Below are 288358 nucleotides of genomic sequence, written 5' to 3'. Positions count from 1 at the left end.
GGGAAAAAGTTTTTTATTCTAACTTTCTTCTTTAAGGGCTACAATTAGATGAAATTAATATATGGGGAAATGTTATTTGTAACTCAAAAATTATATTCACTATTATAGTAATTAGAGGAATCATTCATAGGAAGAGATTGGGGTAAGTGCCATAAGATGACATGCAAAAAAAAAAAAAAAGAAAAAGGGTGGGAGGGAATCTAAGATGGTAACAACAGATACATGAAGAAATAAAATAAATAGGATAATCTTTATCACACAAAGATACAAATGGGAAGGGAAGGGGAAGAATATTCTTATAAGAAGGAGAGGAAGAGAGTGCTAATAGGTAATACTTAAACCTTACTCTCAGTGAAATCAATTCTGAGGGGGAAGAGCATCTAGATCCATTGGGGGCATTGAATTCTATCTTACCCAACAGGGAAAGTATGAATGGAAAACTAAGGGGGTAAAGGGGTAGAGAGTACAAAAAAGGAGGGAAATAGAGAGGGGAGGGAACTTAGCATACCCTGAAAAAATAAGAAGGGAACAAAAAGGAAGGGGCAGAAAGGGAAGCTTATTAAGGGTGGGGATTAGGGGTACTGATTAAAAGCAAACTATTGCTTTAAAAGGATATAGCAAAATAAGAAAGGTCAGAATTAGGAGAGGATATCAAAATGATGGGGAATACACAAGTGGCAATCATAACTTTGAACTTGAATGGGATGAAGTCACCGATAAAACAAAAACAAATAGGAGAGTGGATTAGAAATAAAAATCCTACCATATGTCTGTAAGAAACACACTTGAGGTGGGGAGACATTCACAAGGTTAGAATGAAAGGTTGGAGCAAAACCTATTGGGCCTCAACCGATAGAAAGAAGGGTCTGATGGATTCACAAGTAAATTCTATCAAACATTCAAAGAACAACTAATCCCAATATTATACTATTTGATGTAATAAGCAAAGAGGAAGTTCTACCAAATTCCTTCTTTGACACAAATATGGTACTGATTCCAAAGCCAAGCAGGTCAAAAACAGAGAAAGAAAACTATAGACTAATCTTCTTAATGAACATAGATGCAAAAATCTTAAATAGAATACTAGCAAAAAGACTCCAGCAAGTCATCATAAGGGTTATTCATTATGATCAGGTAAGATTTATAACAGAAATGCAAGGATGGTTCAATATTAGGAAAACCATTCACATAAATGAGCATGTCAATAAGCAAACTGACAAAAATCACATGATTATCTCAATAGATGCTGAAAAAGTCTTTGACAAATTACCCATTTTACGGAAAACACTAGAAAGCATAGGAATAGAAGGGTCGTGCCTAAAAATAATAAACAGTATATATCTAAAACCATTAGCTAACATCATCTGCAATGGGGATAAACTAGATGCATTCCCATTAAGATCAGGAGTGACACAAGGATGCCCATTATCACCTCTATTATTTAACATTGTACTAGAAACACTAGCAGTAGCAATTAGAGAAGAAAAAGAAATTGAAAGGTATTAAAATTGGCAATGAGGAGAGCAAGCTGTCATTCTTTGCAAATGATATGATGGTCTACTTAAAGAATCCAAAAGAATCAATCAAAAAGCTAGTCGAAATAATCAACAACTTTAGCAAAGTTGCAGGATACAAAATAAACCCACATAAGTCATCAGCATTTCTACATATTTCCAACACAGCTCAGCAGCAAGAATTAGAAAGAGAAATCCCATTCAAAATCAGCTTAGACAAAATAAAATACTTAGGAATCTATCTCCCAAGACAAACACAGGAACTATATGAACACAACTACAAAACACTCTCCAAACAATTAAAATTAGATCTAAACAATTGGAAAAATATTAACTGCTCATGGGTAGGACGAGCTAATATAATAAAAACGACCATCCTACCCAAACTTATTTACTTATTTAGTGCCATACCCATCGAACTTCCAAAAAAACTTTTTTACTGAATTAGGAAAAAATATAAAGTTCATTTGGAAGAACAAAAGATCAAAGATATCTAAGGAAATAATGAAAAAAAATGCAAAGGAAGGTGGCCTAGCAGTACCAGATCTTAAACTATACTATAAAGCAGCAGCCATCAAAATATATGGTACTCACTAAGAGACAGAAAGGAGGATCAGTGGAATAGACTTGGGGTAAGTGACTTCAGAAAGACAGTCTATGACAAGCCCAAAGATCTCAGCTTCTGGGACAAAAACCCACTATTTGATAAAAATTGCTGGGAAAATTGGAAGACAGTGTGGGAGAGATTAGGTATGGATCAACATCTCACACCTTTCACCAAGATAAACTCAGAATAGGTGAATGACCTGAACATAAAGAAGGAAACTATAAGTAAATTAGGTGAACACAGAATCGTATACAAGTCAGATCTTTGGGAAAGGAAAGATTTTAAAACCAAGCAAGAGTTAGGAAAAATCACAAAATGTAAAATAAACAATTTTGATTACATCAACATCTCTGATTTTTGTTAATAAACTCAAATTTATAAAGAGCTAAATCAAAAAATCAAGCCATTCTCCAATTGATAAATGGGCAAGGGAAATGGATAGGCAGTTCTCAGATAAAGAAATCAAAACTATTAACAAGCACATGAAGAAGTGTTCTACATCTCTTATAATCAGAGAGATGCAAATCAAAACAACTCTGAGGTACCACCACACACCTAGCAGATTGGCTAACATGACAGCAAAGGAAAATAATGAATGCTGGAGGGGATGTGGAAAAGTAGGGACATTAATGCATTGAGTTGAGTTGTGTATTAGTCCAACTATTCTGGAGGGCAATTTGGGAACTATGCCCAAAGTGTTCTAAAAGAATGCCTGCCCTTTGACTGAGCCATAGCACTGCTGGGTTTGTACCCCAAAGAGATAATAAGGAAAAGGACTTGTACAAGAATATTCATAACTGCACTCTTTGTGGTGGCAAAAAATTGGAAAATGAGGGAATGCCCTTCAATTGGGGAATGGCTGAACAAATTGTGGTATATGTTGGTGATGGAATACTATTGTGCTCAAAGAAATAATAAAATGGAGGAATTCCATGGGGACTGGAACAACCTCCAGGAATTGATGCAGAGCGAAAGGAGCAGAATCAGGAAAACATTGTACACAGAGACTGACACTGTGGTACAATCTAATGTAATGGACTTTTTCAGTGATCTATGAGAAAGAACACTATCCACATTCAGAGAATGATCTGTGGGAGTAGAAACACTGATGAAATATAACTGCTTGACTACATGGGTTGAGGGGGATATGATTGGGGATGTAGACTCTAAATGAACATCCACGTGCAAACATCAATAACATGGAAATAGGTTCTGATCAAGGATACATGTAATACGCAGTGGAATTGCATGTGGGCTATGGGGAGAGTGAGGTTAGGGGAGGGAGGGATAGAATATGATTCTTGTAACCAAGGAATAATGTTCTAATTTGACTAAATAAAAAAAAGTGAACACTTCTCTCCTACAATTTTTTACTTGCTTGTACCTATCCACCTCAGTCTTACCCTCTCTGGTATTCCTATTCACCTCAGCAATCCACTTTTATCAGATCTCTGGAATCTCTATTGTTAATAAACTTCTCTTTGTTTTAGACCTTAGCCTTCCACACTCCTACAATTAGCTTTCTACAGAAGACACCACTCATGTGAACATCATTTCTAGTAGTGTACCTCTCTCCTCAGTAACCTTTCTTCCTGTAAAGTTCACTTCATGCATCTATTATCACCCTCTGCAAGTAGATTCTAGTTATGGATATCAATTGAGCCCTGGGTTATATTCCTTCCTTTCTGAAATAGTTATGCACCTTCCTCTATATCTCAACTCCATAATCATATTTAATGATTTAAATCTTCACTCTACCTTAGCCACACTTGGGAAATGGATATATACCTCATCTCCCTATCACCTGTAATTGCTCTGTTTCCACAATACAGGACTGAAATTCTTCTATCTGTACACAACTTCTTTATGTCTCGTCCCTCCAAAATCTCTTCTATATCTTGCCCCAAAAGTTGTCATTTCATCCTTCCTTCTACATCTGGTTCATTATTCCTACTATATTATTTTCATTCCTTCCTAACTCTAGTCATATAGGTAACCAATCTAACCCTAAACAGTCCTCTACTCTTGGATTTTTTTGTCACTTTGTTCTATTGCCAATAATACCTTGCCAAACCTTAACAATGGTTTTACATTGTCAATTATCAGCCTTCTTCAATACTACATGTATGCTGCTGAATACATCTAGAAGAAATTTCATAGCCATACTATTTTAATTTATCACAGAACAGATTATAATCTTGCATAGGGCTTCCCTATTCAGCAGTTCTTAAATTCTTAACTTTTTTTGCTCACATTGCCTATTCCATACCATCTTTTCTCACTTTAATATTATTAATGCCTTTGCTTCCCTCCTCTCCCTTGTTCAAGCCCTTTGAACCAGAAAATCTACTCTTGGGCATATAATCTCAAGAAAGACAAAGGCACAATGAATGGTACTCTATAAAATAAAATTGTCACTGCATCATTATTTTTGTAGCAGGAAAAGTGGGAAAAGTTGGTATCCAACAATTGGAGAATGGCTGATCAAATGGGAAGTTTTTGAATATAAAGTTTATTTTTGCCCCATCACCAATACGAGGAATTCAGAGTTATATGGGAAGGTGTGTATGAACAGATGGAGAGTGAAGTAAATAGAAACAGAGTTGCACAATGGTTACAATAATATAAAGTGTATTAAAATAAAACTAAGTGCAATGTAATTCCAAGAACTGATATTGGTACCAGAAGAGAGCTAAAAAAATGCACCTTTCGACATTCCTTTGGAGAGGTGGTGGGAGAATATGTACTCATAATATTTCATATACTGCCATACATGGTCAATGTATGAATTTGCTTGTTTTTTCTTTTTTACAAGGGAAACATTACTGGATGCATATATATATTGGTGAGTATCCAGAAATATAAGAAGAAAATAGATGAATAAAAAACAAAATAAAAATACCATATATTTGAAATATCCTCTTCTTCCATATTTCACACCTCAAAATTTCTTAACTTTATTCATTAGTTTCTCCTCTTTTGCTGAAGTGTTTAAGCCTTAAAGACTTAAAGTTTAAGGAAAAGTTAACACTCCACTCCACCAAGGCCAATCCTACTTCTGGAATAACCAGATATAATGAAACAATTATCATGCACACTATTTGTCCTCATTACTTTGCCCAGGCAGTTCTCAGTCAATCTGGTGGCAAGTCTATAAGCAACAAAGTCAAGCTATCCCTGTAATGGTTCTGGTTCTTTGACTCAGCTGCTGACATGCCACCTTCACAAACTTTAAGAGCAAGCCCAGATCAAACACAATGCCAAAGATTTGTCAGCTGGGATATAAATATAGCTCCCCAATGCATACCTAAAATCTCAATATCAAATAATATTCTTATTGATGAAAAATTGTCAAATTTATGAGTGCAATTTTTATTTAGCCTTTCAGTGATATGGCTAACAGTTTAAGTACATGCCCGTGCTTTGATTTTATCTATACACATATGAATGTGCTGAATGTGAATTAGCTGAAATGAAAATTCTGATGGAAAAATGGAAGGCTTCTGAAATTTAAATACATTTTAATTTCTTAGAGGCAATGATTGTAGCATAAGCCTGGAACATATAATGGTAGTATTAAAAAAATATCAATAAGTTGAAGTGATTAGAAGACTAACTGAGATTCAGTCCATGAATTGACTAAGTATTTTCCCCTGGGCATGGACTTGGTGAGGAAGGTGGGAAAGAAAATGAACATTTATATAGTACCTATTATGTGTCAGGTACTATGCTAAGCACTTTTTACAATTATTGTCTCATTTGATCCTCACAATCCTTCAAAGTAGATGTTAATATCCCCATTTGACAGTTGAGGAAACTGAGTCAAATGGACATAATTTGTCCACGATTACACATCTAGGAAGCATCAGAGGGTGGACTTGAACTCAGATATTTCTGATTCTAGGTCTGCTACTCTATCTTCCCTGTCATCCAAGTACTCATTATTTTCTTTTTTTTTTAAAAACACATTATTTTATTTGGACATTTTCACACATTATTCATTGGAAACAAAGATAATTTTCTTTTACTCCCCCCCCCCCATAGCTGACACACAATTCCACTGGGTATCACATGTGTCCTTGATTCAAACCTATTTTCATGTTGTTGGTATTTGCATTAGGGTGTTCAATTTGGGTCTCTCCTCGGTCATGTCCCCTCAACCCCTGTAATCAAGCTGTTGCGTTTCCTCGGTGTTTTTACTCCCACAATTTGTCCTCTGCTTGTGGCTAGTATTTTTTCTTCTAGATCCCTGCAGAATGTTCAGGGATGTTGTATTGACACTAATGGAGAAGTCCATTACATTGTATTATACCACAGTGTATTAGTCTCTGTGTACAATGTTTTCCTGGTTCTGCTCCTTTCGCTCTGCATCACTTCCTGGAGGTTGTTCCAGTCTCCATGGAATTCCTCCACTTTATTTTTCCTTTTAGCACAGTAGTATTCCATCACCAACATATACCGTAATTTGTTCAGCCGTTTCCCAATTGAAGGGCATCCCCTCATTTTCCAATTTTTGGCCACCACAAAGAGCGCAGCTATGAATATTCTTGTACAAGTCTTTTTTCTTATTATCTCTTTGGGATACAATTCCAGCAGTGTTATGGCTGGATCAAAGGGCAGACAGTCTTTTACCGCCCCTTGGACATAGTTCCAAATTGCCCTCCAGAATGGTTGGATCAATTCACAACTCCACCAGCAAATGAATTAATGTCCTGACTTTGCCACATCCCCTCCAGGATTCATTACTTTCCTTTGCTGTCATGTTAGCCAATGTGCTAGGTGTGAGGTGATACCTCAGAGTTGTTTTGATTTGCATCTCTCTGATTATAAGAGATTTAGAGCACTTTTTCATGTGCTTTTTTTTGTACAATTGATTTAGCTCTTATAAATTTGAGTAATTAGACCTTTGAAGTTTTTGTTATGAAGATTGCTTTCCAATTTGTTGCTTCCCTTCTCATTTTGATTACATTGGTTTTGTTTGTACAAAATTTTTTTTAATTTGATGTAATCAAAATTATTTATTTTACATTTTGTGACTCTTTCTATGTCTTGCTTGGTTTTAAAGTCTTTCCCTTCCCACAGGTCTGACATGTATACTATTCTGTGTTCATCTAATTTACTTATAGTTTCCTTCTTTATATTCAAGTCATTCACCCATTCTGATTTTATCTTGGTGTAGGGTGTGAGGTGTTGATCCATACCTAATCTCTCTCACACTGTCTTCCAATTTTCCCAGCAATTTTTATCAAATAGTGGGTTTTTGTCCCAGAAGATGGGGTCTTTGGGTTTGTCATATACTGTCTTGCTGAGGTCACTTACCCCAAATCTATTCCACTGATCCTCCTTTCTGTCTCTTAGCCAGTACCAAATTGTTTTGATGACCACTGCTTTATAAAAGAGTTTGAGATCTGGTACTGCTAGGCCACCTATCTTTGCATTTTTTCCCATGATTTCCTGGGATATCCTTGATCTTTTGTTCTTCCAAATGAACTTTGTTATGGTTTTTTCTAATTCAGTAAAAAAGATTTTTGGTAGTTCAATGGGTATGGCACTAAATAGATTAATAAGTTTGGGTAGGATGGCTATTTTTATTATATTGGCTCGTCCTACCCATGAGCAGTTAATGTTTTTCCAATTGCTCAGGTCTAGTTTTAGTTGTGTGGAGAGTGTTTTGTAGTTGTGTTCATATAGTTCCTGTGTTTGTCTTGGGAGGTAGATTCCTAAGTATTTTATTTTGTCTAAGCTGATTTTGAATGGGATTTCTCTTTCTAATTCTTGCTGCTGAGCTTTGTTGGAAATATATAGAAATGCTGATGACTTATGTGGGTTTATTTTGTATCCTACAACTTTGCTAAAGTTGTTGATTATTTTGACTAGCTTTTTGGTTGATTCTCCAGGATTCTTTAAGTAGACCATCATATCATTTGCAAAGAGTAATAACTTCGTCTCCATCTTGCCTATTTTAATGCCTTTGATTTCTTTTTCTTCTCTAATTGCTACTGCTAGTGTTTCTAGTACAATGTTAAATAATAGAGGTGATAATGGGCATCCTTGTGTCACTCCTGATCTTAATGGGAATGCATCTAGTTTATCCCCATTGCAGATGATGTTAGCTGATGGTTTTAGATATATACTGTTTATTATTTTTAGGCACGACCCTTCTATTCCTATGCTTTCTAGTGTTTTTAATAGGAATGGGTATTGTATTTTATCAAAGGCTTTTTCTGTATCTATTGAGATAATCATGTGGTTCTTGTTGGTTTGCTTGTTGATGTGTTCAATTATGTGGATAGTTTTCCTAATATTGAACCAGCCCTGCATCCCTGGTATAAATCCTACTTGATCATGGTAAATGACTCTTCTGATCAATTGCTGGAGTCTTTTTGCTAGTATCCTATTTAAGATTTTTGCATCTATATTAATTAGTGAGATTGGTCTATAGTTTTCTTTATCCATTTTTGACCTGCCTGGCTTTGGAATTAGTACCATGTTTGTGTCATAAAAGGAATTTGGTAGAACTTCCTCTTTACTTATTATGTCACATATTTTGTATTGTATTGGGATTAGTTGTTCTTTGAATGTTTGATAGCATTCACATGTAAATCCATCAGGCCCTGGGGATTTTTTCTTAGGTAGTTCTTTGATGGCCTGTTGGATTTATTCATCTGATATGGGATTATTTAAGAATTCTATTTCTTCTTCTGTTAGTCTAGGTAATTTATATTTTTGCAAATATTCATCCATATTGCCTAGATTTGTATATTTATTGCCATATAACTGGGCAAAGTAGTTTTTAATGATTGCCTTAATTTCCTCTTCATTGGAGGTGAGGTCCCCCTTTTTCATCCTTGATGCTGTTAATTTGCTCTTCTTCTTTCCTTTTAAAAATTAGATTGACCAGTACTTTGTCTATTTTATTTGTTTTCTCAAAGTACCAGCTTCTAGTCTTATTTATTCATTCAATAGTTCTATCACATTTGATTTTATTAATTTCTCCCTTAATTTTTACGATCTCTAGTTTGGTTTTCTTCTCGGGGGTTTTAATTTGTTTGCTTTCAAGTTTTTTGATTTGCATTTCCAATTCGTTGATCTCTGCCCTCCCTAATTTGCTAATATATACACTCAGGCATATGAATTTTCCTCTGAGTACTGCTTTGGCTGCAACCCATAAGGTTTGAAAGGATGTCTCACCCTTGTCATTTTCCTCAATGAAATTATTAATTATTTCTTTGATTTGTTCTCTAACTAACCGATTTTGGAGTATCATATTATTTAATTTCCAATTAATTTTTGATTTGGCTCTCCATGTACCCTTACTGATCATTATTTTTATTGCCCTATGATCTGAAAAGGTTGTATTTATTATTTCTGCTTTTCTGCATTTGAGTGCCATGTTTCTGTGATCTAGTGTATGGTCAATCTTTGTGAATGTGCCATGTGGTGCTGAGAAGAAGGTGTATTCCCTTCTGTCCCTATTTATTTTTCTCCATATTTTTATTAACTCTAATTTTTCTCTTTTACCTCTTTCTTATTTATTTTTTGGTTTGATTTATCTAAATTTGATAGTGGTTGGTTCAAGTCTCCCACTAATATGGTTTTACTGTCTATTTCCTAATTCAATTCTCCTAGTTTCCCCATTAGAAATTTGGGTGCTATACCATTTGGTGCATACATGTTGATTAGTGATATTTCCTCATTGTCTATAGTCCCTTTTAACAGAATATATTTACCTTCCCTATCCCTTTTGAGCAGGTCTATTTTTGCTTTGGCTTTGTCAAAAATCATGATTGCAACTCTTGCCTTCTTTCTATCAGTTGAGGCCCAAAAGGTCTTACTTCATCCTTTAATTCTAACCTTGTGAGTATCAACCTGCCTCATGTGTGTTTCTTGGAGACAACATTTTGGTTTTGGATTCTAATCCATTCTGCTATTCATCTACTTTTTATGGGTGAGTTCATCCCATTCACGTTCAAAGTTATGATTGTCACTTGTGGATTCCCTGGCATTTTGATATCCTCCCCTAATTCTGACCTTTCTTCTTTAGCTATAACCTTTTAAACCAGTGGTTTACTTTAAATCTGTCCCTCTAGTCCCCTCCCTTGATATGCTTCCCTTTCTAGCCGCTCCCTTTTTGTGTTCTCCCCTCTCCCCCCTTGGTTTTCCCCTCTCCCTTACCCTGTTGGATAAGATAGAATTCAAGATCCCAATGAATCTAGATGCTCTTCCCTCTTAGAGCTGATTTCACTGAGAGTAAGTTTTAAGTAAAACCTCTCTTCCTCTCCTTCTTATAGGAGAATTCTTCCCCTCCCCTTCCCATTTGTATCTTTATGTGAGAAAGATTATTCTATTTAGTTTTTTTTCTATTTCTTGGAGTATATCTTAGTACCATCAATGATTTCACCCCCTCCCTTTTTCTTTCTCCCCCCCTTCTCCATATCATCTTGATGCCCCAAACTTTCCCTATGCGGGATTCTTCTTACTACTCTAATGATGCATACAATATTTGAGAGTTACACATTACATTTCCCCCCACATATTAATATATATATATATATAAATTGATATAAATGTAGTCCTTATAGAAGAGAGTTTGAATAAAAGAAAAAGATAACATTTTCCTCCTTTTCCCTTTCCTTCATATTTACATTTTCATGCTTCTCTTGTTCTTTGTGTTTGGATGTCAAACTTTCCACAGAGCTCTGGTCTTTTCTTTACAAATACTTGGAAGTCTTGTATTTTGTTGAATGTCCATACTTTCCCCTGGAAGTATATAGTCAGTTTTGCTGGACAGCTGATTCTTGGTTGAAGACCCAGCTCTCTTGTCTTTCTGAATATCATGTTTCAGGCCTCACGGTAGTTCAGAGTGGAAATTGGTAGATCCTGTGTGACCCGGATTGGCATTCCTTTATATCTAAATTGTCTTTTTCTGGCTTCTTGTAAGATTTTTTCTTTTGCTTGGAAGCTTTGGAATTTGGCAATTACATTCCTGGGAATTGTCTTTTGGGTATTTAGTGTAGAGGGTGTTCTGTGAACTCTTTCAATGCCTATTTTGTGCCCTTGTTCTAGAATCTCCGGGCAGTTTTCTTTGATGATATCTTGTATTATGATATCAAGATTACTGTTTATTTTTGTCTTTTCTAGTAGACCAATGATTCTCAGATTGTCTCTCCTTCCTCTGTTTTCCAGGTCTGTCACCTTGTCAGTGAGATATTTTATGTTATCTTCTAATTCCTTAGTCTTTTGACTTTGCTTCATTAATTCTTGTTCTTTTGCAAGATCATTGTCTTTCAATTGCCTGATTCTGACCTTTAAAGACTTGTTTTCCTTTTCAGTTTGGTGTGACCTGTTTTTTGAGGCTTCAAGCTGTTTCTGCATTTGCATATTTTGGTCCCTCAGATTGCTGAGTTCTTTTTGCATTATTTCCCATTTTTCCTGCCAAAAAGCTTCCATCTTTTTGACAATTTCCAATTTAAATTCTTCAAGAGCTTGTGGAGAATTTCCATTTCTTTTGGAAGGTTTTGGAGCATTTGTTTGTGTTTCCTCTTCTATTTCCTCTGTATTTTGTATTTTTGCTCCATAAAATGTGTCCAAAGTCACCCCCTTCTTCTTGCTTTACTTGGTGTTGGGAGGCTGACCCTGAGCACTGTTTGCCATCTCTATGGTTTTTTTTCTCCTCTTTCCAGTCAGAAATCTGAGGAGGGCTGGCTCTCAGTGTATGGGTATAATGATTGAGGCTTTAGCCCCAGGCAAATTCTCCGTTCTCTGAGGCTGCGTTGTCTTCCAGGGGAAGCCCAGAGTCTGCCCTCCCTTGCCTGCCAGCATTTCAGGTGTTACTGCTCTCAGATGTGGGTCTTTGGTGGTTTTAGTTAACTTCCAAGACCTGTGGGTTCCCCTTGATCACTTCAGGGGATCCCTTTGTGCACTCATTGATTATAGCGTGCTAGTTCTGGGTGCCCATGATCTGAGTTCCCCTTGCCCACCTGCTGGGGTTTCAGGTTTTACTACTCACAGGAGTAGGTCCTTGGTGGTCTTACTCAGGTCCCCCATACCTGGGGTTGTCCCTGGTTCAGTCCTGGGGTTCCCCTCCCTCACTTGTTCATTCTGGCCAGTGCTGACTTAAACTCTGACTCCATCGGTGTGGTGGGGGAGGGTTGGGGAGGGTGGGTCAGCTTTTCATTCCCTTATATTGTGGAAATGCCAGAGTCCCACCTACCTTCAGTGCTGCGCCTTAGTGTGGGATCTGTGCGTTCTTATGAGGATGGTTGTTTTTGTTTTTAGGGGGGTCTTTTGAGGTCGTCTGTGTCATTGGGTCTGAGGAGAGGAAGCCAGTCATGTCTACTCTGCAGCCATGCTCACCTGGAAGTATACTCATTATTTTCAAATGAACAGTCTTGAATATTTTTTCTACCCACGACTGAAAAGCATACAATAATAAAACATTCAAATAATGTATGCCTAGTTTTCATACTGGCAACTTTGATATAGAAAAAATGTTATTTAATTGCTAATTAAATGTTGTACATATTAGCATTATACCATAGGTCATAGGGTGAGGTGATAGATATTCATTGGAGCATTAGACTCAGAAAATCCTAAGCAAGACTCCCTTGCCTCTTAGAGGGAAACTTAAACTTTCATTTCAATTTGCAATTCTCCTTGCAAGAAAAACAAAGTTCAACTCCTCTGAAAGGCCACCAAATACTTTCTCATTTTTCTATGAGTAGATATTGATGTACCAAGATTAGCATTTTTGGATTATGCAATATTATAGATGTAGGACCTAAAATCAGAGAACATTGAATATCACAATTGGAAGTGACCTTAGAATCCCCAAACCAAAGAATGTTGGAGTGGGAAGGCATCATCTTGTTATCACAGAATTTTAGAAATGAAAGGGCTCAGGTAATAAAACATCAGGACTGACAGGGTAAGGAATTGCAAGGATTCTTTCTTTTAACATAAAGTTCATATTCCACATCACACAGGTTAGTGCCAAAGGCAAGTTTAGAACTAGACTAGTGACTGCCAGGGCATTACTCTTTTCACATTGGGTCTAAGGAAGCTCATTTCATTCCTTTTTCCCAATTTACCTGGAGACAGCTATTTAGATGGGATTTCTTCCCTTTCTGATGCCAAAGAAAACTTCCCTGTAAGCATCTCATAGCCTTCATTTTGCTTGTAGCAAGTGGTCCTTTGGGGGAAAAGCTCAAATAAAATACTAATCTAAAGTGTATTCCAGCTACTAGAGAGAGGACAAAATCAAGCAGGATGACTAGAGAACAAGCTGATTCCAGTCTTTTCCTCTCAATAAAGACTGTCAAATATATCACCCTCTGAACTAAGTTTAACCTCATATAATTAAAAATACTATTCAGGTGTTCTCATTTTAGAGACTAGGAGTCTGCAAAGTAGGAACAGGCCCATTCTGGGAAGGTTCCACACCTTAGAAAAAAATTAATTCCTTAATCCCCCAAATCCAATACCTTCAATAATTTTGATATAATAACAGTAGCTTCTATTTTTAGGTTATGTGACAATTCATAAAGTGCTTTCCTCACAATAACCTTACCATGTAGATAATGCAACTTGTAAAGACTCAGAGAAACTAAGTTGCTTGCTCAAGGTCATAAAGTCAGTGAAGTGGAAATGCTAAAAACGAAAACCTAAATCTACTGGCTAGGACTCATTCTACTAAACCATGCTGTTTTCTCATTGTAGTGGGAAAAACATTAATTACAAAACTAGAAACAAGAGTTTCAGTCTTTGCCCTGTTATTTATTGACTTTATTACTTTGGTCAAATCACTTAACCCTCTTTGAGTCTTAGAATCACAGAATGTCAAAGGTGAAAGGAATCTCAGAAATGATGAAGTTTAATTCTTTCATTTTCCAGAGGAACTGAGTCCTGGGGTAAGGTTCAAGTGCCCTGTCCAAGTTCAGAGAGCCAGTTTCAGAGCTGGATCTCCTAAGAATCCTGGCTCCTTAGCTAGTCTTCCTTCCCAGGTACCTCATGTGTAAAATGGGGGAATCATGATAACCCTTTGCAGGGGCTAAAATGGATAATACTACATAAATATGAGTTATAATTATTGTTAGTAAGTTATTATTATTGTTCTCATTATCAATCATTACCACCATTCCTACTGGTACTTTCTAATTCAAATATCTATGAAATGTGAATTTGATTTATGTTCTAACCAAAAAAATGCATACTTTCTACCAGCATATCCCATGGGACCAAGCAATTTTAAATGGAATATGGAAAGGGAGATGGAGAAAGTTATTTGGAAGAGAGGTGGCTCTTTAAGGGAGAAAATATATATACACTATTCCATAATCAGAATTGGAAGAGTTCCTTTGTCTAGATTTGTTTTTCCTTTTCTATTATTTTCCTTGTCAGAAAAGATAAACAATTCACTTCTGTGAAATGTTTGTTTACTCTGTTATGGGGGTGAGTCACCGTATGTGTACTTCAGTCATGCTTTATAATCTACTTTAGAATGTTGATGACCTTAAGGAGATAACAACGATGACCCTAAAATGCAATATCAGTGCACTGTCATAGGGTGGAATAACACCAACTTTTTAGTCCAAGGAACCTGGGTCAGGTGTTGACTCTTCCACTAAATTGTGTAACCTTGGGTACACATAATTCTTTTACATAAAACAGAGGGGATTGGAATAGATCTCTGATCTTGCTATACATTTCTTTGACTGTAGATATTGAGAACTTGATTCCACAAACATCAACTGAGTACTCACTATATGCAGAACAGAAGGCAATGCTGGAGATGACCAGGCTTATCTGGTACCTCAGGTTCAATATTAGACTAAAATAGAACCCTTGTAGAAGATTTAAGAGTGAACAAATGGAGATTTACTTAGCCATGGAAGGGGAAGGATATTCAACTAAGAATATTTGGCAAGTACACCACATTGATTTAGCTGAGTCGAGTTCCCCTTCTTCTAAGTTATCAGCTTATGACTGGTCAAGCATCAGGGAACAACAGCTGGAGTTCCTTGGGAAGGAGCTCCCCCCATACCCAGGCATCATCTAAGAAGCCCTGTCAATAATCTGAGTCTTAATTCCCTGGGACTATTAAATTCCAGGACAATTTCAATATCTTTCAAGGAAAAACCAGTCTAACCTGTACAGGGTATAGTATGAAGATATTGCTCCACTATAGAGGAGGACATAAAGATAAGAAATAGCTGCTACCTTCAAAAATTTTTTAATCAGATGGGAGAGATAATGTGTACTCCAAAATTGAAACCTAAACTAAAATGTAGCAAATGTTACAGATTATTAAAAGTGGAAGAGATATTTGAGGTTATATAATTCTATAGTCATCATAAGATGAAGTACCTGAAACCCAGAGAATCTAAATGATTTGCTTTAGGAAGCACAGTAAATTGGTGGCACAGCTGAGACTTGAACCAGGACTTCCTAACTCCAAGAATAGGTACCTTGTCATTATGCCATACTGCTGCCCTAAAACTAAACTTAACTCAAATGTCACTTTTCCAATGAAGGATTCCCCGATGGAAAACCTTTTGCTAATCTTCTACCTAGGCTTCATAGGACACCTTAGAGAAAATCAGAAGTCTTTCTGAAAAGAATGTTGCTCCAATTTTACATTTCTCTGGCATGGATGTGACTGTACTTAAGACAAAGATTATGAAGGAACAACCAAGAAATTGCTAGAATGAATGGAAAACAATTCTAGACCTTTCAAAAATGAACTTAAAATTTTATATCTTAGAGGCAGCATTGCCTCTAACTAGGAACAAATGCTAGACTTTAATAGGATGTCTCACTTATGCCATGCTGGGCCTCTCAGAGTCTTAGTTTTCTCATTTGTAATATGTGTATAATAATTCTTGCACTATCTGTCTTGTGTAAGATTCTGAGAACAAAATATTTTGTAAATCTCACAGTGATATGTGCGTGCTATTGCTATCAGTTTTCATGTCTTATTCCCCTACTATACTATGAATTTCATGAGTGTAGGGAATATGTCTTATCTGAATTTTTTATCTCCCCCAGTGTATAGTACAATGCTCTGCTTATAGATGATGCTTAATAAATGTTTAATTGAAATATGTGCTTAAGAGATTAAAGTGTTTTGAGTAACATTTCAGTTTCCTTATCTGAAAAATGGAGATTTATACTTGTTCCTGCCACCATCGTGGGGTTATGGTGAAGATCAATGGGAATAAAATCTGTAAAATCAAATTTTAAACTCCAAAATACATATATGTATGTAAATCATATTGGTATCACAAGCATTATTCTTAAAGAAGAATAACAATGATTTATTGAAACACTTTCATTTGAATTGGAAGAAAGCATTAGGTATTGAGTCAGATAACCTGGATTTCAATCCTTCCACTCTTACAAGCTGCCTATATGTGATGTTAGGCAAATCACTTCTCCCCTCTGATTATTAGGTTCTTTATTCATCTGAAAAATGAGATAGTTGGATTATATGATTGATAAGACTTTTTCCAAATCAAAATGCTATGGTTCCATGGTATACAAGAAGACAACACCAAGGGATGGGGATCAAGGGGAGCAAAAGTAAAAATCAGGAAGGTGGAAAGAATGCATGTAGAAAAATGAATAGTTTGACTTTTTTTGAGTATGGGATGAATGTGAGGGAGTAATGCAAGGTTGCCAAGGCAGGGTGGCACCAGATTGTAAAGGGTTTTAAATGATAGTATCAGGAGTTTAAACTTTATTAAGTCAACAATGAAGCTCAAAATGGAAGGACTAGAAGGATCCATCTATAATAACAAAAGCATCAGCAATGATAACTGTAACTAGCAAGAACATTTTTATTGAACATCTATCTTTTTTGAACACCTCTTATGTTCAAATATAGAATCAGATTTGATTAGAATTCTTAGAAACCTTAAACTCCTAGGATTAGAGAATGCCAAACAAAAAAGATTCATATAATATAAAATGGTAGTTCTGGAAAGGGCCACAGAGATTATCTGGTCCTATTGTAGAGTGGTTTTCAACCCTACCACAAAATACTACCTGGAGTTACCAATGATCTAATCAGCATATTCAATAGTCTTTTTCAGTACTCATCCTCCATGATCTTTCCTTTGAATTTAACACTAGTGATCATCTAGAGAAGAAAAATTAAAGTTCAAAGACAGAAAATAACTTGCTTAAAGTCATTTAGCTAATCAGTAGCACAGCAAGTATTTTCTGATCAAAATCCAGTAGTCTTTGCATTGCTGCTCTGCCATCACACACAAACTGTGACTATTGATGTTCATGGCTTGAGTTTATTGCAGCTGGCAACAAATAAATGGCTTGCAGCATTTGGATGCAGGTGAAGGGCAGCAAGTAAGCAAAATAATGCTTGACTAAAGTCCTTCATGCAGTGACAGTCAAAGGAGTCAGGAATTACTGCAGAGTGTACAGCAGGAGGAGAACAATTGTGCCAGGAAAATCACTGGGATTGTGTTCTTAGAAGCCACTGTCCTGATGGAGGCAGTTAGCCTAAAACTATATTTAATAGCATCACGGAATCCTCTGATTCTGGTGATCCAGTTAATTACATCATTCATCCTTGCTGAGTAGGATTATTTCAGTCCATGAACTCTGTGTTTCCATAACTGAGATACTTATACAATAAGATATCTTAGGATCCAAGGAATTGTACTACTATGATGTTTTGGTTAAACGTGTGTGTGTGTGTGTGTGTGTGTGTGTGTGTGTGTGTGTGTGTGTGTGTGTGAGAGAGAGAGAGAGAGAGAGAGAGAGGTAGAGAGAGAGAGATTGTTTTCTCCCTAGTCGTGCTTCTGAAAGTCAAAAGTTTGTCTTTGATTTTGTTTTGGAGGAAGGAAATTCCTAAGGTTATATATAAAGCATTATATTAATGAATATTTGGTGAAATAAATGACATTAGCAGAGTAACAGGATTCAAGACTGAATTACCAAATCATATTCATTTTAGTATGCCACCACCTAGAATCAAAGGAAATGGATAGAAAGGGAAATGCTTTTTTATAATTATGAGAAAACATATTAAATATATAGGCAATAACTTTTCGAGACAAATTAGAGACAACTAATGCTTTTTTTTTTTTTACAGAAATCAAAAAAGAATTGAACAAATGGCAGGGTATCTCTGGTTCAGTATTAGTACATTCAGTCAAGAATGTTGCTTACCAGGTATCTGGCATTGTGCTGCTGGGAATACAAATACAATTAAAAAGATATCCCCTGCCCTCAAGGAGATTATATTCAAAAGGGGAAGACAACCCATAAAAGAAATGAAAAAGGTGGGAAGAAGGCACCTAGCTTTGAGCCATGAAGTCTGGAGGAATATAATCCAAAAGAAAATGAAGAGCTCATAGCCTGGGCACGCTTCTTAAATGGAGGTTCTGGAATTAGACTTCTTATCAAAGGGAAGATAGCTAAGGAGTGTTCTGAAATGTGAGTTTCAGAGTTGAAATGATCTAGAGGGAAGAAGTAGCTGAGGCCTGGCAGAGAACTCTGGTGAAGTGAAACCTATCATAAAATGAAGGTCAAGCAGATATAGTAAAAATAAAAATAATTTGCAAACTAATTTACAGATTTAATGCAGTGCCAATAGGTTACTTCATAAAATTAAGTAATATCATAAGATTTACATGAAAAATAAACAGGCAAAATCAAGATCTATGAAAAATGATGAAGAAATATTAGATATCAATAAAGCAATAATTTTAAGGCTTGACTACCACTAAAATATTGAAATATTTTTATTTTGAGAGAAATATTAGAATATTTATAGAATGGGATAGAGTAGGGAACCCAGAAATAGAATTCAATTATTATAAAGGATTAGGTTGGATTAATCCTCATTCAACCCCCACCCTCATAGGCAAACAGAATCATGAGCCAATTAAAATTACTAAGAAAACCAACTGGCAGTATAGCAAAACAATTTTAAAAAAGTTTTTATCTGTGACTCACATCAAACTAAAATATTTTAAAATCACAAATTAGAAAGAAATAGAATAATTTATTTGTCTAAACTGAAGAGGAAGCACAGCTTTATCAATGAATCAAATAAATTATATAATTGATGGATTTGACCTCATGAAGATAAAATATTTGGACCATAATAAAAAAAAATCCTTGAAATTAAAAGAAAGTAACAGATTAAGAAGGGAATTTAACAGATAAATATGTGACATCCAGAACATATAAGGATCTGATGCATCTCTATATTTTCCCTAATGAATCAAAAGTCAAAAGACAAGAAGGCATTTTATAAAGAGAAAGTGCAAACTGCTAATAATCACATTAAAACATGCTCAAATTCTGTTAGTCCTAGAAATTCATGTTGTAAGATTAAAATTAATATCCAATAACTCCAAGTATTATATTTTATAAGATTTATTAATAATCACTTGAAGTAAAAGAAAAGAAAAAAAGTAAAAACCTAAGGAAAGAAAGGTTTTTCCCAGCCCTGTTTGTGGGAAAACAAAGAGAAGGGAGGGTCCCAGAACACTTTATCTCCAAAATGCAAGGACATAATGGTGAGAAGGAAAGTGGGATGCTAGGAATTAGAGTCATGGGGAGTAGAACCTAATTACACAATGTCAAACAGTCTTAAGATACTACCTTATGCTCACTGGAATAATAAAAATATATTAAAAATTACAAAATCCAATTTTTGCAGGGTTATGGGGGAATAGCTAGCTACTCTAATACATTATTGGTGAGATTGCAGAAAGCATTTGAAGAGCAATAAGATGTGAAATGAATCACAAAACATATCATAGCTCATGACTCAGGGACTCCATTTCTGGAACTGTCCCCAAAACATAATAAAATGAGGAAAATTGCCTACATTTATTAAAAATGGTCATAGGTGTTCTAGTTGTAATTTTTTTTATTCTTGGTGGAGATCAAGTGTATAAGATATGACAGGATGAGCATATGCTATATGCTCAATAACTGAGGAATGGTTGAAACTATTTTTTGATATAAATGTGTGATTTCAGCACTGAGGAAAGGTCCCAATGTGAGAAAAGCCTTCCTTACACGGAGATGGACAATTCTGCAATTTACAGCAGTAGAGAGCTGCCTGAGGCATTGATGGGGAAACTGACCTTTCTGTGTGTTCTCTTAGCCAGTAAGTGTTGGAGTAACACTTGACTCAGGATCTTTCAGATATCGAGGCTAGCCCTCTACCTCCTTTGCTCCATCACCTCTTGATAATTGTGATATTATAAATTAGAGTATATGAACATAATGGAATATAGTGACTGTAAAATTAGAAATGTAAGAGAGCTACCAGACCTGCTATGTACTTGGTCTGGGCAGTCCCTCAGTGAGGAAACTCCCTCTGTCACTGCACATCAATACCTTCTCTGCCACTTACAATCATAACGAGTGTCCTAAGAGGTTCAAGGATTTTCTTCAATCAGCATGTCAGAGGAAGGACTCAAAACCAGGTCTTCTTGGCTTCAAGTCAATCTCTCCACACACCACGCCTGCTGCCCATCCACAAAACGGCGAAATAGAAGGAAAGCCTTCACAACCTGGTTCCAATTTACCTTTCCAGCCTTGTGCATATAACCACTAGGTGGCACCAGCAAGCAAGAAAGGCTGAGCTGTCAACCATTCCCTGAGCCAGAGGACCTGTCTGAAGGTGCTCCGGGAATTCATTCTCTTTGCAAGCATGGAGTTTTCTTAGCAGCTTGTCACATATAAATTGCATTTCTCTATTTTGCAGAGTAGGGAGGTGTATTACGTGGCCTCCTGGACAAAGCATTTATGTGCATTAATCTTCCCTGTCCAGTTGTTTATTCTAACCTAGAGCTGAGTAGTGGTCATATTTGTCTCTAACAAGTAGCAGCTAACTTGTTACTGATCAAAATATGGGATCAATGGCTTGTTATCGGCCCACACTTGGAATTTGGCTCCATACTTGCAGAACTTTTCAGCAACATCCCACTTCGAGGTCTAGAACTCCAGATTAAATATGCCTACCTGTTGTCACTTTCACAAAGTCTTCTGCTGCCAAATCCTATTGGTCTCTGATGATCTTTATTTTCTTGGTAAACAAATAAAAGAAATAACAACAGCAATAATAACAAAAATAATAAAACCCTGCTCCCCAGCTGTCCAGGCTGGAGTCTGTATGTAGGACAAATATCTATCTTGGATCTATAAGATTTGCATTGGTGTAACTGTGAGGCAATCAGACTGCTTATTCATATTCATCTATCCATTGTTTTCTGATTGCTCTTGTAGGCTTTAGAGGAATTTGCATTTTCATTCCCCTCTGATTCACTTTTCAATCATGTATTGCATAACTGGAGCCATTCAAGGGCTAAAAACAAAAAAACAACATTAATAAATCTACAATAATTGCCAAATCCTAGAATAATCCTTAAATCTAGAAAGTTATATGGATGTAGAAAATTTAAATTTAACTTTTATCTCTTGTGGGTTGGTGCTCATATCTTGTTTAAACCCATTTTCTTAATTGTCAGTTTCCAAACAACTTCTTCTAGTTGATTGAACACTTCTAAATTCTCCTTATAGTCCTTCAGTTTCATTGTAAAGATGCTGAAAAACGGCCCCAATCCTTTTCTCCTTCAGTCTCAGCTTCTCTCCCAGTAGGGACCAGAACCTCTAAGTCAGGTTCCACTGGTGGATTCCTGATTAGGGTGTCTCTGTTTCCACCTCCTCTGGTGAGATCTCTTCACTTTTAGGTACCAGCTCCATTAGCTACAATGACCCTGAAAGCTGAGATTTCTGTCTCTATCTACTGAATGTGCCAATCCACTTTTAGTCTGAGTGTACTGGCAATCCAGTTAATGCAGCACTATCAACAGCAACCAAGGAATGCTGGTGGTGGCACTTTCTTTCCCCTCCTCCATAGCTTTTTCCAGCAAGCACCAAGCAAATCCATCTGTCTGAGCAGGAGTCTGCTGCTGGTCCCACAGAAAGGACTCCTCATAAAAAACTAGGACTCTAGCAACAGGGAGTGTTAGCATCCTGCTATCCGATGAGGCCACCCTCTTCTGTATTTGCAGGATTCCTCATGTAAGCTTGGAGACAGTCTCACTCATTCCAATCCTCCTAGACTATTCCAAGCATGGCAAGTGAAGTGTGAACCCCAAAAGCCTTTTAGGTTATCTTTGATGTTAGGATAGAATGAGGAACTTGCAAATCACTAAACATTTAACAAAGAAGGAGGTTTACTTTGTCCCAAGATAGCAAAAATATATGACAAGGTGGCATACTTTTTCTGGACAGGCTCTCCCCCTACCACCTTAACTCCATCTGGAAACTAGGTCTGGTTAGTCAGTCATTAGGGTAAAGGAACTCTTATATGGTTTCGGGCATACATCAAGTTTTAGGGGTTCTAACGACATGCATCTGGGACCTTTTCATGCCCCAGACCAGGAATCTGAGCAAATCAGGTTACATGGGGCAAGGAAGTTATGTAAATGAAATTAAGAGAACTTTAGGAAAGTGCTAATCGTGTCATATCTTATATACATGATCTACAGCACACAACTTTAATAGGCTAAAAGGGTTGTTCAAAGCAAATAAGGTGCACACATTTTGTATAATACCCAGGAATTCATGTGAATCTAGAGTTGAGTAGAACAGAAATCATACGCAAATACTTTGTTTTTGCCCAGGGAAATTTTGAAATTTTGAAGTTCATTTGTAGGAAATTTTAGATTTAAAATTTTATACGTTTATGACTTAAATTTATTGCCTTTATGGCTGAATTTAAAATATTTTCTCTTCTACATTTCTCACTCATCCATTACAGCTTTCTAGATAATTTTGCATATTGAATCTGGGACAAAGTGAAGCTAAATATAAGGAGACTAATCAGTACTCTTTGACAACTTTAAAAAATAGATATTTTGGATGTGATTGCAGATCATTATAATATAATGTTGAATTTAAATTACATACAGTAGTGGAGGAGTAGAGGCAGCAACTCAGCCAAACTCTCCCAACATTTCCGTAAAACCAACTTTAAAATAAAACTTCAAATCAAATTATGGAACAGCATAGCCAGCAAAAGGTCAGGGTCAGACATTTTTCTAGCATTTCAACTTAAGAAGTTTGAAGGAGAGGCTTATGCCACTAGGATTGGATCTAGTCTAGAGCTCATGTGGTGGCAATTCAGAGAACAAGAGTAGCAGCTTTGAGAATTCTCAGTCCAGAAATAACAAGGGCACCGGAGAATGATTCAGAAAGAGATTACAGAGGACCCAGTGTTGGCACTAGATGCAAGATCAGGCACCATTTTGCAATGCTATTGCCAATTTGTAATTTCTGGGTTGTAGTTCCAGGGCAGAGAGGAGTGCTTACAACAAATATCAAGAAAGAAGGGGGCATTAACTCTTGCCTTCAGGGGACCAGAGGCTCTTCAAAGGAAAAAAAAAACAAAACACAGACTGGGAGAGCAGTAACCATGCTTCTTTTGGAAGCACTGAAAACTTATAGACACACAGAACTATCTATAAAAAACAGTAATGGGAAAAAGCATGAAGTTTGGGAGAATATTGCTCCTGTCCCAGTTGAGCAGAGCACAACTTTAACATAAAGTTTAAATTCAAGAAATAGTCTGGAAAAAATAAACAAGCAACAACAACAACAAAAAGAACCTAACCACAAAAACCTTTTATGGGGACAGGGTAGATCAAAATATAAACAAAGAAGAGACAATAATGTAAAAACAAATATAAGCAAAGCTTCCAAGGAGGAAAAATGCATGTTAGAAGCAAATTTAACAAGAATTGCTGGAAGAGTTAAAGATAGATAAGTGTAGTAGAGGAAAACTTGGGGAAAGGAATGAGAGTGGTGCATGAATATTATGAAAAGAGAACTAATAGTTTAGTAAAAAAGGGACAAGAAATGCTGATGAAAATAGTACTTCTCTTTCAAACCTCTTAAGTTGACTTATATTGGAAAAATGTCTGATCCTGACCTTTTGCTGGCTATGGTGCTCCATAATTTGATTTGAAGTTTTATTTTAAAGTTGGTTTTAGGGCAATGTTGGAAGACCCTGGTTGAGTTGCTGCCTCTACTCCAGACCTACTGTATATAATTTAAATTCAATATTATATACTAGTGATCTGGAATCTAATACAAAATGTCTAATCTTTAAAGCTGTCAAAGAATACTGATTAGTCTCTCCATATTTAGCTTCTGTTAGATTTAAATTAGTTTTGAGCATTAAATAGTTGTAGATAAGAGAGTGGGAGCCATAAACTGTGATAATTAAAATGTTTGGGAGCAAGGGAAATATATATATATCAATTATGACCGCTGAAATATGTTTTCTACTGTGTCTTGGGATTATATAAATATAAGATGGTTGCCAGGGAATATATTCCCAATTTATGAATATGCCCAAGCCAACTGGGTTTTATAGAGAAATTTAATTTATAATACACTGATTAATCAATAGAAAAAGAGAGAAAGTAAGAAAGGAATAAGAATGAATAAATCAGTCAGTGGGTTTTATCACTCACCCAAGATCTCTCTAGGTAAGGCTTCTCATGCCAACCTCAGGCTTCACCTTCAAGAGAGCCTCCTTTCAAGAAATGTTTCCAGAGAATTCTCCTCCTGACTCCTCCTGAGTTCTCCTTCCACAGCCTCCTTCAAGACCTCTCCAGGAGCTCTCCCTCCAGGACCTCTCTCCTCCCACCTCCTCCAGAGCAACCTCCTCAGAGCAAAACCTCCTTCAGAGCAACCTCTCTCCTCCTTCCAAGCAACCTCCTTCAGAGCCAACTTCCTCAGAGCCAAACCTCCTCTCCTGGTCCTCCAACAGAGCAACCTCCTCAGACCCCCGCTCTCTTTAAGGAAACCATCTAAGTTCCCTCCCCTCAGTTCTCACATCTACCAATCACTGTCGATCTCTCCTCTGTGCCAATGGTGGCTCTAGGGTAACCCAGGACCACCCAGAGGTCTGCCCCCCTTTGCACATGTTTGTTGAAGGTCATATTATCAAATAATTAAATCTTGATCTTTGCTGCAGCCCTTCCTAAATCCTGTTACTCTGAGTAGGGTGGAGATTATAAGTTCCAAGACCTGGTTCTGTCATTCCAAGTATCTCTATTGTATCAATTCTAAAATCAATCATGACTCAAAGAACTTCCTGTTCTATGCTTAAGCATAGGTCAAAGCCCTTTCCATTGTTTAGCAAAAGGTTTCTGTCCTAAAGTAGTCTTAAGTAGGGAGGAGAAGGATCCTCCCATGCCAAGGAGTTTCATATTCCAATAGAGTTCTTACTATCAGTAGGAAATTTTTTCAAGTATGAAAATTCCCAATGGGGAAATTTCCAATATTCATAAGTCTAAGAAATTTTAAGGTTTACACTTCACTGTCCCAAATTTGACCCAAAAGTAAAGGAGGCACAAAAATTCTCTGAAAAGAACTCCTTAAAAAGAAGAATTGGCCAAATGGGAAAAAAGAGATAAAATGTCATTGATGAAAATAATTTTCAAAAATTAGAATTGGGCAAATGGAAAGTAATGACCCAACAAGACATTAAGAAATAGTAAAACAAATTTAAAAAATTGAAAAAATAGATGAAAATTTGAAATATATCACCAAAGAAACAACTGACCTGGGAAATAGATTAAGGAAAATAATTTAAGAATTATTGGACTAGGATTTCTGGGTTAACATGGCTGCAATCTAGATGCGAATGGCTTCCTCTCCCCAGGATGGAATGAAATAGACTACCTCAAAAGAGCATAAAAATCACCTTTGGAAGAAAGGAGGGACTCTCCAGTACCCCAAAGAAATGAAGGTATGTGGGGTTTGAACATTTCCACACTATAAGAAGGAGGAAAAGCTTGCAAAAAAACATGAACTGAGCCTCCCTCCCCCCACCCCCCCACCTTCCCCATCAAACCTGAGTAAGGTATCAGAGCGCTCACTGGAATAGCGAGTGAGTGAGGAACATCTCTGTCTGGGGGGTACACCAGGACCCTTGGGATCTAAAGACTGCTAGGAAATGACCTCTCAGGGCAGTTCCACGGGAGAATCCTGCACTGAACACAGGGGCGGTTGCGCTGAGCACAGGGGCCTGCGCTCTAAGAAACCTCAGAGGCTGGGAAGAACTAGTCTGAGGCAACCTAAATATAAAGAAAACCTGCCCATATCACCCAGACCCCAGACTGGAATAGGGGAATAAAAGGAAAGGGGAATAAAACCACCAAAGGGATGGCTCACACGGCCCAAAATAAAGCCTCCAGGAAGAAAGGGAAAAAGGTGACTATTGAAAACTTTTATGGCAGGAGTACCCAAGGAAACCAAAGAAAAAAAGGATGAAACCCAAACAAAATCAAAACATGCCTCCCCAAATGGAAATTATCCACAAACTTTGGAAGAACTCAAATTGGAGCTTACCCAAAAGATGGAAACCTTTTGTAAAGAAAAATGGGAGAAAGAGATCAGCAGTTTGATAGGCAAGACTTCACAACTGGAGAAAGAGCTGGAAGTATCTAATAAAAGGGCAGACAAAGCTGAAAAGCAAAACCAGTTCCTAACGACCAGAATTAAGCAACTGAAAGACAGTGAGCTTGCAAAACAGCAAGAATTAATAAAGCAAAGCCAAAAAATTAACGAATTAGAAGAAAACATAAAATATTTCACTGAAAAAGTCACAGACCAGGAAAGCAGAGGAAGAAGAGACAACATGAGAATTATTGGTCTGCCCAAAAAACCAGAGATAAACAAAAACCTCAGTGCTATACTACAGGAGATTATAGAAGAAAATTATCCACATGTTCGGGAGCAAGGGGGCAAAATAGAAATAGAAAGGGTTCATAGAACACCCTCTATACTAAATCCCCAAAAGACAACCCCTAGGAATGTAATCGCCAAATTCAAGAGCTTCCAAGAAAAGGAGAAAATCCTACAAGAAGCCAAGAAGAGGAGCTTCAGATATAGGGGGGCTCCCATAAGGATCACACATGACTTAGTGGATAACACACTAAGAGACTGCAAAGCATGGAACATGATATTTAGAAAGGCAAGAGAGCTGGGTCTCCAACCAAGAATCAACTACCCAGCAAAACTGACTATATACTTCCAGGGGAAAGAATGGGCATTCAACAAAACAGAAGATTTCCAAGCATTTGCTAAGAAAAGACCAGAACTTAGTGGAAAAGTTGATATCCAGGCACAGAAAGCAAGAGAAAGATGAAAAGGTAAATATGAAAGAAAGGGAAAAGGAGATAAATCTTATCTTTTTCTTTAAGTCAAACTCTCTTCTATAAGGACTACATTTGCATCAAATTATATATATTAATATGTGGGGCAAATGTATTGTGTAACTCTCAAAAATTGTATGCACCATAAGAGTAGTTAGAAGAATCATGCATAGGGAAAGATTGGGACATCATGAAGATTTGGTGAAAGGGGGGGCAAAGAACGAAAAAGGGAGAAGGGGAAGCATCAACAATACTAAGATTTACTTCAAGAAATGTGGGGGAACAAATAGAATAATTTTTCCCATACAAAGATACACATGGAAAGGGGAGGGGAAGAACTCTCATATGAGAAGGAGAGGAAGAGAGCATGAAGTGGTATTACTTAAACCTTACTCTCAGTGAAATCAACTCTGAAAGGGAAGAACATCTAGATCCAGTGGGATGCTGAATCTATCTTAAACAACAGGGTAAGAAAGAAAGGGAAATTAAGGAGGGCCAGAGGGGAGGGAGTATAAAAAGGGAGGGAAGGAGAGGGGGGAGGGGAAGGGAACAAAAAGGGAGGGGGTAGAAAGGGAAGCATACCAAGGGAGGGGACTAGGGAGACTGACCTAAAGTAAATCACTGGTTTAAAAGGATATAGCTAAAGAAGAAAGGTCAGAATTAGGGGAAGATACCAAAATGCCAGGGAATCCACAAGTGACAATCATAACTTTGAACATGAATGGGATGAACTCACCCATAAAACATAGACAAATAGCAGATTGGACTAGAACCCAAAACCCTACCATATGTTGTCTTCAAGAAACACATATGAGGCAGGTTGATACTCACAAGGTTAGAATTAAAGGATGGAGTAAGACCTCTTGGGCCTCAACTGATAGAAAGAAGGCAGGAGTTGCAATCATGATATCTGACAAAGCCAAAGCAAAAATAGACCTGATCAAAAGGGATAGGGAAGGTAAATATATTCTGTTAAAAGGGACTATAGACAATGAGGAAATATCACTAATCAACATGTATGCACCAAATGGTATAGCATCCAAATTTCTAATGGAGAAACTAGGAGAATTGAATTAGGAAATAGACAGTAAAACCATATTAGTGGGAGACTTGAACCAACCACTATCAAATTTAGATAAGTCAAACCAAAAAATAAATAAGCAAGAGGTAAAAGAGGTGAATGAAATCTTAGAAAAATTAGAGTTAATAAACATATGGAGAAAAATAAATAGGGACAAAAAGAAGTACACCTTCTTCTCAGCAGCACATGGCACATTCACAAAAAAAGATCATTCACTAGGTCACAGAAACATGACACTCAAATGCAGAAAAGCAGAAATAATAAATGCAACCTTTTCAGATCATAAAGCAATAAAAATATTGATCAGTGAGGGTACATGGAGAGCCAAATCAAAAATTAATTGGAAATTAAATAATATGATACTCCAAAATTGGTTAGTTAGAGAAGAAATCATAGAAACAATTAGTAATTTCGTTGAGTAAAATGACAATGGTGAGACATCCTTTCAAACCTTATGCGATTCAGCCAAAGCAGTACTCAGAGGAAAATTCATATCCCTGAGTGCATATATTAACAAATTAGGGAGGGCAGAGATCAATGAATTGGAAATGCAAATCAAAAAACTTGAGAACGAACGAATTAAAAACCTCCAGAAGAAAACCAAACTAGAGATCCTGAAAATTAAGGGAGAAATTAATAAAATCAAAAGTGATAGTACTATTGAACTAATAAACAAGACTAGAAGCTGGTACTTTGAAAAAACAGACAAAATAGACAAAGTACTTGTCAATCTAATTAAAAAAAGGAAAGAGGAAAGACAAATTAACAGCATCAAGGATGAAAAAGGGGGACCTCACCTCCAATGAAGAGGAAATTAAGGCAATCATTAAAAACTACTTTGCCCAACTATATGGCAACAAGTATACCAACCTATGTGATATGGATGAATATTTACACACATATAAATTGCCTAGACTAATAGAAGAAGAAATAGATTTCTTAAATAATCCCATATCAGAAAAAGAAACCCAACAGGCCATCAAAGAATTTCCTAAGAAAAAATCCCTAGGGCCTGATGCATTCACCAGTGAATTCTATGAAACATTCAGAGAACAGCTAACCCCAATACTATACAAACTATTTGACATAATAAGCAAAGAGGGAGTTCTACCAAACTCCTTTTATGACACAAACATGGTTGTGATCCCAAAGCCAGGCAGGCCAAAAACAGAGAAAGAAAATTATAGACCAATCTTACTAATGAAAATAGATGCAAAAATCTTAAATAGGATACTAGCAAAAAGACTCCAGCAAGTGATCAGAAGAGTCATTCACCATGATCAAGTAGGATTTATACCAGGGATGCAGGGCTGGTTCAATATTAGGAAAACCATCCACATAATTGACCACATCAATAAGCAAACCAACAAAAATCACATGATTATTTCAATAAACACAGAAAAAGCCTTTGATAAAATACAACACCTATTCCTATTAAAAACACTAGAAAGCATAGGAAGAGAAGGGTTGTTCCTAAAAATAATAAACAGTATATATATAAAACCATCAACTAATATTATCTGTAATGGGAATAAACTAGATGCATTCCCAATAAGATCAGGAGTGAAACAAGGAGGCCCATTATCACCTCTATTATTTGACATTGTACTAGAAACACTAGCAGTAGCAATTAGAGAAGAAAAAGAAATTGAAGGTATTAAAATAGGCAAGGAGGAGACCAAGTTATCACTCTTTGAGGATGACATGATGGTCTACTTAAAGAATCCTAGAGATTCAACCAAAAAGCTAATCTTTAGCAAAGTTGCAGGATACAAAATAAACCCACATAAGTCATCAGCATTTCCATATATTTCCAACACAGCTCAGCAGCAAGAACTAGAAAGAGAAATCCCATTCAAAATCACCTTAGACAAAATAAAATACTTAGAAATCTATCTCCCGAGACAAATACAGGAAGTATATGAACACAACTACAAAACACTCTCCACACAACTAAAACTAGACTTGAACAATTGCAAAAACATTAACTGCTCATGGGTAGGATGAGCCAATAGAAGAAAAATGACCATCCTACCCAAACTCATTTATCTAATTAGTGCCATACCCATTGAACTTCCAAAAAATTTTTTTTCTGATTTAGAAAAAACCATAACAAAGTTCATTTGGAAGAACAAAGGGTCAAAGATATCCAGGAAAACAATGAAAAAAATACAAAGGAAGGGGGCCTTGCAGTCCCAGATCTCAGACTATATGATAAACAGCGGTCATCAAAACAATTTGGTACTGCCTAAGAGACAGAAAGGATGATCAGTGGAATAGACTGGGGGAAAGCGACCTCAGCAGGACAGTATACGACCAACCCTGAGAACCCAGCTTTTGGGGCAAAAATACACTATTTCTTAAAAACTGCTGGGAAAATTGGAGGACAGTTTGGGAAAGATTAGGTTTAGATCAACACCTCACACCCTACACCAAGATAAATTCAAAATGAGTGAATGACTTGAACATAAAGAAGGAAACTATAAGAAAATTAGGCGAACACAGAATAGTATACATGTCAGGCCTATGTGAAGGGAAAGACTTTAAAACGAAGAAAGACTTAGAAAGAGTCACAAAATGCAAAATAAATAATTTGGAATACATCAAATTAAAAAAAATGTTTGTACAAACAAAACCAATGTAACTAAAATCAGAAGGAAAGCAATAAATTCGGAAGCAATCTTCATAAAAACCTCTGACAAAGGTTTAATCACTCAAATTTACAAAGAGCTAAATCAATTATACAAAAAATCAAGCCATTCTCCAATTGATAAATGGGCAAGGGACATGAACAGGCAGTTCTCAGCCAAAGAAATCAAAACTATTAATAAGCACATGAAAAAAGTGCCCTACATCTCTTATAATCAGAGAGATGCAAATCAAAACAACTCTGAGGTATCAGCTCACACCTAGCAGATTGGGTAATATGACAGCTATGGAAAGTAATGAATGCTGGAGGGGATGCGGCAAAGTAGGGACACTAATTTATTGCTGGTGGAGTTTCTGGATGGCAATTTGGAACTATGCCCAAAGGGCGATAAAAGACTGTCTGCCCTTTGATCCAGCCATAGCACTTCTGGGTTTGTACCCCAAAGAGATAATAAGGAAAAAGACTTGTACAAGAATATTCATAGCTGTGCTCTTTGTGGTGGTCAAAAATTGGAAAATGAGGGGATGACCTTCAATTGGGGAATGGCTGAACAAATTATGGTATATGTTGGTGATGGAATACTATTGTGCTAAAAGGAATAATAAAGTGGAGGAATTCCATGGAGACTGGAACAACCTCCAGGAAGTGATGCAGAGCGAAAGGAGCAGAATCAGGAAATCATTATACACAGAGACTGATACACTGTGGTACAATCGAAGGTAATGGACTTCTCCATTAGGATCAATGCAATGTCCCTGAACAATCTGCAGGGATCTAAAAAACAGTATCCACAAGAAGAGGATAAAATGTGGGAGTAAAAACACTGATGAAAAGCAACTGCTTGACTACAGGGGTTGAGGGAATATGACTGAGGAGAGACTCTAAATTAGCACTCTAATGCAAATACCAGCTACAGGGAAATGGGTTTGAATAAAGAACACATGTGATACCCAGTGGAATCATGCGTTGGCTATGGGAGAGGTGGTGGTGGGGGGAGGTAAAGAAAATGATCTTTGTTTCCAATGAATAATGCTTGGAAATGACCAAATAAAATAATGTTTAAAAAATTAAAAAAATGAATGCTAAAAATAGTTTTTACAGGCAATCGGGGAAAAATAAAATATTATTAAAAAAAAGAATTATTGGACTAACTGAAAGTTATGATTTTAAAAATATCTTACACATAATATTTTAAGAAATTATAGGGGAAATGGTGGAGAAGGGTCTGAAGCTTTCTCACCTTTCTAAACTCCCTCACACACAATAAAAAATAACCACATAAAATCAACACTAAAAGCAGCAAAACCAGACTTTTGGAGTGAAGATAAATAGCTAAGGACAACTAGTGAGAAAAGTTTCTGACTCCCTTAGATCCTGGAGGCAGGAATAGGACAAATGGAGGGAATCCACAAAGTGAGACCCAAAGGGCAGAATTAGCAACCTCACCTTGTTTTCTCTGCTGAGGTTGCTGGCATCTCCAAGGATACCACTGGCACCACAAGCAGAGAGCCATGGGAGAAGTTGTATTTGGTGTGGCTGTGGCTGCAGACACTGGCTGGCCCAGGGCTAAGGACAGAAGGAGTAGATATGCACTTTGAAGTTTGTGGGTTCAAGACCCTATGGGCAGGAACTCAAGCCTCATTGTTAACAAAAGAGGGTCTTTGGAGGCCCCCAAAACAAGGTTATGGTGGTAGGAGAGAAGTAGTGAGGAAGGAGATTCCACCAGCGAGTATGTTTGCTGAAGGACTGGGGTTCTATCAGATATGAAAATTCTGAGGAGAATGGAGTTCTTGGTTTTTGCTACAAAGGGAGGCAGACTGGCTGCTTGCATTTGCAGTAACAAAACTATCTTCTGGCCCTGGTTGGAGAATCTGATGTCAATCATGGTCTGGGGCTTGAGCAGAGAACCAGGAGCATATCTGACTCTGGATTATAAGAACTGCAATAATTAAAGAGGACCTTGGAAAAAAACAAACATACATAAGAAAGTCCTGAAACTTGAGATAACCTACTTCATTGCAGTATGAACCTCCATAAAAAGTCAATAATTAAGTCTATTGACCTAGTTGCTAAAAATAAAAATAAGTAAAAATAAGCAAGCAAAAGAGAAAGAGCTAAACTCTTGGTAGCTATAATGGGGACAGAGAAGATCTGGGCGCAAACTCAGAGGATAGTGAAGGAAAAATACCTACTTCAAAAACAGCAAAGAAATGCAACAAACAGCCACAAGCTCAAATAGAGCTGTTGGAAGAGATTTAAAAAGGATCTTAAAATGAAATGATGGGGATCAAGGAAAAATTAAGGAAAAAAGCAATGCAAGAAAGTTAAGAAAATTATGAAAGATCACCAAAATGGAAAAAAGAAATCCAGAAACTTTCAGAAGAGAATACTATATTAAGTCCTAGAATTAGGCAGGGAGAAGCTAACCATTTTTTAAGACAACAAGAAATATTAAAGCAAAATCCAAAGCATGACATAATAGAAGAGAATATGAAACATCTTATCACAAAACAACTGACTTGGAAAATAGAAAATGGAGGAACAATATAAGAATAGTTGGGCTCCTGGAAAGTTAGGGTAAAGAAAAAGATTGTAGACAACATAATCTAAGAAATCATCAAGGAAAACTGCTCAGAAGTTCTAGAAACAGAGTAAAGTAAAAATTGGAAGTATCCATCAAACACCATCTCAAAGAGACTTAACGATGAAAATGCAAAGGAACATGTCATTGCTAAATTCTGTAGCCCCCTGTTTAAGAAAAAAAAAAACAAGCAACAAGTTAAACACTTTGGAGCTGCAGTCAGAAAAATAAAAGACTTTGTGGCTGCAACATTAAAAGGATTCAAGACATGGAATGTAGATTTTTGCAGAGGAAAAGAATTGGGCTTACAACCAAGAATTATACATTCAGCAAAAATGAGCATAATAAAAAATGGTTATATAACAATCTAAAGGAGTTTCAACCATTTCTGGAGAGAACTCTTAAAACTCAGGAGAAATTTTGATCTATGAGAAACATACAGAAGTGGTTTTTTTAAAACCTAATTATTACAAGCAATCCAAAAGGTCAAATTGTTTTATTCTGGTATAGGAAAATGTCATCTATGGCCCCTTTTAATGGCGTCATTGCTTGAGTATTTTGAAGAGGTAGGTATGGATGGAAGACTTGAGGTCCAGGGAATGGAATGGAATTAGCCAAAAACGATAGTGGAACAAACCAGGAGAAGGCAGAGTGAAATGGCTATCTCATATGGAGGAGGAATGAGTGGGAGAACTGCCACTGAGAAGGTGATGCAGGAATGGAGGGTTTGGAGTACTAGACCCAAACTCTCATCAGATATTAGAAGTGTAATGTCTTAATGTACAGAGACACAGAAGGGAAGGGAGAAGGGAGAAGGGAGGGACTGGAAGTCCCCTTAAAGGACTGAAAAAATAAGAGAAGGAAAAGAATGTTAAAAGAAAAGAGGACTGGAAGGATAAGAAAAGGGAGGGAAGGAAGGGATACCTAGTGGGGCATACATATCGAGAGGTGGGGAGGTAAAGTGAGGGGAAAAAGGAGTCACGAAGCAAGAGGGCATAGTTGGGGGATGAGGAAGGCATTATGAGAAGGGTGAACAGAATACGAATGAAAAAGGAAAAGGAAAAGGATAAGAGAGTGATCTTTGGAAAGATGGGCCAATTTGGAACTAGGAGACTAAGAGGAGAAGATAAAAGAGCATTTATGGGAAGAGATGTGAATAGGAGAGCAATATACTGACAAAAGGAAATTGGACATCTGAGGAGGGATACAATGGAAAGAAGGAGAGGGAGACAAACAGCAAAGAGGAACAGAATAGATGGAAATGTCCAATTAGTAACTATGACATTAAGTATAATAGGATGAATCCACACATGGGAAGAAAATGGATAGCAAAAAGGATAAAAATTAATATGTTGTCTCCAAGGAACACACAGAAAAATAGAGATAAATATAAAGTAAAAGTGAAGGACTAGAGCAGAATATACTATACCTCAGCTTATCTAGAAAAGGCAGAAGGAACAGTTAGGATCTCAGATAGATTTGGGACTAAAATTGACATAATTAAAAGAGATGAACAAGGTTACTATATTATTGGGAAATGTTTACTACGGACAATGAAACATCAATATTGGATCTATATGCACTGTGAGCATTTTCCAGATTAACAGAAGAGGGAAAATATTTAGATAACCTTATCTTAGAAAAAGATATTGATCAAGTCATAAATGAACCTGTTGAGAAAAAATCGTCAAGACTAGATTATTTAAAAAAGAAGTGTTACTCTTGAGTCATTTAGTCATATTGGACCCTTCATGAAACACTGGTCCCTCTTGTCCTCCACTATCTCTTCAAGTTTCTTCAGGCTAATTTTTATTGCTTCCATGACACTATCGATTCATCTTAGATTCTGACAGCCCCTTCTCCTTTTGCCTTCAATCTTTCCCAGAATCAGAATCGTTTCTAATGACTCCCATCTCTGTATTTGGTCAAAGTATTCATTTTCAGTATTTAACCTTCCAATTGATAATCAGGGTTAATTCTTTAAGCACTGATTGATTTAATCCCCCTGTTGTCCAAGGATCTCTAAAAGGTCCTCTTTAGCATCACAATTAGAAAGCATCAATTCTGTGGCATATAGTTTTCCTTATAGTCTAATTTTCACAGTCATACATTACTATTGGCAAAATTATAACTTTGTATAAATCCTTATATCTGATTTTTAGTATACCCTCCAGATTTGCCAGAACTTTCCTTCTAAGGGCCAAACATCTTGGATGCAACCACCATCTTCAGTAGTCTTTGAGACCAAAAATGTAAAATTTGACAGTGATTCCATTTCTCCTCCTTCTGTTGGTCAGGATATAATGGGACTAGATGCCTTGATCTTAGTTTTTAAATGTTGTTTTAAGCCAGCTTTTAAATTCTCTTCTTTCACCTTCCTCAAAAAGTTTCTTAATTCTTCTTCACTTTCTGCCACCAGAGTGGTATCATCTGTATCTGAGAGTTGATTTTTTCCTGTCAATGTTAATTCTGGATTTTGATTCATCCATTATAAATTAAAGAAGGTAACAATATATAGCCTTGCACTTCTTTACCAGACTTGAAGAAATTAGTTTCATTTTCTGTTCTAACTTGCTTCTTGACTCATGTATAGGTTCCTCATGAGAAAAGTAAGATGATCTAATATTCCCACCTCTTTGAGGACTCGCCACAATTTCTTGTAATCTACACAATCAAAGACTAATGTAGTCAATGAAGCAGAAGTAGGTGTTTTCCTGGAACTCCCTAGCTTTCTCCCTAGTCCAGCAAATATTGGCAATTTTATCTCTAATTTCCCTGCTTTTTGGAAAACCAGCTTGCACTTTTGGTAATTCTTGGTTCATATAATGCTAAAGACTAGCTTGCAGAATCTTAAGCATAACTTTGCTAGCATATGAAATGAAAAGGAGTTAGATTGCTTGATCCTCCTTTGGCATTATCATTCTTTAGGAATAGAATGTAAAGAGTCCTTTTCCAATCAAGAGGCCACTGCTGAATTTTCCATCACCTCCAATAGCCTTATTGTTAGCAATGCTTCCTAAGGTCCATCTGACTTCACTTTCCTGGATGTAGGACTATAGGTCAGTAAACACACTATTGTGATTATCAATGAATTTTACCAATCATATATTTATTTATGTATTGTTATTTATTTTATTTATTGATTAAAATTAATTAATTTAGAATATTTTTCCATGGTTGAATGATTCATGCTCTTTCCTTCCCCTCTTCTCTCCCCTCTCCTGGAGCCAATGAGCAATTCCACTGAGTTTTACGTATATCATTGTTCAAAACTTATTTCCACATTATCAATATTTACAATAGAGTGATCATTTAAACTCAAAACCTCCAATCATATAACCATAGAACAATGTAATCAATCACATATTTTTCTTCTGTATTTCTCTACCCACAGTTTTTTCTCTGGATGTGGATAGCATTCTTTCTCATAAGTCCTTCTGAATTGTCCTAGATCATTGCATTGCTACTAGTAGAGAAGTCTATTACATTTTATTGTGCCACAATGTTTCACCTTCTGTGTACAATATTCTCCTGGTTCTGTTCCTTTTACTCTACATCAGTTCCTGGAGATCTTTCCAGTTCATGTGGAATTCCTCCAGTACATCATTCCTTTCAGCACAATAATATTCCATCACCATTAGAGAGCACAATTTGTTCAGCTATTCCCCAATTGATGGACATCCCTCTCATTTTCCAATTTTTTGCTACTACAAAGAGCATGGCTATAAATATTTTTGTACACATATTTTTCCTTATTATCTCTTTGGGGTACAAACCCAGCAGAGGTATGGCTGGATCAAAGGGCAGACAGTCTTTTAGCCCCCTTTGGGCATAATTGCAAATTACCTTCCAGGATGATTGGATCAATTCACAACTCCACCAGCAATGCATTAGTGTACTAATTTTGCCACATCCCATCCAACATTTATCACTTTCCTTTTGCTGCCATATTGGTCAATCTGCTAGGTGTGAGATGATACCTCAGAGTTGTTTTGATTTGCGTTTTTCTAATTATAAGATATTTAGAACACTTTTCATGTGCTTATTGATAGTTTTGATTTCTTTATCTGAAAACTGCCTATTCATGTCCCTTGACCATTTATCAATTGGCTTAATTTTTTTGTACAATTGACTTAGCACCTTATAAATTTGAGAAATTAGACCTTTGTCAGAGGTTTTTGTTATAAAGATTTTCCTCAACTTGTTGCTTCCCTTCTAATTTTGGTAATGCAGTGTTTGTATAAAACCTTTTTAATTTAATTTAATCAAAATTATTCATTTTGCATTTTGTAATTCTCTGTCTCTTTCTTGGTCTTAAATTCTTCTCTTTCCCATAGATTTGACAGGTATATTAGTCTATGTTCATCTAGTTTTCTTCTTTATATTTTATTCATTTATCCATTCTGAATTTATCTTATCTACCAATCATTTAAAGGAGAATTAATTCCAAGATTAAATTTGAAATTTGAAAAAAGAGGTAGAGCATAAGTCCTACCAAATTTCTTCTATGTTCCAGATATGGTTTTGATAACAAAATCTGGGAGAAAAAATAGAGAAAGAAAACTATAGTTCTATTTCTCTAAGGAATATTGATGCAAATTTTAAAATAAATACTAACAAGTAGATTATAACAATATATAACAGCAAGATTGGATTTATGCCAGGAATGCAGAACTGCTTCAGTATTAGGAAAATTATAAACATAATTGACACTGTTAACAATAAAAACAACAATATTCACATGATTATATCAATAGATTCAGGACAAAAAGCTTTTGTCAAAATACATTCATCCTAAAAACAGCTATAGGAATATGTAGAACTTCTCTTGAAATGTTGAATAGTATTTATGCAAAAGCAAGAATTATCTGTCATAGGATGAAATTTAAGGCTTCCTTGTAAGATCAGAGGTAAAGCAAGAATGTATAATATCATTACTATTATTCTGTAATGCACTACAAATTCTAGATATAACAACAAGGAAGTTGAAGGAATAAAATAGACAATAAGTAAACAAAACTGTTATTTTTTGCAGATTATATGATGGTATGCTTAGATAACCTAGAGAATCCAGTAAAAACTAGTTGAAACTATTTCATTAGCAAAGTTGTAGAATATAAAATATATGCACATGAATTATAAATATTCATAAATATCACGAACATAGAGGAAAAGATGAAAAGAGAAATTCTATTTAAAATAATTGTAGACAATATAAAATACTTCAGAGGCTACCTGGTAAGACAAACTATTGAACACAATAACTGAACACTTTCACACAAATAAGGATAGATCTAAAGAATTAGAGAAATACTTATTTCTAATATAACAAAAATGATTATTTTACTTATAATTATTTACTTATATGGTAACATACAAATTAAACTACCAAATAATTGATCTAGAGAAAAAAGTAATAACAAAATTCATTTGGAAGAACAAAAGGTCAAGAATATCAAGGAGGGAAATGTAAAGGAAGGCAGCATAGGATTATTAATTTTTCAACTGTATTAAAAACATGCTAATCATCAAAATAATCAGGTACTGGCTAAGAAATAGAGTCATGGATGAGTGGAATAGATTAGGTATATAATACACAGTAATAAACAACCATCATAATTTAGTGTTTGATGAATCCAAAGATTCACACAACAAAAATTTCTGGGACAATTAGAAAGTAGTTTGGCAGAAACTGGGCATAGAACAACTCATGCCATATAACAAGATAAGATCAAAATAGTTACATGACTTAGACATAGTGATATCATAAACAAATTCAAAGAGCATAACATTTTTTCCCTATCAAATCTATGGCTAAGGTAAGAGTTTTGACCAAATAAGAGAAGATTATATGAAGTATAATGGATAATTATGATTACCTGAAATTAAAGTGTTTGCATAACCCAAACCAATGCAGTAAAAATTATATGGAAATGGATTTTCATAGTAAGTCCCTTTGAGAAATGTCTTATTTATCAACTATATAGGAACTGGGTGAACTTGATAAAAAATAAGAACCACTCCCTAATTAATAAATGGTCAAAGGGTATGAAGAGGAAGTTTTCAGAGAAACTATTTATATCATATTAAAAGCTCTAAATTGCTATTGACTAGAGAAACACAAAATAACTCTTAGGCACCACCTTTTGTATCAGATTGGCTCATATGACATAAAAGGAAAATGACAAATACAGTAGGAAATGTGGGAAAATTATAAAACTAATGGACTATTATTGGAGTTATAAACTGGTCCAAATATTTCTGGAGAACAACTGGAACAATGTCTAAACTTCAGTAAAACTGTACATACACTTTGACCCAGTAATACCACTACTAGTGTGTAATATTAATTGAATTTCAATGAATTATCTACTTATAAAATCACAGTAGATTAAGAAGTGTATAAGACTATGTAGGCTGACAGGGCATTAGCTCCAGTTAGCCTGTCTATCAGCTAACTTCCCTATTTTTGCATTAACTCCTGTAGAACTAAGCTAACAAACAGGCCGTTTTCCATTTTTAGTGAAAGCTCATGACATGTTTTTTTTGTAGTTTATAGATCATAATGACCCTAGGCTAGCTATGGCTGGGAAATCTCATTGCCCTGAATACTTCTGATATACTTCAGCTTTCTGTGAAGACAATGGAAAGTCCCCAAATACTCCAACAAATCAGTAAGAGTAAAACACCCATGAGAGTCAATGTTATAAAATCAAATTGGGATCAATGTTTCTCATTTATTGTTTATATATCCTATTCTGTTCTTCCTAATTGTGTCTAAATAGTGCTTTGTAAATTCAGTTCAGGGGTTCTGACTACTGAGTCATTGGTCTCATTTATTGGTAATTGCTAGTCTTGATGATAAATTTATCAGGCTTGGAATTTTTTGCTTCATGTTCTCTTGTGCCCATGTTTTCAATTGTGGTGCTAAGTCTGAATCCAAAAGAGTACAAAGAAAAGTGATAAAGGACCTATATGTACAAAAATATTTATAGCAGCTCTCTTTTTTTTTGTCAAAGAAGTGGAAATTGAAGGTATCCCCATCACTTAAGGAAGACTGAATAAGTTGTGGTATATGATTATGATGGAATACTATTTTGTGAAATGGTAAGGGGGATACTTTCAGAAAAACCTAATATGAAATAATGTAAAATGAAATGAGCTAAACAAGAAGATAATTGTACACCATAATATCTATATGGTATCAATGTTCAATTGTGAGGGACTTAGCTACTTTAATCAAACAATTATCCAATATAATTCCAAAGTAGTCATAATGAAAAATGAGAGAGAACTGATAAAACTCTTAGTGCAAATTGAAATACAGTCTTTTCCCTTTATTTTTCTTTCTTTTTTTGATATAGTTAATGCAGAAAAATATTTTGAATAATTTCACAGGTATAACTGATATATTTCTAGTCTTCTCAATGGGTATGGGAGGAGCTTGAGGGAAGGAGAGATATAGAACTCAAAATTTAAGAAAAAGAATGTAAAGTAAACAAATAACAATACTATAATAGAACACCATACAAGTATTTATTGTATGTGACTGCAGAGATATAACTAAAGCAAGATGTCCAAAGTTTTGGTCCAGGTTGCACACATGGGGTGGGGAGGTTCTTTTTAGAGTGATGGGACTGTAATTTCTCAGTGTGATAGTCCAGAGGCCATTGTCCTCATGCCTTAAAATCTTCCACAACATAATCTGACTTTCTTGTCTGCCCCCCAGGTTGCCATTCCCCATGGTTATGTCTCTATTGCATTATACCTGCGGTTAGACTGTCCTCTGTGACAATATCTTGCCTCCCATGAAAAGAAATGTTTTGCCACAGGTGAAAAAATTTCTAGTTATATCATGTAATGGAGGGAGAGAAATGGAGTCTCCCACCACTGAATTCAGGACCAGAGTGTGGTAGTGATGGAATGGAGCCAAGAGGTGGAGTGAGGGGATAGATTGTTTTCCTTCTCTCTTTCCCTAGTAAACCCACTCTGGTTGCCTTCAGAATCACTGGTTACTGTTCCCTAAGAAACTTAGTTGAGGTCAGGTCAGACAGCTTCTCCCTCTCTGAGGAGAGAAATGTAACTTTCCTCCCCCCAAACTCCAAGTCTCCCTTCTTGGATACTATGAAGCAGGCACTTGATCTAGTAAACAGTTATTTATTCTAAAGGAACACATGAAATGTAGGGCAAGTGATTTGTGGGAAATATAAAGTCCCTAAATAACAAGTGAACCCCTTTTCCTCAAGTCCTGTAGGGTCAGGCTTTGCCTGCCTGACCCTCTGGGGTCAATCGTGAAAGTTGTTCTGATTCCTAGCCGTCCTAACTATGAAAACAAGTTCAAGGCTGTCTAGAGGGATTGAGAGGAAATCTTCCTGTGGTGAATAGCTTTCTGGCAAAGTTCTATTCACTCTGATTTGTCTTCCACTGGATACTGGGTCAGTCTTCACAGGAGGATGCTGCAGGCTCAGAGAGGTTCGCTCAGATCAACCTCCCTGCTGGGCTTCCCAAAGAGAAGTGAGTTCAGCTGTTTGGATCTTCTCAGTTCCTCTGTTCCTTCTCAGGAATTCTCTCTCCTTCCTGCCCTTCCCCTGCTCAAGATGGTCTTCCAGCATTATGAATTTGCTCTCTTCTCTTGTTATTTAGTTATATCACTATATGAAAGACAGGGCTACATTTAAACATTTCATTTTAGATTCTCATCTATAAATTTAGGATGGAAAGAATACTTGCATTACCTACTTCACATAGTTTTAAAAAAGAATTGTAAACTATAGGACACTGTGAGCAATATTTATGAGTATATTCATTAGCATGGGTATCTATCTCCTCACCTATCTGTTATGACTTGGTGGGATTGGTTTTTTCTTCTAATAATATGCCACTTTCTGGCATCCTTAGAATGATATAGAAAAGCACTTCAGCACAAATTCTTAGAGCATGTTCCAAATATTGCTATATATTAATTTCAGGATAAAGGGGAAATTGCCATTTCTGGAGCAATAGAAATGGGATTAAATAGAATTCAAGTACCATGGTCCAAAGTAAGTGAAACTTGCTTTTCTCATTTGGAGAATAGGTTAAAAAAGAAACATTCCAAATCAACAGTGTGCAATATTAAAATAACAATTGCCAAAAATAGAGCCATAATTATAATAGCTTTTCTATTTTATAATGCTATTATTGACCTCAAGATCTTCTTTAGCAATGAGAATCCCACTATTTATTTCATCTGAGCAGTTATTTACCTGAGGGCATAGGATAAAGGATTATCTGACAGAAGATGGCAACTGATTTTCCCATCTCTTCTGCATATGAAGTGATATTTCAATACTGCAAAATTCAAGTGAAATAAGATAGATTTCTGACAATGGAACATTGGAATGAGTCAGTTCAGAAACTTATGGAAACTCCTTCCCAGGGCAGTTTCTCAATCTTGCTCACTCTGAAGAGTTAAGAGGATATTTCCAATTTAGTGACCAGAGAAAAAACCAAGACTAGATGTCTTTCATTATTATTCTACAATATTCAAGAAAGTCTGTAGGGAACAGTGGCCAGAAAGTTAGATGGGGTCCTTGAGCCAAATAATACTGAGCACTCAGACTCTGGAACACCTGAATTTGAGTACTTCTTTTGACATATAATGTATGTTTGATCCCTCAACAAGTCACTTGCCTTTTCAGAGCTTTGCACAACTCTGAGACTGTAAATTGGTAGAGCAGTTATGAAACTTATTGGGCAGAGGTGGTTTCCTCATCAGGAGCTACCTATATCAAGGTCCAGTTCAAAAAGGAAAAATCCAGCAAACATTTATTAACTATGTAAATCACTGTCCTAAGTTCTTGGAGAAGATAACCAAGAAAAAAAGATGTGGTCAACATCCTCCAGGAATCTACAGTCTTTTGTAAGATTCACATTGAGTTGCTCTTAAAAAGTCATACAATCAGCTTCAGGTGCACTTTATAAAGTTCCTTCACCTGTTTTGACTGCATTCATTCACCCTGGTTTAAGAGGAAAATAAGATCTCAAAGAAAATGAAGTCTCATCTCTGTATACTTCCAGGTATGGAATCAGGACTCTGGTGCTATTGTATTTTTCGATGCTTTGGAAGAGCTTGGCATTTTCACAAATGCTTAGAAGTAGACTAGATCTTGGTAACCTAAAGAAGCAATTGGAAAAGTGCTCTTATAAGAAGAATTGCTGTCTCTAGGCAACGTTTCTAGAATGTTTAAATTACAGATCATTCACCACATCCCATTAATTTTCCTAAATTTAAACCTCTCTCTTCTAGTATTCTTCTACCTATCCCATTCATTTTTTTCAATATGGCACCACTCTCAATTTATTCTTTGCCTTCTCAATCACTTTATGAGATTAAAAATTGGTTCAACTCCATCTGGTTGGAGGACATGGTTATGTGACCTGCTTATATGACCATGGCCCAATTTCCCCTCTGTGTACATACATAATGAACATGTCTTGGCTAATCCAGAAAAATGCAGGCTATTGAATTAATTATTCTATGATTCTGGTGCTGACAACTTCCTACTGAGGCTTTATAAATTGGAAAAAAATGGCAAAAAGTATCATTTCTCCAATGCATTCCTTTGAAAGGGATTCTAACAGATGTCTTATTTTTCTTGGTTTTTAAAAAATATAAACTGCTTGATATGAAAATACTTGGGAATCTTTGTAATTGCTGTGGGTTTTAAATAGGTTGCCAAGCTTCACAGTGGATAGTGTGCTGAATTAGGAGTTTGAAAAACATTTGTTCAAATCCTGCTTTAGGAAGATAGAAGGAAGATAGCAAGTTAAGAACTAGCTAATTCTCCTCTACTCCCCAAAATCTTTTCTGTGACAACCCAGAAAATAGACCGAATTGAATTTTGAGTGGAAAGGGAAAAAAAATCACAGTGTGTAATTTTTCCTTCCCAGGGCAACTTAAGAAGATAGAGAGTCTATAGACACTGGGGTGGTGACTGGCTAGAAGCACAGGGTAGTAGAGGAAGCAGCATTAGGCAGTAGCAGAGTCAATAGTGGTGGGAGCAGTCCACCATCCAGCAACAGTAAAGGGACTGAACACCAAGTCAGAAAGAGATCCAAGGGGACCTTAGCATTAGTACTGAGAATATGACTCTAACAGCTCTGTCACCTATTACCCAGTTTTAGTTCACAGTTCAAGGCAGAAAGGAATAGTCATAGTTGTGAGGGAAATGAGAATAAGGAGAACTGAATGTACCAGGAGGGCAGTGAACAGTTTTTACTGGATCACATAATATTTTGGAAGCCCTCAAAACTTTTAGGGTCTCACATTGAGCTGTGGAAGCAGCAGAAGGGCATAAAAGGCAGAAGCTCAGGCTGTTCATCTCCCCACCCCCATCAGAGATAAGCAGAGACTGACTCTAACATGAAATCCAAAATAAAAAATAGGCTGGAAAAATTAGCTAACATAAAATAAAAGAACCTGACCACAAATTTTGCCTCAGATATTTATTAGTTGTATGGCCCTGGCCAAATTCCATTGTCTCTCTCTGCTCCAAGCTTCCGCATCTGAAAAATGGGGATGACCTATATAATAGGGTTGTTGTGAGGATCAAATAGATAACATACTTTGTACTTTGTAAACTTTAAGATGTGCTGCAAATACTAGCTATAATAATAATAATTCATGTAATTTCCCCAATCTCTAGGGGAAGAGTCCTGGTTCAGATAGTCTTTCAGTTTCTAGGAAGAGTCTTAGTTAAATAGAGAATCTAGTGTTGGCATCTGTTTTGTTTGGAGCTAATGATAAAATATTTAAAAAAATAGATCTCTGTCCAACCCTAGTTCAAAGTTATAGAACTTTTCTAGGGCTTTTCTTTAGACAAGACTCATTAGCTTTTGCTGTTTCTATCCAAAAATCAGTGAGGTTTTCCTCTTAGACATGACTAGTTACAAGTGAGGTTTAAAAAATACTGGTTTTGGTAGCCCCTTTAGCCTCTTTCTTTGTCCTGCAATATCTCCTACTAGTTCACTTTGGTTTTAAGGAGGAAAGGATGGGAGATAGTTTGTGGAGAATCAATGACTGTGTCTCTTGGAGAGTCTCATTCTGGGAGGCTCTATTTGTCTACCCTTTCATTGCCCATTCTCTTAAATTATATGACTGGACTTTGCTTGTATTTGGATGCCCTTGGCTTCTTTTCTTGTAGACACATAAATGGTGGTGACCTTGTCTGAGCCTGGAATCTCAGCAATATCTATTTTGGTTGCCTAGGTGCTATCCTATGTAATAGTAATCGCTCAACTTTGTCATTGGTATGAACTAAATTCCAGAAATAAAAAGGCAGTTTTCTTGCCCTTTTTTCTTTTAAAACATAAAGCTTACCTGTATTTACTCATTTTAGCCTCACAATACCTATGAGGTAGTTGCTATTATTATCCCTTTTTTAGAGATGAGGAAATCAAGGAGTTAAGTGACTTGCTAACAGTTATATGGTTGGCAAAGATTTGAACACAGGTTTTGTCATCATCTTTATGTATGTTGTCTTCCAGACCTAGCTGTCTTCTCCAGCAAGGCTACTTCTTCCACATTACAGGGGTATCTTTAAATAAGCCACAGAAATAGAAAGTGAACTGGCAACATTTCACCTGTTGGTTAATGGGAATAGTGTTGTTGCTGTCTTTCTTAAACAGAAAAGTTAAATCTCACTGGCAAAGGGAAAAAAAAAAGAGATTAACCTAAAATAATTAATGCTGGGACCCTGCCAGAGCAAAGTTGGAAGGAATCCCAGAGGGAAAATGGTTTTTTTTTTTAAGTTATGCTTTATTTCTAAGGACTAAATTCTGGCAAGGGTTTACTTCCCTTTCAGGCATATCAATATTTATAGATATAAATTAATCCTTATATGTAGAGAGAGATACATACACACATATAAAGGTCATATATAAATTAATTCATAGAGAAATATATATGTATAGATACACACACACACACACACACATATATATATATATATTTATATATATGTCCAGGTATCCCTATATATACTGGTATCCCTTCTACATCAAAGGAGTGAGAGGTAGGGCATCTCTGTAATCTGGAAAATCTGTATAAATTTTTTTTGGCCATCCCTTCATACCAGGAAAGTTTGAATTTTTTCTTTTTCCTTTATGATGTACTTACAGTACCTTATTATAAAATTTGGGTTAGATATTTGGTATTAAGCTGTATGTGGGCCAGTGTAAGCATTTCTGGCTTTTGTGTGTCATCTTCTAGTTTTTATGTTCTTTTCATAAACTGTAACTTTTTACTTATTTTAAATGAAAAAAGGAATTGTGTATATTATGGTATTAAAAGATAAAATATGTTGATATTATGCAAATTATGAGTTTCTAAGTTTTTTTCTGTGTCATTTGATGGCTTTTGTAGTCTATGACTTCTGGAAAACTCCTCCCAAATTCCACCATACCAATATAGTAAAAGTCCCAATTCCTCCTAAATTAATTTACTTATTCAGTGCCATGCCAATCAAATTACCCAAAATTATTTCATAAGCTAGAAAAATAACAAAACTCATCTAGAAGAGCAAAAGACTTAAAATATCAAAGTAATTAATGGGAAAAATTAATGAATAAAAGGAAGGATGGCTTAGCTATATTGGATCTCAAACTATATAATAAAGTGACAAACATCAAAACAATCTGGTACTGGCTAAGAAATAAGAGTGTAAGATCAATAGTATATCTTAGGTACTCAACATGTAATGAACAGTAAATGACCATAGTAACCTACCAAGCTTTTGGAAGAAGAACTCACTTTTTGGCCAAAATACCTGGGAAAACTGGAAAACAGCTTGGCAGAAATTAGGTATAATACTTCATACCATATCCCAAAGTAAAGTCAACATAACATAGAAATAAAGGGTGATACCATAAATAAATTAGGAGAGTACAAAATAGTTTTATGCGTCAGACCTATGGATAAGGGAAAATTTTAGGTTAAAACAAGACATATCATAAGATATAATGTAGATAAAATTGACTACGTTAAATTAAAAGGCTTTTGCACAGGCAAAATGAATGCAATCAAGATTAAAAGGCAAATAACAAAACTGTAAAAAAATCTTTATAGCAAGTCTCTCTGATAAAGGCTTAATTTTTCAAATGTATAGAGAACTGAGTCAAATTTATAAGAATACAAAACATTTCTCAATTGACAAATGGTCAAAAAATATGAACAGGCAATTTTCAAATGAAATTTAAGCTATTTTTAGTCAAATAAAAATGCTCCAAATCACTATTAATTACAGAGATGCATATTAAAACAAATATGAGATACCATCTCACATCCATCAGACTGGTTAATATTACAAAAATGGAAAATAACAATTTGTGAAGGATATATAGAAAAATTGGAATGCCACTGATCTAACCATTCTGGAGACCAAACTAGAACCTAGCCCATATGGTAATAAAACTGTGTATATATACCCTTTGATCCAGTAGTACCTCCATTAGGTCTGTATTACAAAGAGATTAAAGATAGGTGAAAAGAACATATACATATATAAATATTTATAGCAGCACTTTTTGTGGTGGCAAAGAACTAGAAACTGAAATGATGTCCATAAATTTGGGAATAAATAAGTTGTGCTTTATGCTTATAATGGAATATTATTGTGCCATAAGAAATGACAGACAAGAGGATCACCAAAACTTCTGGAAAGACTTATATGAAGTGATGCAAAGTGAAATGAGTAGAACAAGGAGAACATTATACATAGTAACAACAAAAATGTATTACGATCAATTGTGAAAGTCTTAACTATTATCAACAAGGCAAGGATCCAGGACAACTTCAAGGGATTCATGAAAAAAAGTGATATTCACCACCCTAGATAGAAATGATGGTGTCTGAATGCAGATGGAAACAAACCATTCTTTATTCCCTTAATGAATTTTTTTCTAGTGTAAGAAATATATCTTGTTTCACAATATAACAAACATGGAAATATGTATTATATGATAATATCTATACAACCTTTATCATTTTACCTGCCTTCTTAGGGAGGGGATGTGGGTGGAAGGGAGAGAGGATCATAAAATGTTAGAAAATGAATATTAAAAATTGTATTGACATGTAATCTGGAAAAAAAATAAAAAACTTCCAATATTCTAATATATAAACAGGATACACACACACACACACACACACACACACACACACACACACACACACACATATATATATATATATAATTTATGTTTCTGTCTGTGTGTGAAATTTGTCCTTAGGTAAAAACGGCTAAAATTGAGGTTAATTTAAAAACAAAATAGGAATATTCCTAGTTTGATTAGATACTTTCTTTTCCCTTGATCTGGTCAGTCAGGTGACAGGGGAAAAGTCCTGCTATTAGAATATGAACTGAGTTTATGCTGAATTTAATGGTAAGGGGTCTCTGAGCTTACTACAGATCATTAAATTGAAATTTGAAAAAGATAACATTTGCAACCACCATTTTTCCTGTTTTCCTTAAAATTCTCTCTCTGTGTCTCTCTGTCTCTGTCTCTGTCTCTGTCTCTGTTCTCTCTCTCTCTCTCTCTCTCTCTCTCTCTCTCTCTCTCTCTCTCTCTCTCTCTCTCTCTCTCTCTCTCTCTCTCTCTCTCTCTCTCTCTCTCTCTCTCTCTTTCTCTCTCTCTCTCTCTCTTCCCCCCCCCCTCCCCTTAGGCCTTATACTGACTTTATCTCCCATGATACAGTGAGGAATAGTAGGTGTATTGCTACTGAAAAAAGTATTGAGGGAAGATCAATGACTTATTTTAAGAGAAAGCAGTTCAAAAGAGTCAGTTTGAATAATTATTTGGTTGAATTATTTGACAGGAATAACTTTTAAGAGATATATTTGTCTTTAAGCATTTAAAAGCAATTAAGTAAAGAATACTTTTTGAAAAAACTAATCATTTCAACATTCTAAATAGAAGAGAGCAAGAAATAGCAGGAAAAGGGAGGTACCTTACAGTACATTTGAAACACCTGATTCTTGATTTGGAAACAGAAAAGCTTAAGTTTAAGAAATAAACACTAATATGCTAAGAGAAATGCAAGTTAGTTATTCTAATCATGAGTTAGCCTAATCATTTGCAGATTATTGGCTTAAGCTAACTTTTCTGTGAAGTAAAAATAAAGGACATTCCCAGAACAGAGCCTACCTGATAGAGTTGTTTGGGATGGGAGACTATGAAAGAGAATTCCTCTCCCCTGAATTGGGAAGATCTCTAATAATATTCTTGATTAACTTCATAGAGACTCCTGTGGTATAGATTTAGAAAAATCAACTGGAATCATATGGTAACTTTATACATTGTATTTGATAATTAGTTGGGATAGTTTTTTTCATGGCATGGTTAATCTCAGTTGTGGATTATACTGATGAACAATAGTGTCACACCATTACACCTATGAAATACTCTGTGTGAGGGTTTTAAATAAAATCAATGTGTAATTTCTAAATTGGAAGAGATGTGAATGGGGTTTCTTTAATTATAATGCCATTGTATTTGACCAGGGTTATCAGATGACCTGGCAATGAATTCTGCTTTATGTATTATATTTTATTTGTTTTATGCTGACTTTATTTACAAAAGGTTCATTAATGGCAAATGTGGAAGGTTAATTATAAAGCCATGCAATTAATAGGTGGGAATGACACTTAGAATTTGAGGTATTAAGGGGCTGGATCTTATGTGATCCAGATATTCACACAGTAAAAACATTTTTCTAGAAGACAGGATGTTCCCTCTAGCTAGTAAATGTCCAAATACTTAAAATATGTACTCTGGAATATCAATAGTTAATTTGGTTTTGACAGACAGCACAAGAGACCTTAGGAAGAAAAAAAATTAAGGTATAACAGACTGATTATGATTCTAAAATAGTGCCCTCAATCTCTGATTCTTCAATAGTAAGAAAAAACAAATATGACTTCATAGCTTGGTACTGCAGTAGGAAGAGAACTGGGTCTCAGGAAGGTCTGAGTTTGGATCAAGTCTCAAACACTTAGTAGCTGTGTGAGGAAGACATTTGATCTCTGACTCATTTTCCTCACCTGTAAAATGGTATAATAATAGCATCGACCCTCTAGAGATGTTTTAAGGATCACATGAGAGAATATTTGTAAAGCACTTAGTACAGTGCCTGGATCATAGTACTAAATAAGGGCTTCTTCCATTCCCCACTTCATTTCCCTTTTACAGATGATGAAAAAACTGGAAGACAACTCAGGACTGAAGCCTTTTCATGAATTTTAGCCCAAATATAAATTGAAATCAGAAATGAACAGTTGTTTGGAAGTCCTCTTAACATGGTAATGGGGAATTGAGTTTGAACTTTACAACTTCAGATTAATTAATTTAATAGAAAAAGGTTAAATTGATTTTATAAGATTTATGCATTTGGATGATATAAATAACTCCATATGGCTTTGAAGAGAACATTGATAACTAGTGATTCAAATATCTCTTGAAAGGATGTCTCCCATTCAGACTACATGGGACTACTTTATAAAAGATGGTCCTTATCATAAAGGAGATTGGAACAGATAATTTGAACCTGAAGTAAAACTTTGAAAAGACTTATTTAGGTCTTGTAAAGGATGTGAAACTCTGTGTAATAATTTGTATATAAAAATTCAGCTAGATGATGGATTTGCCTCCAGGGCATAGATTATTTCTGTGCCCACTTTTTTTTTTTAAAACCTTACCTTCTGTTTTAATAAAAAATCCAAGACCGAAGAGAGGTAAGGGCTGGGTAATTCTGGTAAGTGACAGGGTCACACAGCCAGAAAGTGTCTGAGGCCAGATTTTAACTCAGGTTCTCCCTTTTCCAGGTCTGTGTCTCTATCCACTATGCAATTTAGCTGACCCTTCTGGGCATTTCCTACTTTTTCTTGGACTAGCAGACTAGACTTAGAATTTAAAGAAATGGGAAACTTTGAAACCTATAGCTCTGTTTGATGATTATTGGGCAAATGGCCATTACCTGGTTATGGTTTAGCCTACAAAGATGAAGATAGAGATTGTGTTGGAGAGTCAACATAAGTATTGTGAGGTGTCTCACCAAGGAGACCTAGACCCATAACCAGAAGTGCTGGAAAAAGGAAAGGCTAAAGACATCTAGCTAAGATGGTAGTATATGAGAACCTAGAGGAAGTCAATTTTCCTACCAACACACCACTTTAAAAATGTTCTAGTAAGAAAAATGATAAAAGAAACAAAAAAGTGCTTATAAGCTTCTCCATCTGGTACTGAACAACTCCCAGTGAATTGTAGAGGTTCTGTGACAGATGAGACTCTACTGCAGAAGATACAGGATATACATTCAACAGCAAGAGAACAGGTCACAGTGGAGGGCACAGGAAGCCCATTTAATCCACAATAGGATCTATGGCAAGACTAGTATTCAGGCAGTAGACCCAAGAACTAAAGTAATAGACAGGTCCACACAAGCCTCAAGACAATCCATGTCCAATCCAGCAACTAGGATGCCTATGACTAGCCAAGTCCTCAAATAGCCCACTCCCAAACCACATCCAAGAGACTGACAGCAAAGTCTGACCTAAGGACAAACCAAAAATGTAGGCTAGAGATATAAATAAATGAAAATGACTAACACAATGAAGAAATAAGAGGTCTGAAAAGTAACCCTAAAAAGAAAGTAGCACACAAAAAATTCAAGTGAGTATTAGACAAGAATGACCTGATTACAGGTACTAGACGAATAACCAAGAGAAATGAAACAAGAGAGCAGAAAGACAATATTAAATGAAATGAGAAATACGTGAAAAAATAAGGAGATTGAGACTAGAAAAAATCTTACCATAGAACTAGATTCCTTGAAATGGCTCAAACTGCAAGTAATTACTCTAAGAGATAGTGAAAAATCATAAAACACAACAGCTGTAACACTGAAGAGAAAACCAGCTTTGAAAGATTTAAGAACTTTGATCAATGAAATGACTTACTTCAATTCCAGAGGGCTACTGATAAAATTAGTAGATGGATATTATCCACCTCTTGACAGAGAGGCAATGGACTCATGGTGCAGAGTAAGATATATATTTCAGACACGGAGAATGTGAGAATTTGGGTTTTTTTTTTTGCACATTTGTTTAAAATGTTTGGTTTTATTTATTCTTCATCAGTTAAGGAGAGATGAAGAGGGAGTGAGAATAGAGCTAAAAATAGGTCCCCCCCCCAAAAAAAGCTAAAAGAGTGTCATTGATACATTTCTTATTTTATTTTTATTTTTTTAGTCAAATTAGAACATTATTCCTTGGTTATAAGAATCATATTCTTTCCCTCCCTCCACTCCCCCTGCTCTTCCTGTAGCCGACATGCAATTCCACTGGGTATTACATATGTCCTTGATCAGAATTTATTTCCATGTTGTTGGTGTTTGCATTAGGATGTTCATTTAGAGTCTATATCCCCAATCATATCCCCCTCGACCCATGTGATCAAGCAGTTGTTTTTCTTCAGTGTTTCTACTCCCACAGTTTTCCCTCTGAATGTGGATAGTGTTCTTTCTCGTAGATCCCTCCAGGTTGTTCAGGATCACTGCATTGCCAGCAATAGAGAAGTCCATTACATTCGATTGTGCCACACTGTATCAGTCTCTGTGTACAATGTTCTTCTGGTTCTGCTTCTTTCACTCTGAACATTGATACATTTCTAAATACCAAGAAGTCCAGAAACACAGACAAGCTGAATAGCTTTGAAAGTGAGAGGCAGAATTTTATACACTTGAAAGAAAGAGCAAGCACTAGGAAATAGATGTATAATCCTTTTGCATATAGAAATATAGTTTTTCTTGTTTATTAAGTTCAGAAATTTAAAAAAATTAAAGAAGAAAGATAGGGCATAAATGGTACTTGCTTGCCAAGATAAAACTCCTTTCTCATCTTCTATTTAGACATATTAGAACACAAAGCATAGGCTTTAAGGAAGAACTAGGGAGGCTGCTGTCTTTTCAAAAGTAAGACAACCTGCTCTTTCTGAAAGGACATAACAGTACTCTACCCAACAATTGCACATAATCCAGAAACTCAAGGTAAGAGGCTTTGACAAGCCTTATCAAAGTGGAGACAAAGTTAACTGCCAAATGGCATAAGGGTCCTGACTCCGGGAACAGTTGGGAGGGTCAATTAGGTAAAAGATCAAGACACATGTTCTACTCCATTGTGCTTCTAGACTATAGAACTCAAGATGGTCATTATGTATTTCTTTTCTTTCTTTGTCCTCCTTGGGAGTCTGAAGCTTTTCTCCCGAGTGCACTTCTCTTTATAAATAGTGATATTTTCTAGTGTGAGTTTACTTGTTGGGAATGCAACCACATACCATTGAGAGGGAAACTTCCCTGTCTGTCAGAGTAGTATTTCTGGTTAAGGGGTAGGAATTCCAGAAAACTGGCATAATTTTAGTTCCTTTTGTTACAACTTTCCAAAGGAAAGAAAGAATGTTTATCCTGGGAAACCTATCCCATCTTTTCAAACTAAACGTCCTTCCAGTACCATTGTCTGATCAATAATGTCAGACTATCAGAATGAAAGGAATGAAAATTGTGGGTAACCATAATGGCAGTTGCAAGAAGTCTGCAAAATATTTCCATTGATAATGTGCACTCAAGATCTAATCTGAGGAATATCATTCAAGAAAGTGTGACTAGAAAAAAGAGGTATAGGCTTGTCATATAGTGAGAGTAAGGCATTTACAGATGGGCATCCTGAGTGCTCCATGAGAACAATATATGAAAAGTCTCCAGATTCTGTGTGAAAAGACTACAGAGGAAAAGAAAATTCCATACAATTGTCAGGCAAAGATTGCTGTAAATTAACAATTTAAAAAACATTTTAATAACTCTGGAAGTTGGTAATACAAGTATTATCATATATGGGCAGTTAAGTATCACAGTGGACAGAGTTTTGCATTTGGAGCCAAGAAAACTAGAGTTTGAACCTTCCAGATACTTATTAGCTGTGTGATTCTGGGCATGTCACAAAATTTCTCTTAACCTCAGTCTCCTCTTCTGTAAAATGGGCATAATAATGTACCCAACTAATAGGGTTATGCAGATCAAATTAGATAATAGGTAAAGCGCTTTGCAAAATACTATAAGTACTAGAATGCAATAATACCTTGAAGAATTTATCAAATTTTTGAGTAACAGAAATGTTTCCCTTCTTTAAAAGAACCATGTAAATTCTAGTTATAATTGTTGCTGTTGTTATTATTATTCTCTTTTCACAGATTTAAAAAAAATCAAGGGTCCCAGAAATTAACTGATTTGCCAGTATCATACAATGTGTAAGTTGCAAAAACTGGGATTGCATCAAGTCTCTTAAATACAGAGCTTAGTGCAATGTCTGGTACATAGAAGGCACTTAATAAATGTTTACTGAATGGATGAATGAATTCCATTTCAATGGTGACCAAGAAGGCCATTGGAAAGTCATATGACTTCTTTGCAATCTCTTTTAATTATTCCTTGTCTGTAAATTGTGAACACTGAGTTAGACCTAGGTATTGAGGGATAGAACCAATTTTTAAACCTAGATATCTAGACCCAAGACTCTTTTAACTACACCGGAGTGACACTTTCATTTGGTTTCTCCCAATTTCCAGACTCTGGAACTGGAACTAGAAAGGTAGCCTGGACTAGTGTTCTAGTTCTGATAAACTGTTTTGAAGAAAAATAGCCAGCAGGTAAAAAAAGCACCTGTGTTCTCTCTCTCCTTCATCACTACCTAATATGCTATTAGGTTTTGATGATGGCTTTCACCTTTTCTGTCCTGTCTACTTCAGAAATGCATTGGTACTGTTTTTTGCTTTGTGGTGAGTCAAGAGCATCCATTTCTCTCCCAAAGAACCGTGGGTTCCCTCTCTATTTGGTTGCTTCCTAAAAGACTCCCCTCATACTTCCTTTAAATTCTCACTGCTAATGTCATCCTCAAGGCTTTAGTACCTTTCATCTTGTAGACGTTTTAATGAAAGACTTAATGGTCTCTGCTAGTTCCCTAGGGAGTGAGCATTTACTAAAGAAGAAAGCACATATTAAAACATGCTGGAAAGAGGAGCCTGGACCACTCATCACTTTTTTTAGCATTACCTACACTCAGAAAATGTAGTTGTATTTCCAGAATGACAAATGGCACATAAAGAGGCAGAACTACGGAGGCTGCAGTTAGGAATCCAAGATGCAGCAAAACTCTTTGCCTAAAAGTCAAAGGGCCAAAGAACATAGATTAGCTGCTGAAAGGATTTTTCTAATTATAGAGCCATAAGAGACCAGAGTTAAAATCAAACTTAGAACCAAATAGTATTTAGAATATCAACAAGGGTTTCCTATGTCCAGTTGCCCACTGAATAATTCCATCTATGCTTCTTGGCATCTTATATCTACAGCTAAATAAATTATTATCCTCACTAAATCTACCTTTATTCCAGATTTCCCTGTTTCTACTGAAGCTTTCATTCAGGCTTTAAATCTCAGTGCTATCTTCAACTCTTCTCTATCCTTATTCCTTTTCTCATACCCAATCAGTAACCAAGATCTGTTGATTCTTCATAGTATCTCTAAATTTAATATGCAATTATTAAGTTCTTATTATATATAAAGGATCATGCTAGATACTGGTGATACATAGACAAAAATGAATGAATGGATGGATTGAATGGACATTCATTAAGTGTTTTATGCTTACTATGTACTAGTTACTTTATTAATTAAACCCTGGGGAAACATAAAAGGAAGGGCAATCTTTGCCCTCAAGAGACTTATATTCTAATAAGGGAAAACAATACATATAAGTATGGGTATCCAGGGAGTGGTGTTTTGGACTGAGAAATCATAGGGATGGTGGAGAGTATAGCTGTATGGCAATTAATTGGCATGACCTTTCTAGGTATAGAAATGTGAACTTGATTGTTTTTCCCAAAGCAAGAGATATAAAGGGATAGAGACTGATGAAAGGGTTCATATACATCAGTGTCACATGAAAGTAACTAAACAAAAATAAATACATTGAACTGACCATGTTTTCAAGTAGCTTATATATTTCTTTGTAAAAATAACACATACAAAGATAGATTCATTCAAAATATGTACAAAGAAAAGAGAAAGGAATTTTAGAAGGAAACCACTTAACTCCTGGGAGGATCAAGAAAGGCTTTGCAAAGGTAGTGCCATTTGAGCTGAACTGAGAAAGGAGCTAAGGATACTGAGAGTCAGAAATAGAGGCAGCATTCTAGGATTGGGAGGCAGCCAATGAGGCAAATAGGTGGTGCAATGGATAAGGTTCTGGGTCTGGAGTCAGGAAGCCCAGTTTAAATTTGACCTCAGATACTTACTAGCTGCACAACACTTGAGAACTCATTTAACCTCTCATTGTCTCTCAACTATAAAATGGAGATAATAATAGTATCTATCTCCCAGGGTTGTTCTGAATATTTGTAACATGGTAGGGTCCATATAAATGCTTTTTCCTTCCTTCCAAAGTAAATGCCTGGAAAAAAGAGATGGCATTTTCCATATGGGGAATAGCAAGTAGTCCTGTTTTATTAAAATGTAGAATGGACATGGTAGAGTAATATTAAATAGGCCTTACAGAACAGGTAAGGGACAGATTGTTTAGGACATTAGATGCCAAGCAGAGAAGTTTTTATTTTACATTTTTTTCCAAGGTATACTAAAGCTTTAATTTTTTTCCAGATTCATCATATTATGACAGAAGACATAAATTACACATATGAGAAAATACTCATGATGGAAATAAGGTGAAAATAGTAAGCTTCAATTTGCATTCAGGCTGCATCAGTTCCTTTTATGGAGGTGGGTAGAATTTTTCATAATAAGTCCCTTGGAGTTGTCTTGGATTGTTGCATGGCTGATGTTAGTTAAGTCATTCACAGTTGACCATCATACAATATTGACATTACTGTGTACAATGTTCTCCTGGTTCTGCTGATTTCACTTGCATCAGTTCATACATGTCTTTCCAGGTTTTCCCAAAATTGTCCTTTTCATCATTTAATATGGTACAAAAGTTTTCATTTATTTATTTTTAATTAATTAATTTAGTCAATTTAGAACATTATTCCTTGATTACAAGAATCATATTCTTTCCCTTCCTTCCTTCCCCCCCACCCTTCCTGTAGCTGACTCACAATTCCACATGTCCTTGATCAAAATCTATTTCCATGTTGTTGATGTTTGCACTAGGATGTTCAGTCTATATCCCCAATCATATCCCATCAGCCCATGTAATCAAGCAGTTGTTTTGCTTTTGTGTTTCTACTCCTATAGTTTTCCCTCTGAATGTGGATAGTGTTCTTTCTTGTAAATCACTCTGAGTTGTTCAGGATCACTGTATTGCTACTAATGGAGAAGTCCATTACATTCGATTGTACCACAGTGTATTGGTCTCTGTGTACATTGTTCTCCTGGTTCTGCTCCTTTCGCTCTGTATCACTTCCTGGAGGTCGTTCCAGTCTCCATGGAATTCCTCCACTTTATTATTCCTTTTTGCACAATAATATTCCATCACCAACATATACCACAATTTGTTCAGTCATTCCCCAATTGGAGGGCATCCCCTCATTTTCCAAATTTTTTGCCACCACAAAGAGTACAGTTGTGAATATTCTTGTACAAGTGATTTTTCTTATTTTCTTGTTGGGGTACAAACCCAGCAGCGCTATGGATGGATCAAAGGGCAGATGGTCTTTTAGCACCCTTTGGGCATAGTTCCAAATTGCCCTCCAGAATGGTTGGATCAATTCACAACTCCACCAGCAATGCATTAATGTCCCGACTTTGCCACATCCCCTCCAGCATTCATTACTTTCCATTGCTGTCATGTTAGCCAATCTGCTAGGTGTGAGGTGATACCTCAGAATTGTTTTGATTTGCATCTCTCCAATTATAGGAGATTTAGAACACTTTTTCATGTTCTTATTGATAGTTTTGCTTTCTTTGACTGAAAATTGCCTATTCATGTCCCTTGAGCATTTATCAGTTGGAGAGTGGTTTGATTTTTTGTACAATTGACTTAGCTCTTTATAAATTTGAGTAATTAGACCTTTGTCAGAGGTTTTTGTTATGAAGATCATTTCAAAATTTGTTGCTTCCCTTCTAATTTTGGTTGCATTGGTTTTCTTTGTACAAAATCTTTTTAATTTGATGTAATCAAAATTATTTATTTTGCATTTTGTGACTTTTCCTAACTCTTGTTTGGTTTTAAAATCTTTCCTTTCCCAAAGATCTGACTTGTATACGATTCTTTGTTCACATAATTTACTTATAGCTTCCTTCTTTATGTTCAAGTCATTCACCCATTCTGAGTTTATCTTGGTGTAGGGGGTGAGATGTTGATCCAAACCTAATCTCTCCCACACTGTCTTCCAATTTTCCCAGCAGTTTTTATCAAATAATGGATTTTTGTCCCCAAAGCTGGGATCTTTGGGCTTGTCATAGACAGTTTTACTGAGGTCACTTACTCCAAGTTTATTCCACTGATCTTCCTTTCTGTCTCTTAGTCAGCACCAAATTGTTTTGATGACCACTGCTTTATAGTATAATTTGAGTTCTGGGACTGTAAGACTTCCTTCCTTTGCATTTTTTTCATGATTTCCCTGGATATCCTTGATCTTTTGTTCTTCCAAATGAACTTTGTTATGGTATTTTTCTAATTAAGTAAAAAAGTTTTTTGCTAGTTCAATGGGTATGGCACTGAATAAGTAAATCAATTTGGGTAGGATCGTCATTTTTATTATGTTAGTTCATCCTACCCATGAGCAATCAATATTTTTCCAATTGTTTAGATCTAGTTTTAATTGTGTGGAGAGTGTTTTGTAGTTGTGTTCATATAGTTTCTGAATTTGTCTCGGCAGATAGATTTCTAAGTATTTTATATTGTGTAAGGTGATTTTGAATGAAATTTCTCTTTCTAATTCCTGCTGCTGAGATGTGTTGGAGAAATATAGAAAAGCTGATGACTTATGTGGGTTTATTTTGTGTCCTGCAACTTTGCTAAAGTTGTTGATTATTTTGACTAGCTTTTTAGTTGATTCTGTAGGATTCTTTAAGTAGGTCATCATATTGTCCATAAAGAATGATAGCTTGGTCTCTTCATTGCCAATTTTAATACCTCCAATTTCTTTTTCTTCTCTAATTGCTACTGCTAGTGTTTCTAGTACAATGTTGAATAATAGAGGTGATAATGGACATCCTTGTTTCACTCCTGATCTTATTGGGAAGGCTTCTAGTTTATCCCCATTGCAGATGATGTTTACTGATGGTTTTAGATACATACTGTTTATTCTTTTTAGGAAAGGCCCTTCTATTCCTGTGCTTTCTAGTGTTTTTAATAGGAATGAGTGTTGTATTTTTCTGCATCTATTGAGATAATCTGTGATTTTTGTCAGTTTGTTTGTTAATATGGTCAATTATATGGGTGATTTTCCTAATATTGAACAATCTTTGCATTCCTGGTATGAATCCTACCTGGTCACAGTGAATAATTCTCGTGATCATTTGCTGGAGTCTTTTTGCTAGTATGCTGTTTAAGATTTTTGCATCTATATTCATTAAGGAGATTGGTCTATAGTTTTCTTTCTCTGTTTTTGACCTGCCTGTCTTTGGAATCAATACCATATTTGTGTCAAAGAAAGAATTTGGTAGAACTCCCTCATTGCTTTTCTGTCACATAGTTTGTATAATATTGGGATTAGTTGTTCTTTGAATGTTTGATAGAATTCATCTGTGAATCCATCTGGACCTGAGGATTTTTTCTTAGGGAGTTTTTTGATAGATTGTTCAATTAATTTTTCTGATATGGAGTTGTTTAGGTAATCTATTTCTTCCTCTGTTAGTCTAGGCAATTTATATTTTTGTAAACATTCATCCATATCACCTAGATTGCCATATTTTTTGCCATCTTATTAGGCATAATAGTTTTTAGTGATTGCCTTAATTTCCTTTTCATTAGAGGTGAGGTCTCCCTTTTCATCTTGGATACTGTCAATTTAGTTTTCTTATTTCCTTTTTTTTAAAAATTAGATTGACCAGTACTTTGTCTATTTTATTTGTTTTTTCAAAGTACCAGCTTGTAGTCTTTTTATTAGTTCAATAGTTCTTTCACTTTCCATTTTATTAATTTCTCCTTTGATTTTTTAGGATCTCTAATTCAGTCTTCATCTGAAGATTTTTAAGTTGTTCACTTTCTAGTTGTTTTTTTAACTTGCATTCCTAATTCATTGACCTCTGCTGCCACTAATTTGTTAATGTATGAACTCAAGGATATAAATTCCCCCCCTGAGTACTACTTTGGCTGCATTCCATAGATTTTGAAAGGTTGTCTTATCATTGTAATTTTCTTCAATGAAGTTATTGTTTTTATGATATGTTCTTTAACTAACTGATTATGGAGAATTTTATTGTTTAATTTCCAATTAATTTTTGATTTGCCTCTCCCATGTACCCGCATTGATTATTATTTTCTTGGCATTGTGATCTGAGAAGGTTGCATTTATTATTTCTGCTATTTTGCACTTGTTTGCAATGTTTTTATGCCCTAGTACATTGTCAATTTTTGTGAATGTACCATGTGCTGCTGAAAAGAAGGCATATTCCTTTTTGTCCCTATTTATTTTTCTTCACATATCTACTAACTCTAATTTTTCTAAGATTTCATTCACTTCTCTTACCTCTTTCTTATTTATTTTTTGGTTTGATTTATCTAGTTCTGATAGAGGAAGGTTCAGGTCTCCCACTAGTATAGTTTTTCTATCTGTTTTATCCTTGAGTTCCACTAGTTTCTCCTTTAGAAATTTGGATGCTATGCCATTTGGGGCATACATGTTGAGTACTGATATTTCCTCATTGTCTATACTGCCTTTTATCAGGATGTAATTACCTTCCCTATCTCTTTTGACTAGATCTATTTTTACTTTGACTTTGTCAGATATCATGATTGGGACTCCTGCCTTCTTTTTATCAGTTGATGCCCAAAAGATTTGACTCCATCCTCTTACTTTTACCCTATGTGTGTCTAACTTCCTCATGTGTATTTCTTGTAGTCAGCATATGGTAGAGTTTTGGTTTCTAATCCACTCTGCTATTCACTTGAGTTTTATTGGTGAGTTCATTCCATTCATATTCTGAGTTCTGTATTTCCCAGCATTTTGATTTCCACTCTTAGTCCTGCCTTTTCTTCTTTCACTATTTCCTTCTACACCAATGTTTTATTTTTAACCAGTCTCCCTAATTCCCATACTTATTTTACTTTCCTTTCTACCCCCCTTATTATTCCTCTCTTATTTTCTTTACAGCCTTTTTAAACTACCCCCACCTTCTCCCTCCCTTGTATTGCTTCCCTCCCCACCAGTCCATTTGTTACCCTTCTACTTCCCTATAGGGTGCAAATCAATTCTCTGCCCAAATGTATTTGATTGTTCTTCCCTCTTTGAGTCAATTTCAATGCATGTAAGAATTGAGTATTTCCTGTCTCCAACCTCTTTACCCTTCCAGTGTAATGATGTTCTCCCCCCTCCCACCATGAGCTTCTTTGTGACATATACATTTACCCCTTTTTGTTTCTTTTCCCATTTTTTAGTATTAACCTCTTTTTTAAGTTCTATTTTTATACATATATATGTACATACACATGTATATGTATTTATGCATACATATATCTATATACGTATTTATGTCTTGCCATTTCATCCTATAAAGTTTGTCACTGTTCCCTCTAAGTGTAATTCTTTTAGCTGCCCAGGTGATAACAATTTTTAAGAGTTACCAATGACCTCTTTTCTTATAGGGATACATATAATTTTAACTTATTGGGTATCTTTAAAAAAGTTTTTTTTGTTGTTTTCTTTCTCCCCCTTTCTTAATTACTTAAAAAAAAACCCTTACCTTCTGTCTTGGAGCCAATACTCTGTATTGGCTCCAAGGCAGAAGAGTGGTAAGGGCTAGGCAATGAGAGTCGAGTGACTTGCCCAGGGTCACATAGCCGAGAAGTGTCCAAGGCCAGATTTGAACCCAGGACCTCCTGTCTCTAGGCCTGGATCTCAATCCACTGAGCCACCCAGCTGCCCCCTCTTAATTACCTTTTGATGATTCTCTTGTGTTTGGACATCAAATTTTCTGTTCAGGTCTGGTCTTTTCTTTACAAATGCTTGGAATTCTTCTATTTTGTTAAATGACCAAATTTACCCCTGTAATATTATATTTTCCTTTCTTTTCAGAATATCATATTCCATGCCTTTCTGTCCTTCAGTGTACATGCAGCCAGATCCTGTGTAATCCTCACTGTAATTCCTTGGTATATGAATGACTTCTTCTTAGCAGCTTGTAATATTTTTTCCTTGGTCTAATAGTTCTTGAATTTCGCTATAACATTCCTGGGTGTTGTCAGTTGGGGATTAAGTACAGGAGGTGATCTGTGGATTCTTTCAATCTCCACTTTTCCCTTTTCTTCTAGAATATTGGGGCAGTTTTCTTGGATAATTTCCTGTAGGATGATGTCCAGGCTTTTTCTTTTGTCATGGTCTTCCAGTAGACCAATGATCCTTAAGTTGTCTCTCCTGGAATAATTTTCTAAATCTTCTGTTTTGTGAATGAGGTGCTTCATATTTTCTTCATTTTTTCATTCTTTTGATTTTGTTTTATAGTTTCCTGCTGCCTTGTGAAGTCACTTGCTTTTAATTGTTATATTCTGGTTTTTCATGATTGGATTTCATCCCTGGCTTTTTAGTCATCCTTCTCCTTCTGGTCAGATTTTCTTTGGAGGTCATCTTTCATCTTCCTTGCCTCATCTTTAATCTCCTTTGCCTCTTTTTCAAGATGATTAATTTTGGCTTTCATGGCACTATTTTCTTGTGTTAGTTCAAGTGCCTCTGTTTCCAGATGATTTCTCTTGCTTTTTAAGTTCTTTTCCCAGTTGTCTTCAGCCTCTCTTAATTGTGTTTTAAATTGTATTTTGAGTTCTTTCAAGGCCTGTGTCCAATTTGCTGGAGTTTCTGTGTTTTTGCTTGGTGTTCCTTTATCCTTCTCTTTTGCATTTGTTCCTTGTTCATTGCCTGGGTAGAAGCTGTTGATTGTAATTTCATTTTTATTTTTCTGTTGTTTGCTCATATTTGCCCCTTCTTTCCCCCCTATAGTTGCCTGCACTCTTGCTCCTCTCATTGTGTATTAGATCTGTGGTTTTGGGATTTTCTGTCAGCCTTCCCCCTTGAAGTTTAGTCAGCAAATCTCTCAATGCAGTTTGTGGGCAAGGGGTGTTGGAGCTTGAGTTTCCCTGTCTGCTGAAGGATTTTATGAGATTAAGCCCAGTCAAGTTGAACTTGCAGAGCTGGGTGTGCCCTGAGGCCAAAACCTTGGGTTGGGGGGAGCAATATGGAGTGTCTCTGCTGCTGCAGCTAGGCTGCCCGCTCTGCATTTCTTCTCCAACTGCTTCCCCACCACCTGTGTTCAATGCTCTGAGCCTGGCACAGCTTTGCCCACAATGTACTCCCTCCAGACAAGGACCTGTGCCCACCCAGAGGTTCCAGCTACCACTGGAGGCTCAGTGCTCAAAGTGGAAGAGGGGTCCTGGTACCTTCCTTCTTTCTTCCCCTTAAACTGAAGTGTTTTTGAATTCAGGCTTTTGGGGGGGCATATCTTTTAAGTTGAGTCCAGCAAGAGGGTTCCTTGGCTCTGTCCTGTTGTTGGGTTTGATTTTTCAGTCCTTTAGGAGCACTTAGTTTGTAATTGGTAAGGAAGGGATTTCAGAGGTCTGAACTTTTGATGCTTCTATGCCACCATCTTGACTCTGCCTCCAAAAAGTTTTCATTTACAATCATATATCATAACCTGTTCAGCCATTTCCCAGTTGATAGACATTCCTTATACCTGAGCTTTTTGAGCAGGAGAGAGTGATATGTCAGCCCTTTGCCTTCAGACTATCAATTTGGTAGCTTTATAGAAGATGGATAGGAACAGGAAGAGACTTGTGGCAGAAAGGCCAACACAGTCAGAAGTGATGATTGCTAGAATATAGATGGTGTCCATGTGAGTGAGGAAAAGGGGATAGACGGGTGTGAAAAGTTATGAGGGTTGAATTGGTAACTGCATTTTTGGGGAGAGGGAGGATATGGGGTCAAGGATGATTCAGAGCTTACAAATATGGATGACTTGAAGCATGGTGCTGCCTTTGACAGCAGACAGACATTTATAAAGAGATGGACTTAATGAGGAAAATAGGAAGTTCTGTTTTGGACATTTGCGTCTAATATACCTATAGGTCATATAGGGGAAATATCTGGCAGGTAGTTGGTGATACAAGTTTGGATCTCAGGAGAGAAATAAAGGCTAGATGAGGCAGAGAATGAATGAAAATTTGGAGCTGAGAAGGAAAAGGGAGTGAAAAAGGAGGAGAAGAAACAGATGGAAAGACAGGCAAAGAAAAGGAAAGGGGAAAGTGAAAGACAGAGAATATTATGTTGAAATAAAGAGACCAAGCATCACTCAGAGAAATAATTTATTTGGCTGTGCATATGCTTGCAAAACAAACCAGTTTAAAGGCTCTCATTAACTAAGAATTCAGAACTTTGGTCTTTACTCAATTAATATACAGTTTGGAGGGAATGAAAAATGGGACAAGATGGTGAAGTTGGGTGCTTAACGGAGGAGGGAATCAGGAGACAGTGAATTGTAGGTGAATGTTGGACAAAAGGAACTGGGAGACAATCAAGAGGCACTGAGGAAAAAGTGAGAAAGAGGTTGTTCTATAACATTCTTTACCTTGTCTGACTCTTAGAGGATGGAGTAATCTTGTGACTTCTCCAAACTCAGGTTACTTTGTAGAATGTTGGATCAAGGCAAAACTGAGTTTGAAGGGATGGCAAAATCAAATGAAAAGTTCTTTTTTAAGGTTGGGGGAGATCTGTGCAGGTTTGTAAGCATCAGATAAAGAGCCAATAAATAATGAGAGTCAAAATTAGAGATAGGGTGACTGAAAGATTAAGGAGTCAGTCTAGAGAAGACAGAAGAAGGTGGGATCAAAGGTACAAGAAGAGGGGTTGGCCAAGGCAAGTGAGACTACTTCCCCCTCTAAAATTAGAGCAAACAATCAGTTTTCCTGGAATGGTTCACATCCTTTGGTGACCATGATTCAGGTACTTTTGTGTTGTGAAAGCCCTTGCATCAGAGATCATGCTCTTAGAAACAAGCAAGAGAGCACGGAACAAGGACCACAGGGGATGAGGATACTTCTGCCTTTGCGACTGCTGCCAAATTTCAGCTGAATCGCTAGGTTTTTTAATATTCCACTGTACATTTTCAACAGTCTTCAAGGGTTCCCTGTTCCCCACATAATCATTCCCAAACTTTTCAGCCTGATATTCAAAGTCCTTCTAGTTTTTGGTCCCCATCATTCTTTCCAGCCGTGTCTTCTGTTACTCCAAGGAATAATGGGTAAAATATTGGAGAGTGGGGAAACTTAGCAAGTTCCTTGGTAAAGTTTGAGGTGATATCCTCAAATATACTTTGGTATAGTTTGACTAAGGAACAGTAGGAATAGATACCATGGGAGTTTAATAAGAAGTTGAAAGATTGTTGTGTGACAGTGAGGACTCAGTTGAAATTCCAAAAGATTTGTTATGGATTCATTCAACATAATTGTGAGACCACTTCCAGTGGTGCTCAGCAGCTGGCAATGAGGAATGGAGAAGGCATATGAAATGTACCATTGGGAATTGGGGTTTGAAAGGGATGAGTAGAAATAGGACAAGGAAAGGAAGGAAAGAAATAAGCATTTATCAAGCATTTACTACATGCTGAGGAGTGTGCTAAGTGTTTTACAAATATTATCTCATTTGCTCCTCACAACAACCCTGGGAGGTAAATGTTATTTCCATTTTTCAGTTGAGAAACCTGAAGCAAATAGAGGTTAACTGTTTTGTCTAAGGTCATTCAGCTAGCAAGTGTCTAATGCTGGTTTTGAATCCAGGTCTTCCTGACTTCAGGCCCAGCACACCATTCACTCTGTCATCAATTTCTGCTAAAGAAGAAAGGAATTCCAGGATATATGACAATATAAAGTTCAGTTGGCTAACAAAACACAACCAGACTCTTCTCTCATTTATAGGGATATGTATCTATTCCATTTAATTCCTCTATATTTATATAGTTTCTCCTGTTTATGAAAACTTGTGATTATCTGTACCCCAGGGGCATGCTGCAGTATGCCTCCATTGCCTTTGGAACTTCCAAACATAATCAATGTAGGTCTTTCCTCTCTCCTCACACTGATTTCTTTATTACAAGTATCAAAAATCTCTACTTATTGCCATCATTGTCCATACCAGATGAGAATTTAGGGATTATTAAATTTAATTCTATTCAAAGGCAAACAACAGATCATAAGTAATGAAAACAATGGCAAATAATTGGAAGACAAAGATTGTAAGGTGGCAGCTTTCTGACCTGCCTGCAGTGGAAGAATGGGATCAGTTTCTCTCTCATTTCTCTGCCTTCTCCACAAAGAAGAAGGTATCATTTATTAGCTTAATAGGAATACAAGCTTTGAGATATCTCTTTTTAAACAGGCAATAGAGGTGGAAAGTTAAACTCTGACTACTCTGCAACATCAAAAATGCCATCTATCACTTTTTAGCTTTGAAATCTATTTCACAGAGCTAGAGTTTGCAGAGTCACAGAAGAATGAAAAGGAGTGATGGCTGTCCAGAAGCCGCTCCTGCCTTCCCACTTCTTCCTGGAGTATTGGGAACAAGATGGACAGAGAATTCTTCTTCTCTTCCAGCTTCTTTCTCCTAGAAGGAAAAAAAGGCAACTTAAAAAGACCACCAAATGCTAAACACAAGTGTAGCATTTTCTTTGAGTCCCCCATCTCCATAGTACTGATTACAAAAAAGATGCTACATTAGAACACAAACTCCTTGTCCTAGCTTTCATAGTATGGTTACAACCAACCTTTGCATCCACCCTTTTGTTCAATTTTTTTCTTGCCTTTATTCACCTTTCTACAACTACACATTCTAGCCCCTGTGCCTAGGATGAACTCCTGTGCCTTCCCCTACACATACACATACTCATATCACCCAATTGATATCCTTTCTTTTTTTCAAGGTCCAGCTTAGGTGCTTTTTCAAAATGAAACTTTTCATGATCCCTCCAGTAAGAAGTAATCCCTTCTCAGTGAATTTATTCAGCTATTCTTTTTCTACTTGTCTTGTTCACATTTAACCATTTAAAATTTTTATCTTGTATTATTGTTATTTGTGCACAAATAGTATTCTCCTCCTAGGTTGTATGGTTCTTGAAGACAGAGACTATGGTGTTCTGTTACAATTTATCTCCAGCCCTTAGCTTGGTGTTCTGCACCAAGTAAGCATTTTGAAACTACTTGTTATTACTGTTTTATGTTAATTAGGAGGGATCTTCAATATTATCTTATTTAAACTAAAGCCTAGAAAGGTGAATGGTTTTCCTATGATCTGGAACTGGTAACAAGGTTTCTTTCCCAAAATCCCATATGCTTTTCTGATTTCTTGCCTAGAGATGGTATATTTAAGACTTTGAGCTAGGCTTCACTCATTTCATCTACTATTGAAAGTCTGCATTATATAATAACGTATGTATTATATAACATTTAGGTATTACTTAATACTTTCTTTGAGAAATAAATTCCATTTACTATGTATGGACCGACTATGTACTCTATATTGTGCATGGACCTGTGAACAATGTTTTACTGGTTTTATGATCAGTGCAAGTACCTCTAGTCATGCCCTCTTATTCATGTCCCTCTATAAGGTCTTTCTAAAGGAACTACCAATTTATCAAAGATCTTCCTCTAGTTCTTTGAATAATCCATGAATTATATAATACAACAAAGATCCTATTCAGGTACTAACAATTGCCCCAATTTATATGACTGGGCACCCTCTTTTCTGATAATATGAATAATAAATGCTGTAATTAAATAATACTTTTGTGTGTGTGATTCATCATTTGGCAAGATGCCATAGTTTTAGTTTAATTTTTTAAAACCCTTTCTGTCCATCTTAGAATCAATACTATGTACTGGTTCCAAGGCAGAAAAGCTGGAAGGGCTAGGAAATAGGGGTTAAGTGACTTGCCCAGGGTCACACAGCTAGGAAGGACCTGAGGTTGCATTTGAACTTAGAACATCGCATCCCTAGGTCTGATGCTATAGTTTTATAAACTCACTATTAAGGCTTTTAAAAAAATTCTTAAATTTTTTTTTCAATTACATGTAGAAAAAAAATTTAAACAATTATTTTCTGACATTTTAGGATTCAGGTTTTCTCCCTCCTTCCTCCCATTCCACCCTCTCTCCCTCAACCCAAGGTAGTAAATAGTCTGATATACTAGTATTTTCATGTAAGACATAGGTTTAAATAACATTCATCCAGAGTACTACAACTGCTACGTCTTTTTAACTCCTTTTATTTTGCTTACAGTTTGGCTCTCCTGAATTAGTGATACATCATGCTTTTCACCTCTAAAGAATCACCAGGAGAATATTGCTCTCAAAATGAGAAGGTTTTTCCAACAGGGAGTAATTATGGTTCCTTGGAAGTCTGCATAATTTCCTAATGGCCGCTAGCATTTAAATAGTACTTAAAGGTTTGCCAATTGCTTTAAACATAATTTCATTTGATCCTCATGACAATCCTGGGAGGTAGGTACTATTTTTTATTTCTACTTTACAGATGAGAAAACTGAGACTAACAGAGGATATATGACTTGCTTAGTAAGATAGTAAGTGTCTGAGACAGGATTCTCTGATCCTATCCACTGTGCCACCCAGTTGCTTGACTGCCTTTCCAAATTCTATTGTTTATGTACTGTTCCTCCTGTTTAAATCCTTGTCCAGCTCTTGCTTATATACAGTACTGATCATACACATGTGTAGATTGTGAACCTTAAAAATTCCGAGACCCTACTTCATAAGATTGGATTAAGACCATTCCCCACTTGGGCAGTGAACTCTACTCAGATCAGGAATGTGAGAACTCTACTTCACCATACTTAAGCATGCCTTAGGGGAAGATAAAGTTGTAAACTCTTTGCTGAACAATGAAAAGTACTTAAACCCATACTTATAATAAGGCAAAAGGTTCACAGGATACACAAATGCACATATACATGCACACTGTGTATTTTGTGTGTGTATGTCTATATCTGTATATAAATCACATAGTGTATAAATGCATGTATACACAAATTCAGGTAGCCTTCATAAACTTTAGGAAAAAATAATCTCTAGGCATGCTTATTCCAACTCCCACTTCCAATGACAACTTAATTCTCCAGAACTCTGGCTGGCTGCTTTTTCTCCACAAGGTTCTGGTGGTTGTCAAGGGTGAAGTGAGGCTTTTCCATAAAGTTATCAAATCAAGCCCAATACCAATTGCTAGCTAAAGTCCTTCATTATAATCATTTTTAGTCATAATCACTGACACTATAAATTAGCCAATTCATGTCATTTAGCTTTTACAAAGGGATATTTACTGGAATGAAATGGCAAGAATCAAATGCAAAGCTTTTTCTCCAACAGTGGAGGCTTTGTCCATTGGTATCCCCAGAGCAGGTGCTGGGTTCAAGTGGATCTTCTGGGGCAGACTCAGGCCTTTGTTGGCACTATTTCCTTGTTCCATCTCCTCCAAGAGGCCTTTCTATCCTACCTCCCCAAAGTAGACTTCAGATCTGCCTCTTGGTGCTCTCCCTTATGAGATGGAGAAGCTGTTGTGTTTTCCTTCAGTTTAAAAATTTTTTTTGAATCTTTAATTCTTGTTAATAAGTGTTCCTAAGGGGAGTTGAATTTACTTAGACTTATTCATAATTAGATCCAAAAAAAGCAGTTACTGAATGAGGCAGCACATAATGTGATTGAAGGAACCCTAGATCCAGAGTCAACGAATTAAGTTTCAACTCAGGAAAATCTTGCCACTGGGCCCCATTTGCCCTGCAACTAGCTTGTGCACACCCTTTTAGGACCTCAGTTTTTCCCTCTTCATGGTGCACAAGTAGGGCTATGTAATTCTTTTTATTTTATTTTTTCCCATTTTTTTACTTGCAGTTTAAAAAAAAAATATTTAGTCAATTTAGAACATTATTCCTTGGTTACAAGAATCATATTCTTTCCCTCCCCTCACCCCACCCTTCCCATATCCTATGCGCAATTCCATTGGGTTTTATGTGTGTCCTTGATCAGAACTTATTTCCATGTTGTTGGTGTTTGCATTAGGATGTTAATTTAGAGTCTACATCCCCAATCATATCCCCCTTGACCCATGCATTCAAGCAGTTGTTTTTCTTCTGTGTTTCTACTTCCACAGTTTTTCCTTTGAATGTGGATAGTGTTTTTTCTTGTAGATCCCTCCAAGTTGTTCAGGATCACTGTACTGCCACTAATGGAGAAGTCCATTACGTTCGATTGTACCACAGTGTATCAGTCCCTGTGTATAATATTCTCCTGGCTCTGCTCCTCTCACTGCATCAATTCCTGGAGGTTGTTCCAGTCCCCATGGAATTCCTCCAGTTTATTATTCCTTTGAGCACATTAGTATTCTGTCACCAATATACACCGCAATTTGTTCAGCCATTCCCCAATTGAAGGGCATCTCCTCATTTTCCAATTTTTTGCCACCACAAAGAGCACATATCTTTTTCCATTTTTACTATCATGCAAGACATACTTTTTGTGCTCATTGTTATAAGAGCACACGCATACATAACCCCCCCCCCCCAAATAAAACCTAAGATACACTGATGTGAAACATGACTCCAGCACTTCTTCCTCCAGAGGGGGATAGCATTATCCAGCATGCTTTACAGGAACATCCCAAATCATTGCATTGCTGAGAATAACCACATTATCACAATTGATCACTATACAATATTTCTCTTACTGTGAACAATGTTCTCCCTGTTCTACTTATTTTGCTTTTCATCAGTTCCTCTATATCTTTCCAACTTTTTCTGAAATCTTATTGCTTATTATTCCTTATAACACAATGATATTCAATTACCAACATATATCAGAATTTGTTCAATCATTCCCCAATTGATGATGGACATTCCCTCATTTCCAATTTTGTAGGGCCATACAATCTTCATGATCCCTTCTCTCTCCAAGTTTTCCTCCGCTCCACTTCTCCTTTCTATCTCAAAGATATTTCCAATTTTTCCTTCATAGCCTTTGCTTATATTCTCTGTTCTTTTAATCCCAGAGAAGTTGAGAGTTACAAGGATATAGTAGTTGCTTTTTCTCCAAATTAACCAAACCAGATAGGGAGTGTGTCTTCCAGTTTCACCTGACTGCCTCCCTTCCTTTAGCTCTGTATTTAAGTGATATTTAATAATTAACCTAGTGGACTGAATTGATAGAGGAAGGAGAGAATAAGAAAGGGGATGGGGTTTCAGTGGCCATATCATGTGGAGCCCTGAAAGCTAGATATGTGAGGAAAGCATGTATTTCTCAGGGCTCTGTTCTCTGAGAACATCATGGTGCCAGATCTGACATCTGCTCATTGATGTAAGCCCTTGTTTCCTGGGCTCTCTTCTGAGGTACAGTAGAGACATCAAGATGAATTACTTAAAATGCTCCTGTCATCTAAACACATTGTTAAGATCATAGGAAATCTACATTCTTCAACTTCCATCAGTGTGATTTCCTTTTTTCTCAAAGAATTGTCAATTTCATACATTTTGAATGATTCCTTCTTCTACAAGGTGGGCTTTTAGAATACAAGCAATTTGAAATGACATTTTTACCCTTGACTGCTAAATTTTCATATAAGGTCAAAAGGAAAATAATCGAGAATTTCCAGAGTATGTTTCAGCTGTAAAAATTCTTACACTATAAATAGTAATGTTGTGCTTTTAAAATTATGATGGACTCGTTTTTCTCTGATCATAAAATCTGTGGCCTCTATTTATAGCTAAAATGTTGCTAACTCCTACCTAGGAATTTTAAAAATAGACTTAGGTAAATGAAATGAGCTCAGACAGCTCTGCTGGTTTTCTGGGTAAGTAGAAGAAAATTGTGAAGTAGAGGACTGAAATATAGGGTCTTAATATGAAGATGCAGCTGCCCTTGAATCCTCTTTAACCCCTGGTTTCCTCACCATTTTTGCCCTAAATTTGTCCTTTACTCATTTGGCACAGAGTTCCTTGAAATTGTTCCTAAAAAAAACTATATTTCTAAATATGTAAATTCATAAATGTTTTTTCCTCTCATGAGACTCAAAGAATTTAGGTGGCAACATGGATTGAGAATCCCCAAGTTAAAATCCTGCTTTGTATATTTATTAGCTGTGTGGTCCTGGATGAGTTCCTTAACCATTCTTAGATTCCTCGTTTGTAAAATGGAGATAATAATAATACCTACTTCACAAGTTTGTTCCAAGGATCAGGTGATCTATAAAACACTATAAATGCTAGTTGTTTTACTACTATTAAATAATTAATAATGATAATGATAATAAATTAAAATGGACCTAAGAACATAGACTTTAAGGAATGGGAGGGATTTTAGAACAAAGAATGTCAGAGATAGAAATTAGAGGGATTATTAGAATGGGGTGACTAGCATTTTTTGCCCAGGAAACCAGTATCCAAATGGTGAGCTTCTTTGTAGCATCAGACTTCTGGACTACTCTCTTCAGATATGGGGCACCACTCTGTAGAATCCGAGAGTAATCTTCATTCAATGCAAAGCCCGTGCTGGGCTACTATCCCCATTTCTTCCTATTTCCTGGAGTTGCCAGGGCCATCAGCTATTTCACAGAGACATAGGGCTGGTCTCCAGGAGTTAAGCTTCCCCCTCTGCTAGCTTTAATGAAAGACTCTTAGTTGGACAGTCCTCTGAGTTCCTACTCCATGTAAATTTGGACCAGACATCGCAGTTTTAAATTATAGCCCTTTCCTTTTTCTGGAGCAAAAGACAAAATATAAAGAACAGTCCTCTACAAAAATCAAACCTTTAGAAGATCTTAGAGCAAGGGTTCCTGTTTTTTTCCCTATGTCATGGATCCCTTTGGCAGCATGTGGAAGCCAGGATAGAGGTACTCCTTCAGACAAAGGAATATTTCTCTGTGATTTCCTTGTGGCTCCAGGACTGTGAAGGATCTTATAAAGCTCCCTAGAACTATGCTATACCTTCTGATATTTAGGTAAGAGCAACTTTTATTTATTGTAAAAACAAGTAGAACATAGTCATTACTGTGCTGGGATGTAATCACTATAAAATCCACAGAGATTTAGAATAGTAGGATACACATTGACTCAGCCAGAAAACAAAAAACTGTGAGGAACTATTCCTATAATCTTTTATTTTCTGAACTTAAAGCTTATAGAAAGCCATCCATTTTGGTAAAAATGCCAAAGCAGATTCCTTATGCAAGAATATGGTAGGTAACAATGGACACTGACTGCTTCACCCCTTCAGAAGCTCCTAAGAATAGTCCTTCATTCACTATAGTTTTTTCATCACCATCTCAGGAAGTGGATTTCTATATGGGTTTGCCTCTTCTTTTAACCAAGAGGTATTTCTCTGTGGCAGGGTTTTTAATTGGAGGTCCATAAAATACAAATTTAAAAAAAGATAACTGCATTTTAATATAACTGGTTTCCTTTATAATCCTAAGTATTTTGTACATTTAAAGAGTATTAAAATTAATTCATTAGTTTATTATGTTGTATTTCCTAGGTCTCTCTCTCTCTCTCTTCTTTCCTTCTTCTTGCATTATTCCAAAGAGGAATCCATAATATTTACCAGTCTGTCAAAGAGATCCATGACACAAAAAAGGACACTCAGGATCTAGAGGGAAAACTAAATCATAGAGGAAAATCCACCCCCCCTCCCCAAGAGAGTACAAGAGAAAATACTTAAGTTTCCTAAGTTCCATTTCTAGAAAAGAAGGGTTTCTCTATTTTATTAACTGCTTTCTCTTGGGGGAAGAATTTTTTATGATTTAGTTTTTACTCTAGACCAGGGGCTCTTAACCTTATTGTGTGAGAAAATTTCTCTCTTCTTTCAATAAAGAAACTATGAGACCAAGTGAAAAAAAGGCCCTTGCTCAGAACCTTAAATAGGTTGTGATGACTAGGGCTTTGCTCCCAAATGCATTTATCTCATACTTCTTCCTTACATGAGCCATATGGTTCCATTATTTGTGATTTTCTATAAAAATGCAAACAAGGTTATGTGTAATGTGGCTTCCTATCAAGATTCCCACCCTTTCTTCAATTTACCTTCCCCCAATGCCATGCTTGGCCTATATCCTTCTCCCATCTGCTTCCTCCCTGGGGCTAGGGATTATTAGCTAAATTATGGGGCTAGGAATATTCACTCTCTAAGGAAATGGACCCCCTTTTTTCCTGATATGAATTTTTGGATCAAATCAAGCTGTCTTCTGAGATAGTGGGTAGGAAGCCACTATGTGGTGCAATGAAGAGAATACTGGTCTGAAATTAGGAAGACATGAATTCAAATCTGGTCTCAGATATTTTTTAGCTGAAGCGCAATGCCCAGTAAATATTATTAAGCTTAAATAAAATGCTTGTTTCTTTCATTCTTTGTCACCTTTTCCCCATAATTTCTTGAAAGATTTTAACTAAGAAAAAAGGATGAAGTGCTCTTGAACTTTTGAGAGAGAGGAGGAGGAGGAGGAGAAACCCTGCAAAAGGAGGGGAACTTTCAGTAACTGGAGTATGACAGATTGTGTTTACATTGAAATTTTACCTAAAGCTAGCCTTATACAGCAGTCACAAAAGCAATTATTCACTAAGCAAGTATAGATAATCCCAAAAAGCAACACAATTTTGTTTGCTTGCAATGTTAAAATGGACCATTTATCAGGGATCAGCAATCTGTCTCTTTGGATGACAGATCTATCTCCTTCACTTGAATAATGGAATAAAGGGTAGGTTGATGAAGTGGAGAGATTTCACTCAGTGGTTTGTGGAAGGGAAGAAGTGGGTAGGGAAGGAACTTGGGTTTAGAAAACCAGACTGGAATCCAAAATAGTGGGAAATGTATTGATAGTAGAAAAAGTCCTAGACTAGAAGTCAGGAGAGCTGGGCTCTCATTCACTAGCTATGAGACCTTAGCTGATTTAGTTAGACTTTTTGAGCTTCAATTTCTTTAACCATATAATAAGGATAATTGGACTAAATTATTTTTAAAGTCTCCTTTAACTTTAACATTCTTTGTTCTAGGAATATGAGAAGGAATTAATGAATCAATTACCTAACAAATGAACGATAAGGCATTTATTAAGCAATTGAAGTTCATAAAGTTCTGAGGAACCAAATAGAGAAGCAAAGTCAGTCCCTATTCTCAAAGAGCTAATATTCTTGTGGGAGAATAGCACATATAGTACGAATGGTGACCAAGGAGTGGCATTTTGGCCTGAAAAGGTACAAGGGTGATGAGTGGGACTCTAGGGCAATAGACAGAGAAGCCACAACCAAGAAAAATAGCAGGGTTTGATTGATAATGGTTCAAGGTTCCAGACATGAAGAGGGAATAGAAAGAGGACAAGGCAATTTCCTAGTATGGTAGTTGGTTGTATGGTAGAAAAGATAGCACCATGTTGATCATTTTGTTATAATTGAGTTGGTTTTTAGGCATGTCCAACTTTTCCTGACCCCATTTGTGAGTTTCTTGGCAAAGATACTGTAGTGGTTTGACATTTCCTTCTCTAGTTTATTTTGCAGATGAGGAAACTAAGCCCGACAGAATTAAGTGATTTACCCAGGGGCACACAGATAGAATCTGAGGCCAGATTTGGACTCAGAAAGATGAGTCTTTCTGATTCCAAACCCTGTACTCTATCCATTATGACACCTAGCTATCCAGTGTTGAGCATATCATCTCCTTTATAAAAACTTTGGGAATCTCCAGTGATCTATTTTTGACAGATACCTGAAACTATTGCCCAAAGAATCTATTCAATTCAGGGTTCAGACTACTCAAAATAATTCTCTAAATCCTCATTCCCACTCTGAATTCTCCACTGAAAAATCAGCTGATTATGAGGCATCATTGTAATGAAAATAAAAAGAATTTATTAAAATTTGTGCAAATAGAAGTAGTTGAATAGGAAAAAAATTCTTTGTAAGAAACATATTTGATATAGACTTAATATCCAAGATATAGGGCACTAACAAAAATACTTAAGATCAAAAGTCATTTTGTGATAAATGGTCAAAGGATATGAACAAACAGTTCTCAAAAGAAGACTAGAAAATTATAACAACCACATGAAAGAATATTCCGAATTACTAACAAAAATGCAAATCAAAGCAACTCTGAAGTTTTGCTTCATATCTCAGAAACTGGCAAAGATGACGTAAGGTGGTAAATGTCAGTATTAAAGAGTTGTGTAAAAACAGGTGGACTAATGCACTCCAGTAATTGGTGTATCTGTGAATTGGTTCAACTATCCTGAAAAGAGTTTGGAATTATGCCAAGAAAGTTACTAGAATGTCCATATCCTTTGACTCAGAAATTCCTTAGGTTGGCATATACCTCAAGGAAGTAAATGAGAAAAAACAAAGATTCTATATACACCAACATATTTATAGTAAAGTGGTTTTTTGTGATAGCAAAGAATTGGAAGCAAAGTAAATGCCTATCAACTGACCAAATTATGGTACATGAATGTGATGGAATATTACAGTGCCATAAGAAACAATGACTAGGAAGAATATGGAGAAGCATGGGAAATGTTTATGAGCTGATACAAATTAAAGCAAGCAGAACTAAGAAAATTGTATATGACTATGGTGACTTCAAAAATATAATGGAGGAAAGAACAACAAAATAATCAAAATGTGGCTGCTTTGACATTATAAAGATTAAGTTTTACTTCAAAGAAGACATATGAGAAAGTATTTCTTCCTGTCTTTTTTTAAACAGAGGTGAGAATTATAAATATGAAACTGCATAGTTAGATTTGTTTGATATACTGATTAAAAAAAACATCTTACCTTCCATCTTGGAATTAATACTATGCATTGGTTCCAAGGCAGAACAGTAAGGTCTAGGCAATGGATATTAAGTGACTTGCCCAAGTTCACACAGGTAGGAATTGTCTGACGTCAGATTTGAACATAGGACCTCCCATCTCTGGGCCTGGCTCTCTATCCACTAAGCCACTTAGTTGTCCCTGATGTATTGATTAAAAAAATAAATTCTTTATTATGATGGATGGTTTTTTGAGTGGGGGATGAGCAGAGAGGAAACACTGGTAATACAAAAATACAATATGTTAGTTTGTAAAAAGAATTTCCTTAAGATAACAATCATTATGATATATGGAGTAAATATTAACAGCAAATACTATCAACACCCATACATTCAAGCAAACCACTATATCTCTTTCAAATCCCCTGGAATTTTAAAAAGCATGTATTACAAGTATTCAGTCACCAGTTATTCTCTAGTTAACTGTGTAATTTTTTCACTTATTATACTTTGAGCATTATATGTTAACTAGATCATTTTATTTTGACTTGTTGATCTTCTATACCTTTGATATTCTCAGACCTATTGGTCTTCTACAATTCTATTTCTGACCTTATAGATGGCTCAAAAATATCTTCAGTGGCTTATATGGTCCTATTCCTAAACTAGTGAATTACTTGGGTTGACTATCACTATCTCCAGCTAGTGTGTGGATAGTCTTTTTTCCCTAGAGACCTCCATCACAAGAGTATTAGGCAGGAAAACAATAGACTTCAATTGCAGTCTTCTCTTTTGTCAGAACAGAGGTCCTTTCTGACTGAGACCAATCTGGTTAACTTCCCTGAATTTCTGGTGTGTTATACAATTTTCCAAGTAATTTCCTCATTATATATTTAGTTCTAACATTCAATTAGTATCTAGTTTATAGTCCCATTTAGGAGCCTGCTTGCCCAAATCTTCATCATTCTTTTCCTTCCTGAAAACCAAGGAGTCCAGTCCTCTACTCGATAGACAAGAGTTGGCTGTCATGTGTAGTCTTTCCATGATTGTGACTAGTTTCTTATGTCATTTTGTAGATGGTCAGGCTGCCTGACCATTTCCCCTACTACTTGGAAGTAGGACCGTGGCTGCTTGTTAGAATTTCTCATAATAAATTCAAGCATCCCATTATCATTTTCTCCTTCAGAGTTCTTTTGTGCTGCTCATAGCTACATGATATTCCTCCATTAGCTTATCTCTCAGAAAAGAAACAGCTTGATTATCAGTCTTAAAGACATCATTTCCTGAGACTCTCAAATACAAAACAATAGGTAAAAGTGGTTAATACCCTCCAAAAAGCAGAAATAGGGTAAATATTCTAGTATAATTTTTAATAACATAATAAGCATGTAGGAACAGTGCCACAAGTTTATGCCACTCTTCCTCCTTCTTAGGCTTTGGCATTCCCAGTACACTTTGGGAATGATTAAAATGACCAGGTTGCTTGTCTCTCTAAGGAATGACGTTAGAATTCTTGATTCTTGTATTGTAGAAAATTATTAATACTACATTCTGCATTTTAGGCGTGAGTCAGATAGAATTTTATTTTGTGTGTGTATATGAGAGAGAGAGAGAGACAGAGACAGAGAGACAGAGAGAGACAGAGAGAGAGGGACAGAGACAGAAGAGAGAGAGAGAGAGAGAGAGAGAGAGAGAGAGAGAGAGAGAGAGAGAAAGAGAGAGAGAGAATGTCCACGCTGATAAAGTTTCCCCATTCTATCATGCACAATTAAACTCTAGGATCATTTGAAGTAAAGGTTTCCAAAAATTGAACATGTGGAATGTTAGGCTTGTAGTTAGGAGTACCTGACTCTAAAGCTGGCCTCAGACACATTATTGATCTGTGTGACCTTGGTAAATTGTTTAATTCTATCAGCCTCAGTTACCTCAACTGTAAAATTGAGATAATAGCAATAACCTTCCAAAGTTGTTGGAAGGATCAAATGAAATAAATTATGATAATATTTATCAAACATTTAGTGCTGTCCTTGGTACATATTAGGCACTTAATAAATGTTTGTTCTCTCTTCCTCTATCCCTATATAATATATTAAAATATAGTGTTGAATTAATTTCATTTTAATAGTCACTACTGTATTTCTTCCTTGACCATTCTTTTCAAGGACTACAAGGGTCTTTACTTAAATATAGACAATCTCTTCTGAATGTAGAAGGGTGGGTCATAGTGCTACCTCTTCAGGGAATCTGGGAAAAGGAGACTGTCCTGAGATAGGCCAAGTGCTGACTTGTTTCAGGGGAAAAGGAAGGTAAGAATCTAAGAAAGAAGTATTTTTGTTCAACATTAAGTTTCTTACCCTTAGTGAATTTCATTAAGAAATGGACTTTTGTCCTCAACCTATTAGGGAATAAGTCTAGAATAGAGTAAATAAATTCATAGGAGCAGTTTATATTTCTGTTGCTTGAGTAGGAATAAGAATTACTTAGTAATTGCTTTTTTTTTTTTAACATATTAAAGAGTGGTCTCCCATTTCACACATAAATCTTGGGCTTGTAGCATCTCTTTCTAACTCTAGAGTTCTCTCCTACTTTGAGTTTCTAAAATAATCAATAATTCTTTCATATCTATTAAGCAGAATGCATTGGTTGACAGCAACATAAATGCATATATTGTGAATGAGCTATACTGGGTCATCATGCTTACTCTTTATGCATGCTTATAAATGGCAATCTGCTCCATTGCATGTGTTCTAGCTGTGTGTGCTCAAAGTTCAATATTTCTAACATGTAGGAGAAGGGCAGCCCCTCCCTATCCTTACACAAGAAGCCCAGGAAAGGAAAGCTACTTGCCACACATTGATTAGAAGAAAAGGAGGGAATAGAATAGTCTTTACCTTCTTAAGACCTACCGAGTCAAATGATGACAAAAACTGGTAAGAAAACTCAACAGCACACCAGCACCTCATGGCATCTGCCAAGTTAAGCTCCAAATGGATGCATATCTTAGCCATAAAAAGGTCACATCACAAACAAATTAGAAAAAAGGAAGAATTTATCTTGTTTATCTATGGATAGAGGAAGAATTTGTGAACACAATGATACAGGATCAAAGAAGATAAAATTGATAATTTTTATTACACAAAATTAAAATGTTTTTGCACAAACAAATCTAATGCATCTATGATCATGAGGGAAATTGATGGAGAAAAAAAAATCCGTGAATGCTACTTTCTCTAATAAAGTTCTCATTTTCAAGCTATATAAGAAACAAATTCAAATTAATTAAAATTAGAGTCATTTCCCAGTTGATAAATGGTCAAAGGATAGGAACAGACATTCTCAAGGGAAGAAATCCAAGGTCTCTATAGCTACTTGAAAAACTCTCCAAATCACTAATAGTTAGAGAAATGCAAATTAAAGCAACTCAGGTTCCACTGAGTACCCATCAGTTTGGCAAAGCTGACATAATAGGGGAATAGCAAATATTGAGGGTGTACAAGAAGGCATTATTGATATATTGTTAGCAAAGCTGTGAGTTGTTGCAGGCATTTTGGATAACAATTTGGTACTATATCTCCAAGACTTACTAACCTGTGCATATCTTTTGGCCCCACAATATGACTACTAGGCCTCTCTTCTAAATATATCAAAGAAAAGAGAAAAGGCTTTCTATATACAAAAATACTTATAACAGTGTTAAAAAATTAGAAACTAAGAGGCTAGTCATCAATTAGGGAATAGGTGAAGGGATTATAGCATATGAATACAATGGAACATTATTATGCTTTAAGAAATGAGGTCAAGAGAATTTCTGAGAACCTATGAAGGCATATAAACTGAAGCAGAGGCATGAGAACAAAACTAGTAGAATAATTTATACTGTAGCATCACTGTTATAAAAAACAAGCAATTCTGAAGACAAGTGCTCTAATCCATTCAGTGATAAACCATGATTCCAGAGGACCAATGAAGAAGAATGATATTTACCTTACATCAGAGAGATGATGAATTGATATAGAGAATATGAGATATGGCTTTGGACATTGCCAATATGGAAATTTAATTTACTTCATAATGATTATTGGTTATGAGGCTTTTGCATCTTTTTTTTTTCAGTTGAGGGTGAGGTGAGGGAAAAAATAAATGCTTCACAATAGAAAAAATATTTTAAAAAGAAAAAAATTACTATATTTATTTTTCTTCTTTCTTTGATCTCTTTGGGAGTTTATGTTTCACATTCTTATTGCCTGGCCAAGGGACTATTGACAGTTTAGTGTCTTTTTTTTTGGTTATAATTTCAAATTACTTTCCAGAATGTTTATACCAATTCACAGAACTACCAAAAGTGCATTAATATTCCTGTCTTTCCTTATCCCCTCCAATATTTGTTACTTTTTTCTTTTGTCATATTTGCAAATCTGATGGGTGTGAGATAAAAACTAGAGTTTTTTAATTTGCATTTCTCTAGTTATTTAGTAATGTAAAACATTTTATATGGTAGTTATTGGCTTATATTCCATTCTTTGAAACTGTCTGATAATACCTGTTGTCTATTTAGATATTGGGAAATGGTTCTTACTCTTGTAAATTTAAATCAGTTCCTTATAAACTGTGGAGATATCACTTTAGGAAGAAAGAAGGAGAAAAAGTGTTTGATAATTAGAAAATAATTTTCAGTTAAAAAACAGAAAACAAGATTGTAGACAATGAGAACTTTGGGTTAGTACAACTTATTCTTCAACATATAGTAACCTATTAGTATTATTAACACAGTGGTAGTATTAACAAAGATTAAAAAATCTACTGAATCAGTGGTTCTTTAGTGGTTTTGTTGGGTTAGTTGCCAATAAGAGGATTACTTCATCATTTCAAAGTGTTAGTATTGAACCCCATGTATATTCCTGTAAATCTCCAGGCATGTTCTGTGGGATGCAATCCTCTATATACTTGAATATGAATAAGCTTGCACTGGGGCACACAACAGGCCATTAACAAAAATCCTCAAAAGCTTCTTTAGAGTTCTTATCCCAGCATCTCAAAATCATCCCAGCAGGTTCAGATTAGACTATTCTTTCTTATTCTTCTGCTTCCAGTACTTGAAAGGAGTAAATATTTGAGGGAGACTTCTAGCATCTTTGGGAAAAGGCTCTGGGAATGGAAAGAGGATAAGAGAGGACTTGAAATGAATAGGAAGAAAAAAAGAGAAATATGGAGGTGATTAACCAGAGTTTTGACTTAGTAAAAAGACAATATATTGAATTTGGGGGAGGAAAAGTTGGGGAGAAATTAAGAAGTTGAAGAAAAATCCCCAGGTCTGGTTTATTTTTCATTCTTCTATGCAATAGTTACACAAAAAGGGACAAGATGGTGAAAGCTGAAGAGGACATAGAGAGAAAGAAAAGAAGAAAGTAGTTGTCAAATCAAAATTAATAAGAAAAAGCAAGAAAAACAAATGAGTAAAACAAAAAGGTGATTTGTGAGAAAAGGGACAGGAAGCAGGATGGGCTTCTAATTCCTTTGTTGGGATAAAACAAGAGAATTCCGGTGGTAAAAGATTGTAAGTATTTCTGCCAACACTCTTTGTAATCCAATTTGGGATGTTCTTGGCAAAGATACTGGTGTGGTTTGCCATTTCCTTTTCCTGTTCATTTTATAGATGAGGAAACAGACAAATAAGATTAAGCAAGTGACTTGCCCAGGGTCACACTGCTAACAATATCTGAGACCAGATTTGAACTCAGGAAAAAGAATCTTTCTTACTCCAGGTCTGTCTCTCTAATCATGGTGTCATTTAGTTGCTCTTGTAGTTATAATAGAGGAAGAAAAATAGCAGTTGAGACATTAAACAATTCAAAGGAGAAAAAAAATAGAAGAAAATAGAAGTAATAGCTAACACTTAGATAGCACTCACTCTGTGTCAGGAATTATGCTACATTCTTTACAAATATTATCCTATTTGATCCTTTCCAGGACCCTGGGAGGTGTGTTTTATTATTATCTCCTTTTATATATATATATATAGTAGAAAGTCAAGTACAGTTGGGAATGAACCCCGGATTTTTGAAACATAAATTTCAAAAGATTCAGAGGAAAGCTAGATAGAATCCCTCAAACTCAAATGGTCCAAGGCAAGGAAAGTCAGGAGGAAAAAGAATTTTATAAATCTAAAGACCCAAAGGGAAACAAATCCAATGAGTAGGCAAAATAAGAGTTGTAAGAAGGAACCAATGTGGGTTCACTAACCAACCTAGATTTTTAAAAGAAAAATGGAGGAATGAAGCAAGGGCAAACAAATGATGGTCAGTTGTTTCAATCATATTTGACTCTTTGTGACCCTGTTTAGTGTTTTCTTGGCAAAGACACTGATGTGTTTTGCCATTTCCTTCTCTAGCTCGTTTTTACAGATGAAGAACTGAGCCAAACAGGGATAAATTACTTACTTACCCAGAGTCACAGAACTAGGAAGTATCTAATGCTATATTTAAGCTCAAGAAAATGTATCTTCTTGATTTCAAGACCAATACCACATATTGAAGGAGTTTCAGTGGTGAAAATGAACTGAGGCTGGTGAGCTAAAGAAATCAAAAGTTATTTTGTTTTATATCAGTTATTTTGAAGAAACAAGGATAAAAGAAGAAATAGGACTGCCAGGAATGGACAGAACAGTGATAATTGACAAGACAGGAAAGAAAAAGATGCTCAACTCTTATCTTGTTTGTTTTCTCTGGCTAAAATTCCTTTTAGCCTGGAAATGACTGGACCAAAATGGTAAACAAATATTGATACACCAAATAAGTAAACACATTGTAAGAGAACAGTTTGCTGCCTTTGATGAATTTAAGGTAGTTGTCCCAAATGAACTCCATTCTTGGGGAATGAAAAAATTAATGGAGGCAAATCCTGAGTCATTGTCAGTGATGTGTGAAAGACAATAAAAAATTGGAGAAGTACCACAAACCTAAAGAAGAACAGATGTTTACATTTCAAAACAAAAAAGAGGGAAAGTGTTTGCAAACTACAGTGAGCTTGCTTTTGATTCCTGGGGAAATTATATGATGGGTTATTGAAGAGATAGCTAGTATAAAGAAAGTGAGAAAGGCAGTAGGGTAAATTCAGGGAATGCTTACTTAAAAAAATTAGAGTACTAAAATGTTTTATCAAGGAATACTAGAGATACAATTTACCTATTTTTAGCAAAGAATTTGATAGTTATCTTACTCTATTCTTGTGGGGAAAATGGAGAGATATGAACTAGATGACAATCAGTTGGATTTGGACCTCATTGAAATTGCAGAATTCATAGAATAGTCATCAATCATCCAATGATTCCTTGGCAGGAGTCTACAGAAGAGTACCCCAGAGATCTGAGGTTGGCTATGTGTTGTTTAACCTTTTTGTTAATGATTTGGATAAATACAAAGTTTGTATACTTATTCAACTTGTAGATGACATAATGTTGGGAGGAATAATAAACGTGATGAAAGAGTCAGAATCCAAAAGGAACTTGACAGTCTAGAGCTGAATCTAACAAGATGAAATTCAGTATAAATAAATGAAAAATCTTATACTTGTGTTAAAAAATAGTTTTTCAAATAAAAGATGAGGGAAGCATTGTTAGATAGCAGTAATTCCAAAAAAGTTCTGGGAGTTTCAGGGGAATTCAAGAGCAAATAGACATGTGACATGGCAGCCCAAAAAGATAATGCTATTTTGGGGTGCATTAAAAGAGGCATAGATTCCAAGAATAAGAGAATGATAATTCTTCCCTATTTTTCTTTACTTATATCATAATCAGAGAATTGAGTTCCTTTTGTATGCCATAGATTATAAAGTACTTGAGTAAGCTGGATATTATCTAGAACAACCAGAAAGGTAGAGGTGAGAATACTATGTGAGGATTGGATTAGGTGAAGGTACTGAGGATATTTAGCTTGGAGAAGACTCATAGAATATATAATAACTACCTTCAAATATTTTAATATCTTATTTGGAAGTGGAATTATCCTGTTCTAATTAGCTCCAGAAAGCAATACCAGGAAATAATGGTAGAAGTTACAAAAAGGGCAACTTAGGCTTTAGGTCAGGATAAATCTTCTAATAATTAAGGAAATCCAAAAGAGGAATGAACTGCTTTGCAAGGTGGAGGGCTCTCACTATTTGGAAGTCTTCAAGCAAAGTGAATGAAAACTTGTTGCACATGTTATAGAAGGGAATTCCTTTCTGGCTATGAGTCATGCTCAATGGTTACCAGTATCTTTTCCAAAGCTAAAATTTTGCTCATGATTCTGATAGGCTTGGCAATGATGGTATGATTCTCCATAATCTCTTGATAATCTCTACCAAATTATAGAAAAGTCTTTTGCTCTAGACAGTTCTCCGGACACAGTCATTTGGTGAATGTACTTGACAAAAAGTACTCCAGAACTTGAACTTAACAGCTTCAAACAATTATTATTTCAGTTTATCTAACATCTTTATCAGTCTTTTCTTATGCCCTTCCAATATTCCCTGAAATGATGGGATCATTCAATTACACTAACACTTCTAGGCAGTTCCAATAATCAGTCATTTTGGATTCAAAGAGCAAATACCAGAAGTTAGAAAGTTGTTCAGTGTCTTGTTCTTTCTCTTTCAGTGAGTAAGGAAGGCTACCTAAATGAATGAATCTAGGATAAGTGGTTAATACTGGCATGTTCAAAGAAAAAAAAAACTAGAGCTCATCTCATAACCAAATGGAGAAGTATGGCACACATGGATGGGATCCAAGATGGTAGAGGAAAAGTTCTGAAAGGCCATTGCTTCCAAGTTTCCTCCCATCACTATTCAGAACCTTCACATTCCCATGCAGGAAGAAAGGGAGCTCCCACAGCTATGGAATACAAGCAGCAATGGATCTTCAACAGCAGGGAAAATTTAAGGCTAGATTATTCTTGCCTATTTAAAATTAATGCTTCCTTTCATATATAGATGAAAATCTAGTTCAGAGATCAGCAAATTATGCTGTGGGCCACATTGGACCCTCAAGCCTGTTTCTGTATGGACCCTAGAGCTAAGGCTTTTACATTTGAAATAAAGTGTTATTGTCTTTTTGAATAGGCCTACAAAAACAAGTAGTTGGAAATCTCACATTATTTGGAGACCTCTGATCTAGCTGATTTGTTGTTAAAGACTCTGGAGATTTTAATTTGCCAGGGTAAAGTTCTGTAAGTTTATAAACAGATTTTCTGAACTTTCTTCCCAGGTCAACCTTGGCACATATTCAGCAAACCTGGGAGGAGGTTGATATATTGAGAGTGTACAACCTGTCTAGTTCAGATATTCAAAACCATCTTTAGCATGACCTTGATGAAGTTCTCCTATGCTAAAGGAGAAGAGATTAAGTCTTCTTATAGCAGTGACAAAGGTGAAAAAAAAATAACCTAATGAACCAAACTTCCCAAGTTCCTTCAACAAATCCTCACATGCCATAGACTTCATAATACTGGTAACACCTCTGGATAATATCCAATTTGACAAAATTTTTAAAAATATTTTAAGTTCATTCACAATTTGCACTACTCAATCTTTTCCAACATGTCATTGCTTCCTTTCTTTTACCTTGCAGTATATGGGCAAACTAAACATATTCTTTTCCATTTCCTGAAATGTCCACATTGTTCTCTCTGCCTAGAGTGCCCTTTGTTTCATTTCTACTCATCTAATTCCTAGACTCTTCAAAGATTAGTTCAAATGCTTCCTGGACTCTCCATCTGGAAGTGATCCATTACTAATATGAACTAACCTAACACTTTGTGACTGACTATATCAGTACATTATGCCTATTTTTTTAGCAACTGATCAGTAATAAAGAGTCCCTGCAACCACTGGATTTTTTTGTACTTTTGGATAATAGTTAGGAAGATATAATGAAAAGGAATAGATCAGTAAGTAGTTACAAATCTAACACTCATTAGCCTTTGGTCTTTCTTGTCATCACAGAATCCCCCCTTATTTCTCTCCATTTCTTATTCCTCCAAACAATAAACAGCCTAGTCCCAAACACACAGTGCTATAAGAACATAGACATAACAATTCTCATGTCATCAGGCCAAAAGGAAATTCGTCCAGGAGAGTGCATTAAAGCCCACACAAAGGGCCACATTCTATGTATCTCTGTTGGCCAGTCATGCCTCACCATAGTCCTGGTTCATCCTCAGTATAGGATGCAAACTAAGAATCTCATGATTACTTTTCTGAAACACACATCATTTATCTTCTTTGTGTTTTGGTTTATAGAAAATACACTTTATAGCTTACAGTATGTCAGGAGCTTCTCAGAAAAGTTTCTGGCACTCTTTCCTCATCCCAGTTTGGATCCACTTCCTTAGATCACTTTATTTTTCTTTTTCTATTTTGTGCCAGACTGGAAAGAGCCCTCCCTGGATTTGGAGTATTTTTTTCTCATATAGATTTTGCCAAATCATTTAACCACTCTCAGTCTCAGTTTCCTCATCTATAAAATGGGAGGGTTTTACTAAATCATCTCTGAGGTCACTTCTAGGTGTATATCTAGGGAAATAAGAAAGTAAAGACACTAGATAACCTACAAATTAGAAAATCAACCTCCTGAATAATCCAGAGATGATTTAGTATGCATTTTGAATGCATGAAACATATGGATCAATATAAAAAGCCTCCATTTTAAATGGTTGTCATTTTTAGGTCAACTTCAGTTTCTTACATTCTTAAAATTCTTAAGATGAATCAAAATCATTACTGTGACTCACCTTCTAAAAGCCATGTTCTCCACTTGGAAGAAAGAACAGGAAGCATTGAAGCATGGTTTGCTAAATTAAATTTTTAATTAAATGTTAAAATGTCATAATAACAAAGTAACTATCTATTTTACTCTGCCTTTATGATGTATCCTTTTTTATCTCTCTCTTTTTTCTACTAATTCCAAAGTAACTAGGTTGTGGTTATTCAGTTGTGTCTGATTTTTCATGACCCTGTGGACCATGCCAGGCCCTAAGGTTTTGGACACCTTCCAATCTGAAGGGCTTCATCATCTTTTAGAATTTTAATACTATGAATGGAGTTTTCTTGGTAAAAATATTGTAGTCATTTGTCAATTTCCTTTTCCAGTGGGTCACATTTTGTCAGAACTCTCTACTATGACCTGCCCATCTGGTGTAACCTTGCAAGGCATAACTTATAGTTTCATTCACCTACAAAAGTCCTTTTAACATGACAAGAGTGAGGAAATAGTAAATAAGGCTAACTTTAAGTAGGGTCCTTTTGGAATTTCATAGCTTTTAGGGTCTTTTACAGAGAGACAGAAGCAAGTAAAATAAAATAATCTAACTTATTTTAGAAAATGAATATTTCTTTATTATAATATATGGGACTACAATTGCTTTTACAAAGTAATTTGCATTAGAATAAATAGATTTGTTTTCCTACTAGGAAGGAGAGGTGGGTGTGTCTATATGTGTGTGAATGTGAGAAAGAGAGAGACAGAGACAGACATATTGGGAGAGAGACAGAGAGAGACATGTACAGACAGACGAGGAAAGAGAGAGTCAGAGACAGGCAGAGAGGCAGAGAGAAAAATAAACACCTGAATCAGATTTGAATTTAAGTTGGCTCTACCATCCATTAACTGTATAACCATAGTCAAGTTACTTCTCTCTGGACTTAATTTTCTTCATAAATAAACTGAGAGGAGTCTAGGCTAGATGATGCTAAAAGTCACTTTTGCTATAACACCCTTTTTAGCTCTAACATTCTGTGATTCTAAAGTTCTTTTTAAGTCTGACATTTTGTGATTTTATGGAAAGCTATGGGAAGGCAGAGATATTGTTTTGCTCATTATTTGTAATTCTTATCAAATGAATGAATTTCCTATTATTCATTTATAGTACTATACATTTTAACCATTAAGCACACAAGTATTTCATGTTTTGTGTTTGTTTTAAGACTACCTGGCCAAGAATTCAACTAATAAATTATATAGTCTTGCTGCATGACTAAGACACCACTATGTTGGAATTTTAAAAATTAGGCCAGGGGAAATGTCTCTTATTAGAAAGTCAGCACACATAGTTCCCTGTGCCACGGATACTGATTTGTGGGAGAACTGAAGAAATAAGTGTGATAACAGTGATTTATTAACTCCATAAGAGGAAGAAACTGGTTCTCATACTGCTGGGTGATCTTGTCTTCCCACAATAATTTATGTATTTTCCTACTATGGATCTATGTCATAATCAACCTCTAAAAATGAGTATTTCCATATCCCCATTTCCCAGATTTCTAAGGAGAGCCACTATCCATTTTATAACCTTAGATGTTCCAAGAACTCGTTTCTGCCATAGTGTGTTAGGGTGTGTATAGTATGAATGTTTATCACTTTAGTATCCCCCGATACTTCTGTAAGTTGGTGTAATGGTATTAGTACTTAGTTGGGACTCCAAGGATCTAAATTTGGATCCAATTATGCTCTATGATCTGAGACAAATATCTTAATGTGCCCTGGTCTTGGTTTCATCTGTTACCAAAAAAGGAGGGAAACAGAGGACCTCTAGCTGCCAGATTTAGGTTGATGTTATTGTTTCTATTGCTGCTGCTAATGAAGTCTTATCTGTCAAAGCTTGCTTCATGTAGAAAAGAAAGGTCATAAGATGGGAGGACAGAGTGAAGATGAAAGAATACAAATAGCAACTCAACTGAACATTTTTTCCAATATTCCCCTCCAAACAGCTTTAAAATAACTCTTCAAATCAAATTTTGGAGTAGCAGAGTTAACAAAAGATCAGAGTGAGACATTTTTTTCCAGCTTAAAACAACTTTTAAGGTTGGAAAGGTGGGCTTTAGGGGCAGCCATAAAAGTGGCAGAAGCAGGAGCAACTTCTAGAGCCCAGAAATGGTAAGGAGGTCAGATAACTGGTCAAGGAGAGATAATTTAAGAAGTATTGAAGTACCTAAATGCCATGATGAAAGAAAAAGAGCCTAAACATCAAGAAAATATGAAAGAAAACTGCCCTGATATCTTAGATCCAGAGGGTAAAATTGAAAGAATTTACTGGCTGTCTCCTGAAAGATATCACAAAATGAAAACATCAAGGGACATCATAACCAAATTCTAGAGCCCCCAGATCAAGAGAAAATACTTTAAGGAGCCAGAAAAAAATAATTCAAATATTGTAAATCCATAGTCAGAATCACACAAACATAGTGGCTTCCAATATTAAAGAAGCTAAGTTTTTGGAATATGATACTTCAGAGAGTAAAGGAGTTTTAATTACAACCAACAATAACCTACCCAGAAAAACACAGTGTATTCCTTCAGTGGGAAAATTGATATTTAATGAAATAGAGAACTTTCCATTTTTCCTGATGAAAAGACCAAGGCTAAATCAAAAACTTTGACATTGAAACACATGATTCAAGAGAAGTATTAAATGGTTAACACTAAAGCAATCACAAGGGACAATGCAAAGTTAAACCACTTACATTCATATATGGAAAATGACATATGTAATTCCTAAGAACTTTATCATTATTAGGGCAATTAAAAAAAGACATAAATTGAAGAGAATATCATTGAAGGAAATAAATAATTAATAATCATAACTGTGAATATGAATGAAATAAACCCACTCATAAAATGGAAGTGGATAGAAGAAGGGACCAGAAACCAGGATTCAGTGATATATTGTTTATAAGAACTAGATAAAAACAGAAGGATTTATTTTAACACAGTTCTGGAGTTTTAGCTGAAATAAAAAAAGGCAAAGGTAGCAATCATGATCTCAAGCAAAGCAAAAATAAATCTAATTAAAAGATAATCTGGGAAACTACATTTTGGTAAAAGGTTTCATAGGTCTTAAAAAATTTGTAAACCACACTTTTTGCTAAAGCATACCATAGACCCTTTATTGCTTAAATGAAGTAATGTGAAAAAATTTAGGGGTAATTTTTCTGATAAAGGTATCATTTCTTGAATATATAGGGAAATGAGTGAAATTTGAAAAATTAAGAGCCATTCCTCAACTGATAAATGGTTAAAGGATATGAACAGGCAGTTTTCAGAAGAAAAAAAAAACCAAAGCTATTTCTACTCACATAAAAAAACTCTATAAATCACTATTGATTAGAGAAATGCAAATGAAAGCAATTCTGAGATACTACTTCATACCTATCAGAAATGATAAATGCTGGAGGAGATGAGGAAATTAGATACACTTAACTACTATTGTTGAAATTGTGAACTGGTCTCGTAATTCTGGAGAACAATTTGGAACTAGGTCCAAAGGAGTATAAAACTGTGTCAACCTTTTGACCCAGCAACACTGCTACTAAGTATGTACTCCAAAGCAATAAAAGAAAAAGGAAATGATCTGTACATATATAACAATATTTATAGCACTGCTTTTTTGTGATGATAAAAAATGGAAATTGAGGGGATGCTGATCAATTGGGGAATGGCTAAATATGTTGTATATGGGGTTGTATATGGCTAAATATGGGGTATTATTGTGCTATAAGAAATGAAGATAGGTATCAATTTAAAAAACAAAACACATGGCAAGACCTATATAAATTGATCCAAAGTGAAGTGAGAAAGACCAGGAGATTATTGTGCACACAGTAACAGCAATGTTGTAATGATGATCAACTGAAAGATTTGGCTACTCTGATCAGTACAATGATCCAAGACATTTTCAAAAGAGTCTTGATGAAAAAATACTATCTACCTCCAGAGTGATAACTGATAAACTCAGTTCAAATTGAAGTATAATTTTCTTGGCCTATTTTATTTTTTATTTTTGTGATATGACTAATACGGAAACATGTTTATATGATTTCACATGTATCATTACTTGTCTTCCCAGCATGTGAGGGAAGGAGAGAATTTAGAACTCAAAATTTAAAGAGACAGGAAAGTGAAAAATAATATATTTTAAATATAAAAATATAGGATGATATAGATGAATGGAATATTAGAAGTCATTAAATTAAATATCTTCATGTTATACATAAAAAAACTGGAGCCCAAAGAGGGGAAGTTTTTCTTGCCCAAAGTTATATTGAGAATAAGTGACAGGGATAGGATGCAAGGTCTGCTACTAATCCAGTAATTCAAATGAAATGACTTATGTGAGGTGAGAGAAGAAAAAGTCCCTCCTGCTTTCCCCTAACTCCCAAGTTTCTACTTCACAACAGTTCTTCTAATCCTGGACTCTTCAATGATGAATGACTTGTTTTTAAATGTAAGTCAAATGAGTGTGACTGATTCAGCCACTTACATTTCCTATGTGATGTTAGTGTCCTTCATGCCCTGGCCAAAGACCCTTAAAGCTCTCAAATTGAGTAAAGACTTATTCACATCTTGTTTTGGGGTTGTAGGAAATTACTCAAGACCTACTCATCACTTTGTCATTATATTCTAGGTCCTCTTTGACAATATCAATTGAAGTGAGGAAATATGTTCTTTCCCTTAGTTGACATTAACAATTTTCATTTTTGCCATGCTGATTCAAGTGAATATAGTGCATCATTCCCTTAAATCTTTCATAAGTAAGATCTTGGTCACATTCTGCCTTTGGTAGTACTTGTTCATAGGATAATATAAATCAAACAAAACAAAACCTTCACAACTTTGGGATTATAGCTAACAATGAACTTAAAAATTATAGTTTAGAATTTAAAAATAGTTTTATCTGTTTATTTAAATTATATAACATACCTGCTTCCAGATGTTAGATATTTTTAAAATGCTGCTATAAACAAGTTTGCATAGTAGTTCTACCTGTACCATCCTGTCTGGGACCTCTCTCTCAGATTTGAAGATTGAGTCCCCAGAGGGGTTACTGTTATCTCCCTTTTTAAGAGAAAATATGAGTACCAATAGACCTACCACTCGACCTCATGAACTCAATAGTGTTCTTTCCATTAACATCTAGCCAGTGGACTTTATTAGATTTTGAGAAAAGTCATTTACTAAGGTACTAAGGACAATCTGTTTAAAACAAAACCTTCACAACTTTGGGATGAACTTTCCTGGAAGTATCTACAATGTCCTTGGGGAGAATGACTGAAAAATGAAAGTACAATGATAGGGAAGCACATATATAGAAAACACATGACAAAGGTGAACATCAAGTCCTAGCACTCCTGAATGTCCCTTTCTACTTTTGTAGAGTTTTCACCTTGCTCCCTTGAGATGCTAATCTCTGCTTGGGAGGTTGCTGAGATTAGAATTCCACAATTTGTGTCTTTTTTGAGTTCATAGTGAGAACTTCTCTTTGTTCCAATGGTTTGTTCCTTGAAGCAACCTTTCTTTGGATAGCTCTCTGCACTTACCTGCCTTCAATATGTCTCTATATTGTTGATTCAGGTTCTTCCCCTGACATTAGTCACTGTCACACGGTATAGCTGGCAATTTGCATGCTTCACAGGATCTTTAGATCTTTTGAGATTAAAAAAATTCACCTAGATACTCTATTTCATTAGGTTTGTTTGTTGAAGATCATGAATCAGAGAGAAATGTTTGGTCATGGCAGAGTATGTTCTCCTACAACTATTGATATGAACATGTGGTTCTGCCACTAAGATGATATTATCTATCTTGATATAATTATAAAAATTAAATCATTGGTCAATGGAAAAATTTATTTTCAATTAATTCCCTAATTTTAACTATTCTTATGTTTTTGATAAAAATAAATTCATTTTTCTTTACTAGTATAATTATACCACTAAATTTCATTGCAAAATTTTTAATCAATATTCTATTAGTGATGTTGACTTTTAGTTCTCCTTTTTAAATTCATGTTGGAATAGAATATCATTTGTCTTATAAAAGAAATTCAGTAGAGTATCTTCTTTTTGTATTTTTGAAAACAATTAATTGATACATTTAAATGTATTTGAAAATCTTCTTGGACAAGATTTTTTCACCTTATTAATTTATATATATTTATTTCTATTCTTAAATTTTCACTGCTTAGAATATCTAGTTCCTCCTTATGCATGCGCTTGGAATTTTTTTTAACATTATTTTATTTGGTCATTTCCAAACATTATTCATGGGAAAGAAAGATCATTTTCTTTTTCTCCCCTCCCCCCCTCCCACCACCTCTCCCATAGCTGGTGCATAATTCCACTGGGTATCACATGTGTTCTTGACTCAAACCCATTTCTGTGTTGTTGGTATTTGCTCTAGAGTGTTCATTTATAGTCTCTCCTCAGTCATATCCCCTCCACCCCTGTAGTCAAGCAGTTGCTTTTCTTCCATGTTTTTACGCTCACAGTTTATCCTCTGCTTGTGGGTAGTATTTTTTAGATCCCTGCAGATTGTTCAGGAACATTGCATTGATACTAATGGAGAAGTCCATCACCTTCGATTGTACCACAATGTATCAGTCTCTGTGTACAATGTTTTCCTGGTTCTGCTCCTTTCGCTCTGCATCACTTCCTGGAGGTTGTTCCAGTCCCCATGGAATTCCTCTACTTTATTATTCCTTTTAGCACAATAGTATTCCATCACCAACATATACCACAATTTGTTCAGCCATTCCCCAATTGAAGGGCATCCCCTCATTTTCCAGTTTTTGACCACCACAAAGAGTACGGCTATGAATATTCTTGTACAAGTTTTTTTTCTTATGATCTCTTTAAGGTACAAACCCAGCAGTGCTATGGCTGGATCAAAGGGCAGACAGTCTTTTATCGCCCTTTGGGCATAGTTCCAAATTGCCCTCCAGAATGGTTGGATCAATTCACAACTCCATCAGCAATGAATTAGTATCCCAAATTTGCCATATCCCCTCCAGCATTCATTACTTTCTATAGCTGTCATGTTAGCTAATCTGCTAGGTGTGAGGTGATACCTCAGAGTTGCTTTGATTTGCATCTCTCTGATTATAAGAGATGTAGAGCACTTTTTCATGTGCTTAGTAATAGTTTTGATTTCTTTGGCTGAGAACTGCCTGTTCATGTCCCTTGCCCATTTATTAATTGGAGAATGGCTTGATTTTTTGTACAATTGATTTAGCTCTTTGCAAATTTAAGTAATTAAAACTTTGTCAGAGGCTTTTATGAAGACTGCTTCCGAATTTATTGCTTTCCTTCTGATTTTAGTTACATTGGTTTTGTTTGTACAAAAGATTTTTAATTTGATGTAGCCGAAATTATTTATTTTACATTTTGTGCCTCTTTCTAAGTCTTGCTTGGTTTTAAAGCCTCTCCCTTCCCAAAGGTCTGACATGTATACTATTCTGTGTTCGCCTAATTTTCTTATAGTTTCCTTCTTTATGTTCAAGTCATTCACTCATTTTGAATTTATCTTGGTGTAGGGTGTGAGGTATTGATCTAAACCTAATCTTTTCCACACTGTCCTCCAATTTTCTCAGAAGTTTTTATGAAATAGTGTATTTTTATCCCAAAAGCTGGGTTATCTGGGTTTGTCGTACACTGTCCTGCTGAGGTCACTTACCTGGAGTCTATTCCACTGATCCTCCTTTCTGTCGCTTAGCCAGTACCAAATTGTTTTGATGACCTCTGCTTTATAATATAGTCTGAGATCTGAGACTGCAAGGCCCCCCTTCATTGTATTTTTTTTCATTGTTTCCCTGGATATCCCTGATCCTTTGTTCTTCCAAATGAACTTTGTTATGTTTTTTTCTAAATCAGTAAAAAAATTTTTGGAAGTTCAATGGGTATGGCACTAAATAGATCAATGAGTTTGGGTAGGATGGTCATTTTCATTATATTGACTTGTCCTACCCATGAGCAGTTAATGTTCTTCCAATTGTTCAAGTCTAGTTTTAGTTATGTGGAGATTATTTTGTAGTTGTGTTCATATAGTTCCTGTGTTTGTTTCGGGAGATAGAATCCTAAGTATTTTATTTTGTCTAAGGTGATTTTGAATGGGATTTCTCTTTCTAGTTCTTGCTGCTGAGCTGTGTTGGAAATATAGAGAAATGCTGATGACTTATGTGGGTTTATTTTGTATCCTGCAACTTTGCTAAAGTTGTTGATTATTTCAATTAGCTTTTTGGTTGAATCTCTAGGATTCTTTAAGTAGACCATCATATCATCCACAAAGAGTGATAACTTGGTCTCCTCCTTGCCGATTTTTATGCCTTCAATTTCTTTTTCTTCTCTAATTGCTACTGCTAGGGTTTCTAGTACAATGTCAAATAATAGAGGTGATAATGGGCATCTTTGTTTCACTCCTGATCTTATTGGGAATGCATCTAGTTTATCCCCATTGCAGATGATATTAGTTGATGGTTTTAGATATATACTGTTTATTATTTTTAGTAACGACCCTTCTATTCCTATGCTTTCTAGTGTTTTTAATAGGAATGGGTGTTGTATTTTATCAAAGGCTTTTTCTGCATCTATTGAAATAATCATGTGATTTTTGTTGGTTTGCTTGTTGATGTGGTCAATTATGTGGATGGTTTTCCCAATATTGAACCAGCCCTGCATCCCTGGTATAAATCCTACTTGATCATGGTGAATGACTCTTCTGATCACTTGCTGGAGTCTTTTTGCTAGTATCCTATTTAAGATTTTTGCATCTATATTCATTAGTGAGATTGGTCTATAATTTTTCTGTCTCTGTTTTTGGCCTGCCTGGCTTTGGAATCCGTACCATTTTTGTGTCATAAAAGGAATTTGGTAGAACTCCCTCTTTGCTTATTATGGCAAATAGTTTGTATAGTATTGGGGTTAGCTGTTCTTTGAATGTTTGATAGAATTTACTGGTGAATCCATGAGACCCTGGGGATTTTTTCTTAGGAAGTTCTTTGATGGCCTGTTGGATTTCTTTTTCTGATATGGGAATATTTAAGAAATCTATTTCTTCTTCTGTTTGTCTAGGCAATTTATATTTTTGTAAATATTCATCCATATCACCTAGGTTGGTATATTTGTTGCCAAATAGTTGGGCAAAGTAGTTTTTAATGATTACCTTAATTTCCCCTTCATTGGAGGTGAGGTCCCACTTTTCATTCTTGATGCTGCTAATTTGCCTTTCTTCTTTCCTTTTTTAAATTAGATTGACCAGTACTTTGTCTATTTTGTCTGTTTTTTCAAAGTACCAGTTTCTAGTCTTGTTTATTAGTGCAATAGTTCTATCACTTTTGATTTTATTAATTTCTCCCTTAATTTTTACGATCTCTAGTTTGGTTTTCTTCTGGGGGGTTTTAATTTGTTTGTTCTCAAGTTTTTTTGATTTGTATTTCCAATTCATTGATCTCTGCCTCCCTAATTTGTTAATATATGCACTCATGGATATGAATTTTCCTCTAAGTACTGCTTTGGCTGCATCCCATAAGGTTTGAAAGGATGTCTCACCATTGTCATTTTACTCAACGAAATTATTAATTGTTTCTATGATTTCTTCTCTAACTAACTGATTTTGGAGTATTATTTAATTTCCGATTAATTTTTGATTTGGCTCTCCATTTACCTGTACTGATCAATATTTTTATTGCCTTGTGATCTGAAAAGCTTGCATTTATTATTTCTGCTTTTCTGCATTTGAGTGCCATGTTTCTGTGACCTAGTGTATGATCTATTTTTGTGAATGTGCCATGTGGTGCTGAGAAGAAGGTGTATTCCTTTTTGTCCCTATTTATTTTTCTCCATATGTCTATAAACTCTATTTTTTCTAAGATTTCATTCACCTCTTTTACCTCTTTCTTATTTATTTTTTGGTTTGATTTATCTAAATTTGATAGTGGTTGGTTCAAGTCTCCCACTAATATGATTTTACTGTCTATTTCTTCCTTCAATTCTCCTAGTTTCTCCATTAGAAATTTGGATGCTATATCATTTGGTGCATACATGTTGATTAGTGATATTTCCTCATTGTCTATAGTCCCTTTTAACAGAATATATTTACCTTCCCTATTCCTTTTGATCAGGTCTATTTTTGCTTTGGCTTTGTCAGATATCATGATTGCAACTCCTGCCTTCTTTCTATCAGTTGAGGTCCAAAAGGTCTTACTCCAACCTTTAATTCTAACCTTGTGAGTATCATCCCACCTCATAGGTGTTTCTTGAAGACAACATATGGTAGGGTTTTGGGTTCTAATCCAATCTGCTATTTGTCTATGTTTTATGGGTGAGTTCATTCCATTCATGTTCATAGTTATGATTGTCACTTGTGGATTCCCTGGCATTTTGATATCTTCCCCTAGTTCTGACCTTTCTTCCCTAGCTATATCCTTTTGAACCAGTGATTTACTTTAGGTCAGTCCCCCTAGTCCCCTCCCTTGGTATGCTTCCCTTTCTACCCCCTCCCTTTTTTTCCTTCCCCTCCCCCCTCTCCTTCCCTCCCTTTTTATACTCCCTCCCCTCTGGCCCTCCTTAATTTCCCTTTCTTTCTTACCCTGTTGTTTAAGATAGATTCAGCATCCCACTGGATCTAGATGTTCTTCCCTTTCAGAGTTGATTTCACTGAGAGTGAGGTTTAAGTAATACCACTTCATGCTCTCTTCCTCTCCTTCTCATATGAGAGTTCTTCCCCTCCCCTTCTCATGTGTATCTTTGTATGGGAAAAATTATTCTATTTAGTCCCCCCCATTTCTTAAAGTAAGTCTTAGTATTATTGACACTTCCCCCCCTCCCTTTTCCTTTATTTTCCCCCCTTTCACCAAATGTTTTTGATGCCCCAATCTTTCCCTATGCATGATTCTTCTAACTACTCTTATGGTGCATACAATTTTTGAGAGTTACACAATACATTTCCCCCACATATTAATATATATAATTTGATGTAAATGTAGTCCTTATAGAAGAGAGTTTGACTTAAAGAAAAAGATAAGATTTACCTCCTTTTTCCTTTCTTTCATATTTACCTTTTCATGTTTCTCTTGCTTTCTATGATTGGATATCAACTTTTCCACTAAGTTCTGGTCTTTTCTTAGTAAATGCTTGGAAATCTTCTGTTTTGTTGAATGCCCATTCTTTCCCCTGGAAGTATATAGTCAGTTTTGCTGGGTAGTTGATTCTTGGTTGGAGACCCAGCTCTCTTGCCTTTCTAAATATCGTGTTCCATGCTTTGCAGTCTCTTAGTGTGTTAGCCACTAAGTCATGTGTGATCCTTATGGGAGCCCCCCCACCCCCCATATCTGAAGCTCCTCTTCTTGGCTTCTTGTAGGATTTTCTCCTTTTCTTGGAAGCTCTTGAATTTGGCAATTACATTCCTGGGGGTTGTCTTTTGGGGATTTAGTATAGAGGGTGTTCTATGAACCTTTTCTATTTCTATTTCACCCCCTTGTTCCAGAACATGTGGGCAATTTTCTTCTATAATCTCCTGTAGTATAGCATCAAGGTTTTTGTTTATCTCTGGTTTTTTGGGCAGACCAATAATTCTCATGTTGTCTCTTCTTCCTCTGTTTTCCTGGTCTGTGACTTTTTCAGTGAGATATTTTATGTTTTCTTCTAATTCATTAATTTTTTGGCTTTGCTTTATTAATACTTGCTGTTTTGCAAGCTCACTGTCTTTCAGTTGCTTAATTCTGGTTGTTAGGGACTGGTTTTGCTTTTCAGCTTTGTCTGCCCTTTTATTAGATACTTCCAGCTCTTTCTCCAATTGTGAAGTCTTGCCTATCAAACTGCTGATCTCTTTCTCCCATTTTTCTTTACAGAAGGTTTCCATCTTTTGGGTAAGCTCCAATTTGAGTTCTTCCAGAGCTTGTGGATAATTTCCATTTGGGGAGGCATGGTTTGATTTTGTTTGGGTTTCATCTTATTTCTCTTCTTTTCCTTAGGTACTCCCGCCATAAAAGTTTTCAATAGTCACCTTTTTCCCTTTCTTCCTGGAGGCTTTATTTTGGGCCGTGTGAGCCATCCCTTTGGTGGTTTTATTCCCCTTTCCTTTTATTCCCCTATTCCAGTCTGGGGTCTGGGTGATATGGGCGGGTTTTCTTTGAATTTAGGTTGCCTCAGACTAGTTCTTCCCAGCCTCCGAGGTTTCTTAGAGTGCGGGCCCCTGTGCTCAGCACGGCCTCCCCTTTGCTCAGCGCAACCTCTCAGCGTGGCCGCCCCTTTGCTCAGCACAGGATTTTTCCATGAAACCGCCCTGAGAGGTCGTTTCCTTGCAGTGTTTAGATCCCAAGGACCCTGGTGTGCCTCCCCCCCCCCCCCGACAGAGACACTCCTCACTCACTGTCCCAGTGAGCACTCTGATACCTTACTCTGGTTTGGTGGGGGGTTGGGGGGGAGGGGTGGCTCAGTTCACGTTTTTGTGCAAGCTTTTCCACCTCCTTATAGTGTGGAAATGTTCAAGCCTCACGTACCTTTGTTTCTGTGGGGGTACTGGAGAGTCCCTCTTTTTCCAAGGTGGTTTTTATGCTCTTTTGAGGTAGTCTATTTTGTTTGGTGCTGGGGAGAGGAAGCGATTCGCGTCTAGATTGCAGACATGTTAACCCAGAAGTCCTGACATGTTAACTCAGAAGTCCTGGACTTTTTAAAAGAATGATAGTAGAATCAGAGAGAAGATTACCTCACTCTCCATATTCCTTCACAAATTACTAAAAATAATGCCTTGAGTAAATTTTAAAGTGGCAAATATGGGTAAGACTCAAGGATAAACAACTGTTAAGTAAAATGACTTGGGAAGAATCTGGGAAGGTTCTAGGTTGAAATCTGACAACTAAATAAACAGATTGCAAAGCCTGGAGACAGCTGGGCAAGCCACAGCCTCTGTTTTGGAAAACTCAACCAACTATCTGGAGCCTGGGAAACTGACTGGGAGAAGACTGTAAGGCCTAGGTGTGCTGAATAGATACTGTCTCAGACTCTGTTTACAGATAAAGAGGAACAAACACCAATGAGTATGGTTGAAGGAAGGCAAGAGCCCTTGGAGATTAGGGTTTCTGATTGTGACTACAGACAAAAGGGATTAAATGATGCTTATGGCTTCTGGAGAGATTGCATGGAGTAAGAGAGATAAAGGTGTCAGCATTATTGGTGATGCTATAATATAGAAATTAGAAGAACCAAGAGGTCTTTGACCCCAGAGATCTTAGGAAATAACAACTAAACTGTGAAATATTATCCGTCACACACAGGGAGAAAATCCTGACACTAACATAAAGTTAACAATTAAAGATAGGCTGCTAAAATTTTTTTAAATGAGTATACCAAAGCAAAAAAAATAACAAAAACAAACTTAATCATAGATAGCTACATTGGAAGGAAAATTAGGGTTCAAATTCAGAAGATAATGAAAACACATACTTCCAAAATGTCAAAGAAAAAAATGGACATACTCTCCAATAGAGCTTGGAAGAGTTTAGAAGTATTTTTTTAAACAAATGAGAGAAATTGAGGAAAAATTAATCAATTGTAAGAAAATTATGAAAGAAAGATCACCCAACTGGAAAAAAGATATTAAAAAACTCTCTGAAGAAAATAACTCATTAAAAATTAGTCTTGGGAAAGGGGGAAGCTAATAATGTCTTAAGAAAATAAGTTTCATTTTAAGGAGAAGCACCAACTAACAAGAGAGCTTGTCTTAGTTTCAGGAACACCTGACATTGACTGGCTATGTAACTCTAGGCAAATCACTTAACCTCTTGGTGATAATTCTTCAGACTAAATTGCAAAGAAAACCTGCAGTGGTGGTGGAAATTTCTTCATCTGAATTTCCCAATTTCAATGAAACCACAAATTCTATCCTTTCCATCATGGTTTTTTTTCTAGTTTTCATCCTTTTGCTTTAAATTCTTAAATTCTGTGCATATCACTATCTATAGAAGCTATTGACTTTTTCATTTTAAAATTCTTTTTTCCCTTCTTAAAAGATATCCTTTAAGAAATAATATTCTTAATTGTTTTTTATTTTAAAAGTTTTCTTATGTCTTAACTTACAATCTATCAATATCCTCTTATTAATATATATTTTCAGAGACACAATTTTGTTCTTATTTTATCTAGTGCTATGTCTCTTACTTTTTCATATAACGTTTCACTTAAATAATTCTCTCTAATGTAATTTTGTTTTCTTTTCTGAATTGTTCTTTGCCTTATTCTCATTATTTAGAATATGATAATTTAATCTTTAACTTTTAATCCATTGCTATTTCTTTTATTGACTACATTTTGTATCATTGTTCCTAAAAATAGATTTAATATTTATGCCTTCTTACATTTATTTTAAATTTACTTATGTTCAAAAATTATCAACTCTTGTAAAAGTACCACTAAAGCTGGAGAATAAATACATACAAAGATAGATTTGTGAAAAGGTTCCACTAAGCCCAGATATGCTGAGAAATAATTCAACAAAGAAGGAAACAATGCCAGAAGAAGCAAAGTTTTGATAAAAAATGGAATATAGGGAAAATTTGATAAAATGTTAATATAGATAGACACAGAACTGACTGCACAGCCAAAGAGGGAGTAGTTGATAATTATATAATATCAATTTGGCAGCTGATATTATGGGAAGTATCCTGAGAATCTGTCTTTGGCTCTGTACTATTAAACTTTTTTAAAATTAATGATTCAGGTAAAGACTCATCAAATTTGTAGGTATCACAAGGCTATGAGGGAGAGATACCATGGTGATTACTGAGTGGATCCAAAAGGATTTCAATAGACCAGACCACTGAACTGAAGCTAAAATGCTTTTGAAATTCCATAGAGATAGTTGTGGAGTTTTGCACTTGGGTATTAAAAAAAATCAACAAAGATCCTGAAATAGCTCTGATGAAGAGGGGGAGGGGAAGGAATTTATTGGAAATTTTATTGGTGGATCATTATGGGTAACAGGCAGGAAAATCACTCAGCAAATCAACTCAATGTGTCCTCAAAGATTTTCTTCATTGGGTATCCCTAAGTAAATCTCCTTTTCTTAACTGATGAATGACTTATAATGTGAGTGTCTCATTTTGTCCTAGTATCAAACCTAAACTACCAGGGGACTAATCTGATTCAAGCCTAACCATAAGCAATAATATCTGAAGACTAGTTGAAGAAACTGAGTATGTTTAGCTTAGAGAATAGGAAATTGATGAGGATGATAATATGCATGCTCAAGTATTTGAAAGACTGCCATGCAGAAAGAGGATGACATTCTGTTTTTGCATTAGTTGGAAATTGCAAAGGAGATCAATCTTAGTTTAATTTTGTAATGTAATCACTCTAGGGAAAAGGCTGGTCTGGTCACAAAACCCTCTGGAACTTCTGTCTTTTCATGAACTGTGAAGAGAGATCTAATTGTGATATCAGCTTTTAATAGTGGAAGGATTACAGAGGAGTTGAGTAGATGATAAAAGCAGTCCATCAGGAAGCCATGACCAAGACACTTGCAGTTCCTTTTATTGGAGCCTTGAGAGATAAACTTTGTGTGAATACGCAGAAATAGATGTGACTTTGGAAGTCTTTTTTTCAGGGGCTCATTCCAGTAACAAGAGGGCCAAAGGAAAAACTAACCAGAGGGAACTGGCAGTCCCTACACTGTTATTCCCTTTATTGTTTTAGTTGTTTTCAATCATGTACAACTTTTTGTCAGATCTCATTTGGGGTTTTCTTGGTAGAGATTCTGGAGTGGCTTGCCATTTTCTTCTGCAGATCATTGGTTAAGTGGTTTGTGTGGTTAAGTGACTTGTCCAGGGTGACACAGCTAGTAAGTATCTGAGACCATATTTGAATTCAGGAAGATAAGCCTTCCTTCCTTCTTTCCTTAGTTCCTACATTACTTCTCTTTTGTGAATTTTTATTTGAAGACCATGTTTGGAAGATTTTTAAATACAATTTTTATTGGCATCTATGGCTAATCTTGTCTTTAAATTGCCTGTGTTCTTTGTTTATGATATGAAGGCATGGGGGAACAATGAAAGCTGCACAAGAGAGAGACCTTTCCTAGTGCAAGGCTAGAAGCTAAAACTTCATTTGTCATAGAAGTCTACTCTCTACTGAGGGACCTACACACTAGCCCTTTCATAATAGCAGACATTACAAATCTTAGCCTTATCAGATTCAAACCCAAAATGCCACTTAAAGAAAAAAAGTAGAAAAATAATTAAACAGCTAGAAGAATATTTAAGTGTTTATTGCTGAACCATACTGATAAACTAAAAATGGCAATACCACTAAAGTAATTTAAAGATTTAGGAACAAACTGATCATATTACCAAAGGAATACTTAATAGAAGTAGATAAAATAATAAAATCATCTATTTCAACAGAAAAACAAAAGCTCTGGATTATCAAGGTAATTAATGAAAATGTAGAAATGAAGAGGGAAAAGAATTTCAATAGTTCAAAATATAATATATAGCAGCAGAAATCTACATCATTCTTAACCTGGAGTCCATGAATTTTCAAATGACTATTTTGATAACTATGTTAATAGTTACACTAGTCATTAAATAGATACACTAAACATTAGAACTGTCAAAAGTAGAATAGACTGTCAAGAGGTGATGAGTTCTTCCTTTCTGCAAGTCCTTGAACACAGGCTGAACAACTACCTACCTACCAAGTATGTTATAGTGATAATTCATTTCATGTATGGGTTGTACTCATTGGCCATTAGCAATGTAGCATACCAGGCACGTTGGCATCTGGGAAGTATGATTGATGTATTGATATTGTACTACCAGACCCATGGTAAGAATTCTTGATGTTAAAGGGACAGTCCTAGGCACTAGCAAAGGATGGGCAAATGCATGAACTGGGTCTTGATGGGGCCAAGCTGCCTCGGCACATTCATTAACATAGCATGGGTTGAATTAGGGCATTGCTCTGCTCAGACTGCATTCATTTACAAAGCTTGGGGTGGATTAAACTCCACCTCTTTTATCTCATTATTGTCAATTCAACCAATGTTAAAACCTATGTCATATTAGGTATACATTTCCAAAACCCTCAATAAATACTGGGAACAAGCGCGAAACTCCTCCCTTCTCTTATTCTTACTAACACTCTCTTACCAGCTCTCTTTGACTAGTTCTCTTGCCCTTCATTTCCTCTCTCCCTCTGTTCCCTCCTCGCCACTTACTCTCTTGCTTCACTATATCTCTTTCATAGTGACTTGGTCGCCCTAGTGCCTATTATTGCTATAGAGGCATCAGTTGCTGAGGCTACCACTCTTTCTTAGCAACAAGGTCGCCCCAGGAGTAAGACTCCACTTTTCCTAGTGATGTTGTCGCCCCCAAAGCAGACTCTCTTGTCTAGGAGTATCAAGGGGTTGATACTCCCCACCTATTCTCTTGTTCCTCTTACTTCCTTACTTCCTTGGAGTTCCTGTTACTCCCCATGTGTTTCTACTTCTGACTTTGAGTCATTATTATTCTCCCATTTCCTTAGCCTCCTCTCCCCACCTCAGGTTATTACCCACAGATAAATATTATAGCACTCCTGTGGGGGAGGGGGGGGTCACTATACCTCCCATCTGGATGCTATACCTGGCGCCCAACATGGGGCTATATTTAGCACCTACATGATCCGAATTACCTGGGGAGAAAGTATTGGGGTTCCAGATTGGAGACAGAAGAGCAGGTCCTGTGCTTGGCCAGTGAGGTAAGCTTTTCCATTCAGGAAAACGGGTCAAACTTCTCATACCTGCTATATTCAGTTGTTGCAGTCTTAATTCAGAAGCCAGGACTTAAGACTATTTTAAAATCTTATCCTGGTTTCCCTAAAGCCAGTTTTTTCATACTGTGAATTCTTTAAAACTAGCAATTAAGAGCTCAGGAGTTTAGCTCCAGGCATTACTTAAAGTTATCTTGTTAATGTCCTGTCTTTGAAAGGAGGAGGAGGCGTTTCTAAACAACAATGGCATTGAAAAGGCAAGCTATAAAAAAAATGGTGACTACCAGCAATTGGGAATTTTAAATTTGTAGAAGAAAGCAGGTAGTCTGCTTCTCCAACAGAAATTAGAGATAACTCTGAAAGTACAGAAGTAAATTTGGTGCAGCCTAATTCCTGACTCCTAAAGAGATTTAAAAGCATGGTAATTCAGTATGATAATGAAGGTCCTTTCACTAAGGACTATTGGGCTAGATAAGCCAGCAATCTCTAAGGCCAGATCATTGCTACGAATTGAAGCTAAACTTATGGTGGAAGATTTCTTTACTTGAAAACTGCTATTTCAAAAGTTATGCAAGGAAAAGCTAACAATCATAAGGAAATTCATGTGTCCATTATCTATGAGGAATTCACTGGCACAGGTAAAGTTTGAAGTCTTAATAGGTAATTGTCAGACTCGGAACAAACCTTTAATCACATTGGGCTAACTGCTTAAGGTTAAAGAGTTCTTTGAGGAGACAAGTTCTCACAAAAGGGCTATAAGATCATCTCAAGCTTAGGGGAATAGCCAGAGCACCAGGCTTTTTTGCTTGATCAGCAAAACTCACCACAATTTTAGCAATCAATAGGGGGAAGCTGAGTAGCTCAGTGGATTCAGAGCAAGGCCTAGAGAAGGGAGATCCTAGGTTCAAATCTGATCTCAGACACTTCCCAGATGTGTGTCCCTGGATAAGTAACTTGACCCCCATATCCAAAAGGGGATATGGGAGACTTTAAAATAATCCCAGACATTCCAGTCTGACCATTGTTTTAAGCAAAAGTATAAACCTAAATTAAAAAAAAAAACAAAAACAAAAAACAGATCTCTGCTAAAAGATGGAGTTATTGTGAAGTCAAATTTAAATTAAATAGTTCTAATTTATATTGGACATGGCATAATCACAAAGAGATATCTGATTATATTTCTTTATAGGAAAAGTTAAAATTTTTTTCTGATATTTTTCATATACCCTAGACTTTTTGGACAAAAGATATTCTATCTGTAATGAATTTTAATCTAGATTCCAGTATAACTGCAGTACCAGGGTGCAAATAGAATTTTTTAAGGCTTTTAATTAAATGTGAAGCCACATGGACTGCTCCAGCCATGTGGCTTGCTTCTAAACCTATTTAGATCTTAAAAGGAAAGTTACTCCAGCAGATTGATAAGTTGATCCTGCCACGTGGATAGCAGCACTCCTGTACCTTAGGTTAAAAGTTTTTATCACAAGTACTGGAATTAGCCAACAGGAAAGTCAATACCAAGTACAATTGTTTAGATGACAAGCATAAATTGGTATAGGCTTCAGAGAAATTTCAAATATATCCAAATTTTAAATATGCAGGAACAATTGTTTTTACATAAGGTCACCAAGGATAGAATTATTAGACATTGTTTAAGAAATCTGAATGAGGTTCAGAAACTTTATATGAGGCTCATTAATGCAACTTTATCCAAAAAAACAAATTATTTACAGTTATTCATTCTCAAAATGATGCAGTATCAATGTTAAAGATGAGACTCTCATTGTTGCATGACATCAGAGTGCTCACATTGTTAGATGGATTCAAATCTTAACCAGTATTTATTAATTTTATTAATTAATTTGTTAGCCAGTAGAGTGATTTATTAGTGGTTTAGAATTGGCATTGTATATTGTTTATATGGTTATTGGTTTAAGAGGTGAATATTAAACATCAATGTATGCTATATTGCCAAGTCAAAGTGAAAACTTCATAACACGCATTTACTGGGACATGAACCTCCTTTGAGCTAACTATGAGGGAATTTCAAAAGTAAATGGCCTAGAGGCCACTGCTTTTTAGCAGGCAGATCATTAACACTCACTACTATATCAGAGTGCCAAATCTATTGTACTTCAGTATTCTATACAAATAGGTGAAATTACTTGGCAGTGCAAAATTTTGTGGAATATATAATGTCACTTCATTTCAAAGAGGTAACTGCAGAATTTTAAGAACTGCACAATGTGGGCTAAGGGATGCATTTCAATATGCTCCTGTTCTAAAAATGGAAAACTAATATGTGATTGGAGATAGTTACTCTCCTGATGTATCAGATTAAGCTCAATATGAAGAAGTATACAGAGTTATTGCACATCTTGTAAATAATCTTGCACATTTGGCCATTCCAAAACAATTTTGGAATTATGGTGCTGTTACCAGCAATAGATGGGCTAAATTGGATAAATCATGGAACTTATCTCATAAGACTGAGATTCCAGAAAATTCTTAAATACAAGCAATTAGAGAAAGGGCTCACAGAAATTTAAAAGCCCAAATTCAAAACCAAGAAGGATATATTTTCAGTCACTTTCTAACTGAATAAGACCCAGTAAGTCTTTCATTTGGGGTTGAGATTTTGTTTCTATTTTCTCAGAGGCCAGAAATCCATGGAGGAAAATTGAAGGCATCCAGCATAAAGAAAGTCAGAGTGGAGAATGCAGATGTCTGTCTAGCACAGCACTGAGGCCAGACACCAGAAAAACAGCAGAAAAACAAACAAGGCAAAACCACTGCCTTAGGGACAGGTCTATTGCACTATCCACACAAATGTACTTTTTCTGAGAGACAATTGACCTACAGAAGAATATCATTAATTTGCTTACAGATAATTCTATTCTAAAAGTATATGGGTATTTGTTGTAAAATCAAAGTTTATCATGTACCTGAAAATTTTGAATGTATTTGTTCATATATAATTTGAACTTATTTTATTGTAATTGTTCCATGTTACCCAAATTTAATCAAATAACAACTTGTACAATGGGGAATGTTATGATAGTACATTGGATACTGTTCAATTGCAGCAGGAATTGTTTCTATTATCCAAAATGTATGTATGATAATTGTCTTAAATGGTTCATTTTATATTTGCAAAAACCAGTATGTCTTTATTAGAATCAGACTTATTTAAAAGTCAATTTTGCTGGAAATGGCATTTAAGCTTTTAAAAGAAAAAATGGATGTAATGGTACTCCTAACCATCAATCTCTTCTCCATCCCAAAAGGGATATAGGCTAATCCAATGCAATAACATTTTGAATGTAATGATAGAGATTACATTGTATGGTATCCCTGGATTGGGTTGAATATTACCAGGAGATTAAGATCATAGGGGAACCAACAGGATGACAACTTTGGGTCGAGGGTTTGTTTATATTTCTACAGATAGTGAAAACATCTGGTCACCCACAAAGCACATCATGCCATGTGACACAAGACCAAGAAGAGAAGCAGATGAACAGCACTGATGACATCAGTTAATTACACACCAGCCACACTCCAGACATGCAGAACGAAAAGATCACTGGTGACTACACACACACCAAAGACTGACATTACACTGCTTTTAATGACATTTACTATCATTACCCTGTTGGACACTTATTCTGACATCTATTGATCTATTATACCTAAACCAATATCAATAATGTTAACTTGGATGGGCTAACCCCCACATGTGTATGTTAATGACACCAGATAAATCCCATACTCCAAAGACTTTACCATGGGATCAGACGAGAATAGTTACAATTATTTGGACACTACTGTATACCTTTCATTTTGTATGTCTATGCTATTTACTGTAAAAAGGAATTTATTTTCTATACATTTTAAAATTCCAACTTGTATTGTAAGAAATGCTACTGATAACAATTGTATAGGCATTGGTATGGCTTTCTTAGGAGAAGGAGATAGAATTTTTCATCCACAGCATAGACCTAGTAACCCTGACAACAAAAAATTGTTTAAAGCAGGAAGAGACACTGCACAGGGATTTATCTTGGACAGATTGTCCTGGTCAAACTCCTAGAAAGGATGAAATGTCAGGCATCATTCTTGTGATCTACTAACACGTTTAAATGGAACTAGAGGATATGAGATATGGCACATTCCATGAACAACACAGCATAATATAAAGATTAAAATTTTTAGGGGAGACTGAGGCAGGTAGAAATTAGTTTCTCTCTGCAAGGAGTATCATATTTTAGAGGTTTATTAAAGGTTGAGAATTTAAGAATATACAAGTAGGAAAAGGCATGTGCCAGGTGGGCTATGAGGCCCACCCAAAATTTCACTCACATCATGAGACGCGTCTGTTTGCCAGCAGAGACAGGAAGTAAAGAGAGCCAAAAGCCTTTGCAGTCAGGTTAAATACCCCATCTCGTTCTTGGCCCAGGTGAGGTTACAAAGCATTCTGGGGAAGTGGAGCAAGGGCTTCTGGGGATTGAAGTCCAGAGTTCAAATCCATTTTTACAATAGGATTGAAGAATTTCCACAGGCCAATATATCAGGTCCCAGACTTGCTATTGATGCAGGTCCCATTCAAAATACCCAATGGAAAACAATGGCTGCCACACAGTCAATTAGTAAATTTCAGGTAAATATAACAAATTCAGAGATCTATCTTGAAAATACCACACACATCAACATCACAGCATGTGTATTTACTCCCTATGTGATATTAGTAGGTAACACTCTAAACATTACTAGGAACAAGAAGGAACTGTATGAGATTCAATGCCCAAATTGTCACCTACATCAATGTATAAATTCTAGGCCTGACAATACCTTTATAGCTATTATGTACCAACCACCATTGGTTTGGTTACCTGTCAATCTTACAGAGACATGGGCATTTACTTCAACTGTCCATCTTGTTCAAAAAGCATTTAACACCATTATGCATTGGTCCAAATGTTTTATATTGTCAATTATAGGAGCAGTAGTGTCTGTCATTGCTATGATTACGGCATTAACTACAGCAACCATTGCACTAACTAATTCCATTCAGAACCAAGAGTTTATACAAGAGGTTGTCTCTAATTCATCTGAATTGTGGCACACACAGCAAAGTCTTGACTTAGCTTTTAAGGATGAATTGGAAACTTTGAAAGATGCAGTATTTTGGTTAGGAAAAGAGGTTGAAGCTTTACCCACTAGAATTACTTATCCATGTCATTTCAATCAAACTGGATATTGTATTACACCTTTGAAATATAATAATATCTCTTATGGTTGGCGATCCTTAGTACAGCACATTAAAGGTGCCTGGGGACATCATAATAGCACTTTGGACATTATACATTTACAGCAAGAAATTAATAGGTTAGACCAAATTGTATATGAACAAGAAGCGGTAAAAATTGCATCCAAATGGGAAGCAACTTTAGCTTCAATGAATCCTAGTAACTGGTTTGGCAGAATTAATTTAACAAACATTGGCAATATTATAATCTTTATTATTTTGGTGACTGGTTTAATCATACTTTGCAGGAAAGGTTGTAGAAATAAGGCTTATATCAGAAATATGCAGCCAGAAGTGGCTCTGTTTCGTCATTCTCGTCATTTATTACCTGATGATATTGAACTACAATCACTCAGAACGTGATGTTTAAGAAAATGACAGTACTTTTTAAGAGTTACATTAATGATTGTATTAATGTTTTGTAAAGTTTGTTACATGCTAATATATTTGGTATGCTTACTCCATGAATATTGACCATCTAATATTAGGCATGGAAGATGCATTTTGGGAGATGAATTCTTCCTGTCACAATGTGGATTAATTGACAAATTGCCACATGGCACACACACACACTCACACACACACACACACACAAATTTAGAATATCATTATTCTATTATTATTTTAATTGAACATTTTTTTGTTTATTTTTCTTTTACTTTCTTTTTGCTGAATACTTTTATTATTCATTTTACTTTCTTTTTTCACAATTTTGGTGATATTTGAAGTACATTGCAAGTACTATTAATGCTCTGATCCTGAACTATGAATTAACTGTAAATCTAAATTTTATTTTTGTACATACCCAAAAACTTGAGACTGTAGGAACGTGACAGCATTTGTTAAGCATCATGGGACTATTCTGAGTTATTGTGCCTGATTGCATAAAAAGGGATTGAAATGGATACCTTACACTTGGCCAGACAGCCTAAGCCCCAGTTAGATGTATATTCCATAGGATATGGATATATATTGGTTGATTAGGTTGGAGGTAAAAGGGCGCAGTGTTTTGATACCCTCATTCACAGGTCGGCCTGGTACCAAAGTTCCAACCATATATCTATGTGGCAGGCATCTTGGCTTCTTTATCCCTAAGTCTATGAATAATCAAGAATTCCCTCTCATCTCCAGATATAGTCCTTTTATTTTACTATGAAAGGTCTGACAACTTCTTATAGTCTTGGCTGTACATAGGTAATATGATATATTAATGCACCTGTCCTATAGACTATGGGACTGATATTACATTAATTAAGGATCACTAAAGAATGAAGATCATTTTATTATTTTTGATTTTTGATGAAACTTTTTACCTTCGATTTTGCTAAGTGGATATGAAGATCATTCTGCTCATTTTTACAACATTGTTACTAAGCTCAGATAATTTTTACTTTTATTATTAATCCTACATAATTTTTGCATTTAATTTTTGCTATTTGATTTGGAATTCATTTTGATCTATTATGATTGCTATTCACACTACTATTTTTATTTTTTGATTGAGTTTATAATTCTTTATAGTATTTTTTAACATTAGACACTTGTTTTATTTTTAAATGAAAAGGAGGATATGTAGATATAAGCAATATTCTTTATAGATCATAACAATAAAACTAATAATCAATTCAGATAGCAAAAACAAAACATAGATTTGATCTTCAGAGAGTGTTATGAAAATTTTAAAATAAATAGATGATTTAAAGCACATATCAGTGAAATAATTGATAATTTTAAAACAATATAATAAAATAGTTTGTTTACTTGGGATGCAACTGAAGCAACCAGAAGGAAATATACATACATATATATTTATCCCTCAATGCATTAACAAAGTGGAAAAATAAAATATTAATGAAATAGTATGTTTTTAAATGAGAAAGGTAACAAATAAACAAATGGCAAATAAGCAAATTGAAAATTAGAGGAAAAACCAAAGTGACTATAGAAAAGAAAAACAAAATTAAAAACTAGTTCTTTGAAAAGAGAAATAAACTGATAAACTCTTAGTCACCCTGGCTAAAAAGAATATGGCAGGAAAGCAAATAAAATAAAAATTAACTAGATGAAATCACAATAAAACCACAAGACATAAAAATAGTTAAGAGAACTTACTATATACAGGTATATGAAAATGAAACTGAGAGACAAAAGGAATAGAAAATTCCCTTAAAAATATAAAATACCCAAACGAATAGAATTATAAGTAGAGATATTAATCATGTGTCAGAAAAGGAAATAGATTTGTGAAAGAATTAACAAAAGAAAACAAAAATCCTCCTCTTCTTAATGGATTTAAAGTATAATACTATAAAAAACTAATGAATAATATCTTTACTAAAACAATTGCCAAATTAACAAAGTTCTAAACTGAACTCCTTTTATAAGAAAAATATAGACCTTATACTTAAAAGAAAAAAAGGGAAGGAAGAAAGCAAAGAAAGAGAACTATAATTCAATATTATTACTACATACTGATAAAAATTTACAACTAAAACCCTGGCAAAAAGACAAGAGTAATCTAAGAAAACTTTAATTATGTCCAAATTGGATTCATTTCATGAATGTAAGAATGGTTTAATGTTTTAAAAATAATAATTCCATCATATTGAACAGCTATAATCATGACCACATTGAAAGAATCAGAGTAATATTAATATAAAAATAATAACATCTTAAATCAAGTGTTTTGTAAAATTACAACAGAGATTGATGCTAAAAATCCTACATAAGGTGGAAGTTGGGTGGCGCAGAGGATTGAGAGCCAGGCATAGAGACAGGAGGTTCTTGTTTCAAATCTGGCCTCAGACACTTCCTAGCTGTGTGACTCTGGGAAAGTCACTTAACCCCCATTGCCTAGTCCTTACCACTCTTCTACTTTGGAACCAATACACAGTATTGATTCCAAGATGGAAGGTAAGGGCTTAAAAAATCCCACTTAGCGTAGGAATAGATGAATTTTTTAATGTTATAAAAGACATATCAATATAAAAACAAAAATAAGCTTTATATGCAATGGTGAAATACCATTTTTCTCAATTAATGTGGGTGTAAAGGTAGGATGCCCTCCTTTCCCTCCTATTAGTTGACATAATTGTAGAAATGTTAGCCATAGCAAAGAGACCAAAGGAAGAAATTAAGGGCATAAAAGAAAAAGAAGGAAAAAATGTTCCCTTTACTGATGAGATGACAGTTTACTTATAAAATTCTAATGAATTAACAAATTAATAACTTCAGCAAAGTTGTAGGCTACATAAGTCCACAAAACCAATAGCATTCTATATAATAATAATAAAATTCAAGAGGAAATTATAAAGAAGATAAGTTCCATTCAAAATTACTCTAAAATGTATTAAATATTTTGAAATCAATCTATTCAATTAGCACATTTAAGTGCTGTGTAGATTCAAATACAAAATGTCCCTTAGAGAAAAAATGGGAAAAACTTAAACAACTATAAGAATATTTAGTGTTTATTGTTGATCCATGGCAATATAATAAAAATATCATTATTACCTATGCCATTAACAGATTTAGTGCTATTCCAATTAATCATAATACTAAAGGAAGATGTTAGAGAGTTAGTTGAAATAATAAAATTAATTACTTTGGACAGAAAAATAAAAACTCTAGAATGCCAAAGGAAATAATGGAAAAGACAAGAAATAAAGAGGAAATGATAACCCTTCAATGCCTCAAACTATATTATATAGCAGGAGTCATCTAAATTATTCTTAACTTGAGTCCATGTATTTTAAACAATTATTTTGATAACTATTTTAATATGATTGATTTCCTTCATAATCTTATTTAATTTGGAAATTGTGGCTATTTGCTGTGAGTTCTCTCTTTTCCCCTCATCTTCATCTCCTATCACTTAAATGTCTTCTGCTACTATCTCTTCTTTCACCTCTGTCAATTTCTTTCTATTATATGCCCTGAGCTTTTGTATCTGCAGTATAGAAAGTCTGTTCAGGAATGGAAAAGCGGTGGGTTTTGAGTCAAAGTATCTAACTTTGATTGCTATCTATTATTTGATACCTGTGTGAACTTGAGCAAGTTACCATTTTCCAGGTATACTTGGCCTCTTGTATTCAGCTATAAAATGAGGAGTTTTTACTAGATGTCATATAAGTTACCATGCATGTTTTAAATTTATGATACTATGTGGATTTATTTTGTATCTTTTATACATTTGTGAAAATAATCCTTCTAGGGCATGGTCTCTGCATCTGGTGAATGTAATGGATTATTATTGTGCTATAAAAATGATGAATATGAAAAATGCACAGAAGAATGTTATATGGACAAAGTTAATCCAAACTGATGCAGGGAGTAAAGAGAACCAAGAAAACAATATATACAATTGTCAACAACAATTTCAACAACAATGAAAAAAAGTCTTAAAAAAAGATTAATTATGACCAAGCTTAGCCCTAAAGAAGAGTCAAGAAAATAATTTGTGTATAGAATATTGCATATGTTATCAAACTCAGATCATTTGGTTGGTTTTGGTAGACTGTTTTTTTTATTTCTTTAAAATATTTTTTAAAACAAGGAATAACTTAGTAGGTAGGGGAGGAGAAGTATAGATCTATAAATAGGACATGATATAAAATTTATGATATTAATTAAAATAATATAAAATTATTTTTCTAGTTCAATAATCTTTTTGGTACTTTAATTGAGATGGCATTAAATACTAGATTAGGTAAGATTGTCATTTTAATTATACAGACTTTGGCCACTCAGAAATAAATAATATTTCTCCAATCATTTAAATATGACTTGATTTATACAAAAAGTGTTTTATAATTATGTTTATATAGTTTTGGGGTTTGTTTTTGGCAGATATATTCCTAGATATTTTATTCTGTCTATGGTTATTTTAAATGATTTATCACTACATGGATATTTAAATGGACTTTTGGTTCATTTCACTTTGTATCTGCTACTTTTCCTGGTTGCAACTTCATGGAAGAATAAACCCTTTCAAGTATATTTTCATCACTTCTAAACACACCACCATGCTGCTAACTCAAGCCTTGTTGACATCACTTCTCTGAGCCATCTATCTACAGTGCTGGAGGATAGAGTAACGAATTCCCCCCAGTTCCTGGATTCTCAGCTCATACCACTTTGCATCTGCTGTTCTTCTTGGTTTCAGTTACACAGAACAAGATGTATCTGAACTACATGCTCCTGAATTTCCCCTCCATTTCCTTTCATTGTGGTGTGTGTGTGTGTGTGTGTGTGTGTGTGTGTGTGTGTGTGTTGTCATCTCCCCCTTTAGATTATAAATTTCTTGAGTCAAGAACTGCTTTTCTTTTTTGTTAATTATATTCCCAGCATTTAGCATAGTGTCTGGCACATATTAGAAGTTTAATTAATGCCTATTGGATATGAATATGCTCATATAAATAATCAAATGATAAATTGGTTTATTGATACTAATTTCTTGATAGAGGAGAATGGAAGGAATTATCTTTCAGAGCAAAAGTTTTAGGAAAATTTATAACCAAACAAGAAATAAAGGTGTTCATGATACACTAAATAGGAAATTTTGATGATAAGAAGTTGAAAAAAAATGTTAGTAATACATAATATTAAATTGAAATAGAACAATCATGAATTGGGGAAAATTTTTACATTAACAATCACTGATAATGGTCTGATAGCAAAGTTATATCAAGAATCGATATTAGAACAAGTACCATTTCCATAATTGGTCAAAATATATAAAGTTTTCAAAAACAAAGAATGAAAACTCTCAAAACCTTATTACAAATATTCCAAGGTCCCAATATAAGAGAAATTCAGTTTTAAAAATTCTATATTTTCACCTCATACCTTGCATTTAGGCAAAGATAGAGATGTTCCACTTTGGAAGTGTATGGGAAGATATACACACTAATATGCTATTGATAAAGCTGTGAATTGGTAAAATTATTCTGGAAAACAATTTGGAACTATATCAGAAAAGCTTTTTAAGTTCTTCCCTTTTATCCAGCTATTGGATATATACCACAAGAAGGTCCAAAATGGGGGCATATAAGCTCCCAAAGATAAAATATTTATATCAGCGCTTTAGGGGTAACAAAGTAGGTGCCTATCAGTTAGTAAATTATTGAATAAATTATGTATATGAGTATATAAGCAAATTGATCCTTGAAAGCTTAGAGTCTAATGATTTTTAAAAAGGGCCAGAAATGAACAAAATGTAAATTAACTGTAAACATGTAGTCATTCCAGGTGATCCTTTATGAGATATAAGTTATCTATTGAATATATTTGAAGTGGGGCACAAAACAAGCATACCCTTTAAATGTCAATTCAGTCATTTAAGTGGAAGTCGGACTTAAAGAGAATACCAGCTCCAAATCAGACACGTGGAACTGAAGAAGGAGATGCTGGGAGAAGCCACATATAGCAGCAGAAGTAGCCACTACAAAGAGAAGGGCCAGGACTCTGGGAATGAGAGAGTATGAGTAAAACTGGCAGAAGAATGTCAGGACAGATGCTATTTTGCTGATTCTTCTCCCCCACCTCCACCCCATCCTGGAGATCCTAATTCTGTATGTCCTTTCTTACTTTAGGCTTCCTTATGAAAGTCTGAAATCTTTCTCTCTGAAAAATCTGCTTACCTTTTTATTCATTTATTTTAAACATCAACATTGCTTTACAAACAGTATTTACCAAAAGCTAATGCCTCATCAAGTTGTATTTATTAGGTATGTAGTCGGAAAGAAACAATTTAAGAGAAAGCATACCTAGAAGAAGAGAGAGAAATCAAATAATGAGGTGTTCTTCCAAAGCTGATTCTGGTTGGGGATATAGAGCTAAAAACAGATAGAGTGAATCACAAATACTTTGATAAAGCTTCCCAGAGCAAAGAAGGAACATTAAACAAGAAAGGTGAAAAATAGAAGTAGAATGAGGCGTATACTATAAGACATGACCAATTGTTTGTGCTACTTAATTGCAGCTTTTTTTGGTTACAAGACAACATTCTATTGTAGTGATGGTGTTGTAAAAAAAAAAAAGCACTTAAAATGAAAGAAGCAAAGTAAGATGCCCTCACTCACATCAGTTCTTCATCATAGCATGGAGGCAGTGCTAGATTCCTTTTATTTTTATATTCTTTTTATTTCCAAATGTATCCCTCCTCCCTCATAATAAAGATTTTAAAGGGGGGAAAAAGCAGTTCAGCAAGGCCAGAACATTGATCATATCTGTAATGTTTCATACCTATAGCTCCCTACCTCCACAATGAAGGGGAAAAGTTGAATTTTCTCAATTCAATTCTTCCTGGTCAAGGTTGGTCATTATACAGTGTCCTGTTTCGTTTTTATTGTTCTTTCTATTTACATTGCCATAGTCATCATTTCCCTGCTACTACTCACTTTATTTTGTACCATTTCATGTCTCCACATATCTTTCTGAATTCTTTACATTTAGCATTTCTTTTTTACTGTCTCCTTGAAATTTGTCTCCTATGGATTTCTTGGTATTTTGGATGTTCTTCATATATAATAAGTTATTTCTCTCTATGGTAGTTTGGTTATACATAAGATATTCATGCATACATTTCTCCATTCCCCTTTTATTACATGTGTAAAACCCTTGTGATCAGATTGTATTCAATTAAATATGATTTCATCAGCCCTTGTTAGGTGTTAGGTTTACATATTTATGTTAGGTGTTAGATTTATCTATTTAAATATGTAAGCTTGTCAGTGAAAGCTAAAATAAAGTTAAAAAAAGATAATAGGGTAGAAAGGAAATAGTTACAGAGTGAAAATGGACCCCAGGCTTTTGCTAGTTCAACCTGGACCTAACCAGAAATTCTTTTACTTTGATTATTAAATCCAGATCTATTTTTCAAAAGAAAAATCCATTTTAAGGGGAAACCTCCTACATCTGATCTGGGAGTGTGATATAAGGAGAGAGTAAGGAGTTCATTGTTAGTTCTGTATTTTTATCCTTATTCTGTGCCTTCCAATGTGGGTATCTCTAACCAAGATGCTAAATCTCACTGGACTTTATACCGAATATGAGTCAAGTTCTTTGCAAGCCTTAAAACCTTATATGAATGAGAATTACTAGCATTTAGCTAACTAAATTTTCATTACAGTTACATCTACCATAAATATTCAAGTATTTTTAAATCTTATTCATATCCCACCCAACATCCAAAGTACAGATCAAGTTTCAACCCTTTCAGGAAACCTTCCTTGACCAATCTATTCCTGCAATAATCTTTTCTAAAATCCAATATCATTTACTATTTATACCACAATAACTTGCATATTCTTTTAGTTTGTAAAATTTTTTCACATATGCACATAGTATGCCAACTCTAAAGGATTTGGGATTTCATCAGTTTGGAAAGTCCCTTGACTTATACTGACCACTACTAGTCTATAACTTTTAGTATTAGAGAGATGTTTGAAGTTTGAGGTTGAGAAGCAGTTAAGTGTCAAATATGAAGATTTAGGACCAGGTCTTCCTGATTAAATCCAGAATCCTATTGACTATGCCCCATTTGCACAGTTGAAGAAGTAATGTTAATTAATTGGAGTTGTGAGGAGGAGGATGTGATAAGATTCTTTGCTTGGTATCCACAAAAATATCTTTTAACTCTCCTCCCTGAAGGAAAGCCAGAGATGGCTTCCCTTCCCTGGGTCAATATTGAAGGTTCTTGGAGACAAACTATATATATATATATATATATATACACACACATACACACACATATATGTATATATATATACATATATGCTATTTATTTATGTTTAATAATATGGAAATAAGGATTAATAAAAAGGAAAGCCTTAAACTATCAGGGAACTAACTTTCCACCACTTTATAAGTCTGTCTCACAACAGAGTCTTCATTTCTTCTGGCTACACTAAAACTAATTACTAAAAAAAAAAAAAACCCAAATGCTATCTGACTATAAATCTACCTACAAATCCTTATTTAATTAATTTGATTTGATAAAGAGAGTCTCCAACAACATATAAATTCAATCATCCAAGATGGCAGCTGCTAACAATTTAGTCACCCTAGTATGGCCCAGAGACCAGACAAACATCTTCAATCTTTCTCCTCCAAAACTGTTACCCAGCAAAGCAGATCTGTCAGCTTCTTCTTAAAGATGACTTCTCTCAATCAGGAAAGTGGAAATCCTTTTCAGGTGGGATTCAGAGGTCTCTCTTCCCTTTTTCTAGCCAAGACTAAAATCTCAGATGTCTGTCTACGACAGCAGCCAGAGTGAGAGCCAGCTCACCCACTGAAGCCCAGTGAGTGTCCCAGTGAGAGGACCTCACCAACTGACCAGAATCTGTTCCTGTGTTCTTCCTTCTAAATTTTGGTCTCATGAACTGCTCTCTACCTTGCTTGTACTCTCAGAGATCTCTTTATTAAATATCTTATTTTAATCAGTATCTTAATCAATATCCTCATTTCCTCACTACACAGTGCAGAGGGCTGGGGGATGGCAGCAACAGGAGTAAGTTTAGGATTTAAGGGAAGCTCATTCTATCCAATGGAAGTAGGCACTTCTTTCCAAGTCTCTTGGAATGTGCTCAAGATAGATTTGCCAATTTGAATCCAATTGATTGCCAAGGATGCAGTAGAACATATATCTAGGAAGATAGGTTTGTGACAGAAGTGTAGGATGTGAATCTGAAAGGACCAACAGAGGTGATAATTCTTAAAGATTTTCTTAGTCATTCTTAAAGATTTTGAAAGATCATAGAGAAGGAAAGAAGAATCACAGAATCAGACAAATGTAATTTTCTTTAAAAAAGAAGAGATTAGAATATGGTGGAAAGGGCGCAGGAAGACCTTATTTCAAATTCCAGCTCAAATATTTATTAGCTGATCCTGCCTTCTTAATACCTCAGCTTCCTTATTTGCAAAAAAAAGGTGTTGGGTTTGTTGATCTTTAAGATATTTTTATACCTAGAATAATTGATTTTCTTTGTTCCTCAAAATAGCTTTCTGGAATAGACAGGGCAGATATTATTTATATCATTTTACAAATTTGGGAACTATAGCTTGTTAAATTCCTGACAGCTTCTAGCCCATACTACATGCTGACTAGATGATCTCTAAGGTTCCTTTAAGCTCTAATATTTTATGAACTATTAATTTTAACTAGTATTAAAAACATTTTTTTTGCTGATGCTGATGCATTTACATAGCACCAAACAAACATTTTTTTTACTTATCATGGAGCCATAGACTCATATCTCCTTGAAGGTTTTTTTTTTACTGAATGTATATTTGTGTTTAATTTTCTATCACTAGAAATGTCAGTCAATTATTACTTTATATGCTGTAAAGGAAAACCCTTAGAGGCCATTGCAGTCATGCCAAAATGTCCACTGACATCCTCATGTACTGAAAAGGGCAAGGCAAACGTTTCTCCTTTTTTGACTATGTAGTCTAAACCAGGGAGAAAAGTACATGATTCTGCAGAATCTAAGAATGCTCTTCAGCCAAATATATATACACACACTGTGCACAAAGTGATTATATTTGTGTATATAAAATATATGAATATATCAGTGGCAGATGTCCCAAGTTCATTGCTTTTCACCAATGTAAATAATATATGTGTGTATAGTTACAAAACTATGCATATGTACACACACACACACACACATATATATATATATATATACTATGTAAGTATATTTGTACCTATTGTCAGAATCTGAAAAACAATAACAATAAATATTTTGAATGTAATTGATAAGAATTCCACTGATTTCCTAGTTTTTCCTGCTTTTGGCTCCCAAAATGGTGGAGAAGAGAATACTTGGGGTAAGAGGGAATCCCATTTCCATCCAATGGAAGCAGGCATCTCTTTCTCATGACCTACTCCTTCATTCAATCCCAGGTACATAGGTCATCATACCATCTATGTTATCATCACTTGCAACTATTTTACATAGATGCTTATAAACCCTATTATTCCTAGATCTAATCATTTCAATCATTCCATCTCTTTTTGTTCTTTAAACTCCTAACCCTATTCTTCATCCTCACTATTTTCTCCATTTACTCAATCCCTCACTATTTTCCCAGACTATCATAATTGCACTGGCTACACTCTCCTCTCTTTCCTATCTCTACCCTTTGATAAACAGTTTCAATTCTACATTATCCTCTACTCTTGAACCACATGCCTTTTTCACCCCGTATTCACACACTGCTGAACAAAACTGGAGAAAATCACAAAATCACACTGAATGGATCCACCACAAATTTATGTTAAATCATCTTAGCTGGGTCTTCACAGTAGTGAGGAAACCCCTATATGCTTCCTTAATTAATTTACAATTCTGTTCACCACAGTGGCCAATCTAAATGTTATCATCTACCCCCAAGCTTCCTATGAAATCATGTTTTTCCACACTTCAACTGGAGACCACACTTCATAGTTCACTGAAAAAACTGAGTTCATTTTCAAGGAGCTACCTCTTCTTCCTGCTTCAGCTCAAGTTACTATGACATCTTTCTCAACTCTATATTCCTTAAATCTTGATTCTAACATAACTCTTAACATAGATTTGTATCTGTTAACTATACCTTCCCCACATTCTGTACTCTACATTTTTATCAATTTGGCTTGAGCCAGGGGGAACCCAAGGGATGAACTCCCATTTCCCCACTACATCTCCGCCCCCCCAGTTAAATATTTGTTGACAAATCTACAAATCAACTGAGGTGATTTTGTCCTATTTGTCCTTATTTTCAATTCTAAATAGCTTTTTATCTATTGTCCATTAAAGCATTTTCTTTACTGTCTTATGCTAAAATGTCTTAGCAAATTCCATGTGGGACATGTCTTATATAATTGAAAATTCTTTAGTCTTACATGATGTTCTAAGAATATCATAACTGGTGGGTAGGATTTGGTATGACAATCATTGCAAAATATATACAGGTATCCTTTCCACATCATGACTTTCCCCATTGTGGTTTTGATATCTAGTGGAGGAGCATAAGAAATTAAATTGGAATTTGGAGGGAGTTTATGGAAGCTGAAGGTGACATGTGAAGGCCAGTAACAACATAGAAAAAGTTTAGAAACTATGTACCCTATGACCAAATATTTAAACCAAATTTTACAATAAGGTACTGTAAATACTCCATAAAATAAAAAGAAAATATTCAGAGTTCTTCTTTGGTGTGAATGGGACCAAAAATTTTTATGTGGATTTTATAGATCACAGGGGCAGAGAATACCTCTAACCCTTGCAATGTGGAAGGGATACTTGTAGTTACATAATTGAGCAAACACTATTTTATTGTATTCTCATCTATTAATCATTCCTCTATCTCAAAAATAACAAAGAGAAGAAACATAAAAAACCAATCAGGTTTCATTCTTCAGAAAGAAGATCTCATCCCAACAAATCTCCCAAATGGATTAATGACCTGGGGTTGATTGAAAGTCATCCTCTTATCTTAAACTGACAAACCAAATTGTTATATCTGAAAAGTTCTCTGGCTTCCTGAAACACATAAGTCACCAAAAATGTCTTCAGCAGCCCCCCACAACACATAAAACATTCCTACTCGAGGTCTACACAAAAATTTCCAATACCTTCTTGAAACACATACTTCATGTAAAATTTTCCTAATGAACTGCTGCAACACATGGGGTCTTCCAGATAGAGGCCTGAACTCTTTCACATTCACTAGAACAGACAGACCAATCTAAAAATAAATCAAATAAAAATTTAGACCAAGTTTAAAAGGGATTCATTGCTCTGGATTTCTGGAATATTCAGTAAGCCTGATCCTGTGGACCTACAGTTCATAAAAGACCTCAGACCATCTGTCCATATTCATTCCAGAGTACAAGAAATCTAGATCTACTCAAAAGAAAGAGATAAATACAAACACAGATGAGCTCCCACAAAATGCTCTAAATGAATTACTAGGTACCAGTATTATAGGGCTGCAACATCCATGATGCTTTTATTAGCTTGTATACAATAATATAATAGACATACAGTAGAACATAACCATGTAAAATTTGTGCCAACCAAGGTCTTATAAAGGAAACATACTAGAAATCTGATTTCCAGTCATAGTAAAAACCAAACAAGCATACTTGTCTTTCTCTGGTGGGTCCCTGCAAAGGTATATGATCAAATGTATAACACCTAATTTATGCTAGATGAGTTCCTACAGTGCAATGCCTTCCTTAGAATATGCTTCATAGGTTAGTTTTCCAAGAGGGTGGCTCTTCCTACATTCAAGGTTCTTTTTGAGCCATCACTACTAAAACCATAGCTCATAAGCCCCCAAGCAGCAATTTACCTTAAATATTCAGGCAAAGGGCCCTATAGCTCAAAGAATAGGCATTTATTGAGATGGAGTTAGATAAACAAGAGTAGTAGAATATTCCTCTTATAAATATGACCAAGACACTCCCACAACCACACATAGTATCAGTGGGAAGAGTGAGCATGCACACAGAATATTCAAGTAGAGAGCTTCTCATGTAAAAAGCACATATGGCTCTCATAAGTTAAATTAATTTCTAGCATGGCAGGACTCCAAAGTCCTTTCTTTGATCATGATATCCTCATGGTGCTACTCCTGGCTGCCTCTGTCTCTGATGTCTCTGATAAATAATTGCTTCATCTGGGCATGTTGGCCCAGCTGTTCCTCTTTAGCTGTTCCTCTTCTCTGTTCAACTCCTAAAATCTATAGCTAACACTCTCTCTTGCTCATAAAACTATTTGAATATTTGCCTTGACTCAGTGTGCCTGCTTCCTGCAACATGGTCTCTCACTGGGCTACTTTCTCTGCTGCAAGAAACGACAGCTCATTGTTGCAGAGAAGAATAGGAAATGCCCTTCTCTTTCTGAAAGATGAAGAACTACTCCCTCTTAAATGTTGAATTCTTTTTTTAAAATAATATTTTATTTGATCATTTCCAAGCATTATTCATTAGAGACAAAGATCATTTTCTTTTCCTCACCCCCTACCCCCCATAGCTGAAGCGTGATTCCATTGGGTATCACATGTGTTCTTGATTCGAACCCATTGCCATGTTGTTAATATTTGCATTAGAGTGTTCGTTTAGAGTCTCTCCTCTGACACGTCCCCTCAACCGCTGTAGTCAGGCAGTTGTTTTTCTCGGTGTTTCTACTCCCACAGTTTGTCCTCTGCTTATGGATAGTGTTTTTTCTCCTAGATCCCTGCAGATTGTTCAGGGACATTAAATGTTGAATTCTTATGTATAACCAACTCTTTCCTTGACTGCCAGAGCTTACAGTCTTCATAGTTATCTCCTGCTTGAACTGACTTCCTAGATAGTCTGTTCTTCTTTCTCAAGGATCACAAGGGGCATGGCCAATCCTCTGGCCATTCAATGGCTAGCCACCCTCTAAATTCCGTCAAGCATGCCTGAATAATCCCTTCACACCTCTAAAGGGATAACAAGTATAAACTCTCCTTTGCACTTCATTTAAAAACTTAATGCCTCATTATCTTTATTACCTACCCCAAACTATGCAATTCCAACAGTTGGGTTGGGAGGAGATCCATTAATCAGAAGGTGTTCTGATCATCTTATTCCCTTTCATTATATGTCTTTATTAACTAGAATCATAAGATTATAGCTATAGTTCTAAAAGGCACCTCAGAGACCAACTATTCCAACCATATCAATTTATAGATAAGGAAACTGAGACTCAGAGATTTTTATCTGACAGAGGTGACACAGATATTGACAAAGCTGGCATTTAAAAAAAAAAAAAGACCTTCTGACTGAGTCCAGTGATTTTTCCGCTGTGCTACTTTGTCTTTCTAGGAAATCTGATTCAGCCTTACATTAGCATCCTTTCTCTAACATCAATATTTCCAGGATCTATGATATCTTAAAAATGGGAACTCCCAATTGTAACTTTCACTATAGCATTCTTCTGGTTGCCAAAGGCTCAGAAAGTTTAAATGACTTGACCATAATCATATTCACACAGCTGTGTCAGAATTAGATCTTGAAATCAGGTCTTCCTGGTTTTATATTTAGCACCATACTCCATGCATTCTTTCTAGCAAATGGTCTTTCAAATTTTGATTGAAGCTCTTTCCAAAGACAAAATGTAGTAAGGCATTATAAAAGAAATGTAATATGATAACCATCCTGGTGATTCTTACCCTAAGTCTCAGTTCTTTACTATGAAATATATGCTTTGGAAATTTACCCACATCAGTTGGCAATTTAATCCCCAAATAATTCAGTGCTAATGTATTTTCTATGACGTGACCAGTGCATGAACATTTTACAACATTTTAAAAATCTGATGACTTGGTGGAAAAACCAGCTTCCCTGCACTAGAATTTTCTTCCACAAATTTTCAAACAAGTCTGCCTCTGGCAGAAATGCTGTAGCAAACAAAGCTCTCCAAAAGGCTCTCTACTGGAAATGCAAAGAGAGGAGAATTTCTTTCTCCCTTCTAGTCAAGAAATTCCTTGCTTTACATTAGTGAGTTGGCATTAGAGTTCCTGATTTCCAAGGTAAGTGGGCTAACTGGAGGTACGGGGAGGAAGGGAAATTGTGTGTTAAAGAAATCTCTTTGATCATAAATCAGTTTTGTATCTCTTAATTACCAAAGATTTCCTATCATGTGAGGATATTTATCAACTTTTCAAGAAATTAATATTATAAATGGTTGAGAGTAAGGAAAAGAATGCATGACTTGGGCATTCTTCATATTTTTTATATGAATGGCTCCCCAGCAGATTTGCATTAATGTATTATTAATCTTTTGAATATGACATACTATATACATGGGATACTTCATTTAAACATTGTATTCTTAATTTATTCTAAGAGTAGAAGCTCAGTTTATATTATTCATTGTTACTTATTTGACTCATAATCAAGATTATCTATGAATAATTTTAAATGTAATTAGACATAACTATTGTTACCCTACGCCCTCTCCTATAAATTAGGAAGAAAGCCTGAGAAACAATTTTCAATTAAAACTTCAAAGATGCTCAATCTATAAACAAGGCATATATTGAAAATAAAATAAGTTCAAGATTCAAAGGCTGCTTTGAATTAAGATGAGAGAGGTAGGAAGTTCTGGAAAGATCTAGGAATAAAGCTCTAGACTGATGATAAGTAATTTTATGTTTGTGCATTCCATAGCAAGAAAAAGAGAAGAATCCAGAAAGAATCACTTTTTAAGTGTATAGTGTGAAGTGTTATTTTGGATTGTCCTGTGAAAATATCACAGGGATAATTTTTGTTTAATTTTCTTTTCCTGTTGCCTGGGGAACATCCCCATACATTACAGAATCACACAGCCTTAGATCTCAAAGGGGCCTTAGAGACCTAGGCAGATTATTTGAAATCTTTGTAAATACCTAACAGAACACTAATATTTTACCTAGTTTGAATAAAAGATTAACCTTGGTTCCAATGAGTTTGGAGAATGATGGAGTCCCCAAGATGCTGGCATTTTAGACTCTAAAGGATTTTTAAGTGTCTTTTGGAGAGATGTAGTTAAATGTGTCTCTTGCTGAATGGAGAAGTCTGAAAACATCTCAACCTGAAGTCCAATAACTTGACACATCTGCTTCTTGGGAGAAAATGGCAAATGAATGAAGAAAATAAATTAAGGACCTTTTAGGGAGTAAACTCCTTTGATCTTGGAAGAAATAACATGTTAAAATACATTATTTTCATTTGAAAGGTGATGGGAATTGTTAAAATGTACTTTGGTTTAAACTTCATGATAAACACAGGGAACTTTTATGAAAATAAGTCAAAGATATGATTCCTAAGATTTGTTTTGTGGCATTTTTTAATTTTTAATTTTTTTAATTTTTATTTGGTCATTTCCAAACATTATTCATTGGAAACAAAGATCATTTTCTTTCCCCTCACCAACTCTCCCATAGCCCATGCATGATTCCACTGGTTATCACATGTGTTCTTGATTCAAACCCATTTCCATGTTGTTGGTATTTGCATTAGAGTGTTCATTTAGAGTGTCTCCTCAGTCATATCCCCTCCACCCCTGTAGTCAAGCAGTTGCTTTTCATCCGTGTTTTTTGTTTAGTGGCATTTTTATCCATGAAGAGCAATTCTACAAATCTTAGCAGAAGTTTCTCTGCAAAAGTTGTTATTAAGAATTCGTTTTGTTAACTTATTGTTTTGTGTTGAGTGATCCTTTTAGAAGAGAAAAAATAACCTGTTTTTATTAATCTTCTATTGCTTAAGACAGTAAAATGTTGGTAGCATTTTAAAAAGAAACCATTATACTTTCCATTGCAGTAATACTTGAAAGAAGGAAATTTCTGTTAATGGTGTTCCATGGTAATGTTATTAAATATACACCAGAGAGACTAACAGAACTCGAATAAGGCTAATTTAGCTGATGCCTGTCTAATCCTTTTTTAACATACTATAATGCTCTTGCCCTATGGGTATAGGCTGGTTCAAAAATGATACAGATAGTTATTCATCAGCAGTTACTGCCGCTTTGCCAAAGCATATATGCCAGAATTCCTTTTCTAGTGGGAACATGCTAAGGGATTAAAACATTTTCAGCAGATGTTTACCCTTGAGAATCTTCAAATTTACATATCATATATCATGGCTGATTAAAAAGTTATAAAATTGGTTTCTAATATACTTTTCATTTTGAGGAGAGTCCAAATTTATTATTTCATCAGTGTGGGCAACTCTCAGTGTGGGAACTCTGTCTACCAAGGCAGACCAGCAGGCTGTTCATTTGTAAAGTGATATTAGAGAATTGTCTGGAAATGAGAAAATACATGCCTTATCCTGGGTCAACCTGGCAAGAGGCAAGACTTGAATCCAGGACTTTCTAATTCCAATTTTGCTCCCACCCCCCTTTTAAAAACTTTTCCTTGTTGACGTTTGTGTTCACAGTGCTAATGATGAAATTGTTAAATGAGATCATGACACCTAGGCAGGCAGTCAAAAGACTGAGATTGTGCATACCCAGGCAGAACAGAAAATTGAGCAACTCAGAATCCCAGGATGTTAGAACTAGAAGGAACCTTAGAGATGAGCTAGTCCAACTATAAAATTTGAAGGATGAAGAAACTGGGTTTAATGGAGAGGAAGTAGCTGATGAAATTAATCATTTCCCACCAACTTTATGGTAGGTGAATTCAGCTTCCCTGGGGCCATGGGAATTAGTTTTGCTCATCTCCCACCGCCTCCCCCTTATAATCCTACAAGTACTTGAAAGACAACTTTTATGTCTAATCCTCATCTTTTGTTCTATGGAAGTTGCTTCATCTTTTCAATCAATTGTCTTTCCCTTCACTTATGTTGGCATCAATAATTTTCTATGTAATTTTATTCTAGGAAATGTCAAAACATTTCAATTCATGGATTTCCAAATCCATTTCCTCAATTTTGGCAGGTTGTTTGGCAAAGCTTTTAAAAATCCACCTGAATAAGATGGAGAGATATGGCATGGATGAAAGAAGAGTTAGAAGAATTCAACTGAAGGATAAGACCCAAAATTAGTTGATTGAGGGAGGTCTCTAGTAGCCTGTGCTGAGGCTCTGTCCTTGTTTTATGAAGTTTTATCAATGACTTCATTAAAGGCAAAAGTGGCTTTCAGATTTGTGAATGAAGCTGGATGGGTAGCTAACACATTTGATGAAATAAAAGACAATCCAAGAAAACTATACAAACTAGAAAAATAAGTCATCAAATACAATATTAGGCAATAGGGATAAATGTAGCATCTCATATTGACAATCAAAAAATAAAATATATTGATCTAGGAAGAGGGAAGCCTATTTAGGTAACAGTTCCTATGCAAAAGCCATTGGGGATTAGGGAGGGGACTAAGCATTTATAAATTACCTGTTTTGTGCAAGGCACCATGCTAAGCAACTAAAAATAATATCTCATTGGACTTGGTGGAAAGTAATCTCAATATGAATTAAAACAATGATGACACAAAAATGAATGGAAAAATAATATTAGGCAGTATTAATAAAAACAAGGTGCCAGAATAAGGAGTTTGTCTCTATCTATTTGTGTCATGTGTTAGACTAGCAATTAGCACAGTGATGCTTTAAGATACTTGTTGATTTAACTTGCTCTGCTTGCCCCCATGGAGCATTTTGCAGAGGCAGATTTTTATGTTAATTTTATAAAAACTTCTCAGAGCTATTCAAGAGTTAACAAAAGATGACTCAAGATATAATGAGTTACCCATTAATGGTAGCCTTCAAAAGGAAGGTAGATTATTCTTTATCAGGAATGCTATTGAGGGAGAGGAATAAAATAAGAGATTCCTACTCATGTAGAGACCGTTAAATTACTTTAGTCAGGACTCTGATGCCCCTTCTGACTCTTAGGTTCTATTTTATATATAAATATATATTATTCATATGTAACATATATTATACATACATAAATATAAATATATACATGTATACATATAAATACATGTGCACATATATAACCTACCACAGACAAAGAAACAGTATATTGCTGTTCACTCAATGAGCCACAGAATATACAAATATTCAGTAACAACAATTTTCTTTAATAACTCATCCTGAAACACAGTGAGTTTCTGCATCACTTCTGTATGAATTTTAGCACACGAACAGCAGTGAACTGCACATTCACCATTGATGTTGTATCACAGTATGGTTGTGTCTTCTGTCTAGACACTGCCATTATCTCAGACTGCATTTTCTGGGGTGCTTAGGATACATCAAGTGTAATGAGTTGTTCCACCAGCATTACATGCAGCACAGTCTGTTTTCCTGTTTCTTTTTAAGGCAAGAAGCCAACTAATTAGGAGAGGTGGTTGCAAAAAGGGCGGGGGGGAATCAGTTTTCTCACCAGTCTTGCTTAAGTAGTTATACAGAATGATTCTTCCTGCCTAAACATATTTGGCTATAGTATATGACCTAGAATTTTTTTCTTATTCTCACATAGTTTCTTAGAATGAAATAGAGAGGACTTCAGAAATAATGTAGTTCAATTCATGTCTAAATAGAAATACCTTCTATAACACCTCCAGGTGCCATGTAGAACAAGTCTAATCCCCTTTCCACAGGAAAGTCTTTCAAATACTAAAAGGAAGTAATGTCTCCTCAGTCTTCTCTTCTTTCCACTAGACAGATCTAGATGCTTCAATTGATTCTCAGAATCAATGTCCAGTCCTCTCACCAACCAGGTGAAATGATTAAATACCACACAGCTGGTTAAGCATTCCTTACTCTGTCCCTATCACCTCACCAATAGGAGAAAGGTACAAAATCCCCTTAGATAGCTCCTATCTTTGACCACTGGGATTAGCTCAGAGAGGGAGTTACCACCTAGTTACTACCTTCTCCAACTTCCCCCTTCCCTTCTTCTAGGTCAGAACAGAAGAGATAACTTGGCCTCAGGCCTTCTTGGTACAGTCATAATGAAGACTGACTCTCTTTATCAAAGCCAAAGAAAAGAAATAGCCTCAGACTTCATTTTATTTCTGCCCGTTAGATTTATTGGGTAATGAACAAAAATAAAATAAAATATATCAATATCATTAGCTCATTTTTGCTCTCAAGTGGCCTGTAAGCCACCTATAGAAAAAAGAAAAGGAGACTTGGCTAATTGCCACTGAGAGCTAAATTCCTCTCAGCATTTGTATCACCCACACATTCTGCACAAATTAAACACATACACAGAAAGAAAAGTTGGAATGATACCCATAGTTTACCTAGAGGAAAAAGACTTCAGAGTGTGATTAAAATCATGGAACCCATCCAGATAGGCATTAGGAAGACCCACTGCTACTAAATGCCTTCCTTACCTTGCTTTGGTTTGGGACTTCCCCTGACCTGGAGACGTTCTTCAGCACAATCAAGCAATGAAGACATGCCATGACTGGAGTTGCCCTTGTCTTCCTCTTTCTCCTTTGCTGCTTGACTATTCACTGTGTGTGTGTGTGTACATACACACACATGCACATATATGTGTATATAAAATTCACAGAAAGATGAGACTCAACTAAGCAGTTCTATTCCTTCCAATGAGATGGATGACCACCGGTCCTTACCTATCTATCTGCCTTGCCTCTGCTTCCTAATGTCCTTTATGCCTTCCAATCCTCCATGACTCTATGCTCTGCAATCCCTTGACACTGTCATCTTACCTACTTTTATGTAACTTACCTACTTATGTAACTGGAGCATCCTTAAGTCTTGTTATCCACCTCACTACTGTACCATTAATATGCCAGACCTTTCCATCTTCTCAGTAGTTCAGCTTTCTTGTACATGTTGCCTCCTCCAACTAGAATGTAAGCCCCTTGAGAGCAGGGGATATCTCATTTTATTTTACTTATATTGTCAATGCTTAACATGGTACTTGGAACATAGTTAATATTAATAAATGCACCTCTATTTATTCACTTATTCATAGAAAGCAGCTTAAAGGAGAAATGTGATATGTTCAGTTTAAATTTCCATTTGAAAGGAAAGAATAAGAAAAGACAAAAAAGCAAAAGGAGAAAAAAACCCTCACTCATTCACAGTATTTTACCCAAGGGAAGAGAAGAAAAGTTTGACTTTATTTTCCCTTCTTATCACTGATACACCATTCTTTTTACTGTGGAGGATGATAATAGTAACCATGTTGGGGAAACCTGAACACTCTCAGTCCTACCAGCATTGTCCCTATTTTTTTCCTAAGGTACTATTGATGCCACTAGGGAGTGGAAGTTACAACTACTTCTGCTGTCTTTTTTTCTCCCTCTCCAGCTCCATCATTTCCTTACTATATGTGATTTTCCAAATCTTGCTCTGTTGTTTTAAATTGCACAGTCTTTCAGTGGGCTTAATGAATAACACTTACCCTAATGGTTAGCCAGCATTTGAACTATTTATTCCCATAAAATCTATAGCATATTCTCTTCCATTTCCTTCCCTCCAGCTTCCATCTCTGTCAGCCCCTTGGATGGGTTGCCATATTCCTTTGTGGAGTTTAGAATTTTGTAATCCCCCCCAAAAATTAGATGTAGCATGCTTGGTGTATGGATAATGCATCATAGCATCAAATGTACATCAGTACACAACAGAACAAGTTGCTTACAGTGCCCTCAGGTTACCATACATTGCAATTACACATCAATAATACATGTAATAGACCTAGAATGATGCAAAGTATCACTGTATAGACTGCTTTAGTAAACATAGATCTATAATTCATGTAGAAAATATACATGCATACCATAACAGCATATGTATATTTATGAAGTAAAAGCAAATCTGTATGATACTACAAGTCTCTTTATAGTAGGCCTTCAAAGTAATAAAATGCCATAGCTGTACATATAATATTAAAAAGACATTAGTGTCAATACTAAGCATATAAACAAAAGAAGAAAAGAATAATAAAAATAAAAAGTTAAAACATGCAGTAATTATCAAATTAATCAATGAAAAAATGTAATTACATATAAGGCAGATATTGCACCAGAAAATATTATCAGTAGTATTGCCTAGTTGTATGTTTAAACCATTTCTTTTCATTTGTTTTAAAACCGCATCTCCCTATTACCTGGTCTGGGAATGTAATGACCACTCACCTGATAGCAATACTGATTAGCATGAAATCTTTAAACTGTTCCATTTTTTTTAGTTCACCACTTCTCAGGCAGCCTGGTGGCCCTCCCCTCCTAGGACTCACCAAACTGGTGCTATAGTTAGTGTGAATGCCCAATTGGCTCTAATCCTACTGCAGTCCAGAAACTCTGAAATAAAGAAATTTCAAGAACCTTAGAATCCCCAGCAGCAGGGACTAGAGACCTATGCCACAATGCTCAACAATATTTAAACTTATTTTTACCAATTTCTACTCAAAAATCACCAATTATACATCCACTCTCTGGATGGATAGCCCTACATCTCCTGTGATCTGCCAACCATGGTTGGTTGGTTATATAGGATGATTACAATCCTCAAAAATGTATTATATGGTCTACCTAAATCTGAGTTCAAAGTTCAGACTGATAGTTTAGATAGTAATACTGTTTCTACATTCTGAGGGCTATGTCTGTACCCTATCATACACTGTGGATGAAATTGTGGGCAAGACTGGTAATTCCTCTAGATTCAGTCTTCTCTGATCATTTGAACTGGGTTGGAGGGTACAGTCCATAGTCTTCATTTGAAAGTGCTGTTTCTGATCCATTTTCTGGATTATAGACAACAAGTCTCCTTTTGTAGACCTTACTGAAGTTAGTGTCCATTAATCTCTATCTGTTCATCAGGAAGTACAACTAACTTAGCAATAAGTGGTTTTGGTTATTTGTTTTTTAAAAGTTCCTATCAGTTCCTGGGGCAATTTTGTAAACAGGCAAGCTGTTTAGTCTCTCAAAAACTAGACGTGGCATAATTTTCCATGGGTCTGCCAACTTATGTGACTGGTCAATGCCAATATTTATTTAAAGAACTCTGTCACTCCATTGAAGATCTTGTAAACAGCCATGATCATTGTATTACTATTTCTTCCAAGCTGGAGATATATAGCTGGATAGCATACTTCTGTTAGTTTCTCGATCTCATTAAACCAGTTGCAGTTGTGAACAGAGGCTTGACTGACAGCAAGACCTAAATTTACTGCCTGGATTTCCTGGCTTTGAAGTAGTTTCTGAGGCATTCCAAGAAAAAGTGTATGGAGAAAAGTTACATGTGTGGATTGACAATAATCCTTTAACATATCCTGATCAGTGTGTCAAGTTAAATGCTGTTTGCTAGAGATAGGTTGCAGCATGAGTAAAATATGAATTCAGAACTTAATCCTAATCAGAGGGGAAAAAGTGGATGGAGATGTCTATTTCAGAAGGATGTGGGACATTGAAGCTATGGTGATAGCTAAAGATGGAAGAAGGGGAAGAGTCAAAGAACTGGATAATAAACAAAAATGTCAATAGAATTAAAAGGTTGGGACTTCCATCAGAGAATACTCCAGTCAGTTTAAGTCAAGTTCACTTTGTTAATCCAATCTTCTTTAACTCAGTTCTGTGTATGATGACCAAAGTGGGCAAATGGTTGATGTATTAATGTATAAAGTTATTCAAGCCAGCAAATGAGGTGGTGGTGTTAAAGTTCTATATTCTAGTCATTGCAATGAATCTAAAGTATGGGTAATATTTGTCATTTAGTTCTCCAAGGCCAGTCTTAAAATGCCTATTGTAGAATGATTGGAGCTCAATGATTACTTATATTTCACTGTCCAGGAAAGTAGTGCAGTACACATTCTCAATTTTCAGTCACTTCTTCATGAGGACCCATGATCCCAGGTGGAAAAATACATGAAGAATTGTTAATGAGGTCATGGCCATTGCTCATGGGAACCTGAGTGACCCCCTTTTCTGACCTCATTCTCTTTTCTCAAAACTAGAGCTGTTACTCTTGTCTTCTGTAGGATTAATGGTATATATACTTCTCATTTGCACACAGTCTTTATGTGTGCTATCTTCACAATAGAGGTTGCTATGCCTCTCTGGCTTTCTCTAGATGATAATAATCATGTACCAATCCTTGTTCTCCAGTAATTTTCCAAAGATGCTGTCCATGGTACTGGTCTCCAAAAGTTAATTCTCACAGAGTTCTGTTTTAGGCACTGCATGCCTATTTTCATTATTTTAATTTAATTCCTTATTCATATTTGGTTAAGTGTTCCTTAGCTTTTTACTACTAGAACTTCCCAGTGAGATTTTTCTAAACATCTTTGAGTCTATTTCCCATTTTATGTACTAAGTTTAACAGCTCTTCAAATGGGTTCCACATTAAGGTCTTGGTTAATCAATTCTGTTCCTACTAGTTTGTTGCATTTCAGGACCTCTTCCCTACCTGATATTGGACTCATCTTTAGTCTTTAATGCCCTAAATCTTAATTATTCTCCATTCTATGTAATTTGATATCAATATGGATTAGAAAGGCATATCTCTTCTCCCCTCTATAATGAAATATAGATACCATAAATGTATCCTTTCCTTTTTAATACCCCAAGATTATTTTCACATTTTTGTAAACAAGTATGCTATATCCTATCTGGATTAGCAACCATCAGTATCACTCCTCCCCACCAAATATATAATAATATATAATTAATTACACATAAATAATTATTTAATATATATAATATATAATACACATAAATATTTTTCTACATAATTTCCCCTGAGGTTTTCCATCATATTGTCCTTAAGTGTTTTAGAAGTCTTCCATTTCTGTAATTTCAATGATGTGGGTGTATGTGTTCTCTCCTGGAAAAGTTCCTAATTTTGACCAGTAATACTTCTTTGCTATGACATATCTACTTATATATCTGCCTTCAGATGAGGCTTTTCTCATGGATCCTGTAGACCCATTTCTCACCCTTCAGGTGTGGTATTTTCATATGATTCAGAGAGAATAAAACTACTCTAATAATGCCAAATTAAAGCCTTGTTTATATCCCACTCTGCTTATAAAAACCATATGATTGTTCATGGGCATACTGAATGAAATTTACTATGATTCTTTGCTGGCATGTGAACTATTTTTCCCATAGGATATTCACCACCACCATCTTCAGGATTCTCTTTCCTGAATGTGTCCCTGCTTGTCAATGAACTTCCTAAACTATGGTACCCAGAACTGAACAAACAATTCCAATTTTGATCTGATTAAGGTAAAGCATAATTGAGCTATCAAATGCTTCTTTATGAACTATATCTCTATATTAAGGTAGCTTCAGATTGCATTGGTTTTTGGCAGCATATGACACTGTTGACTCAGTCAAGTTTCCTGAATTCCTTTTTCCCTGGGATATTTTCATGATCTGGCATTTGGCCACATTTTCCTTACCTCACATTTATGCATAATCATTTGAACCTGATTATAAAATATAACATTTTCCCATTAAGTTTCATATTACTCAATTTGAACCATTTTCAGGACTTTCTATGCATTTGAGTGTTGTGGTTTTGTCATCAAACACATCAGAAATTTCTGTCAGGTTTATCAAAGTGTTGGGTGTGGAGTCAGGAAAACCTGAATTAAAATCTGTCTCAGACACTCAAACTCTGCACAAGTCATTTAATCTCTGCTTACTTCAGTTTTTCCATCTGTTAAGTGGGGACAATAATAATAGCACCCACCTTCTAGATCAAATGAGCTTAATAATTATGAAGTGTTAGAACAATGCCTGGTATATAATAAAGACTGTATAAATGTAAGTTATTATTTTTAAACTTGATACTCTTTATGCCTACATTTAAAATAACTTTAAAAATCTTTTGTATTTTAAGGAAAATGCAACTGGAATGTATTCTGAGATGAGCAGGTAATTCTTCCCAAGAAATGTGGTTATTTCTTATTCCCTTGTCTCTAGTAAAAAACAAACAAACAAACAAACTTGTAATAGTATAGACATATACGCTCAGGCGAGGGGATAGAGTAGATCTTGCAAAAGTATTTTCTGCTATTCTTGGGGCTGTGAATAAGGTTAGGCTAGACACAAGTGATAGCTGCATTAAAATTACATTCTAGATGGATATACTGGGCTATTGTGGACAAAGCATTTTTGATAATTTAAGATTCTACATTGGCTTCTAGATTCTTTTTTTTAAGGAGAAGATGAATGTAGTGGATGAGAGAGATGGAGGAATCCCTAAATATTTGAAATTTTTTGGTGGCTTAGAGCCTAAAAATTTTATGAAACAATGGTTACCTAATCTTTTCTGTGTGTAGAAAAAGTGCTTTCATTGTCAAATGTCATTTTTATTGAAATGCATTTCTCCAAGGAATATCATGGCAAAATAGATCATATTGAAAATTCAGGGAGAGTTCTGATTTTCTATTTATTCTATATTCTGGACTCATCTAGCAAATCATAAGTGTGATTAATAAAGACATATTTGGAAGGCAGCTCCAAAAATGTACCTATTGTGATATTTCTGTGCTGAAAGACAATTCTGAACTTCTGTTATTAGATGCCATTTTGAAGTCAGCTAAAAATGTCATTAGTGAAGTTCAACTTAAAGGTTTTTTAATCTTTAAGCTGAAAATATTGACTAGAGAAAGTATGCTTTGTAGAATTGTAAATTTAAAGCTAGAAGGGAGCTTATAGTCCATCTAGTACAAACTTCTCATTTTACAGATAGGGAAACACAGACAGGTATAGTGACTTTCCCAAAACCACACAAGTAATAAGTGAGAGAAATGGGATTGGAACCCAGGTCTTCTGACTCTAAAAACATACTTAATTTGGATTCAGATGACTTGGGTTCAAAACCTATCTCAACAACATTCTAGTTGTGAGACATGGACAAGTAATCTTACCATGTGAAGCCTCAGTTTTCTTACCTGTAAAAAGCTGGTTGAATTATATTATATCCAACATTCAACTTTTGTATTCTATGAAAGCCTCATGCCTCCCAAATGAGCAGATAGCATTTTTCAGCCTATATTTTATCTTCTTCTTCTGGGATATAGTCTACCTCTCTTACAATACATCCTTGTCTTCCCAAGCCAAGAGACACAGTGGATCTCACAAAAGCATGCTCTAGTGTATTGGATTTCTTTCTTTCATTCTTTTCTAACACTAAAAACTACTGCTGGGCCCAACAAGCTCAAGTGTTGCAACTACTACTCCCTTTTCCTCCAAAGGCTATCTGCTCTAGACTCAAGAATATAGACTTGATTAAGTTCACTCTTGTCTCTAATGATACCTACTGGGGGGAATGAAGGTCAAAGTCCTTTTTTTCATATTCATTGGCTCTTAATAGCTCAGCCACATACAAGGAAAAAATTACCTATAGATTAGATATTGGTTCATATCTAAAGTCTTCCCTCAAAAAAGGGGCAGAAATGGGAAGGCAGTCAAATGTATAATATGAATCTGACATGAGAGGCATTTTTTTCTCATTTCATTTTTACACAAGAAAGAAAGATGGAACTCTGTTTATTTGTCTCTTGTCTCTATGTTTATCTCTGTCTCTATCTCTATCTCTTTCTCTCTTTCTAGCTAGATGGAACACTGGATAGAATGTTGAGCAGGAATCAGGAATCAGGAATGCTTGAGAATCTGACCTCAAACATTTACTAGCTGTGTCACTCTGGTCAAGTCACTAAAACTGTTTGCCTCAGTTTCCTTTACTGTCAAATAGAGTTGATAACATCACCTCTCTCACAGAGTGGTTGTAAAATCAAATGGGAGATTTCCAAAGCACTTAGCATATTACTGGGCACATAATAGGAGTTATATACAGGCTTATTCCCTTCATCCTTTGTCTGTCTCTCTCCAATGACACACACCAGAGAGGAGGTCCAGAAGAAAAATATATCTATATAAATAATTATAAAGAGGTAGAAAGATCCTTTGGATAAGAGTTGGTGTCCATATATCAAAATTTGATCATAAGCAAGGTATCATTATAAGGGGCAAAATCAACAACCTTTCCAAAAATTTGTGACAATTTCAAGAAAAGATATATTTTGAATATACCTCAATCAATTAATATGCATTTATAAATGTCAGTTGTGCATTAGGTACAGAGCTAGAAGATGAGGATATAATTACAAAAAATGAAACAATTCCTTTTTCAGGGGCATACACATATTTCCCCTGAGAATGTTTTTTGAGGACAGACTGTTTTTATCTTTGTGTCTTTGGTACCTAGAACAGTGCCTGGCATATAAGTGCTTAATAAATGTTTTTTGATTGAAATGCAGCAGGGGTCCGATTTTACTGCCTATCTATTTAGTTCCTTCTCTTATTATCTTCTGAACTTCCCCATTCACACTCCCATAACCCAAAAGGGAGAGAAAAGAAAGATGAGCTCATTGGGGGATATAAGAAGCAGAGGACTGGAATAAGGTGAGATAGCCAGATAAAGAAGATTATTCCTAAAGCTGGCCTGATGGTCAAGATTGATGAGGCTAGAAGGCAAACCCTAGTCTGTCAAAGCTAAGCTTTTAATTTCAGAGAAGCTGATAGTGATAGGCCACTGGGAAGTTCCTGGGTTCACTTTGGCTTGGACAAGAGTTTTAGTGAGTAAAGTCAACAAGCATTTACAAAATGCCTATTATGTGCCAGGCACTGTGCTAAGCACTGGTGTTTTCAAAGAGCACGAATAGAGAAGAGGAAGATGTAGCAGAAAGGATAGCCTGTCTGGTAGCATACACTGTCCTACACTTCCTTCGCTTCCCATAGCCAGTAGAAAAAGAGTGGACAAATTGGAGGCTTGTTCTTCAGCAACAGAACTGTCCCCATTTAACCCACGTGGATGTTAGGTGTGTTTGTGTGCCACACACTCACACCCACGTGCCTACATTTTGCAAGCTTCCAAATTAGCCTTGGGCCCATCTCTTTGTCCCCATTGCTCACATGAACTGAAAGCTCCAGAAAGATTTCACTCCTCTCCTCCCAAACACCTGGTTTAATTCACCGACCGCGCCCCACCCCCACCCCACCCCCTCACACACACACACACACACACACATACACACGGATAGGACACAGCCACCTGCTGCTCCTCTCCTTCTATAGCCCCGACCCTGCTGGGCGGGCCCTGGGTGGGAGAGAACTAGTGCAGCATCCCCTGCCCTTGGTTGGAGGAAACCCCACCCATCTAATAGAAGGCAATTCCCTTCCCCTCCAGCTGTCCCTCCTCCCTTCGCTCCCTCTCAATAGCTGCCCATTCCTTAATTTCCTCGCCCTCCCAGACAAGTGCCATCTCCCCACCCCCATTCTGGCGATAGCGCATGGTTGGGGGAGGAGGGTGGAGGGGAGAGTCAGGACGTGAAGAGGAGAAGATGGAGAATAAGATTGCTTTAACGTCCTCTGTTGCCCCATCTGCCCTCTCCCCTACCCCGTCTGGGGTTGAGGATTGCCACCCTCGTCAGCGTAGAAGGATAAGAGATGAGTAGAAGGGCGGCAGGAGGAGGAAGGGAGGAGAGGAAAATAGCCAGAAGATCGTGAGGCTGTGAGCCCGCCCTCTCCTGCATCTCCCCCTCCCGCGTTTCCCCCTCCTCTTGGCTGGCGGCTGCCGCAGCTCCAGCTAACAGGCGTCAGCGTGGGCTCCCCGGAGTGAGTCGCTAGGTAACCGAGCTCCGCAGACCACGAAGTGGGGAAGCCCGAGCTGCTCGTCACCCTGAAGGCAGGAGGGGGCGCAGGAACCTCCCCTCTTCTGCTCCCTCCATCTCTAACCAGGCACTCCCGGGGTGCCCCTACCCAGATACGCGCGTGTGCACACATACACGGACACACGGACACACACACACACAGAGGCTCATACGCACACATGGACACAGACACAAGCACTTTGCCTATCCCCACCTTCCTTCCAATGCACTGACCTGCTCCGTTCCCCTCGCCCTCTGGAAAGGAAGCAGGAGGGGACTCTCCACCCACCTTATCCCCATCCCTGGGATGGTGGGGGTGAGAGACTCCTGACATTGCAACCTACCCTGCCAAGCCGTCTGGCACTCACCGCTCTGCTCTGCCTATTTCTCCAACTTAGTTGGGGAAGCTGAGGTGGTCGCTCCTGCTTCTTTTGGAGCCTCTGCCACTGCCGCCGACGTCGCCTTTGCTGCTGCTACTGCTGCTGCTGCTGTTGCCGTTGCTGTTGGCGTCGGTAAGATGGTTCCCAAATTCCTTTAATGGATGTAGGTTATTGGTACCCCGGAGCACCAACCGTACAAACTCGCCGCGTGGGAAAGTTTTCGGTCTTTTTTGAAGATTGCTTGGCTGTCAGAAAATCAAGGAGCCCTCATGGGTGGAGATGGTACTAAGGCTACTCTCCTTTGCCTTCTAAGGCCTCCCCGTCTACCCTTTCACTAGTCCACTTTTATGACCGTAGTTAGTGACTGGGCTTCAATACGGTCTCTCTCTTTTGCTTCTCAAAAGTCTGTATGATGACCCCAGAAGCTGGGCATGAAGATCCCCTGGGAGCTACAGGGAAATGGTAGTACTGACCTGAGACTTCACTGGAGGAAAAATCTATCTAGGAGAAGGAAATGAAATGAGCTTTGGGGATCGGGTGCCCAGAAGCCATTTGAAGCCCGCTGAAAACTTGTCGCTTTGTCCAGGAGAATGGTGCTGAAGACGTCTGCCCAGTTTAGAGGATACCTGGAAGCCATGCTCAGCCCAATGTCTGCAGAATGCTCCCTGCCCCTCTCCTCTTCCTGATGCACTGCATGGTAAGGCCCTTTCTACCTCTGTAATAAAGCCCATTTGCTTTTTTTTTGTCTTCCCTTTTTATTATTTTCCCTCCACCTTCAGCCTTATAACTTGTTAGTTTGTTTTCTGGAGTTGTCATTTTCCATAGCTGAGGACACCTGATTGACAGTGTAGTTTCCACTAACATTTTGTAGCTTCCTTCCAATCCCTGCATATTTAATGCGTGCTTGAAGACACCTGGTATACTGAACCAGGTTTAATCACCCACAGTCCACCAAAAAGAAAAAGAGAAAGACCTGTTTGGTAGGAATGGAAATATATTCAAACCTGAATGAATAGTCTTCTTTTTCCTGACCCCCATTAGACACAGGTATGTCCCATCTTTTCTGAATTTAGCTACTTTGGTATTGGGGGGAGGGTAGTGTGTGTGTATGTCTGGTCAAATAGATGTTTTAATAATGATGATTGAACAGATTAAACCAGAATTTCCTTTCTTTCGTAAATGCCAAAAAAAAAAGCCCCAAACACCATGTTCTAAAAAAGTGAATGTTGAATTTAAGCTTAGGCACTGTTACTTCTTTTAATCATAATCTGAGGTTTTGCTTGGAACTTGTCTTTACAAATGACCTCGTGAATGATGTAGCATGCAACATTTAGTTTGTACTAATTTGCCTACCCTGTAATTAGCATGTGGAGTATTTATTAGCTTTATTTTACATGTTTTCTGCCCTCAAGCTTGACGTCTATAAGATCTCAACTAGAAAGAAAAGCCCAATACTTTCATATCAGCTGATGCTGTTATTCTGCAATTAGTCATCTTTGGTAATTATCAGTATGATCCTACATAGACAACATAAAAATTACAAGCTCTGCTGACAATGATCTTTCAGTACATGCTTGTCATACAAGGGACACTTCCTACTTTTCAGAGGGAAAAGGCCACTTTATTATTACATGGCATACTGGACTTCCTTGTTTAGCTCTAGTTTTCCCTTTTTTGCAGCTTTTAAATGTTCTCATTCACATTCTTGGATCATTCTTTAGTAGATAAGAAAGCAAGGTCACACAGAAAAGTTTATTTATATACTGGTCTGAAAAGCTACGGCAATTTATAAGCAGAATCCCTAGTTCAAGTTCAGACAGGATGACTATGGAGTCTTAGAGGACCACATTCTCAGTAAGGGAGTTTCACATTGTTTTGTTGGGGAATGGAAAGTGCATGTACTTATAGTAGTGATCTGTGCTAGGACATGAATGGGGCAGAATCATGTAGGGACCAGGGGCCATAAAATGAAGACGTGATTGATTTCCAAGGAGAAACCTGGATGTAGTTGAAAGTACAAGAGTTAAGTGTGACAGACCAAGAGAAGGTTGGAAGCTAAATATATTATAAGAGATGGATAGAAACTATTCAGTGCTTCAAGGTGTTCAATTTGGCATCGTATGGTGCTAAATGAAGTTGGTTCTACACTTCAAGCCTGTCTAAATCTTTGCCACAATGATCTTTCAGAAGAAGCAGAAGTCCTCTTTTAAGTATATACCCCTTGCATTTTCCTTCTAATCACAATTAATTTTCTTTGCACAGGTTAGCCTTTTTTGGTCAAATAATTAGTAGGAATAAAAAGCTCATTTTTTCAAACAATTCCAAATATATTGTTTACTAATTACCTTAGTAAAGGTTTTTTTTTCATTCCACCAAGTGTCAAGAGGTACTTTGATTATCTTAGAATTGTAGATTTAAAAAAAAAAACAACTTTTAGTTCAATACTTGTTACTTGACTGTTGATTACAGTTAATCAATTTGACTTATGAGGAATTAAGATTGTTTTTATAACAAGTTTTAGGACTTCAGTTAATGAACCCTTTGAAGAATTATTGAATTATGAATGAAACATGATACTTCTAAATACATTAGTGTCCTACATATTTCCCAAAGACTAAATACCAGTTGGGACATATTATATAATTGTTCCATCCCCAAAAGTCAGTAGAGTGGGCCTATGTTTACACTTTCTATCACACAGAGAAGTCCTGTACATAGAAAGTCTTGCATATTATAAATGGTTGTACATTATGTGACACAGTTTGATTTTTAATCTGAATCAATTCTATTTTGAGTAAATATTAGGATATTGCAAATGCAAATGATAAGGACTTGTTATCATAAAACGAGGCTGATTTTTCCTTTAATATTGAATGCCACAAATGTTAGTGTTCTGATGGCCAATTGCCCAGTGTGCTAAGCTTCTAATATTCATATTCTATTCAATAATATTCTAATAGTCTAACTGATTGCTTTCATTAACTTTCTCCCATTTCTGGACCTCCATTTTCCTTTTTCTTTCATCAGGTATTCTTTCTTTGCAATTTTTTCCCCCTTTTCTTTAAGATTCAGTTCTAGAAAGATTCTAATACTGAACTAGACACACTTAGCCCTTTACTCTGAAATTTCTTTTCTCATTATTACTTCTAATTCATTGACTCAGATTATTAACTCATGGAGAAAGTGATCTTTACTCTATTATACCCTTACCATATACTAAATTTTATTCAAATTCATACAAGTAGTATATTAGCAAATAGTCATTGAAACGTATGTCTTCAAGATTGCATAGATTTTTCTAAATAGATAAGTTCAAATTTCATAAACATTTATTAAGTACCTACTCTGTGCAAGGTACTGACTAGAAACTGGTGATGATAGAAAAGCAAAAATTATGGGGGGGGGAGGAAAAGAAAATGATCTATGTCTTTAACGAATAATGCTTGGAAATGATCAAATAAAATATATTAAAAAAAAAAAAAGAAGAAGCCCTGGAAAGGACGGAAAAAAAAAGAAATTAAAAAAAAAAGAAAAGCAAAAATTAACCAGTTTCTGCTCTCAAGAAGCAAGAAAACACAGTACATATGAAGATTAACATAATTAATACAAATTAAGATGACAAATGAGTAAATAATAGCAACTCAGGGTATCAGGATATCATGGCAATGGCACCTGAGCTGAGACCTGAAGTAAGAAAAAGTTCTGGTGATGAAAAATGAGAGGAGAATACATTCCAAGTAAAAACAAAGATGTAAGAGATAGCACACTAAGTTTAGAAAATAGCTTTGCACTCCATTTTAACTGGAACGTTGTGCATATGAAGAGAAGTAACATGAAATCAGGCTTGGGAGGTGGGTTGGAACCAGTTTGTGGAGGACTCTAAATACTAGGGTAAAGAATTTGTATTTTATTCCAGAGATAATGGGGAGTCAATTGAAGTCTTTGAGTAGAAGAATGATGTGATCAGATGTATACTTTAGGAAGATGCTTTTGGCAGTTATTTGCAAATCTGGTATTATTTTGGTTATACCAAACCACCTCTGGTATGATAGACATCAGATGATTTGGGCTAGAAGTTTTCTATGACCCCTTCCAACTTTAATATTCTTCAGTCTATGACAATTTGCTTTTAGCATTTTCATTTCAATAGAAATTATTATCTATCATGTGAGGTAGTCCAATAGAACTACAACTGTACAATAGAATAATTATGTATATTATAGATTAGACAATTTTACAAATGAGATCTATGCAGCAATACATTTAGGGATCTTTATGTCATTTGCTTCAATGAGGGTAAAAATAATAGAATGTTGCATTTCGAAAACATTTGTACCCAGGAAAGTAAAAAATTTCTTTTTTTGTCAACATCTTGTTATTCCTGGATGACAGGTGGGGGAAGGCATGACATTTGTTAACATACACAATTGTTTTTGATGATGAACAGCACTATAAATAGTACCAAAAACTCCATATGGAATGCATATCAGAATTACTCAAAACTTTTAGGTTCATGGGAAAATGACCATGACAAGTCTTATACCCTTTTGTATTTATATAACTTTCTGAAGCTTAATGGATAAAAAAATGAATTGTTAGTGAATAGAAGCTGTGCTTAGATGTCAGAATGATGCTGTAATTTCTTTTAAATATCATTGCAGAAACTATCTCAGTTTTAGAAAGGACCTCACGGGACATTTAATACAACCCAATACATGACTGAGAATCTCTTCAATATCATACTCCAGAAGCACTTAACTACTCTTTGTTACAAACCTCCAGGAAAGGGAAGTTCACCACTTCTTAATGCAGGACATTCTACTTTTTTGGATAGAGCTTTTTTGGATAGAGCTTTGTTATTAACATGTTCTCCTTATAACAAGGCTAAATACACCTTTTCAGAAATGCCACTCATTACTCTTAGGTCTAACCTTATAAATCAGAATCAGTTAGTAAAACATAAATATTATACCAATACTTTAATATAGGTGACTGCCAGATCTTATATTTTATAAAAGATTTACATACAATCATATAAATTATGCAGTTGACTTAGGTTAGCTATGTGTATATATCTAAATACATTCAAACTGGTAGGAATTTTCTTTGGGATAAATTGATTTTCATCACTGAATGTAATCAATATTTTCCTTTATTGCTTCTTTTTATTTTTTGTTCTCTTTTTGTTCATCATTTCCCAATATTTCCCACCTTGGTGAACTTTGCCCCAAGCATATCTTTTTCTGAGGCTATTGATGAATAGATAAAACCAAGACTGCCAGCGGGGGCAGTAAATGGTAGAACCATTTTTCTGTGGAGGACAAAGTAATATCTTAAGTATTTTATATTCATGGTCCTAATTAAACGATGACATTTTTTTGAAAAGAAAGGATGCCCCATTTGAGAATGCTTAGATTCAATTCAGTAAATATATTTTTTAATTTTTTAAAATTGTATTTAGTCGATTTAGAACATTATTCCTTGGTTACAAGAATCATATTTTTCCCTCCCTCTCCCCCCCCCACCCCTTCCCATCAATAAATATTTTTTAAAAAATCTCTCAAGGACAAGCTTCTGCTAAATACTGAAGCTATAAAGTACTATATTTATTATATATAATATTTTTGATAGTATATATTTATACATAGAGTATCTGCATAAATACTTTATGTATATAATATTCAGTATATATGTAATTATGCATATAATACTATCTATGTATATATTTAAAGAAAGATAGTCCCTGATCACAGTTCTCTTGGGACTCACATTTTGCTTTCTGGATCCCACCTAGAAGTTCTCTTCTCTGACCCACTGGGACTTTTAGCTAGAGGACTTGCATTTTAGAGTCTGATTCTCCCACTTACTAATTATGTAGGTTAGGTAAGTCCTATCACTTCTCTGCATCTCAGGTTCTGTATCTGTAAAAATGGGAATAATAGAACGGACAGTGCTTTCCTAATATGATGGTTATGAGAAATGTGTTTTTTATAAGATTCTGTTGAAATATAAGCTTCAGTTCTCTCTTGCTTTTTTTAATGTGCCTCATAGCAATTTCTGGGGCTTCACTGGTATTAGAATCCTGAGTACAGCTCTGTTTCTAGCTCAATGATTCTCTGGGGCATGTTGATGAGTGGGACTTTTTGGAAGGCATTTCTATAGATAATGCAACCTGGCTTGCATATTTAAGCACAAGCCACATTACATAACAAAGCCCCTTCAAAGCACACTGTATGGTTTCTCTTTTAAGAGGTTTACAAGTTATTGCTTTTACATCAAGCAGAGAAAAAGCTCTAAGACAGAAAAGCATTTATAAATTCATGTACAACTGAAATCATGGTAGAAAAAAATACAGATTTCAAAGGTTTTCAAGACCATGAAAAAAAGAGACCAGTTGTCTGAGAAATAAGACCCTAAGTTTTAGGCCCATTTTGTGATGTTAGGCAAGTCATTTTCCTTATCTGGGTCTTTGTTTCTCTCTGAAAGGGAGGAGTTGAGATCATGATCTCTGAAGTTTGTTTAATTTCTGACATTCTATGATTCAAATATTTGATTATCTATTTGATATAATTAGTGAAGTTTCACAGGACCTCAAATCATATATATAAATATATATATGTATATATATATTTATATATATATTTTTTCTAGCTACTGAGTTTAATTATGCAAGCTTAAGAGATCATAAATTTCTCTATCAGATAAGTTTTTTATATTAAAGAGGGGATTATTGGAATATGACTTGGAGACTTTTTTATTACTATAATTTCAGCCATCAAGAGCAAGTTTCTAGACATAGCCAATACTATAAATGCACTTAGAACTTAAAAGTTTGCATTTCTAGTTTCCAAAAGAAGGTGAGGGAGGTAATTGTCTTGTTGTTCCCCATGCTGGTCATGCCATATTTGAAATATTGAGCCCAATTTAGGGCTCTGAATTTGAGGGAGGCTATAAACAAGTTGACCAGGAAAATGAGGGGCCTGGAAACTGACATGTTAGGATTGGTTGAAGGAACTTGACATGTTTAGTCTGGTAAGGAAAAGACTAAGGGTCATGAAAACTATCCACAGTCTTTGAAGAGCTGTCACTGGAGGAGTTAGCCTTGTACTGCTTTTTCTCAAATGGACAACTTAGAGCAAGGAGTGCAGGCTGCAATTTAGTGATGTGTCCTAATAGAATGGACTGCCTTGGGAGGTAGTAAATTCCCGGACACTAGAGACTTTAAAGCTTAGGTTTGAAGGAAAATTTTGGAGAAGCTTTGAGGGCACGTTGTCTTTAGTAATTATTCGGGCAATGATTTTATGACTAGAAAGCAAATTTACTTAGAAATTAGGACACCTGAAATTTAGTCGTGGGTAGACAAATGTACTATGTGTTCTTGAGAAAATTGATGTGAACTCTGAGCCTCAGTTTCTTTATCTATAAAATGGAGAACATAAAACCACCCTGTGTGTCTCACAATGTTTTTGTAAGGGTCAGATGAGATAAAGGATGTGAAAAGTGTTAGATGCCAAGTAGATGTAAGGGTAGCAAAGCAAGATGAGGCAGAAATCTTCAAGAAGGATAGAATCTCTCAGTCCTAATATTTTAAGCAGTCAATCAATAAACATTTATTAAGGACCTACTATGTGCCAGGCACTGTGCTAAGTGAATGGGGACATGGAGAGAGAGAAAAGACAACCCCTGACCTCATGGGACTAGTGATGGACACAGCATGCTAACAAATATGTACAAAGCAAGCTATATACAGGATAAATAAGAAATAATAAGCAGAGGGAAGTCAATAGAATTAGGAGGGGTTGGGAAAGACTTCCTGTACTTCTTTTAAGTAATAATGGAGGAGTTATAAGAAATCAAATTATGATTCAGACAGGATTAAAAACTAACCTGATTTTTTTAATAGTAAAAGTTAAAATTAGAGGCAGCTAAAATTAGAGGACATTTGATAATGCAAAATTAACAATTAGGAAGACCTGAATTTGAAAACTGCTTCAGATGTTTACTAGCTAGGTGACTTGATCTGTAACTTAACCCCTATGTGCCTCAGTTTCCTCCTTTATTGCATTAAGGATAAAATGAGATACTAAGTAAAGGGACTTTGCAAACTCTAAAGCACTATAGAAATGCTAACTATTATTATTATTATTATTATTATTATTATTCTCAGGAGGCCAGCCACATAAATGATAATTATTTATAGCTATTAACAAAGGAAGACTTTTAACTAAAAGCTTGTTATATTCACAATTCGTATTCATTTTTCACTTTCCTCTCAATGCAAACATGTATAGAATTCTAACACATTTTAAATAAAAGCCTATGTATGCCTCAATTAGCATCACATATAAAATAAACTAAAATGCAATTCATAGTATTAGATATATTTTGTGATTCACACTTGTTACTTTTATTCTCCTTTTGATTAGTGCATCAGAGGTTCATGTGAGGTCTTTGATAATGTGTGATATTCCTCTAAAATTCTGCTCCTAGGTTTGATCATGGTGTGGAAATAATGTGTAATTTTCAAAGAACTTCAGGCTTCGGCTGATTGTGTCTGCTCTTTGAGGAATGATCTCATGCTAAGTTCAAAGAAGTTCACATCCTAAAAATTGGCCACCATGCAATTACTCTTTTTGGCCACAGCATTTCATGAGGACCAACTACTGAGGTTTGCATCAGTGGCAGAAGGAGCCACATTGGTGAAATTGCCTGTCTTTAAAAGCTGAAATAAGGATGTGCATTGCTGGGTTCACAGGGAGATACAGACGTAAAAAGGGCATGATTCTTGTTCTTATGAAACATAGTAGGGGCATATAAAACCTATATATAGATAGAAGCAGGGATTGGATCTCTGTTATAGGAAACTGTCTAATGAGGAAGCATCAAATCAGCATTTTCTCTGCAATTTATAGTGCTACAGGGTTTCCTAGAGATCTGAGGGGTTGAGTGACTTACACACATCTAGAATGTGTTAGAAACAGGTCTAGAACCCATTTATTCCTGGTTGTGGGGCCATTTTTCTAATCACTAAATGCTGTTCCAATTTATATAGAACCTAAAGTTAGAAGAGTATAATGTGCCATGAGATCAGGTGAGGAATTAGTCACTTTTCAAGACAGAGGATCATGGAGGAAATGACACTTTGTTTTTTATTTTTATTGCTTTGCTTTTAAAAAATTCAGAGATATTTTGTTTTCCCAATGGCAGGAAATAAATTTCTATATACATTTCCTGAAACTATAAGATCTACATTGTTTCCTTCCCTTCCTTTCCTCCCCCTTTCAAATATTGTAAGTTATTCGATGAAGTAACACTTTAGATGGCCCTTGAACAACACATAAAGTAAACAGGTAAAGATTGTGCTAAAGTAAAAGAGGATATTCCAGATACAGGGAACATTTGTTGTCATCCAAGTAAATTTTTTATATTGCCTACTATTCAGATTGTCAGTAAGTCAATAAATATTTATTAAGTGCCAACTAAGTTCCAGAGGTGCTAAATGGTGGGGATGCCTAAAGAGGCAAAAGATAGTCCCTGCCCTAGAGGAGATCATGGATAAAATCATTTCTTTAAGGTACTAAAATGCTAGTGATTTCATCAGTCTGAGTGTTCCTACTGTCATCAGTTGCCATAACCCCAAACATCAACTAATGACCAACTTTCTGGCAACAAGCTGAATATTAATTTTTTCCAAAGCTTTTCTAACATGGTAGGACCTTGAGATCTAGTCTTCTTCTGAGAACTCTGGATCACCTCCACACCATAATGAGGCACTAGAGCATTTAAGGGTCTTAGGCTAAATGAGCCGTAGAACTTCAGATTGATTAACTCTGTGTTTTTTGAAAGGTTAATTGCAGAGGTTGATGTTGTTGCTCTTGCCTTAATGATCCATGTTTAGGTAATTTATATGTTAAATAGTACAAATATACCCTGACGTCTTCATGCATAAGATGTAGATAAAAATTATGTTTGTGTTGAATGTTATATTAATCTGAGTAGTCTGTAAAAAATAAACAATTTAATGACAAAATGGTTTGAAAAAAAGTCTCCCCTTAGTCATAAAAGGAGGCACTTTACTTCAAGATACTGTTTCAGTTTTAGATGTTCTAAATAAAAGCGTCCACTATAGAAAGAGTGGAGCCCATGCAGAGTTCCCAATGTATTCTGTAACTCGGATTTTTAAGCTTTCATTCATTCAGAAAACATTTTTAAGCCCTTATCCTAAAATCAATACTGTGTATTGGTTCCAAGGCAAAAGAATGGTAAGGGCAATGCAGTGGGAGTCAAGTGACTTGCCCAGGATTACACAGCTAGGCAGTGTCTGAGACCACATTTGAATCCAGGACCAGAGCCTCTGGGCTTGGCTCTCAATTCACTGAGCTACCCAGCTGCCCCCAGGAAACATTTTTAAGGACATACTATGTGCTATCTACGGTGTTATGTACTATGAAAGAGTCTAATAATAAGATTTAATGTTTTCCCCTAAGCAGTTTATAGTCTAATGGAGAGAAATAAGACAGATAGAAAGCTATACTATTAAAATCTCTATAATTTTCAAGTGTAAAAGATGAGTATAAAGTTTTCTGAGATCAGTTGAAGGAAAAGTACTGAAATCTAGGGAAATTCTGGAAAAGCTTCACTAAGTTAATGGGGATGGCATTCAAAATACAGACAACTTTTGTAGAATAGGGGTGGAGGTGAGGGAAAGTGAGCTATTTGGAAAAGCAGGAGATTTGGAGCCAGAAAACCTGGGTCTGAATTCAGCCTTGCAATGGACCAGCATTACCCTTTACTGTGGGATCTGGAGGAAGTCACATAACCTTTCCATCCTCTGTTTCTTCATGTAAAAGGTTCTGATATTTAGTCTTTGTGACTTTGGATAACTCATTTTTATCCTTCTGAGTATCATTTTTCTTTTCTGTAAAATGTGAGGGTAGATTTTCTGACCGCTAAGCTTTCTTCTTGTTCCTAAGGCTATGACCTTATAGTTCTTATCATCGTCCTACTATTTCAGAGCATTTGGGGGAAGATTAAATGAGAAAATATAAATATAATACTTTTAAAGCTTCAAGTACCATAGGAATTTATTAGTATGACTCAATTCATTTCTGGTGCATTGGACATAGTCCTGACAAACCATAACAATTTACCCCTCCTCCCCCAAATCTAAAATTCAACAAGAAAATGCTTTGGCTACCACCACATGTGAAACAGGAACTAGCAAAAATGACTTTTTGTGTTTTTGTGACTATTGCTAATTCCTGACTCACATGCAACAGTAGTCAAAGTTATTGTTTTATGTTTTGTTTTAGATTTGAGGAGGGTTTAACATGGCCTTCACATGTTGTGATGAAGTTTACAGGTATGGAACAAACATGCTACTAGCTTCAATATGGCAAAGACAGGAACACACCCTTTCCCATCATGTTCATCAGATCTCAGAGTGAGAAGTTGGGAAAGACACTTAGTCCAACCCATTGACCTGTGGATAACTTTCTTTTGCAATGTCTGCAACATGGTGGTCTTGCTTTTGTTCTTTTTTAATATCTCTTCTGATGGAGAACTTACTACTTCCCAGTACAGTCTTTACTAGGCTGTTCTAAAATAATATGTTCTTTAGAGTAAGCTGCAATCTACTTCAACATAATTTCTATCCAGAGGGGCTGGGTTTTCCTGTTTGAAGGTAACCAGAATAAATGCAATCCTTTTCATAGAGGCAGTATAACAGAATAAAAACACTGGTGGACATGGAGTCATCCCAGAATCCTCCTAGATACAGACCTAAAACAGAAACACTAGAGGTCATCTGGTCCAACCCAGAGATGTGCTAGAGATAGCTAGTATAGGCTCAAGAGCCAGTTGTTAAATTCTCAATGTGAGCATTTCTATCTCAGGATTTAGCAATTGCTACAAATCAGGACTTTTTTCATTGCTTGGCAAGTCACTTAACCCATCTAAGCTTTCGTTCTCTGATATATGAAATGAAGATAATAAAGATACTTAAACTGTTTTGTGGGGAGGGCAAAATACTTTCTAAACCTCAGCAAAACCTAAATGTGAGTGGTTTTCTTGCCTCAGTATAGTCCTCTGAATATTTTAAATTAGTTGATTTAAGAAAGGCTATCTCTTGGTAGTGTGGAATCTATGTGAATGTGAATATATTATTTGTTCCAGGAAGCCTGGATATGTGAGTATTTAATTCCTGTGCTCTGAGACCTGAGTTCAAATATGACCTCAGACCTTTACTAGCTCTGTGACCCTGGACAAGTCATTTAAGCCCCAATTCAGTTTTTTAGGTGTGAAATGGGGGTAATCATAATGTCTATATTGCTAGGGTAGGGTCAAATGAGATAATTGTAAAGTTCATAGCAGAGTGCCTAGTGCAGGATAGGTGATAAATAAATGTTTGTATCAGTCTTTCTCTGTATTTGTGTACATGTAGGGCTGGGAGGTTCAGAAACTATTTTACTCTATGCATATTTGAGTGAAATTTAGGGATGGGAGGCTTAACACTAATAATAAGGCTAATAGGAGATTTCATTTCATCTGAGCCTTTAAGAAAGTGAGGGTTTCCAAGAGGTAGAGGTAAAGAAAGAGAACATTCTGTAGGGGCAACAGCCTGTTCAAAGACAAGCAGGAAGAGGGTGGAATTTCACATTCAGGGAATAAACTGGCTGGAATCTAGAATGAGTGATGGTAAATAATGTGAAACTTATTGGAAAGATAGGTTGGAGCCAAACTATGGAGAGATTTAAATGCTGGAGTTTTTATTTTATCCTAAAAGCATTAAGGAGCCATTGAAGATTCATGAGTACAGGAGTGATCTGGCTGAAGTTGTTCTTTAGGAATTTCAATTTGGCTGTTTGTGGTAGATGAATTGAAGATGGGAGAACCTGGCAGCAGGGACACAATTCCAAGAGTCCAGAGAAGAGGTAATAAAGGCACAAACTGGGATGGTGGCCCATGTGAATGGAGAGAAAAAAAAGATATATGAGAAGGATGTTATGGGGACAGAAACAAGTAGCCCTGGCAAGTGACTGGCTATGAAGAGGGAAGGAGACCAGCAGGAATGGTGATGGAGAGTAAAGAATTGAGGATGATTCAGAGGCTATGAACCAAACTGGCTGGCAGAACAATTGTTTGCCTAACAGATAGGGGAGGCAAATGGGGAAGAAGAATAGGCTTCAGGGGAAAGCAAGGCTCTTTCTTTTGCAGATTCCAACTAACTGTGGTTAAAAGCTATTGAGAGTATGTCTTCAAATCTTAGACATTACATTATTAGTAGGTGTTAAATACAGAAATGGATTACTTCAGAGAGGTTGGGGAATCTTTAACTGACTTGAAAAATGAGTAATATCTTTTGTTTTTCCATCACCTTTATCTCTGATTCTATCCCTTTCCATCCTTTACCCAGTAAACCTTTTCTTATAATAAAGAGTAAAAAAGGGGTTGGGGGAGACAATTCACTAAAACTAACCAATATATCTACTTGATTTAAAATTTTTCCAGGACAAAAGCTTCATTTTCCTGGGTACTTTAAGTACAATTTTCTGTAGAGATATAGATTAGATATTCATCTAAATCTTCTTTTGCTATTATGACCATACTGCTTTATATTTTCAAAATAAATAGAATTCTGGAGTGTAGGAAGTGTTAACCAGTATTTGGGGTTTTGATTGTTGTTAGTGAATAAAAAAGAAACCATGGCAGCTGTTTCTAAGTAAAAGATGGAAATGTTTCCTTGCTCTCTTCTCATTTGACAAATCCTTGAGCAGACATATTTATGATTTCTAGAAAGATAGAGATGCATGCTCTCTGCTTAGATTTACCATCAAAGTAAGTTAAGTGAGTTGTGGGGAGGATAAATAAAGCTTTTTAGATACACCACAAAACACATGAAACCAGTGCTGGGTTCTGCCTACGGAGCAATTCATCAATGTGAAAAAGACTACTCTCAGGCTCAACTAGGTCTTACTTGCTAAAGAGAATTGTTTATTACCCCTCAGATCAGGCCTGGACCTGACTTTGGCTGGTACAGTGCTGTAGGATCAGATTTGGAACTGTGAAATAATTTATTCCTTAATCAAAGACATCAAATTCATGAAGGGCAAATCTCCAGGTGTCGCCTCCAAACTAGATTAAAGTGTAATTGGAAAATGTTAAACAATATACATTTCAATTCAATACATAAATTATGTTCACTTGTGTTTTTTTAGGTTAACATGTGTGCCAATAAGGACTCCATTTCTTTTTCAATTTGATACCCCTGTCCTAGACATATGATTAACCAAAGTAGTTTATTCAACACAGTAACCAAAGGAGACATGTTGACTCAATTGATCTTTGCTTGCCTCCCAAATCCCCAGGAAGGAATTTTGGCTTTCAGCAAAGCAGTGGAAAGTCTTTCAATCCCAAAGAAGTGTTCTCAAGGAACTGGTATTTTTTTTTTGCTAAGCTTCAGTGGGAGCTAAGACTTCTACAAGGTGGACTAACAGGCCTGGCATAGGGAACAATATGACTGAAGAAATGGTAGGGAATGGAATATCATATACAAGGAATAAACTGGCAGTAATAGAATGATTCCTTTTCGGCTAGGCTTAGGGGACCATAGATTTCACTGTTTCAAGCTTTATCCCCCTAGACTTCAAGGATGACTTCATTGCCTTTTTGGGAAAAACTAGCCTACTTGGCAGTGATTTTCTTGTCTTTCTCATCATGTATAAAGAACAAACAGTGAATTTGTAACTTTTTAATAGCATGCACTGTACGGGTCCTTCACAATACTGGTGGTAGGAGCATCCTAAATATACAGAGGAATGGATTTTGCTACTACATTATCCTCAGGAACCAGGTAGTATGAGTTAGGGGACAGAAGTTTTGATTTAGAATTTGAGGACATGAGTTTGAATCTTGGTGACACTACTTAGCAGTTACATAACCATTGCCCAGTTACTCTGTTTTCTGTAGAATGGGATCAATGTCCAAAGTTTGTTCTAGCCCCAAATTCTATGATCCTAACACATTTGAGCTCTATTAGTCTCAGTTTCTTCATCTGAAATGGAAAATAAAAATATGTGTTTGGAGCATATAAATCACTGGACTTAGAATCATATAGACTTGTATTTTAAAGCTACCATAATCATTTAGGAACCATGCCTTTATGGGCAAGTCCCAGAGGCTGCAGTTACCTTATCTTTAAAAAGGAGATGATAACTAGAGTGCAAGGTGCAACATGGTCAAGTGGATAAAGAGTTGGATTTGGAGTCTGAAAGACCTAGATTTAAGACCCTCCTCTGACAAAAAAACTGGCCTTGTGAACAACTGAGGCAAATCATTTAACATCTTAGGGGCCCTGGGCAACTCTCTAAGAGATACTGATCTTCATTGTCAAAGGAAGTTCTCCAACTGGACCCCTCTATAATGATAATATTGAATGTGAATAAACTACCTAGAGTACTTCATTCACAGAACTGTGAGAATCAATGAAATAATGCATGTAAAGGACTTCATAAACATTAAGGCACCAAATATCTCAGTTATTGTTATTATTACTATTATTATTACTCATTACATACTTCCATAGAGTTGTGAAGACCCTAAAGTGATAGAGAAATCTGAGCCATTATTATGTTATGTGCACAAGTGTTATATTGAATAAAGTTAATTGATGCTAGTAGTTCACCACTTACAAATATTATGATGTTTATAAAGCACTTTCACTTATGTAGTAAGGTAGCACAGTGGATAAAGCTCCAGGCTTGGAGTTGGGAGCTCCCGAGTTCATATTTGGCTTCAGACACTGCTTAGCTTACCCCAACCATTCCTATAGTTTAATTAGATTGGAATTAGAACCCAAGACCAAGAAGAAGCCCACGTATTCACCACTATCTCTGTAAAGAAATAATCAAAAAAGTTTGTGGAATAATAGGGTTCTATAGTAAGGTGGAGATCCTTTTATTTTTAACTATAACAATATTATAAGCTCTGGGTGAACATTTAATACTTGAAACATTTCAATACTTTGGTTAAGATTCTTGTCAACAGTTTTTGGTACATTTTTTTCTTTGGATCTAAATCTTATTTTTTAAAAAACAACCTTAAAAAATCACTGGGGCAAATCACTTAACCCTTATTGCCTCACCCTTAGTGCTCCTCTATCATGATTCTAAGTGGAAATCAAAGGTTTATAAAAGAAAGAAAAGAGAGAGAGAGAGAGAGAAAGAAAGAAAGAAAGAAAGAAAGAAAGAAAGAGAGGAAGGAAGGAAGGAAGGAAGGAAGGAAGGAAGGAAGGAAGAGTGTAGGAGAGAAGAGAGAAAGAAAGAGATAGAAAGGAAACGAGAGAAAGAAAGAGAGAAGTAAAAAAGAAAGGAAGGAAGAACAAGAAAAAGAGAGAAAAAGAAAATAAAGAAAGGAATGAAGAACAAGAAAGAAAGGACAGAAGGAAGGAAAGAAGGAAGGAACAAAGGAAGGAAGAGTAGAAGAGAAGAGAGAAAGAGATAGAAAGGAAAAGAGAAATAAATAGAGAGAAGTAAAGAAAGAAAGGAAGGAAGAACAAGAAAGAGAGAAAAAGAAAATAAAGAAAGGAATGAAGAAAAAGAAAGGAAGGAAGGAAGGAAGAGTGTAGGAGAGAAGAGAGAAAGAAAGATAGGAATAAAAAGAGAGAAAGAAAGAAGTAAAGAAAGAAAGGAAGGATGAACAAGAAAGAAAGAGAGAAAAAGAAAAGAAAGAGGAATGAAGGCAGAACAAGAAAGAAAGAAAGAAAGAGAGAAAGAAAGAAAGGAAGAACAAGAAAGAAAGAAAAAGGAAGGAAGAAAGGAAGGAAAGAAGAAAGGACAAGAAAGAAAGAACAAATAAAAGAGAGAAAGAAAGAACTTCTCTTGATCACTGTTGTAACCCAATTTTTTTTTTTTTTAGGAAACTAAAACTCAAAGAGATCAAAGATCCATTGATCTCTGTCCCTTGTCACAGAGCTAGTATGTGACAAACTTGTATCTTTAGATTCTAATATTGGTGGCCCTTCCATTATTTGTCCCCCTTGTACCACACTCCCCAAGATAAAATTAAATTTAAAAATTCCTTTCTGTAGTAGGAACAATATCCTAACTCTTCCATGTGTCCTTTTGCTTCCCCTTGTCCCTTGTAAAGATTAAACTAGTTTTTCCTATGGAGACCATTTTTGAGATTTAATTGGCTCAGAGGACTAAAGGCTCAGACCATTAACATTATTTTCTTGTCACCTGAGTATAAAGTAATCGCAATGAGCTTTAGGGGTGCTCTGATGCTTGCTGAGGGTATTGCAATGGGAACTTCATTCAGCTGAATCAACTCAAGGGGTTCTCAGTGCCCCTCCTTATTATCTTTGTAATATCCTCTTCCTGTCATGGCTAAGTAAATATGCTTTTGTTAACTGTTGGATGACCTGCAAGTGTCTCAATACAATATCAAATCTTAACTATTAAGGGACTGGCCTGAATCAGGTTCAGATGAGAATAACTTTACACTCTGCTTGTGATTCATTTATACTGAATAATGCTTATGTAATATACATAATAAACACTGTGGAGAAATGTTTGTAAATATGGATCAACTTCGTCATTTTCAAATGCCTTTAGGTTATATCTCTTCTCCAAATGCTTTTGGACTCTACATAGGTTTCCACTTTTCAGTAGATTCATGCCCAAATGAGCTGACTAGTTCCCCTGGGCTGCTTATTTTGCTTTAGACCCCTTCCCACTCCTAATTTCAGCTATCGAGAGGTCATTATAAGGCTTTCAAGAGAGAGTAATCGAGCTAATTGTTTTGAAAATGCCTGCATAGCTATGAGGAGTGACAGCTAATATAAAAATGAAGCATGCATTGACCCCATCATGATTCATAGAGCTATGCATCCAGCTTTCTCAGAAAACTATTTGGTACAGTCTCAGCCTAAAAATAATGCTGTCAAAGTAGGCCCACAGTTATATACGTCAGAGAGAGAAAGAGAGCCAGACAGACAGCCAGATGAATGGACAGAGATAGAAACATCCATAGGAAGCTAGCACTAGAAGGGATTTTAGATAACATCAAATATTATCCTTTCATTGGAGGTGGGGAAACTGAGTCCCATAAAGGGGAAGTGACTTAGAACTAGACCCCAGAATTTTGGGTTATTTCACTCTCCTATGCTGTTTATAATTGTTTATACTCTGGAGAGAATAGATATTCAATAAGCATACTTACTATGTGTCAGACACTGTGCTAAGCACTGAAAATATAAAGAAATGCAAATAACATAGTCCTTGACCATAGAAGGACACATTCAAATAAGAGAGTCAATATGTAAACATATTTTCTATAGGCATGCAAATAAAAACAATGAGTATTTATTAGAGAAAAATTCCTTGGTCTTTCCCCTCATATATACCTAACAGCTGTCATCTATTTGCTATCTAAATTGCTAATAAACCAGCAAGAATAATAATGAGATCCAGTTTCTATCATAAATGAAAATCACAAGGTGATTGCTGTGCCTGAAAGTTAACAATGAAAATCCTGTGCTCAGAATATAATTTAATGGTAGAAAATAATAAAGTTATTCCTACAGCATTATCAAGTGTAAGATTTTTGAGAACAAAAGAAATTGCTTTCTATAAATGACTAGATTGTGTTAGAGAAGAGAAGCTCATCAGATCCTTAGAACTTATATATTGGTCCTTTTCATTCATATAGTAACCACCATCTCATACCTCTAAAAACTCATAAGACTGGATCCAATTCTCTTGTCCACAGGCTAGAAGACTTGTCCTTCAGGGCAAGAAGAGCATGTAGTGGTGGTATCCTCTTTAATAGTTAAGAAAGGCAGCAGGGTATAATAATCCCTGTATTGGTCATCAGAGGAATTTGGGCTACTTCCTGCTTGTTTGGCTTTGGGCAAGTCTCCTTTCTGGAGCTGACTTTCCTCTTCTGCAAAATGAGTGTTTGATATAAGATGACTTCTAAGGTATTGTCCAATAGTAATTCACATGAGCCTCTGAGTTGTAAGTTCCATTTATGGAAAGAAAAATTATATTGTATTTGGTAAACATTTTCCTCCCTGTGAAAACATGTTGTGTTCTATAGATCAGCACAAACTACATTCTAGCTCTCTTTAATCACTGAAAAGAAGGGGAAAGATGCATATTCCTCCAAGTCACTGGGCAAGGACTCTGTTAACCCCTGAAAAATTTGGCCCAACAGAAATACCATCCTTTTTTCAGTGGCTGTTTCCATACAGGGCAAACCACCAGCCCATAGAATGGGTGAACTAAGATATTTGGACTGCTACAATTCTGCCTACACATTGTGCTTATATTTGCTCCAGCCCAACTCCATACATGCTACAGATGGGTCATTAAGATGGCTAACGGGGCCAATCTGCCATAATAATTTAATCCTATGACACCATTTTGCCACAATTGGATTATGACCATATTAAGTTATTAACACTCTAAAAATGAAGAGGCCTCAATAAAAACAGGGGAATTTTCCTGGGAATTTGTTTCTGGGAATAAGTTAGGCATAGAAATTTTATCTCTTACATTGCTTCATTTTCTTTAAAATAGATTTTTATCATTTTTTTGTTTTACTCTTTTTTTCCTTTTAAGAGTTTATCTCTTCCCCTTCACATAAAGCCTTTCCTTATAGCAAATAATTTTATTTTAAAAGAAATATAGAGGGGAAAGGGAAAAATTTTTAGCAAAACCAATCAATACATTGAAAAATAATCTAACAATATGTGCAGTATTTCACACCCATGGAATTCTACCTCTGCAAAACCATGAAAAGATGTGTCTTCTATTTCTTCTTTGGGGCCAATTTTATTCTTTACAATTTCAGCAACACAGTTTCATTTGTTATGTAGTTGTTCTTAAATTGTTTCATGCGAATCATCCCCCACTCCTCAGTATTTGTCATGTTAGTTACTTGTGCTACCACGGTAATATTCCATTACATTCATGTACCACAATTTTTTTAGGTATTCCCTAGATGATGGACATCTATTTTGTTTCCAGTTATTTGCTTTGGCATATAAAGTGCTGTTATAAATATTTTGGTTTATTTGGGACCTTTTTCTGGTCTGTGACCTCCTTGGGGTGTATGCCTGGGTCAAAGGTTTGGAGCATTTCAACTATTTAATTTGTATAATTCCAAATAGCTTCCCAGAATGGTTACTTTGTGTCTTTAAGGTAGGAAAAAAGAAGTGACTGTCTTTCTTCCTTTGGATCCCAAGACTTGTAACAGATGTTAAATATGAACAGACAAACTGGAAATAGAAACTGCCCTCAGATTTCATCACCTTGTGCCAGTTGTTTTGTTGCTTGTGTATGTACTTAATTGGAATTCAGAGAAGCTAAGAATCTTTTTTGAAAAAAAAAATGAGAATGCAGCTACTTGGTGACTTCACACACTCTCTTTCATCAGGACCACACTGCTTCAATTCTGTGAGTAATACGTAATGTACAGTTTTCTTTTCTGCTTTTGACCAACAAGTTATACTAACTCAATGTTTGTTTGTTTTTTGCTTTGAGCATGATGAATTCCTCAGCTGTTTCTTGTCAACCATTGTGACTCATTGCCAAAAGATTTAGGTTTTAGGAGAATGACAAAGCAATTCCTTTATTGGCCAGTGAACATGGAGAACTGATGAATTATTTTGTTGTTCATTCTTTTAGTCATCTCTAACTTTGTGACCCCATGGACCATCTTGCATGCCAGGACCTTCTAACTTCCACTGTTTCCTGAAGTCTGTTCAGACTGATATTCATTGCTTCCATGATACTATCAATCCATAACCTCAGCCATCCACTTCTTTTGCTTTTATTTTTTTTCCAGCATCAAGGTCCAATGAATTCTGTCTTCTTATTATATGAACAAAGTATTTAAGCTTTAACTTCAGTATTTGACCTTCCAATTAATGTCTAAATGAATTTTTAAAAAATATTGCTTGATTTGATTTTTCCTATCTAAGGAACTCTCAAGTCTTTTCCAGCATCACAATTTGAAAGTATTTATTCTGTAGCTCTCAATTTTCCTTATAATCGAACTCTTACAGTCATACATTACTATTAGAAAGGCCATAGCTTTGACAATAAAGATCTGTATCAGCAAGGTGAGATCTCTACTTTTTAGTATGCTGTCCAGATTTGTCATAGCTTTCCTTCCAAGGAGCAAGTATCTTTTAATTTCATGGCTGCAGTTGCCATGAGCAGTGATATTTGAGCCCAAGAATATAAAATCTGGCACTACTTCCATTTGTTTTCCCTCTATTTGTCAGGAAGTGGTAGGAATGATTGCAATGATTTTAATTTACTTCTTTTTTTACTTTTTACTTTTACATTCTCCTCTTTCTTCCTCATCAAGAGGCTACATAATTCTTCACTTTCTGACATGAGAGTGGTGTCATCTGCCTATTTGAGATTGTTTACATTTCTCCCAGCAATCTTAGTTTTGGCTTTTGATCCACCCAGTCTGGTATTTTATGTAATATATACTATATATAAGTTAAATAAAGAAGGTGACAAGATACAGTATTGTACTCTTTTCCCAATCTTAAACCAATCAGTTTTCCCATGTTTGGTTCTAACTGTTGCTTCTTGATCCATAGAGAGACTCCTCAGGAAATAGATGAGATGATCTGGTTCCTTCATCTCTGAGGACTTGACAAAATTCATTGTAATACACCCAGTCAAAGGCTTTATTTACTGTAATCAGTGAAGTAGAAGGAGACATTTTTCTGAAACACCATTGATTTCTCCATAATTTAGTGAATGTTGGCAATTTGGCCTCTAGCTTCTTTGCCTCTCTGAAAACCAGCCTGCATTTCTGGCAGTATTTAAGTTCATATATTGCTAAAGTCCACCTTGCAAAATCTTAAGCATGACCTTGATGGTGTATGAAATGAGTAGAACTCTTTTGTAGTTTGATCATTCTTTGGCATTGTCCTTCTTTTGTATTGACACATAAACTGATCTTTTATAATCTGGTAGTCACTGTTGCATTTTCCTATTTTGCCAGCAAATTGAGTGTAGCACCTTAACAGTATCATCTTTTAGGATTTTAAATAGTTTAGCTGGAATTCTATCTCTTCTACTAGCCTTATTATTAGGAGTGATTCCTAAGACCTTTTTAACTTCATCTTCTAGAATATACAATTCTAGGTCCATTGACCACACCAATATGGTTATTGGTGATAAGATTTTCCTTGTGTAGTTTTTTTTCTATATATCTAGCCACCTCTTCTTAATTGCTCCTACTTCTGTTAGTTCTACACCATTTTTGCCTTTTATCATGCCTATTATGCACACATTTTCCCTTGATATCTATGATCCCTTGTCTTTGCCATTCTGTTATTCTATTTATTTGCATTACTTATTTAAGAAAATCTCATTTCTTCCTATTATTTTCTGGAACCATGAATTCAATTTGGTATGTCTTTCCTTTTCCCTTTTCCTTCTTTCCTCAACTATTTGTAAAGCCTCATCAGACAGCCATTGCACTTTCTTGAGCTTTTCTTTTGGATTTGTTGTTGCTGTCTCTTATATGATAGTTCAAACCTCTGGCTGTAGTTTTTCAGGTATTCTATCTATCAGATCAAATCCTTTATATCTATTCATCATTTTCACTTCATATTCATAAGGGATGTTAGTTAGGTCATATCTATATGGTCTGATGGTTTCTCCTGCTTTCTTCAATTTAAATTGGAATTTGGCAATAAGATCATGATCTGAGCCACAGTCAGCTCCAGGTCCAGCTCCATATATACCTTTTCCACCCTTTGGCTACAAAGTACATAATCTAATTTTGATATTGAGTATTGGGTGATATCTATGTGTAGAGTCACCTTTTGAGTTGATGGAAAGGAGTTTTTGCTATGTTTATGTTATTTTGACAAAAGCCTAGGAGCCTCTGCTCTGCTTAATTTTATTCTCCAAGACCAAGTTTGCCTGTTATTTCAATTATTTTTTATTTCATTCTTTAACATTTCAATCCCCTATGATAAGGAGACATCTTTTTTGATGTTATTTCTAAAATATGTTCTACTTTGTCATTGAATTGATTAGATTTGACCTTTTCAGCACCAGCAATTGGAGCATAGATTTGTATTACTATGGTATTGAATAGTTTGCTTTGGTTTTGAACAGATATCACTCCATCATTTTTTAGACTACATACCCCAGTGCTATTTTTCTCACTCTTTTTATGGATTATGAGGGTTATTTCATTCCTTCTAATGGATTCAATTCCACAATGGTATAGGTAATAATCACCTTTATCACTCACTGACTATTGCCCATTTAAGTTCACCAACCCTTGAGATATCATTGTTTCATATTTCCATCTTCTGTTTGACCACATCTAGCTTATTTTGGTTCATAGATCTTCCATTCCAAGTTCCTATGAAATACAGATTTTTACAGCATTGGATTTTCCTTTCATCACCAGAGACATCTGCAGCTTGGTTAAGTTAAGCTTTGGCCCAGTCACTTCATTCTTCCTGGATCTACTCATAGTTTTACTCCACTTTTTTCTTCCTCCCATTTTTCCTCCTATTAATGTATTGAACATCTTCTGACATGAGAGACTCATCTTCCTGGGATGTATATTTATCATTTTAATATTGCTGATAATGTTTTGTTAGCAGTTACTGGAGTGGTTTACCATTTGTTTTTCCAGTGAATCGCTTTTTATCAGAACTCTCTACTATGATCTGAATGCTTTGGGTAACCCTGCATGGCCTAGCTCACAGTTTCACTGAGCTATGCAAGCCCTGAAAAGGAACTTATGTAGGAGGAGCTGCAGACTTAAGGTGGACCTTTACAAAAGGGAGTGACTTTAATTCTGTATTTTACTTCCTTTGACTCTCCAGGTGACATCAAGTAGCTAGGACTTCCTGTGAGAAAATGAAGCAGACAGGAGTGACTGCACATATGGTCTACTGTTTGAGAAATGAGTGAGAGGCTGATGAAAATGTTACTAACTCTTTAAAAAATAAAATTATTCTACCAACTTGCTGCCCAATCTCATTCTTTTCCACTTCTCTGCATCCACACAGGTGATTTCCATAACAAAAATATACTCTGTCTGGAAATTCTGTCTTTAGGGCTCAGCTTGGATACTGCCTCCTAACTGAATCCTTCTCAGATTCCACAGCTGAAAATGACCTCTCTCTCATTTTGGGGGAACTTTTAAAACTTTTTTTTTGATTACTCATAAAATCAATTTTTAACATCTCTTTTCTGACATTTTACGATTCAATTTCTTCCTTCCTCCCCCTCCCCAAGGCAATAAATAGTCAGGTATAGGTTATACCAATACTTTCACATAATACACATTTTCATGCCTGAGGATTTTTCCTTTTCCTTTTTTTAAATTGCTTTTCTCAATTCTTTCATTACAATAATAGTAAACATGATAGGTAAAGCCTGAAATTTTCAGCAGATATATAAGTTCTATACAAAACTATGGTAATTTATGGGTCTTTTAAGGAATATACAATCTATATTCAACAAGTTTGGGAATTATAAAACTTGGGAATTTTGTGCCAATTCTTCTTCATTTAGTGCAGCAAAAACAAATATTTTATGAGAATACTGGCAGGACTTCTTCATGTAACTATTAAAGTTTTGGAGTTTCATTCAGTGCTATCTAATATAGTCATGCATCAGGCTCTGTTAATCACAGTCCAAATTATTGTAATGATTAACCACTATACCAGGGACCTATCAAGATCTATTCTACCTGCCTCCTGACTGAAAGGTGATGGATACCAGATGTAGAATAAAAAAATACATTTTGGAAAACAGACTAGGTGTCAGTATATTTTCTTTGATTTTGTGCTTTCAAAAGAAATATTTTGTTTCTTGATTTTAAAATTTTTGGATAAGAAAGGATAGCATTGTGAGGAGGACTAAAAATAGTATTGCCCTCCCCCCACACTCTCCATATCCCAAAATAATAAATAAGGAAATTGATGGATTGCAATAATGCATACAACAGAACAGAAGGAAGCCAGATGGAATGAGAACAACTTTGAAAGTTCCATGTTGAATTTTTATTATTCAAAAAAGAAAGTTGTTATGTATATTAGAACTTGTTTCATGTATAGTCATCTATTTCTATTTTATGGTGTATATAAGATGTTCATTTGATTTCATTTGTAAATTTCAAAATTAAAAAATAAATTAGAGTTGAAGCCAGAAGCCCTGTATTATAACCCTCGCTAGACCACTCCTTGTCATGTGTTATGTGAAGTATTTTGAGAATCTAGGGAAATCTGAACTTTAATTCTGTTCCTTCCAATAGTTTCTGTAACATGATGGGGATGGACTAGAAACTAGATGGTCTCAAAGGACTTTTTCAGCTCCACAGTTCCATCTAAGTGTCCTTTCCACTTCAGATGAAACTTGTTTTCCTGCCTTCCCCTCTAGACACTGTGTCACCAGAGGAAAGTCAGAACTAGGTCTCCAGTTTTTCTTTCATGTAGAGGTAGCTACTATTTCCAGGCAGCCATTAAAATTAAAGACTGGGCATGGTGTCCAAGAATATACACTTGCCAGAGATTCAAGAGATAGACTTTTAGTCCTGGTTCTGATTCTTTATGTAGGCAACTCATATTCCCTTCTCCTCACCTTAATTCCATCTGTAAATGAAGAATGTGGTCTAGATAGACAATCTTAATATTTTTGTGTCATAGACCCCTTTGTCAATCTCACTAAGCCTACAGACTGCTTTTCAGAATAATTTTTTAAAATTGTAATGGAAGAAAATACTAAATATCAGTTAAGCATAAATGAAAATGAAGATAGAAATTTTCCCGTCTAAGTTCACAAACCACCTTAAATCTATCCACAGATTGTTTGAGGGTCTATGTACTCCAGATTAAGAATGCTTGCTCTGAATCCTATGGCTCTTTAACTATTGCTTCTCCTTAATTTGTGCAAAGATGATTTGGAATCTGCTTTTACCTGTTTATAAATAATAGACAGGAAAGGAAGTAATATTTAGGGGACAACCATTAAAAACAGTAGTTGTCTAATAGACCAATAACTACTTCTCTGAAAATGCTCGTTTCTTTTTCTGACTTTTTTCAAAGCCCTTCTCATAGAGTTCTGCAAGTAATCACAAAAAAAAATAACTTGTACTTGTAATTTCATTCATATAAGAAACCATTCCCATGGATGAAGAAACTCCTATCATCCTCTAGAAAATTGCCTTGAATGCTGTGAGAGAAAATGTCTTTCCCAGGGAGATGCAACCAAGATTTGTCAGAAGTGGGACCTGAAATCAGGCCTTCCTGACTCAAAAGCCAGTTATTTATTGACTCTGTCATGCTGCCTTTGCTGGTCAGCACTGAATCACAAAATATCAGAGAAGGAAGGAGCCTTAGAAATAGGCTGTTCTAATTGCTCCACTTAATAGATGAAGAACCTAAGGCCAAGGAAGGGAAGGGATTTGCCAGGCTTACACAGTTAGTGCCAAAACCATTGGTCTTTTGATTTGAAGACAGGTGATATTTCTACTATAAAGTGCTGCCTCCCCCATGCTACTTCTTGCGTGCTCTTTTGGACTGCAGAGTGGTGCATCATTAACAGCATGTTTTTCCTTTTTACTTCACTGGGGAGATGACCGACTTTTGAAAGAGGTCAATGAAGATCACAAGAAGTCTAGATAAAGCCCACAAGTGAAAGCAGGCTCAGATCTATTTATTCACAAGAGCTTTTCTTTAAAAATACAGAATTAGGAAAAAATCTCTGCTAGTATTTCTTTTTGAAATACAAGGCTTCTAAAACTTAATATTGTATGTATCTGAACTGTTTTCTCCCCTGAGTCACATCAAAGTGGGACTGGTCAAAAGTATAATAATATTGAAAGAGGATGTCTTTTATCTCCCCCTGCCTCTTACTAAAGAATGAAACATTTGGCGCTAGCTTACCTCAGTGAGTAATATAATCCCTGAAAGTCAGTTAGACATTTTTTTAGACCTGCCTTACCATTTTTTTAGAAGATAAAACTTTTATTTAGGACTAAGCACTTCAGGGCAACAAAATTAAATTTAATGAATAGTAAGCAACAACTTTAATAAAAAACATACATTTCTATGATGTTCTACAGCATGATGAGTTTTCCTTAAAAAAATCCTGTGAAGGAGGTAATTTAGGTGTTATTCTCCCCATTATATAAGTAAGGAAAACAAAGCTCAGAGAACAAAGAAAAATTTTCAACATCACTAAGGCAGGAAGTCAAAGACTGAATTAAAATGCAATCAAATCCTAACTTCAAGTTCAGTAGTCTTACTACTATTCCATGCTGCTCTGTACTGGATTTCTACAAAGTGCTTTTGATCTATTTGGATATCAATAACTATTGTACAAAATGGAACAATAAGTGTTTTAAGGGAACTGGGGAAGTATAAAGAAGGTGCTATATGAAGTCCAAGAAGGGAAAGATTTGAGGAAAAAATAGCTATTGGGGAGAGAAATCAGGAAAGACTTTATGGAGGAGGTGGAAATAGAGAAAGGTCTTATAGGTTCTACAGTATTGTAATAGAAATAGATAAGGGCTATGGAGGACACTCCAACCATAGTAAATGGGGTTAGCCAAATCAAAGACATGCACAGTGACTGATACATGGTAAATATTTAATAAATACTTGTTGACTGAATACTGGAAGATACATTTTCTGCACGGGTCTGTCTTGTGCCATATACTTGGTAACATTTTAACATATGATTTAGGCACAAATAGCATATTTATCAAATTTGCTAGTGTTTGGCATTTGGGAAATGGTAAGTGGACATTGGGAATGTGGGCAAAGTTTAGATAAGGCATAATCCTTACTCGTGGAAATTACAATATAATTAAGGGATAAAACAGATAATTATTGTACAGAATATTATAGGGCAAAACACAACATAGAGCCTCTAAACCAAGTATAATATGAAATTGAAGGGGGAAAATTCTAATAGGAAGAAAATCATGGAAGGCTTCATGAATGAAGTGACATCTGCACTGAACTTTAAGGAAATTCAGAAGGCAAAGCTGGATAGGGAACATGGCAAACATTGGCCAAGACATAAGAAAATGGAAGTCCAAACCAATACAAGATGTTTTCAGGGTACATAAAGGAATCTGGTTTGCCTTTGAAACATGAACTCAAAGACAGCTGACCTGGTAGAGTAGAGATGGTAGAAAAATATTCAGTTCAATGGTCTCTGGTTGAGTTCTGTGAGGTGTATGAGCAACATTCATGAAGAAGTTTAACAATCTCAATAGATATTTTTGTGAAATACATGAAACAAATAGTGATTTGTTGTTCAATCATTCAGTCATGTCCAACTCTTCATGACCCCAGGTACCATAACAAACTTAGACCTTATATTCTCCAAGCTCACATTTATCATTTAGATGACATTATCTATCCATCTCATCCCCTGCCATATCCTTCTTTTGCCTTCAATAATTTTCAACACCAGAGTATTTTCCAGTGAATCCTATCTTCTAATTAGGTGGTCAAAGTCTTTAAGCTTCATCTCCAATATTTGTCTTTGCAATGAATAGCCTGAATTAATTCCTTTAAATATTGACTAATTTGATCTCCAGGCTGTTCAAGGAACTCTCACAAGTCTTCTCTAGCACCACAATGCAAAAACATAAATTCTGCAGCAATCAGCTTTCCTTCTAGTCCAACTCACAGAGCTATGTTCATCACTGATGGAAAAGCCGTAGCTTTGACTATACAGACCTTTGTTGGCAAGGTAATAGCTCTCTTTTTAAAGTATGCTGTCCAGATTTGCTATAGCTTTCTTTCCAAGGAACATGTGTCTTTTAATTTCATGGCTGTGCAGTTGTCATCTGCAGTGATCTTTGAGCCCAAGAATATAAAATCTGATATTGCTTTAATTTCTTTTCCCTCTATTTTTCAGGAATTGATGGGACCAGTTGCCATAATCTTAGATTTTTTCATGTTAAACTTCAAACCAACTTTTTTATTCTCCTCTTTCACAGTCATCAAGAGGTTACTTAATTATAATTCTTTCTGCTATCAGAGTGGTATTATCTGCATAGCTGAGTTTGTTGATATTTTTCTCAACAGCTTTAAGTCCAACTTTTAATTCTTTCAGTCTGTCAAGAGAGAATAGAGCTGCACCTAGAATTCAAGTCTACTTAAAAAATGATGTGGTTAGAGCTGCAGAGAATTCAAAGGTAGAATACTGGATTTGGAAATACAAAGACTTATGTTCAGATACTACTTCAAAAAAATTTATAGGCTCTGTAACCAGAGGCAAGTCACTTATTCTCTCATGCCTGTGGTTTATCATCTGGAAAGTGAAGACATTGATTTAGCAGGTATTTATGGAAAATAATGCATTAAAATGTTCTAAGCTCATCCAAACCCACCTCCAAACAACCAGAAAAGAAAAAAAGTTGAAGCTACAGAACCAACAGAAGACAGAACGACAGAGTGAATTAGGATTTCAGCCAAAGAAAATGTAGAGGGGTAGCAGGAAGGACCTGTCTCACTGGGATAAGAGTAAGAGCAGTAGAATCAGCACTGTGAAAACTTAATCAATTAGACAAAAATGCTGATTAAATACTGTATTCCATACACTGTGCTTAAATGCTGGGGCTACAGTGCTAAAAATAGTCCCTTCCCTTAGAGTTTACACAGAATTGGGCCAGACAACACATAGATAAATGGGTACATACATGACAAATATAGAATAGAAAGACAATAACCTTAAAGGGGAAGGCTCAAGTGACTGGGTGAATCAGGAATGTTTCTTATAAAATGTAGTATTTGAGGTTCTATTACCCAATGGTAATCAACTAGTATTTATTGCAATCACTTACTTTCACAGTGAGATTACATACTCTTTTTTTTTCCTGATCCTTACTTTCTGTCTTAGTAACAACCCTAAAAAAGAGGTCAAGGGCTAGGTAATTGGTTTTAGGTGACTTGCTCAGGATCACACATCTAGGAAGTGTCTGAGGTCAAATTTGAACCTGGGTCCTCCCAACTCTAGGTCTTGGACTCTGTCTATAGTGGCAACTTGCTGCCCCTGAAAATGTATACTCTCTTAAAAATTGAATTTTGGGGGGGGGAATATATCACATTTTCTAAAATAATCATGCCATTTTACTCATCTTTCTTTTTCCTAAAAAGATAATTGATTTGTAGTTCTAGTTGTAAGAAATTTTACCATAGTATTTTGAGGGTCGGAGGAGATGGACTTGTCCTTTACTGGTATAGAGAGTTCTCAGTGAAGGCCTACTATTAATGTGAATGTGCAATTGCTATGCAAAGAACAATATTAAAGAATTACTGGGGCACCAAGAGATCAAATGACTTTCTCAGAACCACAGAGCTAGTGAATATCAGAGGCTGGACCTGAACTAGGTCTTCCAAATTCCAAGGCTAGTTCTATATCCACTATGCCCCACTAATTAATAAGTGAGAATAAAACAAGTGCACTAGGAACTTAACAAAACAAAAATACCATCATTCAGTAGAAAAGTAAACTTAAATAGCAAAGAATCTTTGATATAGAATTTACTCTATATTGACTGGCAATATAGCTGTTTGCTTAGCAAAGATCTTTGCAACTTAGCCTCAATCTACCTTTTCAGCTTGATTATAAATTGCTTCTCTTTTCCAAACCCTATGGGCCAACTAAATTGACCTTCTTGCCATTTCTTTATGCATGATACTGCATCTCCTATCTAGCCTTTGCACTGGCTGTGCCTTATGCCAATATTTCATTCCTTTCTCATGTCCTTCCTGGAGTATCTCTTACAGTTGTTTCAGTCTTTTTTTGACTCTTTGTGACCCATTTGGTGTTGTTTTGGCAAAGATACTGGAGTGATTTGCCAGTTCTTTTTCCAGCTCATTTTACAGATGAGGAACTGAAATAAACTGAGATTGTTACTTGCCAAGTGATGGCTAGTAAGTGTCTTAGACTGGATTTGAATTCATGAAGATGAATCTTCCTGATTCCAAACCCAGAGCTCTGTCCATTGTACTAACTCGCTGACCCAAGAGAGGCATAGCTTCCAGGAATAGAGAAGTGATAATACCACCTATTCTACCCCATCTGTACTATTATGTACCATTATGAGTGCTACTGTCGAATGAGAACTTCAACAAAGTGGAGAATGTAGAGAGGGAAACTCATCCATTATAGCATATTAGCAGAAATTGAAAGACCTAGAAATGTTTAGCCTAGTGAAATGAAGGCTGAGAGGATAAACAGCAGCTTTCTATAAGTATTTGAAATACTGTCATGAGGAGGAGGGATTTTATCTGTTCTGTTTGACCCTAGAAGATATAATTAGGAGAAATAGGTAGATGTTGCTAAGAGACAAAGTTAGGCTAAATATGAGGAACTTTCTAAAACTTATGGCTATTCAAAACTAGAATGGACTCCTTCAAGAGATGTTGGGTTGAAATCATTAAACCATTAAGCAGAGGCTGTATTAACATTTTGGGGTGTTTTATAATGGGGTTTCCTTTTATGATTCAATTCCTTAGATAGATACCTACTAGATTAATGTCCCAATATTTGTGAGGCCCCTCAGGTTCACCAGTGCCAGTGGCAGGTTTCTTGATGAGTTGAGTGTAAATTTTGGATCAGCAGGATAAACCAAGGAACTCCATCCAGAAACTACAGGGTGAGGATAAATCTAAAAATGAAATAACTGTGTTCTGAAGGGGGGGAAATGTATGAATCTTTAAAAAATATATTGCTGGTTTTTGCTAACACAACACATTCATTTCCAAATATATAGCTCCCCTACCAAGAGATCTATCCTCTGAAACAAAGATTAAGTAATATATAATGAGACTAGAAAGGTAGGTTGGGGCCAAGTTGTGAAGGGTTTTAAAAGACACACAGAGATTATATTTGATCATATATGCAAAATGTCCCCTATAACTGAGTAAGAAAGTGACATGACCAGCACTGCCCTTCATGAAAATCACCTACGGCAGCTCTGGTAAGGATGGTTTAGAATGAGGAAAGACTGAAGACAGGGCCATCATGTAGACCATTGCAAAATTTTAAACAAAGGGTGGTGAGGGCCTGAACTAACGTGGTCATTATGTGATTATTGAGAAGAATACAGACACAAGAGATTTGGAGGTAAAAAAAAAAGAAAGAATGGGCAATGGATTAGAATATATAGTGTTGTACAGAAAGTGGAGGATAATGCCAAAGCTGAGAGCCTAGCAGTCCAAAAAGAAGGATGATGATCCCCTTGATAGAAACAGAGAAGTTAGGGAAAAGGCTGGAGAAGGTCAGAACTATATCTGTGTTTGAAGTATCTATCAAACATTCTGTATGAAAAGTCCAATTGATTGTTGGTCATGTGAGGATGGATCACAAAAGAGAAATGCTGTTTGGGTATATAAATCTGGAAGTTTTCTGAAGGGAGGTGATAATTAAATCTATGAGACTATGAAGTCACCAAGTGAGAGACCCATACAGAAAAAGTAGAAGAGAACCCATGAGAGAGCCTTGGGGTATGCCCACTGTTAGAGGTCATGAGACAGGTAATTATCCCCACAAAGATGTGGTGGTCAGACATATAGAAAGAGAACTCAGAGAAAGTGGTATCATTAAAACCCAGATTATAGAAAATATCTGAGAGGTGAGTGATATTAAAAATGTAAAATAACACAGAGAGAATAGTGAAGATGAGTACTGAGAAAGGATTGCCTGATCTAGCAATGAAGAGATTGGGAACTTGAGGAGAGAAGTTTTAGTTGAATGATGAGGTTGGAAGTCAGATTGAAAAAGAGTGGGAAGGATCACTCTTCCCTTTAAAACAGGAAATATAAGTTAAATAAGAACTTTCTCACTGATTTGTAGCCATGCTTTATTCCTTGCCCTTGTTTTTAAAGAAAGTTATTTGTAATCTTTAAAGAGACCTATCATCCAGGACTTGCAGAAAGTAGTTCTAAAAATCATCTAACCTTTAGTTCATTTTGCCCCCAGGTGAAATTGCTTCTGGCTAATCTTAGAGCTCAAAAAAACCTAGCTTCTATACTGTTTTATGAATATGTGTTTAAAAGGTTTACCCCACTGTTATCTCATATGAATAATGTTTATAAGGTACAGGATAACTAACTTTCTACTCCATAGGAAATATAGAAAACAAGTAAAGGATTTAGGTTAGCCTACAAATGATAGGCACAATTCTTTTGCATCTCCCAGATTCATACACCAAGCTGTGATCCATACTACTTTCACAAGGAAAACAAAGTTAGGATTGTTGTAGAGTCAACCCCTTTTCTCATCACACCTTTACTGTCCAAATAACTTAATGTAATAGGAAGGAAAGTCCAGAGTTTTTACTTCTTCATGCCATGGTTCTAGTGCCCTTTCTTTTCCTTCAGCTTGTAGGGATGATAAGTAAAATCTTTTTTTTTCTAAGAGTTTGGCTCTACTCAAGAGCTCTCCCTCTTTCTCTAGAATGTCTGGTCTATGAACATGGAAATTAGCAATTCTTTTCTTAGGACACACTGGTAAAGCCATATGCAACCCCAATATACCAATGCATAAACTAGCAATTTTTTAAAACCCTTACGTTCCATCATAGAATCAATAGTGTGTATTGACTCCAAGGCAAAAAAGTAGTAAGGGCTAGGCCATGGGGATCAAGTGACTTGCCCAGGGTCACATAGTTAAGAAGTGTCTGAGGTCAGATTTGAACCCAGGACCTCCTATCTCTACACCTGCCTCTGAATCCACTGAGCCACTCAGCTACCCCTAAATTAGCTATTAACAACTCCTTACTGTTGGAAGAAAGCCCGACTGGCTCTTTTGCTTTCCTTCATGAATTATATTCAATATCCCACTCCTGTGTCTTTGCACTTACCATCCCTCAAACTTGTAATACACTCACATCATTTTTGCTTCATAGTTTACTTTATTTTCTTTTAATTTAATTTAAATTTAATTTGTGTCACCTTTTACATGAACCCTTTCCTCTGCCCAACTTCTAGTTCCTTTCTTCCTTCCCCAAAGTAACTTTATATATTTTCATTTATTATGTATATACTTTTAAAAAATGTGTAATTTTTCCCTTTAGTTTGCAAGCTCCTTGAAGGCAGGGACATTGACATTTTTGTCTTTTTATCGCTGGCATCTAGCAAAATGTCTGGCACATTGTAGGTAGGTATTTAGTAAATGTTTGTTAATAGATTGTTTCCAAGGATCTAAGTCCATATATCCCCACTGTCTGAAAGGAAGACTCCACATATATCAAAACTTTCAAGAACAATGAACGAATTAGGTCTACATCAGTTGTAGAATAGCCCAACAGATTGTGGTACCCAAAGGAAATTGAATATTACGATGCTATAAGAAATGACAAATATGAACAATCCAGAGAACCATGGAAAGACATATGGCCTGATGTCAAGTGAAGTAAGCAAAATCATGAAAACATACATAAGAACAAGAATATACACAAAATTAAAGTAGAAAGACCAATAAAATGGGAAATATTGTACAATTATAATCATCAAGACTGACTTCAGAGAAGAGCTGAGAAAACACACCTCCTGCATTTTATTGCAAAAATAGAAAACTATGGATTTGCTATGTTGAATATACTATCATTCCCAAAGGACATATTTGGTCTTGCTGAATTGATTATTTTCTTGTTTTTTAATCTTTGTTTCAGAGGATAGATCTCTTGGTAGGGGAGCTATATATTTGGAAATGAATGTGATGTATTAGCAAAAACCAGCAATATATTTTTTAAAGATTCATGCATTTCCCCCCTTCAGAACACAGTTATTTCATTTTTAGATTTATCCTCACCCTGTAGTTTCTGGATGGAGTTCCTTGGTTTATCCTGCTGATCCAAAATTTACACTCAACTCATCAAGAAACCTGCCACTGGCACTGGTGAACCTGAGGGGCCTCACAAATATTGGTACTTTAATCCAGTAGCTGGCTATCTAATTTCACCTTTCTTTTCAAGAAATATAAAGCAATAGAAGTTGGTAAATAGATTGTTTTTATATTGGAATTATTTCTACCTGAAATGTAGGTCATCTCAAAAGTTCATAATTTACACACACACCAACCCCAAAACTTTTCTTTGCTGGAACAAAGATTATTGTTCTTCATTACTCCAGTTTTTTTCTTGTGTCATAAATTACTCTGGGATGTCTTAGGGTAGTACATGCTGTATTAATTTGTCATGTGTGGATGGCCTGGTGCCTCAGTTATACAAGTCACATGAAACCATTATCAGAACCTGGAATATGCACACATGTTATGAATCAATCAATAATCAACAACCATCTATTAAATACCTGCTTAGGTGTTAGTCACTGTGCTAGATACTAAGAATATTACTATACAAAATGAAAAAGTCCCTACCCTCTGGGAGCTTACTTTATAATCGGAGGGATATCAAGTATACATATAAGTATGTACTGAATAAAAAGAAAGAGAACAAATTGAAATACAAAATGGTAATTTACAATAATCCTTGTTATGATTAAGTTTATCCCAAAAGATTATATCAGGCTTATTGGTTAGACCAGCATTATAACTAATAAAGTGATATAGGTCTCCTCCTAATGATCTGAGCTGGGTCAAACAGCTTAACAAATAGATGTTTATAAGCTCTTTATTCAGCCCCTCCCTTGAACATCCCAAGGCATCTTTAATTGGTGATGAGCTAATTAAGCGATGGTCCATCAACCTATCCACCTCTTCCCATATCTACATCATGGGGGAACACCAGGAAAAGAATCCTTGTCCTCTACATTTATTAACCACATTGTTTTGTTTTTTTTTAAAAGGAAGCCAATCCTTGGGATTCGTAAGGACAAAGAAAATGCAAAAAGCAGCAGACTGGATGGCGTCTCTGACCTAGATCCCAAACTTAGGAATTCATAGTAATTTTCCCTAACATATAGGAATTAATATGGTATTTGAAAAATAAATTCTCACACCCTCCATAAGAATTCTACACAAGAGGTAAAGCAATTATAAATAAGTGTCTCCATAGACCAGGATGACAAGATGCCTAACAATTTAATGAATCAATAGCAGAGAAGGCAGAAAGAAATTTTACAAAAAGATCCTTTACAGACCATAGGGCAATAAAAATAGTAATTAATTCAAGAAACACAAACCAAAAAAGACAGACCCCAGTGGATATTTAACAATTGAATTCTAGCTAATTAGTGGGTCAAAAAAATCATACAGACAATTAATACTTATGCAGAAGAAAAATATAGTTACGAAAACAATAGGCCGAAATTTTCTGGGGTACAAGTAATAATAAAATATACAACAGAGAGGATTAATGAACTGGATATAGTTTTTAAAAATTAGAGAACCAAATAATATACCAACCTAAAATAAACACAAAAAAGAATTTTTAAAAATTAGAGGAAAAAATATAAATTAGAAATAAAAAACCTACAGAAATGACCAACAAAAATGAAAAGCTGGTTCATTGAAAAGGCTATTAATCAATTTGAATAAAAAAGGGGAGGGACAGAAAAAGCAAATTAACAAAAAAAATGAATAAGATAGAAGCACAATAAAACAAAAAAATTGAAAAGAATGATCACAACTGATGATCTATGACTATAGTCTAAAAAAATGTAAGACACAATGTAAATATTGGAACACATTCAAAATATAAAAAAATATTGTGACAAGGAAATCACTTTAAAAGACTGATATATATTAATTTAAGGTCGCCAAGGAATTCAGCTATGTAATTCCTTAATGAAAACTCAAGTCAGCAGTCAACCTTTTATGGAGTTTAATTACAAACAGGAGGAAGAAAGGTATTAGAGAGAGAGAGAGAGAGAGAGAGACAGAGAGAGAGAGAGAGAGAGAGAGAGAGACAGAGACAGAGAGACAGAGAGACAGAGAGAGAGAGAGAGAAGGGAATAGGGCTTAAATACCCCCTCTGTTTAGGCTGGGCCAAAAGGCCCAAGCCCTTAGATAGCTGAGGCAAAGAAAAGAGATCAGTCCCTATCACTCACGTGACCAAAATGGAGAAACAGTCTCAGGGGCCTCCACCTCCAGCTTCCTTCAGAGCAAGCTTCTCAGAGCACAACCTCTCAGAGCAAAACCTCCCCCTCAGTCCTCAGACCCCGCTATCTTTAAGGAAACCATCTAAGTTCCCTCCCCTCAGTTCTCACATCTACCAATCACTGTCCATGTCTTCCCTGTGCCAATGGTGGCTCTAGCTTAACCCAGGACCGCCCAGAGGTCTGTGGCTTTGCACATGTCTGTTGAAGGTCATATTCTCAAATAATTAAATCTTGATCTATGCTGCAGCCCTTCCTAAATCCTGTTAGACTGAGTAGGGTGGAGATTGTAAGTTCCAAGACCTGGTTCTGTCATTCCAAGTATCTCTATTGTATCAATTCTAAAATCAATCATGACTCAAAGAACTTCCTGTTCTATGCTTAAGCATAGGTCAAAGCCCTTTCCATTGTTCAGCAAAAGGTTTCTGTCCTAAAGTAATCTTAAGAAGGGAGGAGGAGGACCCTCCCAAGCCAAGGGGGTTCACATTCCAATAGACTATCAGTAGGAAATTTTTCAAGTATGAAATTTCCCAATGGTGAAATTTCCAACATTTATAAGTCTAAGAAATTTTAAGGTTTACTATATCCAAACTAACAGATTGGGAAATCTAAAATTATTGAATATCAGAAGACAAGGAAATTGAAGTGAAGACACAGGCAATTGCTGACCCTGATGGATTCACTGGGGAATTCTATCAAACATTTTATAATAATTAATGCCAATTCTACATGAATTAATCTAAAAGTAAGTAACCCCCCCCCATCATGCCAGATTCCTTTTATTGGAAAAATACAGACTTCACATGTAAAGCAAATAAGTACAACCATAGACTGATATCATTAATGAATATTGATTTGATAAATTTAAATAAAATGAAATCATAATAGAGAAATTGACCCAGGCTTAGAAGGGCCTTTTAAAAATCATAAAATTATCAATATAAAACCAAAATCAAGCACTGTATGTAGTAAGTATACATTAAAGACTTTATATAACTTGAAAAAATAATTTTATTAAAATAAAACAAAATTTATTTTGAACAAATAAACATATAGAATATCAAGAGAAATAATAAAAAAGTAGAAATAAAGAGGAAATAATTCTTCCAGCCCTCCAACTAGAAAGGTCATCATAAAAACAATTAGATATAACTTTAATAATAGAGAAGTGGAACAATAAATCAGACTAGAAAAAGGAGACACAGAAACAATGGCAATCAAAAACCCAGGGGTTGATAAACTTCAGAACATTACTTAAAGAGCTCCATATTTAATAAAAATTGCAGAGAAAACTGGAAAGCAGTTTTGCAGGAACTAAACTTAGACCAGCTTCTAACTTCTTATTCACAATAAGTTCAAAATGGACATCTGATTTTAATATTAAAAATCATACCCCCCGAAATTAGGAGAAAATCTGATTATATGCTTTTCACAGCTACAGGTAGAGTTGTGTCCTCAACCAAACATGAGAAAGACATGGTTATAAAACATAAAATAATTTTGATTATATGAAATTGAAAAGCCTCAGGACAACAAAATGAATGTATATAGGATGATAAAGGATGCAAACTGAATGGGGAAAAAAGTTAACTATCAAATTTCTCAAATAAGAGTTTAGCATCTAAGATACTCAGGTAACACATACATATGCTCATATATATGTAAATGTGTGCTTTTATGTATATGTTTATTCATAATTCATGTATATGTATATATGTATACATACATAAGACCAAAAGCCCTCCCCAGTAGATAATTGGCTAAAGGATATGAACAATCATAAAACAAATTGCTAACCATTAACAACAATTTGAAAGGATTATCTAAATCAATAATAAAAATAGAATTTCAAATCAAAACAACCCTGTGGTTTTGTCTCACCCTAGGAAATTGGCAAAGATGACAAAGTGTGGGAATAATCAAATTTCAAAGGGTTGTGTATTGTTGGTGGAACTGTGAATGAGTACAGTAATTTTGGAAAGAAATTTGGAACTGTATGAATTATCTAAAATATTCTTAGCCATTAATCCAGAGATTCTACTGCTAGCTATGTGTCTCCAAGGATGCTGTTGATAAGAATACATTGAAGTGAATTTATTTAATTAGAATTTATTCTAGTCCCTCTGTTGAACAAAATGCTTATAGCTGCACTTTTTTCTGAGATCAAAAGCCTATAGACAAAGTAGGGTTTTACAAGAGCATAGCAATTCTCCACTGACTGGGGTATAAATGAACAAAATGAGTTATGCTTTCAGAAACAAAAATATGATGATATAGAGAAGACTGGAAGGATTTACATGAAATGATACAGAGTAAAATAAACAGAGCAAAGGAAACTAAACATATTGGTCAGCAAATATGAATAAAAAGAAGCACAAAACAATAAAAATTAATATTGTAAAATTAAAAGAAAATTACATGCCCCCCACCAAAAGATATGAGAACAAACATCCTTGTTCCTGCATTCTTTGGCAGAAGTAGAAGGTGGATAATTGTACAATGTTGCATATATTATATAAATTGTTCTGAAGATAGATTTTTTCTCTTCTTTTTTCTTTAAAAATATTCTCTTCTATATGAGATGGCCCTTTGGATGAGGGAATAGGAGAATTTGACATGGTGTAAAAACAAAAGCTATCAATAAAATTTATTTTTTTAAAGTCAAGAATTTTGAATAAGATTTTGAGATAACCAAATTAGATGCTAATAAGTCAATAATTTTTACCTTTTGATTTCACTTTCAAAATTGATGATGAGGCATAATAGAAAGGGCCTGCCTTGGAAGTTCTCATTTAGATTCTTTAATGTATCCACGATCTCACTTTAGTGGGTTTAAGCTGGGATCTGTTACAATTCCCAAGTCCCAGTTGTTTATGTAGTATCCAGTTATAGAAACACCTCTTTTGGGGCAGCACAGTAAAAATTTAATTATGTGAAAAATATAGCTGTAAATTAGAGGAAAGGAAAAGTTCAAAGCCACATACCCTTAAATAACATACAGTATGTGTATGTGACACTTACTGAAGTGACCAACAGGCTCATTTACCATCTAGACAAAAGCAGTCTGTAATGAAAATATCATTATTTTTCTTTTACTTCTTTTATTAGATGCATGGGCTACACCATTTATCCAGATTGTGAGAGACTGACAGATGTGCAGAGAGCCTAGTTCAGTTGCCACTGGGGCCAACGTTCATTAGACAGTTAGATGACACAGTGGATAGAGTGCTAGGCTTAGAGTCAGGAAGATCTGAGTTTAAATAAATCTGGTCTCAGACACTTGCTGGCTGTATGATCTTGGGCAAGTCATTTAACCTTCTTTGCCTCAGTTTCTTTATTGGTAAAATGAGCTGGAGAAAGAAATGGCAAATCACTGCAGTATCTTTGCTAAGAACACTCCAAATGCTGTAATGCATAGTTGGATGTGACTAAAAGATGACTGAAGAACAAAACCAACTTCCATTGTATGTCCTCCACCAAGAGTGTTCCTGAGCCCTTTGATGATATTAGTAAAAGGATAATTGGTTCTATTTTAGTTTGAGTACTTCTTCTGGAATTATGAACTTGAAGATTCATTCTATCAGAGCAGATCACAATTCCTCTATTTTTTTTCATCCCATGCAATTCTTGTCCATATTTTTCTATTTATCCTCTTTAAAAAAGTTATTGAATGTATTGGAAGCATTCTTCCAGATTTTTTTTTCATGTTTCCTTGGCACCAGTACAGCTCATGGGCAGTCTTTTTGGTATCCCTATCTCTTGTAAAAATTAAAATTAACATACAATAATTTCAATATTATATTTTATAAGATTTATTAATAATCACTAGAAGTAACAAAGTAAAACATGTGTCCAGGCTAATCTACCTGTTCAAACAGCCCAATCCACTAGTGTCCCGACCCAGGAAGGAAATATGCCTAGACACAGAATTCCCATCAATTTATCTTCTGTCATAATGACAGAAAGTCAGTGGTCACAAGATTTCCAGTTAGATACTCTTGCCATTATTAATCTGGAATAACCACAGTGTGAAGTATACAAGGAGAACAGCATAGACTATAATTCAATGCATCAAATTGTGTTAAGCAGTGTCTCTGCCAGACCCTGTACTAAGTACTAGAGAAATAAGGATGAAAAATTATATAGCTATGTCTCAATTAGTGTGAATAATAAATCCCCTGAAATAATTGCCTGCATTCAAATTTTTTCTATTCAAAGTTATAATTATGTAAAATGTGATGATTGGTTCCAGTCCAAAGGAAATATGCAGTACTGAACATGTAATGCAACCACTTCTGGAGAATTCATTATCTGCACTCAAATATTCTGAGCTATTCTGAGTCTGTCCTCAAAGCCCATAAACTCTCATAGCAGAAGGGCACTTGTACCCAATAAGTGTAATGTGTGTCAGAATAGGAGAGGGTCTTTGGTCTGGGATGATTAAGAGAAGGCTCTATGGAGAAGAGTATGCTGAATCGATCCTTGAAGAGAGGAATGTCAAGATGGAGGCTTGGAGAGAAAGAGCATTCCAGAAATAGGTGCACCCAGCACTAATGCCCAGGGATAAGATAGGGCAAGATAAAATCAAAGAACATCTAGTCCTCCAGTTTGGCTAAAGCATGCAGCTAGTAAAAGGCAATAAACCAGGCTACACACATAAGTTTATCATTTATGCTAAAGGCAATAAATAGCAAGACACTGAAGATTTTAAAAAAAATAATGAGAAAACCCCAGGGCATAGTTTAAGTTTTACAACAGCCTTTCTGGGCTGAATTTCATAGCATGATAAGTCTGTACCACACAATTTAACATTTAATTACCTACTACCTTATACTGTTCACTCATATTTAATGTGTTAGCCTTATCTCAATATCTAAACCTCCAAATTTCTTGAGAACAAGAATTGTGTGCCATGGTTTATACTTCTCTTCTTTCCTTTGGTTCAAGGTGGGTAGAAAGTGAGCATTAAAAATGATTGAATTAGCAAACTAATTTCACTCATTTAGGGTTCTTTTCTGCCTTGAGTAAAGAAAATTTCTCTACCAATGCGGATTGGCAACTGTTCTGCAATTTATAGGTGTAGAAAGTTGTCTAGAGGTTAACTACCTTGTTCTTCAAAATTCCAAGTCTAGCTGGCTCTCTGAAAGGGAATAGAAATACATAAATTTAAAAAACTCACATTCTACCAGAATACGAGAATAATATGCACACAGATAAATTTTAGGAGAGAGAGCAACTTCAGGCATGGAGGACCACTCTATGAGAAAGGATGCAGAGAGAAAGGCAAATTCTGCTTTAGCATACAGCAGAAAGGCCAGGTTGGCTAGAACATACACCAAATGAAAGGATATGGATGTGAAATAAGATTGGAAAGGTAGAGTGGTGTCAGATTGTGGAGGCTTTAAACTAGATTAAAGAGTTTGGATTTTATTCTAAACACATGGGATCATAGATTTGGAACTGGAAGAGATTATGGAGGCTATCTAGGCTAACTTCTTCATTTTATATAGGATGAACTGAGGTAGAAAAAGATCAGTCTCTTTCCCAAGGTTAAATATAGGCAATAAGTAGCAAAATCAGGATTCTAACTCAAGCTTCAAATACAGCTGTGCTTTATAAAGATTGTTTTGGCAGCTGTTCAGATTTTTTGCCTCCTTTTGAATCCTCAGAACATAGACCTATAGGTGTTGGACCTATAGGAGGTTCTCAGTAATATTTATTCACTGATTGAAAAAGTAGCTCACAATCTAACAGGGAAACAATAAGCAAATATATTACTAACATACAGAATAAATAGGAAATAAATAAGAGAGGGAAAGGCTTAGAATTGTGGGGTTGGGAAAGATTTCCTATAGAAGAAGAGGTTTCATTTGAAACTTGAAGGAAGTCAGGAAAGCCATTAGACAGAGATAAAGGCGGAAATTCTAGCTGTGCAAGACAGTCAACTAGAATGCCCAGAGCTGAGATACAGAATGTCTTCTATGTGGAACATCAAGGAGGCCAGTGTCTCAGCATCGAAGAGAACACGACTGGGCATAAGGTGTAAGAAACCTGGAAAAATAGGAAAGTTTATGAAGGATTTAAGTACCAAACAAAGCATTTTGTATTTGATCCTGGAGATGACAGGGAACCACTGAAATTTGTTTAGTAATGAGGTCAATGTGGTCAAACTTGCACTTTATGCAAATGATTTTTGCAGGTGGCTGAGGTATGTATTGGAGTGGAAGATATTTGAGAAAAAAGAAAGACTGTTATGATTGTCTAGATAAAAGATGACAAGATCCTCCACCAAGGAGGCAGCTTTGAGAGTAGAGAGAGGGGATGTATGGAAGACCTGTTGCAAAGATGACACCTTCAGGCTTTGGCAACAACTTGTATATGAGAGATAGTGAGGAGTCAAAGATGAAACTTGGGACCCTGAGAGCCTGGGTGGATGACATTACCCACAAGAGTAACAGGGATGTTGGAGGTTAAAGATTTAGGACTGATAATGAGTTAAATTTTGGACATATTGAGTTTGAGATATTTTCTGGGTCCCTTATTTAAAATGTTTGAAAGTGTGTTGAAGATGTGAGATTGGAGATCAATAAAAAAGTTAGGCAGGATTAAATAAATTTGGAAATCATTAGCATAGCACTGATAATTAAATCCATGGGAGCTAATGAGATAACCAAATAAAGAGAGAGAAGAGGGTCTAGGGAAAAGCCCTATGAGACACCTGTAATTAGGAGTGAGAGAAAGGATGCAACCAAAGAGATTGTAAAGGTACAGTCTGATTGGTAGGAGGAGAACCAGAATCAGACAGTCAGAATATGTCAGAGATAACACTTGAACTCAGGTCTCCCTGACTCTTGAGCTACTTCTCTATTCACTACACACTATTTGAGCTTTGCTCAAATAGACTAAGACGTATTTGCCACCCTGCTTCTCTCTTAAAGGTTTACAAAATAGTTTCTTCACATGCAGGCACACATCCACAAATACATAGACACATACACATACACATACAAGTGAACAAACACCTTATAGGTAAGATAGTGCACAAAGAAAAGACATTTAAGGACTTGTAAAGACTTCCTATAGAAGATGAGATTTTAGTTGGGACTTGAAAGAATATAAGGAATATAGAGAGCAGAGATGAAGAAAGAGAACATTACAGACAGCCAAAGGATAAGCAGGGAAAATGCTTAGAGTCAGGAAATGGAGTCTCTTTCAAGGAACAACAAAGAGATCAGTTGTTATTGGACTGAAGAGAATTTATATTTGATCATGGAGATGATTGGGCATCACTGGGGTTTATCAAATGTATGGGGAACATGGGAGAAGAGAGACATGGTCAGACCTATGCTTTAGGAAGGTCATCTTGATATCTGAGTAGAGGATGAGTTAGAGTAGAGAAAGACATGACACAGGTAGACCAACCAGAAGGCTATTGCAGTAGTCCAGGAGGGAGATGATAAGGGCTTCCACCAGGATTTTGAAGTGTCAGAAGAGAAGGGGCCATATGTTAGAGATATTTCAAAGGTAAAATTGACAAGTTTTAGCAACACATTGTTTATGCGAAGTGAGACAGTAAGGATTCTAGGATGACACCTAGGCTGCAAGTCTGGATAACTGGAAGGATGGTAGTACCCTAGACAGTAGTAGAGAAGTTATGCTACTAGTAAGTATGAATTTCCCTTTTTTTAAATGCATATTTATAAAATACATTAATAGCATTTATCTCACAGGGTTGTTGTGAGGATCAACTGAGATGATATATATGAAATATTATGCAAACCTTTAAGTTCTTTGTATTGCCAGAAGGTAAGGGATTTTTTTAAAGTGACAAGTCTTGCCCTCAAAGAAAAGAATGATGAATGGAATGATTTCCGAGAAACCTGGAAAGGCATGTATAAAATGATTTAAGGTGAAATGAATAGAATAAGAATGATTCATACACTGACTGCAGCAACATTGTCACTAAAAACAGTTTTGAAAATCTTTAAAACGCTGATCATTTTAATGACCAATGCTGCCTCTAAAGGATCAATGATGTAACCTGTCATCTGTCAGCTGAGAGAAGGCTGATGGTGCACAATGACCCATACATTTTTTTTTATCATAAACAATATATGGACTTAGACTACTTGCCAATATTTGTTTGTTATAAGGGAGAGTTTTGAAAAATGGGAAAGGGTTTGTGAAGAGAGGAGAATTCGTGATAGTGATGTCAAAAAAGAAGAAAAACCAAAAGGACAATTGAAATACTTACCTCCTCCCAAAAAACACAGAATAGAGAAAGAAAGAAAGAAAGAAAGAAAGAAAGAAAGAAAGAAAGAAAGAAAGAAAGAAAGAAAGGAAGGAAGGAAGGAAGGAAGGAAGGAAGGAAGGAAGGAAGGAAGGAAGGAAGGAAGGAAGGAAGGAAGGAAGGAAGGAAGGAAGGAAGGAAGAAAGGAAGGAAGAAAGAAAGGAAGAAAGGAAGGAAGGAAGGAAGGAAGGAAGGAAGGAAGGAAGAAGGAAGGAAGGAAAAGAAAGAAAGGAAGAAAGAAAGAAAGAAAGAAAGAAAGAAAGAAAGAAAGAAAGAAAGAAAGAAAAAAAGAAAGAAAGAAAGAAAGAAAGAAAGAAAGAAAGAAAGAAAGAAAGAAAGAAAGAAAGAAAGAAAGAAAGAAAGAAAGAAAGAAAGAAAGAAAGGAGTGGGACACATAGTAAAATCTGTTGATTTCCTGAGTACCAATGGTCTTTGTCAAAAGTACTAAACAACAACAAAAGATTTATCTGAGAAAAGGTTCTTAATCTGCATTTTACATGGAGTCTGTGGAGAGATTTCAAAGAAACAGTGCATTTTTAAAATTATTATTTTGATAACTTTTTCCAATATGGTTGCTTTTCTTGATAATCCTGTGTTTTATACATTTAAAAACATTATCCTAAAAAAATAGCATAGGACTTCACTGGACTGCCAAAATACAAAATTTTGATACAAATGTGATACAAAAAAAGACTGAAAATCTTTGCAATAAGAAATTTAAGGTGTTGAGAGAGAGTAGTGCAGAGGTATCAAATTGACACTTGCAAAATTCTCAAATGTACCTGGAACCAGATTAAAATGTAATTGGAAAATGATTAAGAAAGTAAATAAAAATATATGACAACATAGATAATGTAAATTTGTGATTTTCTAAGTCTATATACAGGCTAGCAGGGATCCATTTCTATTTAAGTTAGAGGACATTAGTGTAGTAACTAAAGGGCCTCAATTCAATTTCTGGTCTTAGCTCACATTAGCCATATGAGCACCAACAGGTAACTTACCTTTTTGGTGCCACAGGTAAGTCTCCAACTTTAGGTATTGGAGGAATTTCTCTACTGGGGATTCTCTATTCAGTACTGGTAAAATCACAGGTCTCAAAAACCCATGAAAAAAGGTGCTCACAAAAGTAGTCAGGGGAAAAAAAAGGATTGTTTCATTCACAGCATCTGGTGAATTCTTTGATATTATGGAGCCTTTCCAGGTTCCTAGAGAGATATCCAGAAGGTATTGGGATGTAATTTATAGGTACTGAAAATATTTTAACTGGAGTGAGAGTATAAAGGGCAGGAAAGTCTTGATGTAAAACTCTCTCAACCTTGCTTGTTGCATGGATGAGGCCTTTGTCCTGGCATTGATGATAGCTTTTTGATAAAGTGTGATTTTGATTTGTCTAGGGTACTCATTGACTCTCTAAGACCACAGTGACTCTCTAAGACTCTCTAAGCTACATAGCAGAGTGAATAGAGTGCCATACCTCTATGGAATGGGAAGCCTTGGATTCAAATGTGACCTCAGACATTTCCAAACTCTGTCATCTTAGGCAAGTCACTTAGTGCCTAGCCCTTGTCACTCTTCTATCTTAGAATTATTAATAAGACAGAAGGTAAGAGTGTTAGAAAACTTTTTAAAGACCATAATTTGGAAAGATTAAGTCATTTCAGTTAAGCCTTTGGACTTGATTTTTATAAAGAAGAGTTATAGTGGAGGAATTCCTAGTGAACTGGAAGAACCTCCAGGAAGTGATGAGGAGCAAAAGGAGCAGAACCAGGAGAACATTGTACACAGAGACTGATACACTGTGGTAAAACCGAATGTAATGGACTTTTCCATTAGTAGCAATGCAGTGATCATGAACAACTTGGAGGGATCTATGAGAAAGAACATTATCCAAATTCAGAGGAAAAACTGTGGGAGTAGAAACACAGAAATAAAACAACTTCTTGATTACATGGGTCGAGGGGGATATGAATGGGGATGTAGACTGTAAATGAACATCCTAGTGGAAACACCAACAACATGGTTCTGATCAAGGACACATGTAATACCAAGTGGGATTGCATGTTGGCTACAGGAAGGGGAGGGGGAGAGGAGGGAGGAACAGAGTATCATTTTTGTAATCAAGGAATAATGTTTGAAATTGACCAAATAAAAATAAATTAAAATATTAAAAAATAAATAAATAAAAAGAAGAGTTACAGAGCCACAAAGAAAACACAGTCACAGAGAAGCCAGTATGACAAAAATTCTCCAATTCCCTGGAGGGAAGACAACAATAACCCTTTGATTCTTCCCTAGGAAATCAGGAAACTGCATGGCCATGGATGTCAGTGTATGGAAGCAATGGGAGACCCACAAAAATCTCTTAGGCTAGGATAGAACATGAGTTAGCAGCAGTGAAGAAATAGTTATGGGGCACTAGAGAAGGTTCTGAACAAGAAGTGAATTTCATGGTTCAAGTAGGAGCCATAGTCAAGACACAGCAGATTCTGTGGAAAGTGATTTGCTCTTTACCAAAATTGAGTAGTTTCACTTTACAGGAGGACCTAAATCTTAAGGTAGTTGGGAGGATTTTATAGATCCTTTCAGTTGCTGAAACAAATGACCAAGAAAATGGAGTTGCCTTGACTGATTTTTAAATTTAATTTTTAGTTTTTAAATATTTAATTTAAAATTTTTCCAATTACATGTAGAAATAACTTTTGACATTTTTTCTGACATTTTATGATTTAGATTCTTTCCCTCCTCCACCCCCCCTCCATCCCCATGGTGATAAATAGTTTGATACTGATTATACCAGTACTTTCAATGCAATACTTATTTCTATATTCCTCATGCTATGACATAAATCACATCACACATGCACAAAAAGTTCATGAAAGGAATAAAGTGAAGGATAGGATACTTTGATCTGCAATAAGACTTCAACCATCCATTCTTTGATTGTGGTTAGAACTTTTTACCATGAGTCCCTTAGGGCTATCTTGGAGCCTCATTTTGCTGATTATAGTTTGGACTTCTAGAGTAGATTATCCTACAGCATTTTTTGCATACACTTGCTCCTGATTCTGCTCATTTTACTTTGCATCGTTTCATATGTCTTTTCAGATTTTTCTGAACTCATCCTGTTCATCATTTCATATGGTAAAACAGTATTCCATTGCAACTAAGTACCACAACTTGTTTAGCCATTCCCCAATTGATGGACATTCCCTCAGTTTCCAATTTGTTACTCTAAAAAATAGGGCTGCTAGAAAGATTTTTTTATAAGTACATCCTTTTCCCCTTTGCCTGATCTCTTTGGGATATAGGCCCAGTTATTTTATTATCTTACTGGGTCAAAGGATTTACATAATTTGGGTGTGTTTCCATATTGCTCTCCGGAATGGTTGTATCAGTTCACAGTTCCACTCATAATGTGATAGTGTCTCAGTTTTCCCACATCCCCTCAACATTTATTATTTTCCTTTTTTTTGTCATGCTAGCTAATCTGACAAGTGTGAGGTGATACCTCACAATTATTTTAATTTGCATTTATTGAATAGTGATTTGGAGGGGTTTTTTTTAAATATGACTAGAGATAGTTTTAACTTCCTCATCTGAGAACTGCCTATTCATATCCTTTGAGTATTCGACTGTTGATAAACTCAGGCATGACACCTTTGCTTTTCCTTGGGATTAAATAGAACCAATCTTATATTCCATGCATTGTTAGCCTTAGTTCTGATAAAGGAGCTGAATGGCCTTTTCCTCTGCTGTCAAGACTTGGATAGAGACTGGAACTGTGATGGCAGAGGAAACTCCCCCTACCAATATGGCAACACAGCTGGTACATATCATGGTGGGGAATGAACCCCAGCTTTTCTGGTTCTGAGTCCAATTCCCTATCCCAAAACCAGCACTGCCTCCCAAGACAAGAACCAAAATCAGAAGCTTCAAGAATAGAGATACCTTCTCTAATTTTGTGATCTGGGCAAGTCACTTAACCCCAATTGCCTAACCCTTCCACTCTTCTGCCTTAAAATGGATACTTACTATTCATTCTAAGACAGAAGGTAAAGGTTTTTTAAAAAAAAGTGGAGGCACCAGCCAAAGAGTATAATTATTCAGATTACCTTAAGATTGAACCATAGTTTATATAAATCTAAACCTATGGCTGTGAACCACAGGTTATACTATCACTACAACAGACTTAAATTTAAATTCTTTATTTAAATACTTGAACATTTGTTCTTTATACAGTGTGGATATAGTTCAGGATATAGTTTATCTTATGTTTAAGAAAACATTCTTTCTCTAATGGAAAGATATGCAAATGCCCTTCCAAGTATGTGTATACATCTGAGTGCATGTGTGTGTGTGTGTGTGTGTGTGTGTGTGTGCGCGTGTGCGCGCGCGCGTTTCGTGAGAAGGGAGTGTTTCTCCTTCCATAAGCACCGCACAATGAGTGGATCCAAAGTAGTCTTCATTTATGTTTTATTTTAAGGGTTGCAAAATGATTTCCTCTTAATAACCCTATGTAATAGATTGTGCTAGTATTATTCCTATTTTGTAGCAGAGAAAGGTAATCCTTGAAAAGTCTAAAGGACTTTGCCAAGGACAGATGACTTAAAATTGTCAGAGCTGTGGGATAAACCTCAAATTTCTGACATCTAGGTCCAGTGCACTTTTCATCATCAATAAATCAAACAACAAGCAATTTAATTAAATGCTTACTTTTGTGCTTAGCACTGTGCTAAGGGACTAGGGGTACAAATATAAAATCAATACCTTCAAATAATTTATATTTTGTTTGGGTTATGTGACACATATCAGGGAGTAGTGGCCAGGGAAGGGAATTATGGTTCAGGCATTCACAGGGATTATGAATATATCCACAAGACAACAGATTGTTGATTCCTTTTTAGTAGCAATGCAATAGTAATTTGATTATTATTTCTTTAGGCAAGAGGTGAACTGAGGGGAACAGGGTACATGGTTCTCATGTGGGAAAACGGCAAGATAACATAGCTAAATTTTGGGTGTAATCCATATAATTCTATCCCTGGCAAGTCCTCAAAATATGTAGATTAACTCACTTCTGTTTTATAGTGGGGAACAAAGTCTCCATCTGTCCAACTTTCCCCTTCAGGGTCCATGACCCTTTAAGAATCCTCATCATTTTGCTAAACTTTCATCATTTAAATATATACAATTTCCCATTTGAACTCAAATCAAATAAAGGTATAGAGTTGCAAATGATACAAAACTGGGTAATGTAGCTACCATGTTTAATGACAAGAACCTGGATACAAAAATATCTTGCCATGATAGACCATTGACCCAAATCTAACAAAATAATCTAATATAATAGGGATTATTAGAAATATTTATATTTAGGTTAAAAAATCAACTACTGCAATACAAGATGACAAATTATGACTAGATAGAAGTCCATTTAAAAAAGATCAGAGGAGTTTTAATGGACTGAAAGCTGAATGTGGCTTAATGATGAGCTATAGTAGATAAGAAAATTCCTTTGAGCTTATGCTATATGAAAAAAGGCACTAGTCTAGGTCCAGGAACCTATAATTCCATTGAACTATGTCCTCATCAGATCATATCTGAACTACTCTGCTCAGTCTGGGTTCCTTTGTTTTAGGAATGCCATTGATAAATTGAAGAGTGTCCAGAGGAAGGCAATCACAGTGATAGAGGATCTTGAGATCAGGAGATAAAATGATTAATTGAAGAAGCTCTCTTATCACATATAAAAGAGTTTTGACTTGGTCTGCTTAGCCCCAGAGAGAAAAAACAGCAGTAGGTAAAATTCTGAAAGATAAATTTGGGCTTGATAAAAAGAGGGGATTCTGATCCAGAAATAAGTTGGACTAGATATGACTTCTGAGGTACTGTTTGAATCTAAAAGTCTGGTTCAGTATGAATTTTCCATATGCAGAGATGATGAGAAATTTTGTAGCCAAGATATGGTAAAACCCACCCTTCTGTCTGGTCATAGAGAAAATCACATAAAAATGCAAATGCTTCTCAGTAAGTGAATTGTTGATGTATACAGCCCTCCAAAGCAAAATATTTATGAAATGTAGGCTGCTTATCCAAGGCCAGTAGGACCTCTCTGTTTTACTCTGTAAAACCTGAAAACTGCAAAACTTGAAATTACTGATGTTGTAAAAAGAAAACTAGAATATCTAAAACCATCAACTAACATCATCTGCAATGGGGATAAACTAGAGGCATTCCCAATAAGATCAGGAGTGAAACAAGGATGCCCATTATCACCTCTATTATTTGACATTGTACTAGAAACACTAGCAGTAGCAATTAGAGAAGAAAAAGAAATTGAAGGCATTAAAATTGGCAATGAGGAGACCAAGTTATCACTCTTTGCAGATGATATGATGGTCTAATTAAAGAATCCTAGAGATTCAACCAAAAAGCTAGTCGGAATAATCAACAACTTAAGCAAAGTTGCAGGTTACAAAATAAACCTGCATAAGTCATTAGCATTTCTATATATTTCTAACACATCTTAGCAGCAAGAATTAGAAAGAGAAATCCCATTCAAAATCACCTTAGACAAAATAAAATACTTAGGAATCTATCTCCCAAGACAAACACAGGAACTATATGAACATAACTATAAAACACTCTCCACACAACTAAAACTAGACTTGAGCTACTGGAAAAACATTAACTGCTCATGGGTAGGACAAGCCAATATAATAAAAATGACCATCCTACCCAAGCTTATTTATCTATTTAGTGCTATACCCATTGAACTACCAAAAAAATTTTTTACTGACTTAGAAAAAAACCATAACAAAGTTCATTTGGAAGAACAAAGGATATCTAGGGAAATAATGAAAAAAAAATACAAAGGAAGGTGGCCTTGCAGTCCCAGATCTCAAACTCTATTATAAAGCAGTGGTCATCAAAACAATTTGGTACTGGCTAAGAGACAGAAAGGAGGATCAGTGGAATAGACTTGAGGTAAGTGACCCCAGCAAGACAATATATGACAAACCCAAAGAGCCCAGCTTCTGGGACAGTGTGGGAGAGACTAGGTTTGGATCAACACCTCACACCTTACACCAAGATAAACTCAGAATGGGTGAACAACTTGAACATAAAGAAGGAAACTATAAGTAAATTAGGTGAAAACAGAATAGTATACATGTAAGACCTGTGGGAAGGGAAAGACTTTAAAACCAAGCAAGACATAGAAAGAGTCACAAAATGTAAAATGAACAATTTTGATTATATAAAATTAAAAAAGGTTTTGTACAAACAAAACAAATGTAACCAAAATGAGAAGAGAAGCAACAAATTGGGAAACAATTTTCATAACAAAATCCTCTGACAAAGGTCTAATTACTTAAATGTATAAAGAGCTAAATAAATTGTACAAAAAAATCAAGCCATTCTCCAATTGATAGATGGGCAAGGGACATGAACAGGCAATGTTCAGTCAAAGAAATCAAAACTATTAATAAGCACACGAAAAAGTGCTCTAAGTCTCTTATAATCAGAGAGATGCAAATTGGAACAACTCTGAGGTATCACCTCACACCTATCAGATTGGCTAATATGACAGCAAAGGAAAGTATTGAATGCTAGAGGGGATGTGGCAAAGTCAGGACATTGATTCATTACTGGTGGAGTTGTGAATTGATCCAACCATTCTGGAGGGCAATTTGGAACTACGCCCAAAGGGCGATTAAAGACTGTCTGCCCTTTGATCGAGCCATAGCACTGCTGGGCTTGGACCCCAAAGAGATAATAAGGAAAAACTTGTACAAAAATATTCATAGCTGTGCTCTTTGTGGAGGCCAAAAACTGGAAAATGAGGGGATGCCCTTCAATTGGGGAATGGCTGAACAAATTGTGGTATATGTTGGTGATGGAATACTATTGTGCAAAAAGGAATAATAAAGTGGAGGAATTCCATGGAGACTGGAACAACCTCCAGGAAGTGATGCAGAGCGAAAGGAGCAGAACCAGGAAAACATTGTACACAGAGACTGAAACACTGTGGTACAATAGAACATAATGGACTTCTTCATTAATGTCAATGCAATGTCCCTGAACATTCTGCCGGGATCTAGTAGAAAAACACTATCCACAAGCAAAGGACAAATTGTGGGAGTAAAAACACTGAAGAAAAGCAATTGCTTGACTATAGGGGTTGAAGGGACATGAATGAGGAGACTCTAAATGAACACCCTAATACAAATACCAACAACACAGAAATGGATTTGAATCAAGGACACATGTGATACCCAGTGGAATCGTGAGTCAGCTGTGGGATAGGTGGTGGGAGGGGAGGAGGAAAAGAAAATGATCTTTGTTTCCAAGGAATAATGTTTGAACATGACCAAATAAAATAATGTTTAAATTGGGAAAAAAACAACAAAAAAGAAAACTGGACGTTGGCATTAGAAATCTGGGGCCAAATCCCAGCTCTGCTCTGGGTTAGCTCTTTGACCTTGGGTAAGATATTTTGCCTCTCAGACTTCATCAATAAAATGAGGAGGAGGTTGGGCTATAATATCTCATATGTCCCTTCTAGATATGTTATTCTATATAAAAATGGAGTCATCCCAATTAATACAGATTATATTTCTCTTCCCCAGGCATCCTGCTTCATAGTAGGGAAATGAAACTGTTATCCATTTCACTACATATAAAATGTTACAAACTATTTATAAGGAAAGTTAAACAAACAAAAGTAAAAACACAAAAAAACACTGGATGAAATGCATTGGTTTCTAATAAATATCTACTCCAATGGCTTACCGAATCACTTAAGGATTTAAAAGATAAAAGTGCAGACACTCAAGGTCCAAACAGTGGGTTTGCTTTATATTTGCATCCTTTGAAAATATGGGGATTCATCTGGATCTTGAGTTGGAAAGGCCCCTAGAGATTACCTAATTTTCATTTTACAAGTGAGGAAAATGAAGTCCAACAAGACGAAGCAACTTGACTAAAAAGTCACATTGGTAGTGAAGAATAGAACAGGGATTCAAAAACAAAGTTTCCAATTCCAAACCAGTTCTATTTCTTCTTTGGAATAGTGCCTTTCACTAAAGAAAACATGAATGGACAAAGACTGAAGCCTCATTAAGGAAAGTAAAAACAACTACATCTAGGACTCATTTCCATAATGTTTCATTTCCTAGATAATAGATGATGGGAAATTGGTCAAGTCCCTGGTGCCCTTTATTAATCCATTTCCAAGAGCTGTGAAAATAATTTCCTTTGGACTTTCTTCAAACACTTATATTACTAATATAATCAAAGACAGTGATATTAGTGCTCTTGAATAAAATTCTTCTTCTTCTTAGTAGGACTTTGAAAAGGGAAAACATAAAATATCCTTTACTGAGAGTGTTATTACAAAGTAAAAGTCAGGGAGAGTGAAAAGGACAAATTGGGATGGAAAATTGGTAGAAATGAGATGAAATAATAGAATTAATGTTGGAATAAACTTAGAAATCATCTAATTCAACCCTCTTTATAGATGAGTAAACTGAAAATTTAAAAGGTTGTGTAAATTGATTTAGAGTAGATAGCAAAGACGGAGTTCATATCTTGATGTTCTAACTTTAAATTCAATACTTTTTGTTATAAATCACTTTGAGATGAAGAAACTCAGCTTCATATGAATAGATGATGGGTTTAAAGAGTATGGGATATATAGTTAAAACACACAGTTTTGACTCCTGCTTCTAATACTTACTGGTAGTATGACCATAGACAAGTCACTTAAGTTAGCTGATACCTTCTGTACTAACCTCATGGAGTTGTTATGAGGTTCAGATGAGACAATGTATGTAAAGCATTTTACTAATCAGTAAAATGTAATCAGTAATCAGTTAAAAAAAGCAATTTACTACATTTACTAATTTACTTTAAAGTGCTCTATTATTAGAAATAATATTCTATAACATATATGGTATAATTAAATATATGACTTCATATGTATATGATTATTATACTTAGAATAATTATAATACCTAATTGTACATGATTATTAATGTTATCTCAAATTTCATCATTTTATTGGCTTCATTTAGAAATAATTCTAAGGCAAGTGACTGTCTAGCTATTTTTCTTTTAGATATAATATTGTAAATTAAAATAAGGCATATTTTTGTAAACCTAAGACTCTCCTTGGTAAGGCCAGAAATTCAGGAGCTAATCATTTGCCCAATTTCATTACTGACTGGCATGAGAGATCTGATCTCAACTGTTTCTAACCTGAAATGAACCACTCCTTAGGCAACCCAGAAGCTCACCATGAAAATGTCAAATATTTATTAGTAAAGGCTATTAGTTCTCTGCAGCTCAGAACTTCTGAATTTAAGAAATTCATCTGCCGCAGCTATCCCAGGAACTTGGATTACAGGCATGCACCACCTGGAATGATCACACAGTTAGAAAAAGTGTCTTCTATTTGCCTTTTAATAAAAGTATTAGGACAGAGTGCCAGGCCTGGAGATGGGAGGTCCTGGGTTTGGTCCTGGCTGTGGGGCCCTGGGCAAGTCACTCAGTATAAATTGCCAGGCCATTACTGCTCTTCTGCCTTGAAAGCCATACTTAGAATCAATTCTAAGACAGAAAGTAAAGGTTGAAAAAATTTAAAAATGAAAGTAATATGAATAAATAAACTCATTCCTTACAGACTCACTGAAAACATCATTGCTATAATTCTAGTAGCATACAAAATGAAAAGATGATATATACCTCAGGAATGAATAAATGAAAAAGTATTTCATGTCATGTGTGCAGGTGAAAAATTTGCTACAACTGAGCTACATTCCCAGAATCCTTTTAAGTTATGTCTTCATTTATCGGAAGGAGGTTTGGGAAATAAATTTGGCTGAGACCCATCCTGCAGGGCTCTTTTTTCACAGCTTGTGCTTTTGGTAAAGTGCTGCAGGTGTGAGTCTCTGGCTCTCTTTGCTCTGCTCACTTGACTGAAAGAACTCTTTTCCTTTACCTTCTCTTTTAATTATTATTAAAATCCTACACCTCTGAGGTCCCTCTTCACCCTCAGGTTTTGGGATTCTGGGACTTACAAAGCATACAACCTTCTTGCCATTTTGCTCATTTCCCTAATTATTTAATTAATTACCATTCTTCTCATTCACACATGGCATGCAGAAGGCTGGGAAGAGGGATGGGAATCCTTAGACCAGACCCATTAAGATGAACACTCTCCAATCAGAGCCCATTAAAGGTGAGACCTTTAATTCTGGACAAACAGCTCATTCTGTTCTCACACACATTTTAATGAATGTTTGTTAAGCACCTACTACGTGTCAGGCACTGTGCTGAGCACTCAACAAATATCTCATTCTATCTCACAACAACCCTGTGAAACAGGTACTATTTTTTATTTCCACTTTAAAATTGAGGAAACTGAGGCAGACAGTGACTAAGTTAGTTACCTAAAATTTTATCAAGTATTTCCTATGTGTCAGGCATTGTGCTAAGTGCTAGGTTTTATTGATCTCATTACTAAGTGACATTATCTATCTTTCTCATCCTTCTCCTTTTCCCTTCAATCTTTCCAAGCATCAAGGTCTTTCCCAGTGAGTCCTGTCTTCTCATCAGGTGGCCAAAGTATATAAGTTTCAGCTTAAATATTTGTCATTCTGGGGGCAGCTGGGTAGCTCAGTGGATTGAGAGTCAGGCCTAGAGATGGTGAGGTCCTAGGTTCAAATCTGGCCTCAGACACTTTGCAGCTGTGTGACCCTGGGCAAGTCACTTAACCCCCACTGCCTAGCCCTTACTGCTCTTCAGTCTTGGAACCAATATACAATAGTAAGGGTTTAAAATAAATAAATACAATATTTGTCATTCCAATGAATCTTTTGAATTGTTTTCTTTAAGTATCAATTGATTTGATCTCCTTACTGTTCAAAGGACTTTCAAAATTCTCCTCCAGCTCCTCACTAAGAAAGCATCGATTGGGAGGTGCTCAGGTTTCCTTATATTTCAGTTCTCAGGGTCATACATTATTCCTGGAAAAACAATAGCTTTGACTTCACAGACCTTTGACAGCGAGGTGACGTCTCTGCTTTTTAGTATACTGCCCAGATTTGCCATGGCTTTCCTTCCAAGGAGCAAGCATCTTTTAGTTTGATGGCTGCGCTTGTTATCTGCAGTGATCTTCAACCCCAAAAATATAAAGTCTGACATTGCTTCTATTTCTTCTCCCCCATTTGCCAGGAAGTGATGGAACCAATCACCACGGTTTTATGTTAAGCTTCAAGCCAGCTTTTACACTTTCTCTTTCACCCTCATTAAAAGGCTAATTAATTCTTCTTCACTTTCTGCCATCAGAATGGTATTGTCTGCATATCTGAGATAGTTGCTATTTCTTCTAGCAACCTTAATTCCAGCTTTTGGTTCATTAAGCCCACTATTTCACATGATGCCCAATAAAGTCACTTTATACAGCCTTGTAATAGCCCCTTTTTATCTTAAACCAACTGATTGTTCCATGGTCAGTTCCAGCTGTTACTTTTTGACCCTTATATGGGTTCCTGGGGAGACAAGTAAGATGATCTGGCACTCCTTTCTCTTTGAGGTCTTCCTAAATCTTGTTCTGATCCAGAGTAATGTGTTTTAAAATATTGTTCTTAGGTTTTTGTGGGTAAATCTTATGTCTGTATGGTTGTAGATAATAATTATATTTCAGTCTATAATAATAGTGAATTCAGTAAAGTTGATTAGTAAATATCTCCCAGATATTTTGAGATCTGGGTTTATGCTATTATGAATAATGTTATTTGACAGAAAGTGTGAAAAATTTCATGATCTGCACAAAACTCTATTTGGCCATACCAAAGTAAGAAACATGGGAGAAGAGGTAGAATTGTCAAGAAATACCCATGAGGCCAGGAATCATAGCCCAGTATGACAGAAATGACTTTGAGAGGGCTATTGAAGACATGTAAAGGCATGAAAGATTATATTTATATTTGTCATGCAAGTAGAAAATGATGAAATATTATTGAATTAAAAGCAACAAAAAAGAAGTCTTAGAAAACGAATCTGGAAATGAAAGCATGTTAGAAATTCTAGTTTCCTTTAATCAACAATTAACAACAAAAGTCAACAGATTAATACAGAGTCAAAGTAGCAAAAAGAATAACATAGTTTAAGTTGGACTTTGAAGATGTTATTATTTTCATCACTATTATCATATTTATAACATGGCTAAAACTTTATGCAGCTACCCCTTTCATACTGCAAAGCTTAGGAGCATGGTGTTCTCATGCTTATCTGGAAAATCTGCATAAAATTTTTTGGTCCTCCTTTCATACCAGAGAAAATGAGATTTTTTTCTTTTTTCTTTTATGAAGTATTTACAGTAAAATAAATTGTGTATATTCACGGCATTAAAATTAAAATGTTAATGTTATATCATACTATATGTATTATTTTATGCATTTCTGAGTTTCTAAACTTTTTCTGTGTTATCTGCTGGCTTTAACATGTCATCTGTGGCTTCTTCAAAACTCTCCCAAAATTCCCATTTAATTTCTTATGCTGACCTGTTATATATTAAAATTGTGATGGGGAAAGTCACAATATAGAAGGGATATGTTATATACAGGATTTTAGAAATCATCTTTTTCAACTTCCTCAATTTATAGGTCAGGAAACTAAGACTCAATGACGTTAACTGAGTTATCATAGACAGATAGATAACTGCATAGCTCAACTAAGCCAAAATCTGTAGCTCTTTTTTTCTTTCTTCTTTTATAAACTCCTTTGGGGGGAAAATAGACATTTTCATATCACCTACATTTCTTAGTATATCATTCCACTATATTCTAGAGAGTCATCCCCAATTAAAAAGAATAAACACAACAAAAGCTATCTTTAAAAAATTTTATTGGCTCATTTTGTCTCTGTCACAATATATGTTTTTTGGAGGGAAGAATATCTTCCCTCTCCAGATTGAATCATCTTCACAACAAAGAAAAAAGTGAAAACATCTCATAGATACCACATCTAAATATACACTCCTCTCTCTGGGTAGTCCAATACCTCTCTTTGTGAGAAAGTAGATATATTTCATTATCTGTTCTTCTGAGTTTTTATTGGGTTTTTGTTGTTATTCTGAGTTTAATTTCACTCATTTACTTTTAGTGTGATAGTCAATACATGTATTGTTTTTGGGGAGGAAGTTCTGGTGATTTTGTTCTCCATCAGTTCTTACAAGTTTCCCATTTTTTCACTGAATTCCTCATGTTTGTCATTGCTTACAGCATAATAATATCCATTACTTTCATGTGTTATAAGAATTTTTAGCCATTCCCTAGTTGATGGGAACCCACTTTATTTCTAGTTATTTGCTAATATCAAATGCACATCAATGAATTGGACCTGAGTTTCTGTACTTGACTTCCTATGATGAAGTATTCAATATTAGGAATATAGGATAAAAGGGTATTAATAATTAAGAGGCTTTTCTTGAATAAATTCAAAATAGCACACAGAATGATTGGCTCAATTCATAGCTCTATAATCAATATATTATTATACCCCTTTCTCATAGCTCTCTCCAACACTGACCATTCTGGAGGGTTTTTTTTGGTGAGGATGTATATTATGTATTGATCTTTGACAATTTTCATGGGTATAAGGTGAAAATTCCAAATTATTTAATTTTAATATAATTTCAATTTTCCTTAATTTTTTTTTGCCATATACTCTATTGAGGGACTCTTGGTGATGTTATATATTTGTATCAATTTCTTATATATCTTGAATAGGCCTTAGGGTTAGAAACTGAATTTGGAATAGAGAACTCTTAGATGAGAGATCACTCCCAAAGCATTTCAGATCCTTATATTCTTAGTTTCCTGGTGGCAGTGAAAAGGCAAGTGTCTTGCAGGTTCACATTGCTATCATGTCAGAGCCAGAACTTGGACTAGAATCTTTCTGATTCTAAGACCTTTCTTTTTCCTATTTTTGGACATCACTTTTTTCCTTTTTAAAATCAGGGAGTTGGAGTAGATGATCACTAATAATATCCTTTGTAGTTCAAAATCTATGATTCTGGAAGAATTCTTGGCAGACATCTAGTCTTATGCCTCCTCTCATTTTACAGAGGAGAATTCCAGAACTCCAGGGTATTCGATTAGAAGGGGATTTAAAATCTGAGTAAGAACATCATGGATTATAGTGGTCCTTAATTTCCTTTGAAATCAGTGTTCCCAACTCCCTTATTAAGATTTTTATACATAATAGAGCATTCCTTTAGAGAGGAAGAGTGATGAGTTTTGTGCCAAGTGCTAATATATGAGCTCAGATTCAGAGTTTCTGAGATATAAAATTTCAGACTAAGAAAGGCTGCTAGAATTCATCTAGTCATGGCATAGTGGAAAAAAATAACAAAAATTAACCTGGTAGCCTGGTGGGGTAAGTAGAGTGTTGGACTTGGAATCAAGAAAATCAGAGTCTGAGTTTCACCTGAGTAATTTACTAGCAGTTTGGGTAAATCAAGCAAACCTCCTTCAGCTTCAATTCTTCATTGTAAAATGAGGATAATGGCACCTACCTCCTAGAATTGTTGTGAGAATTAATTGAAATAAAATATGTAAAGCACATTATGAAGTTTTCAGTACCACATAAATGTGTTATGATGATGATGGTATTGATGATGTCCTGTTTCTGATAAATAATATTTGTAATCTCGACCAAGTGAGTGTCCCAAACAACTGTCTAAGACTCTGAAATACAGAGGAACTGGCCTGAATTGACAGTGGGAATTATGTTCATCCAGGCATTCCCCAAATTAATGAGATCACAGGTCCAGTCTCTATTCCTATCAATATTAGTAACAAAATCCAAATGGAAAAGGTACAAAAATAGAAATTCCATTAAAAACTTTAAATGCATAAATATTTGTGAGTTAATCTACCAAGACATATGCAACACTTATATGAATACAAAAATATTCAATATTCAGAATATATATACAAAAATATGAAACATTCCTTATACAGAAATAAAGGAATTTTTAAATAATTGGAAAAATATCCTCTGTTCATAGTTGGACTAGCTTCAACAGGTATTTATTATTAAGTGTCTTCTATGAACCCCAGAACTGTGTATAAATAACTTTACAGGGAAGTAATATAATATTGAAAGAGAATGATTTCTGGAGTCAAAAAACCTCAGTTTAAATCTCACCTCTGACAATTACTATCTTTGCAACCCTGGACAAATTCTTCCATTGGGTGGGTGAACTAGATGGCTTTTGAGGTTCTTTCCTTCTCTGGAGCTATAATTCTTTAATGTACAAGATAATTTTGTTGATATATTAGAAATAGGGTTAATTTATAGATTTAGCGCTATAGATTTCCATCAAGGACAGTGAAACATGTGGACCCTAACATCACAGTCTGAAGAGCAAAGAGAAGAAAGGAGCAGCACTAAATGGAATAGAGTTGGAGAAAGCAAGCCAAATTAGATAAAATATACAGAAAAGAGATTCATGCTGGAGGCAAAAAACATAAGGGCATTAAAGGATCAATATAAAAGGTATCTGGAGGAAGAGGATAAAACATTTAGCTAGCAACTGTAGTTTACTCAGGTTAAAGTTTGACTTCTCCACAGGATATCAGTCTCCCCATTCCCATAGTCATGCACTCCCAGGAAAAGTCAGTAAATATAGTATGTGGTGATCCCCAAAGAGAGGGATTTTGAAAAGAGAGATATCCAGTATACAATATAAATTAAGCAGGGAAAAAGCCATTTGTTTTTACATAGAAAACAATGCTAATTCTCGAAGAGTCATGTTACTTTAAATTAAGGATTTGGTAATTTAACCAGTAACTACCAATGTATTTGGCTAGCAGTCTTCACCAGAATATAATGAAGTTGTTCGTTTTGTTTAATTCACCCCTTGCCCTGGATGTTGTGGAGTCAAAAAGCCAAGCGTGATCTTTCTGGTGGCTCCCCTCACACTGATACTGACATTGATACTTCAGTGACGTCAGTCTGATACTACTTTCTGCTCTTGCTGGAACATCTACAATTACTCCAGCCCTTGCTCCCGATCTTTTGATAGTCTGGAGTTCTCTTTCTAAAGGAGAGGAAACAAGAGACCATGATATAAGACTGCCTTGATGAGTCTAGGCTTCATATGGGAAGTAGCAATGGAATGACCATTACATCATGGTAGAGAAGAACCTGAAAAGATGTAGCCAAGAGGAAGCTAGCCAGAAACTGGTTTTTTGTTGTTTTTTTTAAATTCTTACCTCTTCTTTCTCATCAGCCAATCAGAGATTCTTAGCAATGAGACATACATATCTGGAAGCCAGATCTCAGAGTTTCCATATCTTTGCCTAGGAGCAGGCAGAGAATTTCTAATCATATTTCAATGTGGAAGAGAGAGGTAAGGAGAGGAGAGAGGAAGGGCTCCGTTTACATATGAAACTGAGATAATCATACCCACTTTACCTATTTCATAGGTTTGGCTTATCTTATAGTTGATAGACCTGCCAAAAAGGCTTAAATAGGTCAGATGACTTCCTCAAAGTCCTACAAGTTAGTATAAGAACTAGGTGGCTCAGTGGATTGAGAGCCAGGCCCAGAGATAGGAGGTCCTGAGTTCAAATATGACCTCAGATATTTCCTAGCTGAGTGACCCTGGACCTAAGGGTCAGTGTATATTTTTATTTGTTTTATGGGCTTCTGTGGAGTTCATCATTTAGAGGTTGTCCTCTTGGTACTGAACCTCTCTAGACTCAGCTTGGCTGGTCCTCAGACAGTGGACACTGTCAATCATGGGACTTTTACTTGAAGCCTTATCATGTGACAGAAACTTCTTATGTTTCTCTGGCATAGTGTTTGAAAACTCAGGGTCACCTTCAAGCCACTGTGAGGCATCAGAATAAGACTTAAGTGGAGTTGAAAAAGCACTTATTTCAAATTTCTTGTTTTCACATGCAAAGTTTCAGAGAGATTTAATTTTTAAAAATCATGCGGTCAAGATAATGTATTCTTGGAATGGAATTCTGACCCTTTGCGTTTTTATTAAATTACCCCAAATTCTCAAATCTTTCAGCATTTTCTATGGTCAGGACACATTACAGAACAGCCCAATATATATGACTTCTACAGGAACATGGAATGAAGGGGATGTACACCCTTCTTAAGTGCATAGTTCCTGAGAAGACAGATTTAGAGGAAAATCAGACTCACAGTATTAACAGCTTTTAAAGCCTTGTCATTAGGATTAACAAAACTGAGTTCTAATGGGGTTCATAACTCAAGTGCCTTGTTCATAGGCACAAGACAGTTAAGTAGTAAATTAGTGTTTGGTTAGTGATTAAAAGTAATTTTTAATAAGCCACTATGTTTGTTATTTTAGGTTTAATCTTATATGTTATATTATTATGAAAGATATTATCATATAGTAGATGGATGACCTTAAAGTAAGGAAGATGAATTCAGTTTTCAATTCCAATACAGGACAATTCACTTCATCAGACAATTAAGATTTTAAGTTGCAGAACAGTTAACCTGCATTTTAAGTGAGACTTCTTTGTGCCAATGAAATCATTAATCCAGACATGTGTGTGCATGTGTGTGTGTATTTCCTATATGTACAATCAGAAAAATGTGTATTCCCAGAATTGGTCAATATTTAGTTATCTCTTCCTTCCCATTTTAATTCACTTCCTCCTTCCCCTTTTAGCTTCCATCCCACACCCTCAGCCACACAACACATCTTTCTGTCTAATGTCCTTGCATTGATTGTCCATAGTTATGGAGCATGTTTAATCAAGCAAAAGCCTTTGCAAAAGAGTAATGTCTTTTGATTCTTCTTATAATTCCAGGTTAGCCTGAGGAGGAGGATAAAGACATTGGCCACCAAGATGGTAATCACTAGTGGTAATGAAGAAGACAGAGGCAGCCAAGAAAAGGAAAACAAAGAAGAAAGTATCCTAGCAATGCTAGGAATTATTGGGACTATCCTAAATCTCATTGTCATTATCTTTGTGTATATTTATACAACTTTGTGAGGGGAAGAGCAGGGAGAGGTCTTTTTGCTGAGATACCACAGCCTTCTACAGGGCAAGAAATTGGCTGTGATATGAAGCCTAAGCAATGTAGCTGTCCATATCCTGCAAGATTAGAAGCTTCTTTGAACTACCTTAAAAGGTTATCAACAGAATATACCAATCTGCAAATAGCAGACACAAAAGCACAATGGATTCATTGAAATCTGTCTGACCTGCAGCATGATCAACTTCTGTGTGAGGATGGACCAAAGCAGAAGTCTCATGGAATTAATGATGTCAGGCAGAACAGTTCATTAGCAAGTAAAAAAGAAAATAGCATATCCAATGTGGGACTATGTAATCACAGCTTCTGTCCTCTCAAAAATCAATAATGTCTTTATCACTGGTCAAACTTTTTGAGCTTCATTACCCCATAACTGAGAGGCTCACATAGTGGGGATGAACTTGGAACAATCATCATTTATCAACAATCCCATTAATACCATGTAACATCTCAAGCTTTGATACGGAGAGAAGGGGGGAATAATTTATTTTTTTTCATTGGCCTGACATATGTATCAGTTCATGCTGGTGTTTACAAATCTCTATTTTTAATAAATGTGTTATGTTTTTTAGCATGGACCAAAAATCTGGAGAGGCCCTCCTGGATACCCAAATGATTTGGTTTGCTGAAATGATCCCTTTATGATAAGTGTCCCTTCCTCTAGAAGTAATGATTCTATTTATTGCCTCTTTAATCACTTTTACTTTTTGTGTTCCAAACCACTTTTAAACAGTATCATCCTCAACCTTGGTTAGTGCATGACTTCAGGTGAAGCAGTCTATGGTGAGACTTTTTGTGGAACTGTTAGAAATATGAAAATATCATGGGCATGCAGACCTGAGATGCATGCTATCTTGACTGAAGATTATGCATGAACAAGGCCTGTGTGATTGGTCAGAGACAAACACTAAAGATTGGTGGGAGAAATATGACTGTGTTTGAAGATCTAATCTTTCACTGAGCTTTATTAAAAAAAAAAAAGGAAGAGTACCCACATAGAACATCTGATTCTTAATAGTTATTTACAATTCCATCACTGCAAAAATCAGTTTATCATATCACAACTTAAATTACAGCTCCATTGAGATAAATCAGTCAAATTACCATGAAAGTACAGGAGGAAATGGAAAGATGAAATGAACAAAATTTTAAATGGAGGTAGTCAGCCAGACCCTGCCAATAATCTCTGGGAGAGGTCTCTAGGCACCATGGGGCATATATAACTCACTCAGGGGACCATTTACATTAATGATTCCTCCATTGCATTAAATGGTACCCTCTAATGCCCTGACATACACTTGTGAAATGTCTGATTTCACAGCCCAAAAGCTTGTGTTCTGAGAGAACTTGGATGTTTTGACATTAATTGAGGACTCTCCAAATATGTAGATGCCTGCTTTAGAATGGCACCTCATTCTCACCCAAGACTGGTCTTGCACATAGGTGTTATTGGCAATCACTTACATAGTGAAATTTTAAGGAGCCAAGAAGTCCTCCTGCCCCAAAACAACTCACCTCCCACATGGGACATTACCTACTATTCTACCCGGAGAGACGGTTTTTCCTTTGACTTCTTTTCTTAGGCTAGATTTTTTAATGCAAATTCTCTTGGAATTTTGACACATAGGAAGGAGTGAACTAAATAACCTCTCACTCCAAGATTCTATTATTCAGTCTTCAATGAATTCAGACTAAGGTTTTGGTAACTTTTCTCCTAATAAGTGCCTGGGTGATTTTAAAAACAAGAAAAACCAAAAAATAAACAAACAACAACAACAAAAAATATCCAACCTCTAGTATCTAGTAGAGGAAAAGGTCCAGAAAAGGGGATGTGACAGGCTTAAAAGATGAACTTCACTACTTCACAATTTTACCAAGGGCTGACTCTTCTTTCTCACCCCAGACCTCCAACCAAAACCCAGGGAACAATATCCATGTTGAAAGAATAGCATGAAAATCAGCAATGGTATCCATAAAGACTGATTAGGAATAAGACTGAATAAGAAGAGGAGGGACCTGTAATACGATTATGGAAAGTCTATGTAAAAATACTGAATAGCAAACTACAGTAAAAATTAAATAAAGGTGCAATGGGAAAAAAACAACAACTCTGCATATCACAATTTTTTTTCAACACAACATTCATGTTTAGTTAGGCTCCCTCTTGTTGAATATTTTGAAGCCAGATCAGCAATATTAGGGCTGTTGTAAGAGAAAATCGCATCTCAAACAGTGTTTGGACCAGATGACCTCTTTGCTATTGATATGATAATTATTTTCAATTTTGGTACACATTTTCAAATGAGTGGCAATTTTTCTTTTTCTCTTAAAAAGTTAACTGAAAACTGAGTTTGAACCTTCCCCTTCTCCTGGGTTTGGGAGGGGTAGAGAACAGGGGAAGAACATTTTTTCTATTTACATGAATCAGAAAGATAGGGTTGAGAGAAGGTCTCAAAGACCTTCAACTTGGGAGTTTTGTCTGTTTTTAAACAAGAAAATACTACTTCTATCTGAAGAGCCTATGATAAGGAGAACTGTCCAGTTACAAAAGAATGCTCAGAATTCAGCTTTCTATAATGCCAATATAGTCATTATAGTCAAATAAAATTTGTCAAAATAAGATTATAAAGCATTTTCTTCATGGCTACTCTTTGAAGGTATAATAGATGAAGAATTTGAGGCTTAGAGTGAAGTATCTTCCCCATTGTTTCATCACTGTTGGAAATAGGACTAGAGCCCTTGGTCTCTTTACACTATGACATTTGTCTTCCCTCTTTCCATACATACTCTTTTATGTCATGTCCTTAGCTATAGTAATCAAGTGAATGTGCCACTCTTATGACCTTTATGGTATGAAGATACTCATTTACAACTCACATTTCAATCACATTTTTTAAGATTTAAATAGCACTTTCCTTACAACAATCCTGTGGGATTGTAATGAAAGTATCCTTATCAACTTATTTTACAAATAAAGTTGAGACCCAGAAAAGGTAAGCAACTTGTCTTGGGTCTTATAGATCACAAATGTTCAGGGTCCTTTCCCCTAAAGGCAATGCTTTCCCCCACCATATTATGCAGCCTAGTTTAGGGAGGGTCCTGGATCTTCCATTCACCTGGGACAGAAAAGGAGAAAGACAGTGTGCCTTCTCATCTGAAATATGCTTCAGGGAGTTGGCAGCTTGCTGCTTATTATCAAATTCCTTCAACCTGAAGCAAAGGTAGATTTAAAGATAAGCTAGCAGTTAAAAACTGTTATGGCTTGGGCTGACTAAATGTGCTGAAATTTCACTAAAGGTCCAGAATGTCTCATGAGTGTCATTAACCTCATATAACCAGGGAGCAAATATAGGTACGTCCTTGCAACAACTCTGTTCTGGAGGATTAACTATGCCGTGCTCAAAGACCAACTTACAAAAATCTGCATCAAAAATCATGAAAATCGTCATTTCTATGAATGGAGTGCTCCAACCGGTCCCTGAGCCTTCCGCTAGCAGAGTAAAGAGACTGCCTTGATTCACCTGGGCTTCTTGAGGTCTACGGAAAGCAGTGTTGGTCATTTGAAAGAGCATAAGATGCTGTGAGGAGACCCTGGCAAGGAGTTTCACCTGTAATTTTAGTGTGGCTAGAATCACCTCTTATCACCAAGACCAGAAGCGTGCCTAATTCTTTCAACCAGTCCCAACATATTTTATTATCTGATTTCAGCTAATAGCTTAACATTTCACTCATTTCTAAATAAACTCGGTTGTTTCCTCTAAGTTTATGCCTTAAATTTGTTGAATGACTGGTTCAATAGGGGCGCCTAGGAATTGTTCCTACTTAACTTACACTTTTAACTGACATTTTCCCCTGTAACTCAAAGAGATATGAATACATTGATAAACTCAAGTAGGGTTTGCAGAACTTAGAGCATCTTGTTAGTTGCATTATTTGGAGTTGGACTAAGAGGCATAATATTTTTCTACTTTTATCGTCATCTTCATTATCATCAGCATCATCACATTATAAGAATTAAAACCAAAAACATATAGGGTTTTGGTATGGTGAGAGAGGCTAGACAGCTACTTCTAGGGCTAGGCTATATCTGCCCTTTAAAAGGTTTTGATCTTGTCCAACCTAATTCCCAAATTAAAGGATGGTAGTACAACTAGAACTATTAAAAAAAAAACCCACTTAGCACCCTTCATGTCCCTCTACCTAAGGAATTTCCATATATCTCCTCAGCTTATAAAATAAGAATCAACTTTCTTTCTAAAGCCTTCCATAGTCTGGCCCCAGTCAACCTTTCTTGACCTTATATTCTTTTATGGTATGGCCAGAAAGAATTACTTATCACATTCTAAACATATCCTATATCCTCCTGCTACTGTGTCTTTCTTTCTTCTACTCTTTTATAAGAAAAAACTCTTCTCTTCTATCCTCCTACATATTCAATCCAGCCCAGTTTAAAACCTGTGTTGTTTGATAGAAGTATAGATTTCAGAACCAGATTGAATTTGGAATCAAAAGGTCTCAGTTTGAAACCTGACTCCTAATTATATATATATATATACCTCAACTCTTCAGACTTCATTTTTCTCATATGTAAAGGATAAAGTTAGATTACACAAACCTTTCCTGGTCTTCTAGCTTTGAATCCTACAATCCTATTAATTAAAGCTTCCTTCTTCATGAATACTCGAATGATACTCCCAATGAACGCCATATTACTTTTAATTTACATTTTAATATGCCTGTTATAATAATAATAGTTCCCTTTACTAAAGTATTCATCAAAACAATCCTATGAGATAAAAGGAGTAAATAAATATTATTCTTTTCTTTTCACAAGTCGGAAAACTGAATCTCATAAAGGTAAAGTGATTTGTTCAGGGTCACACATGTAATAAGAGAGCAAGGATTCAAATTATATTTTCTACATATTGATATGAGTTGGTGGACAGAGTGCTAGGCTTTGTCTTAGGAAGACTCATCCTCCTAAGTTCAAATCTGGTCTCAGATATATGCTAGATATGTGACTCTAGGCTAGTCACTTCACCTTGTTTGCTTCAGTTTCCTCATCTGTAAAATAAGCTGGAGAAGGAAATGACAAACAACTCCAGTAGCTTTGCCAAGAAAACCACAAATGAGTTCACAAAAAGTCAGATATAACTGAACAACATCAATGATATATATACATACATATAGATAGAGATAGATAGATATAGATAGACATATAGATAGATAGATAGATAGATAGATAGATAGATAGATAGATAGATAGATAGATAGATAGACAGACAGACAGACAGACAGACAGATAGATAGATAGATAGATAGATAGATAGATAGATAGATAGATAGAGATATATAGACACTTAGATATACTTGTCCAGCAGTGGTATGGTGCTTTGCTGAAGATTTTTATGTAGACCCCATATTTTTGTGAGCTATGTTACTCCTTCCCTTGGATATGACTTTCTCCAAGACATTTCCTTAGCTCCTCCCCTTTGGTATCCTACACTGATAACTTTGGAGTTATCTTTGATTCCTCCTTCTCTCTCACCCCAGCTAATCAATTGTTAATTCACATTATTTCTAGCATCTCAAAAGCTCACATGATAGTCCCTCTTTGTCACTCCTAGTCTAACCATTCCCTTTTAGGCTTTTAATTCCTCTCATCTAGACTATTTTAATAGCCTCCTAATTGGGCTTTCTACTTCTGTATTGTTTCCAACACATCCTTTGTACAACAAGCAATTTCCCGAATGTTCTATAATTATGCCACTTTTGGAAAATTTTCAAGGAATCAGAAACTTTCAGTAGCTCTTTACTGCCTAAAGAAGTGAATTCTTGCTCTGGAATCCTGACTAAGGGTTTGTAGTGACTAGATTGACCCTCAAGTATCATCTCAAGATAACTTAAATGTCCTCACCCTTCAAGAACATAAAAATTTGTCTCTGGTCTAAGTCTTTACAGAAAGTGTAACAGACCTTTGACTCTCATAAAAGCATTATTGTTAAGAAAATTCTCCTTTATTCTTTTATGAATCCCAGCTCCTATAAGAATTAATATAGTCCAAGGCTACTCTATTTTCTTCCCACTGAAGGTGCCCACTTATAAATTGAAAACCTTCTAGTTTACTAGAGAATCAATCCTTTTGCCCCAGATTGTCATGATCTATACAACTCACATAACTAGTGAAGAGAAAATTATGGGTTTATTACATGGCTCTGCCTCTTTCTAATCCTTGGTTCTGGTGTCTGCTTCTTCATAAATTAAGTATCACCCCAGAACTCATTGAGGATATGGTCTAGAAACTGTTCTGTTTGTCTAGGAATTCTCTAATTGTTCTGCTATAGATTTACTCATAAAACTGGCAAGGTTCAAGAATTCCAATGATTCATTGGGGCTGTGTTCAGAAAGTCTTAATCTGGTTCACAGTTTCTTAAAATATAGAGTTACTGAAATACATAATTCTTTGGAGGGAGCATATATCTATATAGGTGTTTTCGCTAGGGAGCCAAGCTTTTGTGTCCAGTCATCTACTCTATATCTTGTCTTGTACATATTGTTCTTTTTAATTTTCATTCTTATGAAATTACTGCAAATTTCTTATCAATGCTAAATTATTGTCAATGAAGTAATAATACTAAAAGGGAAAGTTAGGTAGCACAGTGAATAGAGCTCCAGGTCTACAGTCTGGATGACCTGGGTTCAAATCTGGCCTCAGATGCTTCCTAGCTGTGTGACCCTGAGCAAGTCACTTAACCCCAACTGCCTAGCCCTTGCCACTTAGAATTGATGCTAAAAGAGAAGGCAAGGATTTAGGAAAACTAATAAGATCCAAGACAAAAAGAGTTCTCATTTTATGAGAGAAGTAAAAGAATTCTACACCTGGTAGAAGAACTATCATTAATGTATTAATAAAGTCCCCATCAAGTCAATAAGGACTTAAGGTAACGGTATATCACCTGAATTCTCCCTTTAGTTAAAGATTTGAGAACACTAAAAACTACATAAGCATTCCTTCAGACACACTTGTAGCCTCAATTCTTAGTTTTATTTAAAGGGATATGAAAAGATTTCCATAGTACCAAGGTACTTCAAGATGCATGTACATTTTCCTAAATATCTTTCCCAGAATTCCAGTTAAGATGGAAATTTGAAAAGCAAGTGGGATCCAGGGTATCAGGAACCCAGGAAAACAGGATCATGAACATGTGAGATCTAACAACAACCCCCTCTAAAAAATCAGTATGACAGGAGGATACTAGGCTTAACCCAAATACCAAATCAAATACTGGTACTGGAAAAAAAAATCAGTAGAAAAAAGCACCAAACCCTATGATGACTTATTATTGGATAACAGTTGCCCAGTAGGAAAACTAAAAAGACAAAAATCTCAGGGGGAAAACAATGGTTTGACCATAATATTTCAAGAATACCAAGAAGAAATTAAACAAAATATAACATTGGAGGAAAAAATTAAAGTTGCATATCTTAGAACAGAAGGCAGGAAGCATTATCCAATCAACGGAATTCCTGAAAATTAGAATGAACCAAGAAAAACTTAATGTAAAAATAAAAACATTTGAACAAAATCAAACAACTGGAAATCATAAGAAAATATAAAGAGCAACTGTGGGAAATGTGCCGTGTTATGTTGATAAATGTTTAATAACTGTCTTTCTGGAGAAAAAATGTACACACAACACACACATCAAAAAAAACAACAAAAACTCATTACTTTTCATCTTAGAATCAATATTGGGCATTGGTTCCAAGGCAGAAGAGTAGTAAGGGCTAGAAAATGGAGATTAAGTAATTTACCGAAGTCAGACAGGTAGGAAGTATTTGAGGTGAAATCTGAACCCACCTCCCATCTCTAGACCTGGCTCTTTCTAGCCATTTAGCCACCCAGAAGCATCCACAACACACTTTTAAATTTAATCTACATGAACATTTTTCTCCCTCTCTTTATTAAATCTAGAAATCAACAAAACATTAAACTTATAGCCTCAATTTGAGTGTTTATTGATTTCTGAGGCATAAACACTTAAGCTGAAAATTTAACAATTGGTTCTCAAGAGACAGTATAAGTTGGCTTAAACACACCACTGAAACTAGGTCAAGGAGAGATGATTTGATAATCATAGAATTCCCTAAAAAAATGAACAAAAAGAAATCCTTGATGCCAAAAAATGGAAAAAATGCTAAAACTTGTTAGAAAGAGGTCAACCTCTATATCACATAGCCAACAAAATAACAGACTAGACATTTTCTCTGATCCTCATGACCCCTTGGACCTTCCAGAATAAACATTTGGCAAAAGATAAAATAATTACAGCTATCTCCCCAGACTAAGGTACAAAGAACCATAATGAGCTCATACCCGGATGAATAACAGTAGGAGAAGGTTAATTCCTAAGAGCTGCCATTATTACTCAGCACCCTGGCAGAATAACACAACTTGACCCTCCAGCTGATTCATCAAAATCCAATCTGCAATTCTCTTGCCAGTACTGTAAATCTATGCCAGCCTGCTCTGCCTGACCCTGCTCTTACTTTACTATTTTGTGGCAATAAGCAGCAAAATACAATTCTGCCTTATCCCTCCTCTACAGGGAAGCATTGGAGACATAACAAAGTGGAAGCTTCCTTTGCCTCATTTGGCCGTGTTCTATGCTACAGCAGTGTTTAACCAAGTAACCAAGGAACAATGGAAACCACCATAACAGAGACAGCATATGTATGTGACTCCACCAAGTACGAAAGAAAAGGGTCTAACAGTCAGTTGTGGCTGTATCTGCCCCACAATCTCCCCCAAAGAAATCACTTGTAAAAGAGCTGCTGAAGGCTCTTCAAGGCCATTGAAAAGGGAACTCCCCAGGGTGGGAGGAGAGATAGCTTTGAGGGCCAGCCTCTGTGGAAAATGAAATCAAAAGGGTAGTAGTCACAAAGTTAGTGCTAGGGAAATCTGATGGAAAATACTTGAATTAGTAATGATATCACCAGAAAGAAAATTTATTTTAGAAACCTGAGCAGAAACAGATGATAAGCCAAAAGAGAAAATACTAATAGAAAGGAAAATTTTCTCTAGGACATTTAAACAAGTCCAAACATCTCTGAATAAATACAAGCATGAATAACACTCTATTGGGTAGAGAATCCTGTGGCTTTCCAGGAAATATTGAGATTATTCCAATATGTTATCAAAATATAAAAGGAAGAAATAAGAATTATGAAAGCAGATTTACAGCCCACATAACAAAGATAATCAAGAGAAGCGGGGGGAAAAAGGAATCCATGGTGGAAAGTCACACCAAGAAACAAATCGAACAATCATTAGGAAATGCAATATTCAGAAGTGGGGTAAACTTAGAAGAACAGAAGCAAAAAACAGTAATGTTCAAATAAAACACGATTTCTATAAAAGCAAAGCCTTATGATCTTGAAGAGATGTGGAGAGAAAATATAAGGATCATGTTTCCCAGAAGGCAACAATTCAAATTCTAACAATTACTATCAAAACGTTAAGGCAGGAGAGAACAAGATCTACAAAGTAATAATAGAGAAACTGTTTAGAAGAGAGTATTCAAAATAGGTACATTAGAACATATGTGTACTGATAAATGTTTAATAACTGACTATCCAAAAAATGTAGACATAACACACTTTTAAGTTTAATCTGCATTATTAGCATTTTCTCCATTGCTTTTTAAACTCTTTTGTTGTTCAGTGATTTCTGATTCTCTGTGACCCCTCACTTTTTTATTTTTACAAAGATAGTGAAGTAGTTTGTCATTTTCTTTTCCAGCTCATTTTACAGATGAGAAAACTGAACCAAAGAGGGTTAAGTAACTTGCTCAGAATGGGTCACACAGCTAAATGTCTGAGGCCAGAATTGAACTCATGAAGTTGAGTCTTCCTGACTTTGGGTTTGGAAGGCTGTCCATTGTTTCACCTAACTGTCATTTTCTTAAATCTTGATACTCAACAAGACAACAAAGCAAGACTAATTGTAGCATTTGCCAATTCTCAAAAAGTAAATACACTGAAAAATTTAATAATTTGCTCTTGTGAACAAGTTCAGGTTAGCATCAGCCTGATAATAATAAGTAAAAGTAAAAAAAGAAATTGAGATGGAGGAAAGGAGGTGTGGTTGACTTAACTAACCAGGGGGAAAAAGACAAGAAATAGATGAAAGAAAGGAAGAGGTATAAATGAATTAAATAAAACTCCAACTTGGGAAAGAGATGACAAACAAAAAGGAAACATGAGAGTAAATAGAAAGAGAGCTTTTGGGAATAGGATTGAATAAATCAGATTTTTAAAAACTGAATTGACAAAGTAATATCTTTATAGAGGGAGAGGAAAAACAACAAAAATTGTAATTCAGAAAAAAGTTGAAGTCAAATGGAGAAACATATAAACTTATTTCTCGTAACTTTAAAATGTGAATAGATTAAACAACCAATCTTATGTGTGACATATTAAATAATAAAATCCAATAATCTATTGCATGAGAAATATACTTTAAAAGCATCAGCATATACAGAATAACATGAATCATAAAAATGAAGGACTGGAACAAATTTTACTATGCATCAGATTGTGGGAGAAACTAAATATAAAAGAATTATGGAGCCCTCTAAATGAAATTGCTAAAGAATGCATGTATTTCTCAGCATATGGAACTCTTCCAAAAACTGACCAGAGTTCAAGGTATAGAGATGTTGCAAACAAATGTAAAACAGCAAAAGTCATTTAAAAAATTCTTAGAGCTTATAAGATAGAAGGAAAAAATATGGAATGTCAAGGGAAAATGAAAACCTACAGAAAAACAGAGAAATAATACTTCTAGGTCTCAAAATATTTTATAAAGCTACAGTCATTAAAATATTTTATAATGGTTTAAAAAATAGAGGAGTAGATTAATGAAACATAAGTAATGAAGATTCAGAAATAGTGGAACCCAATAACCTCATGTTTTATGAATCAAAAAACAAATTTCTTAAGGAAGAAATTCCTATTTGATTAAAAAAAAACTTCTGGAAAGGAAATGGTCAGAAATTAGGTTTAAACCAACATTTTTTGCCAAATTTCACAAAACATTTTAAATTAATATTTACCTTTAACATTAAAGATCATACTATTAGAAGAGAGATAAATCCTATATATCTCAAAGCTATGGGTAGGAGATATATTTATCAAATAATGGATAAAAACAATTACAAAAGATAAAAGAGAACTTTGATTAGAGAAAATTAAAAAGTTTATCCATAAACAAAATTACTGAATCTAGATTAAGACAGAAAGCAAACTGAAAAAAAATCTTTGTATCAGATTCTTTAGATAAGGATTTAGTACCCAAGAAATATAGAAAACAAAGAAATAAGTTGATAGAAAGAAATAGATAGATAGATAGCATATTGTTAGATTATAGAAATATATGGGTAAAGATTCAAATAGATATGTTTAAGTGCAAATACTGATTTAAATATTCATAAATAAAGAGATAGAGATATGCAAAAGCTATTCCCTAATAAATAAGCAATCAAATATTATGAAGAGTTCTCAGAAGTAGAATTACAAATTAAGAATCATATCAACAAATGCTCCAAATCACTAATAATCTAAAAATGCAAATCAAAACAATCCTGAAGTTTCATTTCATATGCTATAAATTGTCAGATCACAATAGATGACAATTTAAAAAAATGTAAACCAATTGATACTGAAGTGACTATGGGGAGGTAGGCATACTAGGGAACTTTTGGATGGAATATGAATCTCTACAACTATTTTGGAAAGCAATTTGAAAATTTACAAATAAAGACTAAAATATACATATTTTGTGTATGCATATTTAATGAAAAACAATAGTTTTAATTAATATGCTAATACCTGAAGGAAGTCATTGATAAGAACAGTCTCCATGTACACAACAAAAATATTTATAGTAGCATTGTTACCAGTAGCTAAGAAATGGAAACAAAGTCTAAAACCTTTTTAAAATATTAATATAATATATGAACTGGTAACTGGTAGGTACTCTGATTTGCAAAATGATAGAGAAAAATCAAATTAACAATAATAAAAATGAAAAAGGAGAACAAACAACAATTGAAGGGAAAATTAAGGGAATTATTTGAAACTATTTCCCCCCAATTATAAGTAAACAAAATGAATAACAAATGAAATAGATATTTAACAAAAAAGTTAAATGTGTGTAGACTTAGAAGTAAGAACTTCAAAATGTAAAGAACCCAAAGTAGGGGGATAGGAGGAAGAGAGAAATAAGTGCAAATGCATTAACAAGTATATCATATTAAATATCCAGACATGAATGTCTCAAATCAATATCAACATAAAATACTAAATAAAATATTAGAGAAGTAATTATACCAGCTTGTTTAAAATATTATGTAGTAGAATCAGGTACTATTTATGCCAGGAGTTTAGTATTGTTTCAAAAATAATAGACTATATTAATAATAAAAGCAATAAAATCATAGTGTTATATACATAGATTCAGGGAAAAGCTTTTGGCAAAATATAATCCTCTTTTCAGTTAAGAAAAAAAATCAAAAAGCATAGGAATAAATGGATCTTTCTTTACCATGATAAATAATATTTATCTAAAAGCCAAAAGCCTGCATTGTATGTAAAGGAGAAATAACAGAACCTTTTCAAGAAGATCAGGAGCAAAGCAAGGATGTTCATTATCACCTCTATTTGATGCAGTTCTAGAAATATTTGCTGGAATGATAATACAAAAAAAATATATAGGCTTAGGTAAAGAGGAAACAAAATTATTGCTTTTAACATGTGACATCATATTTAAGTTAGAGAACCCAAGATCAACTTATGAATTAATTGAAATAATTAACAATTTCAGCAATGAACTCACATAAACAAAACTCACATGGGTTTTTTCTTGCAATGGAAAAAATTCTATCCAAAATAAATATAGACTATAGATAGTATTTGGAAGTCTAGCTACCAAGAAACTTACAGAAACTATATGGTTACAATTATAAAATGCTCTTAAAGATATAAAACAAGCCAGATATATTTTAACTGCTCATGATTGAGTCAAGCTAATATGATAAAATAATGCACTGTTTAAATGAATTTACATATTCAGTGCTATGAAATAAAAAAAATTCTATTAATCTGGAGAAATAAAAGGTCAGCAATCAAGGTAGAATATTCAATAAATCCTTGTATATCAACTCCCAGTCTAACAAAAATGCTGGAAAATTCAGGGACTTCCGGTCAAAATGGTGGCTTAGAGAAAGCTAAAGTTCAGATCTCCAGAAACCCTTCCCTACCGAACTCAAACTATATACTCCTAAGGCACCGAAATTCAAAACAAACAACAGCATAGACCCTGGGAATCCTCCTCCTGGACCTGGACCTAGATCAAAAGGTACGGACCCCCAAAAGCCAGAACACGAGATCACTTGGACCTAAGGGGTAGGCAGAAGGAAGGTCCCAGGACCCATCCCCCCAACCCAGAGCGCTGAGTCCGAGGCAGCAGAGGGAACCTCAGAGGCTCAGGGACGGCTATCCTGAAGGCCCCTTCCTGAAAACAACCTGACCCAGTCGAGGGGGCACCCAGACAGCAGGGAAACAGAGAGAGACAGGAGGAGCCTGTAGCCCCCTGACCAGATCCTTCCATCTGAGTCTCACTGAAAGTCCTTCCCTGAGGGCATACTCAGTCTGAGGTTAATCCTATCACCAGACCTCAGAGCTCCAGGAAGCCATGGCCCCTCCTCCCTCAGAGAACAGGGTCCTCTGAAACAACAGTAACTCTCAGGGCTGGCAAAAGGGCCTCAGGAGCCGGCTATTCTGAAGGCCACATCCTGAAAACAACCTGACCTAGTTGTGGGGGCACCCAGATAGCAGGGAAACAGAAAGAGACAGGGGAGCCTACAGCCCCCTGGATGGATCCTTCTATCTGAGTCTCAAGGTCCCTGCCTCAAAGCATACTCAGTTCAACCCAGAGAAAGTTAATCTTATCAGGAGCCCTCCAAGCTCCCGGAAGCCGAGGCCCCTCCCCACTCAGAGTGCTGGCTCTCCTGGCCAGCTAAGGCACAGAAACAAACAGCCAGAGGAAAGGGCTGAGCCAGGCTCAGAGCGTGGAAGTAAGGCAACAGAGAAGAATCAGGAGGGAACTGAGGAGGGCAGTAACAGGGAAACACCAACAATTCCTGGCTTCCCTGGGAAGACAGAACAACAACTGCATAGAACAGACAATCTGCCTAGGACTAAAACCTCTGAACACCAGACAGAGATAAGAAAAGCTAGTCCTCCCCACTCAGATAGAGAAGGCAAACTCCACAGAAGCACAAAAGTCCCAAAATTAAAAAAAAAAAACAAGAAGAAGGGGGCGACTTTGGACACATTTTATGGAGCAAAAATACAAAATACAGAGGAGATAGAAAAGGAAACACAAGCAAATGCTCCGAAACCTTCCAAAGGAAATGGAAACTCTCCACAAACCCATGAAGAATTTGAATCGGAAAGGATCAAAAAGATGGAAGACTTCTGGGAAGAAAAGTGGGAAATAATGCAAAAAAAATTCACGCATCTACAAAACCAGTTTGACCAAACTGAAAAGGAAAACCAGGCTTTAAAGGTCAGAATTAGGCAACTCAATGACAACGAGCAGGTAAAAGAGCAAGAATCAATAAAGCAATGCCAAAAGATCAAGAAATTAGAAGAGAACATAAAATATCTCACTGACAAGGTGACAGACTTGGAAAATAGAAGAAGAGATAATTTAAGAATAATTGGACTTCCAGAAAAGCCAGAAATAAACAGCAAACTCGACATCGTGATACAAGATATAATCAAAGAAAATTGCCCAGAGATTCTAGAACAAGGGGGCAATACAGCCACTGACAGAGCTCACAGAACACCCTCTACACTAAACCCCCAAAAGACAACTCCCAGGAATGTAATTGCCAAAATCCAAAGCTTTCAAACAAAAGAAAAAATCCTACAAGAAGCCAGAAAAAGACAATTTAGATATAAAGGAATGCCAATCAGGGTCACACAAGACCTTGCAAGTTCCACTCTGAATGACCATAAGGCATGGAACATGATTTTCAGAAAGGCAAGAGAGCTGGGTCTTCAACCAAGAATCAGCTATCCAGCAAAACTGACTACATATTTCCAGGGGAAAGTATGGGCATTCAACAAAATAGAAGATTTCCAAGTTTTTGCAAAGAAAAGACCAGAGTTCTGTGGAAAGTTTGATATCGAAAAACAAAGAGCATGGAATACCTGAAAAGGTAAATATGAAGGAAAGGGAAAAGGAGAAAAATGTTATCTTTTTCTTTTACCCAAACTCTCTTCTATAAGGACTACATTTATATCAATCTATGTATATTAACATGTGGGGAAAATGTAATATGTAAATAGGGGGAAAAGAAAGACCAGATAGAATAATCTTTCTCACACAAAGATTCACACGGGAAGGGGAGGGGAAGAAAACTCCTATAAGAAGGAGAGGAAGAGAGTTTTTACTTAAACCTTACTCTGAGGGAAATCAATTCTGAGAGGGAAGAACATCCAGATCCATTGGGATAGTGAATTCTATCTTACCCAACAAGGGAAGGGAGAAGGGAAAACCAAGGGGGGAGGGGGGAGGGAACACAAAATAGGAAGGGAAGGAGGGGGGAGAGGGAGGGAACAAAAAGGGAGGGACTAGAAAGGGAAACATATCAAGGGAGGGGACAAGGGGGACTGATTTAAAGTAACTCACTGGACTAAAAGGTAGAGCTGAAGAAGAAAGGTTAGAATTAGGGAAGGATATCAAAATGCCAGGGAGTCCACCAGTGACAGTCATAACTTTGAACATAAATGGGATGAACTCACCCATAAAACGTAGACAAATAGCAGAATGGATTAGAATCCAAAACCCTACCATATGTTGTCTTCAAGAAACACACATGAGGGGACTTCCGGGTAATCATGGCTGCAATCTAGACGCTGCACGCTTTCTCTCCCCAGCACCGAACGAAATAGACTACATCAAAGGAACATAAAATCACCTTTGGAGGAACAGAAGGACTCCCCAGTACCCCACAGAGGCAAAGGTACGTGGGGCTTGAACATTTCCACACTAAAATAAGAAGGAAAAGCTTGCACAGAAAAGTGAACTGAGCCGCCCTTCCCCCACCCCACCTCCCCCACTAAACCAGAGTGAGCTACCTGAGCGCTCACCGGGACAGCGAGTGAGTGGGGAGCATCTCTGTCTGGGGAGGCACTCCAGGGTCCTTGGGATCTGGGGACTGCCAGGAAAAAACGTCTCAGGGCCCTTTCACTGGAGAAGCCAGCGGACCTGGACTTGGGGCGGGCTGCGCTGAACAACGCGCGCTGATTATCTGGGCGGAGCTGAATACCTGGGCTCGGAGGCTGGGAAGAACTAGTCTGAAGCAACCTAAATTCACAGAAAAACCGCTCTTATAACCCAGACCCCAGACCAAAAAGGAAAGGGAAATAAAACCACCAAAGGGATGGCTCACATGGCCCAAAATCAAGCCTCCAGGAAGAAAGGGAAAAAAGTGACTATTGAAAACTTTTATGGTGGAAGTACCCAAGGAAAAGAGGAGAATGAGGAGGAAATCCAAAAAAATTCAGAACACGCCTCCCAAAATGGAAACTATCAACAAGCTCTGGAAGATCTCAAACTGGAACTTATCCAAAAGATGGAAACCTTCTGGAAAGAAAAATGGGAGAAAGAGATCAGCTGTCTGACAGATAAGAATGCTCAATTGGAAAAAGAACTCGAAGCATCCAATAGAAGGGCAGACAAGGCTGAAAAGCAAATCCAGTCCCTAATGACCAGAATTAAGCACCTCGAAGAAAGTGAGATGATAAAACAGCAAGAATCAATAAAGCAAACCCAAACAATTAATGAATTGGAAGAAAACATAAAATATCTCACTGAGAAGGTCACGGACCTGGAGAACAGAGGAAGACGAGAAAATCTCCGTATCATCGGTCTCCCAGAAAAACCAGAGGTAAACAACAAATTGGATTTTATTCTAGAGGAGATTATAAAAGAAAATTGCCCCCACGTTCTGGAGCAAGGGGGCAAAATAGAAATAGAAAGGATTCATAGAACACCTTCTATACTAAATCCCCAAAAGACAACGCCTAGTAATGTAATTGCCAAATTTAAGAGCTTCCAAGTAAAGGAGAAAATCCTACAAGAAGCCAAGAAGAAGAGCTTCAGATATAAGGGGGCTCCCATAAGGATCACACATGACTTAGCGGCTAACACACTAAGAGACCGCAAAGCATGGAACACGATATTTAGAAAGGCAAGAGAGCTGGGTCTCCAACCAAGAATCAACTACCCAGCAAAACTGACTATATACTTCCAGGGGAAAGTATGGGCATTCAACAAAATAGAAGATTTCCAAGCATTTGCTAAGAAAAGACCAGAGCTCTGTGGAAAGTTCGATATCCAAGCACAGAAAGCAAGAGAAACATGAAAAGGTAAATATGAAAGAAAGGGAAAAGGAGATAAACCTTATCTTTCTCTTTAAGTCAAACTCTCTTCTATAAGGACTACATTTACATCAAATTATATATATTAATATGTGGGGAAAATGTTTTGTGTAACTCTCATAAATTGTATCATCATAAGAGTAGTTAGAAGAAACATGCATAGGGAAAGATTGGGGAATCAAGAAGATTTGGGGAAAGTTGGGAAAAAAAAAAGGAAAAGGGAGGGGGGAACCGTGATAATACTAAGATTAACTTCAAGAAATAGGGGGGGAATCAATAGAATAAACTTTCCCATATAAAGATACACATGGGAAGGGGAGGGGAAGAACTCTCATATGAGAAGGAGAGGAAGAGAGCGTGAAGTGGAATTACTTAAACCTTACTCTCAGTGAAATCAAATCTGAGAGGGAAGAACATCTAGATCCAGTGGGATCCTGAATTCTATCTTATCCATTAGGGCAAGAAAGAAAGGAAAATTAAGGAGGGGGAGGGAGGAGGGAGTACAAAAAGGGAGGGAAGGAGAGGGGGGAGGGGAAGGGAGCATAAAAAGGGAGGGGCTAGAAAGGGAAGCATCTCAAGGGAGGGGACTAGGGGGACTGACCTAAAGTAAATCACTGGTTCAAAAGTAGAAAGCTAAAGAAGAAAGGTCAGAACTAGGGGAAGACATCAAAATGCCAGCGAATCCACAAATAACAATCATAACTTTGAACGTGAATGGGATGAACTCACCCATAAAACGCAGACAAATAGCAGATTGGATTAGAACACAAAACCCTACCATATGTTGTCTTCAAGAAACACATATGAGACGGGTTGACACTCACAAGGTTAGAATTAAAGGTTGGAGTAAGACCTTTTGGGCCTCAACCGATAGAAAGAAGGCAGGAGTTGCAATCATGATATCTGACAAAGCCAAAGTACAAATAGACCTGATCAAAAGGGACAGGGAAGGTAAATATATTCTGCTAAAAGGAAGTATAGACAATGAGGAAATATCACTAATCAACATGTATGCACCAAATGGTATAGCATCCAAATTTTTAATAGAGAAACTAGGAGAATTGAAGGAGGAATTAGACAGTAAAACCATATTAGTGGGAGACTTGAACCAACCACTATCAAATTTAGATAAATCAAATCAAAAAATAAATAAGAAAGAGGTAAAAGAGGTGAATGAAATCTTAGAAAAATTAGAATTAATAGACATATGGAGAAAAATAAATAGGGACAAAAAAGAATACACCTTCTTTTCAGCACCACATGGCACATTCACAAAAATAGATCATACACTAGGTCATAGAAACATGGCACTTAAATGCAGAAAAGCAGAAATATTAACTGCAGCCTTTTCAGATCACAAGGCAATTAAAATATTGATCGGCAAGGGTACATGGAGACCCAAATCAAAAATTAATTGGAAATTAAATAACATGATACTCCAAAATCGGATAGTTAGAGAAGAAATCATAGAAACAATTAACAATTTCGTTGAAGAAAATGACAACGGCGAAACATCCTTTCAAACCTTATGGGATGCAGCCAAGGCAGTACTTAGAGGAAAATTCATATCCCTGAGTGCATATATTAACAAATTAGGGAGGACAGAGACCAAGGAATTGGAAATGCAAATCAAAAAACTTGAGAATGAACAAATTAAAAACCCCCAGAAGAAAACCATACTAGAGATCCTAAAAATTAAGGGAGAAATTAATAAAATAGAAAGTGACAGAACTATTGAGCTAATAAACAAGACTAGAAACTGGTACTTTGAAAAAACAGACAAAATAGACAAAGTACTGGTTAATTTAATTAAAAAAAGGAAAGAAGAAAGGCAAATTAATAGCATCAAGGATGAAAAGGGGGATCTCACCTCAAATGAAGAGGAAATTAAGGCGATCATTAAAAACTACTTTGCCCAACTATATGGCAATAAATATACCAATCTAGGTGATATGGATGAATATTTACAAAAATATAAATTGCCTAGACTAACAGAAGAAGAAATAGTTTTCTTAAATAATCCCATATCAGAAATTGAAATCCATCAAGCCATCAAAGAACTGCCTAAGAAAAAATCCCCAGGGCCTGATGGATTCACCAGTGAATTCTATCAAACATTCAGAGAACAGTTAACCCCAATATTATACAAACTATTCGACATAATAAGCAAAGAGGGAGTCCTACCAAACTCCTTTTATGACACAAGCATGGTACTAATTCCAAAGCCAGGCAGGCCAAAAACAGAGAAAGAAAACTATAGGCCAATCTCCCTAATGAATATAGATGCAAAAATCTTAAATAGGATACTAGCAAAAAGACTCCAGCAAGTGATTAGAAGGGTCATCCACCATGATCAAGTAGGATTCATACCAGGGATGCAGGGCTGGTTCAACATTAGGAAAACTATCCACATAATTGACCACATCAACAAGCAAACCAACAAGAATCACATGATTATCTCAATAGATGCAGAAAAAGCCTTTGATAAAATACAACACCCATTCCTACTAAAAACACTAGAAAGCATAGGAATAGAAGGGTCATTCCTAAAAATAATAAACAGTATATATCAAAAACCATCAGCTAATATCATCTGCAATGGGGATAAACTAAATCCATTCCCATTAAGATCAGGAGTGAAACAAGGATGCCCATTATCACCTCTATTATTTGACATTGTATTAGAAACACTAGCAGTAGCAATTAGAGAAGAAAAAGAAATTGAAGGCATCAAAATAGGCAAGGAGGAGACCAAATTATCACTCTTTGCGGATGACATGATGGTCTACTTAAAGAATCCTAGAGACTCAACCAAAAAGCTAATTGAAATAATCAACAACTTTAGCAAAGTTGCAGGATACAAAATAAACCCACATAAGTCATCAGCATTTCTATATAATTCCAACACAGCTCAGCAGCAAGAACTAGAAAGAGAAATCCCATTCAAAATTACCCAAGACAAAATAAAATACTTAGGAATCTATCTCCCGAGACAAACACAGGATCTATATGAACACAACTACAAAACACTTTCCACACAACTAAAACTAGACTTGAACAAATGGAAGAACATTAACTGCTCATGGGTAGGACGAGCCAATATAATAAAAATGACCATCCTACCCAAACTCATCTATCTATTTAGTGCCATACCCATGGAACTTCCAAAAATTTTTTTTACTGATTTAGAAAAAAACATAGCAAAGTTCATTTGGAAGAACAAAAGATCAAGGATACCCAGGGAATTAATGAAAAAAAATACAAAGGAAGGGGGTCTTGCAGTCCCAGATCTCAGACTATATTATAAAGCAGCGGTCATCAAAACAATTTGGTACTGGCTAAGAGACAGAAAGGAGGATCAGTGGAATAGACTGGGGGCAAGCAACCTCAGCAAGACAGTATATGACAAACCCAAAGATCCCAGCTTTTGGGACAAAAATCCACTATTTCATAAAAACTGTTGGGAAAATTGGAGGACAGTGTGGGAAAGATTAGGCTTAGATCAACACCTCACACCCTACACCAAGATAAATTCAAAATGGATGAATGACTTGAACATAAAGAAGGAAACTATAAGAAAATTAGGCGAACACAGAATAGTATACATGTCAGACCTTTGGGAAGGGAAATACTTCAAAACCAAGCAAGAATTAGAAAGAATTACAAAATGCAAAATAAATAATCTGGATTACATCAAATTAAAAAGTTTTTGTACAAACAAAACCAATGTAACCAAAATCAGAAGGGTAGCAACAAATTGGGAAACAATCTTCATAAAAACCTCTGACAAGGGTTTAATTACTAAAATTTATAAAGAACTAAATCAATTGTACAAAAAATCAAGCCATTCTCCAATTGACAAATGGGCAAGGGACATGAACAGGCAATTCTCAGCCAAAGAAATCAAAATTATTAATAAGCACATGAAAAAGTGCTCTACATCTCTTATAATCAGAGAGATGCAAATCAAAACAACTCTGAGGTATCACCTCACACCTAGCAGATTGGCTAACATTACAGCAAAGGAAAGTAATGAATGCTGGAGGGGATGTGGCAAAGTAGGGACATTAATTCATTGCTGGTGGAGTTGTGAATTGATCCAACCATTCTGGAGGGCAATTTGGAACTATGTCCAAAGGGCAATAAAAGACTGTCTGCCCTTTGATCCAGCCATAGCACTGCTGGGCTTGGACCCCAAAGAGATAATGGACAAAAAGACTTGTACAAAAATATTCATAGCTGCGCTCTTTGTGGTGGCCAAAAATTGGAAAATGAGGGGATGCCCCTCAATTGGGGAATGGCTGAACAAATTGTGGTATATGTTGGTGATGGAATACTATTGTGCTAAAAGGAATAATAAAGTGGAGAAGTTCCATGGAGACTGGAACAACCTCCAGGAAGTAATGCAGAGCGAGAGGAGCAGAACCAGGAAAACATTGTACACAGAGACTAATACATTGTGGTACAATCGAAGGTGATGGACTTCTCCATTAGTATCAATGCAATCCCTGAACAATCTGCAGGGATCTAAAAAAAAAATACTACCCACAAGCAGAGGATAAACTGTGGGAATAAAAACATCGCTGAAAAGCAACTGCTTGACTACAGGGTTGGAGGAGATAAGACTGAGGAGAGACTCTAAATGAACACTATAATGCAAACTCCAACAACAGGGAAATGGGTTCGAGTCAAGAACACATGTGATAACCAGTGGAATCATGCGTCGGCTATGGGAGAGGGAAAGGCGGGGGGGGGGGGGGGAAGGGGAGGGGAGGAAAAGAAAACGATCTTTGTTTCCAGTGAATAATGTATGAAAACGACCAAATAAAATAATATTAAAATCAAAAAAAAAAAAGAAACACACATGAGGCTGGTAGACTCCCCAAAGGTCAGAATTAAAGGATGGAGTAAGACCTTCTGGGCCTCAACTGACAGAAAAAAGGCAGGAGTTGCAATCAGAATATCTGATAAAGCCAAAGCAAAAATAGACCTGATCAAAAGGGATAGGGAAGGTAATTATAGTTTGTTAAAAGGGACTTTAGATAATGAGGAAATATCACTAATCAACATGTATGCACCAAATAATATAGCACCCAAATTTTTAATGGAGAAACTAGGAGAATTGAAGGAAGAAATAGACAGTAAAACCATATTAGTGGGAGACTTGAACCAACCATTATCACATTTAGATAAATCAAATAAAAAAATAAATAAGAAAGAGGTAAAAGAAATGAATGAAATCTTAGAAAAATTAGAATTAATAGACATATGAGGAAAAATAAGTAGGGATAAAAAGGAATACACCTTCTCAGCACCACATGGCACATTCACAAAGATTGACCATACATTAGGTCACAGAAACATGGCACACAAATGCAGAAAAGCAGAAATAATAAATGCAGCCTTTTCAGATCACAAGGCAATAAAAATAATGATCAGTAATGGTACATGGAAAACCAAATCAAAAACTAATTGGAAATTAAACAATATGATACTCCAAAATCATTTAGTTAGAGAAGAAATCATAGAAACAATTAATAATTTCACCGAAGAAAATAACAATGGTGAGACATCCTTTCAAACCTTTTTGGATGCAGCCAAAGCGGTAATCAGAGGTAAATTCATATCCCTGAATGCTTATATTAACAAACTAGGTAGAGCAGAGATCAATCAATTGGAAATGCAAATAAAAAAACTCGAAAGCGATCAAATTAAAAAACCCCAGCTGAAAACCAAACTAGAAATCCTAAACATTAAGGGAGAAATTAATAAAATCGAAAGTGATAGAACTACTGATTTAATAAATAAGACAAGAAGCTGGTACTTTGAAAAAACAAACAAAACAGACAAAGTACTGGTCAATCTAATTAAAAAAAGGGAAGAAGAAAAGCAAATTAACAGCATCAAAGACAAACAGGGGGACAGCACCTCTGATGAAGAGGAAATTAAGGCAATCATTAAAAATTACTTTGCCCAATTATGTGGCAATAAATATACCAATTTAGGTGATATGGGTGAATATATACAGAAATACAAACTGCCTAGACTAACAGAAGAAGAAATAGAATTCTTAAATAATCCCATATCAGAAAATGAAATCCAACAGGCCATCAAAGAACTTCCTAAGAAAAAATCCCCAGGGCTCGATGGATTCACCAGTGAATTCTATCAAACATTCAGAGAACAGTTAATCCCAATACTATACAAACTATTTGACATAATAAGCAAAGAGGGAGTTCTACCAGACTCCTATTATGACACAAATATGGTACTGATTCCAAAACCAGGCAGGTCAAAAACAGAGAAAGAAAACTATAGACCAATCTCCCTAATGAATATAGATGCAAAAATCTTAAATAGGATACTAGCAAAAAGACTCCAGCAAGTGATTAGAAGGGTCATCCACCATGATCAAGTAGGATTTATACCAGGGATGCAGGGCTGGTTCAATATTAGGAAAACCATCCAAATAATTGACCACATCAACAAGCAAACCAACAAGAATCACATGATTATCTCAATAGACGCAGAAAAAGCCTTTGATAAAATACAACACCTATTCCTATTAAAAACACTAGAAAGCGTAGGAATAGAAGGGTTGTTCCTAAAAATAATAAACAGTATATATCAAAAACCATCAGCTAATATCATCTGGAATGGGGATAAACTAGATGCATTCCCAATAAGATCAGGAGTGAAACAAGGATTCCCATTATCACCTCTACTATTTGACATTGTACTAGAAACACTAGTAGTAGTGTTAGATTAGAGAAGAAATTAGAAGAAGAAATTAGAGAAGAAAAAGAAATTAAAGGTATCAAAATAGGCAAGGAGGAGACCAAGTTATCACTCTTTGCAGATGACATGATGGTCTACTTAAAGAATCCTAGAGATTCAACCAAAAAGCTAAGATCAGTGGAATAGACTGGGGGAAAGCGACCTCAGCAAGACAGTATATGATAAACCCAAAGATCCCAGATTTTGGGACAAAAATCCACTATTAGATAAAAACTGCTGCGAAAATTGGATGACAGTGTGGGAGAGATTAGGAATTGATCAACACCTCACACCCTACACCAAGATAAATTCAAAATGGGTGAATGACTTAAACATAAAGAAGGAAACCATAAGTAAATTTGGTAAACACAGAATAGTATACATGTCAGACCTTTGGAAGGGGAAAGACTTTAAAACCAAGCAAGACATAGAAAGAGTCACAAAATGTAAAATAAATAATTTTGACTACATCAAATTAAAAAGCTTTTGTACAAACAAAACCAATGTAACTAAAATCAGAAGGGAAACAACAAATTGGGGAAAAATCTTCATAAAAACCTCTGACAAAGGTTTAATTACTCAAATTTATAAAGAGCTAAATCTATTGTACAAAAATCCAAGCCATTCTCCAATTTATAAATGGGCAAGGGACACGGATAGGCAGTTTTCAGATAAAGAAATCAAAACTATTAATAAGCACATGAAGAAGTATTCTAAATCTCTTATATTCAGAGATATGCAAATCAAAACAACTCTGAGGTATCACCTCACACCAAGCAGATTGGCTAACATGATAGCAAAGGAAAGTAATGAATGTTGGAGGGGATGTGGCAAAGTAGGGACATTAATTCATTGCTGGTGGAGTTGTGAATTGATCCAACCATTCTGGTGCGTAATGTGGAACTATGCTTAAAGGACGATAAAAGAATGTCTACCCTTTGATCCAGCCATAACACCGCTGAGTTTGTACCCCAAAGAAATAATGGACAAAAAGTCTTGTACAAAAATATTCATAGCTGCGCTCTTTGTGGTGGCCAAAAATTGGAAAATGAGGGGATGCCCTTCAATTGGGGAATGGCTGAACAAATTGTGATATATGTTGGTGATGGAATACTATTGTGCAAAAAGGAATAATAAAGTGGAAGAATTCCATGGAGACTGGAACGACCTCCAGGAAGTGATGCAGAGCAAGAGGAGCAGAACCAGGAGAACATTGTACACAGAGACTAATACACTGTGGTATAATCGAACGTAATGGACTTCTCCATTAGTAGTGGTGTAATGTCCCTGAACAATCTGAAGGGATCTAGTAGAAAAAACACCATTCATAAGCAGAGGACAAACTGTGGGAGTAGAAACACCGAGGAAAAGCAACTGCCTGACTACAGTGGTTGAGGGGACATGACAGAGGAGAGACTCTAAACGAACACTCTAATGCAAATACTAACAACATGGCAATGGGTTCTAATCAAGAACACATGTGATACCCAGTGGAATCATGCGTCAGCTATGGGGGTTGGGGGGGAGGAAAAGAAAATGATCTTTGTCTTTAATGAATAATGCTTGGAAATGATCAAATAAAATATTATTTTTTTTTAAATGCTGGAAAATTCAGATGGCTCCAAACATATTTAAGTTTTTTAATTTTTGCAACCTCAATTCATTGACCTCTTCTCTCTCTGATTTATAGATATATACACTCAGGGATATAATTTTTCCCCTGAGTACTGCTTTGGCTGCATCCCATAAGTTTTCATATGATGTCTCCTCATTGTCATTCTCTTCAGTGAAATTATTAATTGTTTCTATGATTTGTTCTTTAACCAACCAATTTTGGAAAATCATGTTATTTAATTTCCAATTAATTTTTGATTTGTCTCTCCATGTACCCTTACTAATTATAATTTTTATTGTATTTTGAAAAAAGTTGCCTTTCTGTTTTTTTTTCTTTTTGGCATTTGTTTGCAATATTTTTATGCCCTAGTGTATGGTCAATCTTTGTGAATGTACTGTGTACTGCTGAGAAGAAGGTATATTTCTTTTTGTCCCTATTTATTTTTGTCCGTATATGTATTAAATCTAATTTTTCTAGGATTTCACTTACATTTCTTGCCACTTTTTAAAATTTATTTTTTGGTTTGATTTATCTAGACCTGATAGAGGAAGGTTCAGGTCCCCCACTAGTATAGTTTTACTATCTATTTCCTCCTTATATTTCCTCCAATAGTTTCTCCTTTAAAAATCTAGATGTTATACCATTTGGTGCATACATGTTGAGTATTGCTTTTTCTTCATTGTCTCTACTGCCTTTTATCAGAATGTAAATTCCTTCCCTATCTCTTTTAATAAGATCTATTTTTAATTTGGTTTTGTCAGATATCAATGCCCAATAAATTTTTCTCTAGCCTCTTACCGTTACCCTATATGTGTCTACCTGTCTCATGTGTGTTTCTTGTAGACAGCATATGGTAGGATTTTGATATCTAATCCACTCTACTATCCACTTCTGTTTTATGGGTGAGTTCATTTCATTCACATTCACAATTATGATTGCCACCTGTGAATTCCCCATCATTTTGATTTCTTCTCCCTTGTCTTGCCCTTTCTTCTCTCACTATTTCCTTCTACAACAATGTTATGCTTTTAATCAATCCCCCCTATTTCCCACCCTTATTTTACTTTCCTTCCCACCCCTCCCTTCTTATTCCCCTCTTATTTTTCTTTAAGGTCTATTAAATTTCCTTCCCTCTCCATTTCCCTCACCTTTACTACTCCCTGCATTTCTGCCCTCCTTGGATTTTCCCTCTCAGCTTCCCTTTAGGGTAAGATAGAATTCTATACCCAAGTGGATCTAGCTATTCTTCTCCCTTACAATTGACTCCATTGAGAATAAGGTTTAAGTATTACCTATTACCACTCTCTTCTTTTCCTTCTTATCAAAATAGTCTTCCCCTCCCCTTCCCATGTGCCTCTTTATGTGGTATAAATTAAACTATTTTTCTTCTTCAAGTTTCCCTTGGTGTCATCTTATATTGCCACCTATCTTTTTTTTTTTTACATATCATCTTAAACTATTTAGTACCCCAACCTCTGCCTTTGAATGCTTCTTCTATCTACTATGATAGTGAAAACAGTTTTTGAGAGTTACAAATATCCTTTTCCCATATAGGAATATAAACAGTTTCACCTTACTGAAGCCCTTAAAAAAGAATTTCCCCCCTTCTTTCTTGAATTTTGGATTTAGACATCAAATTTTCCTTTTAGTTCTGGTCTTTTCTTTAGGAATACTTGGAAATTCTCTATTTTGTTAAATGCCCATACTTTCCCCTGGAAGTATATAGTCAGTTTTGAAGGTAGGTGATCCTTGATTGTAGACTCAATTCTCTTCCCCTTCTGAAATCATACCCAAGCCTTATGGTCCTTTAGTGTGGAGGCTGAACTATTTCCCATTTTTCTTGCCAAATTTCTTCTATCTTTCTTACTTGGTTCTTGAATTCCTTTTTGAGTTCTTCAAGAGCTTGTCACCATTTTCCACTATTTTGGGGAAAATTTTGTATATGTTTACTTGTTTGTCACTCTCTGCTGTCACCTCTGTAGTCTGCTATTTTCCCCAAAGAAGTTTTCCAGGATCAGAGGCTTTTTCTTTTTCTTTCTTTTTTTTTGGGGGGGGGGTGTAGTTGTAGATTATAATTCCTGGGTGTCTGTGGCCATTGCTGTGTCACATTTTTCTTCCCTTCCCAACTAGAAATCTGAGTGAGAAGGGTAGGCAGTTCTCTGTGTATTGAGCTATAGAGTGGTTTTTTCCCTGAGACTATTTTCCCAGTCTCCTCTACTGTGTCTGCTATAGGCAGCCCCTCTCTGCCCTATTTCTGCACCCAAGTTCTGCATTCCTCAGCCTCCTTGAGTCCCAAGTCTTACTGGCCTCAGGGGTAAATCAATGGTGTCCTTTGCCAGCCCCTGAGAATCTAGAGATTGCCCCAGCACTTGCTCCGATTCTGGTGCTATAGGTAGAGTAGTAGAGGGGTGATCAACTCACACTTTGGTAGGTATTAATTTACGCCCTTGTAGGGTGGAAATGCTTAAACCCTGCTTACCTTCAAGTCTGCGCCCTATTGTAGAGCCCCTTCACTCATCTGATTTTGATTTTTTGTCTTTTTGATGCACTTTATATCAGTTGGTTGTGAGAAGACGATCCTTTCTTCTACTCTGCAGCCATCTTAGCCTGGAAGTCTCCAAATGGATCCAAGAGCTAAACATAAAAGACCCCATCATAAGAAAACTATAGGGGCAAGAAAAAAGAAAACTTTAACAAGAATGAATAATGGAAGGGTTCTTGACCAAACAAGGGACAGAAGAATTCACGGGAGATAAATTTGATAATTTCTGTTACATAAAATTAGAAGTTTCTACAAAAATAAAATCAATGATTTTGAATTCTAAGGGAATTAGTTAGCTAAAAGAAATTGGGGAAATCATTAAAATGTCTTTTATAAAATTCTTATATCTAAGATATATTTGAAATTGATGTATATATGAACCAAATTTTCCTAATGAATGTTCAGTGAGTATGACAGACCCTTCATTTTTTAAGTACTTAAATTAGTTTTTATTAAATCATAGAATTGGTCCCCTTAACTTAAAAGTGTAAAAATTAAGGGCAAAGGAGCAGCCAAGTAGCAGAGTGAATAGAGTGCCATGCCTGGAGTCAGAAAGACCTGCATTCAAATCTGAACTAAGACATTTTCTAGCTATGTGACCCTGGGCAAGTCCCTTACCTTTATTTGCCCTTTTGCCTTAAAGTTGTTACTAAGAAAGTCAGGGATTAAAAAAAAATTAGAACAGTTAGTACATTTGAGATAGAGGATGAGGTCTGGTGGATATGGAATTCTAAAGACACAAAATTAAGATTTTGCACAAGCAAAACCAATGTAGCTAAAATTAGGTGAGGAAAGCAAAAAAAATGGGGAAAATCTTTGCAGGAAGTTCTGTGATTAAGTTTTCATTTCACACACACACACACATAAATGAACTGAATTAAATTTACTGGCATGAGTCATTCCACAATTTGCAAATGGATCAAGGAGTAGAAATAGATAATTGTCAGAGGAAGGAATTTCAACAGCCTTATGAAAAATGGTCAAAGTAACTAATTAGAGAAATTAAAATGAAACTAATTCTGAGGTACCACCTCCTTGTGTTAAAAAAAAAAAACTTTTAAAAAAGGTAAAAAATTAAAATAAAAAAGTCTTATCTTATGCCTTAGAATTAATACTGTATATTGGTTACAAAACAGAAGAGTGGTAAGGGCTAGGCAATAAGGGATAAGTGACTTTCCCAAGGTCACACATCTAGGAAGTATCTGAGGTCAAATTTGAACCTAAAACCTCCCATTTTTAGACCTTGCTCTTAAACCATGGAGCCACCCCTTCTCTGTTCAAATAAAATAATAAAAACAGAAAGTGTAAACTTCTGGCATCTGGGAAAACAGGTACACTATGCATTGTTGGTGAAACTATGAAATAAATTAAACAATCTAGAATACTATATAGAACTCTGCCCAAAAGAATACGAATGGGGAAAAGGCACATTTTTGATGAAGCAATTTCTATAATTATAATTACATAATACAATTATATATAATATAACATAAATATAATTATAAACTATAAGGAGTTAAAGGAAAGAGGAAAAAGACTTGTACACTCAAAAATATTTTTAGCTACTTTTTTGTGGTGATACAGAATTGAAATCTTTGAGGATGTCTTTAAATTGGGGAATGACTAAATAATATACAGATATTATGGAGAATAGTAATTCTACTATAAGAAATGATAAAGAGGAGATTTTCAGTAAAAAAAAAAACTCAGAAGACTTACACAAACTCATGGCAAGTGAAATGAGCAAAACCAGGAAAATAATTGACATAGTAACTAAAATAATATAAAGATAAATGACCAAGAAAGGTTTAGCAACTTGGATCAACTTTGTCACCCAATATACTCTTTATGGGGGAAGCATTCACTAGTGGCATCCTCTCCCACCTCTCAAAAAAAGCCTCTTCCTTCCTCTTCTTTTTTCATCCCTACTTTGCCTCTTCTAGGACTCCTCTATAGGCTTTCCACCCCTTGCGAAACCATGTGAGTCCCATTTCCTTCATTGTCAGTCCTTTACTTGATCAGGGCACGTCACACACTCCTCTACATCTTATTTTCTCCTCCCTTCTGCTAGTCAACATTCTATTTTATAAGTTAGTCCAACAGAAACTTTGATTCAAATCACAATGATGTGCCAGGAGGTTCAGGTTCAGATTTCCACTATGGTCCCTACTTGTTCTCTGTCTTCATTGCTGCCTCCTTAAGTATGCTCAGAAAGAAGTTTCTTATTGTTTTCCACTATCTCTATGTTGTTGCTTTCCTTATCTGGTGCATTGATTTTACCCTCTTGCATTTTACATTTTGGGGAAGTAAATATTCTCCTCATTTCCAATTTTTTCTTCTAACAATATATCGGATGCCTTTTTTATTATTGAACATCCATATTTTTTCACTTTCATTTAAACTCAAATTTGTAAGATAGGTCAACTTAAGCTACAACTTGATCTCCATTGATTGATCTTTGGAACAAATTATTCCATTCCCTCTAGAATTTATCTGGTGGATGCTAAGTAAACCTATGTTTTTCAAATTTCCTTTTCATTTTATTTATAATTCTCTAGATTGGTTGGAAAATTTGTTGTTTCTCAATAGAATTGTAAATTTTAACCAGGATATTTCTTGGAGTCTACAGTATTGTGGGTTTTTCTAAAAGGAGGTGATCTATGAATTATTTTAGTTAATACCTTGTTTACTGTGTTTAGAAGTTCCTAGGAACTTTCTTATAGTATTTATTGCACTATTTTGTTCAGGTTATTTGAGTTCTTATTTCTGTTGAGAGATCTATAAAACTTAAATTGTATCTTCATACTCTGTCTTTGAGATCAATGTTTTGCTTGTATAAAGAGCATATTTTCTTTTCAAGTGATTTCCTTTTATATATCTTCTCCAGACTGACCTGCACTTGTGTGCATTTGTATCCCCAGCTAGTCATCCTTTCTTGATTCCTTTAAGGGATTTGCCACCACAGATTCAAGGTTGTTGTTGTTTTTTTAATTCTCTCAATTTTTTCTCCTCTACAAGCCATAAATGCTGCTCTCAATTCTTCCTTCTTTTTTAAACCATTCAGGGAAAGTATGTTTTGGTACATGCTCTCCTTAAATTCTTTAGGGTTCTCTGGCTCTGATGAAGCAAAAATTAAATCCTTTTGTTTTGTAATATTTATTCAATGATTCTTGAATTACCTTACAAGATCTGTAGGCCATATTTCCCCATGCTGTTAATTTCTTCCCTGTTGAGTCATCTGTTCATTTCCAAAGTATTTCATGGATTTTTCCTCCTGAAATTACTGACAATGGTATTATTTCCTGTTTATTTTCCCCTATTATTCACTTTTTGACTCTGTTCCTCTTGATGGAAGTTTAGAGGAAGACTGAACTTTAAACATTTCAGCCTCCTCCTACACTGCGTAATTCATGTTTCCTCAGCCTAGATTTTTGTCCCCAAGTGACTTTTTTCAGGAAAGAATTGTCCTTAACTGACCATTGGACTCTTTTCTTCAGACCTAGTACAGTGCCACAAATATCATTACATAAGTTATCCTGTCCTGTTCTTTCTTTTCTCCTCTTCTCTGCCAAAGTAATATTGAACATTGCTACCCCATTGGTATCATAGCCTTGAGTAAGTTCTGTCATTTGTAATTTGGATCTCCAAAAATGGGAGGAAATGGGGGTCAGAATATATAGGAGAGCTTGACAATAAACCCAGACTTATGACCTGCCTTGTTCTCTCTGTAACTCTGCTCTCTGCAGCATATGACACTAGTATTATGTTGGATATCCTGGCCACAGCAAATTCCTGCAATTGGATCCACCATTAGAATGGTGGGTAAAGGATTAGGGTATAGGGTTGTTTTGTTGCAAGCCCATGAATTGGCTTGTGTATCCTATGAATTGGCTTGTGTATCCTTTCTGTCAGGAGTATAGTGGGTGATAGGAGATGGGGTGATGAGTGACAATGAATTAAACATAAGCTCCTGTAGCTTTTAACTTCTTTGAGTTCTTGATGTCCTATACATAGAAACTGCTATTTCTTTACAATGTGCAGAACATTTTTTGGAGAGGTTTAAGAAGTCATGAGGATCAGAGGCACTTTGTCATTCCATATTGCTGGCCATGTAACCTGAGAACATTTGATATTTTTTATGTAAATATTATTATGAACACAAGAGTGAATTCATTTAGAAGTATGGATAGTTCAGGAAAGGAAGCAAGAACTTAGAATAGAAGGGGTGATGAATTTCAAATTACCTTAAGACAAAAGACCAAGTTAGATACTTCCCTCTTCTCTCAGGAGATATGTGGAACACTACAGTATATTTTGCATCTCTCTCCTCTCCATTCTTTCTTTAGTCTTAGGATAAGGCAGAAAATGGGTATAATTTGGGGGTTTTGTTTTAAAAGATTATTCTATTATAAAAATGAATAATATGGAAATAGGTATTGAGTGATAATACATGTATAACCCAGTGGAACGGTTTATCAGCTCTGGGAGGGGAGGGAGACAATATGAATCATGTAACCAGGGATAAGGCAGAAAATGGCTGGAGATGAGGTAAAAGTCCTACAGGAAAAAGGTCCTCCCTTATTCTTCCTCTTGGAGGCTGGAGATGAGACAGAAGATATTCAGGGCATGATGGTATGCACCTAGCTCTCTACTCTGCAATCTTAATAGAAGATGGAAATCAGGAAAGAGATGAATGAAGATGGTTTAGAAACCTTGGTGAAGCTAGGATGAATTTGGATGAGGATCATCAAGGTTTCCTGGAAGAGGTGAAGTGAATAAAGGTTTTGCCATGTTAAGTTGCTAGATAAATTTTGGCCTTGCTTGGGATGAAGTAGCCAATGATTCTGGTAATGTTGAGTGCTGAGATGGCCAATATACTTCAATAGTATGTGGAAAACTTGTGTGTTCTGGGGAGATGATATTCTGTAGAAAGTGGCAATGAAAGGCTTTGCTTAAATAGTTTGACTGAGAAGCTACATGTGGAGTTTTGATGCCACTTGTATAATCATCATAAGGAGTAAATGCTAGAAGTTGACCAAAAGTCTTTGAAGGTTCATATTGCTTATGGGATGTATGGGAAAGAACTCCAGACATGGATCCAAAGGTCATGGATCATTGGCTCCCAGACCTGGGCTTTAGGAAGAGCCTCACTCTTTCTTCTAGTCATTGAAGTCCAGCAGCAAGACAACATTCAGGATGACTGGTAATGGTCCAGAAATGACTTTGGTGTCCTTTGAAGTCTGACTATGCTCTAAGCACTTCATTGCATTAGCCACCTTTCTGGACACTGGAACAAATTCTTTTCATCCACTAATTCTACTGAGAGATATCTTCATATACTTGGGGTAGATATCCTCCCAACTCACTGTTGGCTTTGAAACCTGTAGATTACCTTCACCTGATTTAGCCCATCTCTTGAGGTGTCATTACAGTGTGGCATACCCATGCTTAATACAACCTCTAGTGGGATCACTGAATCAAAGAATGTTTACATTTTGGTGACTTTTTCAGCTACACTGCCTTACCAATAGTAAATTAATTGTGTCAGTTTCCCTCTAGTTCTTCTTACACTTGCTTTCTGGTCATCTTTGCCAGTTACAAGGGTTTAGAGCACCTTTGTTGGGCATGAGAATTAATTTAATTGCATTTATTTAATTATTAATGAATTAAACTTAAAATTAATTTATAAATTAAGAAATATTTTCTCTCCATCTGATATGACCTCTTACAGGTGAAAATGTAAAGATACAAAACTCTTGTACCAAATATCCAATCAAGAAAAAATAAATTCCCCCCAATGTTTATGATTCTCATCTTAACATCTTAGAAATTGAGAATTTTCCTAATGATTAATGACTTGGATTAATGGTTATATTTGTGGGCCATTTTTTCATATGGTTGTTGACAATTTACATTTCTTCTTTTGAGAATTGCCTGTTCATACCTTTTGACAATATGCATATTGTATCTACACTAATATGTCTCCATATAATCAGAATCTGTTTTTTATATATCTTGTATTTGAAACATTTATCAATGAAACTTGCTTCAAATCTTTCCCCATGTTTATCATGTCCCTTTAATTTTTATATGTATTTTTTAATGTGATGAAAATTTCCCATTTTATTTCCTGGGATTTTCTCTGTCCCTTATTTAGTGATAAATTCATTGTCTATCCAAAACTGAGAAATATATCTTCTTCATAATTCTTCTGCTTGAAGGAATCTTTTCTAAATTATATTTCTTTGGGGTTGATCTTGGTATATACTATGAGATATTGGTTTATACCTAATTTATCCTAGAATTTTCTCCATTTTTCTAGCATATTGTAATGATTAATAAACCCTGGTCCAATATTTGGGGTCTTTGGATTTTTTGAACACAAAGTTATTGTACTTGTTTTCCTTTGTAAAATATGCATCTGATATATTCAATTTCTCAAGTTCATTTTTAAGTAGTACAAAATAGTTTGGATGACTATTGTTTTGTGCTTTAGTTTCAGATTTGGTCCTGTTGGCCTCCTTCCTGGAATATTATAAGAGGCTGTTCTTCCCAGGAAAGTGACATAAGAACACATTTTTGATGGGAACACAAATTAAGTATTGGATGGGTTCATAAAAGACAATGAGTCCAATTTCCTCCTAGAGAGTATCTGAGGCAGGATTTAAACCCATCTTCCTGATTCTAATCCCAGGGTCCTATTTACGCCTTCCTCTACACTGTTCTGAAAGTCAATTTGAATGATAAGTTACTAACTGTCCACATATTTTAGCCTATAAACTCTACTATAAGACTTATGAACCAACTAATTATAAGAAAAATGATAATAATAATTTCATTATGATACAATGATTTCAAAGTTCTTTACAAATATTATCTCATTTGTTCCTCATACTAAGCCCCAGAGGCAAATATTTTTATTACCCCCATTCTACATGTCGGGAGGGAAAAGTTAGTAAAAGGTTAAGTTGCTTGCCCAGCATCATATAGCAAGTAAGATTCTAAATCTGAACTCAGGTCTTGTAGCTCCAGGTATAGCACTTTATCCACTGCACCACCTAGCTTTTTAAAGAAATTATTACCCTAAGAAATGTCCCAACAGATACAAAAATATTTATATCATGACTTTTTGTTCCACCAAAGAACAAGAAATCAAGGGGAATGGCTGAAGAAGTTCACCAGTGAATGCTCTGAAATAATATTGAGTAGAAATGACAAACACTAGGATTTCAGAAAAAAATTATATATGTAGAATGTTATGTACTAAGAGCACTTTTCTGCCTTGAAGCCAATACATAGTATTGATTCAAACATAAAAGGTAAGGGTTTCAAAAAAAGTAAATAGTTAGTCCATGAGATGAAAATTCACCAATTAAAACAATAAAATGGTTAGAAACAAGACATATTTTTAAATAAACAGAAAAATATTTTATATTTCTTAGAAAAAGCTATTGACTGAAAAGATTTCAAGGAGACAATTTTAGAATTATATTATCAGAAACTCATGATCTTTTTATTGAGTAAAGATATAGATTTATTCATTGTTAATCCTGTGCTCATTTGGGGTAGATTTAAAAAAAATAAATTTTCAAATAGAAAAATTCTGGAAGTCTTAAGTATGGCTTAGCAACAAACCCAGCCTCATTTCCAAGGAGAACTAGAATGATTCTATGTAAATTTAGGTCAATTCTATGACTGGGAAATAACACCATCAAATAAGGTTCTCAATTTCTCCATGTAACAAATGTTTTAAAGATTTCTTAAGTGATCCTTTGTGTGCCATTATTTATAAAGGATTGTCTTAAAAGTGAGAGGTTTCTATAGTATTACAAATTAATTGCTCTTTTTGAGCAGGCAGTCATAAAGGGTAATACAGTTGCTTATTAATTTCATTCAAAAGGACACTGCATTTACAGCCAGTGTTGACCATTATCTTTGACCTTGATTTTTATTATACAATAACCAAGTGCTGTACACTAGTAATCAGGAAGATGGCCATATTTGCAACTGCATCTTGATGTCACGTTAGGTAATTTGGAGATTTTTTAATTGTGTTATCTTTTAGTCAAAAAATTATTTAGTCAATCTTATGTAAGTGAACTCATGTGAACATTTTCATGCTAAAATGATTAGTACCAAGACTTTCATCAACTCATGATCTTTTAACATGAGCCTGAACATTGTATTTCAATAAAACAATAACCAAGACCTAGTATAGAGGTAAAATTACAAAGAAATGGTCCACTGGCCATCTTAAAAGTCAATCCAGTCTCTTATAATCAGAGAGATGCAAATCAAAACAACTTTGAGGTATCACCTCACACCAGCAGATTGTTCAATATGACAGCAAAGGAAAGTAATGAATGCTGGAGGGGATGTGGCAAAGTAGGGATATTAATGCATTGCTGGTGGAGTTGTGAATTGATCCAACCATTCTGGTGCGTAATTTGGAACTATGCCCAAAGGGCGATAAAAGACTGTCTCTCCTTTGATCCAGCCATAGCACTGCTGGGTTTGTACCCCAAAGAGATAATAAGGAAAAAGACTTGTGCAAGAACATTCATAGCTGCGCTCATAGCCAAAAATTGGAAAATGAGGGGATGCCCTTCAATTGGAGAATGGCTGAACAAATTGTGGTATATGTTGTGATGGAATATTATTGTTCTAAAAGGAATAATAAAGTGGAGGAATTCCATGGAGACTGGAACAACCTCCAGGAAGTGATGCAGAGCGAGAGGAGCAGAACCAGGAAAACACTGTACACAGAGACTGACACATTGTGGTACAAGAGAACGTAATGGACTTCTCCAGTAATGGCTTTACAATGTCCCTGAACAACCTGCAGAGATCTACGAGAAAAAAAAAAAAACCTAAACTATCCTCAAGCAGAGGACAAACCGAGGGAGTAAAAACACCGAGGAAAAGCAACTGCTTGACTACAGAGGTTGAGGGGATATGACTGAGGAGAGACTCTAAATGAACACTCTAATGCAAATACCAGCAATAAGGAAATGGGTTCAGAGCAAGGACACATGTGATACCCAGACGAATCGCACATTGGCTAGGGAAGGGGTGGGGGTGAGGGTTGGGGGGAGGAAAAGAAAATGATCTGTTTCCAATGAACAATGTATGAAAATGACCAAATAAAATAATGTTAAAAAATAAAAATTAATCTAGAAGGAAAATTTATGTAACTTAATAGCTTAAGCATGTCTTTAATCCAATCAAAATTAAGGAAACAAAATACTGCCGAATTGCCTGGGGAAAAATAGTTGAAATATCAAGAAACTTGTGAGGATTACACAAAATTTAGCAACTACATGTATAAAAGAATAAAGAGCATGTAATATATTATTTCAAGAGGCAAATGATAGAGCAACTTACCCTGTGAAATTACAATATTTATATTGGAGAAAGAACACATATTAATGAAATAATTCCTAATGAAAAGTTCATATCTGAAGTAAAATGCTGAAATATAAGCACAGGAGTAAAGAGTAACACTAAAAGTTGTATAGAAATGAGTAATTGTAGGAAATTTAAACAGATGAAGATTTTATATCTAATGGTGTGGGTATAATGCAAGTATTCCTTCAGAATCAGTAATATAATCAAGGATCATAGAGGAATTTGAACAAGAGAGGGCACCTAAGGATGATATTGTTATGCTTTAATGATCCTAAAAGTAGAAAAGAAATGCAGGAGTAAGGGATCTAATAGGGAAGAAAAGAAAAGGGTGAGAAAGGGGAATTTATTAATTCATACAATCAAGATGTACAAACAAAAGTCTACACAAACTAGAAAGGACTGAGGAAAGTTAGTGTCACAAACCTCATTTCATCTGAATTAAGTAGAATAAATGTAAAATATACATAGACACACAAAAATACATAAAGAATCTGGAATAGAAACATTTGACTCAATAGAGAAAAAAGAAGGAACAAGGAAATGGGAAAGGAGAAATGATTGAGGTTAGATATTAGGAAGAAATTAATCAGCAAAGAAAGCTGTTTTAGAAGGTGAATTGCAAAAGTGCTTCAAAGCAGAGTATAAGAACATATTATTTTGTTGTAGGTGAGAAAAGAAAATAAAGAGACAGGAGTAGAAGCTCATTACCCCAAGGATTGTATATTGGTGCTGAGAGTACTTCTATATCACTATCCTTTTGTCTGTAAAAAGGGAATAGAGAACAAAGAGAAGACAATGCACAATGTGTAAGAGAAGAATAAGATGAGAAAGAAACAACTTTCAGAAATGTAAATGCAATTGGGATAAACTCATCCATAAAATGGAACAAGATATCAGAATGGAATAGGAAAGAAAATTCAACAATTTGTCATTTACAAGAAAGATACTTGAAATATAAAGGCACATAGAATTAACACTAAAGAAAGAAAACCTATCATGTTGCAGATGAATTAAAAATAAAAATAATAAACTCCAAAAAGATCACAGAAAAATAGACTCTACTAAAAGAGATAAGTTAAGAGAGTGCCTTTTGTTGAAAGGTATTGTGAAAAATAATTTTAGGGCATCAAATGACATGACATTTAAAATTTTGTTGTTGTTCAGTAATGTCTGACTTTTTGTGATCCTATTTGAGGACTTTCATGGCAAAGGAAATCGAGTGATTTTTCCATTTCCTTCTCTAGCTCATCTTATAAATGATGAAACCAAGGCAAGCAGGATTAAGTGATTTGCCCAGGGTCACACAGCTAATACTGTCTGAGGCTGGACAGGAACTCAAGTCTTCCAGATTCTAAGCCCTGTGTTATATCATCACAACACCTTGCTGCCCTCTACATCTAAAAAGATGTTATATATATGTATGTAGGTATGTATATATTATGCATATAAAATATAATTATTGAAATCAAAATACATATGAACAAAAATATAAAAGATGCATAAATTAAGAAAAGAAAATAGGTGCTAGAATTTGGGGAGAAGGGTTATATGATAGCTAAAACATTACTTATGTTGATTTTTGAAAGCAAAAGAAAGGAACAAGTTTTTATTAAGCAATTACCATGTGCTAGACACCGGATTATGCCTTTGGATTACAAATACAAGTCAAAAGGCAGTCTCTACCCTCAGACAGCTTACATTCTAAAGGAAGATTTATCATGGCCTTCCAAAATAGTTTCTCTGTATTTCACTTTTTTAGAATAAATTTCCACTAGGCATTCTTTTTTTTTTCATCCTGCAGCATCAATTGCCTATTGTACATTTCCAATTAAACATCCTCAACTCAAGATATCCAAACCAGAGCTTAATCACCTTCCTCAAATCCATCCCTCCTCCAAAATCCCATATTATTGTTAAGGAAACTACCATTGTCAAATTCCTAGGTTTATAACTTTGGTATCATCCTTGACTCCTATATTTCCCTCATCCCATATGTCCAATTAGTCTTGCCAAATATTATCTTTTCTCCACAACATCTTTCTGATATGCCTCTTTTTCTCTTTTGCCCCTGATAACTATTCTGATTCATACTCTCATCACCTCTTGTCTAGACTATCACAATACATGTCCAATTGGTCTTTTGGTCTCAACATTTTCCTCATTTGAAACATTATTCCACATAGTTACTGAATACTTCCCTATTACTTCTAGAATCAATTATAAACCCCTTTGTTCAGCAGTTAAAACTATCTCTTGACCCCTTCCTACATTTTCACTCTCCAAAGCTGAATACTGGTCTATTTGCTGTTCTCCACACATTGTGTACCATATTCTTCTGTCTTTGTGCCTTTGTCTTAGTGTCCTCCATACTCAGAAGACTCTTCCTCCTGATTTCCACTTCATAGAATCCTTTATGTTATGATCCTTTAGAATGCTTCCTTCAATATAACATTCAAATTTCATCTTTTGCTGGAGGCCATGACTTTTTTCCCTAGCTGCTAGAGCCTTCCACCTCTAATGTTAGCTTCTACTTAATTTTATGTATATTAAATAGTAATGAGGCTAATATGTTTTGCATGACTTCACATGTATAATTGATATCTTATTGCCTTCCCAGGGGGGGTGGGTGAATTGGGTGTGGAAGAGAGAGTCTGAAAGTAGAATTGGGGTGCAAGGAGTATTCTGATTCTCTCCACTGGACCAGTGAATAATAAATACTTGAAAGGGTATATCTTTAGTATATATTTTTATGTGTATATGTATTTATATAATAACAGTGTTATCTGAAAGGGGTCAAATTTTAGTAAGTGCTAAATGGCAGGAGCATCAAGAACAGAAGAGGTTTAAAATCAAATTAAAGTCAACTGGTTGACTTGTTCCTCTTTGGAGCACTAAACACCCTGTGCACTGTCTACCCAATTATTACCAAGAAACTATATTTAAATCAGTCTTTTGACAGCATCACTTCTTATCCAGTGAACCTTTATCCTTACATCAGCAAAGGAGAAGAAAACATAAGTACAGGTTTTGAATAGGAAAAATGGAAATCAGCTTGACTTTCATTTATAAAATTTGAGGCTGAAAATAAAGAAAAATTTTCTGAAAAGTAGATGAAGGCTCTGAATCACATTAAAAAAATTTAATCATCTCTCCCTTTCCTTCTGTCTGAATAGTTTATGTTCTTGGATTGTTTTCTCATGGGCACTGAGAAACACAGATGTGATAGCTTTCCTATTTAAACAAAATGCTGCTTGATGCAGAGAACCACAGTTTGGTTGTAATGCCTGTATGGTAAGGATTGCCCATCCCACCACCAATAAAATAAGAGGTAGAAGGACTTCCGGGTAAACATGGCTGCAATCTAGATATGAATCACTCCCTCTCCCCAGCACCAAACAAAATAGACTACCTCAAAAGAGCATAAAAATGATCCTTGGAAGAATGGAGGGACTCTCCAGTATGCCACAGTAACGAAGGTATGTGGGGAGTGAACATTTCCACACTATAAGAAGTAAGAAAAGCTTGCACAAAAATGTGAACTAAGCTGCCCTTCCCCCACCTCCCCCATGGAACAAGAGTAGGGGCACAGAGTGGTCACCAGGGACAGCAAGTGAATGAGAAACATCTCTATATGGCAGGGCACATCAGGGTCCTTGGGATCTAAGGAGGACTGCTAGGGAAATACCTTTCAGGGAGGTTTCACTGGAGAACCCTGCACGCTGGAGAGCATGCAGTCCATGGGGGCCCTTGCAAATCATGAACAGTGTGGAGTCTCCAGAAACTGTTGAAACTGCCTGAGGCCAAAGCTCCACTCCTCACTGTAGTGAGGGGGTGGGAGAATGCCAGGGTCCTTGGAAACTGACAGGGGCTACCAGGGAACTACTCCTCAGAACAGTTTTACAAGAGATTCTTTCACACTGGAGAGAAGAACACGGGGGTGGGAGTGCTAACAAACCAGGGAGCCTGGGAAGAACTAGTCTGAAGCAACTTAAATCCACAGAAAACCCGCCCATATCACCCAAACCTCTGACCAAAAAGGAAAGGGTAAACCACTGAAGGGATGGCTCACACTGCCCAAGATCAACCCTCCAAGAAGAAAGGGAAAAAAGTGACTAGTGATAACTTTTATGGAGGGAAAACCAAGGGGACAGAAGAGAAAGAGGATGAAATTCAAACAAAATCAAAACATGCCCCCCAAAATGGAAATTATCCACAAACTCTGGAAGAACTCAAAATGGAGCTTATCCAAAATATGGAAACCTTCTGGCAAGAAAAATGGGGAAAAATTCAGAAAGAGTTCAGCAGCCTGACAGACAAGAACTCACAATTGGAGAAAGAGCTGGAGGCCACAAACAGAAGGGCAGAGGAAACTGAAAAGCAAAACCAGTCCTTAAAGACCAGAATTAAGCAACTGGAAGATAATGATCTTACAAAACAGCAAGAATTAATAAAGCAAAGTCAAAATGCTAATGAATTAGAAGAAAACATAAAATATCTCACTGACAAGGTGACAGACCAGGAAAACAGAGGAAGGAGAGACAACTTGAGAAGCATTGGTCTACCAGAAAAACCAGAGATAAACAAAAATCTTGATGCCATACTACAAGAAATCATCAAAGAAAATCGCCCTAATCTTCTCAAGCAAAGGGGGAAAATAGAAATAGAAAGGGTTCATAGAACACCCTCTATACTAAATCCCCAAAAGACAACCCCCAGGAATGTAATCCTCAAATTCAAGAGCTTCCAAGCTAAGGAGAAAATCTTACAAAAAGCCAAGAAGAAGAACTTCAGATATAGAGGAGCCCCCATAAGGATCACACATGACTTAGTAGCAAACACTCTAAGAGACCACAAAGCATTGAACACAATATTCAGAAAGGCAAGAGAAATGGGTCTCCAACCAAGAATCAGCTACCCATCAAAATTTACTATATACTTCCAGGGGAAAGTATGGGCATTCAACAAAATAGAAGATTTCCAAGTATTTGCAAAGAAAAGACCAGAACTCAGTAGAAAGTCTGACATCCAAACACAAAGAGCAAGAGAAATATGAAAAAGTAATTTTGAAAGAAAGGGAAAAGGAGAAAAATGTTATCTTTTTCTTCTATTCAAACTCTCTTCTATAAGGACTACATTTATATCAAATTATATATATTAATATATGAAGAAAATGTAATGCATAACTCTCAAAAATTGTATGCATCATTAGAGTAGTTAGAAGAATTATGCATGGGGAAAGATTGGGGCATCAAGATGATATGGAGAAAAGGGGGAAAGAAAGAAAAAGGGATGGGGGAAATCATTGATGGTACTAAGATATACTTCAAGAAATAGAAAAAAAACAAAATAGAATAATCTTTCTCATACAAAGATACACATGGGAAGGGGAGGGGAAGAATTCTCCTATAAGAAGGAGAGGAAGAGAGTGCGAATTGGTGTTACTTAAACCTTACTCTCAGTGAAATCAACTCTGAGAGTAAAGAACACCTTTATCCATTGGGATCTTGAATTCTATCTTATCCAACAAGGTAAGAGAGAAGGGGAAATTAAGGAGAGGGAGAGGGAAGAGTATAAAAAGGGAGGGAAGGAGAGGGGGGAGGGCAAGGGAACAAAAAGGGAGGGGCTAGAAAGGGAAGCATATCAAGGGAGAGGATTAGGGGGACTAATGTTAAGTAAATCACTGGTTTAAAAGGTTATAGCTAAAGAAGAAAGATCAGAATTAGGGGAGGATATTAAAATGCCAGGGAATTCACAAGTGACAATCAAAACTTTGAATGTGAATGGGATGAACTCACCCATAAAATGTAGAGGAATAGCAAAGTAAATTAGAATCCAAAACCCGACCATATGTTGACTTCAAGAAACACACGTGAGGCGGGTAGTCACCCACAAGGTCATAATTAAAGGATGGAGTAAGACCTTCTGGGCCTCAACTAATAGAAAAAAGGCAGGAGTTGCAATCATGATATGTAACAAAGTCAAATCAAAAATAGACCTGATTAAAAGGGATAGGGAAGGTAAATATATTCTGTTAAAAGGGAGTATAGACAACGAGGAAATATCACTAATCAACATGTATGCACCAATTGGTATAGCACCCAAATTTCTAATGGAGAAACTAGGAGAATTGAAAAAGGAAATGGACAGTAAACCATATTAGTGGGAGATCTGAACCAACCACCATCAAATTTAGATAAATCAAATAAAAAAATACATAAGAAAGAGGTAAAAGAAGTGAATGAAATCTTAGAAAAATTAGAGTTAATAGACATATGGAGAAAAATAAATAGGGACAAAAGGGAATACACCTTCTTCTCAGCAGCACATGGCACAATCACAAAGATTGAACATACACTAGGTCACAGAAACATGGCATACAAATGCAGAAAAGCAGAAATTATAAATGCAGCCTTTTCAGATTATAAGGCAATAAAAATAATGATCAGTAAGGGTACAGGGAGGGCCAAATCAAAAATTAATTGGAAATTAAATATGATACTCCAAAATCTGTTAGTTAGAGAAGAAATCATAGAAACAATTAATAATTTCATTGGGGAAAATGACGATGGTGTGACATCCTTCCAAACCTTGTGGGATGCAGACAAAGCAGTACTCAGAGGAAAATTCATATCCCTGAGTGCATATATTAACAAACTAGGGAGGGCAGAAATCAATGAATTGGAAATGCAAATAAAAAAACTTGAAAGTGAATAAATTAAAAACCCCCCAGAAGAAAAACAAACCAGAGATCCTAAAAGTTAAGGGAGAAATTAATAAAATCAAAAGTGATAGAACTATTGAACTAATAAATAATACTAGAAGCTGGTACTTTGAAAAAACAAACAAAATAAACAAAGTACTGGTCAATCTAATTTAAAAAAGGAAAGAAGAAAAGCAAATTAATAGCATCAAACATGAAAAGGGGGACCTCACCTCCAAAGAAGAGGAAATTAGGGCAATAATTAAAAACTACTTTGCCCAATTATATGGCAATAAATATACCAATCTAGGTGATATGGATGAACATTTAAAAATATATAAATTGCCTAGATTAACAGAAGAAGAAATAGAATTCTTAAATAATCCCATATCAGAAAAAGAAATAGAACAGGCCATCAAAGAACTCTCTGAAAAAAATCCCCAGGGCCTGATGGATCCACAAGTGAATTCTATCAAACATTCAAAGAACAGCTAATCCCAATACTATAGAAACTATTTGACATAATAAGCAAAGAGGGAGTTCTACCAAATTCCTTTCATGACACAAATATGTTACTGATTCCAAAGCCAGGCAGGTCAAAAATGGAGAAAGAAAGCTATAGATCAATCTCCCTAACGAATATAGATGCAAAAATCTTAAATAACATATTAGCAAAAAGACTCCAGCAAGTGATCAGAAGGGTCATTCACTTTCATCATGTAGGATTTATACCAGGAATGCAGGGCTAGTCCAATATTAGGAAAGCCATCCACATAATTGACCATATCAATAAGCAAACCAACAAAAATCACATGATTATCTCAATAGATGCAGAAAAAGCCTTTGATAAAATACAAACCCATTCCTATTGAAAACACTAGAAAATATAGAAATAGAAGGGTCATTCCTAAAGATAATAAACAGTATATATCTAAAACCATCAGCTAACATCATCTGCAATGGGGATAAACTAGATGAATTCCTAATAAGATCAGGAGTGAAACAAGGATGCCCATTATCACCTCTAATATTTAACATTGTACTAGAAACACTAGCTGTAGCAATTAGAGAAGAAAAAGAAATTGAAGGCATTAAAATAGGCAAGGAGGAGACCAAGTTATTGCTCTTTGTGGATGATAAGATGGTCTACTTAAAGAATTCTAGAGAATCAACCAAAAAGCTAGTCGAAATAATCAACAACTTTAGCAAAGTTGCAGGATACAAAATAAACCCACATAAGTCATGAGCATTTCTATATATTTCCAACACATCTTAGCAGGAAGAATTAGAAAGTGAAATCCCATTCAAAATCACCTTAGACAAAATAAAATACTCAGGAATCTATCTGCTGAGACAAACACAGGAACTATATTAACACAACTACAAAACACTCTCCACACAACTAAAACTAGACTTGAGAAATTGGAAAAACATTAACTGCTCATGGGTAGGACGAGCTAATATAATAAAAATGACCATCCTAACCAAACTTATTTATCTATTTAGGTCTATACCCATTGAATTTCCAAAAATTTTACTGATTTAGAAACAACCATAACAAAGTTCATTTGGAAGAACAGAGGATCAAGGATATCCAAGAGAAATAATGAAAAAAAATACAAAGGAAGGTGGCCTTGCAGTCCCAGATCTCAAAATATACTATAAAGCAGTGGTCATCAAAACAATTTGGTACTGGCTGAGAGACAGAAAGGAGGATCAGTGGAATAGACTTGGGGTAAGTGACCTCAGCAAGACAGTCTATGACAAACCCAGAGACCACTAGCTTCTTGGACAAAAACCCACTATTTGACAATAACTGCTGGGAAAACTGGAAGACAGTGTGGGAGAGACTAGTTTTGGATCAACATCTCAAACCCTATACCAAGATAAACTCAGAATGGGTAAATGACTTGAACATAAAGAAGGAAACTATAAGTAAATTAGGTGATCACAGAATAATATATATGTCAGATCTATGTGAAGGGAAAGACTTTAAAACCAAGCAAGACATAGAAAGTCACAAAATGTAAAATAAACAATTTTGATTACATCAAATTAAAAAGGTTTTGTACAAACAAAACCAATGCAACCAAAATGAGAAGGGAAGCAACAAATTGAGAAACAATTTTCATAACAAAATCTTCTGTCAAAGGTTTAATTACTCAAATTTATAAAGAGCTAAATCAATTGAACAAAAAATTAAACCATTCTCCAATTGATAAGTGGGCAAGGAACATGAACAGGCAATTTTCAGTTAAAGAAATCAAAACTATTAATAAGCACATGAAAAAGTGCTCTAAATATCTTATAATCAGAGAGATGCAAATCAAAACAACTCTGAGGTATCACCTCACACCTATCAGATTGGCTAACATGACAGCAAAGGAAAGTAATGAATGCTGGAGGGGATGTGGCAAAGTCGGGATATTAATTCATTTGTTGGTGGAGTTGTGAATTGATTCAACCACTCTGGAGGGCAATTTGGAACTAAGCCCAAAGGGCGATAAAAGACTATCTGCCCTTTGATCTATCCATAGCACTGCTGGGTTTGTACCCCAAAGAGATACTAAGGAAATAGACTTGTACAAGAATATTCATAGCGGCGCTCTTTGTGATGGTCAAAAATTGGAAAATGAGGGGATGCCCTTCAATTGGGGAATGGCTGAACAAATTGTGGTATATGTTGGTGATGGAATACTATTGTGCTCAAAGGAATAATAAAGTGGAGGAATTCCATGGAGACTAGAACAACCTCCAGGAAGTGATGCAGAGGGAGAGGAGCAGAACCAGGAAAACATTGTACACAGAGACTGAAACACTGTGGTATAATCAAACGTAATGGATTTCTCCATTAGTGTCAATACAATGTCCCTGAACATTCTGCAGGGATCTAGGAGAAAAAACACTATCCAGAAGCAGAGGACAAATTGTGGGAGTAAAAACACTGAAGAAAAGCAACTGCTTGACTTTGGGTGTAGAGGGGACATGATTGAGGAGAGACTCTAAATGAACACCCTAATGCAAATACCAACAACATGGAAATGGGTTCAAATCAAGGACACATGTGAAACCCAGTAGAATCACGTGTCGGCTACGGGAGGGGTGGGGGTGGGGGAGAAAGGAATAATGTTTGAAAATGACCAAATAAAATAATGTTTTAAAAAAAATAAGAGGTAGAAAACTTAAGCAGCTACAGAAGAAAAAAAAAACAAAAACAACAACATGCCATATTCCAGAATTAGAATGAGTTGTACAAATGACTAGCTCCCTGTTAATTCCTACATCTTGACTTCTTATTCTTGAACATGTTCCTTTGTCCCTGATTCTATTCTTGGCAACTGAACTTGATTTTCTTGGTACTTGGATCTCAGTACCCTGCTGACACCTTGGTAATCCTCTAATCTGACTGCCTCAGTTTATGCTTGTTCTTCCTAAAATGGATTTCAGTGCCTCAGCTGGATGGAAGGGATTGACCTTTGTCTTTTTGAAGAGTTTGTTGTGCTGTGATTGTTGAACCTTGTCTTGGTGAAATGACAGAGATAGCAGAGGGTTGACTTTAATGATCTTTCCATATTTCATCTACTGTTTCAATTCTTTGACTTAGCTTGATCCATTGTATCAAAGAAATACGTTTGAATTTGTGTGTGTGTTTCTATAGTGGGGTGATTGGAGAAGAATAGAACCTCTTATGTGAGGGTTTGCTGAGCTATTTTTAGGCCTGCTTTTCTCTCTTTGTGTTCACCTGCCATCCAGCTCTAACCTGTGGCTCCCAAAAGCTGTAGCATGCATGGTGGCCAAACCCCTGTCAACTGTCTCAGAAAGCAGGCTAACCCAGGTTGAAGCCAATCAATAGACCTCAAATCTGTTGGTGAGTTAGGGGGATGTCTATCTCAGATGTGAGAGGACTTCCCCTGGTGGTGGATGAGAACAGTTTGTTTCAATGATCATAAAGGTGGCTAAAACAAGGTCTGTGGCATATTTAGGGTTTGGTTATACATCAAAGAGGACAAAGTCATCCACTGTACTCTGAGCCTTTACCATCTTCTTGACTTTTGTCTTGTCATTGGACTAAACTCTGGAAGAGAGAATGGAGCCAGAATTTTGCACTCTCCTCTGGCTGTAACACTTGTAACACTGACCTTCAAGTACCCATTCTCATGAGAATGAAATAAAAAAAAACAAACCTTTGACACATTGATGCCAAGTTCAAGATTTCCTTGAGGAGGTCATTCCTCTCAATTTGGGGCTTGTCTGAGTTTCGATGGGGACAGGTGGCGGAGCAGTCTTGTGACTCCTCAGACTCCAACACACTGGAGGCAGGATGTCCTGCTGAAGCTTTCAGTTTCTGGTTTTTGGTGGGCTGTTGGGACTTGAGACATCTGGATCTCCTGAGAAACTGAAGGAACTTGGTGGCAGTGTCCCAAATGCCTCAGGAAGAAGAGAAAACTTAAGGAATTCTGAGCTCTGTCTGGGGTGAACTGATGCTAAATTCTACCACATACATTTATGATCACAAACCCAGGTAAGAAAAAGACTATTAAGCGATACCCGAGTAGACTTTTAGTTGGTTAGAATCGGATAAGTGTGGATTAGAATCCAATAAACGTTGGTTAGAGTCAGATAAGTCTACCAGTTAGAGCCCAGAAGCTAAAACCAGTTTAAGTTTGGTACAATAGGAAATAGTGGATCCACTAAAAAGGGGAATAGCAAGAGTCTTCTCCCCAAGGTTCCCAAAGATAGTCCTTTGGGAAGCTGATTTAATAGTACTAGTCTCTCGGTAACCGAGGATGACGATTGTCTTTGTGCGTTTTTGTGCACAAAGACACTTGTGCATGAAGATTTAAGTGGAAAAGTCGATGCACAGAGACAGTCCCACTCTCTCGGCGTTGGAAGCCTAGGTTCATTGGCATGAAAAGTCGTTACATCTGGAGACTCCCTCAGCTGCATTGGATGGCCATGTTGTCTTTTGTGCTCCAACACGCCCTAAGCACTCCACAGTGCTTTGCTGCGTCGCCATCTCAGCCGTTGAACCTTCTTATTGGTTTCTTCCGCCTGTTCCGCCGAAATAGTCTTCACATGCTGGGTGAGCAAAGCCCTGGTTCACCAGGGGTCGATGACCCGATGGCTACTCTCACAAGGTTTAGCCGGCCTGTCGAAGCCGTTGCCCGGGGTGTGGCCGCTGCCACATGCTAGCAGCTACTAGGAGCCACAAGTGAGAGCTGGGTGTCAGGTGAGGGTCAGAGGCTGGAGAGATGCCCTAGGAGGGCACGACAAGCCCTCCATACCAGAGATACTACCCCTCCCTGAGCACCCCATACACCCCTGCTGTTTTAATAATTGGTGTGAATTGAAAAAAAAAACACAAAGGGAACAGTAAAAAGAAAAAGATTAAATATTACTGTTTGGTCTGGAAAGTGATGCCTTTAAAGGAGTACTGGATCTTCTGGCCACATTTTGGGTCCTCTGAGGATTGGGTTTGTCAACTTTTAAATTTCTATGTTTGTGTCAAAACTCCTTTCAAACTGGAAGAAAGTGGGTAAGTTGTGACTGCCAGAGGGAAGGATAAGGATTTCTCCCTTCAGGAAGAGAAAAGTGAAGAAAAGACAAAGAAGCTCAAAGTGGGACCCTCTGGAACATTTCCCCCTCCCCCATGTTCTGACACAGTCAGGGGATAAGGTAGTAAGTGAGGCATTTGGGGCACTCTCATCCTCTGAAGAAAATGGCCCAGGTGGAAAAGACCCTTACAGACGTCTCCATCAGGAGATGGAATAATTGGCAAAGACATAAAGTTCTTAATACCATCAGGGAGTGGAACCATGAAAAATGAATCTAAAGAGGAGTTATTTCCATTAGGAGAGGTACCATTAGAAGGCAGAAGAATAGGGTTTGCTAATGCCCCACTTACCACTTCAGAAGTTAGAAATTTTAAAAAGGAAATGAAATCACTACTTGAAGATCAAATAGGGTTGTTTATGCAATTGTATTAGTTCCTTGGGCCCAAGACATATATACGTGGAGGGAATTTATGACCTTCATGACTATTCTATTCTCAGAGGAAGAGAGACAGAAAATTAGAAGGGCAGCCATGGAAGGTTGGTAAAGTCAGCATGCCCGACTTCTGGAGGTGATGCCAGATTATCAGAAGTATCCTAACACAGATCCTAGTTGGGACAATAATCAAGAGACCCACCAGAATAACATAAGGGATTTAAGGGACTCAATTATTCAGGATTCAGGATTCAGAAACTCAACAAGGCATGTGATATTAGACAAAAGAAAGGTGAAGTTCCCTCTGAGTTCTTAGAGAATATATATTTGCACTGTCCACATCTATTCTTTCCCTCCAACAGAATGGACTTCTAGCCAAAACTCCACTCCTGGAGTTCTCAGTTCACTGGTTCAGAGCTGGAGATTAGGTGCTGATAATGACTTGGAGAGAAGAGAAGTTGGATCCAAACTGGGAAGGAGCTTTCCTAGTACTCCTGACCACTGAGGCTGCCATAACAGCAGCAGAAAAAGGCTAGACTCACCACCATAGGATAGAGGGCCCAGTTCTAGCACCTCCAGAACAGGAGAACAAAAAATCCAGAGTAGACTGTGGAACAAAGATGACATCTGTTGAAAGTGAAGCTAAAAAGATGATGATGCACTATTTGTACTTCTTGCTTATTTTCTCTCTGGCATTCTTGTTGCTTTTAGGGCTATCACACTATGTCAGAAAAATTGTGATATGAGTATATAGGAAGGAGCTTGGCACAGAGAGGGACCAATTGGAATGTTGGAAGCAGGGACAGGAGTGACAGTTGGAATCAGCAAGGAGGCTTGTGGGAAATAGAATATAGGAGTGGGGCTTTTGCTTTCTGAACTCTAAGGGAGATGGGAGTGGAAGACCTGAACTTGGGAACCCAAAGCTGAGATAACTGATATTTGCCTCAATTTCCCCTTGCACTGAAGAATCAGAAAGGTCCCTGAAAGCCCTGGAGCATTGACCAAAGGAGCAGAGATACCATCATATGTTGCTGAGGGGTGTTCAACCCCGAAGCCTCATGGGGGTCACCCCAAAGACCAATCCTGACCCATGCCTTCCCAAGAAGGACACAATAGACCTGCTTTAGTATAGTCTAGTAGATAGTTTAGGGAGAAGGAAGAAAAACCACAGAAGCCATAGCCATTTGGTTCGGCTGAGCTGAGGAGACACTTGGGTGTCTCTTAGGGTTTCCTAATCCCTCGTTCTGATCCCTCCCTTGTTTCCTTGATCAATAAGCCATGCCTTCTGAGTAAATCACAGTCAAATTATGGTTATCTCTAGATGATAAGAAAAGAAGAATAAAAGGAAAGAAAGAGAGAACTGGGGAAGGTTGTCTACCAAACTTTGGTCAAGAAAAATCCTTAGTTGACAGGCTTTCAGCCTTTCCTGGCAGGATCATGTACAGAGAGGAGGTTTTCTTGGGTCCCGGGCTCTAGCAAAGCCCTGGAAAAAACTCTGTACCTCAACTGAAGCCTCTTATCTAGGCAATGATTTCCATCCATCCCTGCTCAAACATCACCATCAGGGATACCCCTCTTGAATGTTTTAGTGAGGGAGAGGTAGAGCTAAACAGACTTTCACTCACCATTGGTCCCCCCCCCCCTCTCTCTCTCTCTCTCTCTCTCTCTCTCTCTCTCTCTCTCTCTATCTCTCTCCTTCACCATACTTTATTCACTTCTCCTCTTCAACTGTTATAACCATAACAAGTAATATTGTTCAATTCTTAGCTTAAGCAAGAAAACAGGAATAGTATTGCTTTTCTTCCTTTTAATGAGCAACTGTCTCCTCCCTGAGGGGTGAAATCACTTTCTGTGCAACAGGAGAATTCCACTTTAGGTTGACATGTGGGCCCTTCTAGCAATTAGCTTGTTGTGTACTTCAACATCTGTGCAGACTGTCCTTGCAATCTTGCCTGTGGAACAGGAAAACACCTTTCCATGACTCATTGAGGCCATAGCCACCTCCTTTAACCTCACCAAATGTCAGGTATGTGGGGAGCCAGGATCTATTGCCAAAATAGCCTTGGGTCTTAGCTCTTCTATCCCCTTACTGGAACCTGAGCAAAAGGTCTGAGGTACACAATGACACAGGATGGTAGGATATGGCTTGAGGTCATAGGTGGTGTCTCATTCAAGCCTAAATCAATCAGGAGGATCCAGAGACAATTCAGGATGGAGTTGATTTAGTTGGACCTACTCAAAGATAGAAATAGACAGTGACACTAATTATAATCACTGTCATAAGAGAAAGGGGTGTATGGGGTGTTCAGGAAGGGGTAGCATCTCTGGTATGGAGGGCTTGTCGTGCCCTCCTAGGGCATCTCTCCAGCCTCTGACCCTCACCTGACACCCAGCTCTCATTTGTGGCTCCCAGTAGCTGCTAGCATGCGGCAGCGGCCACACCCCGGGCAACGGCTTCGACAGGCCGGCTAAACCTTGTGAGAGTAGCCATCGGGTCATCGACCCCCGGTGAACCAGGGCTTTGCTCACCCAGCATGTGAAGACTATTTCGGCGGAACAGGCGGAAGAAACCAACAAGAAGGTTCAACGGCTGAGATGACTACTCAGCAAAGCACTGTGGAGTGCTTAGGGCGTGTTGGAGCACAAAAGACAACATGGCCATCCAATGCAGCTGAGGAAGTCTCCAGATGTAACAACTTTTTGTGCCACTGGACCCAGGCTTCCAATGCCGAGAGAGTGGGACTGTCTCTGTACATCGACTTTTCCACTTAAATCTTCATGCACAAGTGTCTTTGTGCACAAAAACACACAAAGATAATAGTCATCCTCAGTTACCAAGAGACTACTACTACATAAGAGAAAGGATGAAGGGGAAGGATCCCAGTGGTATAAAAATGTATGGCTAAGGATGAGAGCCTTATTTGGGTTTAGAGTACTATTGATAAGGCAGGAACACCAGTCAGTGAGAAATGCTTTTTCTATGAAGAGGAAGAGCATTGGAAATGTGAATACTGGATGGGATTTGTGGGACCCCCATTAGGTCTGGAAGAGTAATATTACTTCCCTAACTTAGAAGATGAAAATTTATTTCCAGAAGGAGTTTGTGCCGCCCTTAAGGATCACTTTTGGACTTGTGGTCTTACATCATATTCCTGCCTCCTCAAGGGTTAGTTGGGGGTATGCTATACAAGAGTCATTAGAGGAACTCCTTCTGGAACATCTGGAGTGAGAAAAATTGGGAGTTCAGCTCTATAAAGATCTAGGGAAGCTGTGAAGATAGGATTAAGTCTCCCTTCGTCTATTTTTAGCTAATCAAATCAAGAACTTAAAGTACCCCTACTTACCATTAAGTATGAGAGTTTACAAGTCACTAAAATAAGCTCACACCTACAAAGGCCACTGATCCCCCCTCTTCCTTGGGCAGTGCTAGGCAAATTGAAAGGCTGCAATTGGTTTCTAAGAAGAGGAGGAGATACAGGAAGTGACATAAAAAGAGATCAACATGGTCTAGGGAACCATTCATTCCTTTCTTGGCCTTTGGAGTGAGTGGCTGAGATTCCTGCCTTGGCATTGGAGGAGGCTGTGCTGGTCTTCTGGCTGAAGGCTCCATGTGGAGATTGGACTTAGGGAAGTCCCTACTGGGGGCTGAGCTGGACCTCACCAGGGGAAGGCCAGTAGGCTTGTTAAGGCTCTGTCTTTGCCCTATATTTCCACTTTCACTCTTTCCAAGCTGCTAAAAGTCATTTTGACTTGAGCTATAATATTTTAAAATTGGCGACCATAATATTACTTTATAACTCTCTTATTTAGTATAAAACCCAAATGTAAACCTTACAAAGCAAAAAAGAAATATAGATATCAGTTTCATTCAGACAGAAGATGTCAATGGATGGGGAGATTAATGCCCCCCACAAAGGATAAAAGAGACTTACGGGCTAGCTACCTAGACCCAGGATGGTAGTTGTGGGTATAGGATCCCTATCTATCTATCTATCTATCTATCTATCTATCTATCTATCTATCTATCTATCTATCTATTTATGTATGAAATAGACTAATAGGGCTTTAAGATGTTAGAAATAATTACTAAATCAAAGTGCCTCTGCCTAAGACTTACTAGCACAATGATGGGCAATCTTTTGTGCTTAGTTTGTCAAAATTCACCAAAAAACTGAGCATAACTTGAGTGGTGTGTCAGAGAAAAAAACCATAATTTCACAATATTAATAGTTTAAATAGCAAAAATGTATAATTGTAATATATAACTATTTAATAAACTCAAAACCAGTTATTTAACTTACCTACATAGTGACTTCTTTGTTCATCTGTCAATTGGTTTCTTTTGTTGGTCTTGATATTATTTAACTTGTGTGGGGTGCTGTGAAATAAGATAAGTGGGGGTGGGGGATTCTTTAACTAACCTGCCTATTAGTGGCTTTTTTGTTGTTGAATTTCATTGGCTAAATCTTCAATTGAAGGTTGGTATTTTGTACACTTCAAACCTGAGTAAGCACTACTAACTTCATCTGTCAATCTGTATCTTTTGTTGTTTTTGACATTATTTAATGCTGAGAATAAGATCTCCCAAAAGTATGTAGAGGGAAAAATTGTGAGTAAAGCCACTGTTGTATTTTTCAGGGTGCTAAAAGTGTCTGGTAATTGGTTCCAGGCACTCCTCCATTGCACATGGACCAGAGCCCTGCCCAGTCTTCCCCTGGCCCAGCCCTGCCCATCTCTCTCCAGCCTGCCTGCCTGCACACTCCTCCTCCCCATCCCCACAGGAGCCCAATGAGCCCTAGTCACCCGGGGGGCACCACCTGCTGCTTGCCCTCCACCCTCATGGCCAGCGTGTGGAGCAGCCTTCCTCCATGAGCTGAACAACACCTAGGTCTTGATGCAGATATGGAGGAAATTTATAACAAATGAAATGAGAGGAGTCCAATGCAAATAGAAAAAAGTGTGGGGGGGGGATTGTGAGGGATAAAAATACCATGGACTCCTCTTAGGGAAATATATATGGCTGGCAGAGATAAACAAGTCAGGCTTTCATTTACCTCATAAGGCAGTACAGAATCTTTACATCATCTGATTGGTTAAAGGCCTTCAGGACATGTAGGAAGACAAAACTGGACTAGGACTAAGATAGTCCTTGTTCTGATTGATTCAAGGGCTATTGGGTGAACGCAGATAGACAGGATTGAAATAATCCCGATCCTGATTGGACAACTCACTTGAATAATTAGGATAATTAGGAACTGTTTTTCTATCTAAGCATTTCTATTGGTTAGTTCTCAGGTCAAGATTGTGACTCTCAATTAGTCAGTCTATGGTGTTTGAGGAGAGGGTCATTCCTGTATCAGGGACCAGAATAAAAGAAAGAACTCTGAGCCAGAATTTTGCACTCAGCCTTGACTGTACCACTTGTAACACTGACCTGAGGGTGCTCATTCTCATGAGAATAAAATAAAAGAGCCTTTGATAGAATGTCTGGAGAGTTCAAAATTTCCTTGAGTAGGAGGTTGTTCCTCTCAAGAGAGATCTTCATTAAAACTAAAATAATTAATCACATGAGATTATTTTTATTTCTTGTTTTTATGCAACTTTTATTTAAATTTGAACTCAAGAAACACCAAATAAAATAAGCATTTCAATGTAAGTTAAATAAGAATTTGACACTGATTTGTAAGTCATATAGCTTTCACAAATTGAATGTTCCTATATTATAAGACTATAGACCATAGGATCATAGATTTGAAGCTGGAAAGTACCTGAAAAATCATGTAGTTCAAATCCTTTATTTTAAAGGTAAACAAAGAGGTCAAGAGGAATTAAGTAATTTGCCCAATGTTATACAGGAAGTAAGGAGTCAAAATGAGATTCTAATCCAGGATCCCTTTCTCTAAATACAACACTATAAGTAAATTTTCTTTTAGAATCTGAGTTTTATGAATTAATGATTTCCAGAGTTTGCATAATATAGTTTTACTAATTTGCTTTAATCCCAAGAAATTCTGTCAGGTAATGGAAAGTAATGAATGCTGGAGGGGATGTGGCAAAGTCAGTACATTAATGCATTGCTGGTGGAGTTGTGAATTAATCCAACCATTCTGGAGGGTAGTTTGGAACTATGCCCAAAGGGCGCTAAAAGATTATCTGTCCTTTGACCTAGCCATAGAACTGCTAGGTTTGTACCCCAAAGAGATTATAAGGAAAAAGACTTGTACAAGAATATTCATAGCTGTGCTCTTTGTGGTGGCAAACAATTGAAAAATGAGGGGATGCCCTTCAATTGGAAAATGGCTGAACAAAATGTGGTATATGTTGGTGATGGAATACTATTGTGCTCAAAGGAATAATAAAGTGGAGGAATTCTAAGTTAACTGTGTAAGATTTAAAATGGTTGCGGTCTTAATCTGTAGTGATTAAAATAGTGGAAGATATAAATTGTGATAGATATAAGAGAGGGTGAGTAAATTTGACCGCAGAAATATGTTTCACTACAGTGTCTTGGTTTTTAAATCAAATATAAGGTGGTCGCCAGGGAAATATTCCCAATTATTCAATTACCCAAGTCAACTGGGTTTATAGAGATTTTAATTAATACAAATGTGGAATTAAAAGAAAAGAGAGAAAGAGAGAAAAAGGAAATAAGAATGAAGGGCCTTAAGCCAACATGGCTTAGACCTGAGTCTTAAGAGAGAGAGATCAGTCAGTCAGTCTTTTAACACTCACCACAAGGTCTACCTAAGCAAGGATTCTAGTGACACCAGGCCAGCATCATCTCAGCTGCTTTCACCAGCTCCCTCTTCCATCTGAATGTTTCAGAATCAGTCCTTCCTCAATCTGAATGTTTCAGAATGAATCTTCCTCAATCTGAATGTTTCAGAATGACCTCTTCTCAATCTGAATGTTTCAGAATGATCCCCAGCTCTTCTCTGAGCTCTTATTTTTTTTTTCAGTTTGTGAAAAATTTATTTTTTTTTTAATATATTATATTTGATCATTTCCAAGCATTATTTGTTAAAGACATAGATCATTTTCTTTTCCTCCCCCCCACCCCCCATAGCCGACGCGTAAGTCCACTGGGCATTAGATGTTTTCTTGATTTGAACCCATTGCTTTGTTGATAGTATTTGCATTAGAGTGCTCATTTAAAGTCTATCCTCTGTCATGTCCCCTCAACCTCTGTATTCAGGCAGTTGCTTTTTCTCGGTGTTTCCACTCCCATAGTTTATCCTTTGCTTATGAATGGTGTTTTTTTTTCTCCTGGATCCCTGAAAGTTGTTCAGGGACATTACACCGCCCCTAATGGAGAAGTCCATTACGTTCGATTATACCACAGTGTATTAGTCTCTGTGTACAATGTTCTCCTGGTTCTGCTCCTCTCGCTCTGCATCACTTCCTGGAGGTTGTTCCAGTCTCCATGGAACTTCTCCACTTTATTATTCCTTTGAGCACAATAGTATTCCATCACCAACATATACCACAGTTTGTTTAGCCATTCCCCAATTGATGGGCATCCCCTCGTTTTCCAGTTTTGGGCCACCACAAAGAGCGCAGCTATGAATATTTTTGTACAAGTCTTTGTGTCCATTATCTCTTTGGGATACAGACCCAGCAGTGCTATGGCTGGGTCAAAGGGTAGATATTCTTTTGTCGCCCTTTGGGCATAGTTCCAAATTGCCCTCCAGAATGGTTGGATCAGTTCACAGCTCCACCAGCAATGAATTAATGTCCCTACTTTGCCACATCCCCTCCAGCATTCATTACTTTCCTTTGCTGTTATGTTAGCCAATCTGCTAGGTGTGAGGTGATACCTCAGAGTTGTTTTGATTTGCATCTCTCTGATTATAAGAGATGTAGAACACTTCTTCATGTGCTTGTTAATAGTTTTGATTTCTTTATCTGAGAACTGCCTATCCATTTCCCTTGCCCATTTATCAATTGGAGAATGGCTTGATTTTTTGTACAATTGATTTAGCTCATTATAAATATGAGTAATTAAACCTTTGTCAGAGGTTTCTATGAAGATTTTTTCCCAATTTGTTGTTTCCCTTCTGATTTTAGTTATATTGGTTTTGTTTGTACAAAAGCTTTTTAGTTTGATGTAGTCAAAATTATTTATTTTACATTTTGTGATTCTTTCTATATCTTGCTTGGTTTTAAAGCCTTTCCCCTCCCAAAGGTCTGACATGTATACTATTCTGTGTTTACCCAATTTACTTATGGTTTCCTTCTTTATGTTTAAGTCACTCACCCATTTTGAATTTATCTTGGTGTAGGGTGTGAGGTGTTGATCTATTCCTAGTCTCTCCCACACTGTCTTCCAATTTTCCCAGCAGTTTTTATTGAATAGTGGATTTTTGTCCCAAAAGCTGGGATCTTTGGGTTTATCGTATACTGTCTTGCTGAGGTCGTTTTCCCCCAGTCTATTCCACTGATCTTCCTTTCTGTTTCTTAGCCAGTACCAAATTGTTTTGATGACTGCTGCTTTGTAATATAGTTTGAGGTCTGGGACTGCAAGGCCCCCATCATATGTGTTTTTTTTCATTATTTCCCTGGATATCCTTGATCTTTTGTTCTTCCAAATGAACTTTGTTATGGTTTTTTCTAAATCAGTGAAGAAGTATTTTGGTAGTTCAATGGGTATGGCACTAAATAGATAAATAAGTTTGGGTAGGATGGTCATTTTTATTATATTGGCTCGTCCTATCCATGAGCAGTTAATGTTTTTCCAATTGTTCAAGTCTAGTTTTAGTTGTGTGGCGAGTGTTTTGTAGTTGTGTTCATATAGTTCCTGTGTTTGTCTTGGGAGATAGATTCCTAGGTATTTTATTTTGTCTAAGGTGATTTTGAATGGGATTTCTCTTTCTAGTTCTTGCTGCTGAGCTGTGTTGGAGATATATAGAAAAGCTGATGATTTATGTGGGTTTATTTTGTATCCTGCAACTTTGCTAAAGTTGTTGATTATTTCAATTAGCTTTTTGGTTGAATCTCTAGGATTCTTTAAGTAGACCATCATGTCATCCGCAAAGAGTGATAACTTGGTCTCCTCCTTGCCTATTCTGATGCCTTCAATTTCTTTATCTTCTCTAATTGCTACTGCTAGTGTTTCTAGTACAATGTCAAATAGTAGAGGTGATAATGGGCATCCTTGTTTCACTCCTGATCTTATTGGGAATGCATCTAGTTTATCCCCATTGCAGATGATATTAGCTGTTGGTTTTAGATATATACTGTTTATTATTTTTAGGAATGACCCTTCTATTCCTATGCTTTCTAGTGTTTTTAATAGGAATGGGTGTTGTATTTTATCAAAGGCTTTTTCTGCATCTATTGAGATAATCATGTGGTTCTTGCTAGTTTGCTTGTTGATGTGGTCAATTATGTGGATGGTTTTCCTAATGTTGAACCAGCCCTGCATCCCTGGTATGAATCCTACTTGATCATGGTGAATGATCCTCCTGATCACTTGCTGGAGTCTTTTTGCTAGTATCCTATTTAAAATTTTTGCATCTATATTCATTAGGGAGATTGGTCTATAGTTTTCTTTCTCTGTTTTTGACCTGCCTGGTTTTGGAATCAGTACCATGTTTGTGTCATAAAAGGAGTTTGGTAGAACTCCCTCTTTGCTTATTATGTCAAATAGTTTGTATAGTATTGGGGTTAACTGTTCTCTGAATGTTTGATAGAATTCACAGGTGAATCCATCAGGCCCTGGGGATTTTTTCTTAGGAAGTTCTTTGATGGCTTGATGGATTTCAATTTCTGATATGGGATTATTTAAGAATTCTATTTCCTCTTCTGTTAGTCTAGGCAGTTTGTATTTTTGTATATATTCATCCATTTCTCCTAAATTGGTGTATTTATTGCCATATAATTGGGCAAAGTAATTTCTAATGATTGCCTTAATTTCCTCCTCATTGGAGGTGCTGTCCCCCTTTTCATCTTTAATGCTGTGAATTTGCTTTTCTTCCTTCCTTTTTTTAATTAGATTGACCAGTACTTTGTCTATTTTGTTTGTTTTTTCAAAGTACCAGCTTCTTGTCTTATTTATTAAATCAATAGTTCTATCACTTTCGATTTTATTAATTTCTCCCTTAATTTTTAGGATTTCTAATTTGGTTTTCTGCTGGGGGTTTTTAATTTGATCGCTTTCGAGTTTTTTCAATTGCATTTCCAATTGATTGATCTCTGCTCTCCCTTGTTTGTTAATATGAGCTTTCAGGGATATGAATTTGCCTCTGATTACCGCTTTGGCTGCATCCCAAAAGGTTTGAAAGGATGTTTCGCCATTGTCATTTTCCTTGATGAAATTATTAATTGTTTCTATGATTTCTTCTTTAGCTAAACGGTTTTGGAGTATCATATTGTTTAATTTCCAATTGGTTTTAGATTTGGTTTTCCATGTACCATTACTAATCATTATTTTTATTGCCTTGTGATCTGAGAAGGCTGCATTCATTATTTCTGCTTTTTTGCATTTGTGTGCTATGTTTCTGTGACCTAATGTATGGTCAATTTTTGTGAATGTGCCATGTGGTGCTGAGAAGAAGGTGTATTCCTTTTTATCCCTATTTATTTTTCTCCATATGTCTATTAATTCTAATTTTTCTAAGATTTCATTCACTTCTTTTACCTCTTTCTTATTTATTTTTTGATTTGATTTATCTAAATTTGATAATGGTTGGTTTAAGTCTCCCACTAGTATGGTTTTATTGTCTATTTCTTCCTTCAATTCTCCTAGTTTCTCCATTAGAAATTTGGGTGCTATATTATTTGGTGCATACATGTTGATTAATGATATTTCCTCATTGTCTAGAGTCCCTTTTAACAAAATATAATTACCTTCCCTATCCCTTTTGATCAGGTCTATTTTTGCATTGGCTTTATCAGATATCATGATTACCACTCCTGCCTTCTTTCTATCAGTTGAGGCCCAGAAGGTCTTACTCCATCCTTTAATTCTGACCTTGTGGGTGTCAACCCGCCTCATGTGTGTTTCTTGAAGACAACATATGGTAGGGTTTTGGATTCTAATCCATTCAGCTATTCGTCTACGTTTTATGGGTGAGTTCATCCCATTCACGTTCAAAGTTATGATTGTCATTTGTGGACTCCCTGGCATTTTGATTGCCTTCCCTAATTCTAACCTTTTCTTCTTCGGCTCTACCTTTTAGTCCAGTGATTTACTTTGAATCAGTCCCCCTTGTCCCCTCCCTTGATGTTTCCCTTTTTAGTCCCTCCCTTTTTGTTCCCTCCCCCTCCCCCCTCTCTTTCCCTCCCTTTTTGTTCTCCCTCTCCCCCTCCCCACCTTGGTTTTCCCTTCTCCTTACCCTTGTTGGGTAAGATAGAATTCAAGATCCCAATGGATCTGGATGTTTTTCCCTCTCAGAGTTGATTTCCCTGAGATTGAGGTTTAAGTAAACCCCCCCCCCCCTCTCTTCCTCTCCTTCTTATAGGAGTTTTCTTCCCCTCCCCTTCCCCTGTGAATCTTTGTGTGAGAACCATTATTCTATTTGGTCTTTCTTTACCCCCTATTTATACATTACATTTTCCCCACATATTAGTATACATAGGTTGATATAAATGTAGTCCTTATAGAAGAGAGTTTGAGTAAAAGAAGATAACATTTTTCCCCTTTCCTTAATATTTACCTTTTCAGGTATTCCTTGCTCTTTGATTTTCGGTATCAAACTTTCCACAGAGCTCTGGTCTTTTCTTTGCAAAAAGTTGGAAGTCTTCTATTTTGTTGAATGCCCATACTTTCCCTTGGAAGTATATAGTCAGTTTTGCTGGGTAGCTGATTCTTGGTTGGAGACCCAGCTCTCTTGCCTTTCTGAAGATCATGTTCCATGCCTTACGATCATTCAGAGTAGAAATTGCAAGGTCTTGTGTGACCCTGATTGGCATTCCTTTATATCTAAATTGTCTTTTTCTGGCTTCCTGTAGGATTTTTTCTTTTGTTTGATAGCTTTGGAATTTGGCAATTACATTCCTGGGAGTTGTCTTTTGGGGGTTTAGTGTAGAAGGTGTTCTGTGAGCTCTGTCAGTGGATGTATTGCCCCCTTGTTCTAGAATCTCTGGGCAATTTTCTTTGATTATATCTTGTATCACCATGTCCAGTTTGGTGTTTATTTCTGGCTTTTCTGGGAGTCCAATTATTCTTAAATTTTCTCTTCTCCCCCTGTTTTCCAGATCTATCACCTTGTCGGTGAGATATTTTATGTTCTCTTCTAATTTCTTGGTGTTTTGGCTTTGCTTTATTAGTTCTTGCTTTAAAGCCTGGTTTTCTTTTACAGTTTGGTCAAACTGGTTTTGTAGATGCGTGAATTTCTTTTGCATCATTTCCCACTTTTCCTCCCAGAGGGCTTCCATCTTTTTGGTCCTTTCTGATTCAAATTCTTCATGGGTTTGTGGAGAGTTTCTATTTCCTTTGGAAGATTTTGGAGAATTTTCTTGTATATCTTCTTCTATCTGCTCTGTATTTTGTATTTTGGCTCCATAGAATGTGTCCAGAGTCGCCCCTTTCTTCTTATTTTTCTTGGTATTTTGGGGCTTCTGTGCTTCTGTGGAGTTTGTCATCTCTGAACGTGGAGGATTGGCTTTTCTTGTCTTTGTCTGGTGATCAGAGGCTTTAGTCCTGGGCAGATGTTGGTTCTATGAGCGTTCCCTGGGTTAAACTGAATATGCCTCACTGGAACTGGAATGGAAGGGTCAGACCACGAGGCCACACTCTCCCCCTGGCTCGATTTCCGGAAGTTGCCTTCAGAATCCCTGGCCGTGAGGCTGTTTCGTCGGCCTGCGGGGGGATGGGCTGCCACTTCCCCAAGCTCCGAGAGCACAGACTTTCACTGAGACTTGGATAGCAGGATCCAGCCCGTGAGGCTGTCTTGCCCGCCCTGAGGGTTGCTGTTGTTTTGACCAGCTCTCTGCAGCGGAGGCCCCAGGCAGTAACTTTCACCCGGACCGAGCGGCTCTTTGACCGACTGGCTCTTTGCAGCGGAAGCCCCAGGCAGTAACTTTCACCCGGACTGGGACTTGGGTAGAAGACCCTGAGGGTTGTTGTTCCTCAGACCCTGCTCTCTGAGCCCGGCGCGGCTGCCGCTTCCGGGAGCCTTGGACTCTGCGCTCCTACCCCTGAGGTCCGAGGGATCTCGGGTTCTGGCTTTTAAGGGGAGCCGTACCTTTTGAACCGGGTCCAGGTCCAGGAGGAGGGTTCCCAGGGTCTGTGCTGTTGATCGTTTTGAATTTCGGCGCCTTAGGAGCTTCTAGTTTGAGATCGGTCGGGAAGGGTTTTCTGGAGATCTGAACTTCAGCTTTCTCTAAGCCGCCATCTTAACCGGAAGTTCCTGAGCTCTTATTTTTAAGGGCAAAATCTCCTATGTCACCTCCCCTAAGTTCTTCCATCTACCAATCACTGTAGATGTTTTCCAAAAGACAGCCCATTTTGAATTCACAGCTGAGTAGATTAATCTCTTTAGTAAGTCAGAAAAAAAAATGCTGCTGTGTCGACTAATTTCATTAAGAGAAAACCTCTGAGTAAGTTTTCACCTTTTAGGTCTAAGTAGTTTATAAGTTGCCCCACCTTTATAGGCACCTAGCATCCCATTGTATCAATTCCAAAAACAGGCATGGCTCAAAGAACTCCTTTCTTTTATAAGTATGGTTTTCAAGTACTTTCATTGTTTAGCAAGGGGTTTTCTGCCCTAAAGCAGTCTTAGGGTGGAATCGAGGACCTCCCATAACAAGGAGTTTTCTCCCCTAAAGCAGTCTTCAGTAGGGGTAGAGTAGGGATACTCCCATAGCAAGGAGTTTTTACATTCAAGTAGAGTTCTCACTATCTGGTAGGGAATTATTTCAAGTAGGGAATTGGAGGATTCTTCAATGTGGAGTAAAATTTTTAACATTCATAAGTCTGTGAAATTTTAAGGTTTACAACTGGAATGACCTCCAGGAATTGATGCAGAGTGAAAGGAGTGGAACCAGGAAAAAAATTGTACACAGAGACTGGTACGCTGTGGTACAATCAAATGTAATGAATGCCTCCATTAGTGATAACGTGTTGATCCTGAACAACCGGGAAGGATATAGGAGAAAAAACACTATTCACATTCAGAGGATGCTGGGAGCCATCAGACCATGACACCTTGACAGAGTCACCTGTGGTAGCTAGGTAGACCACAGAGTGGTCCTTGGCGAGATGTGACTGCCCACCCAGTCCCCCTTTACATCACCTCTTTCATCAATACCCCTTACCTATGAATTGACATGATTATTATTTTCCCTAATCTCAAAAGAAATAATGCAAGAGCAAAACATATGTACCCTAATTCCTAAAACATCACCAAAAGATCAGACCCTTAAACCCAATCCCAAAAAGACTATCATGGGTTAACTTTTACTTAGGTTCATAATTCCCAGCAAAACCGCAGCTACAGGCCAAGCCCAAAACTTTTCCTCTCACAGAAGCCTATTCTCATGAAGTCAACACACAAATCAATCATAAAGGCCCAAGTGATAAGTACAAGTACATCAAGGTTCACTATGCCTCAATGACTCAATTACACAAATCAGTAACTCAGGAACTCCCTAGTAAAGAACCCTGAGAAATGATCAGTCTAAATTTGAATTGTGTTCCCAGTACCCCTCAGCCTCAATGGTATGATTGTTGAATTGTCTTTTAAGAACTTCTGATTAATTATTCCACTTTATTAAAAGCAATAAGTAATTTTCCTTGATTGTTTGTAAGCCCAAAAGTTCTCACAGGGTAATGAAAAAATTAAGCCACCTGTGATGAAATCATTTCTCTTGTGTGCAACCTTTATTCTGTCTTTAATTACAATACAAAAATATAGAATGTTAATCAAGTGATTTGTTAAAACTTAATGTATCACTTTTCCAATTATCTCTCTTTGATCTTGTGTATCTGCATGCCAAGAAAATGGGTATAAAAATAAAGACCAGGCATTAGGATGGTGGAGCAACTGTCAAGATGCAAGCAGTTCCGTAATGATTAAGCTGTCTTCCGTTTGTTATTTATTTTGACTGATCATTCGCCACCAGTCGGTAACCCTGGAGTCATAAGTGAGACTGGACCCTGCCTGTGGCAAGAGAAAAAACTGTGGGAGTAGAAACACAGAAGAAAAACAACTGTTTGATTACATGGGTTGAGGGGATGTGGTTGGGGATGTAGACTCTAAATGAACATCCTAGTGCAAACACCAACAATATGGAAATAGGTTTTGATCAAGGACACATGTAATACCCAGTGAAATTATGTGTCAGCTATGGGAATGGTGGGGTTAGGGGAGGGAGGGAAAAAATATGATTCTTGTAACCAAGAAATGATGTTATAAATTCACTAAATAAATTAATTTAAATTAAAAAAGAAATGCTGTCAGATTCTCAAAAATACATTTGAGTGTCAAAGTCATATCCCCATTACCTAATAAATGTGCTAGATATGAGAGCTAGCCTCTAATTCAGCTTCCAAATTATTTAGCGATCAATTTAAACTAAATGTGCGAACAATGTGAAGTTCTATAATCAAGTGAATTCTAATCAGGGCTAAGAATTGAGACAAGCTATTTTGTTTAAAATAAGATATTAATGCAACTGTTGAATAATACATTGAGGAAGCTAACCAAAGAGTTGGATATCTTCAAGAGGGAATTTTGGAAAGACAATAGCTCTTAAAACTTTTCTCCCCAACAATTTTAATTTATTTCATTAAATATTTATCAATTACAAGTGAAAAATATTTTAACATTTGCTTTAAAAATATTTGAGTTTCTCATTCTCTTTTTCCCTCCATCCTCCCCTCTCCTTGAGAAGGCACCTAATTTGATATAGATTATACATGCAAGGCCTTAAAACACATTTCCATATTAGTCATGTTGCAAAAGAAAACACAGACCAAAAAAGTAAAACCACCAACAAAAAAATAAAGTTTAAAAAGTATGCTTTGATCTATAGTCAGGCTTCATTAGTTCCTTCTTTAGTTGTAGATAGCATTTGTTATCACACTCCTTTGAAATTTTCTTAGTTCATTTCTAAAAATAGCTGTCATTCACAGTAGATCATCTTAAAATATTACTGGTACTCTACACAATATTCTTTTATTTCTGCTCTCTTCACTTTGTATCAGTTAAGTCTTCCTTGTTTTTTTTTTAATCATCCTGCTTATCACTTCTTGTTTCTAATTTAAAATTTGTATTATTTATTAATGTTTAAATTTTGAGTTCCAAATTCCCTCTCTCAACTCTTCCCTTGTCCACTGAAAAAATGAGCAATATGATATTAATTATTCATGTTATATATCATGCAAAACACATTTCCATATTATACATATTTTAAACTCTTACCTTCTACTTTAGAATCAATACTGTGTATTGGTTCTAAGGCAGAAGAGTGGTAAGGGCTAGGCAATAGTTAAGTGACTTGTCTAGGGTCACACAGCTAAGAAGTGCCTGAAATCAGATCTGAACCCAGGATCTCTTGTCTCTAGGCCTGGCTCTCAATCCACTGAGCTGCCCCACTGTACCCCCTTATTATCCATTTTTAAATGAAGAAAAAATGTAACATTTGCTTTAAAAATATTTGTTTCACATTCTCTTTTTCCCTCCACCCTTCCCTCACCTTGAAAAGGTGCCTAATTTGATATAGATTATACATGTGAGGTCTTGCAAAACATATTTCTATATTAGCCATGTTGCCAAAGAAAAGACAGACCAAAAAAGTGAAACAACCAACAACAAAAATAAAGTTTAAAAAGTGAGAAAATTGACTTCAATCTGTACTCAGACTTTATCCATTTTCTTTCTGAAGGCGGATAGCATTTTTTTCATGATAAATCTTTTGCAATTGTCTTGGATATTTGTACTAATAAGAGTAGCCAACTCCCACTAGGTCCTTATAGCTCAACTGCTTCTTGCCAGTGTCTAGGGGTAGTTCTAAGGCATTCAAGAGGTGGGAGAATGTTTTTCTAATGCTTGATCTCATAAGTCCCCACAGCAGTACTTTCCACAATAATTATCAGTCAGCCAAACTTAATTAGCTTTTAGAAAGAGGTATTTTACAATGGCAATAAAGTTGGTACAGTTGGAACAAACATTCTTCCCACAGGTCTATGACACACTCTCCCAAAAGAGGCCAAGGGAAAGTACATTCAAAGTACATGTGGCAAAGACAAGATGGAAGGAAACTTAATAACATTAAGAAGTCATTTAGCTGGAATCCTTAAGCCGTGCTCCTTAGGGATGGTGGAGTTTTTCTTCTTTGCTACTTGCAAAGCCTGGAATTGGCTTTTCCTCATCTGTTTAGTCCTTTTCCTGATACAGATGCTATTTCCAAGGCAAAAGAATGCTTTCCCAGAAGATTTGCCTCTCACTTACATTTTTGTAAGTTCTGACCCAGCTCCTGATTTTATGCAAAATTCATCTGGTCCCTCAGTCAATTCAAACAGATATCAAGTCCTACCTAGAGAGATGTCCAGACCTTGTTTATATTGAGTGAACAATCAAGATATATTTTATCTTATATTAGGGCTTATATCACCTTATATCATAATATATCTGGGGTAAATAAGCTTCTCCCTCCAGTTTAGAACTAAAAAAAAAATGACTAGGAGGGTCTTCTGTGGAAGCTGCTTCTGGAGGAGTTGGGGAGCCTGAGGACTGAGGCAGAAAGTAGAATCTAATACCAGTCTCCTCACCTATATTATGTAAGGGTTAAAATTAAAGGAGTGGACTAAATATATAAGAGTGTGGTTACAAAATCAATATATCTCAAGTCAGAATGACTTTTTTATGGTAGTTTGTTTACAAAAGGAGAAAGAGTGAAAGTAAGGAAATGAGAGAGAGTAGATATTTACTCTGGCCCAGCCTGAACCTGGCAAGGCTTCAGAGACCCCAGCAAAGGGGGCCCACAGGTTAATTTAAACAAAGTTTCTAGCCACAATACCTCCTCTATGACGAGGGGCTTCTCCGAAGGCTGGTACCTCCAGAAAAGCCAGGAAAGGGAGACAGCCTTTTTCACTCATCCATGTAGTAGTTCTAAAGGAAAAATCAAAGAGCAGTCTGAGGTCCCCAAGCTGGAGCTTCTTCAAGGTCAAGTTCCAAGGAGAAAGAGCTGGTCACAGGAAGTTCTTGCCACTTTTAAAGACCCTTCCTTTCATCACTTCCTGTGCCTTGCTTCCACTTTATGTGGACCAATTGCAGCTATAGCTTTGCTTAGGAATGCCCAGGGTCAGTCAGTGGATTTTGATTTTTCACCCACTATAGCACACCATGGGTCACATACCTTCCCTTATTTAAGGATAAGTGGGGTGTATATGCTTCCGGTGATTAAATCTAAAAGTGGACAGGGGAGAGTTAATCCCATCTTCACAATTATCAGATACTATTGTGGAAAGGAAACAAGACTGACAGTTTGTGGGGGAAAGGGCAACTGGGAGTGGCAGTTGGGTCTTGTGACTAGCACTTCCTTCCTGCCGGGTTTGACTTCCTTCCTGGTGTTGGAGGAGGGAGGAGCTTGTTCAGCCCAGTCTGGTGTGGTGTGCCTCTTCTTGCTTCAGCCTGAAGATTCAGCCCAATCACTTCTGAAGGTCAGACCTGTTCTTGTTTGCTTTCTGTCTACTGCTAAGATTCTGAATTAAACAAAGCGAGGACTGATATAGAGAAGACAGGAGTGGGAGAAACCCTCTGCCAGCCTCTGGGGCCTAGCCTCAGCTCTCAAGCTGAGAAAAACTCCAATCCCAACTGGTTAATAAACTTTATATTATTTGAATTTGCAGTCAGATAAGTGGACTATCTTTTCTGTGTATATAGGGAGCTGAGCATCAGTTCAGTCATTCAAGACAAACAGTTCTTATCAGACCCCTGCTGCTATCTCTCAGCAGGGGGCATCTCTCTCCATTGCCTCACCAAACAATATTCCCTCTCTCCCCTCAACTCCTCCATATGCCATACAAACCTCCCATTATCCCTCAGTTTTTTATATCCTCCCCATCCTTTCCCAATAAATATTACACTATCATATTTTTAAAATTATAAATGTTTTATTTTTTTCTTTCTGCCAGTCATTGCCATCACAGATATATGATGAGGATTCCAAGGTCCAGTTAGAGCCAAGTCTGGAAGAAGAAGCTATTCTTCCCTAGCCTTGCAAATGTACCTTCCCCACCAGGAGCCTTCAGAAGCCTTGAGCATGATGGGGCCAGTGACTGTGTAGTCTCATTCAAAAAGCTCGCCTGCTTCCTCCCTTCCTGGGCAACATAGGACTCCACAAGGAGACTGGCCCTGGTGGACAGAAGTGCCCTCAGGGCACATCGGGGCCAGGAAGTGGTGATACACCTTTCCAAGCACAGGTATTGCATGTCTCATCATTGTCCTCTAAATGAATCTAGGATTCCTGATCCACTTGCTCTTGTAATGGGGTGAAATTCTGCTGTAATCTCACCATTCTTTTTTTTTCCCCCACATGTGTTGACAACAGAGTCGTCAATAGGCCAGTCTATAATGGGAATAATTACCAAATAAGAACTATCCCACCAACCTCAGAGGGTTAGAATGAACTAGTTTGAGTACAAAATCCCAGAGTAATAACTGATTACTAATATAAATAACTGATTATAATCTATGGTTAAATAGAAAAAACTGAATATAATTTGAAAAATACTGAGGGTTAAATGATACCCCAGCAACCCCCAAAGAGAATAGCATCATGACTATACACAGTGACACAGAAGGCAGAAATAACTTGATGGCAAGCACTATAACAGTGACCAGAAGAAATGAAGGAAGAGAGAAAAATTGAAATCAGAAATGAAATGAAAGCCAGAAGGGAAAAAACAAAAGGAGGATAAATAGCTTTGGAGAATTGAAACCTTATGAAAGTACTGGGCTTTGTAAAAAGTAGAATGGTGGAAAAAAATTAAATGACTTTACAAGACTACAAGAAATATTAGACAAAATAAAAAGCAGAAAAAATAGAAGAAAATGTAAGATATTTCCTATCAAAAACAACTGCCCTGGGAAGTAGGGTAAAGGAAAATTATTTTAAATAATTGAATCTCCTTGAAAAACATGACCAAATAAAAAACTACCACATTGTATTTCAAGAGATTGTAAAAGAAAATTGTCCATATATTCTAGAACCAGGATACAAAGTAAAAATAGATTTTGCTTCCTGAAAGAAATCCAAATACAGCCAGTAAGAGAGCTGTATTTATAATTTTCAATTTCTGTGTAATATTCTACTTTTATTTTTTCTCCCCTAGGCAAAATTTTGGACCTGTCCAGTACCATGCCACAAGTTCTATAGGCTAAGAACCTAAGAACAGGTGATTAATGGGGATATAATAGCTTTCGGCAAAGCCAGGGCTTTTACACAGCATTCCTTCTAATGAAGTCACTTTGTTATTGACCCAAGAGTAAGTTCCCCTCCACAGTCAAATAATAATCACAATATATATTACTATAGGACAGAGTTAGGTGGCTCAGTGAATAGAGTTCTGGGCCTAGAGTTAGGAAAATCTGAGTTCAAAACCATCCTTAGACCCTTACTACTATGTAACCCTGAGCAAATCATTTATCCTCCATTTGCTAGTGAAAAAAATGGCAAACTACCCTAGTATCTTTGCCAAGAAAAAAATCATAGACAGTATGGGGAAATGGGGTCACAAAGAGTTGGATATGACTAAGCAACAATATACAATATAATTACATATATGTTATACATATGTAGATATAGATAGAAATAGATATATACACCCTTACTGGTTAATTAAATTACAATTTTCTTTTCTATTAACAGGGCAAAGAGCTAAATGTGAGCTATTTTTGTTGCTGCATCTTCAAGTCTAGAATTTATCCTTTTCACCTTATTTTCTGTGGAATCTCATTTCACCCCTGAACTTTACTTGTTAAAAGTGAAGTTTTTGCCTGTGATCTGCCCATCTGATTGTCTGGTTCCTCCTCTCAGGACTTTATTTTAAAGAAGAGATTCATGTTTTCATTCCTTTCCATGCTATATTCATGATTGTCTTAGATTATTTTATAATCCTCCTGTTCTAAGGACCTTTGTCCTACCCGCTTTCCCCACTTCATTTTCATTTTTCCTTTATGTATTGCCTTCCCCCATTACCCTGCCTCTAAAGTTAGATTTTAGGTGATGTTTGTTTCTGTTCCATGTTTATCCTTAGTTTCCATTGTCAAAGTAATCCCCACAGGACCTGGAATTCAAGCTATAATGACCTTAGAAAAATCACTAGTCTTCTGGGGGTGGAACCAAAATGGTGAAGTGAAACAGAACTGTTCCATGTCACTATGAGAATCCTCTCTGACTAAAATTAATATATTGCCACAACTCTACGAGTAGCAATGAAATGATCCAGGACAATTCTGAAGGGCTTATGGGAAAGAATGTTATCCATATTCAGAGGAAGATCTGTGGGAGTAGAAACACAAAAGAAAAACAACTGCTTGATCACACAGCTCAATGGGGATGTGATTGGGGTTATAAAGCCTAAATTATCACCCTAGTGCAAATATCAATAACATGGAAATGGGTCTTGACCAATGACACATGTAAAACCCAGTGGAATTGTGGATTGTCTATGGAGAGGGGAGGGAAAGAACATGATTTTTGTAATCCTGGAAAAATACTCTAAATTAATCAATTAAATACAAATTTTAAAAAGTATTGCCACAAAACAAATATAGGAGTGAAAGAACCAAGAAGGAGACAGAGTGAAACAACTTTCAAGAAAAGAAAAATCTAACAGGCAGCAAACATCTGGGGTACTGGGGTTCAAGGGGTGCAGAGCCAGCAGGAGGCTGTAACAAGGAGGGAAGAGCAAGCCAAGAGCAAGCCACACACACCCCCACATCACATCTGTCACAGGTTCAGAACCTAAGTTCAAGACAACATTCATATCCTGAGATCCTGCCTGTGCAAAGAGTGGGACAAGCCAACCCACTACCTTGAAATTTCAAACCTGTGGAGAAGTCTGGAGCCCCAGCCCAGAGCAGTCTGGGCTGAAGTAGGCTGAATCTAAGCAAACCCCAAGAAGCTAGGTGTGGTACTCAAGCCTGAGGCAACTTTTTACTTTCAATTGAGATCATACCTAGAAATAGAGCTAAGCTATAGGTGATACAGGGGATAGGGAGAAGAATTATGCCTTCTGTGTCTTGTGGGAGACAAATATGTATATTTTTAATTATATCTTTTGAAATAAATATTTTTGTGTAAAAGCCAAAAAAATATTAAATTTAGATTCTCAGGGCTTAGCACACAGTGCTTAATAAATCCTTCTTGAATTGACTTGACTATCAAAACCACTGTGACATTGTGTTTCTGTCTTTTTATCCTTTTTACTATTAAACTCTAGAGAGAGTAATGTTTGCTCATTGCTTCATTTTTAATATCCATTTCATGGGTAAGAGATGTTCAGGGAAGGTCAGTTCTCTGGTGTGAGGGCTTGCTGAGCACCCTCTTTTTCCCAGGGCTACATTCCTCCTTTGATTTTCAAATGCTATCCAGCTCTTACCTGTAGCTCCAAGAAGCTAAAGGATGCACAGTAGCCATACCCCAAGTAAATTATCTTGGTAGGTAAGCTAAATCAGACAGGGTAACCTATTGGCTTCAAGTCTATTGGTGATTTAGGGCAATGTCTACTTCAGGCATGTGAAGGTTTCATCTAGTGGAATGGCCAGATAAGAATATTTTGTTCCAAAGGCCATGAAGGCCACTGAAGCATACCCTGTGGGGTGTTTAGGGCTTGACTAGACATCAAAGACAAATTTATCCACTGAATCCCAAGCAATTACTAGTCATCCTGACTTTTGTCTTGTCATTGAATTTCAAAAATTCTGGAAGAGAGAATAAGGTCAATGATTTTGCTCAGTTCTGCCTCTCTTAAATCCAATTTATGCCCAAGTCAAAAGACATTGTTCATACTATTATATCATTTATTATTTTACTATTTTACAATCATTTACTACATTATTTTACTCTTTTTTGGAAGTCCACTGGCAATAGGGGAGTGATGAAGCAGCAGGTATGGGCAGATACAATCCTGCACCCAAATGGCCCAGGGGCATAGCATTGTCCCCTTACTGGCAGAAACAGTAGGATTCAGCAGCCCCATCTGAGAAGCCTTTTTTAAGGCCTGTAGTGCCCACCTCCTGGTATGGGGAAGGGGCTAGAAAAAGTGACCTAAAATTGTCCTCTTCATTCAAACTAGCCCTGTCCTGCTTACTGTGGCAGAGATCCTAGCTTATGGTGGAAACACAAAAAAATATTCAAAATCTTTTACAAAGATGATTCCACTCACCATTGGAATACATGCATACTTATAAACAAGACAAAATCCAGTAAACTTAAAAAAACAAATAGGTATCATTTTGAAAGAACTCAGCAGGTATTAAATCCAAATAGCTGTCTTGAGTAAAAATGAAGCAAATGAAGGCCAGCTGACTAAGTTGGAGATATAGCCACATTTTTTTGGAGTGGTCACCATGGAGGGATGTCATCATGGTATAGATTTTGCAATCAAATATAAACAAATCTACAAGCTTATATAACTCTTCAAAGGAGTGAATGACAGACTAATGATAATGTGATTGCCATTTTCAGGAAAAGGTCATGCCACCATCATAAGTGTGTATGCCCTTACTACAGGGAGAGCTGACGAGATAAAAGAAAAATGTTATGAAGACTTGGACACACTCATCAACAGTGTCAAAAGATAAGCTCATAGTTTTTGGGTGACTCTAATGACAAAAGAGGCATACACTATAAATCATGGCATGGGGTCCTTGGGAGGAATGAAGTGAGAAACAGCAACAGCAATTGTCATTTATTCCTTTTTCAACTTTTTTTGGCCATTCTTTTTGCTTTTTTTGCCAAAAAGACTTTTCATCTCTTGATTTTCTAATCACCAATGTTGTCTTCCACTTACCTAAATATAATAAAACTTCATGCTTACACCCATGGAAGCAAACATTGGTATTTAATAAACTATCACTGTAAGGAGAAGAAATAGACAGGGTATCAGAATGAAGAAGGCAATTTGTGGCTCATTATGCTAGACTTATCACAGACCTATCCTTTTTGAGCTAACATTTAACAAAAGTGGCAGCCCCAGTGTAAGGCAACTACCAAAAGACCTAACATCAACAGATTGGAGTGCTTCTCCTTGCCTGAACAGTTTGTTGCTGACTTGGAGGGAAAGCTGAGTGTACACTTGGTTGGCAATAGTGAAATAGAAAAAGAATAAGTAGCTTTCATAGGTTTGGTGTATTGCACTGCATTTACTTGTCTGAGCCAGAATACTCATAAACATTAGGATTGGTTTGATGAAAATGAAGAAGAAATTCAGAAAGTACAAAAACTGAGAACTCCTAAGGATTTGTCTATCTCTAAGAAGGCAGTGCTTAACTCCAAAAGTAAAGTGCAAATGAAAATTAGAGAGATGCAGGATTTTTGGTTCAGTGGGATTGCAGGTGGAATGCAGTTTAATACTGATAACAACTCAAATCACTTTTATGATGTCCTGATGATTATTTATGGGTCAAAGACCTATGGTGCATCTCATCTACTCCATGCTAATAAAGTCACATTGGTCATTGAGAAGGACATGATCCTGGAGAGATGGGATGAACACCATAGCATTCTCAACAGACCATCACCAATCAATGCTGAAGCCATTAAGGTTTTAAATGCCACCAGGCTACTCTTGTGTGACAAAGTCCTTGGCGTCAATTCAATTCCAGCAGAGAGTAACAAGGCAAGGGATCCATTTCTCAATCAAAAGTTGACTGAAATCTTCTTAATTATATGGCAAGGGAAGGTTATCCCCCAGGAGATCAAAGATACCTCTATTGTCCATTTCTATAAAGAAAAAGAAAATAAGTTGTCCTGTGACAATCACAAAGGGGTTTCTCTCTTGGTCATTGCTGGCAATACTCTTGCTCAGGTCCTTTTTAATAGATATCCTTCACCTAGAAGATGGTCATCTACCTGAGAGTCAATGTAGCTTCAGAAAGGACTAAAGAATGGTTAATATAGTGTTTGCTGCCTGACAACTCTAGGAGAAATTCCTGAAACAGAAAAGAGGTATGTGTGCAGGATTGACCTAACCAAAGCTTTTGATACTGTTAGTTGTGAGGACTTTTGGAAGATCACAGGAAAATTTGGTTGCCTGGAGAAGTTCATCAGTATTGTATGCCAGGTCCATAATGGCATGTTTGTAAGGCTTCTGAATAATAGACAATAATCTTGGACTTTTTCAAACAACAATGCAATGAAACAATGCTCTGTGCTTGCTCACATGCTTTTTTGAATTATGTTTTCAATATTAATTTTAGATGTCCTCAATTAGGAAGAAAATAGTATCAGGGTCAGCTACTACATTGAAGATAAATTATTTAACTTTAAAAGGCTACAAACCAAAACTAAAATGTAGGGAGAGTTGGTGCATGACTTTCTATTCATAGATGATTGTGCACCCAATGAAGTCTCTGAGATTAAGATGAAACAGAATGTGGATCATTACTCTTCTGCTCATGCTAATTTTGACCTGATGCTTAACACTAAGAAAACAGTGATTCTACACTAGCTGGCATTGTATCATTCATATATGGAACCAATGGGTACAAATGGAGAAATTTTGAATGCTGTAGATGAGTTCACTTGTCTTGGCAGTATACTTTTGAGGGATGTCCATATCCCTGGATGATGAGGTTGATGCATACATTGCCAGAGCTAGCTCAGTGCTTGTGAAGCTCTAAAGAAAAGTGTGGGAGAGAAGAATTATTAGGCTGCCTATCAAACTGAAGGTTTATGAAGCTCTTGTGCTGATGTCAGTGTGGTATACCTATGAAATCTGCACAACCTACCAGCACCATGACAGGAAATTGAATTTGAATTGTCTTAGGAAGATTCTGATGGTCACCTGGCAAGACAAAGGCAAAGACAAAGACACTGAGGTCTTTTCTTAAGCTGAAATGCCAGTCATTCAAACTCTATTACAGAGAGTGTGATGCTGATAGGCAGGCCAACTTGTTCAAATGTGAAATGTATGTTTCCCTAAAAGACTATTTTACAGAGAACTCATACAAGGCAAGCACACAGTTCAAAAGAAGTAATGCAAGGACCTTCTCAAGGTTTCCCTGAAGAACTATGATATAAAAAGAGAGACATGAGAGAAACTGGCAGAGGACCAAGCAACATGGCATGCCCTCATCAAAGAAACTACTGTATTCTATGAGCAAAGCAGAATTTTAGTAGCTCAAAGGAAATGTGAAATGTCTAAATTTAGAGATATCTCTATCCCAAATGTTCATATTGGCTATTTGTGTCTGACCTGTGGGAGAGCCTTTCAAGCTCATATTGCTCTGATCAGCCACATTTGGACACACTGTACATTGACTCTGATAGAGTAATGTCATTTTGGTCCTTTTCAAATATGAAGGACAACAACCAACCACTCATTTATTCTACTTACCTTATGATCTTCTGGTTTCTGACTGACCATTATACCAAATATATTTGCTGAAGAGTATCCCACATGCATATATATATAATCTATATTTATATTCATCTATATATCCAGCTGTAATATCTCCTCTGAACTCAAGTCTGATATTTCCAATTGCCTCCAGGATTTCCTTCATTTAAATTTCCTTCAATCACCTCAAACTCAAAAATTTCTGAAACTAAATTATTCTTTTCCCTATATTATTCCAACTTCTTAACTTCCTTCTTTTTATTGAAGGCAACATCATGCTCCCAGTTACCCAGGTTACACACTTCAAGGTTTTCCTTGACTTTTTCTTTTCCTTCACATTCCACATACAATCAATAATCTATTCTGTTTTAACAAAGTCTGTGACATCTGCCCTTTTCTCTCTATTCACCATGCTAACTAATTTAGATCCTTATCACTTCTTTCCTAATCCACAAGAGTTCTTAACCCTTTTTGTTTGTGTCTTGAACTTCTTTGGCAATCTGATGAAATTTAAGTACCCCTTCACTAAATAATGTTTTTAAATAAGTAAATAAATTACACAGGATTATAAAGGAAACCATGGATATTAAAATACAATTATCAAAAACAATTTTTTAAAAGGCTTGATGCTGAGAATTCCAGGGCTCCAACTTTTTCACATATCTGGTCCCTTTTTACACAATTGTTAAAATAATCTTACTAAAGTACAAGTCTGACCATGTCCCTCCCCTCTCAAAAGACATTAGCAGTTCAACATAGAGTATAGAATGAAATATAATCTCTTCAGTTGGGTATTCAAAACCCTTTATAGACTAGTTCCAACCCAATTTTCTAGCCTAATTTCTCTGCTCGAAGTCAGCTATTCTTTGAATACTAAATATTATCTTTATCTTGAATGTCCATTAATTTGCATAAGTCATCCCCTATGCATGAAATTAACTTCTACCTCTTCCACTTTTCAAAACTCTTTTTCCTTAAAAACTCAAACTAGATATTCACTTCCCTTTTAAGGTGATCTCTCCTCATTCCTCCAATCCAAAGGGTTTTTTCCAGGTACAGGGGTCAATTAGAATGAGGCTTGGCAGAGCTGATGGTAAAATTTTCAATGTGAACATTTATATCTTGAAAACTGGCAAACTTATCAGTCAGACTTAGATTTAATATTTTGCTAATTGTCTAGACTTAAGAAATTGATGATGAGAATATTAATCTTTCAAATTAAACTTAAAAAGGTGGAAGATAATATTTTGGAGAGATTTATTCTTTCCTTCCTATGATTTTCTCTGAGCATTTGATTTGGATTTCTCTTTTACCCACCATTTTACCCTTCATTTTATTCTAGTTTTTTGAGTACACATTGTATTCTATCCAAGTAGAGTGTTAGTTGCTTTGGGATAGGGGATGAGTCATTTTTCTCTGTCTATAGTAGAACTAAATAAATATTTGTTGAATGTAACTCCCCTTCATCCATGAACTTTTCAGACAAAATTCCTTTTACCTCCTTGGAGAAACTTTCCTCATGTATCTGAGACAGATAAAACAAGCCTGGAACTATTAGAGTTCTGAAACTATCAGCACAGGAGATGGACCCAAGATCTTGTTTCAGATTTAGGAGATAGTGCCCCATCTCTTAGCTGATTATTTTCTGGACCTTTTATCTTATCTAGTCTCAACTAGCTTGTTGTTGAACAGGATGAATAATCTCAGCAGCTGGCATTAGCAAAGAACCAAAGAATCGCTGCAGCACCTTTCTCCTATTTCATCACAGCTATCTACCACAGCTACATCTCTCCTTTTATTTCCCTTAACCACCTCCAACTCCATTCTCCACAGCTCAAAGGCAGAGTGGGAGAGGCAAATAGTAAGCTGTATGTTACATTATATTTTAACATTCTATTTTCCAAGATCCATTACATCAAACCATTCTATCCTATGTCATTATCCTACCTGGTTCTGACATATTATGATTCTAAGATCCCTTCCTCTTCTAACATCCTGAGATCTCCATAAAAAGGAATGGGCCTTATTTGTTTAGATTGACAGTCTTGGCAGCCACTTGCATTTATGGCAAAAATTATGAATCTGTTCCCTTTTTTTTCAGTGCTCCCCACAAATTGCCTTCTCTGAGGAAAATTGGTGTTCAGACATTAGTAGAATTGTCCTAATATTTTCCAAATTAAAAGTGACTGAAAAGCATTCTGCAAATAAAGCACCACGTAAACACCTTCTAATAATACTGACAATTTCTCCCTAAAGACATTCTGTCGACCTGTAGCATCCAGCTGCTCAGTGACTCACATAGCCAGGGAAGAATTATCCCTGAGCCAAAGAACTCTGGCTTCTGTCAGCACATTGCCATGGCAACCCTTCTCTGCACACATGGCTTTGTCACCACCAATGCTGATAGTGGAATAATCCTCTCAAATCACATATCAGGCCATGAAATTCTCCTGCTCACAAGCTTTCAATGGCTCCCTGTTCCCTATAAGATAAAATACATCCTCCTTAGGTTGACATTTAAAGCCCCCTAAGTTCTGTTTCTAGTCTACCTTCTCAGCTTTTTCTTCCATTCCTCTCATTTATTCTTCTACTTTAGGCAGCTAGTATTGAGTACACTATAAATATGAACTACTACTACTTAAATATTGCAAATGTTGATAGCCACCGGTATTATCACTATATTCCAGTCAGTCTGGATTCCAAAGTCCCAAACATTGCTGTTCAAAAGGTTCTCGGTGCTCCTTTAACCTGAAATCCTTGCTTCTCCTACATCCTACATACCTGGCATCCTTTGTATCCTTGAATACATGGCATCTATTCAATAAAATTTCTGCCATCCCCAAAACAATCTCTCTTTCAGTGACAAATTATGTGGTGGTTATGATATAGGAAGGAGGATGACTCTGGATTTAGAGTCAGAATAGTTAACTACAAATCCTAGGTGTGCCACTTTTTGGCTGTCTGACTTGAATAGGTAATTTCATCTTTCCACTTCAGTTTCTTATTGTTATGTAGCACAAGGAACACCAGAATTCAAGATCCTCTGTGTCCATAGCTTCTCAAAGCCATAGTTAACACACCCACAGGAACCTCTAACTCAAGGTTCAGTCACACTGTAGCCACAAAGTTTAACAATGCAAATAAAAAAAACCCAATACATTTTATGTAGTTATTTATTTAATAGCAATTTTTTTTCTGGTTGGGTGGAGAAGGTGAAGGCAGAAGAACACATAAGAAAATCCTACCATTCAATCATGGGTCTGCATTATTTTTCTTTCCAATGAATCAATATACTACTAAGACATTCTAGAGAAAGATCCCAGATGAATCTGAATGATGTAGCATCTGGACTCCTCTTACATTTGAGGTCCTCAAAACAGCAAACCCTATTTTAAAGAACTATATAAATCATATTGATTTATGAGCCCCCAGTAGTGTGTTACTTTTTATCTAGTCAGACAGAAGATATAATTACTCAAGGCAAAGGAATTTAATGAAGTTGCAAGTTTCAAAAGAATATTCTCCCCAGAAAACTAGGACACACACACATGTATGTATATATCTACCATCAGTGGAGAAAGTGTATATGAATAGGAATCACTCATGAGGGGCACAGATATAGGATACTCTTATGGCGAGATCACATGTATGGAGCAACAACTCATATCTGACATTGCAGGAACATATATGTCTTTTGTTGGTGTTAATGTACAGTTCTCATTGGGCCTGACTTCTTTGGGTTATGGCATCCCTATTATGAACATCATTCTACTGGTCTCCATAGATTTCATGATGACTCTTGGTAACTACAAAGCACATGTTCTCAGCAAGGCATTGCTCTGCTGATATCAGCATCAGTCAGCTGAAACCTTTTGTCATAGCTACTGAAGTAAGCTAACAAAAACCAAAGAACCAAAAAGCAAACAGTCTCCAAGCTGAAATTGTCTTCTTTTTATTTTTTAATTCCCATTTTTGTTAGAATTCTCTCTTGAACGTAACTAATAGCAAGCTATTCCTAAGCTCCTCCCTGGCTTGGCATGCAAATGAATTTGAGCTAGAACAAAAGATCAGCTAAGGAGCCAAGGTCATTGTTCTTTACCTACCTAGCCTATTCTGACTTTGATGCCTATATCTATCCATTTGTCTATCTGTCTGTATATCTTTCTAATCTAATTCAATATAGCTTATCTATCTCTATATCTCTATCTCTACCTATATAGCTGTCAGAATCCCCTTTGTTTAGATGCTATATATTTTGGCCAATTGAGCACCCTCATTGTCTCCTTTAAAATAAAATGAGGATACTTCATAGCATTTTCATAAGGAAAGGTTTTGTAAATCATAAGTACAATAGAAAAATAAGCCACAATTGTTATATCATCTCCTAGTCCTTTTATGTCCTTGACCTATTTTACTTTATATTCACCTAAGTTTCTACTTTATTATCTGATTAGATCATAAGCTCTAAGCCTTTATCTTATTTATCTTTGTTTACCCAGTATCTAGCACAGTTCTCTGCCTATGTCAAGTAATTAATAGATGATTGCTGAATATCAAAGACCAGTATGTCATAGAGACCCTATTTATTTTAATCTTCAAAGAGAAGGTATAGATTTTAGCTAATTCATAATAGCAAATCAATAAACTCCAGAAACAGGCATTTGTGCCTCTTAGAGAAAACTTTTCTCAGCCTTCAGCTCACATAATCAGGTTAATTTATCCTCTATCAG

General features: G+C 36.1%; 1 protein-coding gene and 2 long non-coding RNA genes across 3 annotated transcripts; 1 reads left to right on the top strand and 2 right to left on the bottom strand.

The window, feature by feature from the left end:
• Positions 1-65189: 65189 nt before the first annotated feature.
• On the bottom strand, positions 65190-142776 carry LOC130456362 (uncharacterized). Its single transcript, XR_008915107.1, has 2 exons — positions 142071-142776; positions 65190-67499 (listed from the first exon to the last, which is right to left on the bottom strand). It is a non-coding gene; the product is annotated as an uncharacterized LOC130456362 (long non-coding RNA).
• TUNAR (TCL1 upstream neural differentiation-associated RNA) lies at positions 142675-210327 on the top strand. Its single transcript, XM_056811311.1, has 2 exons — positions 142675-142779; positions 206338-210327. The coding sequence occupies exons 1-2, from the start codon at positions 142741-142743 to the stop codon at positions 206521-206523; spliced, it is 225 nt and encodes a 74-aa protein (XP_056667289.1). The 5' UTR covers positions 142675-142740; the 3' UTR covers positions 206524-210327.
• A 70677-nt stretch (positions 210328-281004) lies between these two features.
• LOC130456360 (uncharacterized) lies at positions 281005-285499 on the bottom strand. The gene is made up of 2 exons (XR_008915106.1): positions 285127-285499; positions 281005-282010 (listed from the first exon to the last, which is right to left on the bottom strand). It is a non-coding gene; the product is annotated as an uncharacterized LOC130456360 (long non-coding RNA).
• Positions 285500-288358: the final 2859 nt, after the last annotated feature.

The sequence above is a fragment of the Monodelphis domestica genome, chromosome 1 (genome assembly GCF_027887165.1).
Source record: "Monodelphis domestica isolate mMonDom1 chromosome 1, mMonDom1.pri, whole genome shotgun sequence".
In the NCBI taxonomy this organism is placed as follows: Eukaryota; Metazoa; Chordata; class Mammalia; order Didelphimorphia; family Didelphidae; genus Monodelphis; species Monodelphis domestica.
The sequence above is the reverse complement of the archived record's forward strand: the minus strand, read 5'-3'. Positions and strand labels throughout refer to the sequence as shown.

Bases quoted from the DNA above. Each gene is read 5' to 3' on its own strand.
- TUNAR (XM_056811311.1), top strand. From the start codon at position 142,741: ATGCTCCCTGCCCCTCTCCTCTTCCTGATGCACTGCATG. The intron at 142,780-206,337 runs GTAAGGCCCTTT...TTATAATTCCAG, and splicing joins TCTTCCTGATGCACTGCATG to GTTAGCCTGAGGAGGAGGAT.